The 233,929-nt window shown below is 50.0% G+C and overlaps 10 protein-coding genes and 1 long non-coding RNA gene across 34 annotated transcripts; 6 read left to right on the top strand and 5 right to left on the bottom strand.

Annotated features, from left to right (window-relative positions):
* Nucleotides 1–7,132: 7,132 nt before the first annotated feature.
* RAB7B (RAB7B, member RAS oncogene family) lies at nt 7,133–10,944 on the bottom strand. The gene is made up of 6 exons (XM_027444913.3): nt 10,610–10,944; nt 9,434–9,495; nt 8,909–9,035; nt 8,603–8,818; nt 8,392–8,517; nt 7,133–7,892 (listed from the first exon to the last, which is right to left on the bottom strand). Exons 1-6 carry the CDS (start codon nt 10,619–10,621, stop codon nt 7,812–7,814), a joined length of 624 nt encoding a protein of 207 aa, XP_027300714.2. The 5' UTR covers nt 10,622–10,944; the 3' UTR covers nt 7,133–7,811.
* A 3,061-nt stretch (nt 10,945–14,005) lies between these two features.
* On the bottom strand, nt 14,006–21,147 carry CTSE (cathepsin E). The gene is made up of 9 exons (XM_027444868.3): nt 18,392–21,147; nt 17,840–17,996; nt 16,999–17,116; nt 15,977–16,095; nt 15,685–15,884; nt 15,329–15,451; nt 15,091–15,232; nt 14,625–14,723; nt 14,006–14,513 (listed from the first exon to the last, which is right to left on the bottom strand). The coding sequence occupies exons 1-9, from the start codon at nt 18,448–18,450 to the stop codon at nt 14,349–14,351; spliced, it is 1,182 nt and encodes a 393-aa protein (XP_027300669.3). The 5' UTR covers nt 18,451–21,147; the 3' UTR covers nt 14,006–14,348.
* A 422-nt stretch (nt 21,148–21,569) lies between these two features.
* On the top strand, nt 21,570–26,629 carry RHEX (regulator of hemoglobinization and erythroid cell expansion). Of its 2 annotated transcripts, XM_027444870.3 has the most exons (7): nt 21,589–21,710; nt 22,255–22,431; nt 22,954–23,015; nt 23,632–23,720; nt 24,483–24,590; nt 24,950–25,035; nt 25,332–26,629. In XM_027444870.3, the coding sequence occupies exons 3-7, from the start codon at nt 22,999–23,001 to the stop codon at nt 25,536–25,538; spliced, it is 507 nt and encodes a 168-aa protein (XP_027300671.3). In that variant the 5' UTR covers nt 21,589–21,710; nt 22,255–22,431; nt 22,954–22,998; the 3' UTR covers nt 25,539–26,629. The 2 variants fall into 2 exon arrangements, with proteins under 2 accessions (XP_027300670.3, XP_027300671.3); XM_027444869.3 differs by lacking the exon at nt 22,255–22,431 and having other exon boundaries at nt 21,570–21,710.
* Nucleotides 26,630–27,554: 925 nt separating this feature from the next.
* AVPR1B (arginine vasopressin receptor 1B) lies at nt 27,555–30,191 on the bottom strand. The gene is made up of 3 exons (XM_072028513.1): nt 30,026–30,191; nt 28,677–29,913; nt 27,555–27,890 (listed from the first exon to the last, which is right to left on the bottom strand). Exons 2-3 carry the CDS (start codon nt 29,650–29,652, stop codon nt 27,598–27,600), a joined length of 1,269 nt encoding a protein of 422 aa, XP_071884614.1. The 5' UTR covers nt 29,653–29,913; nt 30,026–30,191; the 3' UTR covers nt 27,555–27,597.
* Nucleotides 30,192–31,740: 1,549 nt separating this feature from the next.
* Nucleotides 31,741–48,922, top strand: LOC106014612 (uncharacterized). The gene is made up of 5 exons (XR_011805102.1): nt 31,741–32,399; nt 35,849–40,687; nt 42,284–42,335; nt 47,702–47,959; nt 48,163–48,922. It is a non-coding gene; the product is annotated as an uncharacterized lncRNA (long non-coding RNA).
* A 1,098-nt stretch (nt 48,923–50,020) lies between these two features.
* On the bottom strand, nt 50,021–55,012 carry FAM72A (family with sequence similarity 72 member A). Its single transcript, XM_038168163.2, has 4 exons — nt 54,669–55,012; nt 53,719–53,796; nt 52,435–52,559; nt 50,021–51,524 (listed from the first exon to the last, which is right to left on the bottom strand). The coding sequence occupies exons 1-4, from the start codon at nt 54,830–54,832 to the stop codon at nt 51,430–51,432; spliced, it is 462 nt and encodes a 153-aa protein (XP_038024091.1). The 5' UTR covers nt 54,833–55,012; the 3' UTR covers nt 50,021–51,429.
* A 157-nt stretch (nt 55,013–55,169) lies between these two features.
* On the top strand, nt 55,170–156,653 carry SRGAP2 (SLIT-ROBO Rho GTPase activating protein 2). Of its 11 annotated transcripts, none has more exons than XR_011805098.1 (23): nt 55,170–55,306; nt 55,955–56,514; nt 88,762–88,954; nt 97,575–97,737; nt 110,540–110,602; nt 113,926–114,141; nt 114,926–115,054; nt 119,735–119,959; nt 121,671–121,772; nt 122,663–122,860; nt 127,278–127,362; nt 130,032–130,059; nt 131,729–131,759; nt 132,768–132,828; nt 134,830–134,907; nt 136,738–136,872; nt 138,254–138,359; nt 139,248–139,472; nt 142,630–142,709; nt 146,902–147,082; nt 147,518–147,664; nt 148,855–150,075; nt 152,458–156,653. XR_011805098.1 is itself a non-coding variant. In XM_038168158.2 (23 exons), the coding sequence occupies exons 2-23, from the start codon at nt 56,448–56,450 to the stop codon at nt 152,839–152,841; spliced, it is 3,222 nt and encodes a 1,073-aa protein (XP_038024086.1). In that variant the 5' UTR covers nt 55,170–55,306; nt 55,955–56,447; the 3' UTR covers nt 152,842–156,653. The 11 variants fall into 11 exon arrangements, 6 of the variants coding, with proteins under 6 accessions (XP_038024086.1, XP_038024085.1, XP_071884608.1 ...); XM_038168158.2 differs by having other exon boundaries at nt 119,738–119,959; nt 149,748–150,075; XM_038168157.2 differs by having other exon boundaries at nt 149,748–150,075.
* A 3,154-nt stretch (nt 156,654–159,807) lies between these two features.
* On the top strand, nt 159,808–172,506 carry IKBKE (inhibitor of nuclear factor kappa B kinase subunit epsilon). 5 transcript variants are annotated; one of them, XM_072028510.1, is made up of 21 exons: nt 159,808–159,965; nt 162,530–162,630; nt 163,364–163,504; nt 163,594–163,723; nt 164,064–164,293; nt 164,560–164,720; nt 165,174–165,284; nt 165,437–165,616; nt 165,795–165,997; nt 166,141–166,205; nt 166,340–166,431; nt 166,952–167,053; nt 167,728–167,803; nt 167,891–168,003; nt 168,154–168,230; nt 168,455–168,494; nt 168,756–168,857; nt 170,112–170,208; nt 170,703–170,815; nt 171,072–171,143; nt 171,872–172,506. In XM_072028510.1, the coding sequence occupies exons 2-21, from the start codon at nt 162,544–162,546 to the stop codon at nt 171,903–171,905; spliced, it is 2,226 nt and encodes a 741-aa protein (XP_071884611.1). In that variant the 5' UTR covers nt 159,808–159,965; nt 162,530–162,543; the 3' UTR covers nt 171,906–172,506. The 5 variants fall into 5 exon arrangements, with proteins under 5 accessions (XP_071884611.1, XP_071884610.1, XP_071884613.1 ...); XM_072028509.1 differs by lacking the exon at nt 159,808–159,965 and adding an exon at nt 160,679–161,030; XM_072028508.1 differs by lacking the exon at nt 159,808–159,965 and adding an exon at nt 161,113–162,354.
* Nucleotides 172,507–175,858: 3,352 nt separating this feature from the next.
* Nucleotides 175,859–204,424, top strand: RASSF5 (Ras association domain family member 5). Of its 5 annotated transcripts, none has more exons than XM_027444911.3 (6): nt 175,859–176,210; nt 184,983–185,095; nt 198,283–198,393; nt 199,786–200,083; nt 200,466–200,581; nt 201,287–204,424. In XM_027444911.3, the coding sequence occupies exons 1-6, from the start codon at nt 175,937–175,939 to the stop codon at nt 201,437–201,439; spliced, it is 1,065 nt and encodes a 354-aa protein (XP_027300712.1). In that variant the 5' UTR covers nt 175,859–175,936; the 3' UTR covers nt 201,440–204,424. The 5 variants fall into 5 exon arrangements, with proteins under 5 accessions (XP_027300712.1, XP_071884571.1, XP_071884570.1 ...); XM_072028469.1 differs by lacking the exon at nt 175,859–176,210 and adding an exon at nt 180,037–180,199; XM_038168402.1 differs by lacking the exon at nt 175,859–176,210 and adding an exon at nt 181,090–181,246.
* Nucleotides 204,425–205,013: 589 nt separating this feature from the next.
* On the bottom strand, nt 205,014–216,673 carry EIF2D (eukaryotic translation initiation factor 2D). 3 transcript variants are annotated; one of them, XM_027444906.3, is made up of 15 exons: nt 216,343–216,673; nt 215,497–215,687; nt 214,911–214,994; nt 212,721–212,811; nt 211,953–212,060; nt 211,026–211,315; nt 210,696–210,813; nt 210,271–210,316; nt 209,478–209,581; nt 207,854–208,012; nt 207,100–207,189; nt 206,901–206,996; nt 205,699–205,819; nt 205,379–205,553; nt 205,014–205,281 (listed from the first exon to the last, which is right to left on the bottom strand). In XM_027444906.3, exons 1-15 carry the CDS (start codon nt 216,396–216,398, stop codon nt 205,211–205,213), a joined length of 1,800 nt encoding a protein of 599 aa, XP_027300707.1. In that variant the 5' UTR covers nt 216,399–216,673; the 3' UTR covers nt 205,014–205,210. The 3 variants fall into 3 exon arrangements, with proteins under 3 accessions (XP_027300707.1, XP_021122621.1, XP_021122620.1); XM_021266946.3 differs by lacking the exon at nt 216,343–216,673 and adding an exon at nt 214,259–214,441 and having other exon boundaries at nt 215,497–215,534; XM_021266945.4 differs by lacking the exons at nt 215,497–215,687; nt 216,343–216,673 and adding exons at nt 214,259–214,441; nt 214,519–214,576 and having other exon boundaries at nt 214,911–214,985.
* Nucleotides 216,674–217,186: 513 nt separating this feature from the next.
* On the top strand, nt 217,187–228,976 carry DYRK3 (dual specificity tyrosine phosphorylation regulated kinase 3). Of its 3 annotated transcripts, none has more exons than XM_027444908.3 (3): nt 217,187–217,487; nt 218,359–218,470; nt 222,434–228,976. In XM_027444908.3, the coding sequence occupies exons 1-3, from the start codon at nt 217,423–217,425 to the stop codon at nt 224,003–224,005; spliced, it is 1,749 nt and encodes a 582-aa protein (XP_027300709.1). In that variant the 5' UTR covers nt 217,187–217,422; the 3' UTR covers nt 224,006–228,976. The 3 variants fall into 3 exon arrangements, with proteins under 3 accessions (XP_027300709.1, XP_027300708.1, XP_038024327.1); XM_027444907.3 differs by having other exon boundaries at nt 217,194–217,487; nt 218,355–218,470; XM_038168399.2 differs by lacking the exon at nt 217,187–217,487 and adding an exon at nt 217,642–217,792 and having other exon boundaries at nt 218,355–218,470.
* The last annotated feature ends 4,953 nt before the right edge of the window (nt 228,977–233,929 follow it).

Here is a 233,929-nt window from a genome sequence, read left to right as displayed (position 1 = left end):
GGCACAGTGCTTTGGGACTGGCGCTGTGAAGCCCCCCCAGCCATGGTTCTTGCTCACCCAGCACTGAGCAGTCCTGGGCGAGGTGAAGAGTTGAGTGAGGCCTTCAGGCTTGCCCTGTCCCCCTCCAAAGCTCCATGCTTGCTGCATGGCAGCGAGCTCGAAGGGAGGGCTGGCGGCTCCCCTTCACCAGAGCCATTCCAAAGTCCCGGTGGGTGTGATCAGGGAGCCGCGAGGCCTTGCACTGCCAGGAGACCAGCCCCGTACAGCCACCGATGGTCCTTTGGCATTTCTGGCAACGGGAGGTGCAGTCCCGGAGTCCTGGGCAAACTCCAGTTTCGTGTAACTATAAATAAATCTCCGATTCGGCCACTCTCCGCTCCAGCCACACTCGCCACGTGCCACCTCGGCTGCTCTGCTGGGATGTGGCTCCCAGCAGCCCGGCCAGGGCCACGAGCGGGGTGCGGGCGAGAATTTGGGATCAGTGGGGTTGCCACAAAGCGGGGAAGCATCGGGGGATGTGAAGGCACCGCGGGGTCTTCCCCGAACCCAGCATGGAGCCCTGGGTGCACAAGCTGCTGAGCTGCTTATCTCGGGGCCTGATAAGAGCATACCAAGCACCAGGATGTGTGGATTTATTTGCAGATGATTAATATTAGCAGATATATTGCATTTAATGAGGGTAATAATTCAGTGATAATTTACTGCTGGGAATGACGGGAAAGCTCCCCTGGAGCCCTGAGTCAGTGGGAGAAAGGCGCCGCGGCCCCGGCGCAGCGGGGGCTCGTTCCTGGGGCTGCTGCTGGCACCCACAGGTGGTGGGACCCACAGGCAGCCCCCCAACCATCCCTCCTTCCCTCCCTCCATCCCACCCCCAGCCCCTCTGACCTGCTCCTGGGGTTTATTTTTGCTTTCAGATGGCTTAGCTAAGGGAACGGGGCTTGTGCAGGGGATGGAGATGCTGCAGGCGGAGCGGGGCAGCCGCTGCGGTCAGTGGGGAGGAGGTGGGGGTTCTCCTGGGCCGGGAGGTACAGAAGGGCTGAAACCTGGCCTCAACGCTGCAATGGGGACACCTGAATCTGGCGGGGCAATCCTCCCCAGCTGTCTGAGCCTTTAGGAGCTTTTGAATTCACTGAGGTACCTCAGCCAGGGAAAAAGAAAAACAAAACAAAACAAACAAAACAAAAAAAACAGAGATCCAGGCTGCCAAATTCCTACAAGGGTCAACAACGAGGTGGCCGAGTAGAAAAGGAAAAGCTGGGCAAGCTGGAGACCCACCACCATGTGTTTTGGTTCCCACTGCTCAGAAATCGATAGGACGGGTATAAAACAGAGATCTCCAGGTGAAAGAGAGGGCTGGGAGAGGGCTGTGGGAATGCCTGCAGAGCTCAGCGAGGAGCGGGCCAGCCCGGCTGGTCCCGGAGCGGGGCGGTGCGTGGGGCCGGCTGGGTGCCGCGGGCACACCGTGTCCTCGGCGGTGTTGGAGCGCCCTGCGGCGCCCTGCGGGGCAGCGTTCCGGGCCGTTAGGAAGACGGATGGCTGTAACTGGGATTTTTCAGGCTTATCTTTTCCATTGCTGTGGTTGTTTGCGTGGCACTTGAGGGCAGAGGCACGGATCCTTGGTTTGCCCCATGGTGCCGGCGGCCCGCAGTGCCGGCGTGGCGAGCAGTGTCACCCATAGGGCTGGGTGTCACCGCAGGGAGCTGGCTGGAGCAGTGGCATCCCAGGGCTGGTTGTCACCGTTCCCTGCAGGGCCAGGAATGCAGCTCCGGGGCCTGGCCACACTCTCTGGTGGAGTTTCCTCGTACACAGACTTGGCTGAGCCACCCGGCGGCAGCCGCTGGCTCCGCGGTGCCAGGGGATGGAGACGTGGGTCTCGCTTGAAAGGCAGCCGCCAGTTTCCAGCCTGTCCCAGGGCTCCCTTTCCCTGCAGGGCCAGTGACTGGCACAGGGGTCAAAGGCTTTATCTGGGGAGGAATGAGGAACACAATGTCCTAGAGGGGGAGAGCGGGATTATTTGCAACATTTACGGCACCAAAATAAAGAAGGGAATGCAGCGTGGTGCTGGGCGGCTCGGCGCTGCCCCCGTGGCTCAGCCCCACGTAGGATGGTTCGTGCAGTTTATTTCGTGGTGTGAACTGTGAGCTGGGGAGAGGCAGAACAGCTTTCTGGTTATCTGGTTATCTGGCGTGTCCCGTGTGCTCGTGGCCTTTACAGCCTGCCTCAACCCTGCAGGAACATCTCCAAAGGCAAGGGAAGGAGTGGCCTCCTGATGAGACCATGTCCCCTCTATCGAATCGAGCCCTATCGCACGAGCCCTATCACACACGGATGGTGCTGACACCTGTCTTCCAGGTTGGCCTTCTCACGGGAAAACCCAAGGCTGGAGCAGCAGGGCGGGCATGGTGCAATCCGCACGAGTACATCTCCAAAGGTTGGCAGCAAAAGACTTGCTGGCTTGAGGAGCAGAGCATGTCCTGCTGGTCAGGGTGAAACCGGTGGGCTCTGCTCTCCTCTGGGAGAAGATCAGAGACCTCCTGAACAGGACTCACCCCATGGAAGGGTCTGGAGATGGCCAGTGGGCAGCACGGCGCTGGAAGCTGTGCTCTCCTGACAGCCCCTGTCCAGCTCTGCCTCAAGTGACCTTGAGCAAGGGCTGTTATCTTATTTTTAAAGTAGGTGCAAGATAGCCACTGCCTCCGAGGGAGCGCAAACGCGCTCAGCAAGGTCTGCGGGGCGCGAACGTGAGCAGCGCTCAGCAGAAGCGCCGGGAGCGGGGAACAGCCCCGACCCACACCTTCCCTCAAAAATGCATTGCATTTCGGCTGCCCCGCAGGCAGCGGGGCTGGGGGGGGCTCAGGTGTGGTGGGGTTGGCCCCTGTGGGTGCTTGTGCCGAGGAATTTGGGCTCGGGGCTGGCTCCAGGCTCTGCCTCCCCCGGCTCCCATCGCTGCGCCCCTCTCCCTGCTTGAGGCTCTTTGAATTAGGAGAGCCATCAGGCTTTTTGCAGAAACGATTGGATTCCAGCGAAGGGAGGCTTTCCAATCTGAAAAAGAGGAATTTTCCCCCCTAAATGCGGAGGGGTGGGGGGGGAGCAGCCCAGCAGCTCGCAGTTTCTCCCTTGGTCCCCGCAGGCGCACCGCGGTGCAAGGCGGTGCAAAGCCTCGGCTGCAGCTGGGAGCAGCCGGGGGGAGCTGGGGGCGTGCGGGCTGCAGCTGGAAAACCAACGTGGCTGCAGCAGGGCAGGAGCCACCACGTTCGTACCGCCTGCTACGTGGCCTTGGGCGACTCATTAAGGCCAAAATGCTCAAATCTAAGCGATGAGAGATAAGCAGCGAAATAAAACCTCTCTTTGTTAAGGGCTCTGAGGTCAGTATCTTCAAAAGTACTGGGGTGTTTGACACGAAGACGGCCGTGGTGGAGGTCCTGTCGCCTCTGGTTGGGCAGACCAGAATCCTTTTGGCCCTCAGATTAAGGAGCTGGCAGCACGCTTTGCCTTTTTCCAAGGCTGCAGACAGGATGTGGCCGTGCCGCAGCCCATGGCCCGGCTCCAGCAGCAGGAGGCCAGGAGCGAGCTGGGGCTGCCGGCCTGCCTCCAGGAGCCAGCAGGCAGCGGGTGCTTAAAGCAGACCAAAACCAAAGCAGTTCAGGCCAGAGGATGCTTTGCCTGCGTGAAATCCGCCCTGACAGCCGAGGCAGAGACTAGAGAGTGGGTGCTCGTGGTCTGGCCTGGTTGCAGCCCTGGGGACGCTGGTGGCCACGTGCTGGCTGCGCTTTGCCACACCTGGCCCGAGGGTGCCCGGCCAGGACGGCGAGAGGAAGCACTTTGTACGTCCCCTGTGGTCAGCGTGGGTGGGTTAAAGCAAAAGGCAGCAGGTCAGCATGGGGCACATCTGCCCGTGCTCTGCGGAGCTGCTCGGTCATGCAGGACAGAGAAGGGTTCATTGCAAGCCAAAAACGAGGGAATTTGGAAGCAGCGAGCACCTCTGGCAGCAGAGACACCTCTCTGTGTGTTTATATGTGTCTGTAATGTATATATACAACATATATAATGCACGTACATGGCTGATGCCTGGAGCTGATGCTGCTCCAGACAACCAAAGCACTGAAACCGCTTACCAAAGACAGAGGCCACCCCGTGCAAAACCCGTGCCCCCCGGGAGCAGAGCAGGGGGCAGAGCAGCCGAGGAGCAGGGAGCACTTGGCTGCCTCGGGAAGGGTGCCCGAGGCTCCGGCTCGCTGCTGACTCAGCTGACTGTGGACCTCACTGCAGGAGTGATCCCATTGTGGGGGTGCCCTGGGACGGGTTTGTAAGGGAAGCATCAAAACGTGCTGTGAGTAGATGGAAGGTGGAGCAGAGGACCAGGGTATGGCACCCAAGTGTGCTTCAAGCAGGAGCTCACCACGCATCCCTGGCCGTGGTGGGGAGGGCAGCACCGTGCAGGGAAACAAACGCCACTGTCCCGGCACCCGGCGTGCTCCAGGGGCTGCTGCCAGCGGCACGAGAGGGCAGAGGCAAGGCTCTGCCTGGTGCCATCGCTTCACTGTTCGTATCTGAAGCTCTTGAAAGGTCGCTCGTAACTTTGAACCATGTTTGCTTTTAAAACCAATTGAAACATCTTCAAGTGGCTGAAACTGCTGCGCTGCTGGGGCCTGCTCTCAACCGAGCTCCGGGCTAACGGGGCTGCTCTTTTGGAACAGGAAATGTTAATTTTTTAATGAACTTTGCAAGGTTTTCAGCTACATTCCTGCACCTTTGTTCTAACTCCTATGTGTTTGGTAGGAGAACTGAGCTCTCCGCAGCGTCTGGTCCAGTGCTGTGGGCACCTCTGCCCGCCCCTGGGTGCCTCGGGGACGTGCTGGGACAGGGACAGGGACAGGGACAGGGACAGGGACAGGGACAGGGACAGGCTCCAGCCAGATCCCTGCACCCAGGACCAGCTGCAGCCCAGCCAGACTGGTAAGCACAAGGTGGCACGGAGCTCTCTGCATGCTCGGAGCACGTCGGTGGGAGAGCTGCTGGGGGCAGGAGAACTCAGCGGTGCTGCAGCAAAAACCGCAGCTGCGAGTCAGGGACTGAGGGTGGGCGTCAGGACACTGCACAGAGCCCAGCGTCAGCGCTGGGAAATCTCAGACGCTGAGTCTACGTGGGGCTGCAATGGATGAAGGGCGAGCCCTCGGGTTGGTTTGGTTTGGTTTCTCCACTGCCTCCACGGGCAAGGTGCTCCGGTGGGGTGAGCTGCTACCACTGACCGCACAGGAACTCACTGACTCACACAAGGCAAATATTTTTCCCTTTGATTTTCACCCTGAGAAAAAAAAATAAAAAAAGAATCTAGAGCTGACCTTGTTAATCCTACACGTTACCAGCCTCCCCCCCTCCTTTATCACCTTTCGGCTAGGGGATAGTGTTACCAGCTTAGCACCTCTGGTGGCTCCTGCCAGCATCCTGCCTGGCACGGTGCCACCCCGTGTAGTCTCCGGGTCTTCCTGGAGGGAGGGAGGGAGGGAGCCTTCCTGGGGTACCCTGACCCTCCTGGGGCACCCTGACCATCCCCGAACACCCCAGCCCACGCAGGGCAGTGCCAGCACAGGATCAGGGTGTCCACAGGCAGCTCCGTTGTGGTGCTGCACATCTGCGATGTGCCTGAGCCGCCCCCGGTGCTGGGAGGCAGCTGCTCGCCCTGACCACCCGGCGGACAGCTTGGGAATGACCCCGCGGCCAGGTCCGGGTGGCTCGGGCTGGCTCGGGGAGGACGGTGATGTGCATCTCGGGGAATTGTTTCCTGCAGTTACGGACCACACACAAGTGCTTGGAGGCTGCTGTTCTCCATCTCCCTCAGTTTCAGCCCGTCATTCCTGAAATGGCCCCGCTCTCCCTGCTTCTCCGCATCCAAAACCACGCTGAATTGTGTCCATCGCAAGCTTCACCTGCAAGGTGCCCATTGCCCACAGCTGGGGCCTGAACAAGGGACCTGGGGCGAGCTGTATGCATGGCAGGAGCTCTGATCCTGCTGCGCGGGGTGCTGGACACACTGCTGGCCATAGGACAGCCCGGCGTGCAGGCTGACCCCGGGCCAAGCCTGGCTCCAACAACGCCCGTGACAGCCTGGGGCATGCAGCAGCAGCCGCTCACCCCTGGGCAAGTGACTGTGTTTGATCTGCTCAGCACCGGGCATCCAGGTCACCACTCACTGGGATAGAAATGATCACTGGGGGGGCTCTGAGCACACTGCAGAGCCCGGCCGAGGGGCAGCAGCTGTGGGACAGTGCCTTTGTCCATCTGCCTTGGTCATAAAGGGGAAAAGGAGTGCAGAGCTCAGGGAGGAAACAGTTAATGCCCCTCTCCTCCCAATATTAAGGGACAAATCCTCTCCCCGGCTTGGTGCCCGAATAAACAGGCTGAGAGCATTGCGTAAAGGGTGGGGGGGATGGGAACACCTCTACGTGCCTTGCTGGAGACCAGCACAGCCTCCATACGAAGCTGGGCCCCCCCGTGCCCCCAGCCGCCCCGCGCCCAGCCCTCACTCAGGTTTCGCCTTGCCCAGCTGCCTCCTGCACGCAGCGGGTGCTGTCACCAGCGGGTGGCACGGCTGGTGCCGGGGGTCCCTGGGTGGGGGACAGCTCCGGGGGGGCTGGTGCAAGGGGAGAGGTGCTGGACACAGCCCTGGGGGAGCTCTGCAGGGCACCAGGGTCAGGTCTGGAGGATGCCCGAGGCCCTGGCACCCTCCCCAGGAGGCACAAAGAAGGGTCCCTGCTGGGGAAGGTGGCACGGGGAAGGTGGCAGGGGGTGGCTGTGGCCACCTGGCCAGCCCCTGCCCCAGCCGTGCCCTGGTGCCGCTGCTGGAAGGTGCTGCACAAAGAGGGTGCTGGGTGCAGCTCCCTGCGGGCTCCCTCTGCTGACAGCCGGGCAGCCCCAGGCACCTTCCCACCTTCTACCCAAAATTTGCACTGGGAAAAAAAATATCCAGCCCCCCAAATTGTCCTTCTCCCAGCTCCTGGTGCAGCGCTTTGCAGCCTCAGAGCTCGCCGGCCCTGCAAGGAGGAGACGACCCCTGGGGCAGCACGGGAGTGGGGCAGAGCACCCAGAGCCCATCCTCGTGCTGCCAGAACACAGGACCAGTTTGCAATGCATGTATAGAAATACAAAAGTATTTATTATTATTTTCTTTTTTATAAATAAGGAAATACAAAAAGCCTTACAAAATGCTTTACAGAAGATCCTCACTGGTGAGGCGGGAGGAGGAAGGTATTTAAGAGGGTATGTGCATGTGAGCCAGGGGAAATGAGGCACTGAAAGGTAACGGCCACACTGGCTGACCCCAGGAGGGGACCCGATGGTCTCAGACCTGTGCCGTGGCCACCGGCCCCACTCCTCACCCCATGCACACCGTGAGCAGGATGCGGGGGGCGCACACGGGGAGAGCTGCGGTGCCCCCATGGCAGAGGTGATGCTCTCAGTAACGTCCCAGGAGCACCCCCCAGCTCCCAGCACCGTCACCGCAAGGGGACCTCCTGCTCGGGTGCCAGGTGGCCGCGGGTGGCAGGGGACGGAGGTCTCCAGGGACCACCTCGACTCAGCAGCCGCAGACCTGGGACAGCAGCTCCGGAGATGTGGCTGGCAGCAGGACCTGGGGCGCACTGGTAGTGTCCCGTGCCCTGTCCTGCAGAGCCCCGCGGATGGCTGGTGTGCTCAGGGGGCACGGACCCCCCCCAGGCAGGCTCCATCCATGGTCACTGCTCCCCACAGCGTGCGGGGGGCTCAGCCACGTGTGCGGGCACAGGAGAGCTCCGAGCACGGCTCCGCTGCAGGGCTCAGCAGCATCTCGCCTTGGGCTTGTCATCAGGAGTGAGTTTGATGGAGTCAGTTAAATAACTCTCAAAAATCCCTTTATACTGGGAAAGAAAAAAAAAAACAAAGAGGAGAGAAGGGATGAGTGGAGCTGGCTCAGGGTCACCCCGAGCACAGGTGGGGTAACGGGACCGAAGGAGCGGGCAGCGCAGGTTCGCTCCGCTTGGTGCTGAAGGCTCAGAGCCAGGGCAGGGCCACCCCAATCAGCCAGCAGCGAGGCCACCCGCCCCGTTTGGCGTGGGGACACGAAGGTCCCCGTGGGACGGCCGCTAGAGGACAGTGCTGGCATGCTGTGCGGCACCGCACGCCCCGCTCTGTCCTGACAACCCGCAACCTTTGCTCCTTTCAGAGTGGCTTTACGTCTATTTTAGAAAATTGCCCCCAATGCATTGTGATCCTGGGGCTATCCTACACCTTACAAATAGATCTCTGCGTTAGAGGACGCGCTGGGAGGGTCGGTTGGAGCTGTTTGGCCGCCTGGGCCCCGCTGCCACCCACATCCCCGCAGGACGCGCACCCCCAGCGGCGTGGGGTGAAGCTCACCGTGGTTAAGGCTTGCTTGGCGAGGGTCTCGAAAGCTTGCGCGACGTTGATGTTGTTCTTGGCGCTGACCTCGAAATAAGGGATGTCTTTTTCCTTGCACCAGGCTGAGGCAAGCTCCTTGGATACCTGGGAAGGATGGAGCCACGTCAGAGCCGTGATGGGGGCACTGCGGTGTCCCCCTCCTCGCGCTGTGCTCTCCTCCCCACCTCACCTGCCGGTCGCAGAGGTCTATTTTATTCCCCAGCACGACCATGGGGAAGTCGTGGTCCCTCGGGATCACCTTCTCCAGGAAGTCAGCTCTCCAGTTGTCCAGGGACTCAAAGGACTCCCTGTCCGTCACGTCGAAGGCCAGGACGCAGCCATCAGAGCCCTTGTAGAAGGTCGACACCATGGACCGGAATCGCTCCTGTCCCCCCGTGTCCCAAATCTGAGGCAGAGAAGGGCATGGGTACACCAGAGGGCATCGGGGGACCCCGGGAGGTACAGGCAGGGCTATCAGGGCAGCAGGGCACCTCACCTGCATTTTCAGGGGGGTGTTGTCCACCGCGATCACCTTGGTCAGGATGCTGGCGCCCAGCGTGGTGCGGTAGTCCTCATAGAAGGTCTTGTGCACGTACTGGTGCAGCAGGGAGGTTTTGCCCACGCTGGGGGGATGGAAGGGACACGGGTGAAGGTTTTGCATGCTGAAGCCAGGCTCGAGGAGTTGGTGGCTACCAGCATGGGGGCTGTGCACCCAGGGGATCCCGGGCTGGGGCATGCAGGGGGCTTCCTCCCAGCACCTGCCACAAAGGGATGGGACCCTGGGCACTGCCAGATGCAGGGTGAGTAGGGGGGTCGACATATGTTGAGCCCCCTCTGCTTCTCTCTGTCCCTTCCTGAGGCTTTCAGCTCCCTGCAGCCCAAGGGCTGAGGGTTAGGGCTAGGATCCTGCAGGTCCCACTGGCCACTGGGCAGTGTGGGGCCGGGCACGTGGAGTTCAGGAGGATTTTACATCATTTAAAAGCACAGAGGGACTCAGCAGCCCCAGGGGCCAGCTCCTTACCCCAGAGCTCCTATGATAATTATCTTCAGATCCACCTTCTTGCTGGCATCCATGGTCGGGCCCTGCGGGACGAGAGGGGTCACCGTGGAGCAGCCCCGAGGGGCTGCGGGGATGGGAGCCTGGTGAGCCCCAGCGAGGTTTGGGAGCAGCCCCTGGTCCCTGCACCCCCCCAGCACCTCCCTGTGCGACCCAAACCACGTCAGGGGGCTGTGCTCATGGCCCCGGCGGTGCTGGGCACAGATCTGCCCCCCGGTGCCAGCCTGGCCCACATCGCCAGCCAGGGACCAGCTCCCCGGGAGCTGCAGCACGCCCGGACACGCTGCGGCACGGCACGAGCTCATTTCCATGGGAAGCTGCCCTGGGAAACTTCCCCGGCTCTGCTGCCTCCCTCTGAAGGGCAGCCCCTCCCCAGAAACCTGACAAACTGGGGGGGAAGCAGTCCTGGGGAGAATTATAAAGGGAAACCGTGGCCATAAATCCTTGGGTGGGTGCCCCAAGCATTTCAGGAGCACCCCAAGAGACCCCCTGCCTGCCCCGGGGGTCCGGCTGCTCAGGAGCCTGGTGGGGGGGGATAAGGGTCCACAGCGAGGGTCCTGGCTAACAAACGCTGCCCAAGGCAAAGCCCATGCCAGGGGTTTGTGCCCTTTGCTGCTCCCTCAGCATCCACAGGAAGGGCCTGAGCCAGGCACTGGGGCTTTGCTTTTGATTTCTGCACGTTTCCACCCGGGCGGGGAGCACGGCTCCACACGCACCAGCTCCTGCGCCCCCCCCAGCCCCCCAGCACCCCCTCCCTGGGGGGGGGCAATGCCCACTGCAGCCCCCCACAGCCCCATCTGCACAGCGGCACCAGGCCCTGCCCTGCCGGGAAGCAGCTGGAGCCGCTCACCCACCAGCAGCCAAATCCCTGCATTTTTCCCCGATGCGCTGTCGGGCTCCGCGCTGCTCCGCACGCATGGGGTGTGGGCGGCACATTGCCCCCCCCGGGGGGGGGAAACATCACCCAGCCGGACCCCCGCTCTCCCACCCACCTTCCAGCACCCCAACCTCGTTCCTCGCTGATCCCCGGCACGCACAACCCTCCCGTTTTTAGCCAGCCTTCCCAAGGGCTGGGCTCTCCCATCCTGGCTCTCAGCCCAACGCATTGCTCCTGGGGGGGCGTCGGGGCCGCGCACCCACCTGCTGGGGCATCTCCCGCTCGGGTGGCCAAGGTGCTGGGCTCTGCTCCCCGCCACTCAGGCTGGGAAGAGGCGAAAGGAGAGGATCCAGGAAGCGGCGGCAGCCCCGCAGCTGGTTCCTCCTGCCTGCTGGAAGGCGGCTACGGGCCCCCGCGCCGTGACATCAGCACCAAGGGGCCGGGAGCCGCCCGGGAGCTGCGGGGCGGGCACGGTGTTGGCTGCTGGAGCCAGCTCTTGGTCCTTCTGCTGGGTGAGCTGCTCCCTGCAGCATCGCCCCCGACACGGGAGCCAGCCTAGACTTTGCTCGGACACCACCGAGAGCAGGAGCTGGGCTGTGCGGAGGGGCTGGGGTGGGTGGGGGGGGGAGAGGGGCAGGGTTTGGAGCAGGAGGGGTCGCAGTCCCGCTCACTGTGCTGCGCCCCTGCAGCCTGCCGGGTGCTTGGGGGCTCTCAGCCAGCACCCATGGGTGCTGCTGCCACCCCATGCACACCCCAAAAAAAGGGGACAGCAGCAGGGACCCAATCTAGTGTCAGCTCTTGGACCAGGGCATGTGTGCAAGTTATGGACAAGATTTTGGGGCTCCTTGCTCAGTCAGAGCTGCCACCGAGGGAGCATCCAAACATCTCTGCGAGCACTGTGACATCTCCCCACGAGCACCATGCTGGTGGCAGTATGGGACGTGTCCTACGGGGACACCACGAGAAACCCCACTGTGCCCTGCTCGGCTGCCGGGAGGGATGCAGGCGTGCAAGGGCAGGTCCCGAGCATTTGCCAAGTGTGCAACAGGATTCAGGGCTCCTCCACCCTGCTGCATGAACCCTCCTGGCTCCCTCACCACGAGCAGCAGCCACCGGCTCCTGCATTTCTGCCGCCTGACCTCATGTTTTGGCTCTGTTTGCTGGCTGTCTCATGTGGTCGGGGCAAATTCGGGAGGTGTCTCCTGGTCGGGGCTCTGCAGTGATTCACGCTCAGCAGGGCAGGAGCTTCCCACGCGCAGCCTCGCAGGGTCTCCGTCAGGGGACAGCCCCTAACCCGCTGTCCCCTCTAGCTGCGGGTGCTGCAGATGGCCCTTGTGGGATCTACGAGAAGATCGCTGTGCTCAGCAGGACAAGTCTTCCTCCTCCTCCCCAGGTGTAATTCTGGGACCTGTCTGGCCAGAAACTCTGCTTTTCCCCCGTGGGGTAGGCACGGAGAGGAGCGAGGAGGAGCTGGAAGAAGCAGCTGAGCCAGCCTGTGGGCACTTCTCACCGCTGGTGGATAAAAGCCCAATGTTCCCCTAGAGCAGCTCTCTCCCACCTCCTAATCCCCGTTTTCAGTCTCATTGTGCTGCTTCACCTTTTCCCTAGCAGCAGGACCTGCAGCAGCCTTACCCCAGATCCCCCCGTGCTCCCCTCGCCACGTGCCCACCAGCCCAGGATGGGGGACGCTCCCCCTTTGGATGATCCGAGCCCCCCGTGCTGCTGGCGATGGGTTTGTGGCCCCAGCCAATGCCCCCTCCACTTCTGCTTTCGGGCAGGAGGGGCAAAACCGATTGGGGGGCCCAGCCCAGACTCAGTGGCTCCATCTTTTGTTTGGTTTCCCATTAAAAAGGGATTTTCCCCAGCTCCTGCTCTCACCACCGCTCCCTGGAGCGCAGCAGGCCCCGGAGCAGAGGCGGTGGCGAACGCCCCAGCAGCTTCCCCGGCTGCTCGGGGGCTCCTGCAGCCCCAGCCGCAGCCCTTTCCTGCTTGCTTCACCCACGGTCAGCAATTCTGAGGGAAAAGCGTGGTTTGTGTGCCCTGTGACGAGGAGGAAGGGCTTGCAGCTAGGAAACGATGAGGCACGGGCCGGGGATTGCTGCGTTCAAAGGGCGCGTGTGGGCAAGGAGAGGACAGGTCATCTGCAGCTGCCAGCAGAGCGTGGAGAGAGTGAGGGAAGGGGAAGAAACAAGAGGCACCCAAGTGACTGAGCTGTTCACTGGGGGCTGTGCAGCCACCCTGCTCTCCAGGGACAGCCCGGGTGCTCCCTACCAGCACGATCAGTCTTTGCTGGGGAACATCCCCCGAGCATCAGCCGTGCGGGGCTGGGGAGGACCCGTGTCCACCTCCCTCGTCTGCCCTCCCCAAAACCCACCGAGAAGACGTTGGGTCCTCTGGGATCCCAAGAGCAAATGGCACCAGGTCCTCCTGACGGAGCCCTGCCTGGGCCAACATCTGGGGACACGGGGCAGTCCCTCGTGGTGCTGGGGGACACAGAGGCTCCCCCGCTGCCCACGGCTGTGCTGACGGGCAGGTGTCCGCTGGTGCTCGGCACAGCTCGGTGTGCCAAGAGTTAAAGCTGTTGGGACCTGCAGGAGGAGAGGAGACCTTTGTCCAGCTGCCCCTGCACCTTATCTGCGCGGCACCTGCTTAAAGCACAGCTAAAGGTGAAGTCAATACAGGAAACGGTTACAGAAACCATGCGCTGGTCAGTGGCACAATCAATGGCTCTGAGCAAGGTATTTCCTTTAACGACAAGCCTCAGCCACAATGTTTACAGCCGGGCCTGAGTTTTGCAGCACTTTCAGAGCCAGCCCCGAGCTCTGCTCTGCTCCGGGAGCGCTGCAGGGGGACCCCGGGCGCCTCGGCCCCTCTCTGAGCTCAGCCTCTGCCTCTGCGAGGAAAACTTAGAGCGAAGGCGTGGATAAAAATAACCCCTCGCCTCGCCTCGCTTCCCTTTCTCGCTGCCTTCCACGCGTGCCTCGGGATGCATCATGCATGAGCCATCATGGCTCACGCATCCACCGCGGCTCTTGCACCATCAGCAAGTCACATGCGCCGCGGTGACTCCCTGGGAGGGAGCAGCCCCTATAGCCCCCAGCAGCCCCCCACAGCCCCCCACAGCCCCCACAGCCCCCCGCAGCCCCCAGCCCATGCTGCCAGCTGCACAGACCCAGCAGTTTTTCTGCCTGCTCTCGCTTCTGTGCTCGCAAACCACGTGCCTTTGCGAGCACCCTGGGGGACCAAAGGAAAATTCAGTGGAAATCACCTGTTGTACAGGGAGTTCTGCGGCACAGAAAGAGCCCCAGGGTCTCTTCAGGCTCATAATTATCTCCTTGTTCATTGGCATGGGCTCAGCCTGCTGAAGCCAGGCATTTTCTCTGTGAACTCTCTGCACCCACCCAGCTGCTCCCCCAGCCCCTGCCCTGCCCACAGCCATGGGCTGTACAGGGCCCCCTCCGGGGGCTTTCTGCTCTGCCTGGGCAAATTTCCCATTTCTGTCCCTGCAGAACTCCCAGCTACAGACCACAAAGGTGGGTCTTTGAGATCAAAGGCTTGTGGAGGGACAGCAGCACCTCCTGCACCACCAAGGAGCCCTCAGCAGCCGGTGCCCCGAGCCTGCAGCTCTCCAGGGAGGAGGGCAGGGGCTGGGGGGGTTCAGCACCCCTGTGCATGGGGCTGGCACCAGCACCGCTGGCTGGGGCCTGCAGGATTGCTGCTGCACGACTTGCACCATGAGAACAACGGGGTTTGTTTCATTCAAGCATTTATTGACCCGTGTTTAAAAAAAGGAGAATCCGCAAGCAGATTTCACAGAGCTGCTCAGGACGTCTTTATACTCGCCATCAAACCGCTCCCTGGCATGGACCGGACCTTTGAGTGCCCTGCAGCCGAGGCCCCGGGGTGTCTCCATGCCCCCAGGGCCCCCGGTGCGTGCTCCTTGCCCGGCCCGAGGCAGTGGCCGTGGCTCCGCTTCGCTCCCACCCCGAGGGATGCACGGCCCTAAGGGGCAGCGGGCGCCAACCCCACCCGGTTATTGCCACGGTCGAAGACAGAGTAAAACTGTCGGATGAAAACATCGCCCAAAATCCAGAGGGGGCCGGCAGGAGGGGCGACGTCCATGCCTTGGAAGCCGCTGGTGCAGAAGGCCATGCCGTCGCTGTACTCCTGTGGGGAGGAGAAGCTGCAGAGCTGAGGCCGGCCCCGAGCCCACCCGATTTGGGGCAGGAACGGGGATTTCTGATCGGGTGGGAGCTGGGGGTGGGCCTGGGGACGTACCATGAGGGTGTAGGCTTGGGAGGTGAGCGTGTAGGGGAGCCCGTTGATGGTGAAGGTCACGTCGGGCATCACGTTCAGGTTGCTGCACTCCACGGCGTACTGCCAAGCGGCGGGGGCGGCTCTGACCCCACGGCAGGGACAGACGCTGCCCCCGAGCCCCGCCACAGCGAGCTGCTGGCGCTGGAAGCCGGCAGCATCACATGTGCCCTCCCCAGCAGCCGGTACCCTGATGTTATCGTGGGGAACGCATTGCTCCTGGCAGCAGCAGCAGCGAGCGCTGGGAGCTCTGCGGGGACCGCTGGCACCTCCTCGGGGCTGCCCCAGCCCCACAGCCCCGCACGAGCAGCGCCACCTCCCAGGGGTCCCTTGAACTATTTCACCCATGGATGCTCCTCAGCGGGGGTCTCTCGCAGAGGGACAGCCAGCCCCTGGGCTTTTCCCCCTGCCCGGCCCCCCTCGCCCTCACCTCTCCATCCACAGGCGTGGCTCCGATGTATTTCTGCAGCTCCTTTATGTCCTTGGTAGGGCCAGTGAGGAGCGACGTCCCGGTGTCCACGATGGCCTGGCAGCTGTCCTTGCAGAACGCCACGGTGCCACCCACCTGCACGCTGCAGCAGGAGGCAGGAGGGGTGAGGAGCTCCGTGCAGGACCCGTGCCCTGCCCCAGCAGCCTGTCCAAGCCCTCCTGGCCCCGGCCCCACTCACTTGTCCAGCTGGATCTGCCAGTAGCCCTGCTGCGTGACCGGCACCCAGTTCAGGGTCCCCGTGAAGCGAGAGGGATCAAAGCCCCCGAAGAGCAGCTCTCCGCCCAGGGAGGAGTCCGGGTTCCTGGGGGCAGGAGGGGACGTGAGGGATTTCTTCCCTTTCACTTCCCACATCGCATTTTATACTGATGGATTTATGCCCGCTTGCTTCCCACAAATGCTCAGGGGCATTGGCTTTGCTCCTGTAAGGTCTGAGCTCTGCAGCATGCTTAAGAAACCCTCCTTGCTAGCTCAGTGTAACGTCCTTATCAGCCCCTCGAGCCACAGCCCTGCCCCGCAGCAGCGCCGTGCCCTTACGAGCTCATGTAGACCGAGAACATGGGCAGCTCCACCAGGTTTTGGGCCATCATGTTGTCGAAGACGGGGGTGACCCCGTCCACGGCCAGGGCCGGGTAGGCCAGCCCCAGGATCCCGTCGAATTCGGCATCCAGGAAGGTTTTGCCCGGCTCGCTGACGCTCTCTGCGAACTGCTGGTTCGTCACGGTCAGGCCCTCCACCTGCGGGAAGGACGAGGCTCGCTGCCGGCTCCCCGGCCCCAGGGGAGTCCCGGGCAAATTACCCGGAGCGGGAGAAACCGAGCGTGACTCACGGTGACTTGGTCAGACCCGATGACCCCCGTCAAGCTGCCGGTCCCGTACTGGATGGAGAAGGGGATGCCCACGGGCTGGTACGTGCTGGAGCGCGACGGCTGGAACCTGGTGTGCTCGGCTGGGGGAGGACGGGGCCGTGAGCAGCAGCGCCGTGCCATGGCCCCCGGGCAAACCCCAAAGCCTGCTCCTTGGGGGCTGCCGCAGGAGAGAGCGGCTCACGAGGAACGTGGACGTGCTGGGGTTGTTTTGGGGAGGGATAAGGGCAAGCTGCCCGAATGGCGGGAGGTTTGCCAAGGATTAACTCGTGCGATGTTGTTGTGAGACCCGATGATCACCACTCCCGTTCTCACCCCGCAGGCAGCAGCGATTCTCCCAGCCCATCACCGCGGGCACTGCTGTTCCTGGCTTTTTTTCCCTGACCCCCGTTGGGCTGTGCTGGGAGCAGGGCACAGAGAAGGGCTGGCTCCAGGACGTGCCCCACGCCGTGCGCCCCAGCTGGGCTCAGCTCCTCGCCGGCAGCCCGAACAAGCGCGGTGCTTGTCACCCGCCCGACCCCCGGGCAGCCAGCCCGGAGCCGTGCCGTGGCCTCTGTGCCCGCCTTGTTCCTGCAGCCAGCTCCTTGCTGACCGTCTGCATTATGCGCTATAATCTCGCCTTGTTTGCTTAAAGGCTCTCCCACAAGAAAGGCCTAAAGAGCACGGCCGATATCTCCCACGGGCTGATGGTACCGGGTCCTGGTGGTGTGATCGCCGCCTGTGCTGGCGAGCAAACAAACCCACGCTGCTCCTGTCCCTGCTGCCTCTCCCCTCTGGCTGCAGCTCCAAACCAAACACAAATGCAGCACCTCTTTTATCCTAGACTGCCCGGGGGGGCTCAGCCCAGCTGGGGGCTTCAGGCTGGGCAGGGAGGTGGCCCCAGTGGTGGTCCCTGTGCCCTTGGTGTTGGCTGGACCCCGTGGCCACCCTGGAGGGGACACCCGGGGTCCCACCACCACTGGCTGTTTTGGGGAGCCCCTACTCACTGCAAGCTTTGCTGGTGCAGTAGATGGACGGCACCCAGAGGTTGGAGGAGCCCGTGTCGAAAACCACTGTGAAGTTCTGGGGAGGGGTCCCGATGGAAATCTGCCCGAAGTACTCCATCTAGCAAAGGCGGAGCAGAGACTAAGGGCGGCTGTCAGTGCTGCAGGAGGTCCTGGCAGAGGGGGGCTGTGCCAGGATGCACAGCACGGATTGGGTTCATGCGTGGGATGGCTGGCACCGGGGCAGCGTTTATCTGCCACAGCTGCATCACGCCAGGTGAAATAAGGGAGGCAAATATTTTAGGAACTACAAGGCAAGCTGAGAACAAAGGCAGGACAGCGGGTGTGGGCGTGAGCCTCTTCCTGCGGGGTCGGGCAGCAGGGCCAGGCCCCGAGGGGACCCTCACCATGGGGATGCAAACAGCAGCCGGGGATCTGGGGGCAGAAACCTCGCTCTGCTGGGGAGTGGGAAGAGTCTGGGGGACCCCCCGTGCCCCTTCCCATGGGCTCCCTGTGGTGAGGCCTTCTCAGATGTGTGCCACGTGTGTTAACCTGGGAGGGAACCTGGTCCCCCCAGCCTTGGACACAGAGCGGGCAGGGAGTGGGTTGGCTGCGATGAACGTGCTCCCTTGCCTGTGCTCAGCATCGCGGCTGCAGGAGCAAAGGCCTGGCCAGGAGCAGGCAGGCACCAGCCCTGGCACACTGGTGCAGTCCCCAGGCTTGCTCTGATAACAGGCGTGGGCTTTACAGGAAGAATTTGGGTGGTCGGGATGCTTCGTGCAGCACAAGGTGCCTTGGGTGTTGGCGGGGCAGCCCTCGGTGCTGCCACCGGCACCGCACTTACGTCCAGGTAGTTGATGAGGGGCTCGTTGGCCGCCGTGAAGGCAGAGCAATCCTCGCTGTACTGGACCATGTCGAGCTTGTGGGCTTTCCAGAACTGGGAGAGCTGCCCGCGGTCCCGCAGTGTCTTCCGCAGCGAGCGGTGCCGCGTCAGGGTCACCCTGGGGGAGCGAGGTCCTTGTCACTGGGGATGTCCCTTTGGGTATGGGGCTGGCTGCAGGCTGCTGATGCCTTGCAGCCCCCAAATCCACCCTGAGCATCCCAGTGCCATCAGGACGCAGGTTCCCAGCCACTTCCCTGCCTCCCCCGTGGCAGAGGGGGAGTGGAGCACGGTTAATTCACGCTGGCGTTTGCTGCTCCGGCTCCTTGGGCTGCCCCCCAACCCTGCCCACCCCCTGCAGCCCTGCTGGGGGTCACCCTGGGGATGGAGGTGCCCCCAAAGAGCCTCTGGTGCCTGCACAAGGTGGGTCAGCCCTACCTGTGAGCCCTTGCCCCACTCATTGATGGTGTTGAAGCCCCTCTGTGAGCACCCCAGCACCCTGGGGTCCCCCCTTACCTCTTCAAGCCACTGCCCAGGGCGAGGCAGAGCGCAGCGAGGAAGAAGAGGCGCTTCATGGCGGCGGCGCTGGCGGCGGCGGGGCTCTGCGGGTGCGGGCTGCGCAGCGGCGTGGCTCTTATACCAACAGGTACACCCTCGCCCCGCGGTATCAGCGATAACACCCCTCTCAATGTCAACACCGGGCTTTTGCTTTAGAAATGAATCACTGGGCACGTTCCGGTCAAGGCAGAGCGAGCGCGCTGGGCACCAGTTTGTTTTGGAGGGCGAGGGGCTGGCGGCGGCCCGCGGGGCTGCGGGACACCCTGGGTGATGGGGTGGCCAAGGGGGGCGGAGGGGACCCCGCTGGGACCCCATGGGGAAAACGAGAGGTTTTTCCCCCCCATCCCAAATCCCCACCTGGGTGAGGATTGGAGCTGCATCGGGACCAGCGGTGGTGCAGGAACCCGGCCCGAGGGCTGCAGGAAAGGGATGTGCTGGTGGCACCCGGCAGCTGCCGAACTAGCCTTAAAAGGCAAAGAGCTAATTAGCCTTGATGAACTGCTCAGGAATCTGCACCTTTGCTGTTCACACAGAGCCGGTGTCACCAAAGCACGGCCCTTGGAAGGAGCTGCTCTGTTAGAGACAGTTACACATTGCCTGACCGCCCCTAATGGGCTCTTCCTCCGTGGCTGCTTTCTGTTTAACACCGCAGAGCCGTCTCATTAAGCCTCTGCGGATGCAAATAAAGAAGGCTAATGAACAAACAGAGCCTTCAGATACCAGGGAGGCGAGCGGGGGAGGCGAGGACTTTCTTGGTGCCGCAATCTCCCCGGCAGGCGGCTGGAGGCTGCTGCTGATGCTTTGTGCTCCTCGGGGTGGTTTGTGGCACGGCAGTAATGATGATGGATGCCGCAAGGAGAGGTGCCTTACTCAGTGAGTAGCGTTCGTGTAATTAACACTGCTCCTGCCCTTAATCAGTTTTCCATTCATCCTGGTTAGTCCACCTTATTTAATTGATGTCCTTGCCCTGGGAAAGTGACTGGCACTGGGGGTCAGTCCGCCTGGTGTGGCCACCTGAAATGCCCAGCACGCTGTCTAATGGGGTGAAAAACCCCGAAAAGAGCTGAATCGCTGTCTCCCCTTCCTGGGGTCTCACCCTGCTCCTGCTGTGGGTGTCCCAGAGCTGCAGTTGGGCTCCTCCACCCCGAGGCCTCGCAGGGAGCTTGGGCTTAAAACATCCCCTTAGAGGCATGCGGAGCAGAGTGATGGGCAATGGGGCTGTTTTCCCTCGCAACAGGCTGAGTTTCCAAGTCACGAGCAAATTTCCCGTGTCCCTACACCCAGACTCGCCGTTGCAGTATTTGTACCAAGCAGCTTCCACACAAAGTTATTTTCCATTTCACACTCGAGATACAGTTTAAAGCACCGGCCTCCCTTCGGCTAATAATATATTCATAAAAGGGGATTAAAAAACCTTCCCAAAAGGAAAACAATTGTACCAAATGCCAGATCAGCTGAAAGCCATCTGCAGCTGAGGCGAGACAGCGGCAATTTGATTGCTACAGACATGGCTTATACAGTGAAAATCCCACAATAAAATCTAGCCCGAAGGGTCATCGGGTTTCCAAGATAAGTGTGGGTAGGAGCTGTAGTACAGACACGCTGAATACTTCAAGTGAAATAGCTTATTTACTGGAAAAGATCCCCAGCTGGATCAAAATAATCTGCAAACTCGGGACAGTAGATTCAGTATTAAAATACGAAAATGAAAGAAATAAAGAGGCCAAACCTTTTGGTTAGAAATGTTTGAAGTTAAACCAAGCTATTTCTACTTTTATTTAGCTCTTTTAAAAGCCACGCTCTTAATGTTAAAAGATCTATTTCAAATTGAAGATAATGTATTATTTTTTTCCGTCTTTTGGAAGTCAGAGCAAGACTTTGCCATATTTGTGGGCAAAAAGGCCTGGCTTCGTACGTGCTTCCAGCGCTTTCTCTGCCCAGCTGTCCCCATGGACTGGGAGCCCATGGGTGCTCCCGTGGGATGAGGGATGAGGCTGGGACCTCTGGATCGTGTTGTCAGAAAAACAAGAGAGCAACAGCTTGTATTTGGTAGAAATGGAACGAAATGTAGCTGCTGGCTATGGGAGCACCCCTGGTCTCATGAGAAATATCTGGCCTTATAGTCCTGCAGTGGCAGAGGCTCTCACAAAAAGCCCTGTAGCCCATCCAGCTTTCTGTGCTCGCCTTCAGAGAGGTCACAAATAATCTGTGCGCCTTAGGTGGAAAACATGATTCCCATCAGCTCAGCGCATGGCATTTTACTCATTTTAAGAAAACTGCTCTTAAGCTAAAAATAGGTTATCTGTGTTCTTTTTTTAAATTTCCTTTAGTTTAGCCGCTTCCACTATTAGCTGCGACTGATTCAAATCTCACCCAAGCATCATTTGCTGAAAAGCCTTTTTTCTCTGATTATCAAATACATCTCCTACCTGTTTATCTGCCTGTGTATCAAAGAGCACTTGAAAGGGTGAAATGCTGTAATAGCAGACTCTCTAAAAAAAATAAACACAAGCAAACTTCAGTTAAGTATTTACCCACGGCAGCAGCATCTGTGGATGGAGCAGCAGCCCCATGGCTGAGGGGGTGAATCCCAATGGTGCCAGGCAGCCCAGGGCACCCAGCGATTCCTGAGAGCCCATCTCATCCTCCACGTCCTTGCTTGTAGAAAGTCACGGGGCTCACAGATATTTCTGGAGCCACCCTCCATCCCCTCCTGCCACCTCCTCACAGACCAACGTTGGCTCCTTGCGTTGGTGCTGCCAGAAATGCATGGCCCTTACCTTCAGTTCCTCTTTTCCTCCAGCAAATCCCTTCCTCCATTCCCCTTTTCACACCCCAGCAGGCACAAAACCATGGCAGGCGTTGGGCCCTGTGTCCCTTCTGATTTAAAATGTTTTGCCCCAGAGAAGGCTGCGAGGTGGGAGCACACGGAGAGCTTTTTGTGCCAGCTGCACGGCTGGGGGCTGAGTCCCTCTGGGGACCAGGGCATCACCAGCTCGGGGGCTGCAGCATCCCCAGTCCGGGGGCAGAGGGGGCTGCCCAACAGCAGAGAAACACCCCAAAATATTTAAATGAGCCTGATCACATGTGGGAAGCGTCATGGAACCCAGTGTGGGCTCCTTTCTGCAATCACCATTAGGGGTAAAGCAAGACCGCATCCGGCGCCTGAGCCAGCGAGAGCTTCTGCACGGCGCTGCCGGAGGCTGGGAGACCCTGGCCAAAAATGCTCCCAAAACGTCCCTGAGGTCTGCTCCGTCCAGGGCTGTGGAGGACGAAGGTGAGGATGGCTTTTCTCGAGGTAAAACACCGACGGGCATTGGGTGCCCTGGGCTCCTGCAGGTGGTGCTGGGGGAAGCGAAGAGCTCGCGGGGCTGGGCTCAGTGTGGTGGTGCCCCAGCACTACCTGCCCAAGCTTCAGCGTTAAACCCAGGCACCAAGGCCCATCTTCAATGGGTTTGAAGTCATCTGAGGCATTCCCACGAGTTCATCTTACCTTTAGGTTGAGCTTAGATGTCTTGAATTCACTACTCAGTCATCAGCCGAGTACGAGCGCTCTAAGAGCTTTGATTGCAATAGGGCATCTTAATTAAGATAGGGTTAAAATCCCGGGGGCTGGCAGGAGGGAGGCTCACAGCCACCTGATACACCAAAAAAGTACATGTGCTGCCAGCGGCTCACTAGCTGTTATCTTCAAACTAGGTATTTCAGTGCACATGTGTGTGTGTAATCTCCTCCATCTCACTGTACCCCATCGCAGCAAAGACGCTGCCTGCGACTGATATTTGGATTTGGGTCCTGTTTTGCAATTTCCTTTTGAACAGCTCGCTTTTCAGATTGTTATCTGCTGCTGCAGCATCTCCTGCACCACAGTAGGAAATGAGCCACTCAAAAATGATAGCTGCTCGAGGAGGATATTTGAGGACAGATCAGTTCAATGAGGGAGGGGGAAAAATCCAGCAAGAAATGGACTTCTAGCTTGGCGGTTGCCAAAGTGGTTGGTAAGTGGAATTTCACAGGGGGCTGGTGAGGCTTTTGGAAAAGTTTCTGATTTGTTACTCTTAGAAATATGTCTTAAGGGAAAGCAGAATCTGGTCCGTAGTGTGGACAGTGCCTCTGCTTGAGCAATCGATCTATCAGTCTGTCAATCCTATCATTAAGGCTAATCTGCTGCAAGAGCCAGCACCAAACTCGCGCCTTCTTTCGATTAATTTTTCCCATTGTGGCACATATTTTTTAATATTTTTTTTACATTATAGTTATCAAATATTTTGGTGGATAAAAAAAATAAAATGAGGAGGAATCACACACACAGTAGCATACTTGTGCAGCGGGAACCTTGGCACATGTATTTTATGTGAGTGCTCTGCGGCGTCAGACCCCTGATTTCAAACAGCAGCTCCAATCTCAGCTGGCGGGGAGCAGCGTGGAGCTCCGTGGGGTGATGTGGATTGCAAGGCCTGGATTTGGTGTCTCAGCACCCGCCCAGACCCACAGCCCACCTGCCCCTCTCTGCCCCACAGGAACCTCGGGCGCTGCACTGACGGCCGGGACGCCTCGCAGCAGGGATGGCCAATTGTGAGTGGTGAGTACTGAGACAAATGCAGCCTTTTTCAGCCCTGCAGCAAGGTAAATACTCTAGAACTGGAGGATAAGTGCTGCTACAGGGCACCTTTCTGCTAAATTCTCAGCCCTAGGCTGGGTCTGGTCTGTGTGCACAGAAGTGGCCGTGCACACAGGGATGCTTCGGCCATGGGGCTGGCGATGCTGTGCCTGGTTCCTGCCTCTGCTGGGGCAGCTCAGTGCTCCCTGCAGGGCCGTGCCGGGCAGAAATGCAGCCCTGAGGCTCAGCGACTGCTTGCGATTTTGGTTGAGCGCGTGGTGGAAGCCATGTTCGCAGCTTTGGGTCTGCGGAAAGCACCGTGAGATGGGTTTTCAAAACCCCTTCTCAAGGTGGTTTTGAACCCAAAAATGAAGTGCAAGGACCACTGGTCATTTCTGAAAATGAAGCCCCAGCTTTTTGGGCACATTCTCCTTAAAGAAAGAAAGAAAAAAAAAAAAAAAAAGCAAACCCAAAAACTGTACCAGCAAACCGTGATCTAAAGCATGCTTTGAAGCCATGTCAGCCAAACTGTTCCTGACAGATTTAAAATAATTCAAATATTCCTTTCATTTAGGCAAAATATTTTTCTCCCATTCAGGTGGGTGCCTGCTGTCACCTCGGCTGTAGCCCTGGTCCTATACGCTCTGCTCTTACTGCTCCTTTACATCATGCTCAGCAGGAAAATAGGTAACGTACTGCCTTGTTGCCTTTACCCCTTGTGTCCCTCTTTCCTCCTTGCAATCCTTCAGCCCAGAGAGTGAAAGTGATTTGCCCAAAGCCTTGACACCCCCTGTTTCTAAACCACGGCCAGGTTGGTGTCCTGGTTCTGGTTCTTGCTCTCACTCCCACCAGACCCCGTGCCCGGCTTTGGCACTGATACGGGGCTGAATCAAGTTAAGGCAGGGCTGAGCAACACGTGCCTGGCTTGTACAGCCCAGAACGCCACGCCAGTCCAAAAACATTTTCTTTTATTGCTCTGGTTAGTTATGTGGTGGGAAAACAGCATCAGAATCAATTTGCAAACTCCTAGTCCAGATGGAGCTATGAGTTCCAGCAGGAAAACCTTTCTCACAGAAATGCTGCCCACATTATGCACAATGTGCGCTCTGCCTGGCCCCGTGGGTCAAACCCATTTTGACCTTGTGTGGGGAGAGTCCTTGATGCAGCGATTTAACTCCAGTCTTCCTTCGCAGGAGAGCAGGGGAAGCACTCCATCAGCGCAGTAATTGAATTGACAGATATTTGCCCACGCCAATACAAAATAATAATTACTGCTGTGCCAGGGCTCGCGGCGCGCTGGCTTTGCTCCAGGGCAGCCCGGGCTTTGGGAGCAGGGGAGGGGACGGGGAGAGAACTGGAGAGAGAAAACACCCAAAAAGGGACCAGGGACAGGGGGGGATGCAGCAGACAGGGGTCTGGAGCATGGAGCTGAGCATTCCCTCACCGCAGACAGCCGCTCCTGCAGCAAGGAGGTGAGCAGCCGTCCTGCAGCACAGCTCCAGCAGCCGTCGACCTCTTCAGCTGGAGGGGAAGGGGCACAACGACCGGCCTACGCAGGTGAGGGGGGCTGCGGGGTGGCAGGGGGGCGCATCGTGTCCATCCTGGGCTGCCCAGCCTGGCACCTCGGGGTGCTGATGTGATGGATGGAGCCAGGAGCATGGGGCAGGCAGAGCAGCTGCTCAGAGTTTGGGATATCTCCTGCTGCCTCTGGGTTTTCCCTGCATCATTCCCCAGGGACCCCTGGTCTCGCTGGTGGCACCGCAGGGCAGAGGTGGGAGCCAGCCGTGGGCTGGGGACTGGGCGAGTGCCCCCGCTGACTGCAGGAAGCCCAGAGGGGCAGGAAGGAAGCTTTCTTCCCTCTCGCCTGCTGTTGTCTAATTGCTTTTTCTCCCCTTGAACCTCCACTAACCGCGGAGGTGGTGACGTGCCCTGTTCGGATGGGAGCAGCGAGACGTCCTCGGAGACCTCGGAGGAGTCGGAGAGCAGCCCCTCCAGCCCGCAGGTACCCAGCCCCCTGCCACCGCCAGGGCATTTTTGCCCAAAACCACCACAACCGCGGCAGGGAGGGTGCCTCACACCATGTCCAGGGGCTCCTGGCCCTGCTCGAGACCCCCTGAGCAGGAAAATGAGGGTGAATGCGTTGAAATAACCGATGGCACCAACGTGGTGGCTGTCACCTGCCTCGTGCAGTGCTCAGAGGGAAATGTCCCCATGGGCAGGGGGTGTTGGGGCACAGACAGGGCTAAGGCACCTCGGGGGGGTCGGTGCCTGACCCAGGGCTTGTGGCTGCTTCCTCAGGGCCCTCGGTCACCAGAAAACCTCAATTACACATCCCTGCTCTTCCCGGGGAAGGGCCACGGGCCGGGCTCCACCAGGGACTACGAGAACATGAAGCCGGGCGCAGACTACGTCAACGTGGACCCAAAGAAGAAGAAAGTGGATTTCTGGGCCTGCTCCAGCCCTGTTGCCTCCAAATCCATCGAGTACACGGAGGTGAAGCTGTGACTCCCGGGACACCCCTGGGGGCTGTGGAGGTGCCATCGGGGTCCCGCTGCCGCTGCCCCTGGGTGCCTGCAGCCCCCGGCAGCTGAGCAGCCAGGGATTTCCCTTCCCACCGCCCTGATCAGAGCTGGCATGGGCTGAAGCCTACTGGTTTTTATCCCCTGAGATGCTGCAGCCCACCAAGAGATTTGCGTGGTGCTGTACTGTCGGCACCACCGCCCCCCGGGGCTGCGGATGTGGGGCGGTGCGGGGCTGCCCCACACCCTGCTGCAGGGAAATGTTCCCTCCCCAGACCGAGACGTGCTCTGCACTTGTACTTGAAGGCCGGATTTCTCGTCTCCTGAAAGCAAATGAATTCCCGCTCCCCCATGGGATGTTGTTCAGGCAGGAAGACGCCGTCATTTCCAAAACATCCACCTGAACTGACTAGCATCTCCTTTGAATCATGCTTCCTTTGCTGATTGCTGTCATAAAATCCTCTAAATACACTTCCTCCACCGGCTTCACCCTTCCTGCCCAAGCACCGATCCCTCCTCCTCCGCTGCACCCCATTTTCCTTCCACGCTGAAAACCTCTCGGAGCCCCCATCCCCTGGAGCTGGCTCTGGGGAGGTTCAGCTGTCGCCTCTCCCAGCTGAAAGCCGTGAGCATCAGCAGAGCTGGCTGGGCTGGGGGCTCCTGGGGGATTTAAATCCCCTCTGCTAGGGCAGGGGCTGGCTGCTGCTCCCTTGGGGCTGTGAGAGCTGTGGGACTGGGCCATGGCCGTCTGTAGGAGCACAGGCAAGTCAAAGCCCCCTGTCCTACAGGAACTGTGAGCTGACTGTTTGGTGCTGCTGGTGGTGGGCTCTGGGGTCAGGCCCTCTGTCTGTATGGCCTTGCTGTGCAGAACCAGCCCAGCTCAGAGGTTTTGTGGAGAAAGAGGTTCAAATCCCACCCAGTTCCTGGGAAGTGCTGCTGAAGCCCGGCAGAAATGGGTTTGTGGAGTTAGGGGTGAGGCCAAAGCCAGCTGGGGGAGCTGCTGGAAAAAATGATTCATATGCTTTATGATTTTGAAATCTGAAAGCTTTTGCACTACAGCTTACTTCTAATGCCTTATTTTTGTGGATTCAGCCTGTGGTGGTGGAGGGAGTGATGCATCTTTCTCGCAGGGAATTTGGTACCCTGCCCTTGGGGCACCTGTACATCCCCCAGCAGTGCTGCTGAGCCCCAGAGCGTGGGGATGCTCTGTGCAGCCTCACTGAGGTTTTGCTTTTAAACAATTTTTTTCCAGGGGGACCCACAGCAAGCAGGGAGAGGGGCTGGGGCCGTAAGGCTGTGGCTGTTCCCAGCTGCCCCTCTGTGCTCCCAGCACTGTTGGGGTGCTCTGAGGCTGTCCCCGAGCCCTGGGTGGTTTTGGCACTCTGATCCTGGCTGCACAAGACAAAAAAAGCAGCAACAGCGATTTGAGAGCAGCTCTTTAATGAGATGCAGCAGCTTTGTAACAGCACAGAGCAGCCCCGCACAGTGGCTGGTGATACAGGAAGGGTGAACCTGGTGGGAGGGAGGCAGGATCTGCCTGGGCGAGCTGGAAAAGGGCCAGGGCTCCTCTGAGCAGCTCCTCAGCAGTGTCTGTGCCGCATTTGGGGTGCTTGCACCTGGGTGCAATGCTGCAGGGGTCAGTGCAATGCAGCAGCTGTGTGTGCTGCAGCCCTGGGGACGCATGCAGGGCATGGGGAAGCTGTGTCAGCTGCTCCCCCAGCAAAGCCCTGAGGATGGGAGATGGGCAGGGAGCTCCCAGGCAGCTGCACTGCCTCCTGCTGTGCTCAGGCTGCTTTTCTGGCATCTGCCAAGCCCCTCGAGCTCAAGTCTGTCCTAAAAGCCACGCTGATTCAGCATCCCCAGGATGCCTGGGCTGGGCAGCAGGAGGCTTTATGGCACACAAGGGAGGTGAAGGCTGCTCTGGGGCTGTTGGGGCTCTGTCCATCCCCCGAGGCATGCAGCACATGCAGCAGCGAGCCCACAAAGACAAGACACCCAGTGATACTTTCCAGGTTAAGCACCCAGCTTCCAGCAAAAACAACAGCCTAGAGCGTGCCCGACTCGGTCACCGCCTCCTCCTCGGGCAGGTCGAGGTCCCTGGAGCTGCCCCCACGCAGGGGGAGGCTGCCGTGCTGGCTGGGGCTCAGGACGGTGGTTTTCCTGCTGCAGAGGCTCCCGTTGGAGACCTGCCTGCGTGGCTGGGGGCTGCACCAGCAGGAGAGGCAGCGCCCCACGTCCCGCAGCAGGTGCCCGCTGAAGAACATGTAAATCCAGGGGTTGCAGCAGCTGCTGAGGCTGGCCAGCAGCATGGTGATGGTGAAGGGCACGTTGGTGGACTCTAGGAAGACAAGGCAGAAAGTTCAAATATACCCCAGAGGGGACGTGGTGTGGGCAGGGGGCTTGGTGGGCCATGCACAGGACTTTAGGGTCTCTTCCTGGCTTGGATATGTGTCCCTTGTCCCATCCCCAGCCCGCCCGCTGGCATCTCTTTGCTGCAGAGCAGGATCAGGACGTGCCAGAGCACATCCTGGGGGCGGGTGCTGGGAATGGCACCCGGCAGCTCCTGGACCTGCTGCTTTCCCTCAGCCCCAGTTGGCCAAAGCATCTCCCAGGGGCCATTCAATCTGGGATAATGCCCCCAGAAAATAATAATAAAATAAGGTCAACTTATGAAATCAAAATCCACTTTTCAACCCTCACACCCCACACCTCCCCCCCCGCATCTGGCTCAGCAAAAGCCTTATGGGTGCTGGATGCTACAGGCAGGGAGCAGCTCCAGCAGCACAGCTGCTCCCGAAGGCTGGGAGCAGCAGGCTCAATTAAATCCTCTCTGCCATCACATGCTGAACAGCACAGCAGCTCCTGGAGCAGATTCCCCCAGGAGGGCAGAGACGCACATGGTTAAGATGTTTGCAGAACTCCTCCACGTCTCCCATGGGCTGCTGGTCAGAAGCCATTGCTTTCCAGCAGAATTTCTGGTGAAAAGCAGCGTTCTGGCTCTGCAAGCTGTTTGCTACAAATGCTATCATGGAGCAAACCAGTAGCTTTCCCCCTAATTTTTATTACAAGAAAATAAGCCGGATCCTGCTTGCTGCAGCCCAGCACCCCCACCCTGGCTACTCACCATCATCGGGAGCATCCTCGTCCCACACCGACCACATCTGCATGCTGAAGAAGGGCGCCCAGCAGGCGACGTAGGCCACCACGATGACAAAAGTCATCTTCACCGTGCGGATCTTGGCCCGTGAGATGGTGCGCACGCTGCTGACGCGCGAGGGCTGCCCACCAGGGCACTGCCCGCCCTTCTCGGAGGAGCAGGGAGCTGGGGGGGCTGCTGTGGGTCCCCCCATGCTGGGGACACAGCTCTGGGTCTTGCCCTTGAGGTTCTTGCAGATCTCGTAGCAGATGAGGCTGTAGCAGACGGTGAGGATGCCGACGGGCAGGATGAAGATGCACAGCGTGGTCCAGGTGATGTAGGCTCGGGCGCCCCATGGGTACCTGAAGTCCGCCCAGCAGTCCAGCACCCCCGAGCCCTGCCGGACCTCGCGCAGGGAGAAGATGAAGACCTGGGGCAGGCTGAGCAGGGAGCTGAGCAGCCACGTGGCCCCGATCATGGCATAAGCCCGGCGGCTGGGCTGCTGCAGGGTGCGCAGCGGGTGGCACACGGCCACGTAGCGGTCCAGGGTCATGGCGAGGAGCATGTAGGTGGAGGCGAACATGCTCAGCACCTGCAGGTACTTGACGGCCCTGCAGAGAGGGTCTGGCCCCAGGAAGCGGTACGTCACCTCCCAGATCATCTGTGGCAGCACCTGGAAGAGCGCGACGCCCAGGTCGCTCAGCCCCAGGTGCAGGACGAAGAGGTGCATGCGGCTCATCTTCCTCCTCAGGCGGTACAGGGCCAGCAGCACCCCCGTGTTGCCCATGGTTGCCACCACCAGGATGGTGGCCAGCACCCCGACCTCTGCCTTGGCCAGCTCCTCGTCCCGGCTGTGCAGCAGGGTCACGTTGGTGTCCCCCACCAGGGTCTGGGGGCTCTGCACCCCCTTGCTGTGCCCAGCCTGGCCACGATGGGAGCTGTTCCAGCCCCAGCCCAGCTCCATCCCCGCAGGAGGAGCTGTGACTGTGATGGGTGAACGCTCAGACGCTCGGCTCTGGCAGCCCTTTAACCCCTCCCTGCATCCCTGGGGGCTGTGCTCCCCCCCGAGCCCTGCTGCACCAGCTCCTGTGGCCGCAGGGGCTGGATGTGGCTTCTGCAGCAGTCCCCCACCACGGGCACAGGTTGTCACCTCTTGCGCTGGTTGTCACCCTGTGCTGCGTGGTTGCAGGTCCCCTCTTTGCTGGTCTGCTCCGTGCAGGTTTTCCTGTTAAACAAAGGGATGCAGAAGCCCTAGCTCAGCCTCTGATCCCTCTCTCTGCTGTGCTACACGTTCCCAAATCCCTGTTTCTCCCTGGGTTGCTCATCTCTCCGTTCACCTCTTTCCCTTGTGCTGGTAACAAAGAGGAATCCTCTTTGTTGCTTCTTTTTAGTGCAGTAAAAGTACTGGAAAATGCACCCCTTTGGCCTTTTCATTCCAGGCGTGGTGAGGGAGGCAGGTGAGCAGTGTCCAAGCGTCCCCAGGGAGCGCAGCAGCCGTGTGCCAGCAGCTGCCGCTGAGCGCTGCCCGTGCTGGGTTTTATAGCCGGGAGCTCCCCGCCCTGGCTGAGAGCTGCAGCCCCAGGCTCTGCTGGGGACCTGCTCCTGCTCTCCTCCTTCCCTGCATCAGCACAGTCCATGGAGACGCTGGAACCACATCCCGAGGCTGCCTCCTCCTGCCCCTTTCTTTGGGCTGTGTAGGCAGGGGGTGCAGAATGTCCCTGGGGCAGGACAAAAGCTCAAGTCTGCCTGCCTAGTCCTCAGCTAAATGCTGTTGTTTTACTCTGTCTGACAGAAACCCACCCCAAACGTGGGGAGCCTGATCCCACTTGACTGCAGAGCGCTCTCTGCTTTGTTCTGTGAACATTTATCCCATCTGTCATATGCACAGAGCATGGAAAAAAATCAAAAAGGAAAAGCTGCAGGGGAGAGGTGAGATACAAAGCGCAGGGCAGTTGCAGGCTTCGTGAGAAGTGTTGGGTGTAGTTTGAAGCAGTGGCAACAAAGGCTGAGAAACACAGCAGCCTCGTTCAAAAGACAAATGCACTATAAATTGACAATACAGATAGGGCAATAGCTGAAATGCACACGGGTCTTGTCTGCACGGGCCCAGCCAGGGCCAAGCAGAGCACAGGAGAGCTGCCCTCCTGCCTCTTCTCATCTCCCCTTCCCACTTCAAGCCTTCGGTGTGCCTTCCCACACAGTCTGATTGCAAAATATTTCATTGCACACACATAAATATACCTGTGTACATGCACAGTTTCACTTTTCTTTTGCAACATTAGGGCTTTCGTTTTCCCCTACTGGCTATTAATTTGTGCTAATAAGAAGTAAAGGCACGCATCTGTTTCCAGTGTTTTTGCCTTTCTACACTGGGGGAAGAAAGCAGCAAACAAAGGAACAGCACTGGGCCAGGTTTCTTCCTAGCAGCTATCTGCTTGACACCAACTTGCTGCTCGCAGAGCCTGCTCTGGCTCACTGGGTGTGATATTACAATTAAGTTGCCTGTGAGAGGCTATTATTTGCTGAATAAAGATTTGCAGATCACCTCTAATAACCACAAATGAGCACAGTTTGTGCCTAATTAAAAGACATTCATCCTTATAAGACACCCCGTGGATATAAACTACCCACCGCAGGAAAGGGCCTCTCCGAGGTGCTGCGGTGATGGGGGGGGCAGTTCAGGAATAATGCAATTTTCTATAGTTGCGATCAGACAGCTGATTTTCTGGAAGATTAATAGAGGACAGTGAAAAAGAAACAAACCCACAAAGCAATAACAGTGAAGATGAAGGCAGAGATGGAAGGGCAGGCTCTGCAGGGAGAATGGAGCATTTCAAGTATTTTAGGACAGCCTCGGCCCTCCCTGCCACCAGTTTAATCCAGGAGCAATTCCCTCCCAGTTAGATCTTCTGCTCCAGATTTCCCTAAGTTTAGCACAGAGAATAATTCTGCAGAGATGCTTGCAGAAAAGGGAAGCTAATTCACGGAAGAGAAAATCTTTCATCCTCGGAAGATAGAAATCCCTTTTCTTCAGAGAGAGATTATCCCAGCAAGGCTCTGTCTCAAGCAGATGGATTAAAAAATAAACCCATTTGCTTTCACGGGTTTCCTGCACATTTCTCAACACGCTGCTAGTATTTCCAGGCTGTTGCAGCCAAACCAGAGCTGTTTCTCCGTCGAGGGGTAGCAGTGATGTGATGCAACCCGCTTCCTTTTACACCAGGGCCGTGAGCCCAGCGCTGCCCCGTGCCTCCAGGGCCCCAGGACCTGGCCATGCTCCTGCTGCCTCTGGCTCTTCAGCCGCTGCATGCAGCTGTCGTAGTGAGCTCGGAGTAGCCCCAAGCCACCTGTAAGAGCTGAGCAGCCCGGGAATCACCCACCCAGCACGTTGCTGTCCTGCTCCTGCTGTGGTCCCAGCTGTGCCCCAGTGGGACCAGCCCCAGCTGCAGCTTGTTTGGGTCACTCCCAAAGCTGCTGGGAGCAGCAATTGGAGGTGTTGTGGTGTTGCTGCTGCTGTGGGCTGGTGATGGCTCTTTTGGAGTGATAAGGGTTTGTGTCCCTGTGAAGGGAGGGAGCCTGTGTGGCGTTGGGGTGACCCCGCTGCTCGGTGCACTGCCGCAGGGTGCCTGGAGCCAGGAGGGCCGAGAGCTGCAGCCACAGCGTCTGCGTTTCCTCCTTCCTCCTGGGTGTGACGCCGAGATATGGGACTGTGTAAGTCAATTCCTAAGCTTTTAGCATTTGGTTTGTCAAGGTAACACCGTATTACATGGCTCATTTTTGGCAGCTGGTCGCATCAATGCTCCATGAAGCACAGCACGTAGCGTGCTGCTTTTCTTTCCAGCCTGCGGCCACTTCTGCAGGGCCCAGGGATGGAGGTTTTACAGTGGCTGAGTTGTTTGGCTGGTTACTTTATCCGTGGGTAGCTAATTAATAGGGGAAATTAAAAAATAAATAAATAAAATGTGTTGGCTTGGGTTTAAGTACTGATCTGGCTCACTCTTCTAAACAAATCTTTTATTTGTGGTACATGATGGTGTTAAACTCATACTGCTGACAGCACAAAGCATACTCGGTCTGTCTTCCATCTTTAGCATTTAATCACCTAAATGCCTTCTATCGTTCAGGTCAGGAAAAACAAGACTGGGTCATTTCACGCTGGTCTAACTGCTATAAAATTCATGGTGTTGTAACTGTGCGCAGCAGTTTGGGATCATCTTGGAAAGGCTGTCTGGGGCCAGGAAGGAGAGCCAGGGGCTCCTGGTGTCTGATGCTGCTTCTAATGCCAGCTATCTGTCAAAATTAAGCCTCAAATGATTTCCCTCCACCTCCTGAAAATATAAACTGCTGAGGGTTTCCTGTTCCTAAAGACTTGAGGACTTTGTAAAACCCTAACTCCTTATAGGACCGTCCCTTGTTTTTCTTGGGCTTGGGAGGCTGGAAACTGCAAACACGATATAATTTAATTTTTGTTGCCTGTGGTGTTTGTGAGCAGCTCTCAGAGAAGTGACCATGTGGTGCTTTTCTTATCAAACAAGTGCCCGGGCAGCAGGTGTGACTGCACTGTTATCGAGTTTTGAATTGGGCACAGCCCAGCCCATGCTGGTGCAATGGGAGATGCCCCAAACCCTTAATTGGCCCTAAATGGGCACTCAGAGCTTACACTGCCACTACCATCACCCTCCAGAGAGAAAAATCTCTTCTGTATAATTGGGCGACATTATCTGTCACACAGCTCCAGGATCTGCAGGCAGGAGCTTCTGTAATTTTAAGGTAATTATAAGCCAGATGTGTCAGTCAGTCTCCTCTTTTCCTCCCCCCCTTCACCTCATCCAGATTTTTTTTTTCCTTTTAATTAAAACCTGTGATCCTGCTTAATATTAGAGAGCGTGACTGGGTGCATAAATAAATATGCTAAATGCATGGCAAATACCCCAAAGAGAAGCCTCGCAGGGTAACTTCTAGGCAGAATGAGCAGTTTGGATTATAATGGAATATCCATGTGATTTTTTAAATATTTAATATATTTTAAAATATTTAATATATTTTAATATTTCTTCTAATTTTTAACTAAAAAAAAAAAAAAGAATATGGCATTAAGGAACAAAACTTTAAATTACCAGTGCTTAAAAACATTGCCTTGAGTATAAACTTGGGGGGTTGACCTACTGCCCCTGGAGGATACATTGCCAAGCTGTGACCTGGATTCGGTGCCTCCTGGGACAGTGAACGGCTGCGTCCAGCACCTGATGGAGAAGCTGGAGTCAGGCTTAGCCCCATTTTTGGGGTGGGAGGAAAGCTTTGAGCTTGCAGGACAGGTGGTGATGCTGGTGGTAAGAGGGAAGGATGGGAGCTCTGGAAGGGCAAAACCGCGCCGCTTTCAGCTGAAATTGATTTCTTACCTTTCGTTGGTGCCAGAGCAAGGGCTGAGGGGTGATCCTGAAATGCCTCACGGGCTTGTGAATAGCACCAGGGGATTTCTGCTGGATAAAATAAAACCAGCCCTGGGGGGGTTATAGCAGCTGATAGCTCTATTACAGTTTACTTTTTTCCTGGTTGTTTTGCCGTGTCTTTTAATTTGACCCATATGTGTGGAAACAGGCTGCTTAAGTAGAGGCAACTGCCAGAGGAAAAATTGAAGCTACGGGCATCTTCAAGATAGCAAATTACTTGTTTATCATCTTTGCATTCTCCCTGTTGGTTCCCTTGTAGAGCCAGGGATGTTAAAAGGCTTTGGTAGCTGTGAAATGCTTCAGTTTCCTTCCCTGCTCCCTCATCTCCTTTTGCTGTTATCATCATTAGCATTTAAAAAACAGACACAGCCAGCGCGTTTACAACCTTAAAATCAATAATAGGAAAACAAAATAAAATAAAATTACATTTCAAGGCTGGAAACAAATGGCTTGTTCTTGTCCTCCTGAGGCTGCTGGAGGGAAAATCCGTGCCTGGCCAGCTCTGGAGGGATGCAGGGGGCAGCACCAGGACAGTCAGCGGGTTGGAAGTCCCCCTTTGGCTGGGGACAGGGACTTTCTTCAGGTCCTGAATTTTGCCTTATCAGTGGAGGTCTGATCTGTGCATGTGATTTTCAGACCCTACAGCCCGTAAAGATGATATATGTTATTTTAAATAGAAACCTTGCTAGGATATTTGCACCAGTGGCACGGGTAACACCAGGCTCCGGTCCTGATCTGGCTGCATGGGGACGAGTCCATGTGGGTCCTGCAGGCAGCTCATGCCAGGGCTGAAATCAGTGGTGCAGGAGGGTGCAGGAGCCAGCCTGTGCCCTGTCATGGGAGGGGAACTGTTCCTCTCGTCCTCCTCTCTCAGACAAAGAAGAGCAGAGGCTTTAAGATGTGCTCAATTCCGTGAAAGGAGAAGTGACCAAGGACCTTTCCATGACCTCCCATCTGCTTTGTCTACTTGTTCCCCTTCTTGCCTGATGAAAGCACTGCAGCTATTCCGAACCCATTGCATTCCAGGTAAGAGAGGCATCAATCAGGATGATGAAAGGAGAGGAGCAGCTGTTTCTGTTTCAGGACAATATATTAGAAGATGATGAATAATAGGAAGGATGTCTGCAGTGATCTGCACTCCCCCTGCCAAAGCAAAGTTCAAGGCTCCGTGATTAAAGGTTGTTCTTGCCTATTTGATAGTCAGGCCCAGGTTATGCCAACACGTTGGGGAAATCTGTTTGGGATTATGCAGCTACCCCTGTGAGACCACTTCTTGTTAAAGTGACCCGAGGTCCTGATGTTAGCCCATTTCGTTCAGTTAAAATGGGCAATACTGGGTGTACTTACCTACAATCGCTTCACATAATTACCCAAATGCTCTTGGATTGCCCAGGTATGGGACTTTAGGGTGCTGAGAGAGAAGCTCACGGTGAGGATTTGGCCACTAGAACTGCCGCTGGGCACACTGCATCTCTTCAGCTGTTTGAGCAGTGTGCTCTCCTTTCCTTGCTGTCTTTTTGTGTGTGTGACACGGAGAACAGGACAAAATAAGCCCAATTAAAGTGCTCTGCTGTAGTTGCACTAGTAGTTCTGCTCAGCATGCTTAAAAGATCAGAAGTGCCCGTGGAATTTCTACTTTCAACCTGCATTAAATGTCTTTTTTTTTTTCTTTTTTTTTTTTTTTTTTTCCCTCTCTCTCTCCCATCTTAGTGTGTGAAAATCTCCTAGGAAACATAGCCCTAATGGTCTGCCTCCTCCCTGCACTACGGTTCCTGCAAATGAAGCAGAAAGCTGTGCTCTAAATATACTGTCTGGTTCTCCTAATTAAACGGCTGTGGGCAGAGGATGCTCGTGGTGTTGATGGAGGTACAGCATGGGAGCAATGGCTTTGTTTGGCAGCTTCTTGCTGCAGGTCTGGGTTCTCCGGCATCTGCGTTTTGTCACCGTGCTTTGGGTGTCCCTGCTGTCCCAGGACCTGCTGGGCTGGAGACCCAGGCATGAAGGCAAAACAAAAAAGCAAAGTGGACCTTGAGATCTCGGGGGCCCAGGGGAGCAGCCTTTCCTGGCACAAACAGGGGGATTCAGCTTTGGCCTGACATCTGCAGTGGGTTTGGGAGCCGTGACTCCCCTTTGGGGGGTCCTTCCCCCAGCTGGACCCATCTACCCGAGGCTGGGGGCTGCTGGCACCACTGCCACATCTCGTTTAGAAGAGGGCAGCAGCCAACGAGGGCTCACACAAAACTGGGGAGTCCTTCCCTTGGCTAGCACGCAGCCAGCACCTCCTTGTCCTTTGGCCAGCACAAGAGCAGCTAATCCTGGACCGCTCTCGGTCCCTGGCAGGCAGAGCAGCAGGACAGGAGCCTCGGGCAGGCAGTTAATGCTGCTTAATCCTCTCCCAGCGTGGGGTGTGTGAGGAGAAGGTGACAAAGTACAGTGGCTGCACAGAACGTACCGCCTGCCTGCGGGGCGGCCGGGGTCACGGTGGGCAGCAAAGGGCTGATACCAGCAGCAGCCTCGGGACCTGGCAGGCAAGGCAGCCGTGTCCCCCTGTGTCCTGCGTTCAGGGCCATGTCCTGCAGCAATCACAGCTCCACCAAGGTGCTCACGGAGCTGCCCAGTGGACCACGGCTCAGTGCTGGCGTGTGCTGCGGGATGTATTCTGCACGGAGCAGCAGCTGCAGCACGGGGTGCCGAGCCCTGGGGTCCTGCTGCCCTAGCCAGAGTGGATCTGAAGAGCCCATGGACACCGTCCCCAACCTGGTGTCCTGAAGTGCCTGATAGTGGCACGCTAAGGCAAAAGCTGTGTCAGCAGCATAACTCGTATTTTTCATGCAGATCCTAGATCCAAGGGAATATTTCAGCTGAAGGTTGGATTAGTCTGCGGCAGTCTGGTCTGCGTGTCTCTGAAGAACACCATTTAGCATTACCAGGCAATCTCTTTGTCGCTGACTCTTCCCTGCATGTACGGTGCTAATTGCCAAGGCATCTCCTAAAAGCTATTTTCATATGCATTTGCACAACAGATTTGAAAGGCCATGAGGATGTACTTAGCGCTGCTGTAAATGGGAAATGTTGCCCCATGTTTCACAATAATGACATTCTGGAACCTGCCAAATGCATAGTTTTATCACTTATAATTCAGATGATCTGCGGACCAGTATTCTTGGCTGTAATGGATTATCACTTCATCATGCAAGCACATCACAGCCTGTAGTGAGAGCCTGCTGGTGGGGAAACCACAGACTGAAATCGATGGATTTCTTCACTGGCCTCTACGTTATCTCCCTGTCTCACTGAGCTGCTGTCGTCTAGAAAAGGCACCAAATTAACATGCAGGTCAAGCATCGAGGGGCAATTTTTCTTTACGGCTTCTGTATGGGCACGGGAATATGGATGTGGCTGTAGCAGCAACCAAAGCTGTGTCTGGGCTGTGCCCTCTTCAGGGGAGCTCACACACCGGAGCTTTCCCCATCACCTGCAGACGCGTGTGAATGTGGGGAATCAAAGGACGGGATGAATGTGGCAAGGACAGGTGTTTCATTTTTCAGGCTTTGGTTGCCTGAGGTTTTACAGGGTTTTGTTTGATGAAACAAAACGGAGAGGCAGCATGCTCTGATCACGGTCCTGGTGCTTCCAAATTAGATGGGGGTTCATGTGCATGGTTCTGCCCATTCTCAAAGCCCTGCATTTGCTTACATTTTGCAGATAGTTTTAACCTGGCTATGTCTAAGGACCTTTTGCCCTGCTGTCAAGCACCAAAGAGAGCTCTCTGCAGAGTGTGGCAGGAGTTTGGGGCTGTCACAGTCTAGGTCCATAACCCAGAGAACCGCTGGCTTTCCTTGCACGTCATTCATCTCAGTTCATCAGGTTCCACCCGAGGCTTAGCAAAGCATCTCGCCTGTCACACAGAGGTGAGAGCAAGCCCAGCCTCAGGGAGGGGGTGGATTTACAGCTACCTGTTGGGTTCAGGTGAAATGTGACAATTGCTGCTAAGCCCCTTGTGTAGAGCCAAACAAGGCACGGGGGCTTGGACCTGCCCCCATGCTTTGTGGGTCCAGGGTCCCCCGAACTGGTAGATTTAATGGTGAGACTTGAAAATAATTAGATGAGTTTTTAAGTCCTAAAGGTAATTGGGAAAGCTTTATTCTAGAAATAAACAGAGAGACGGGGGAAAGGTACTGCTCCCTGATGTGACCTGTGCCCACTGCCTGCGCAGGGGATCAGACAGGATTTTTTTTTTCTCTCTTGGGTGATTTGCAGGTAACAAAATGCCCGGCTCCTCACTGCAGCCAGCCTGGGGTCTCTGCCTCACCGAACCCCACGCTTGGCCAACAGCCTCGTGGGGAACCTGGCCTCAGGCATCCCGCTGGGTGCCTCGGCTGCCCCGCACAGAGAGCGGTGCCGCAGTCTGGGAGGGGATTTATAACGCTGGGTGACTTCTGTGGCAGTAACCAGTAACTGGCCTACATCTTGGTCTTGCAAGTGCGTATTTCTGTAAGTGTGGGAGCAAGCATTCTGCCTCTTGCTCAGCTGAGGGATAATTCTCCTGCTGCTGAACAATGCGCTGCAGGGAGCCGCTGCTCTTCTCATCCACCCCACTTGAAAGGCCTCGCTCAGGAGCGAGGTATTGCTTGGGAAGTTACAAAGGTCCCCAGAGCCCTGGGCAACCCCATTCAGCTAATATCTCAACTTCTGACAACCAATACCCACTGTCCTGCCCCAAAACTAATTAATTTTATACATGAGTGAATTTAACACCATCATTTAGCTCTGTCTGCTAGAGGAGACTTTGAAGTACAAACTGATTATGCAGGGAACAAGCGGGGAGCTGGTTAATAAGTTCCAACAAAGTGTATGCTTCTGGGAGGCCGTGTTAGATTAAACGTGGGATTTTATTGTTGTTTTGTCTTGGACTTCAGCTTAAAAACAAGGCGGTGGCAGCGTTTATCACCGCAGAGAGAAACCCAGTGACAGCACTGGGAAATGTGTAAAAGCTACAAAAGTGTTAATGATCAGAACCCAACTCTGCCTCCTCTGAAAATCTCATTCCTCACCTCATTTGTTTAGCTGTTTCACTTCAGGCAGACTGGTTGTTAACGGGGGAAAATAAAGTGAATGAGCTCCACAATCCTGCTTGTTGTGAATGCCGTTTGTTGGATGTTCTTAAATCCCAACACCCATCTCTACTGCTGCTAAAGGCCTTCCCTCTGGGTGACACCTCAGTAGCTGTTTTCTCTTTTTTTTCCCTGGCAGTCTCGAGTGGGTGAGGAGGTATTTAATTGGATTTAAATGGCACTCCATTACCCACTGGTCACTTGATAACACTTCTGAGGGAAAACAGAGCAGGAAATATGCACTGAACTTCAGCACAGGTTCCCGGAGAAAGGGGTTGCCAAAGGGCAGCCAAGTCGCAGTGATCATTTTCTCCTGGGATGACCTTGGTTTGGCCAGTGGTAATGGCAGTTACGGGATCCGAAGCTGGTTGTGGCTGTGGAAAATCTGCCCCTCACCAAAAGGCAAAACACAGCTGCAAAAAGGTTTGTAAAGTCAAATTAAAACTAACCAGAGGAAAATGTCAGCAAAGGCATCAAATGAACCATTTCTGAAACTTGACTGACTTTATTCTTCCCCTCATTTCTTACTTTGCTAATGGAGAAAGACATCAGAAGAAGAAAGGGAAAGATGCAGATTGTGAATTAGACTGCCTGCCTAAAGCAGACTGCTGGTTTTCTCGAAAGCTCTGCTCTCCCCTCCATCCTTCCTGGCATGGTCAGATACTGGATCTGTGTTTTGTGCAGAAATGCCATTGAAGTATGCCTGCCTGATCAGTCCATATCTCTGCCTCATCTCATAGTAAAAACAGTGGCTAATGGCAGAAAAACACCCACTTGAAAGCAGTCGGTACAGCAACCTTCTATCCAGGGCTTGGCTGCCTTCGTGGGGCCAGAATGAAAGCAAAGTGAATGGAAACCAATCTAGTGCCATTCAGCCACCAGTGGGATGAGCAGAGATTTCAAGCCAAGATCTCTTCCCCAGCATAATGCAGTGTAGAAGGTGGCAGAGGAAGACAAATCCAACAGACGAGGAGCATAAAGCAGATCAGAAAGCCTCTCCTGCGCGGCTGTGGGGTGTCGTTGTGCAGGGGCAGCGCACGAGGCTGTGCAGCAGCTGGACGGGACGTCCTGTCCTTCCCTTCGGTCTGCCCCTGGCTGCAGGTTTACTGCCTGTCCTCTGCTCTACTGCGAGCCAGCGTTATCAGATGTGACTCAGAGAGGCTGCTTTGGGAAGCGGGCAGTGCTGGCGGCGTGTCGCAAGGGCCACAGCCTGTGCTTTCCAGTGTGGCACTGTCCTCTAGTGGAAAAGGGGGCTGCCTGGCTCTGTGCTGTGCTGTCCATGCAGCTGCAGCTCCGGGGCACTTTTTGGGGGCCGGTCATGGGAATCAGGCACGGTGAGGCTTCGGGAGGCCACCGAGGCAGGCACAGTGTGGCTCCAAGGGTTTTGTGCTGCAGCGCCGTGGCAGCTACTTGGGCTGCTGCGGCCCCCAGAAAGGTGAGAGATGGATTTTTTTATTATTATTATTTTTATTTTTCCTGTTGTCTCCATTAGGAGAAAAGAGATGCTGAGCACTCCCCCTTCCTTCTGTACCCCACTGCCAATTACTGGACTTTGAAAAATGTGGAGGTTTTTTCCCCACGCGCGGCTGCGCTCCGGCAGAGGGCGCCAGGCACCGTGCCCGGGGCCAGGGGGTGCTGGGGGAGCCCTGGGGTGCCTGGGGGGGGGGTCGGGGGGTGCCCCAGGAGGGCCCGGGGGTGCCCCGGGGTGCTGGGGGCCGGGGGTTCAGGAGCTGCCGTGCTGCTGGTGGGTGCCTCTGTGACGGAGCCTGGTGTGCCAGAAGCGTGCCCAAAGTGTGCCAGAAGCGTGCCAGAAGCAGGAGGGACGTGGAATTGGGCTGAAGCCGGCTGATCGCGCTGCTGCCAGGCAGGGAAAAGCCTTTCCAGCTCCGGTGCTGCCCTGGAGGCACCTCTGGTTTCTGTTACAAGCTCTGTGGGAATTACCCCGTGGCCTGCTGCTCCCCGTGCAGACGTGGCCGCGTTGGGTGCTGGATTTGGGGAATTGCTTTTGCAGCCCCTGGAAGTGCCGGGGTCAGGGCACATGTAATGTTCTCCCTTATTAGCACCACGCCTTGCACGGACAAGGTCAGAGCCTGGTGGTGCTGCAGTTCAAGTAGCCGTGCTGTTCCTTCTCATCTTTTTTTTTTTTTGTCTGAGCACTGTGGTTGTGCTCGGGTACGCTCCGAAACAAGGGGCTGCGACCGCCAGGGGAGCGGGTACCACGTCTGCACCGTGGAGGAGGTCAGGGAGCTGCCAGCCTGTGGCCAGACCAGGTGTAAGCTGCTTTTTTCAGAAGCCCTACGTTGCTCAAGTCACTTCACAACCCTTAAGGGGAGGGGTGGCCACTTCTTCCTCTTCTGTGGCCACAGGTGAAGCTGTGCACGGAGCAGATGCTGGCGTTGTGTTCATCCCGATGCCCTGACGCTTGCCAGAGACATTTGCTCCCAGGCTGTGGGTCAGTTATCAGATCGTGTGCCCGCCAAAGTATGTCTGATGCCCCTGGAGGTCAGGCTTTCGGGATGAGTAAGACTTGCCAAGCAGAGCTGCTGCCGTTTCTTTTGCACTTGTCAATCCCAGGCCAAATCCCTTGCAAATGAGACGGAGGCCTGTGCCCCAGGAATGCCTGCCATGACATTCTTTTGGTTACACATAAGCAGCGAGGCATTTTGGAACTGGTCGGGAAATTTTCACCATTTTTCACAGAGAGATTTGGTTGAGATTGTTTTGTTTTTGCACATATGAAATGTCTGGATTTTTTTGCTTGTGTCTGGCAGCAGAGAATATTCATACTGTTATCTTGCTGATTTTTCTCAAGCTGTTTTTATTCCTATCATTTTCTATCTCTATACTGGTGCTTTTTTTTTTTTTTTTTTTTCCCCTCCTTTTTGGAATAAGACATGAATAATCTCTTGCATGCTTCGAACTGTGAAAAGAGTGGATTGGGTTGTTTCTGTGTTTCTCATTGTCCTGCCTGTGTGTTAGCCATGCCTACATAATGTCAGCCTGATTTTTGTCTTTTTACCTTTCTTTGAAGCTTCTGATGCAGCTTGTGGCTCCAGGAGGTCTCAGCAATAAGGAACAGTAATGTAAGCAACATTTCTTTTGAGCTTAACAGCAGCATTTCTTACCCCTGCCGCATGCCTCAAGAGTGACTCCAGGCTTGGCCGCGCATCTTGCAAAACTGATTTGGCATTCTTAGGAGAGCTGATGTTTTTGGCTAGTTGGAGCTTCTGATAAATGTTGTTGGCACATCTGATTTATTGTCTGACTCTGTTCCCAAGGAGACCACATATGTAGCAGTCTGAGATAAGCAGCTTATAACCTAAAGGTGGATGCCTTAAAATATCAGTGTCCCTTTCTCTGTTTCCATTGATAGTGAGCTCCTGCGTTTTCTCTGCTATCTCTATTTCACTCTATTAGCAGAGAATTAAATACTCAGTGCTTTGCTGAGGAACCTCTCGGCCTTAAGATTTGGATGAAGTTATAAATTCAGTTGGATTTTCCGTTATCACTCTGAATGCAAATTTGTCGAGCATAATGCCAGCGTCTCTTATTCCGTGGGTGATGACAGTTATTGTGCTGAGACCCGGAGCTGGAAGACCCCCGGCTCGCCACGGAACGTGCACGTGCATGCATTTGCAGCACTAACACCCCCCACGCCCCCACCCCTGCTTACTTGTGTGCTCCAGCCTCGTGCTGGAGGGACCACGTTGGTTAGATGGACGAGCAGCTGTCCTGCTCTGGCTGTAGGATTTTATCAGCTGGAGAAGACCTTTGATGTGCAGGGCATAATTTGTGCTTGTGGTGATCTTAGCAGGATGCTTTTCCAGTAGTAACTTCAGCAGATTATCAAGTGATGTGGCCTCAGCAATAGGAGACTGTCACCTTGGGTGTGCATCAACACCAGGGATCACGGCACCGTTGGGTGTCTGCAGGGGCTGACAAAGGGGTATTTTGGGGCAAGAGATCAGCAGCAATTTACACCAGCAAAACTGTAATGGCAGGGAAAAAATAAAAACAGTTTGGCAGACATAAAACACACGCTGTTTAATGTGAAAAAATAATGCTTTATTTTTAAAAATGGGAAGAGGAAGGAATCAGATTATCTGCTTTACAAAGGAATTTGGAAGATACTGGGGGAGGCGGAGGTGCTCCTGTCTGGCTCACAAAAATATCCCCAGACTGTTCCTAGTGCTTTGGAAGCAAAGGGTTGCTGTCGGTGAGGTACTGGGATATTCCCAGACTGCAGGAACAAACGCAGCTGCCTCCTGATGAGCTGGCCAAGAGGGCCCTATCTGAGCTGGAGGGACCTGCGGGCTGCTCCGGCACAGCAACAGACCCACCTTCGGGGTGGCCCAGATGTGCTCCCTTGCTGCCAGCCTCCCCTCCTTGTCAGCTCTGTGGATACACCTCTTTCCCCTGAGCGCGTTCCAGCTGGTTCAGCACCTGGGGTCAGTTTGTGGAGGTGTGCGCAGGCCTTGCAGGCTTCTGATAGAAAGATGCACCAGGCTGAGCCTGTACTTTACACTTTCCCTCCCACCGCCTTTGTTACACCCCTTTGGAAGCCGCATCTTGCAAACAGCAGCCTCCCTTCTGGGAGCAGAAGAGATGAGTGTGTACTCGGTGTCAGCCTGGGCCAGCAAAATGAAGATAAGTTTCCTCATTTTTATTTATTTATTTTTTCCTCCAAGCACATCAGCAGTGTGTATGAGGGTAGCAACCAAATAAAACAGTCATTTTTGCCTAAATACCTCCCTTTCTACCATCCCCTTTGCAGTGACCGCTGACCTGACAGCTCAGCAAACAGGGAAAGTGAAGCTTAAGAAACAAGTCCCTGGCTCCGTGCTGTGGCACCAGAGCCTGTGCTAGTGCTGAGTGTCTGCTCTTCAAAGTGCACATCTTCCAGCCAAGAAATACTTGGTTCGTGTCTCTTGTCCCTAGGCCATTTGCAATCCAAAGCTGGTTTCAGGGAGTAAATCAGGCCAGCGTGAAATTCTGTGGGGGAGAGGTGAGGGAAACGACCAAGAGGGAAGGAGTTCTTTTTCTAGCAGAGAGATTTCCAGGCCATAATTAACGTGTCTTCTCCATGCGTGTATGTGCTTGCACACCCAAACATAGCTGACTTTGATCTCTGCAGGGAGGCTCAGGAGAGCGCAGAGACTGTAAGATCAAACTTATTAGGGACAGAGCAGGGGGATAACTGCCCTGCTTTCCCTTGGGCTTTGGAAAATGTCAGGCGTGGATTCACCTGGTAGCTCCTGCTAGCCCTTACGGCGCAGGAGGAGACGTGACAGATCTAAATAAGTAGCAAGGCACCAAGAGGGGAAAGTGATGCTGCCTCTCCTGTCAGGTCTGGCAGCGTACACTACAATTAGTGCCAAAATCATCTGTGCCTACGTTTTGAACCCCCCTGGCAGGAGCTGGAAGAGGCTTGAGTGATCCAGGCTGAGTGGCAGGTTGTTATCAAAGTGCCTGTCACTGTCCAAAAGCTGCTTGGTGTTAAGTCTTGTGATTTTTGTGGCTGGATTACAGCAAGAGCCCTCAGCTCGCTGGGGATCTTCCATCGGAGTGGCCCAGAGGTAAGGAGCAATTCAGAGGCGTGTGTTGTCACTGGCACGTCTGTACCAAATCAGTGGGCACCTAGCTATCACGATGAAAGGTTTCTCAACAGTGGCCAGGACCAGTTTTATAAAGCAGTGCTTGAATTGTGATTCCACATAATGACTGGAGCTTAGAAAACGGGCACATTCTGCTGAATTTGTACCTCCTGACACTTGTGAATGCTGCCTCCTAGTAGCAGGTGAGGGGAAAAAAAATATATCTATCTGAATTTTCGCTTCTAAGCTACACAATTATTTGGATTTGGGGTAAACTTCATTTCCAACCTGTGTTCCAATAAAGAGCAGAGCAACATTGTGGAAAGTCTTGTGATGGACCCTTGCACAAGAGCAAATTGCTTCATTTTTTCCAAACATTTTCGGCATTAATATCTGAGTCTGAGTGAATGCTGGGGTGAATCTGTAGTAGCTTTCACAATCATCCCTCAAATGTGACCCTGTATTATTCCATCTGTCTCTTTAACCAAATAATTCTCTGCTGGTGTGGGCTTCATTGGCCACTTTGTGAGGAAACAATTTGGTATTTTGGTGGCCTAAACTATCTACTTCTTTCTCTATTTCCACTTATGCAGTGATGAAGCAAGAGAATAAGTGAATCAGGCAAAGGAAGTGGCTTCGAAGTCATTTAAAAAATGTGTAAGGACCTAGATTTTGTATCTGGCAGCATGACACACAGTTTTGCTTACATAGTCTTCGAAGGTGCACTCTTAGTCCCATTTTGGGCGCAGATCGTATTGATGCTGGTCTTCAAATGCTTGGGGATTTCTAGCTTCACACGTTATGGTTTGATTCAGGCCTAAGTCCTCTTGTCATGTTCACGCTGAAGATTGGCACTCCTCACGCTCGATGCAGCTTGGTGCTGGAGCACTGACTGCACGCCACCTCGTGCCTCCTCTGTTGCCGGTGTCTGTTGAAAAAGCTGTCCTCTGGGAGCTTCACGTGGCCAGCAGGCCAGGCTCCTTCTTCCTGAAGCTCTGTCAGTCTCAGAGCTAAATGGATATTTGTATTTTTTTTAAACTAAGACAAATAATTTTTTGATAAAGGAGCAGCTGCTGGGAAAAGCTCCAAAAGGTGCAGACAAATTGTGTGTGAGCTTCGTATTCCCGTTTTTTTGATGTCCTTTGGTCCCCAAACCCCTCTGCTTATCTGGGCAGTCTGTTGCTGGAGTGTAACATCGACTCTGGGAGGCAGGTAGATAAGAAGAGGCAAAATCATACGACTTTATTAATTTATTCTAGATGCTCTTTAGCTTGCCTTGTATATAGAACTGTCAGATGTGCCCAGTAGACACAAGACCTGTTTCCCTTTTGGTTTTATGTTCCTAAATTACTTAGGAAGGCAGTCCCCAAACACCTGTATTTCTGGCATCATCTCCTCTGTTAGTGGAAATTTCCTATCCCAAAACAGGCCATATGCTGGAGTGGGATGAACTAATAAGCTTCTGCTGTAGCACAGCAGGGAAGAATCCTAGTGTGGCTGCAGTTAGGTTGGGGCGATGCTGGGTTATTTTTAATTAGCACTTTTCTCCAGGAAATAAGCGTAGTCAGAGAAATGCAAAAGATCAAGCCTTTTTTATCAATCTTGCTTTCTAACGGCTTGCACAAATTTCTACATACGTTGACATGCAGATGGCAGTGCATAAGAGTGCTATGGTGCTAATTTCCCTCGTGTGGCATTACCCAGAGACATCAAGCTGTCAGCATTCAGATGACATAAGAAGTGAAGCACCAGAGATTTTGTTTGGCTTATATTTGACCGGCTTTGTTCCCTGTTATTTTTTCCCCTCACTGGTGTCCAAAATGTGAGGCATGCTTTCTAATGAGAAATCAATAGAGTGCAGGCTCACTTTGTTAAGCTTGTGTCACGCATGCAAGATGACAAGACACACTGCAGACAGCAAAGCAGCTAAAATGTTCCCCTGGCTAATAGCTGCTCGGAAAATGCTGATGCTTTTTCAAAGCATAGCATGGTTAATATTTCCTGATGAGAGGGAATTTTGGGTGGTGCATCAGCAACTTGGAATTAATTTCACAGGAGCCGTTTGAGGCAGGCATCCTGCTTTTTCTCTCCTGCATACTGCATAATTGGAGGGCACATCTCTTAGTCCTGTGAATCCTGAATCTATACAGGTTTGGAATAACCCGTTTTCCATGTATGCTTTTGATGGGTATTTGGCTATAGGGTATATCCTTGTATGATAGAGCAAGAGAGAAATCTAATAATGCAGCAGAACTCCAGAAATGCTGGCACAGAGACAGCTTCTTGCATGAGGTATGAGATGATTGAGTAGGTGCTGGAAGAGCTGAATATATTCATAAACCTGCAAATGCACGTTGGAAGAACTGGTCCATAGCTGCAGGAACAGGCTCAGGTCTCTGCAGTCTCAGAACAAAGGAGGCTCCTCGTCAGATCTGCACAGTTCAGGCTTTACCTCTGATCCCCTGATAGAGCCAGCCGTGCCGTTCCCTTACCATCCCGTGGCTGTTCTGTTTACAGCGTACGTTCTGGGAGACTACAAGTCACCGTGCTTGTACAGGTTCTTGCACAACAGGCACCCACAGCTGTTACACTGTGCTAGCCTGTAGACACTCCCTTAATCCAAATAATAGTACACAAAGGTTGTTTACTTGGGATACGCACTGTTCCTTGGGGTATGCTTTCAGAAACCACACAGGCTGCAAACGTAATAAACTATGTAACAATGACCTCTCACGACAAAGTAATTAGGTGATTTATAACAATTGACCATTTTAACTGACTTAAAAGAGAGTGCCAGCTTTTGTACGCCAGAGAAAAGAGCTGAGATGGCTCGGTTGTTTCTGTCTCTTCCCCAGATTCAAACCTTGAGCTTCTTGGGCCCAGTCCTAGGAGAGGTGACCCATCTGTCATCGGGTTTGAAGTGGATGAACTGCATTCCAGGCTAAGAAGAGAGTGCCTTTCAAGTTGAGCCTCCCTCAATAATCAACGTATCGGTTTGTACTGATAGAGATCACATACTGAATTTCATTACAGGGTGATGCTTACCGTGGTCCTTGCAGCATGCTGTCTACTTGGCAGCTGCTTTGCATCCTGGAGTTGGCTGCAGTTCAGTGGTAAAGGAATTCTTAACTGTTTGTCATTGTAAAGCACTTTGGGATGAATGGTGTTACATAAATGTAAGATTATGATTAGGCATTAATCTGCACCGAAATAATGAAGAATATTTAAATGTGCTTTTTCTTCCAGTAAGTCTTATTTAATATGAAGGGGAATCAATTTATCACTGTCTTGCTATGACTTTCTCCTACCCCTCCAGCTAGAATTGCAAATTGTGAATTGCAGAGAAGAAAATGGGTGGCTGTCAATGGCAGCATAATTGCAAATGGCCCCGTGATCCAAACTGGAGCTATTTATCCTCAGCGACTTTTGGAGTTCTACTTTCAAATGTTTTCATCCAAACAAGCCAGTGACCCTGAACCTACACGGCAGTATTACACAACATCTCATAGCTGCAGAGCTGCTGTGCACGGCCTGGTACATGGTGTGACAGATGAGAGCCCAGTGGCAGAGGTAATGCTATGGGCATTAAGGCTGACTGCATTGATTTTAACTGAGCTGTGAGTGCCAGGAGACTCTGAAGGTCTTGCGGTAGCTCTGACTTTGAGTTTAAAATTTAAGAGATGTTGCCTGCATTTACACTTCTGAATAAATCCAGATCTGATTAGAGACGCTAAAGTTCTTACAATTACTTGCTGTGCGTACCTTAATGAGCAGAAGAGAAAAGCCTTAGGACTGGGTTCTTGTTTTTCAGCTTTGTGCTCCACTTTTGACTCCATTGGCAGTGCAGCAGAGCTCACGTAAACTTTTATTGTAAAACCCTTAGCAAGGACAACAGCTACCCAGCTCTGTGTGACTGACCAGGGATCCAGCAAGAAGCTGAGCCCTGCTGATCCATTCATTCCGGAAGCTGCCTTAATGTTCAGCACAATTATACCACGTGCCTCACACCCGTATCCTTCCAAGTGATTCATGAGATTCCAGGGCTTTGCTGTAACATACATCTCTCGTATGTCAATGAGTACAGAGAAAGCAAAAGACCGGCAAAGTAGAGATCTGAGCTTTTTTATTTCAAAAAAATCTTTGGCTAGATTGAAGTATTTGGGAAGGTTTCTAGAAGCATCGATCCAGTTTTGTGTCAGCTTTTTTGTACTAGAGGTATCTATCTATCTATCAACCTGGAAAGTATTCTCCTCTACAGGGTAAGCCTTGAAACCTTCACCCAACATATTAGGGCCCTGTGAATGTGGAGTAGTGGCTACACCACAAACTGCTTAGTCAGTTCTTTTTTAGATTTCACATAGAAAGCAGCCCTAGATATGAGTGGTTGGTTTGGCAACATTCATAACAGGTAGAGCAATGGATGATGTTTGTTTACTTTGCATATAACACACACAACTTCTTTATCCTCAAAAAAAGGCTGGAACAAACTGCAGAGTTGGCTCATTTTTTATTTCAAGCTGCTGTCTAGTTGTGAAGAACCAGCTCAAACAGGCCTGTGTAATTAAAGTAGTTCACAGTAGAACTTCCAGTTCTATGTGCAAGAACAGATAGAGAGCAAATTGAGAATTAATGACTTGTTGTGAAGAAATTTCAGTCCTCTACTACTCTATGGGTAAAGAGAACAGCTCACTAGTCAACCCTGCCATTGACAGAATCCACTCATTGACAAAAGGTGAGGTTTTGGAAGGTTAAAAGTGGTGAGCTTACAACAAAGCAGAATTCTATTATGGATTTTTTTTTTTGAATTATTATGTTCCTTATACAAAAAGAAACAGCATCAGATGTATTTTTAGGTCATGAATTCAGTTAGAAAAATCTTTGTGTTTAGTGTCATCTTGCCAGCTTACTATATAGCATAAAAAAAATTCATGCAGCATAGAAAACCGTCAAGAAGGGGGATGTTTGGTTATTACAGAAGTTAACTAACTAAACACCCTTAAGACTGAGAAGCTGACAGTTCTCAACCAAGAGAAAGGGATTTTTTTGGTCTCTGAAACAAAGTCACAGTAGGAAGAACCTAATAATTCAACCTAATTCTGATACAAGATACTGCTCCATTGTTTTCATTATCTAACTGATATCATTATATATCCATATTACAGCCCATAGAGAAGTACATAGTCCAAACCTTTTATTTAGTGAGCAAACATAATACAGGAAATCCAAACAAGACATATCTATACATTGGCACGCACACACATATATACACACAAATATACATTTAAACAACACAGAAGAGGTAGCACCGTGAAGAAATATAAAAATGCAGTACAGTAAAAATACTAGGAAAAGTCAGATCTGTCTTCAAAGCATCTCTCCTGATACTCTTCAAAGTAGCAGGAGAGGCTATAGAATGATTAATTCAGTATCAATCCAACTTTGGAAGTGTTGCCAGTTCTCTTATATGACCGTAACATGAATTTTCCAAATATGATCCTTCAGTTGACTAGCTGAAGGGGACAGTATTTAGTTCATAAATTAATTACTATGACTTAACAACTCCGGTAATGAACTTTACATCCATTACTGCTTAGAGGAATGAGATTGTCTCTATGCTTCAGGATGTAAGGCTAGGCACAAACACTGAATATTTAATTTGATTTTTTTTCTCATTCTAGAAAGAGACACAATTGGATGATTAAGTTCTGTTTTAGAAAAATGCCTATCCTATCAGGTGGAAAAATAACACACAAACCTGGATGGGTTTTATTGCTGGTCTTAACTACTCTAGTAGGTAGTTGTCCCAAAGTCACATTAGACATTAACAAACTTCAGTATTTAGATTTTACTGGGGGGAAGGTGGAAAAAAAAAAAAAAAACGGAACTTGATCTTTGCAGAAACATGATCCTAGAAGTACGGAAAGATGAAGACCGGAAGACTCAGAAAGACAGCTCCCCACTCCACATTCAGGAGCATCCTAACGTGTTTCAGATGCCTAGAGAACGAGCTGCTAGAAGTAAGAGACCAAGACAATAAAGCCAAAGCTATGACACTTCAAGACACTTGTTCAGCGACTCTGTACACTCAGAATGAAAGCTCTGGGCAGCGAATGGTCTGTGTGACTACTTAAGCAATGGTGCTTCAGAGCATCATCCATCAACAAAACTGACTATTTTTCAAGATTTTTAAGCTGTACTTACAGGATGTAAAAGACTTTACTAAAACAGTATTCATGGAGCAAAGAAGAAAAATACAGTTAAGCAGGCATGTCAACTGTTGAAACTTAAGTGTAAGAACAAACCAGACCTAGACCTCAGTAAGTGCACCTGCCATCTGCATCTCTAATATCTGACATTCAGATCTGTTCAGAGCATGTCTCCAGTCAGAATGATACACACAAGGCAGATGCAAGAGTTTAAGGCACGCTGCAGCGACAGAAGATGACATCTTACAGGATTCTTTTCCAGATTTCATGGTTCCCTCCATTGTTTAAGCTGTGATGGGCCAGCAGGAAGACAAGTCCAAAACAAACAGCAATGGAACGTATCTAGGGAAGATACTGTAGTATATTGTAGATAAATGCTATCTGATATACTCCTCCTCAGAGATGCATGACGTATCTTCATCTGTGTTTTCCTCCAAATCTGGCAAGTTGCCCCAGAGCAATACATTCACACCTGGTGGGAAGGAGGTAAGACAGAAGAAGAAGAAAAATATATTTCTGGATGGTGTCCTTATTTTTAAGTTGCTCAAGTGTCTATTTTCAGTAAAAGTAAGTACTCTTATAGCAAAAACTGGTAAGTCACAATCTTCATATATTTAACGTGAATATTTCCTGTTTTTCTTCCAAAGTGATCTTGTAGGTGTTGCTGTTTACAGCATAGCTCAAAGAGTAAGTCCCTGCCTACTGATGTAATCATATCGCTAATTCACATAGCTATCGATAATCCCCTCATGGCCAATTTATTTTTAAATGCATTGATCTGAAACACAGGTGACACTGAAAGGTTTAGACAACAAGTTATTCTCGTGTGCAAGGAGGTGAAGTGATTTGTCAGAATGCTATGCACTCCTGAGGACTCGAGGCAAATTATGCTAGACACTTGGCATCCAGAGAAGATCTAGCTGAATAAAGGAGCTAGCAGGAGCTGTAATTTCAGCTTGAGCTAATGGGGACTCAGTTATATAGGGTCAAAGTGACAACATGACTCACCCAAAAAGAGTGCCCGTGGGACAGCTGCCTGATAGCACTGTAAAGCTATACGTACCGCTATAAATAGCAGCTGGTGGCTCTGTTGTTTATAGCAGTTATAATATTGCTCCAGAAAATCCTGACTTTCACCCACAGGAACAGTAGGTTAAGTGTTCTGATGAAAATTAATTTCTACTAGAAATTATAACTTAGGAAGTAGCTACAACTACCTCCCCCAAAGTAGTTTGCTAGATTAGCAACACAGCAACACTTGCCGTATGCCTCCATATGTTACACGCTCTCCATATGCTTTAACTATATTGAGACGCCTCATTAGAAAGAGGATTTGGAATTCAGGATTTCAGGGAAGAGAAGGAAACATATGTGTTCCTTACCAGAAGAGTCTAGTCTGTTGATGCCAAAGACTGCTTGGCTATGAAACATCCAGAAGTGGCCATTATTACAGGACAACAGGCAAGGTTTGCAGGGAGAGATCACATGGTAACCAACAACATTACCGCTAGAAAGACAAGCGAAATAGTGAGCAACACAAAAGCCTGATGGAAAGATTAATGGTGCTTTTTCTAGCTGAAATTAACATCAAATAGCAAGGGTACAAGACCATTATGTGATGCTCCTATTTTGATAAAGTTAAGGGAACGTAATTAAACAAGCATCTTAAGTGCTTAGAAAACATCTGTCAGGAGTTGCAGAATATCTAAGCTTTAGATCTTTGGCACAGAGAACTATTTAGTAACCTGACTTGTGCAATCCGGATTAGTTTACATAACAATGGCATTATATCAGCAATGGCGGTGTTTCTTTAGTTTGAAGGCCAGTGATTCCATTGGAATCAAATCCATCATGAACGTACAGCTCATCTGTAAAGCAGCACTGTGCATGAGTGTCAGGAATAGGGAGAGGCTAAGAATAATATCTTTGAGAGAGAGACTAAAACTAATATCCTTAAGACTAAGACTATGAAAGCTTTATCTGCTCTCCTAGGTCAAAACCTAGGATGACATTTTTCTCCTTTCTCAGTCATGCGCTCCAGTGAGATATTTCACTTTCTCTACTTTTGTCGTAAAATTTAAAATGCTGTGTTCCTATCATAACCTGCTCTCTCCCCTTTAAATCCAAGCAAGGTAAGTCTCCGTTAAGAAGCTGAAAGGATACTCTCAAATAACGCTACATGAAATGCGTTACCGGAGTTGTTTTTAGTCTTAAATATCATACATTAGTAAAGAGGATAAAAGAACTCCAAGAACTTTAGTGACAGCATCTTCCATCTGCTAGCGACAGCCAGATCTGCCAAGAGGATGTTCTATTAATTAGAATATGAGTAAGTACTTCTTACTGTGGCCTTATTCACACAATTATCTCAGTGTTGAAGCAGACATTTAATCAGGCAGGTGGCACGCAAGCTTTCCCATATACTCAGACTGACAAGGTTGTCACATTTCCACTTGGGACTTGCACAGAAATAGACTGGCAGCCAGGCCCAGAAGTAGTGGGCTGAGTTTCTATCAGGCAGCATTAAATCTGAAATAAAGTACGCAATCTGTTCATTCATCCCTTAATTTTCTCACTGCAGTAGGCTACAGCGAGAAGGCTGAGCAGCACCGCAGCAGTGCATGCATGCTTGTGAAGGTGCTGGTGTCATCGGGTGACATCCTTACCACTTCAAACACGCGATGTTCTTCAGCTTGCATTTGCAGATTTCAGTAAAATAGCAGCTGCCGATGAAGTCAACAGTACTAGGTGGGAAGAGAGTAAAAATATTAAAGTTTAGACATAGCTCTGGTTACAACTGCAAGGTTTTGACAGCACAGGCGTGAAGTCACAGCAAAGGGATGTTTGTGTTGTGCTTTCTCAAGAGCACGCAGTGCCTTTTACCTGTCAGTTAGCAGCCGTGCTCATGTGGGAACAAGAAAACGCCCCGAGATGTTACATTAAGGCGTCACGAGTCACCCCAACGTAAACCAGAAAGCACCAGTTCTCCTGATGCTTCCTGACACCGACACAGCGGGGCCCTGCCGCTCTCACCGTGACTCCACCAGCCCGAGATCTGACTGCAGATGTCGCCCCGGCTCCTGGCGGGCCTCGCCTGAGCCTCCCGCCCGGTACCTCAAAGGCCGGGACATTTAAAAGCGAGCCTCTGATTCCTTATCTCCTCTTTAACCCCGCTCCCTCATCAGCACCATCAGCACGCTGCTTTGCAACCTCATTTCCTTGGCATTCAAATGCCGCGGTGGGAACGCAGCTCGGGGCTGGGGCAGTGCCAGGGCTGGGCAGGCTCCGTGGGGACCAGGAGGGTCCTGATCCTCCTGCTGCTCCTCCTCATCTTCCTCCTCCTTCCCCCAGCTTCCTCCTCTTCTTCCTCAGCCCTTTCCTCTTCTCCTTCCTCCTCTTTCACCTCCTGCATCCCCCTCCTCTTCTTCCTCCTCTCCGCTTCCTCCATCCCCCTCTTTTCCTTTTCCTTTCCTTCTTCCTTTCCTTCTTCCTCCTCTCCCTCCTCCTCTCCCTCCATCCTCCTCCTCCTCCTCCCCCCCCCCCTCTTCTTTCTGCTCTTCCTCCCCCCCCATCTCCCCCTCAGCGCTGCCGGTGCCTCCCCTGCCCCGGGACTCACGCGGTGGGGGGGATGTCCGTGGAGTACAGGTCGGGGGCGGTGCCGGTGGCGGCGAGCAGCGCGGCCCGCATGCCGCGGGAGCTGAGGACGTGGCGGCAGAAGCGGCAGCAGAGCACGGCCACGGAGCGCTCCGCGAAGGCGCCGCCGGGCCCCGACAGGGACATGGCGGCGGGGGGGGGGGGGGGTTGGGGGGACGCCGGGCCCGGCCCGGTAACGGCCGCGCTCGTGCCGCCCGTTTGAATCCCCAGCCGCGGGCGGCCGTTGGGCGCCGCACGCCCCGCCCCCTGCTCTGATTGGCGGAGCCGCGCGCCTCGCCCCGCCCCTCCGCAGTCCTCGGGGCGGAGGCCTCCGCGCTCCTCCACGCCCCGCCCACCCCCCCGCCAGGGGGCGGAGCCTCCGCTACCCACTGAGGGGCGGGGCGGGCGGGGCGGCGCCTCCTCCCCATTGGCCGTCAATCCCGTCGCTCGAAGCCATCCCCGCGCGGCGATTGGGCGCGGGGACGGAGGGGGCGGGGCGGCGGGGTGGCGACAACGGCGGCGGTGGCGGGGAGGGGGGGGGGCGAAGAGGCGGGGGGGGGGAACCGGGCGGCAGCGGCCGGAGGACGCCGGGCGGGCGGGAGGCGGCTCCGCAGCGCCCAGGTAACCGGCCCCGGGAGAGCCCCCCCCAGCCCCACAGCCCCCTCCCGGCCCCCGGTGGTCCTCGCTGGAGCCCCCCCGGCCCCCTCCGGTGCCCCCCCGGCCGCAGCGTCCCCGCCGTGTGCCCCCCAGGCGGGGCTGGTGCTGTGGCGGCGGAGCCCCGGGCTCCGTTCGGCTTCGTCCCGGAGCCCCCGGGGCTTCCTTCCCCCCCCCCCGGCCGCATTGTTCGTGCCGGGCGGGCCCCCGGGGCCGGGGGGGGGGGGGGGGCTCGGAGCTTCCCTTCCCGTCCTCCGCAGCCCCCCCGGGCTTAACGGGGAAATGGGAAAAAAAAGGGGGAAAATGGGGGAAAAAGGGGGGAAAAAGGGAAAAAGTTGAGCCTTGCGTGGAGGATGGAGGATGGGGAGGACGGGATTTGGGGGGTGGGGGGGCGGGGATGGAGGATATGGGGTCGGGGATGGGGGGGGACAGGGATGGGGACACGGGGTGGGGGGGGCTGAGGGACATGGGCACGGCCCCGGCTGCCCCCACCGCCCCTGCTGCCTTGTGGGGGGGCTCCAGGTTTGGGTTGTTTTTTTTTTGGGGGGGGGGGCTCCGGGCCCCTTTTGGGGCGGCCGCGGGTCCCTAACGCCGCCGTTTGTCCCCCCCCTGCAGGCGGGCAGACCCCAGGACGACGGCCGCTGCCTTCTGCCCCTGCGCCCGGCCGGGCTTTGGCTCTCAGCATCCACGCGGCGAGAAAAAGCAGAAAAAGGAGAAACCCCCCCCAAAAAAAGAAAAAAAATAAAAAATTAACCCCCCAGCCCGGCTCGCTGCGGCCCCGCCATGCCAGCCTCCAGCCCTGCTCCGCCGCCACCGCGCTGCTAACGCCGGGGGAGCCCCCGGGGGCTGCGGGAGCGCGGATGCTGCTGCGGGGGGCTGCGGAGCGGGGACACGGAGCCACCGCCCCCGGGGCCCGCTGCTGCCTGCCTCTGCCCCCCCCCGCCGCCCCACGCCCCATGGACTGAGCTTTGGGGTTTTTTTTTTTTTCCCCTTTTTTTTTTTTTTTTTTTTTTGGGGTGGGGGGCGAGGAGAGAAGCGGGGCGCTGTGCGGCTCGCCTGCTGCTGGATCCTCCGCTCCTAGGGCGAGCCTTTCTGGGGGGGAGAAAACATGACGTCGCCGGCCAAATTCAAAAAGGATAAGGAGATCATAGCCGAGTACGACACCCAAGTCAAAGGTAAGGCGGCGCTTTCTTCCCCTCCGCTGCCTTGCTGCAGCCCTGGCTGCGGGGTTTGGGTGGGGAAGGGGGGAAACGGGCTGCAGATCGCCTGGAATCCGCAGGGCTTTTCCTAACGCAGCGCCCTGCAGGGTTTGCAGGGCTTTTTCACGGCCCCCACAGGGTAGGTGCCACCCGTGGCGGTGTGTTTTAAGGTATTTTGGCGTTTTTACCCGGTGCAGCGGATCTCTGAGTGCCGAGAGATCCATGTTTGTCTGCCTGGGGTTCGAAAATCGGGATTTGCGTTGGGAATATGACAGCCGGTTAATTGCTTTTTAATCCTCCGATCGTAGGAACGTTTTTAAAATCCATGCGGTGTCAGAAGAGCATATTGCAGCCGGCAGTAACTGGGACCTCGCTTAGGGTCCCTGTAAAGCTATTTGTGCTAGAAAGTTCCATTATTCGGGATTTTGCTCGTGGTGAGCCCCTCGTTGCTGCCTGCTTTTTCATCCTGTGCTCTTGAGTAGAACTCCTCAAGGTTGCAGGGTGGGTATGCACACGTACATCTGCATACACAGAACTGGAGGAAGCGAAGGCGTCAGTGTTATTCCAGTATCGTCACAGGGAAGGGAAGAAAATGTCAGGAGCATGTTTGCAGTGATCATGCAAGTCTTCTGCAGGATTCAGCTGGCTGGGCTTCAGGCCATCATGTGCTCTGGGTTTGAAAAAAAAAATAAATGGTGAAATGTCTACTTAGCTTCTTATTTTTTGCAAAGTTTTCAATGTAACACTTATTAAAAATAATTATTGCTCACGTACGGCTTGATGTATCGCTGCTAGGAAGTTATGAGATTTAATGATTTATCTAATTGGTGAAAACTTGCTTGGTATGCTTGTAGCATGCAAGAAAGATGGCCTTCAGGCAGGGCTGATTGAGTTAAATCGATGTGATTTAAAAAAAGGTGATTTAAATCTGAGTAGGAAACGTAGATTAAAACTGACAATTAAAATATTATTTTGCCGTTATGTGCTTGGCTATTTTTCATGCTGAGGGGTGATCACTGGATGCGAATCATTAAAACATCTTGTTCTACAAGATGCATGTCCTATGCTGACCTTAGTGCTGTGTATCGAGAAGAAGTTTTGATGTTTTTGTTTAAAAAAAAAAGGCAGGTATATCTGAGCAAACATAAAGCTGGATAGGGGTTCACTTTGATTTTTTTTTCAATTCTTGGATTCTTGAAGTCAGAAATGGAGAAGAATGGGTTTCTTTTTTACTAGTTTAGTTTCTGTTCCTGTTTTCTTGCCATTGTTGATGGAAATGGGAATTGAAGGCAGTGTAAAATTAGAGGCTTATATGTTCTTTCATTGTTTACCCCATCAAAATATGCGTGATAGTCTGTAGCCACAATATTTGGACTTCAACCAAAGACACGCTGACTATAACTGGTGGAATGGACACAGTAACGCCAAAGGAGGCTTGAGAATTAGCAGGGCTTATCTTATCTCTTGCTTTTTCATGTGTTAGAAAAGAAAAAACATCTTCCCTCTTCCAAAAAGAGACCAGCGGGGTGTGTGCAATGGAGTCGGGCCTTCCCCGCGAGCAGAGACCGCCGCTGCAGGCCTGTCAGCTCGGTCTGTAGATGTGGTCCCAAAACTGAGGCGTTTGACTTTTTGCCTTACCAAACCTTCTTAACTGAGATGAGGTGAGGAAGAGCAGGGCCGCGCTGGTTGGCGCCGTGCTCCTTGCGCTCCCTCGATGCCCACCAGCGGTGAGGGGCTGCCTGATGGCGAGCCCGGGGGTGCTGTGGGGCCATGGACAAGGCCAGCAGCGGCCAGCAGGAGGTGTTGGGCCCTCTCCTGCCCTTCCTATAAGAGAGAGGTGTGGAATGCTGACCAGCTCGAATCCACGCCCGAAGGTAGGGCTGCAAGCTTGGCGCATCACCTCAGCAGTGGGAGCTCCGCTGGGCAGTGGGCATCTTCAGCACTTGTCCTCTGGGAGTGGGGCTGGGGGAGACTTTACGATTACAAGCTCTTTCTTAGGCTTCGTGAGGCTTGCAGTATGTCTCAAGGTGCTTCAGTTCCAAGCCCATTTGAGCCTCTCGAGCATGTAATTCAAGAGGCGTGATGGTCTCTCCACTGCAGTGGGCGCGTGGTTGTTCAAAACACAAGTGTGGTGCTGCCTAATCACTAAACGTACCTTGGTCCTTAAGGAAAATCTTTGGTGTCCCAATCCCATTCTTAACCTACATGCAGGAGCAGCCTAGAAGCGGCACTAACTCTGATTATGGGTTATTTGGTGCCTTCTCTCTCGTGTTGCAAAGTGACGCCGTGAAGCGGTCACCGTGGGAGTGATGAATCAGGTGCTGGCATGCTCCATGCCCTGTAAGATGTCATCTGTTTCTTTCAGATGAGAAAATTCTCTTGATATTTTTTACTGGCATTTAGAAACTTGCCGAGTTCTTTGCTACGTGCTGTTCCGGGCTGGGCGTTGGAAGCTGTGCTTACAGGCATCGTTTAAAACCATTAATCCCCTAGCATACTCGAGCACTTCGAGTTATTACTAATAGAACGAGTGAGCTTTGTTTAAAAATTTAATAGCCTTAAGTTAATCAAGACCACTTAAAGAATAGTATTACTGCTTGGTTAATGGATCATTTCCACAAAACTTTGTTTTTCTGCTGCTGAATTAACTTGCATCTTTTCTTCTAAAAGGTGCATGGGGGGCACAGGGTGTTGGTGACTGAGACCTTCTGCTCTCCCTTGGCCTTGACCCATGGGTATTTGTTGTCTTCTTCCAGCAGCCAATTCCCTGGATTTAGGGATGAAGCTGGCTCTTCGTGGTTTGTGTATGCAGATAATGAGGGCAGGGAGATCAACGCTAGGTTGAGATGAATTTCTGAAGATGGAGGATTGCTTCTTACGCATAAATCTTCTTGCCCAGGGGCTAGGGGACAGGAGTGGAGTGATGCTTCCTATTTCTGGTGTGGTGTGGCTCAGAACATGTTTTGCAGCCCGTGGGTGTCCATCCTATGGGTTGGTGGCCCTGTTGGGTCCAGCCTGGAGTTGTTCTGGCCGAATGGCTGCACCTCAGCTCCCTTCCTGCCCGACGACCCCTGGTCTCCTGCATCTGGAGGTTCGATTACAAACTTCTGTCTTGTACAGAAGTGAATTAACCCGTGGAGGTGTCCAGGCAGGGTGGCTGTCCTATACAGCTGCTCTGCCTTACCTCTCTGCCTCCGAGCCTCCTGCATGTAATGGTTGCAGCAAAGCCTGGCTGCAGGGCTGCGCCGCTCGCCGTTTCGCGCCGGTGGTGAAGGGAGGAGAGGCTGCAGGCATGGGCGCGCTCTTCTTGAAAGACTCGCCGCAAACGCTGCTCTTTGAGGGGAAAAAACCTCTGAAATGGCTGTGTCATGCGGTAGGAATTCTCTTGACAAGATGACATGGGGTCAGCAGGGGAGGGAAGTGCTGCTTTGATACGTTTCTGTCCCATGTGCTCGCAAAGATTACGAGTTCTGTGAAGCTGGAAAGTGAGATTCTGTGGTCTCCATATGGAGCCTTTGATAGCTCAAGCTCATCCCCTTGTCTGGATTGTCTCTCCCAATTCCTTTGTGCAAGTTGCGGTAAGGCAGAGATAATGAATTTATGCTGTGCAGTGTGCTCCATGTGCGATTTGGACGCTGCCTATCTGTGCCCGACCGAGGGCTGTCAGGCTGTTTTTCGGGTGAACGTATTAAATTGGAGTGTACATTTGCTGGGGAAAGAAGAGCCAGTGATTTATCTCTTAATTCTTCTTTTCTTTCTCCTCGTGTCCCACGAGAGCATTATATTTAATTAGTTTGTATAAAGCTCCAGTAAATAGCTTCATGGTTTGGGCTCCAGAAATTTAATACTGACATTTTTTACGCAGCGAGGGTTCGCGAGCCGCTTCTGTCCTTGAGCAGGCTCTACCAAAGGTTAAAAGATTTGCATCTGCTGCAAATCTTGCAGCGCAGTTCAAGAATTGCTGGGGCTATGAAAAATGGATGAGTTCCTCGTAGCAGGAGTGAGCCCGGCACAGAGGTGGCTGCGTGCTCATCCAGCTGAGGGGAGAAACCCGGTAAGGGGAACTTCAGGCAAGCCTCCTCCCAGGTGCTACCAAATCCAGGCTACTGTAATGTCTAAAACTTTCTTGTTAATCTCCCCAGAAGTGCTGGTACGTTTCAGCTAAGTCCCTTTTTCCCCTTTGGATCAAATGGCTGCTGGGGTACTGGTTCTGACTGATCTCTTCCCGAGTGCTGCCCGCAGTTGCAGGTGTCTCGTTCGTCTGCTCCATCTCCTGGCCGCCCTGTGTGATGTTCGGCAGCCTGAGCTCTGAGTGGTGCTGAGCTTCGTTAGCAATGATTACAAAAGGAGCTGTGGGTGGGCCAAGCAGCTGTAATTTGGGGGGTAGGAAGTATGCTGCTTTTGGTGGTGGTCTGAAACAAAATTGGGATTTCTCTCAACTGTTGAAAGCTTTCTTTTGTTATTGTTTTGGAAAAATCAATTCAAATAACCAGTTTCTTCTGTTATGACCTAGGAATTTCTGGTATTGTTGACGTTGCATAGGTAAGGTGACTTCTGTTGTGCAGGTCTTCAGCTGAGGTCGCAGGGTTGGTTCCTGCCCACCACGATTCTGTTTGCAGATCTTAGCCCTGCGTTCGTGTGCTGCGGGTGAGCTCCTGGCCATGCTTTGGCAACGCCTGTTTAATACCGAGTGTAAATAGGCTCTTCAGCCACACACCCTGGTGTGGTTTGGCGGAGTATTTCTAAATTTTGAGATTGAGAGCTTGTATATATTGCACTACCATTGACGTTTAAAATGCAAAACTACCTTTTAAGGTTTCTTTTTTTTTTTTTTTTACAGTTAATCGTTACTCCGCGTGTGTAAGTGATTCCATTTGTTTGCAACAATGACTTGCTCCAAACTCTGGCTGTGGAAATGCTTCAGAATCATCTGTTTCTCTGCAGTTCTTGATAGTGCAAATCCCTCGAGTTTTGGAGCTGCTCGGATTGGGCCAACTCGGCTGCCTGCTGCCAGGAAGGGGGAAGGGGCTGTTGGGAGATCGGTTTGATGTTACAGCACTAGTTTGTGTTTCTTTGTCTCGTGTATGGCTCCTACTAATGGATTATTAGCGAGGATTATTAACGAGGCAGCAGAGAGGTGCAAGAATTCAGTTTCTTCCTCCTTTCCTCTCCTAAATTCCCCTTGGGTCTCTTGCAGATTCACCAAGTGTTGCAAGGCGAGAGACCAGAGCTGACCATGAGACCTCCGTGCACTCAAGTTTCTTCCAAAAGCAGAAGAAATTGTCAGAGTAACTCCAGGAGGGCTTTCTATAAAAAGTTCACTAGTAGTAGCCAGAGTTTTCCCAAATTTCTAACTAAAAGAGCCCCACTACGTTTTTCCTTAGCTCTAACTGGTTTCCTTTTGTGGTAAGGGTACACATGAGCCTCTTTTCCTTTTTCTTTCGGTTACCTCCTGACTTCTCTCTTCTTCTTTTTTTTTTTTTTTTTTTTAATGCATACTATTTTTTGCCCTTTTTTGGAATTTACTTGGAAGAACCTATTTTACTGATCAACTTTCAGTTGTCTTTATGAAGAGTGAGACGTCTAAAACTTTGAGATGAAAAGTAGGTCTCAACACGCTCTTTTGAATAGTTTTTGTTACGCCACGCGCAGTTAAGATTCATTACCTACTACTTTATGCAGTTCATTTTTGTATGACTTTTGCCGATTTCATGTTTTTTTGAGATTCTGTGCAGCTGCAGCATCACGGGAGTCCTGCTCTCTGGAGGTTGTCAACAATTTGTAGGTGATGGAGGCAAGTGGAGTTATGATTTGACTTGCCAACAGACAGAAACAATGAAGAAAATGAGAGGAAAGGGTCTTGATTTCACAGTAATTCCATAATTAGCGTCCATTGTTCATTTCCACGTTGTATTTCTCTTTTTCTTCCAAAATGGCAATGTTACAAAAGACAAAGCAGAGCTTTCTTGTGTGAAATCTCTAGGTAGTGGGCAGTAAAACTCTTGAATTGAGTGTTTGAAGTCAGTAAACGCGTGTGCATGCAGAATGACTGCATCGGGGAAGCTCAGCCTGTATTTTTTTCCATCTAGATGCTGCAAGTGGATTTGAGCCATTTAAAATGTTATTTCTTGCCATCAGAATAACCATTCACTACTGTTAAACTGTAAAGCTTCTGACCCAGTCATTTTGCTTTGAACGGGTGCTGTGAATGTGGATCGGTGCTTGACAAAAAAAAAAATAATAATGTGAGGGGCTTGGGAATTTGAAAATAAGTAAATAAATAGATTGTTTCCTCTGTGATGCTGGATGTAAACCTGCCAGGTATTCTGTGCCTCTCCTGTGCCATGGCTTGGTGTGGTGTGCACGCCTTTTGTGTGCTGCAGCATGTTCCAAAGGATACTGCAGGAAATCCTTGGCGTAAAACACAAGCCGCAAATTCACAAAACGCTCACCGGGTTCTCCCCTGGCCTTCAATGAGTGTTTTCTCAAATGTTTTCTCTCAAGGTGTTGTTCAGTGTGGTGCAAAAGTTCTAAGCGCCTTCGACAAGCCACAAAACGAGTTTTGCACAAATTTATTTCTGTGAGACCAGCTGAATGAGGCCGGCAGCTGATTTATCTGGTGGCACATAAGCAGCTCCCGGCTTTTTGGCTCTTGAGAAGGAGCCAAATAAACAGATTAGCTCTAAACCAAGCACAGATTTTTTTTTCTTCAGTAGTGAAGAGCTGCAGCAGGGTAATTTGGTCAGCCCTACTAATTCTGAAGCTTTTTTATTGTCGAACTTTCCAGGAAGAGCTTTTTGGCCTCCATTCTTTTAAATAGGGAAGGTTTTTTTGGTTTGTTTCTGTACCACTGTCGTTGGACAAAGGTTTTCATGCAGATGTAAGCCATGGAGCAATGCAGTTCATAGATGGTGACTGCTCACAAATTGAATCTACGTAAAGTAATGGCAGTAGTTGCCCTGGAATTAGTTCCTGACTTTCTGTGGGCAGCTCTCTGGTCCCACTCGAATGAGGGGCTCTCGTTTTTCTTGGAGGAAGGCAGGTTTTGTTTGACGGACCTGTAGCTGACAGAATTGCTGAACTGTCCTCTCTGAACAAGTGGATCAATTGTTTTCTGAGCAAAGATCCTCAGCCTCAGTCAATCAAAACATTTCCGTGTCACCGTCGTGTTTTTGTAAGGCGAACCGTGCGGAGGAATTGAATCCGGCTTTCTTGCTGCGGCCCTTAATACATCGCTAGCTGAGGAGGGGGAGGACGATAAGCAGCCCCCAAATTAGCATTTATTCTACAAGCTGATTGTTTAGAAAGGTGTTTTTCTATTTTCTTTGGTTTTAGCCCCTGTGCTGAAGCAGTCGCACAGGACTGAGAAGGGCTCTGGTGTTTTGGGGCTGCTGCACCGTGCTGTGGGTTCGATCTGTCCGCGCCGGCTCATCCATTGCAGGAGCAGAGCAGCACGTGGCTGTAAGCTTTTGTTGTAAGACAGGAAGGTTTTTTTCCCCTGCATTTGCAGTTTGAGACTTGATAATGATTGATGGGGCTCCTTTCTGTTGGCCATTTCTCACCCTCCGCGTTTCCCCTCCGTGCTGTTGCTCCAGGTCCAGAAGCCGTCGCGGTGGCACTGCAGATAACGCGGGGAATGGTGATCTTTTAATCACCAGCCTGTTCAATTTTGTTCAGAGGGTGTCTGGATATTGCAATAATAAAATATGATGCTGTCTGCTGCGGATGGCGGCTTAGCAGTGGGAAATCTAGAGGGGAAGAGCAGCTCGTGCTAGCCAGCCCTTCGCAGGCATCGCCCTTCCTTGGCTTAGTGAGCTGGCTGAAAGGGTGTAGGGGCTGTCGTGTAGGCATTAATTGATCCCCTGGTTTCCCTTCTCAAGAAGGAGCGAGTGATCCATGCAGAGCAGGAGGAAACTGAACTGAAGGACAATTTCAAGGAACTTTCAGGGCTGTGGTGTGTTAGGTGTGATTATGCCTTTATTTGGGGACTATTTAAGGTGCCTACTGGGTGGGGTTTAAATGCAGTGGCATAAATTAATGCTGTGCCTTTGAGAATGCTCCTATGTGTTAGCATTGAATTTGCAAAGTTAGATGGTATGGGAAATTCCACAAAATGCTTGTTTCATTAGCACTGATTATTCTCGAAATATGAAGTTTTACACAAGGACAGGGTTATGGGTCGATGAAGCTCGTGCCTTATGCTGTTCCTGGTGCAGTGCCCTTCTCCTTGCCCCATCCCAATCCACCTGGGGGTTTCTTGGTGGAAATCACAACTGCGATGACTGAACTCCTGAAGCTGTTGATGGCATTACGAATAACCTTCTGGGAAACTACGATTAATGAACCGAAATGAAGCTTTCTAGAAATAGGATGCTCCTCCACCTTCTTGGAAAGCCGCGGTGATACCATGTGCCTATAAAGCTGGATTTGGATGTGCAGCACAAAGGAAGGGCGGAGTGAAGTTTAATAAAATGCTTGTGTGCCTTCCTTCTTCAAGGGTTTCTCTCCTAATGGCAGCATTTGACACATCCAGCGACAGGGCTCATTTCATTTATTTTGTCTTCAGTACATGGAAATTCCGGTCTGCGGGCCATAAAACAAAAATATCACTCCTGCATTTTTAAAATGGGAATAGCAACGCTTCCCAGCACCAGCTCTGTTACAGGGCTGCTCTGGGAGTCCTGTCTGAGGGACGTGAAGTGCTTTGAAAGCTCAGGATAGGAAATGTGTCCATAAGCAGCAATTATTACTGTGAAAAAAAATGCTCTCCCTTTTTATTAATATGTGCATTGGATATGTTAAGGAACAACAATGACAAACCATAGCATGCTAAATATTTTATGAAGTGTACCAATACAGAGCTCTGAGGGGAGACGTGGAGGCTTTTCCCCGCATTCGATAACCAGTTGTTCAGAAACTTAATAAATGAACGTCCCTGTGAAGTGGTTTTGGAAAGGAGCCTGGTATTGCTTTGGTCTCCTTATTGAAAATAACTCTTCCTAGCTTTGTGTTCTTTCCATCTGTTGAAAAAAAGAGGCTTGCTTCATCCCATTTACCCCTTAAAATCGGTAAACCACCGATATTTCTGCCTTGCAGTGGGCTCGTTGCACCCTTCCCTGCGTACCAGCTCACCAGGACCGAGTCCCCAGCGCTGCGGAAGGATGCTGAGCCACGAACAAAAGGCTGCCAGTAAACGACTTAAAAGTCTGCAGCTGGAAAAGGGAGGGGGAACGAGTTTCTGCTCTCTACAGAGGGAGGAACAAATGCAACATTACAAAGGTCACAGGATATAGTAATGATGTTTGGATGGAAACTTAACTTGCTATGAATGAAAATGTGCTCTTGTGTTTTCCCCCTGGAGCTGAATGTCTGAAAGCTCTGGATACTTGTTGTTCTGTTTCGTTTCTATTTTTTTTTTTACTCTTTTTTTGGCTCTCGTGAGCTTCCATGAGTTGTGCTATAGAAATGAGAAAGATGGAGGGCAGGCAGCGCGCAGCTGCTGGCAGAGGCTCCAGTGCCACATCTCTGTTGCTTTAACCAAAGCTGTGGCGTTGTTGGTTCCTGGCTAATCCAGTGCAACTGCTGAAAGGCAGAGATTGCTCGGTGCTGAAAATATCCGTGGGGTTGCTTCGCAGTGAGCTTGCTGCGCTGCCGTGGGCACGGTCGCTGGTGCCAGGGGAGCTCTGAGCATGGGCTGAGCACCGCTCTTTAAGGCAAGCGCGTGTTGTGTTGTCTAAACGTCAGTGGAAAAGGTTTTGACCCCTAAATTGCAATACTTTATTTTCCACAAGAAGCGTGCCGTTTAATTTCCATGGAGGGTTCTTGGGGTTTGGTTTTCCTCTGCGAACGAGGAAGGTGCTGAGCATGGAGCTGTGCCGAGGGGGTCCTGCAGCCCCAGAACTGGCGTGGGTTGTGGCTCCTGAGCTGCGTGAGGCTCTGTGCTGAGCTCCTTTCACCTTTCCTCCCTCTGTGTGCTCCAATCCTGCCCAGACTGTCTGAGTTTGGTGAGGTTTGGTCCCTTATCAATACACACGTTGTTGTTACCTTCCATTATGTGATTAACTTCTGCCCGTCATGATGGATAGCTTAACTCAGAAGTGTAAAATCCTCTTGTAGCCTGGTTATCTAATGAAAATGTGTTTGCATGCATCGTTCTCATACTTCATAAGGAATTCATCTTTACTTAGGCTTTAAATCAAATTATCTCTTCCCCCCTTTATCCATCAGAGTGAACTTAATAGCCGTAAAGAGCTTGTTGCATCCATCTTTTGATGAAACGCCTTTCATCTCCTTCTCCCCAGAAATCTTGAGTAAAAATGCCCCCTGGGCAGAGGTAGCGGGGTTACTTTCAGGCTTGAAACAAGGGAATAAATCCCGGAACCGGGCTCTGTGAAAAATACCTGTAGGCAGATTCCTCTTCTGCGCCCTGAGAGCAGTGACAGCTGCTGCTGCCAAGGGAGAAGGTTTTGGGGTTGGTTTCGGGGGGTTGATTTCCTTTTTCCTTCTGAAACATTAGAATTAACACTTGGAGTTATTTTCCAGTTAACATATCCGAACAGCTGCTCCTTCGTGCTGTGATTCCGCGCTATTAAACTTATCAATTTGCTTCGCTGCTACTGATGAGCTCCTGGCTCCATTGGAGGAGCACCCATGGTGAGACCATTCCAGTGCTACAGCTGGTGAGGAGAGAAGGCTCTGTCGGCGTTTTGGGAAGGAGCTTGTGACCTGCAGACCCAACGCAGGGAGCGGACGGGGACGTTGTGGTGTCCTGTGCTGCAGGTGGCTCCGGCAAGCAGCGCCTGTGGCCGGTGCAGCTCCGTACCAAGCGCTTGCTGCAGGCTGGCAGAGCAGCTCGGCTTTTCTCCGTACTCTGTTGCCTTTCCCAGCTCACTAGCATTGTTTCAGTGGTTTTACGATGAGGCTTGGTGCAGGTAGTTCCATTCATGGCACACCCTCCGCCAAACCCCGAGCAGAAGGACCGGCTGCCGTGGTTGTGATGACAGCGCTGCTCCTTCCCTGTACCGTGAGCTTCAGGGCTCTGCATCCTGTGAAGGGTTTGGGGCTGTGCTTGTGAAGAAGCTGTGTGTGTTGACTCTCCAAACGCACTTATCAGCTCTGAAGGAACGATGCCTCTCCTTTCAAGGAGATTACTTTGAGATCTTGCGTGGAAAAGTGCAAGCAGAGGATGAAAGCTGCGTGCATCTGTCGGATGTAAGCTGATTTGATTTCTTTGAGCGTGATCAGTATTCAGCCAGCCCTACCTGGCTTGGCTGTGGTGAAGAGGCTACCGTGTGCCTCCAGAGCTGCTTTGAGCCTTTGACATCCAGCACTGTGCCGGGCTCTCTGATGTACAAGGCGAGCAGGTTCCTTTTCCCTGCCTGCCTCCTTTTTTTGGCTTCTTACGTGCCTCAAAGCTTATTTTGTTAACAAACCCACCCCCTCCCTAAAGCCCCTCTACACACACTTCTACCTTGATGGCAATAATACTAAAATCTGTAGACCATTACCTTTTTAGGGGACTTGTGTGGCTTTTATCAGATATGTCAAAAGCTTTTATTTTACAACTTCCAATGTACGGAACATTTATTTATCTGAGGGAGGTGAGCGTTCATCGGTTACCCAAACAAAATCCTGTTTTTCAGTACTCTAAATTCAGCTCTGTTGTAAATCTGTTAGAGCTCACGTTTTATTTCACCATGGCTTTCCAACCTCCTGCCTCACCCAACATCTCAACTCTACTTAGGTTTCAATCTTTGCGATGTCCCCTTGTCTATCAATGAAAATGAGGACACTCACATGTAATATTTCTTACTGAGAAGTGAGAATTCTTGGATATTAAAAAAAGCCCAAAAGGCAGGGGTTTTTATTTCCTTCTGAGGACTGCTCTTGCAGAATTCTGAAACTTCCCGTAGTATATTTTAAGCATTATAGATGTTATTCCTTGGTTACTTTGAAGCTAAATAAAGTAAACAATTTGTGGGTATAGCTGGCTGTGTATTTATGAAATGTATATAATAATATACTTTCTTTCCTCTTTTAAATGCCATCCATCTTCCTGCTACATGGATTTATATGTTGATGGTGACTGGAAGAACATCCAGTCTAAATTAGCCTTTTTGCTGATCTTGGAGCTTCCTGGGTGTTGTTTTCCCCTTGGTCCTCCTCCACAGTTTGCTGCTGTTAGTCCAGATTCCTTCTGTAGAGCTTCGTTCTCCTGGCTGCTGAGTTCCGTCTCAGCAGCCCCTGCGCAGGGCATTGTGTTCGGAGTAGGCCGAAAGTGGGTAAAAAGATTAAAGGGTAGTGAATTACTTGAAATGACCTTAAAATGAGGTCTCCAGTGAGATTTATGGGATTCAGTTACACATCTTGAAACGTGTTGAGAGAATGTCAAACCTTTTTTTTTTCTTTTTTTTTCTTTCTCCTCTTTTCTTTTGGTCTGGCAGTGCAGCCTGTGTGGTTGGAAGGACGTGCCTCCTCTTTTCAAGAAAAGCCACTCGGGCTAAGGCTGCTATTGCACAGTTGTCTATTTTTGTCCTCTTCTATATCTTGTTCTTTGTCTTCTCAGAGGTGGCGGTGACAAACCCAGCACTGTGTAAGTGAGGAGGGTTAGGTGGAAGGAGAGTGGGGGATGCAGTTCACCACCCAACTGAAACCCAGTGGAGTGAACTACGAAGAGCAGTCAAAGCAATTCCAAGAAATTCCAGGACTGAGGCAGTTTGTGCCATCCTGAACTGCATTGTCGTGGAGCTGCATTGTGTCTGGATGTCCCCTCTTCTGGCTCTTTATTTTTTTTTTCCCCCTGTCTCTGTCTTCTCTCTTTGGGAAATGAACTGGGCAATAAATAGGAAGTAAACACTCTACTGAAGTTTCCTAATGCAAACAAACAGGTCTGCTATTTTTAAATGCCTTTTTTTTAATGATTCTTCTAATGTTCTTCTTGCTCCAGTGGGAATGAGTTTGAATGCTTTCTTTGAGCTTTATTTTTAGGAGTTAAAGGCTTATGTGAAAGTGCAGGCGGAGGTCTTAGATTGACAGTCCGAGATACCAAATTTGTTTTAACTGCTCCAAAGATGGACGAGTTGAGAATATAGGGAGATGCTTGTTCCCCTGCCTCTTGTACTGGGACTGCTCTTGGGGACGCAGGGAGGTGTCAGCAGCGCTCAGTGCCCCAGGAAACCCCACAAACCCTCCTGGCTCCCGTGCCGCGGGTGGGTGCTTGTGCTCCCTGTCCGGGTGCTCAGGCAGAGCACAGGGACGCAGGGAGAAGCCTCAGAGCTCGCTCTGCGTTCCTGTTGTCTTGTGTGAGGTATGGTGAAGGCGTTTCCCAGCTTCTGGTCTTCAGTTGCAGGTAATTGAAAATAATAGTAATAAAAAAAACCCTTGCTGTTTATTTTCCTGTTGATTTTTAGCTATTGTGGAGTTCAATTGTTTGACTTCTGGCTTGGTTTGGTGTCCGTGGTGTGACTGAGCGTTCGCCAAGGTCTGCGTTAGCTTGGGCTTTCTGTGATTTAATAGCTAACTTAATAGTGAATGTAAGGAATTTCATGTGTATACTACTGAGGTGGACAAAGGGAAACGGAAACACGATTTACTGCTGGTGGCAAGCCCTGGGATTCACATCAAAGGCCTGCGATCTGATCCGTGTGCCAGAATTTGCAGGGACAGCTGCGAGGAGTCCGTCTGCTGGTGGAGCCCCGACCCCCAGCTCTGGGGGGCCGAGGGGCGAAGCCGACCCAGAGCAAGGCCAGCCGGGGCTGGGAGCCTGGCGAGGCTGCCACGGGGCTGCTCGCCCCCAGAGCTGTGTTTTCAGGAAGCTTTCTCGATGCTCCCAAACGCTGTTAATCCACCCGAACGTGTTAATGCTTTCTTTTTTTCCTGTCAGTTGGGACTAGAACAGACAAAGCTACAAAGCAGTCGCGCCTGTTGAAGGAAGGGGAAAAGTGTAGCGAGCTCAGAAAAATCCGCTTTGCCTTGTAGGTAATTAGGAGGGACTTTAGTAAGGGCCTGGCTCCTTGCTGATTTCATTTTCGACGTGCCTTAGCTTGGTTTGAGGTTAGACCGTTCACGCTGACAGGTTTCTCAAAATGGATGTTCTCTGCATCGCGGTGACCCCGGGTATGTCTATTATTACCGATGGCAAATTGGTTAATGGCGTGGTTATGCTAAGTAAACTAACAGTGCAGACACTGCTGCTTTTGTTACCCACGTTAATATTTTTATATGACTACTGTTAACTTTCTGATGTGGGCTTTTCAGGTTTAATATTAGCTCTTTAGCTCAGCTGGATGCCCAGCTTACAGGCACTGCTGCAGGCAGGTGGCTCGAGCTCATCACCGAGCCCAGCAACTTGCTGATAGCTCAGTTGGTGTCATTTTGGCTTGAGCAGAGCTTGGTTTCAGTTCTGGGTTGCTCTAGGTGAGGGGAGAAGTCCAGCGAGCACAAGCTGCTCTCGGCTCCAGCTGCAGGAGGAATTCCGCCGTGGATTTTTGCAGATGTCTGACCAGCACCGAGGGCCTGGCTGGGCTCCTGGGGCTTAAGAAAGTAACTGTGTTTTTTTGTTTTGTTTTGTTTTTGTCTGCTATCAGTGTCAATTTTGCATCAAAAAATTGAATGTTTGTAGAAGTAATGTGAGCACATCGCTTTATATTGTGACTGCAGCGTCACTTCATAAATAATTACGAAGTCATGCTGGGACGCGTGCGGTGTCCCTAGGACATGGCTTTCGTTCCTGGTGTGAGCCTACTGGTTTTGATAGATTTTGATATATTTTGAGTTCCTTACAAACGACAGGGTGAGGAGTTTGCGATGTCTGCTTCTTGGAAAGCACTGGCTGACAATCACACGTGCGGTGGTGGTTTGGACTGGTTCATGTCGTGACTGTCCTTTTTTCAGTATAATAACAATGCTGAATTGGGGAGTGGAGTGGGTGTTTGGTACTTTTACAACTATTTGTGTAAAATTTTAATAGAAAGTTACAGACTTGCTGGCTTCTTGCAGGTGCAGCAGCCAGCAGTGGTTAGAATTGTGACATGTTTACCCCCACGGAAGCGATTTGCAGGCTCCCCGTGACAGCTTTCCGTGCCTCCACGCACTGCAGGTGCTCCAAAGGATCTCCTCTGCTCAAGGCCGACCCCGTTGGGTGCGGGTGGGCTGGTGGCACCGCGGCCATTTGTGGCCGTTCCAGGGCTGCCTCAGCTCCGACTTCCCATGTCGGGCTGCCGTTCAAAGAGAAACTTGCTTGTTTTACACTTTAAATAGCTCTCAGATGGTAACGTGGATAGCGAGCGCGCACAATACGGTGGCGGCTGCTCCATTATGTGGGCTCTGCAGTGCTATTATTAGCTGACAATAGCCGGAATGAAAAGCCATAGACACTGCATCGCCTGCGAGCCATTGTGTGCGCGATGTTTTTAATGATGTTTTTAATTCGCAGAGCCAGAGGTCTTCCAGGATCTCCTTCTCCTGAGCTCCTTGTTGGAGACCTTGTGCTCTTCTTCTTCGGAGACAGCGGAGGTTAGGAAGCAAAATGGCTCTTAAAGCAGACTTGCAAATCGTGCTTGCTTAGGATAATGCTCGTGACTATAATAGGCTGTATATGTTTTCCCCATCAAGCGCTGGGAAGGTGACGGTCTTTGCAAAGATGAGTCAACTGTGTGTTCAAAACACATCTGTCTCGATTCTTTTTTGTTAAAGTTTCTGTTTTCGAAAGGAGGCTCAAGCATGCAAATAGAAGGTTTTGATCCCCTGTGTGTGACTGCCAGGGCTCTGGGGGAAGCTGGTGTGGCTGAGTGAAGTTTGTCCCGACCTTGACTGATGGCAGAAATGAATAGGGGTTCTTGGTGCTTCGCTGACTCAGCCCATCACTCCTTGGCGGTAACAAAGCCAGAATTTTTAAGGAACAGGTTTTTTGACCAAACAGGTGTAACTTCTTTGCAAGAAAGCAGGTTGCTCATCTCAAATCTCTTTGTCACAGGTTACTCGGGTTATACACCTTCAGTAACTGTGTGTCTTACATAAGAGAGCATTGGTTTCAGGGGCATGCACTGCACTATACGAATCAGGGAGAGCACTTTAATATTTATACAGCAACGTAAAATCTTGTTTGAAGCCATAGACAACTGCCTTTTTCCCATTCCCTTCCCAAGCTTCAGCACAAAGCCCAGCAGTGATACAAACTGAGCAGAACTCTTGCTGGCATTAGCTAGTCCTGAAAGGCAAACTGTCCACTTTCGGGTCAATAAAGTCAGTTTTCATGTATGATGATGCTATAGGGTTGAACATTTTCTACTGCAGGCCTTTTGGATGTTTTGGGTCTGCAGAAAGGACACATCTGGCACCTAGTGAGCAATCCAGACTGTCCCACAGCACTGAATGCAATTTTGGTGTTTGAATACATTTTTAATAGCCCTTTACCTGACATGTCGAGAGTAAAATCGTGGTCTGTTTTTCCACCGTTGTCGTATCCTGTTTTCTTTGTTTTGGTGTGCATTTCTTTGTGGTTAATGAAGATTGATCATTGACTTTCAAAAGTATTAAATTGAAACCCAAAGAATAATTAGGTGGCCACTGCTTGCTGCTGGAGATCTGACCATGTGCGACGAGGAATGGTTTTGTCGTGAACAGTTGACGCAGTTTTCGGAAAGAGGGAACCGAAACCTCTTGAGGAAAGAATTTTCTGTTCGTTCTATTTTAACTGCATTGTGAAATCAAGGAAAGTACAACCTAATGATAAACTTGAGCTTGTGTATGCTGCAGCAAGAACTGAAGAAGGGTGAAATGTGTGGTGAGCGGGAGAAGGTGTCTGTCAGGGACTCTGATGCTAATTCCCCTTTACCCATGGAGAGTTCCCGTTGCGGATCTGCCTTGCGAGGGGGCCTCGAACAGAAGTACCGTGGTTCGTGGCATGCTGTAGGGATGTTGGTTTGCTTTGAAAGCCTCTTCTGGGGGGCTGGCTGCCCAGACCCCTTCCCAGGCATGGGGCAGAAGCAGTTCCTCCTGCCCTTCATAAGCACAGGGCTGGCGGTGACGAAGCTGCCGCCACCGTCAGCCTCGGCCCCAGCGGAAGCAGCCGCTGTCCCCAGACAAGTTGGCTTCTTCCTCGTCAGGCTCCTCGGTTTGGGGAAGGTGATTTGCATTGCTGAGTGCTGCCGATACAAGCTGCGAGCGTGGAGCTGTCTGCTTCGGCTCAGTCCTGTGCGTTGTCTGTGGGATGCACGGAAGCGTTGCAGTGTCACAGTGACTAAAAATGAGGCTTTCCAGGTTGGGGTGAGGTGGGTTTATCAGGCTGGCTGCTTTCCCCTGTGCTCAAACCCCTTTCCCTGAAAGCAGCTTATGAAGCAAGCACTGGAATTTGTCAAACAAGCCCAGGGTTCATAAAGTAATGAAACACTTCTTATGAGAACAAGAGCAAGACAGAATATTTATTTCGCTTTTCACAACCTTTATTCTTCTGGAATTGCAGTAGTGCGTGCAATTGAAGCGTTTAAAGTTTGCTAACCTACCACTTGCTCGCTTACTGTGTACCCGTTTTCTTCAGGCAAATAAGCTGACTGTGCATCCATTTATTTTTAAACTTAATCTTATTCCTTTTTTTAATTACAGCATCCTCTGCAGATGTTGGAGTGTCATAAAAATGAAACGTAGAAACAAATGCAAAGCTGTCATGGCTTGTTCCAAATTTGAGGCAGTAATTAAGGAGATGTAGGGGAGCAGTGGAAAGTTCAGCTGACTTTATCTGTGCATCCTTTGGCAAATGATGTGTGGACTTGCTAATGGGAAGGGCAAATGCGAAATGGACTGGGAAACAGCTCTAAATATGCAGGAGTTTATCTGTATCAGTGCATCTGCTTTGGCCTTATATGCAGTGACAAAGTCAGACTGGTGTTTTATGGAAATCTAAGTAATTTACTTGGATGTGAAGGATAAAAAATGTTGAAATGTAAAAAAGAAGGGTCCTCAGTTGATGCCAAAGGGATACAAGTTTCCTATCATCTGTCTGCTTTGAAAGAGTTTCTGGCCATCTCTAACACATTTGACACATTATTTTGTGTAATTTTTGTCTGGCAGTTTGTTTCAAGATGTTAGGTTTCTTTAAAGCTCGTCTGAATGTTTTGTCCAGATGGTCTCGGTGTGAGTCACACGGTAAGGTACAGTGTCTTTCTTTGATAAGGTTACTCATTCTGTTCAGATAGCTGATGACTTTACAACAGCAAAAGAACAGATCTTTCATGTTAATGGAAATTACCATTCAGCCTCCTGAAAATCAAAGCAGAGCGTCTGAAGCTTTCACTGCTCATTTCCCACTTTAAGTTATTCTGATGTTCCTGTGAAAGTGTTGGATTTTAAATGGTGATAACAGATCCATCTGTCCTGACTCTTCACAGTAGTATCTCTTGATAATAATGGTTCACCACTATGATAGTCTACTTTTGTGAAGCTTCATTTTTATAAGGCTTTTCTGTTTTTTTGGTTTTTTTTTTGTTTTTCCTTCTCTTAAACATTTAATCGTATGCAGGAAAAGGGAAATGCTGGGCTGCATATAAACGCTCTGTGCCCACTGAAATTCCTTTAGGATTGCATAGTGGGCACGTGGTGCTAGGAGCAGCCTCAATAAGTACGGAACTTAAAATTGTGGAACACCATAAAGAATATGGATGTTATCTCCTTCCAAAATGCAATGTGTGAAATCCAGTTTACATATAAATATTTTGTTCTATTGATTTTTTTCAGAAAGAGAATAAATACCATCTTCCCTTTTCTGTGTTGTCTTTCTGTGCGTGTCAATCATAGCGCTGTGCCATTAATGATTTAAATGTGTAATGAGCAATCAAGTAAAATGTCTTGCATTGAAAATTCATAATTCAAGAATGTCAATTACTGGATTTTATAAGTTACCTGAGGTGTTGTCAACATGTAAATCAAATTTGATCAAGTCTTATTGAAAGTTACATGCGGCTTTATCAACAGAAATTTTGTTGCAGTGTCTATTTTTTTGCTCCATATTGTCAAGACAGTAAAGGGCTATTATTCAGAGCCCTTCCTGGCATAGCTTCTTTTTAAGTATGCATGTTTAAAAAAAAAAAAAAAAACAACACTAAAATCAGAGCACCATCTCTGGCATTTTAATTGGATTGAAACAAGGGTATCCCTGGATAACATGAGAGCCGCTGGAGCACTTTATAGAGCGACGTTTCCTTTCTCTAATGCAAAAGTGTTATTTTTCAAAGGGAAGACAGAGAGATGTCTTGAAGTAACCGGAACCTGAATTCACACTGAAATGGAGAATGACAGGCACATAAAATAGTTGGCACTTAAAGACCTTCTAGCTATTTCTAGTATTTCAGTGCTGGGCTGTTTGTTTGGTTGGTTTATTTGGGCGTGTTTTTTTAAGTCCCCGGTAAATGAACCAACATAAACATTCCTTTTAACGAGGCCTGGCAGAAGAGCTGAAGCCGAAGGCTTAGCTCCTGCCTTCCGTGTTGACTTTGGCTTATGCTGTATGGGGCTTTTTCAGCCGTTCATTTTGGCAGATTGCTGGAGCTTCAAATAGCAAGAGTAAATAAGTCACACCCAGGATCTGAACTGTAACAGTGAATGGGTTACGTGTGCTTTGGTTTCCTCCTGTCCAAATGGTTTTAATAAATCTTAATTTTTTCTGGTGCGTTTTCTAGGGACTGAATTGTTTCTGTGGAGTCGCGTTAAGCAAACGCAAAATGGAGCGTGTGGCCAACCAGGCCTCCAGCACAGCGTGTGCTGGGGGGGGCACCCAGCGTGGCACTGCCCTGGGTTGCTCTGCACAAATGAGAAATATGCCCACATGCAGCAAGGTGTTCTGGGGCTCCGATCCAAAAAAACAAGGGAGGGGTTGGTTTGCTGAGCAGATTTTGGGGGATTTTGGGCAGCTGAAGGCAGCGCAGTGCAGTGTGAAGGAGTGGAGGCTGAACTGCAGGGCCTGGCACAGCAGCTGTTTGTGCACAGCACAGTAAACAGGAGCGGTGTCTGTGCTTGAGAGTATGTGGAGAAGCAAAGGAGTGAAGCAAGAGTCAGAAATGCTTGGCCGAGTGGGTCTTTCCTCTCTTCCAGTGAAACCCCGGGAGGAGATGGTGTTGGTGACAGCCCCGCTGAGCTGCCCCCAGCCTTGCAGGGAGGCCGACCACGTTTCACCAGGCGCCGAAGGCCTTTCGTCCGCTTGGGTATCTGTGGCAGGTGCTAAAACCCCCCTGACACAGTTCAAAGAGTTAAAACCTCAGGTGTGGGGTCGCAGGCAGGCTGGGGAAGCTGCAGCAGTGCCCACACCGCTCCAGGCAGGCAAGGAGAGGTGTCTATTTCTGCACCCCTGGGCTTCATGCCCCCCTTTGGGACACGGTTGTGGTCAGCTTGGGGCTGGCTGCTGCATAAAAATGCTGGTGGGCCCTATAGGGCTTCAGGTCCTCGTGTGTTTCTTCTCATAGTGAGATTAATTGTCAAAATTTTTTGGATAGTCTGGGGCTGAATTTTTCTGGGGACATCAAATCCTGCAGAGCTTTAACTCGTGTGCAGCCTTATTCAGATGTTTCAAACAAACGCGTTTTCTCTGCAGTCTGCTGTCCTGTCTTTCAAACGCAGTATAAGAGCAAGATTATTTCCTTCCCTTTGCCCCCCCTTCCGTCTGTTTGATGAAAAGGATCCTTTTGACTTCTCAGGAGTGGCAGGAAGTGACACTGGACAATATTCCACTTCAGTGAGCACGTACTTGGTGCCTGCTGCATGGGATGCTTGCTTGCATGAAATAGGCTGATTCTGTAATCCAGTCAGTGCTAGGAATCAGACCTTACTTCACATCTTATACTCTGGCTATAATTTACTTCAAAGATGTACAAAAAAAGTGTGTTTTTCCTCTTTTGTGTGGTTGTTTTTTTTTTCTTTCCACTCCTGCATTTCTGTGATCATTTTAATGAATAGCTGCAATTTGTCTGCTGGGTTGCATTTGTGTATCTTTGGAAGTGCTTTTTCTGGGAAACAAGTGCCTTTTGCCAAGGGGAGCAGGAGGCAGCTGAGAAGAAACAACTTTTCAGATGAAGGTTTTAATTTTATTGCACAAATTTGCAAGTGTACAAATAACATAGATAGAACCTTATTAATGTTCCACAAAGTAGATGTGACACGGTTTGCTTTTATTGAACTCTGAATAATTTATTAACAAAAAGAGTTTTGATGCCAGTTTTCTGACAAAGGCAAACAAAAAATGAGCACATCCTTGTTCCTGCCCTGTTCTAAGCTGCACTGATGAATGGGTGTTGCTACAGCTGCCGAAGAACTGATAGAAAAACAAGGATTTACCTAATTTGTGCTTTGAGGGCTCTGTCAGATATTCATTTCCCATCTTTGCAAGAGGTGCTATGGAGTAAAATGTAAGTTCATTTAAAGATGGCAGGCCTTCATGTACACTGCTGAATATTTATAACGCTAATGGAATTATGTCCATCTTTCCTGTGGTGGGTGACATTGAAAAAGCCTGCTTGTGCTGCCATTGCTTTCATTGAGCATTCCTGGCATAAACTTCTTATGACTATGAGCAAGGAACGAGCAAGAAATCAAGAGGCTGGAGCAAAATTTTTATGTAAACTTTTTTTTCTGTGGTTTTAAATAAGGCTTATCTTCTATTATTTTAGCTGTGCTACAGATGAATTAAAAACAATGCTCCAATTTGATTTCTTATGTAACCGGTTAAGATTGATTTATCATAAACATTGGTGCCAGTTTAAAGATGCATTACTTTGATTTTATGTAATGGGTTTGGTGTAATGGCAGGTGGTAGTTACTGCACCCAGGAAAACAAGAGGCGACTGGAATGGAAACGCACTGTCATTAGTGTCCACTGCTGCCTCGGGCAGATGACTTGGGCCTTTTTCATCCTGTTGAAGTCATCTGTGAGCCATCTGCAAGGATGCTCATTATTCACCTCTCCCGGAATGCTTAGGGCTAATTAATAGATCTCAAAAGCAAGGCGCGCGCGACAGCGTCTGCGCCGGGACCGACAGGGGAGGTGGCAAGGGCCAGCCCGGGCCTCTGGCAGGGATTTGGCTGGTGGCACTGGCTTCTCCGGCCGGCCACCGGCCTCCCTGCCACACCGAGGCCTCCCGAGGCCGTCCTGGATGGTTCGTCGGCGTGGGTTCCCGGGCTGCTGGCCCGCGGCTGGCTCCGTCACCGCGCCGCTCGGCCACGGGCGCTCAGGTGGGTCTGGAGCCTCTTCTGTTCTGGGTGAAACGGTGATGGGTCCTCAAAACGTCAACTTAAATGCTACGGAAGGATGAAAAATGCTGATGCGGTTACGGAACAGAGCCCTGCCTTCTCTTGCCCCTCGCTGCCGGAGATGACCGTGGATGTTGGCAGTCTTCTGGAAGGGATTTGGAAATGGAGCTTACTGTGCCGTGCTTGAGGAGTGTTTACACGTCCCTTTCTGTTCCTCTTCATTTATTTCTTGATCATTTATGCATGTTAATGTGTTAGTTACCAAAGAGGAGAGGGAGGAGAAGAAATCCTGAGGTGAAATTAAATTAGACAGCAGCATTAATCATTCTGTTTGTATGTCTAAATATATGACACAATTCACTGAAGGATTTTCCTTTCATCGAAGAGATTAAAACGTGTAACTCATTAATTGCCGCTTTTGTTCTTAGCAATTTTATTGATATGAAAAATGCACTTTACTTTGCATGAAATATCTGTGTGTAAAAATGTAAATACCTGGTCTTACAAATTGGGAAGAAGTAATAATTTTTCACGTTTGGTTTCTTGCCTCTGAGTTTAGCACTTCAAAATGTTACCTAACCTTTGGAGTACTCTTGAAAGGCAGAGAAGTGGAAGATCAGCATGTAAAATGATCAAAGTGTTTTGCACAAGGACCAAAGATAAAGGTGGGGATTGGGTCTGGGAAATTTGGTCTGTTCCAAAGAAATGCTTAGTGCTGCAGAGGATTTCATGAGGCTGTGTGTGTCTGTATGGCCCTTTCTCATCTGTACGTGTTCATGTCTGTGCATGTGAGCACAGTAGTCTAAAGCTGTATAGAGAAATAGTGAGTTTAATTTGGGATTCCTGAAGTGAACTGAGGCGGTAAGAATATATGGCAAATGCCAGAAATAATGATCACATTACACATTTCTGATGAATAATTCAATTCAGTTTAGTACTGTTCCACCATTAAAATAAAAGCCTTGCAATGTTTGGCATAATGTAGCTGAAACACTTTTAAAAAAAAAAAAAAAGAAAAAACACTTCTGGAAAGCAAAATGAGCAGTTGTTTCACTTGTTGTAATCACCACTGGTAGATGAAATCTTAATGGTTGGTTTGAATGAAGACCTATGAAGGTCTTGTGCTGGAGCACTTCAGTGACACCCAAATATTTTTGGACTCAGTAGCTTTATAAACGGACAAAATGAGGTGGAAGCTTAGTTATTTGTTAGAGCAGGAGTGTTTGGCATGGAAATTAGTTGTCCTGCTTTGACAATAAGAAGAGGCAGTGGCACCATACATGAAGGATGGAATCCTATAGGAATTCTAAATCTCCTGCTTTATGGAGAGATTTTAAGATAGAGTTGGGCAGTTTCAGCTGGTGTTTTTTCCCCCAGTTTCTTCAAGAAGGCACAGGTTTCCAACAGCAGGCTGCAAATGCAGGACAGGACCGAGAGAAGAACCAGACCCGAGTCCCGCAGCCCTTGCACCCATCCGGGCAGCAGCTCAGCCGCGGCCTCTGCGGGACCTGTTCTGCTGATCGCCGGCTGGATTTCCATTCTAGCATAAATAAACCTTTCTGTGTAAAGCGAGTGCCAGCCTCTCCCTTTACGCAGGAATGTAACTTCCTTTGTGCCGCCTGCAACACTGCAGCACAACATTCTTCATTCAAATGGGCTCTCTGTTTTGAAACAAGAGCCGAGTACCTGGCTCCTCTCCCTCCCTCCCCACGCCCAGCCGGCTCAGCGCTCACACATGAATTAATGGAGTTTCTGAAGTGGATTCCTGTGAATTTCCCACACTTTCTGGTCGGCCTGATGAGTTCTCGCACTCTGATGCTTCCATGGGGAAGCCCAGGGTGGTTGTAGATCCTGAGCCTTCCCCAGACTCGCAGCTTTCTTGAAAATACGCTGTGTGTATATATATAGTGTGTCTGGTTTTGTTTCCCCCCTGCAGTGATTATGTCAGTAGGCACTGAAACGAAGTTTCTGGGAACTGATAAGACCTAGGCCATGCACCATGATGTGTGCACAGAAAGCACGCCTGGTTTAAATGGCTACAAGGTGCAGAATACGGCTTGCTGAAGTAAACCTGTCAAAGCGTGAAATCTGCTTTCGATGCCGGACTCAGCACTTGCCAATGCTGTCAAACATGGGATTGTAGACAAAGTTCCCCCCCTCCCATGCCATGGGAAGATGCACAGCTTTTAGGCATTATTCTTATTGGGAACAGGGCAGGAGTGGGAGAACTTGTCTCTTGGCACTGATGTTAGCGGTGTAGGTGTTAGAAGATTCTCAGATCACCCCGGGGGTGGCGAAGTGGCATCCTATTGCATTTTGTACAACCTGGGTTGATGCAGAATGCTCCCGTGACGGCTTCTGGACTGTGAGATTTTCAAATAAGTCAGGCTGTCTTTGGGCTTTGAGACCATCAGCCAACTTTAATTATTTCCAGTGTTGCTCTACCCTGCCCGTGCTTATTGGAAACGCATCTTGAAGGAGTGGGGTGCTTTACTGAGCAGATGAAAGGAAGGCAGCTGCCACGTGCAGCCCCGTGCTCCAGCAGGGAGGCCGTGCCCCTGGGAGCCCTCTGCCCCTAAGCCACCTTGGTGAAGACCCGAAGTCTCTGATGCAATTACTCTGGTTCCTGCCGACAACTGAGCAAAGCAGAATTGAATTGTGGCTCTGATAGATCTGGGCGAGCTGTTGATAAAAACCTCTGTCACTTTAAAAAACATTTGCTCGAGCCCCAGCTCCCTCCAGCATCAGACAGTGGGATGATTTATGGCCCGGCCGCGATCGAGGGCGATTCCTGCAGTGGTTCAGGCCGGTGGCAGGGAGGGCTGAAGGCGGGGACAGGGTTTCGGGAGCCGGGAGCAGCTCAGCATCGCTTCCTCTGCGTCAGCGCCTCGTGCAACGCCCTGTGGAAATCCCCACCACTGCCCTCTCCCCGGGCAGAACGGGTCCAGGCGCTGGCTTTCAGCAGTGGCCAGCCTTGGTTTTGTGAGACATGGGGAGTATCTTGGGTTGGAAATGTTTTTCGGCATGCACTTTGTTTTATTCCTCGCTGCCTTTGTTCCCTTGTGCTGACTTGCTGTTTTGGGGAGCACACACCCAGGCTCCTTGCACTGTTAGCTGCCTCTTTGTGTAGTTCACACACCAGCCTTTCAGGAAAGAATCTCTTCTTTCTATGATAAATAAATTCTGGGAGAAAGGTTTGAGCGGGCAGTAGGAGAATCAGATGAAAACTATCTGAGAGCACCGTGGTTCAGCGAGACTGGTGTGCTTGGGCCAGAAAAGGAGGGAGTATTTCATATAAGGGGTTTTTGTGTGTGCTTTAAAAACGTTCACCAAATCTTTGGCCGTCTATGCAGTGTTGGATTCAGCACCGAGCAGGGGAGGAAGCTGTTCAAATAACTATTAAAAAGTTGTTTGAAGAACATGTTATTTCAAGCTGCTTCATGGGCCCAAAGCAATTTCTGTTCCTGGAGCACGAGGGCTCGGGCTGCTCGGTGCTGGAGGCTACGAGGAGTTGGTCAGCAGGAATTATTTTCTCAGTACCAAGGACGTGAACTGGTGTGCGTGCGAGTGGTGCTTTGCTTCTGCTTATGGTCTACGTGTCAAAATCACCCTTATTTTTTTAATTTTATAAATCCCAGCTGAAAGTTAGCAATAAAGAGTAGTTTTACCACTCATTTCTAATATTTTATCCAGCATTCAGAAAGTATAAGCAGAGGTTTGTCCGAAGCTTCTTTTGGCTTGATGTCATCAGGGGGAGACCTTTAACTGAGTGCAGAGGATCCTAAAATAGCTGGGAAACTTCCTGCAGACACAAGTTGTGGAAATGCTCCTGCTCCTTGCAGTCCGCGCTTTTGTTTTGTACTCATTTGAAAAATATTAATTGTTATCTGTTTGGAATAAATGGTTGTGGGACCTAAAAATGTTACAGACCTGATGTACTCGGCCACGTTACGCTCACCAGGGTTTTTGTGCACAGCAGGGGTTAGGCACAGGAAGGACTTTGGTCGTGCTTGCCCGCGGGAGGAGATATCCACGCTCTGCAGTTGAAATCAGGGCAGCAAATCCCTGCCCTGGGTAATTTAATCTGGATCCTGTTTTTAAACATCCTCCCTGGAAAGTCAACAGCGTGCACTGTGTTTTGATAACAGCAAGAGAGGGTTTCGTGATCGTTCTGGTAGACAAAAAACCTAAATATTTAATTTGAATTCTTCGTGGATTAAATGTCTTGGTAACTTGGTCAACATGTTCAATTGCTTAATTTTGGGGAATTGGATTTAAAGCTTCGTCGATCTGAAGCCTCGCGTCAGCTTGCAGCCTGTGCATTGCAGCTGAGTGGTTCTTTTGTACAGGTGTGGAAAACAGATCCATGGCTTTGCTGCGTTCAGTGGGCTTCTGGTTGACGGGTGTTCAAAACTCCGAAATTCCCCGGCCACCCTTGTGGTTGAGGTGTTTCACAACCAGACTGAGCGCCGCAAGCCCCAGCTGCCTCCCTCCCTCCCTCCCTTCAGTGACTCTTTTGTCGTGCCTGGAAAATCGAGCAGACCCAAGCAATTAGCGATGCAAATGGTAGGATGTCGGTATGCAGAGAACAGATGAGTGTCCTCGGTAGTTCACTGGGGCTAGAAACCAGCCTTACTTCTTGCTTTTTGGCATGCCTTGTACCCTCTTCTTTTCCTTCACACACGCGAAGCTTCAAGCGCTCATCTTACCCCTCAGAGCGATTTTACCACAAGCTATATTAGAGAGAATTTCAATGACTAATGCCTGTAATTATGTTTATATCTATTTGACAAGATTCCCTCTACAGTTATAACGTGAATTACCCAATGTTAATATTTCTCCAATGGGTAGCGAGTATCACATTTTTAAAGGAAAATTTACCTTGTTCCAGCACATGCAGTTTTTGACAGGATTATGAACCTGAGCCCAAATCTCCCTCCCGGCTCTGGTCTTAAACAAAAGGCTGTATTTCCTCCTCTTATCATTTTCACTTCAAAGCTGAGTTCTTAGATTACCGGGGAGACTTTTAAGTCTGTGATGATCAACAGCTTTCTGCTAGCAAAGCAGTTCTTCCCGTGACATTCTCCCTGTTCCAGTATAAAGGCTTTTCTAAATCTCCGAGCCTCCCAGCCATAGCCAGCATAGCTCAGGCCGTCGTTTGTCACAGCACTACGTATAATCAAATTAAAAAAAGTAATTGAGACCATTTTCATAAAGCTGTGAAGTTGTTCAGTTTTGGACTGGGACTTTTCTTGTGTATGGTGTTGGGGAGATGTGAAGAACCCTTAGCAATGAGGAGTGTTCTGGGAATATTTCAAAATATGTACTCTAAAGCATTTTCTGAACCTTATTTGTATATTTAGATGGTTATAACTTGTATTCAAAGGCGTAGAGTTGGTTGGTTTTTAATTTTTGAAAGTGGAGGTCTGATTTCAAACTGAGCTGTGCTCTTAGCCTAAGCCTCTGATTTCAGGAGACAGGGCTTTCAGCAGACGAGGCAGCAGGGCTAAAATCACTGCTCATCTTCTCTACGAAGTGGAGGCTTTGTTCATTCTGGACTGCTTTGTCTTTCACATGCTGCTGAATAGCCCGAGATCAGATCCAAGTTGGGGGTTTGATGCTCGGTGACTTTCAGTTCTGTGTAAGTGCTGCTTCTGTGCGGAGCCACGGTCTGCAGCCTTCCACCGTCCTGTTCGTGGCCTGGTTCTGTGCCGTGATGTTGATCTGCCTCCTGCCTGGCCTCGGTTTGCACGAAGCCAGGAGGAGGACGGGTCCTCCAGGGCCGTCCCAGGGCACCACCACGCCGAGGCTGGGAGCTGTGTGGGCGAGAGCATCGCTTTGAAGCTGGGCGGGAGCTGGGGGTGGCTTGGTCTGCTTCGCTCTCATCCCACTCCTTTCCCAAGGCCGTCACCTTCCTAAACTGGGGTGTTTGGGAGCGGGGTGGGGACGTCCTGAGAAAGCTGCCGCGGGGATGTGCGGGGATGTGAGGAGCTCAGGCTCCTCGTGCCATCTCCTGGTACCCAGCATGGTGGGGGCTCCGATTCACCATTGAGACCTTGGTCTTGGTTCCCCTGTTCTCCCTCGACATCCGTAACATGCTTATAAGAGGGAAAGAAGTAATTTTACCTTCTGCAGACTCTGCAGCTGTTTTCATCATTCTTAAGGAGCAAAGGAGCTGCTGGAAGCTAATGTTTCCCCGTGTATACGGCACAACAGCAGTGAAGTCTGCACTTTATTTGGTATCAAGTTCAGTTTTTTAGCTCTATTGTTGGCTGTAGTCTTAGCATTGTAAAAGTCCCAAGGAGGTGTAGTGTCTGTGATGGAAACTAGAGGTGATGACCTTCGCATGTAGGTATTAGAGGAACCATTTAAGAAATAGTTCTTCTAATTTAATTCGGGGACAATTACCTTAATGATAATGCAGTATCACTTGTGCCTATCAATACTTCCTAGGCTGTGGTGGTTAAAATGAGGAAAAATAAAAGTGAAATAGATTATAAATATTGAGAATGGCAAACGTTTCTAAAATACAGAAGGTAGGAGATATTTCCTACCAAAAAATTCGTTACTAACTGGCCATGCCTGCTGAATGCTACGGGGAATGCTGGAAAGCTAATTGCAGAAAGGATTACAAAAATAAAATACGCAATTGTCTCGGATTATACAATGCGCTGTCCTTCCGTGACCCAGGTGACTTTATGACCTGATGCTGGAAGTGAATAAATGCGTTTGTTTTAAGTGGATGGAAAACTTTGCTGCTGCTGCTAGGGACGTCTTAATTATGTGCTTGTCAGGCACGTGGGCTTGAAATGGGATAGCAGGGACTCTGCGATACAGGGCAAGGCTTACTGCGAGCATAATACCTGATGTTTAACCCCAGTTCTTCTGCAGGCTTCTTGGCCTTGAATTGAACGTGCTTGTTCACCCCCTGTCCCACAGAGCTGGCAGCAGCCGCGCAGCCTCAGCTCGAATGGTGGCTGCGGGTGGGATCGAGCTTTCCCAAGGCCTTCGAGCTTCAGCGAAGGTGGAAGGCTTTTCGGTGGTTTCAAGCGGCTGTTAACCTCATAGCCCAGGTAAATTAAAAGATGGAGGAGCAGTGAATTCAAAATTGGAGTGGTTTTTGTGACTGCAGACATGCAGTGCAAGGGGCGACGCGTGGCTTGCAGCGCCCGGCCCCGCTCTGCGCCTCGCTGCGTTCCCGGAGCGGGTCTGAAAAAAACATCTTCTGCTTGTGTAAGCAGCGGGAAAACAAGCAGGCACTGTGTGCTCCCGAAAGCCCAGTAAGCCTCAGGAAATTCCTGCATTCTTGATTTTATTTTGCGGCGAGGTCCTGCGTGGTGTGTGTGTGTGAAAGATGAGCAAGGTTGCCCTTCCCCGCGCGGCACCAGGGGCTGCGATGCGCCGGAGCTGAATCGCGCATTGTTCCCCGGGGAGCCCAATCAGCTGCTGCTGCTTCCCTCAAAAAAAAACACCCAACAGTGAGTTTATTTATGATGAGAAAGTGCTGATATCACACTTTTTCCTAAAGGAAAAGGTTACTAGTTCTTTAGCAGCAGAGCTGTGCGTGAAATATTGCGCCCTGAGAGCCAAGGACTTGGTTTTAATACTGCAGTGTGTGTGCTCTGCTGACCTGTCGGGCTGTGAGAGCTACTGGTGTCTGGGAAGCTGTGCTTTTTCTGCTGGTAGCTGGCTGCTGGGAGGGGGCAGAAGGGGCTGAAGAGGGTTGGTCGTTCTGTTTGAGCTGGGGATGGATCTCCCTGGTGGTCGGGCTTTGGTCCCCTGGGGGTGGCTGGGGGCCAGCAGCAGCCAGAAGGGTGGCACGGCTGTGGTCGTGTGTCTGTATGTACACAGCGTTATGTTCAGCACCAAGCAGCAAGCTTTTTAAGTAAGTGCTAGCAAATCTAATGCACATAAGCCTTTGTTCTGTGCCCCTCCCAGCCCCTGTTAGTCCCGAATTACTTCTGCTAGCCAGAACTGGGTGACAAACCTGCTGGGAGCCAGGTGCTGCAGCCTGTGCCCCCCACGCTCCCAAGCAGGTTCATCACCCACCACCAGGATCAAGCCCCGTGGGGCCGAGGATCCCCCCTGGCTCCAGGAGCAAGCCCCTGTCCCCAGGTTGCAGCCGTCTGCGCAGGAGGGGGAAGTGGCACTGACGCTTCCCTTCCCCGGGAGAAATGAATGTGCCGAAGTGGTTTTCATTAAAGAAGTATGCAGCAGCTCGGGCTTGTGTGTTCACCCGTAGTTGTGTTTCCTGGTGAAGGGACAGAAGTTTCCTGTTCTCTAAAATTCTCTCCCAAGAAAGGAATTGAGGTTGGCGAGCTCTGCCCACCCGTGGCGGTTTCGACTGCTCGGATTTGTTGTCAAGGCTTTGCCACCTCTGTTTGCTCCGTGCAGGTAGGGCGCGGAAGCAGAAGTGGTCTGCACAGGTTGGAGTGCTCATGGAGGTCATCTTCAGGCTTGAGAAACCCACGTCTGTAGGTTGTTTTTGCTGGGCAGCTGGTAGGAGCCATCATTGTATACACGTGGTTGGGGTTTTTGAGTCCCTAAAATAAGATGCACGCTGCCTTCGTTAGAGATCCTCGACCCCCTGAAGCTGTTTGGTCCCGCAGATGTGAGCACGAACCAAGGCAAAGGGAGAAGTGCTCAGAGGTCACTGTGGTTTTGTTGGGCACAGGGACAGGCGTGCCGAGGACGCCAGGCTGCCTCTGTCATTACGTGTTTCGGGGATTAGCAACGGAGTCGCTGATTAAAAAGTTGCGTTTGGGAAATGATACTTCCCCATCTGCAGTTGTGGTGGTGGTCAAAGCCGGGCGTGCAGTTGGGATGCGCGGCCATGGACAGAGCCGTGCACCCGAGTGCCACGAGCTCCGGTTTCTTCCCTGCTGACCGAACTCTGCTTGGAGCAGCACAGCTGGGAGACGCCCTGGGCAGCGCAGCAGTGGCTCTCTAGCAATAGTGGGCGTCTCTAGCAGCTCAAAGATCTTCAGATGAAAGTGCACACCTTATTATTTTCCTGTTGAGCTTATTGCCTATTAAATAACCTCTCCTAGCTGCAACACTGAACATTTCCATGTTTTCAGAGTAAGGGACTGATGCATTTCGGCTGTTTTGTTGGCCTGTTTGACCGTGAGGAAATCATTTCACTGCTGTCCCTCAGTCCCAAACCAGTGAGATAAGGGAACTAACAGCCTGTCCTAAACGGCCAACGTGAGAAACCTCCGTGGTTGCAAAATGTTTTCAAAACAGTTGATAAAATCCTGTGCAAATACAAAAGCAGTCTGCAGTAACAATGATGCATAATGGTATTAACACTTGGATCTGTTCCTGCCGTGTGTGTCCTTTAGCCATAAACGTGTTACTCGGAGATCTTTTAACAGCAAGCCAGCCTTCCCGGCGGTAATTCCCCAGTGGGACGTGCTGTCACGTTGGCTCTCCAAAGGGGTGTCTGTCTGTTTCCATGGCCTGGCTTATGATGAGAGCTGCGCAGCTGGAGACTCGGTAACTAACTGAATAATCCCAAAGTGGTGCCTTCGGGGAGTGCCCCAGTACGCACAGCATCTTGTTTCTGCATCAAGAGGAGTCTGCAAAGGAATTTGATCGAAATTCCCTGAAGTGCTTTTCTGGGCTGACGTGGGGGATTGCAGCATTCGGTCCTTTTTCCAGACTGAGATTCAGTACATTTTTAGGCAGTGACCGCTTCTTCTTAACGCCAAAAATGCACTTGACACTTGTAACCGATGCACTCCCCTGCAGGAAAGCTCTGCTCGAGGACGGGCGCACCGCAGTGCAGGTTGCTGGATGGCTTTCCTGTGACCGGTGCATCCAAGCTGCAATTGCAATCATTTTCTGTCTGTGGATGTAGTTAATCGTAACAGAGCTTTGCCGATGTATTACTAAAGAGGGAGCATATTTTTAACCGTATTTTACTGGAGTTTGTATGGTGTTTTCTCTAATGGGATTTTGTTTAATCTGTAGTGCTTTTGTTTGTTACAGAGATCCGTGCCCAATTGGTAGAGCAGCTGAAATGCCTTGACCAACAGTGTGAGCTCCGGGTCCAGTTACTGCAGGACTTGCAGGATTTCTTCCGCAAGAAGGCAGAGATTGAGATGGATTACTCGAGGAATTTGGAGAAGTTGGCTGAGAGATTCCTGGCTAAAACTAGGAGCACCAAAGACCAGCAATTCAAGTAGAGTATTTGCCTTCTGTTTTTGTCCTTTTTTTTTTCTTTTTTCTTGCATATGTGGTTGCTGATGGAGAAATGCAAAAAGAGAACTGATACAGCAAAAGTGTTTCCCAAGTTCATTATAAACACACAACCCATTTCACATACGGTAATTCCTAGTAGGTCATTTGTTGTCCATGGGGAACAGAATGGTAGAAATTGGTACAATCTAAAAGGAGTAATTTTCTTGGGAAGGTGGGCAAAGTTGTACACCAGATTTGATGGACAAAACCAGGATTTCCTTCAGAGTCAGCGTCTTTATTCTCATTTTCAATTGTTTCTGATCTGTTATGTGTTGCGATTTGCCATAGCATCACTCTGTTTTTAATATCCTGCACATACTTAGTGTAGGATTTAAAAGAATGTCACTTTAAATTAGTAGCAAATTAAAGACAATAATGCTTTTAAATAAAGCTGTGCCATTTGGGGAGGTGGGAGGAGGATGCCTGGATGGGACTCGATCACAATCTGAAGGCACCTTTCTTGGCAGTCAGTTGTCTCACCTGCTGGAAACATTACGTACAGGTAGGTCTGGCAGTATTGCTTCGGTCGTTCCCCACGCAGCTATTTGGGCTGGGGTGAGTAACGCCCATCGGATGTGGTTCCATGGAATCAGCTCTCCTCTTCTAGTACAGACTCGTGCCTGTCCTGCTGAATGGGGTTTAGGGCTGTGGGGTGCCACCAGCTTTGGGGCTCGCTGGGCTCCCTCGTTGGGTAGCAGCTGGGGAATGGCGCGAGCAGCCCCGTGGTGTGAATCAGCTCGGCTCCAGGAGGATGGGTCTGTCCTCTGCCAGGATCCATCTCATCGGCCTCCGGAGCACAGTGTCCCGGTGGGGACGTGCCTTTGATGTTCAGCTTTTTCAGCCCTTTTAGCTAAACCCCTTTTTGAGAAAACCATCAAGAAGGCACCATTTTAGTTTCCTTGCTGTACAGCCTGGATGCCGTTTACTTCAGTTCTCATTTCAAATGCACATTGTGCTAAGTTGCCTGGAAAGCATGACTCCGAAGTGGAGCTGTCTGAGAAGCAGAGCAGAGTTATTCTGCGTACCCACAGAGTGATCGTCTGAGGTATTTGCCTCTTCTGTTACAGCAAAACTTGTCTTGTAACTATAATCTGGGCGTGCTCTGCACAAACTTTTAGGATGGCACTAAATAAACAATGTCTTGAACTGTGATTTTCCACCACGTTATCCTTTTCAGTTTATTTTGCTGTGGTGATTTCATTTCTATTACACGATACGAAACATCCAGCAGAAACGCGTTTGTGTTCAGTTTTTAGTGTTGGGAAAGGCGTATGAAGTTCGCTTCCTATTTCGAGATTGAGACTGAATTTTTAATGTGGAAGCTGTTACCATAGTGGCGCAGAATGCTGCATGGTGTCATGCTTCATGGTAATGAAATACGCTGGCAGTGGTAGCGCAGATTTAAAAGACAATTTTTTTTTTTTCTAATGCAGTTTCCTCGCTGAACCCTGGCCCTGTTTTTTGATCCGTTTGTCCTCATCTATTCTAGCTATTGGGTGCAGCCTGAATTGGACAGGTGATTTCATTATCGTCACGTAAAGCTTTCACCTGTTTTTCTGAATCAGATGTCCCTGCTGTCCTGGTCAAGTTCTGGAACCTGTTCCTGAGCATCGTTCCGCTTTGCTTCGCATGGGACTGGCAGGGCTCGCTCTTCTGATTTTGCTTGCGTTAGCAGCAGATGGCTCCTAGCAGGAAAGCGGCTTGCTTGGGGAATACGTTACCCTGCAAGGTTCGAGTCCCAGTTCTCCAATATGTTCATTTGGTTAAGAGCTGGAAGGAGGGGAAGAAAACCCAGCTTTGTACGGCCGACAGGTCTGCGGGCAGAGTTTGTCGCAGCAGTGGAGCAGTTGTAAAGGTGCCCGGGGCAGCTCCATCTACTGCTCGCTTGGTCGCTTCCTTCAGAGAGCTTCAACGTTCAGAAATATGTCAAAATACATCAGTAAGGAAGCAGTGCCAGTGATAAGGACCCATCCCAAGCACTGCCCTGTCTGAACAGTGAGGAGTAACTTGCCCGATATCTGTTCTGTAGATGCCAAAGCTGTAATCTAATCTGGAACCCCCTAAAAGACAATGTGATCAAAGCCAGCCATCAGATCTCTCCACCTAAGGATCTGGTATTATATGACTGAGATGTGCACAGGCTGGTGGCTACTCTGTAATTGCATGGCTGCGACCCTATAAATACCCGGTAATAGCATGTTCCTTGGGTAACGTGATAATTATGTCGGAAAGTACCGTATCATTCAGGGCCTGCTTACCATGTCACTTGCAGTTTTTAGATCTCATAACACACTGTCAAGGAGGAAACTTGTCAGGCAGTAACCCTGTAATTTGCCTGTGCTTTCATACTCGACAGCTATTATGTAATTGCCGAGCTGCTCCGAGCGCGCTCGTTTAAGGGAGCGCTGTCAGGGGCGAGAGGCTTCAGCCCGACCCTGCGCATGGGATCGTGTGGCTTCCTGCAGCACGCATGGGAAAAAGCACACGTGTAAAGGAAGGAGCAGTGCGAGGTGTAACGAATTAATGACACGGGTTTTACTTTTCTTACATGTGGCCACATCACAGGGCAAGCTGCTCAGGTGGCTGTTTTCCACGCCAGCGTAGAAATCTGGGTGGTTGGGTCTCAAAATCAAGCTGCGTGCAGCCAGCGGTGGGCTTACAGGGTGCTTGCACGTTGCACAGTTTGAAGGTAGCCTCACTGAAGCATCTTAACGTGATTTACAGAGGTAGGTGTATGTTTTTCTCATTTTATATCCTCAAAGAGGGGGAACAGATTGGTTTAGCCAAGGTGACACAGGAGCTGATGACAGTTGGATATATCCCAGGTTTGACTTGCTTTTAACTGCTCTACCATGGTTGTTAGACCTCCCTTTGCCTATTCCTTCTTAAAAATGGTATTTCAATTAGAACAAACTTAAAGAGAATAAAACATTTATTTGGTAAGGCTTCTTCAGTACCTCTCGGAAAATATCCTCACGCAAGATGCAAAAGGAGAAAAATGCATATCACAGCCCGATTCTTATAATTCCTATTGTTACAGGAGCTTGTCAATCAAGAGTTTGGCATAGTCATCACCCCTTAGCTATCTGATGAACTGAAGGCCTCTTCCAGAGCAGTTAAATGAGAGCATCCGTGTCGGCAGAGAGCATCTCCCTGCTGGACCTGGGGGTCCCTGCCAGCAGCGAGCCCCTGCCACCTGCCCCTCCAGGCTCTTAGTTCGGGTCATTTTGTTCTAAAGGCACTTCTCTGAAGTGTCAGTTAGTATAACAACCCCAGCAAATCCTCGGTGAGCCCTTCCGAGGGTGAAATGTAAAGAGGGTGGGGGAAGAAGATGCTATTTTAAGGCCATGTTTTAAATCAGAGTAGCAATTGTCAGCTGGAGAGCAGAGTGTCCAGGATATCCCAGCGTGAAACTCAGATGGCTTCTGGCAGCCTTTGCCTTGAAGTAAAAGATGCAGAATAGGTCTGGCAACCTTCAGGCTGAGCCCTTGTAAACAACAGATGTTCATATCTGGAATCTTTGGGAAGAGAAGGGCAGGGAGCAGCGTGTATGGCCATGCTTCAGATTCCCCAAATGTACGGTTAACACTGAGCAGTGTCAGGACAGCTTTAAGGGGAAATCAAACATCGGTTCACATCAGCACTTTGCAGAGAAGTTCAACGTTAGTTCTCCAAAAGCGAAATGGTTTCTTTAAAGGAGAGATGATGCAGGCTGTGAGGGAGCTCTCAGCAAAAGCACTTGGATCAGGCGGACTTCATTTGCAGTATGATTAGGGTTGTAATAGAGAAATGCCCTCATAGGCTATTTTGGCCTGTGATTCCTCTTGATGGAATGAGGTCTGGAACATTTACTCTGTGTCTTTCGAATAACATCATTTGGAAGATTTTTCTGAGCGTGAAGAATTATTCATTCAGTGACCTTGCTGAACGGGCTGCATCGCCAGCACAAACTGCAGCGAGCCCTGGGCAGGACCGTGGTGCTGTTTGGCACAGCAAGGAGCGGAGCAGGGGCTGTGAAGCCCGGCAGCTTTCTGAGGAGGTGACATCTCCGTCTTTCTCTCCATGGCAGTGTTTAAAGTTTCACTCTGGAGCAGAGGTTGTTGGTGGCCCTGGGTTACGAGCAGCTTTTTTGGAGTCGTGCTGCTGCTGAGAGGCACTTGTCAGTTGTGCTGCGATGGAAATGTCAGGAGAAGGACAGCGTACCGATGTCTTACACCCTGCTTGAGGACTTCTGGTGCCTCATCTGGCTGTAAAACCCTGCAGGCTGCTGTTTGTTCACTGCTGGAGCATGCTAACACCCAGCGACCCCATGAAACTTGCTGAAAAAGCCTCGGCTGGAAGGAAGAACAGCTGGAGAAGTTTCCTTTTCACGCAGATGATGTGCCGGGGCCATGTGAATTTCTGCATTTCTCTCTATTTGTAATTTCTTCAGTTGCCTGTGACTCATCCCTGCACTCCTCGTGGAAACGCAGCATTCCCAGTCCCGGTCTGTGGGCGTGGGTTTTTTCTTCTCTATCTCGTATGGGAAGAGGAGGAGGCTGCTTCTTAAGACAGATTTTGTGCTCTAGCCCTGAATGGGGTTTACCTTGCAGTACACAATTACACGTCCCTGGCTTTTGTCACTCTGTCCTGCCGGCCTTAGAGCAGATAAATCTCTGCTCGTCTCCGAGTTCCTTGTCTGAATGAGTAATTTAATTAAGAAGTTTCAGATACTTGGACTCAATCTTCCCTTCTGATCTTTGGAGATCAACTGAAACCTTTGAAGTGGAAGCTGCACAGGACTCGATCAAGATAACACTCGAGAAACCACAGCGCTTCATACTTTGTGGTTCCTTAAAAATCTGCGCACAACTTCCTCTTCCTGTTCCCAAACACCCCCAATTGCTGTGATCTGGTGTAATTTAGGCTAACCTAAATAAACTCTCGAGATTCGCTATCATTGCACGATCTTTAAGCTAGTATAAATAGTGCTTGAAATAAACCTGGAGCTTGGCATCTTCCTTCTCCTCCTCTTGGAGGGGAGCTTGGAGTCGAACAGTTGCTCTGCATGTGAAATCCGCAGCGTTTGGGGAAAGTTCAGAGCCAGCCCCTGAAGTCTCGGGGTATCTCCCTGAATTCACTACGTCAGCGAGAATACTGACTGCAGGCTTTCTGCAGAATCTGTGGAAATGGAGCTTGCTCTCAGTTACACCCAGCCCTCACTGCCGCATTTTTTTCTCCCCTTTTTCATTCCTTCTCTGTGGCGATGTGAAACTGGAACAGGATATATTTGCCAGCTCCTCCGAGAATTGAAATGGTTAATGAAAATCACAATTTGCTTCTCTGCCATCTGCTTGTGGTTATGGTAGAAAATGGTCTGTTGTAAACAGTTGTATAACTTCTGCTCTGTGTTGTGAAAACTGTTGCCATGTTCCACCCCAGAAAATGCTGCGTTTCGGAGGTGGTTTAACAGTTAATGTATGTGCAGTCTTAAAGGCTATTTGGAAGCTCGGAAGCAAGTAACTGCCTCTTTCCTTTTCTGTTTTGTCTCTGTGCAGCTCGTCTTAAGGCCTTCCTTTGTCTGTTTTTCACCAGGGCTCAGAAAATTGTCGCTGGCCATTAAAGGAGGGGAGTTTGTTCTCGCTTTCCGTAAAAACCGAGCAGTAACAATAGAAAACCCGTACAAAAAAGCGAGGCAGACTGTTCTAACAAAGTGCTGAAGGGGTTAGCGAAACCGAGAGACACCAAGAAATTAAAGGAATTTAAAAGAAAAAAAACTTAAGAGAGCCCAGAGCTGTGGTTGCATGAGGTTGAGATTAGGGTGCGGCACTGACTGCGCAGACCTTAAGGTGACAATCCCAGTCGCAAATTAGAATCATGTGGGCTTTGGGATCGGTCTTTCCTGCAAGATGGCCTTTCATGTCTAACCACATGGAGTGTGTCAACAACCTATCTGGCGCCATTAGACACCAGCAATTTTACTCACCATACTTTTTCATGGGCTCTTGGTATTCGTGCTATGCGCTGCCCTAGAATAGCTTCGGGTGTTGTGGTGCGGCAGCTTGGACAGCTGGGGATTGTCCGGTTAACTATTGCATCTCTTCTCTTTCCTATTTTTGCCTTGCTTTTCTCTGAAAAGCAGGGCACTCTCACCAGGCTGCTCACTCGCAAGCCTTCTTGCCTGCCCTTACTGCACTTAGAGCCCTTGCTCCGTGTGCTCAGGGCTCCAAACTGCTCAAGGCCAGGCTCTGTGAGTGGAGGCATCGGGGGTTGTTCAGGAGCTTTTGGTGGTACAGGCAGAGAAAATGCATAATGAGACAGAAAACATCACAGGGGATATTTGGGAACAAAGCAGCCGAGTGCTTCTGGGCTGGCACTGCGCAAGGAGGGGTGCAAAGAGGAGAGCTGGGGGTGCGCTGCTCTTAGGAAGTGGTGGGGCAGCAGCAGGCTGCTCGGGGAACCCAGACACAGTTTCCAACAGCTACAGCAAGACCGGCTAGCCAGGAGCCGTAGCTTGGCTTGCCAAAGGTCTGTTCCCAACCTTTCTTACAGTAGGTGCATCACTGGCGTTGGTTGTGGCCCTTCCAGCTTTGAGGGTAAAAAGTCAGTGTGCAAGGTCCTTGTAGAGCATTGGTGCAAAGGAGCAAACCACCCAGCTGTCAGCATCTCTTCGTACTGCCCTTTACACACTTCTCTTCACGTGCAATCTTAGCTCGCTTCCCATCTCCTGCTGGTGGAGGTGGTGGCTCTGTGGTGGCACACGCAGCACTGCTCCTCAGAGGAGCTCCTCCTTCAGCCTCCTTTTTGTTGGAAGGAGGTCAAATGTTGCTTCTGGTCTTGCCTAAATTGAAAAAAATAAATTATAATAAGAAACCAGCACAACGTAGGTGCATGTTACCGTCTGTTGTGGCAGCTTTTGCCCTGGGTGCCAGCAGGAGTCGGGCCCTCCCGCTCCATGCGTGCGCCCTTTGGGGTCTGGCCGCAGCCTGGTGGGTGCTGGAAGATTCACAGCTCTCTCAGCCTGGTCTTCAATTACTAATTAGCTCTCTGGCATATTAACAAAACAAACAGTATGCTGCAAACACTGATTGCAGGAGATCGGGGGGCAAGTGCTTGATTTATATAGCTCAACATCTGGCAGTTTCAGCCTTGTGCAGTTCTGCATTTTGATCGTTCCATCTGGTTTTGCCTGTGTCAGCAGTCTCCACAGTACGGGACATCGGAGCACAAAGGCAAATATTGTCTAAATCAAATCTATGCCTTCTCACATCTTATTTTCTATGTTTTTATTCAAAACACCAGAACCAAATGCCCAGTATCCTTCCTGTGCCCTCTCCCACTACCTATATATACACACGCACATACACGTGCTCACTCCAAACCTTGAAGATGTCCAGATGACAAGCTGCAGTTGTTTCCTGAGCTTTTCATTGATTTATTAATTTATTTTCAAGGAAAAGAAATAAAGCATCAGGATCAGCTGTTTTGAAACCGTACTTCTTTCTCTAAAATTATTCATATTGCACTACAGCTCCAAGCACTGATGTCACGAGAAAAGCTGTGGCAAATGGCCATTGCCAGATTTTTCATGTTTTTGCCATGTCAGACATTTCTTACAGCAGAGGTTGCTGTCCTTTCAAGTGCAGGATATGCCATTTTTTGAATGGAAATTGAACCTCCTTTCTTTTAAGGGGAAGGAAATCTGGTAGAATGTCATACAGTAAGCAAGATGAGCCTTGGCTTCCCACCAGAGATTTGACTTACTCCGTTAGAAATCAGCATCGCTGTACTGTAACCTAATGATAAGCAGATCTGGAGAGAATTGCAGCTTGCAGTCAGCGCTCCCAGATCTGCCAGCCCCAAGCTGCTGCAGGAGCACCGCTCACTGCCAGCGTCCCTGCTTTCATCTAGTATGAAATGGTGGCTGAAGAAATGCCTCACTCCTCCCAGGAGATAAAATGATTTCCCGTGTTGGTTTGGCTGCTCCAAATAAGCTGAGGTTCCTCCTGTCTCCCCTTTTGCCCTTTGTGGTGCCTGTCTGCAGGGTGCAGCAGGGAATCAGCCAGAAAAAGGTTGGGGAAGTTTGAAGGTGAGAGCATAAAGCTTGGTGTACCAGTAGTGCTTTCTCTTTGCTCAGGACAGGTACAGCTGCTTGCACATCAATGGTTTTCTACAAGACATAACATTTTGTTTCCTATGCAGATGCTATTTCTCTAACTGGATGCTTGAAATCTTTTTTGCTTGTGGTTAAAGCACAAATGCTTGAGACAGTGGATCTCGGATTCAAAAGAAAAAAATCAGAGTCTACATTTGGCATCCTTGTAGCTTGCACTTGCCTGATGTGTCTGATCTGTTTGTTGGGGGATAAAAGCTTGTGGCCGTGTGTAATTGAGGGCATATTTTGGGTACGTGCAATACCATTTTAGAGCCTTTCTCTGCTCCCATCTCCCTCACCTGATCCACGTGCACTGCAGCTCTGTTCCTGGTGTGCGTGTAGGTGCAGAACATCACTGACAGATTCATTTTGCCCACCTGAGGTGAATTGCCATCCAATTCGTGTTTCTATTTTACGTCCTCTGTAGGAAGGACCAGAACGTGCTATCGCCAGTGAACTGCTGGAACCTCCTGTTAAACCAAGTGAAGCGGGAGAGCCGGGACCACACGACCCTGAGCGATATCTATCTCAACAACATCATCCCACGCTTCGTCCAGGTCAGCGAGGATTCTGGGCGCCTCTTCAAGAAGGTAACCGATGGATTTTTTGCTTGGCCCTTCTAAAATGCAAAGTTTTAGATATTACTTCTGGCAGATGGCTTTATCGTTGTCTGTACCTAACGTGTTTTTTCCTCTTTGTGCACAACTGTGCTTGACGTATCTTTGATTAATTGTTTTCTGGTCCTCGTATTTTAGGTTTTTCCTGAAGGTGATCAATTGAGATTAGTCTAAATTCAGGCAATGTTTTTCCTCTTAGCCTGCTCACGGTTTTGTGTGCACTTTGAGACTTTCTTTAAACAGAAATCTTCTAGGCTTTCAGCTCTATGATCCATAACAACCTTCCAAGGACAAATTTATAAATTTATATCCGAAGTGGAGGAGAAACTACTGTTAAAAGAAAAATTAGGGAGAATTTCTACTATGCCAGACAATAAAATGATGTATTGTCCTTCTCTGGAAGAAGACAAAAATGCAACTGAGGTGTCTTTTGTTAGCATTTTCCCTTTTCTCTCCCCTTGATTTCCACCTGGAAAAAAAAAAAAAAAAAGACAGAAAGGTGGGACAGTGTGGGCGGGTGTTTTTCTATTAGGAGTCTGTTCTTCCAGTTGAGGAAACCTGATCTGGAAGCTTTGAAACTCCTATTAAACAGTAATGCCTGGTCTCTGTAGAGATTTGTCAATGGCTGTAACATCTGCTGGTTGACATGTTAAAGACATTGCGATTCAAACTTGGAAAGCCATCTCTCTTCCCCCACTGCCCACCCCCTTGCAATGTGTCATGATCTCAGAGAGTTATTTCTGCAGCCGTGCTGCTTGAGGAAAGGGCTTACAAAATGACTCCGGCTTCCTAAGGAGCTGGTGTGGGACTCAGCCTAAATCACACGGCCTCTGAGAGCCGTGGGTGAGGAACGCTCCTGATTAAAATTTCCTGGGCTGCTTTCATGTGTGTCTGTGTGCCTTTGGTGGTTGGGCTCTGCTGCTGTTGCATTGAGAACTGGTCACACGAGTAGCGTGTGGGACTGCAAAACTCAGATGCTTTTAGGTGCAGCCTTGACAGTAATTGGAGGCCTCGTTGGCTTTTTTTTCTCTGGGCTTTGACAGTCTTTTGAAATGTGTTGAGGAAAAAGCGTTCAGATATTTTTAACGTCTCTGGGTTGCTTTGACTGATAAAGAGGTTCTGCGTATTGCAGTCAGGTCAGACTGCTGGAGAAGGACCAATGCTGGGGCCTGCACATGGCATTTCGTGTCAGGATGCACTTGAGGGAGCAGCGTTGCATTGTGTGGTACCCGGAGGACAGCGTGTGTTTGCTCTTTCACAGCAGGTGTTTGTGTGTGTCAGCAAATGATTTATATGGGAGAATGGAAATAAGTGCAGCGTTGCGTTCCTTGTCATTGCTGTGCCTGCTTCTTCAGTTTTTAATGGATAGCAACAGAGTTTGAAGAGTGCACTGAAATGTTGCCTTCTTTTTTTTTTTTTTTCTCCATTGCCCAAGTGGAGGAGGAACCTTCTCTTTTCCAAGTAACATCATACCAAGGCCTTTTCGACCTTTTAAAACTTTCTGGTAATTACATTACGGTTGATTAGATACTTACATGGGATTATTGAATGGCAGCTACTCTTCAATTCCACTAATCCTTCCAAAGGAGAAGTAATCTCTCCTCTGAATTTCAACAAGGGCTGTGTTTGAGCAAGGTGGCTCAGAAAAGGATGCAAATGGAAATGGAAATGGATACTGTTCCTGTTGGGCTGGAAACTCACATCTTAATTTTCAGCCCATTGTATAAGCACAGTCTTACCTCGGTTTGTTTTCTTTTGTGTTGGGCACTGGGACTCTTAACAGGAAGGGAAGAAAAAAAAGGAAAACCAAGAATAACCAGCTACTACCACCAACCCCTTGGTTTCTTCCTTGGAGACCAAATGGGAGCTCCGTATGAATCTGTGCAAGCGGGAGGCAGGAGGCACTGGTTACTAAATCCCAGCTGCTTGTCTGACACTGTGCCAGGCACACCAGACTGGCTGAAGGCCAGGCCAGGCGCTAGGTTACTCTTCCACTTGTGCTGGGTGGTTAAAAACCAAAACTGCATCCTGCCTTATCTAGAGTCGTGTAGCTGAATGAGACAGCAGCTGAGAAATAGAGAACGTTGGCACGTTTTGGACCTTGAACCGTAGGCTAGAAACCAAGCTAGCCTGGATGAAAGGTATAATCCTATCGATGAGAAACTCTGGAAGAAGGTTTCCTTCCTGCTCCCCTTAGCATCTCCCATCCTGTCTTAAGCGAGCGAGCTCTGCATAGCGGGGCTGAATCAGAGCGATGCTGCGTGTCAGCAAATTGAGGCAGCTTCAACAGACCTAGCGAGCCCGGCTGCACCAGTGAAATAAGTAGCTGGCTCTGTTACTTCAAGGCCTGCGTCTCCTGCCCCTGATGTGCCGTGCTGTCGTTTCAGCATTTCTCTGCGCTGCCTCCTGTCTGGTCCAACACACTCGGTAGGTACGGGCAGCCTGCCGGAGCAGGAGCCGTACGTGCGGTGCTTTTAGGGCATCCAGGGCTGGCTCAACCCAAGAGCTGTGTTTTTGCTGTTTCCTGATGGAAATTGCAGCTGGTGGGACAGCGCTGCCAGCCTTGGTGCCTAGCTGGGAGCTCTCTGTGCTTGGCTCAGGTACCAGAATCTGTGCTAAAAACAAGGGCAGTTTATCGTTAAAGGGTAATAGGAAATTTTGGCACCACTTCTTTTCTAAATGCCGTGTGCTCCTGTAAGAGTAATTAGAGCCCTCCTTATTTTCATTAAAGGACTCATTTCTGCACCATTCTCATGTCGAGAAAGACTTTCAGAGCTAGGAGCAGGTTACAACTGCCCGTGCTTGGAGCCAGCTCTGTGTCCTGAACCCTCTCCAGCTGGACCAAAGGGTTTTCCTGCTGGCAAAGCTGGTTGTGAAGTACAGCCCGATTTCCTACTATTGCTGGTGAAAGATCTTTGTTATTAATTCTGCTGCATATGCCATGCTGATAGTAAACCTGCAAATTTTATTTTATGTAAGAAACGTAATGCAAACCTTATTTTTATAACCTTGCGTGAAAAATTGCCCAGCTAGGTCTGGAAATGCTCTGATTTAATGCCTGTCATTTTAAAGTCTGGGGAAGATTATTTTTTACGTTTGTTTGGAAAATACTTTTTTAAAGTTATTCAGGTATCAGACTGCCTTCAGGTGGGTACAGTAACTTATACTGAGGAACTACGCACCGGCTGGGTTGTAAATAATCCTGTGAAATACAGAAAATACGGTGATACAGAGATCCTCCTTTGCTGAGGGTGCTGGAAATAAAGTCCTGAAGCATGAGATCTTTTTCTTGAGCGGTTTGTGATTTAAGGCTTTCCAGAATCAGTGCTTTGTATCCTGCTGGGATTAAACAGGTGAGTGACAAGGGACAGGCAGGGTAAATGGACGTGCTCGAGATCCCTCCAGTTGCCAGACTCGAGCTGCTGTGTTGTGCACTGTTGGAAGTGGTGAGCTTTTTCAAGAGGGAGATCTAAGTATAGCACGCAGCCCTAATCCAGCCTCGAAGGCTACGGAGGGCCTGGATGGGCGTGATAAGGACCACACCGGAGGGAAAAGCATCCTCGTGGGGGATGCAGGGTGGGAGCTGCCCGTGTCACCGCTGGAGCAGCGCCGAGCCCCTGGTGGGAAATCTGGGGCTGCCTTTGGGAGCTGTGTATGACAGAGCATCCGCAGTGTTAGAGCTGTGGGATTTCATCCCTTCCAGCAGCTGTGGTGGAAGCTCTGATCGTCAGGCTGGGACAGATTCCCACGTGCTTTGCTGCTGGACGCCTCTGAGAAGTGGAGGTGCTGCACGAGGACACAGCCATGCCAGGATAGCTTCTGGGAATGGGCAACCTGCTGCAGCCCCGGGGCTGTGCCTGCATCACCGTCAGGTTTTCAGGCTGCTCCTGTCTGCCGGGCTTGGGCTCGCCGTGCCATAGGAGAGCCTCGTGGTCCGGCACTGTCAGTTTTTCTGTCCGTGCCTTGTGATGAGGAGATCCTCTGCAGGGCTGCGTCACGACGTGAAGGGGCTTATTTGTTTTGAGTGTTGGCTGGAGGCTTGCCAGCCACTTCAAAGCTATCTCTGCTGATAAGAGAAGCTGTGCGTGCTGCCAAAGGCAGCTCTGAAGTGGTGGTGGATGTACCGTGCATGGCGGTCACCATTCCTCCAACCTGCTGCTGAAGTCGTAGGTCTCCTTCCAACGCTGTTCTCCTTCCACGAACTTCGTGCTTATTTTTTTTTTATTGAGGAAACACTTTTGTGTTGCACTGCAAGACGTTGTTGCTGCAGGGCTTGCTGGCTGTAGCACCGTGCAGATGAGTCCCATTGGCACCAGCAGGAACCTGACGCTTGGCTTGGGCGGCGCTGCTGGCAGAGCGGCGAGGTCGGAGCAGCCTGCACTGGGACAAAGGAAAAGGAAGAGAAATGGAGAAACAAACAACCAGGCTCTTGTGCAAACACAACCAGGGGGAACTGGTGCAAATGCCTCAGCAACAAACTGTTAGGCTTTGGGAAGGGGACGAGGATCTTTTCTTTGTCCAGCATTAAGGATTTGGGGTTCACACAAGGCTGGAGTTAAGGCACTGGGGGCACAGCCCAGCTCCGCAGTCCCGCTCACCTCTCCTCCTGGCAGCCTGCAGCGCTCTGATGTCAGCTCGCTGCGCACGCTGCTTTTGATTCCTCGATCTGCTTTTGTAGGGAGCGCTCCTTTGATTTCTTTCTGCTTGCCCGTCTTAAGCACGGCCCTTTTATTTATATATTTATATAAATCTGTTCAACATTTTCTTCCGTTTGAGCTGATTCCCCTTTTGATTTCTCCCTTTTCACTCCACGCTTCCTGTCACCCCGTTTTTTTTGTTGAACGTGACCCTTGACTTCTCTGCGTGGGGCAGCCTTTCTCCAACCTCCTCAGCGTCCGTGTTCCTGGCTGTGCCACGAACCTTCCACGCGGTGTTGGTGCTCCTGCACTGAAAGCATTTCTCTCCTGCTCTATTTTTAACTTCGGGCTGCCTCCAGCAGCGCTCACTGGGAGGCTCGCTGGGGATGCTCGCAGCAGTGACACCATCAGATGCATCCTTCATGTACCTTGGTGCAGCAAGAAGGGCTGCGTGCCCTGCAGACAGGTCGTGCTTTGGCAGCAGAGCGTTGGTGTACACTGGTTCGAGATCCTGAATTGTATTTGTGGGGAGAAAGCCCTGTAAGAAGGAACGAAGGAAGCAAAATGGCTATTTTAAATTTGCTCCCTCATTAATACCTTCCATTGTGGAAAAAATCAGTTTATCTGTAGTGCACTGCGCAGTGTTTGATGTGAAATGAGAAATCTGCAATGAGTTCGTTAAAAGCCTGGCAGTAATCAAGGAAAAAGAATTAGTAATTCTCTTAAGGGGTCCTCGCTTAAGATGACCTACTTTACAGCTGCAGTATGTCTCGTTTGCCACATTCGTACCAGAATATGAAAAATTTCAAAATATACCACACATGGAAAAGCTAAGCTTAAAGCAATGCACTGGTCATAATGCTGGGCGTCTGTGAACATATTTTTCTAGGCCAGTGTAAACAGGTAAATACACAAATGCCATAAATAAAACGTCACTGAGGAGTACAATTATTATTTGCTCTGAGGGGAAGCAAGTGCAATTTCATGCATCTATCAGTAGCAAGGATAATCTAGTTTTGTGCCTCCCCAAAAAAATGAGGGCAGTGTTATCGTGCGAATCCTCACCGGGATCAGGTATAGCGGTGAATGTTTTCTGATAAGGAAATAGAAACGTTGAGTTCTTACCTTTTTTTCCGAAAGCCAAAGGACACAAAAGCCTGTTGTGAGATGATGCTCTCCGATTTCTCGTCGGTGAAATTAAATCTCCGCTTCCCTACCTGCGTATTTTTAGAGCAAATGGCACGGGGATAAGAGCTGGAGCAAGACCGGGTGGTGCTGGTGCCCGAGCAGCCTGCGCTGTGCCGGGGCGATGCAAGGTGGCATCAGAGCCTCTTGCCCAGCACAACGGGCAGGATACGGGAGGTGCAGCTGGAGTAATTTCCTTACCTGAGTTGCAGGCTGAAAATATCACTTCTGCATGTAGGCTGGGTAAGGAATATGCTGCGTTCGGCGCTCTGTAATAGTGTGAAAGCTGTGTGCTGGTACTGCGCTTTGTTGCCAATGTACTCTACACCTGTGCTGTGTCCTGGTACAACAGCACGCCCGTCCCTGTGTTGCCCCGGTCTGAATTCAGGTCAGCCAGGAGCAAGGGACCAGCTCCTGTTAAACTCTGGGCCACCCCCCCAGTGATCCCTCCGGTCAATCTGTCCTAGAGATGCTCACGGCGCTTTGCGAGAGGGTGCAGAGAGCTGCTGGGGGAGCGATAACGCCCTGAGCAGCCCTGCAGGACATTGCACCTGGTGTCTGACAGGGCTTCCTCGCTCGCCGCTAGGTCTGGCCACCTTGGAAGCCCATTTCATGTATGGCCCATTCAATGAGTGAGAATACAGCTGGCTTCGCAGCCAAAATGAATGCTCCCAGCCATAAAATTGCATGGTTTGGAGCTGAGAGCCTGAAGCCCAAAATTGAATAACATCAGCTTAGAATACCGAAAAAAAGGGAGAAAAAAGGGCTGGGGGCTGGTTGGAAGCAAGTGTTTAGGCCCAAAGTACGGGAGGCAGCAGGGCGACAGGGGTTGCTGTAGGAAGGGCTTTTTCGCAGTACAATATTGTGCTGTGTGCAGAAAATTCCTTATTACTGACATAGTGGTGAAACAAATCACTAGCGAAATGGTGGAGAAAACTAGATAATGCAACTGTAATTTAAATGAGACTGACCAGTGCATAATGGATCATTAAGCTAGAAGCTGATGATCTGCTGCCCAAAATATGTGTGTGTACTGAATCACATAGATCTCATTTCCCAAGCTTTTCTTTAAATTCCGGAGTGTTTGCCGCTTTAGGAGAAGTCTTTGCACAACTCCTGTTCGGTAGGGCCGTGTGAGTCATGGCTGAGCACTTTCTCCCTAAAAGCTGAGGGAGAAACTTGGATAAAACTCGCGGTGGCTTTGCGCGGGTTACGAGCTTCACCGAGGGGATGCCCTTGTGAAAGACGTGTGGCGTCCGTAACAAATGGACCGGGCCCGTGGTGATGGAGTGCTTCTGTACAGGGCAACTGCTCGATCGTTCAGATGAGCACACGAAGGTGATAAATCATATTTGTTACTGCATGTGAATGAATTCAAGGCAGGCCTATGTAAAAAGAAAAAAAAAAAAAGTACATTTTTGAGATTGTACCTGTAAAGAATTGTTAGCTTTTATTAGCAAATTTTAGTTAAGTGCTACATGCATGATCTTGGAAAATTGTACCTGGCAAGCCTTCTCTTTCACAAACTTTGTAAGGAGATGTTAACTAATGTGTAATAAATGTGCTGTGCTGTAATGGCAATCTAGACAGGAACAAAAAGGATCCCATGTTTCTGCAAATTCCATCGCTGGTCTCAGCAAGAACTCAATCCGCTTGCCTCCCTGCTCCCACTGTTAATTTAAAAAACATTAGAGCATTTAATGCTAGTTTTCTACCAATGTAAATTTAATTAATCCTTTTTAAGAGATGTGGAGAAATGGCCTTGTTAGAGAACGGCTGTGAGACTCGCCAGGCTTGGGTTAGCTTCAGCCCTGTCAGACTGACGTAATTTCGGGCAGTTTTAGATAAAATCTCACCGCCGTGTTTTGTGTGTTCACCCCCACCAGCTGTGGAGCCCTTCCTTGCTGCTCTTGGGTCTCCAAGGAAAGCTCCTTGGGATCTTTGGGGTTTGTTTCGAGGCCGTCCCATCCTTCTGTCCGACTTGGAGCTCAGTTGGCAAGGCCTGAGGCCCAGGGCATTAAATACTGACAGCATTCCTGTGCTCCCTTATTTATTATCCCCCCCGAATATTTTGAAGCTGAAGTCGCTAATGTTGGGTGGAATGCGGAACAGCCAGGCGAGTGCTGCCGTAGATCCCAAAAACATCTTGATTAAATTAGAGGGGAGGTGGAGGGGAGGAGGGATGGACAAAGAGGCCGTTGAGAGGCTGGCACGGCGCTGGGAGCTGCGTTGGGCTCGGGGTGGCAGCAGCCCACGGCTCGGCACTCGGGGCACACGCAGCCCTGACAAAAGAGCGTGTGTGCACGCGTGCGGGCACGTTTAGGGCAAATTCTGCTTTTTGGGGAGCTGAGCAAAAGGCTTGAGAACAGGCAGCTTGCAAGAAAAATCCCGGTTTGGGAGGTAGCGCTGCCGGGCAGCGGTTGCTGCTGGCACCTCGCTGAAATAACTCTGGTTCTCTTGGGTGCTGCTGGTGATTTCCCTGATTTGGGCACAAAAGGAGGCCTGTGTGTTGCCTTCCTCATCGCCTGCCCCTGCAGTTTTGTGGGGACGCCCCCTCCCCACACGTTTATTATTGGAGCCGACCAGATGAGCCTTGGGTTGCTCAAGCCCTTCCGCAGGGCTTTTAAGGGGGGTACAGATACATTGCAGGGACAGCCAGGCATAGATAATAACAGAATTCAAGATAATAACAGAATTCATCAGATTTTCTTTTGCTCTCGTTTATTGCTTTTTCCTAGAAGACTGGTTACAAAATTAATCATTCTAATCTCTCTGCCTTTGAGAAACGTGCTATAGGAATTGATGCACAGAGGAAGATGTTTGCAACTGCACAGGCTATAAACATCTTCCTTTTTTTTTTTTTTTTTTTTTTTTCCCTGATGTCTAAGGCATTTCTTTTGGCTTTCCCAATCTAACAGCACTGCATCCTCCAGTAGGTTCATATTTACCAGCCTCTGCCAGCTCGACTTTCCTTCTAAACCTTTTTTGGTGAAATCTGTACTGGGGAGCAACATGAAATTAACAGTGTTGATTTCTTAGCTCTTGTTTTCGTGACACCTGTGATTTGTCTTAGGTTCATCCTAATCCTAAATTTTTTCCAGTCCTGGAATCTGGCAGTTTCCTTCTCGAGAGCTGATTCAGAAACACAAAGAATTTCATGTTCTGACACTTTGGCACTTCACATCTTCCTTTCCTCCTCAACCTGGATATGCATTAAAATATTCATTTTAATCTATCTCGCATAATTGGTGCTTCAGCAGTTTGTACGATGAATGAGCAATTTTATGGAAGAAATAAGCAAAACGGGCTGAAAAGAGCTGGGTGAAAGGAAGATGATTGGTCCGGTCCAGGCAGCTCGAGCAGTGCCGTGAAGCGGATTGCTGAGAAGCTCCTTCTGTGTGCACAGCTCAGCGCTCGGGGCACTTCAAACAGACCTCGCCAGTCACTTCCATTCATCATCCAGTGCTGAGAAAAAGGCAGTCACAAAATCTTTGCGACCCAGATCGCTGTAATGATGAGCAGCAACTTGAGCAGTTTTCTGCTCTCGGTGGTGGAAGCAGCGTAGGAGTGGTTACTGCGGTGTCTGCTGGGATTGGGAAGACTGGGAGTGATCCACTTGCCTTTTTTCTTTTTTTTTTTTTTTTTTCTCTTTTGTAAATTAGAGACTCAGAAGGAGGGTGCTCCCCTTTGCCAGAGCTTGTATCAGACTCCTGTTTTTCCAGTAGGCCATCTGGCCGCCTGGGGAGCAGGTTTAATGTGTGAGGCTGGAGCACAGGAAGATGCAAAGCACGCGAGCTCCTGGCCGGGATGCTCCTGCTTCTGCATCTCGGCCGCGCTGCAGGAGCCCCATGGGGACTGGAGCAAAGTGCCTGCAATCTCAGAAACCTCCCTGCAGTGCTGAGCTGGGAGGCATTCAGACAAGGATCGTTTAATTTTTTAATTATATAATCTTTCTCCTTTTGCTTTTTAATTTATCATTGAGACATGTGGAAAAAAAATAATGGTATCTCGACATCTTAGCCAGAAATACTGGTTAAGTGTGGGTTTGCCTGTTTGCGTTGCCTTTTTTATCTTTTTCTTTTCCTGTGTTTGTAGGCATAAATAATCTGGAACCTATCAAATTTGCTTAACTCAGTAGCTATTATGTACGCCGAACCTGCAGAGCGTGAGGGCTCAATCAGGCAGCGATAACGGGGGGAAGTTACTCTTGCTGCACGTAGCAGGAGATGCACTTGGGCTTTTCTAATCAGTGGGAAAACAGGGGTAAAATATTAGAGCCAGTGTTTGAGCCTACCTGTTGGCTTGTTTCTTTGTGAATAGCAGCATTGGGATAAAGACAGCCATCTGTCCTCCTCCCTGCTTTCTCCAGTTACTGATCTGGGTGTCTTCCGTAATAAACCCTCGGAACGGGGAATTCAGTGTGCTTTATCTCCTTCCTGCACCTCGGAATCATTAGAAATATTAAATTACAGACAGGGGGTTGAAAATGTTAAAGGTTGCACTGCTCAGACTGTGTTTCTGAGGTGTCTGTCATGAAACGCGAGCACCTGCTGCGGATTTTGCTGGTAAAACGTTTTGTAGGAGCAAAGCCGTCGAAGCGGGCAGGCTCCTGCAGCCCACGCAGGGCCATGGTACGTGGATGTCACTTGCAGGTGGGCCTGTCCTTGTCCTTCCCCTCCTTTCCCTCAGGGTACTGTGTGCCATTGGATTTCTGTTTGGTTTTGACAAGGTGACGTGTACAGCTGTGTCGGGGTGCTCTGAATTTTCCTTGTGGACGTTACAAAGCCTCATGGACAGACTGCAGCCCAGAAGCTCTTCCCCAGCAGTACCTGGAGCCGTTCAGGTTCTCGTTCCCCTCTGCCAAACCGAAGCGTTTTGTCTGACAGCTGGCAAGGAACTGAAGGAGTTATACCCCCATAGAGTCCTTAAAGGCTTTTTTGAGGGGGCTTCATATTGCATTTACATTTGTCGCCCAATGCTTTACAAGCAGCGGCTATGAGCTGTTGATGGTTGGTCTCTCTCTTCCCCCCTCTTCCTTCTTTCACCTTAGAGGATGCATTGTGCCCCCCTGAATCCCAGAGCCCTGGTGTTTTACACGACGTGGCCACGTTGGCTGCTCGCTACAAGGCGGTGGTTGTTGCCCAGCTCGGTGTCAGCGTGGCTTTGGGTTTGCCTGGAATTTCAAAGTGATTGTCAAACCCAGCATGTGCACTGTGGAACAGGGTTAAAGCAGTAAGTTAAAATTGTTTCAGCAGCGTGTTAGAATAAACAGGATAATGGTTGGGCCGTCTCTTCTTGGACTCCTCAACAGCAGGGAAAGGAAACATCTGTCTGGGTCTAACCGTAGCTTCATTGGCTTTAATCTCTTTCTGTAACTGGAGGCTAAGAGGTGTAAATCGTATTAGTAATACAGAGATTTTTCTTGATCATTGATGCTCCTGCTGCAGAAGAGGATTTGGAGAGGTCTGTGGGGGAGCAGCGTGTGCAGGGCAGTGCTGCATAGCAGGGCTGGAGCGCGGCGCTCGCCTCTCGGTGCCCTGCAAGGTGTGGCATTGCTCAGTGTGCCTTTTGATCTGCCTCCATTTCTCAGATTTTCTCATGGAAGCTCTTTAGAATGCGAATAGAAACAGTTTTAGCGTGAATCCTGTCTGTGATGAAGAGATGAATAGTGCCACTGAACTCACAAGGAAGCTGCTTCGCCCTTCTTTGCATGCAGCCTCTTCAAAGAGGGCTTTGCATACGGAGGTGCCATCCTCCAGTAATTAGGGATGTGACTCTTCGGGCATTTCAGTCGTTTATTAGAAAACCAGAAGCTTATCTGTTCCTTGTTTGTGGGTTTAGCTGAAGCCAACGTTTGCCAGCGCCAGCTCTCCATCCACTTGTGTCCAACTGCGATGCGGAGATGTTGACTGCTCACTACCTAGCTGGGAGTTTAAATAAATATATTTTTAAAATCTGACACTTGGTTGCAAGCTAGTTCAAGCGTCAGCCAGCTTTGACAGCCAGTTATGTCCCTCTGCATTTTTTTGTTTTAATTCTAACGTCTTAGTGAAGGAAACAAGTTTGAATCATACAGCCTGAGGTTTAACTGCACATCTCACTAACGCGAGTGTCCCCTGGGATGGAGTCATTTATATTGATAGGGTTAAATTGTTTTGTATTGCAGTCCTTGTCATTTAAAACAACTAAATACGTGTTAACACTGCGCTCAGATACAGGCTAGGGGCTGGGAGCTGGAGGACACTGCAACAAGGTCTCCCTCCTGGATGCATCCCTGAATATTTTGATGCTTGCCAGCCCCTGCCTGAGAAGCCCCATTTTGTTCTGTGCTGGGTTGGCACTGCCAGCTCGTGCTGGACGCGTGGTTGAGGGACAAGGGGTAAGGAGCGGAGGGGCAGCAGGGCCATGAGCCAGATGCAAGGTCAAAGGAAAGCAGCAGTGCTGCAGATGTGGCTGGCTGGCTTGTCCTTGCAGCCCGCAGAGCCTGGCTTTGTCAAGGAATCTCCTTACGCCAGCAAAATTGCAGTATTGCCTCTTTTGTGATGGTAAGTGAAGGGTGTTCGTTCCTGATGGCTTTCTTATTCTGCATTTCTTCACCTTTCATATTCTAGCGCATACCAAGCTGTCCTACATTCAGTATTACTCAATCCTGCTAAGATCAGAAAATCTAGGTGTTTCTAGTCCTGGTGACAAAAATCTCACGTTCTTTGGAAATTTCTTCGCCTCCACACTGGAAGGCTTTCCTGGCTGCACACATGCAACATTTCAATTTATTAATATTCTTCGTGCAATTTGGCCGTAAGTGGCTCTGGGCAGAGCAGTTAGTGGATTTGCTAGCATAAATAGTGGTGTTTAATTGAGCCTAGATTATTTGTGGATGCAGAGCATGTTCACTTCCTCCGCCTTTTTGCCATCTTCCCCAATTAACTTTCATTTCTCTGTTTTTGTTGCAGAGTAAGGAAGTGGGATTGCAGCTCCAGGAAGACTTGATGAAGGTCCTGAATGAACTCTACACGGTAAATCAAACTGACTTCTTGGCATCGTTTCAGACAGAAGGAAGAAGTGTTTGACTTCTCCCAGCCTGCTGTTACAGCACAGACTAAGCGTCAAGACTGATAAATGCCTGCAGCCTTTGCGATTTGAGGCAGCCTGTGTACACCAGTCTGTGTAGCACCATAAATCTCACTTTTTCACTCTGCCTTTATATTGTTTCAGCTCTATAGGTGTTGGCTGCGCTTCCCAAAGATCTCACCTTAACACACACCTGCTGCTAGCTGCAGTGTTGGTTTTATAAAGAGTAAGAGATGCTTAGAATTATCTCCTGATGCACTACAAATCTTTGGTCGGGTTGCCCCATGCCTGAATTGGATAAGCGTAGTGGTTTCGTGTGGTCCATTTCTGGAAATGAGCATGCAAAAGACAGCAAACAACTTCAGCAGCAGGGAGCCCACTGTGTTTATTTGTTCCTCAACTCTTTGAGCAAAACAGCTCCCTTTGGAGCAATAGCCTTCCATCTGTGCTTTTTGCTTCTCAGTCTATCCAATGGAGACCTCAAGCAAGAGGCATTGTCTTGGGACGGAGAGGAATGTGTTCATAAAAGTTCATTTGCTGCTTGGGGATTTTTCTTACCGCGTAGATGAATGGAAGAGCCTGTTGTTTGGTTCAGTTTTTCCTTTCAGCAGCTGTTACTGAGCTGGCTAGTTGTGTTTTAGAAGCAGAACCTGCTCACGGTTTTGTTGCTCAGATTGCTTTGTCTTTTACCTGCCCTTAATGGCACGCTGAGTCGTTACAGTGGGGTGCGTGGTCTTTCCTTTGCTCCTTCAAAAGGTAATCCAGGGATGTTTCTCAAGTCACTTTGGGCAGTCAAAGTGAGGTTGTGAATCCAGTTCAGTCTTGCTGACCCTCCTCTGGGGGCAAAGAGGGTGTGTGTTGCTCGGCAGGGAAGCCAAGGAGGACTGGGGAGCAGCAGCGTGGTGGAAGCTGGAGGCACTTTAAAGCTGAGCTGTGGTTCCATGTGCTGTCACTGCAGTTGTTTTACAACAGTGTGGGCACAGTGCATTGTGCTCAGGTTCCTGAAAGGCAGACGATTTACTCGGGGTATGAAGGTGGCTTTGTAAATGTATCGGTACCTGCCATCAGCTCTGCCTACTCTAGAAATTATTCTGTATTGGAGGGCTCGATCTGATTCAACGCCTGAGTCATGTGTTTGGATGGGATCCTAAGGGAGAATGCAGAGCTGTCTCTACAGACAGACTTTCAGGAACTGAGATTTATTGGTAGGCCAGGTTCACGTGGCACTGCAGTTGCTGAGGTGACTGGGTAGAGGACAAGTATAATCATTTCTGTATGCCCAGTGCTGAGAGAGCATCGAGCCAAGTACTGAGTCACGATAATTTCTCTATCCTTGGAAAATATTCCAGGATTCAGCCTTTGATAAATGAAAGGACATGGGATATGACTTTTCTCTTGTGTCAGAGCTAGGAACTTGAACTTTACTCATTCCTTCTGCTGTAAAATTTTAAATTGTCCCTTCACCAAAAATTTCATTTTCATTTGTAAAAGCCTCTTCTGTCGATCATATTAAAAGGAATTCCTGCTGGAATCTATCACTGGGGGCTTGTGGAACAGCTTTTATCCGCAAACCAGTCTTGTTCTGTTGGCATCGTCTCTCTTTTCAGGCTGTCCATGAAATCAGGGAGCCTTTGCCTGGGCTCTTGACCCCAACAGGGACCCCACTGCCAGGCGTGGGGCAGGCGCTGGTTGTGGCTGCCCATGCGGCGCTGTTTGCAGGATGAAATCAGTAACATTGGGATTTCTCTTCCTGCTTCTCTTGCTTTCTGCCAGTTCTACTTACAGTGACAGAGGAAAAGAAAGTACTTTGCATCTATTATTATAAATGCCTGCTTTATAGTCTAAGCATATGCAGTAGCTGCAAGTGTGTGTGTAAATTATTCAGGAAGTCTCTTTAATACTGGCTGCATTCACATTCCCTTTCATGTTTAAATACAACGTCTCTTTGTATCTGAGAAGCTCTCCTGATCGCTGCATGGAGAGAGAGCATGCGTCCTACTTACGTAAAATTATGGCATGGTTCAAGCTAAAGTGGAAGAGGTATAAATGGGATTTCATCTAAAATACATTATTTGCAAGTGGGATCTTTAGTGAAGCTGAAACTTTGGGGTGTCTTTATGTAACTGTGCAGCTCTTGGCACCCTTTCAAAATGACATCAGAAATGCTTCCTTTGGTGTCCATATGTGAATTGCTTTGCGATTGTGGATAAAAATGTCACTTTATGTGTTATGCCCTATTTTTTTTTTTCTGCTTTCTTAACACAAAACTAGACACGAATATCCTCTCAAACAAATGCATTTTGTTTTTTTCTTAGGGAGTATTTATCTAGCCCTACTTACTTACTAAATAAGAGCTATAATAAAAGTTGTCCATGAAGTACAAGATCTGGGTCTCCTTGAGCAGAAGGAGACACACAAAAAAATTATCTAACAAAAACAGATAAAACGAGAAGTGCTTTTTCATATCAAATTTGATTTAACCAAATTGAACTGGAGTTGCTTTGGCAGCAATTATGTTCAGACTTGATTTGCATACAGTTCCTTGAGTCTTGTGATGTTTAAATGACTGATTCATCTGGAGGAAAGACTGATAGCATCCCTTCTGAAACTGTACCTGGTGATGAAAAGCTATCATTTTCGAGCCTTGGCATGTAATTCTCTTTGAATAGTAAGGAGGCTGAATTTAGTCTCTCTTTTCGGGTTTTATGACTCCTTTATTGGACTGTACAAGAAGGCGCATGCCAAAACTAAACAAAGAAGCAGCTGCGAAATAATCCACTTTGATTTCAGATTTGTGTTGAGAGACTTTCGTGTCTTTTGTCGTGCTTTTTTTGACATGTGAAATTTCCCTGAGTATTTTGCCAGTTTGGATGCTTCTAACTCCCAACCAGCGACCAGATCTGACTTGCAAAGACCCTTGGACAGTGACCAGCTAGTTAGTATGATACCTTGCATTTAATACAAACGTGATGGATAGCCATTATGAAATAGTTAAACAAACTTAATTTGGGGGAGTTTATTGGCCAAATTCAAAAAATATTCTTTTCTTGTAGCACGTGACTTATTTCTTAGGATTTTTTCTTCCTTCCCAGCTTGTGAGCTTTCCAGATACAGCTGTAACAGTTCTGCCCTGAGACTTGGCAATGCAGCTAACATGGGAAGGAAAAAATTCTGTGTGCCTGATTAGTTCTACAGGTTAGGTAAGCTCATTTCTCCCTCAGCAAATCAAATGGGATGCTCTACAACTCGTGTGTATCATCTTTTGCAGGTTATGAAAACCTACCATATGTACAACGCTGACAGCATCAGTGCCCAGAGCAAGCTGAAAGAGGCAGAGAAGCAGGAAGAAAAGCAGATTGGGAAGTCGGTGAAACAAGAGGACAAGCAGACGCCACGCTCCCCTGACTCAACTTCCAACGTCAAGTTTGAAGAAAAACACGTTCGACGAAGTTCTGTCAAGAAAATAGAGAAAATGAAGGAGAAGGTACTGCCATAGCCCTGCTGCTGCTTGTGTAGAGTGCTTGAGGAGGAGCCCTTTGTAGTAGCTCAGCACAGGAACTAACAAATTCCATCCTTTGTGACATTCAAACACAAGTCTCATTTTTTGTGCAAGTTTTAAATATTCAGGTTTAGGAAAGGCAAAAGCTAGCAGCAGGTTTGTATAAGGATAATTGAATATCCATTTATATTGTCCTAGGTTTTGCAGTCATGTCACAACAACTAAAACAAGGGTGGAGTATGAAAGTAAGATCTGCTTTCTTGGAAGTCACGGTTAACATGGTGTTTTTTTCTTGTACAGAGTACAAGATTTTGGGCCAGGTCTTTTGTTTAATGTTTCATTCCAGCTTAATGCCTGACCTCCCTGTGGTACAGGGAGGCATGCAGTCCCAGACTGGCTTCATAGGCAGAACTGGTTGCCTTGCAATTGGTCAGTCAGGTAGGTAGCTCAGTGCTAAGGCACCTAAGGTTTGTAAGGCACCTTACCTGATAAACCCACCTTGTTCCTTCCTTCTTCCCCAACCCCAGAGTCTGTTTTCAGATAAGACTTTAAATGCAAAGCTGTCTTGTACAGCAATGTTTAATTACTTCAAAATAATTGATCTAAATTCTAAGTGTTTGAGTCCTGGTGAAGCTGCAGTCCAAGTGAACTAGAACTGTGTGAGCAGGGTGAGGTTCGTTCAGTGCACTCTGTTTGCTGTTTCTAAAAATGCTGTTCTTGCTGCTGCACCTCTTTTTAAAACATATTCTGGTTTTGGTTTCTCTTTTAGCGCCAAGCGAAATACACAGAAAATAGACTGAAGGCTATTAAGGCAAGAAATGAGTATCTGCTTGCTCTGGAAGCCACCAATGCGTCTGTATTCAAGTATTACATTCACGACCTGTCTGATCTCATTGATGTAAGTGCTGCTGCTCGGGTGCTCGCAATGAATATCATTGCCATTAACCCTCACACCTGCCTTTCCTTCTCCAGCATCTTATATACCTGCACAACTGGCAACAGCTCTACAGCTGTGGAGTGATGGCAGCCTAGAGAGTAACAACAGCATGATGATCTGTCATTAATCTGCTAAGTGAGCTTTTCTTAGATGTCACGCTCCGTCTGTTACACGGATAGAAGCTCGCCCAATAAACCTGGCATTGAAACATGTAGAAAGAAGAGTTGCTTAGTTAAAATGAAACGGTTTCAATATCACGCCGTTGCTTGACATTTTCTATTTACTATTTTAAGCAAACCCTCAACTCAAAGGCACATTTTAAAAAAGGAGAATGTTAACTGTAATATCAGTATACCAGTTGGTAAAAGAAGTCAAGGACAGAAGTGTTTTCTGAAGCTGATTTTAACTGGTTTTCAGAAAAAAATCCTTGCATTTCAAGGTTAATGTTTCTGGTAGCATAGTTTACAAGAGGATGGATCTCCCTGCTTTTCAGACCTTCCGTTCTCTGATACCCCTGCCCACCAGCTCTACAGTAGCATGATGCGTTTTTCTGTCATTGGGACTGCAGAGCACTGTGTCAGACCAGTTCTGAAAGGTGTCAGAAGAGTGTCAAAAATGATGGAAGTTCTGCTGCTAGCCCCTCTGCAGTTTGCCTGTCCCTCTCTGCAGAGGAACAAAGAAATAAACTGTCTATAGAAATGAGCCCCCTTTCCTTAGAATGCTCCATGCAGAAGCAGGGTGACAGAGCAGAAGGCAGAGGGAGCTTGTTCCCCAGCTGCCTACAAACTCTGTTTTGTAGCTGAATGAAAGACCCCAGTATTCCAGGGACCTCAATTCTACTCTTGGTGAAATGCAAAGGAAAAAAAAAAAAAGAAAAAAAAAGAATCTCCCCTCTTTGAAAACTCTTGAAAGCCTGCTAGGAATCCCAGCATTCCTCACAAATACATCACTATTTCACTTCAGTGTGCAGAGCTGGAGTACCAAATGCAGTGAACATGTTGTGTCTGGGTCACTGGCTGCTGCTTGATCTCATTCTGTTTGCCAAGGAAAGCCCACTGCAGTCACTGCTAAAAACACTCAGTTGTAAAGCCTGAAGGGAACTTTCTTTGTAGGTGGGCAAGTAGCTACCAGAAGTGTGTCTAGTCACAGGCAATAAGGATCACTTGGATCACTGTTATTCAGTCAGCCGTTACGTTACCTAACATTATATATAACACATTTATTCAGCTGATCATAAAATCACACGAAGTACACCGAGGTGCCTATTAGGCATTTAGATATTTGTTTAAAACCTGTCCTTTGGAGGTCAGGGATTGCCTGTGTTTAAAAAAAATGCTGTTATTTCAAAATGTCATGTTTGGTGGTACCAAAGAGATCTGTTTCCTTTATATCCGTTCCCTGTTCAGAAGAACTTTCTTGGTTAACATTGGATCAACTTGAATTTTGTCATCTTGTTTTGTTTTTTTGTGGTGGATTTTTTTCTGCTTTTGTTCTTTTTTTACCAGTGATAACTTTATATTCTTCATACTAACTCATACAAGGTGGGGATTCATCTCCCTGACATCAGTGGAATTTGTCTTAATGTTTTTCTTGAAAATCCTATGCATAGTTCCTCCCCCAAATATTGCAAATGTGCTTGTTTCAATTGTCTGCTAACAGACCATTCTTAGTGCAGTTTTGTGACTCATAGAGCAAAAAATCCATTTAGATTTCATAAACCCCAAACAATTTTAATACAGGCCTGAGATCTTTCAAGTAGTTCATTGACAAATAGAGGTTATCCAGCTTTGAAGGAAGTGTGAAGTGCTCTTCACTAAATGCTGTCGGCTGCCTGGGGCGGTGATGTAGGCGGGGTGCAGGACCAGAAGCCGAGCCTCTGCAGTACCTTGATTTCTTGTTGCTCCTCCACAGTGGCCGTCATGACACCGAGTCTGTGTCCGCTGACCCCCTTTGCATTCCGTGAAGCATTCAGTTTATCAGAATGTTGCAAATTCTCAAAATCTTAAAAAGAGAAGTGTTATCTGCTCTGTTTACAGAAGTCATGGAAAGATACAGAACTTACCTGGGAGCACAGGAGATGTAATTCGGTTATATCCTCGTTAAGACACAGTGAATATAGATTTACTAATGCCTTTGATCTGAAGGATTGAAAATTAACAATGATAACCATTGATGGTTATCTGAACCATCTGACTTAAATAAAAATGCAATTTTTAAGTCAGATCTTAATTCTTTTCCTTGATCTAATCTTCTGATATTGCAGCTGGAAATATAATATAAAAGCAATCTTCAGAGTTATTTATAAATCCTGTTAGGCCAAATGCCTTTAAACTGGTCAGATTTGTTCAGCACGTTGTGTTCCAGTGTCTGTGGAAGGATAAGAGTGAGTTAAATCTTCATTGTGTGTTAAGAGCAATAAGCTGACATAGCCCAGTAGTTTTGAATTCCCTGACTTTGGGGACAGAGGCAGTTCTTTGATGCTAATGCAATATTACAGTAATGGGGAAGCTTGTGTAAACGAGTATCTCAGAGTTATGGAAGGGTCACTAGGACAGATCTTTTTTTTAAAAATGCATGGGTAAGTATGAGTCCTGGAGCTCACTTTGCTCTTCTAGGAATGAGCGTTTTATTGCTGTTTTCTCCAGGACCTCATCCTTCCCTTTCCAAATGTAAATCTGGTGCCTGTTTGAAAACCTCTAACTGGCAAAGGGTTAATCAGCTGTCATGTTGGGAAGTGAATTTGAATGAGTTATCATTAAATTCTTATAAAAAATTGATTTCCTTGGAGAGCAATTCCATCAAACATTTATATAACCCAGAAAAGGGATGGCAAGACTGATAGGTTTATAAATGGGTATGCTGGACTTTTAAAAATGTTAAAGCGGGGGAGTGGGCTGAAAAATGTTTTCTGTCACTAGCTTCGATAAAATAAAGCTAAAATACTTTGGCATCTTACCATAGCCCTGCTGCTCGGTGAGGTGGGCTATGAAATATTGAGTCTCATTGGACTTCCCAGTCCCACCAGTGCAGCAGAGCCGCTCTCCTTCCCGAGGCGAGCGAGAGCAGGGAGGAGAGCTGGCCTCTCCGTGTGGGCATACAACAGCTTGGCTCACAGGGAGAAACAGGAGGCTGCTCCTCTTCAATCTGAGCTGATTCCAATCGTGGCTGGCCTGTTGGCCCGACTCGGACTGGCTTCCTTTGGATCATTGCGGAGGGTGGCGTTATCCTGCGCGTGCCAAAACCAGTGCCCTGGAAGGGCTGTTTATCCAAGACTGCCTCCACACGTGCAAATTCTCAATCAACTCGCTTTTGTGTTTTTGGCTGCTGTTGGTTCTTTCTGATTGAATGCAGTGTCCTTTAATTCTCTGCCTCCAGTCTAACCAGCAAGCGCTGCTCTTTTTACAAGGCTCCACACCTGCCACAGCGCGTTGGCACAGGAGCCAGGCATCTAGCAGTGCTTGGAGACAAATTCGGGGAGAGCTGGGGATGGTCTGCTAGTCAGGCACTCTCTTCTCTCTCCCTCCACCCCTCCTTTTTCTCCTTTTTCTCTTCTTTTTTATTTTTTTCCCCGCGTTTACACACAATGACAGTGATGAGACCCAAATGATGGGTGAGGAGGAGATTTCATGTGAATTTTGCTTACAGAGCAGCATAGCAATCAAGCAGATGGTCTCTTTCTTTCTTTTTGGATATTCTCCTAGCATATGTAATCTTGTTTGTAATTCCAAGAAGGTGGGCTCCTTTCTCGCTCACTTTATTAGATGCCTGAAAAATTCAGGCTGTTTCTGATCAGCTAATGAAAAGCGCCTTTCTCCCCTATGGTACATTAATACTTGGCTGTGCAGCCGCGGTGGAGATGAAGCTGCCTGATTGTCTTGCAGTGACATCATCCTCATGTCAGTAGTAGCCAGGAAATTCTTGACTGTGACCACTTTCTGCTTGAAAAGTTTTTGCTCTTCTGTTTCACCCCAGCAATGAAGTCACCCCAGCCGATCGCTGCTCGCTTTTTGGCTGGCTCTGTTCTTTATGTCTGGGACTCTACAGGTCGTGTTCTTGCTTCCTGAAGTACACTGAATTAAGCAGTTTTCTCTATCCTTACAGAAAACTGAGTGGAATCATTCAGATGCATATTAATCTTTGCAGATGATCCAAATCCTGTGGCTTGTTTCTTCCTGTAATACATATTGCATTGTTTTACTTAGAATAATTTTACTGAAGGATTTTGGACTGCTTTCAATGAGAATCAATGCCCCTGAAAAAATTATTTGAATTTAAAGAAATACACTGTCATACCATCAAACATGCCCACTTTTAAGGTGCTTTTTCTTTTTCCAAACAGAACTCCATGAGAACTCCCCAAACTGTTATAGTACTTTTAAGTTGTGCTCTTCTTGGAGGCAAATTGTAACATGATGTAGAAATTTGTATGGGATTATAGGCTCAGTTCTGCTTAGGGATGACTTCAGGGATCCCTTATCAAGATGCCTCTGCAATCAATGAGATGGGAGACTGCTGTGGTAGCTAGGAGAGAAAACAACCATGACTTATCCACTTATATAACTTCTAGCCTTCTGGAAACATTTTATCTTTCATTTCAGAATGCCTTCGCTTATTCATATGGAATTGTGTGTGTTTTTCCAGCAGTGTTGTGACCTGGGGTACCACGCTAGCCTCAACAGAGCTCTCAGGACATTCTTGTCTGCTGAGCTAAACCTGGAGCAGTCGAAGCACGAGGGGCTGGATGCCATCGAAAATGCTGTTGAGAACCTGGATGCCAACAGTGATAAGCAGCGCCTGATGGAGATGTACAACAATGTCTTCTGTCCGCCCATGAAGTTCGAGTTTCAGCCGCACATGGGTGATATGGTCAGTTTATGGTCATCTGGCTCTAGCTCTGTAAACACTTGCAGCTTCCCCTCTGCACTTCCTTCGTCTTTGAAAGATGGACCTGCTAAAAGGCCACCTGTTGGGCTCTATTTCTGGGAGCTGGAAGGGATTCTTAGAAAAGAGAGCTGATAGGAAGAGTAAGCAGTGGCTTATTGTATGAATGTCTGAATGCAAGTGACCCTCGCTTCTTGATTAGCAAAGCTACTGAAGACAGAAATGCTTAATTTGGCATAATACTAAATTTAGGTAGGGAACAATGTTTTAGCCTCTTGTTGAAGCCACCATTAACTCCTGCAGTCTGAGACAGGCTCTGAAGTTAGAGATGTGAAGTGTGATCTGAAAGATTCCACACTTCAGAAAGTAGCTTTTGATGGTCTCATCTGTGTCAATGCATTGAGCTGTTTTAGTTTTCCTAATACTGTTGTCACAAAGATGAAGGAAGACAGCTAGTTTGGGTTAAAACATTAAAGTAGTGTAGGTAAAGCTGGGCAAGGCAGACAGAGGATTTTCATTTTTCACATAGAAAATCTCTCTCGTGGTAGGTTTACCAAGATAGCAGTTAGATGGATGGGAACCATTTAAATCACAGAAGTTGAAACCAGTTCACAAATCTGAATAGGGATGCACGTACAGTGTATTAATTTGGCTCAATTGGTTAGTTTTCTAGATTATTCTCGCAAAGATTCAAGAAAAACTGCAAGGATTGTCTCTTGCAGCTACCCATTCTTTTGTTCTAAGCAATACAGTCACTGCTTAAGGTTCCTCTTTGTCCTGGCCTTCGTAAGTGAATCCCTCAGACAGCAAATGACATTTCTTGTTTTTTTCTGCACAGCGGTAGTATCCTGTAAGATACTAGGGAGAAAAAACTACCTGCAGATTGTCACTCAGTTAACTGCTCACGTTCGCTGAGTCATTTATCTTATTTCACTTGTTTCTTCTCAAGGCCGAATTAATGTTTATAAATGCAGACTTGTTGAAATGGTTCTGCTTATACCAGATTGAATATGTGATTGTGGATGTGCGTGATAAAACTCTGGCAACGTCTGTCTTTAAAAGTAGCCTTATACAATGAAATCAATGTTTTCCTTTAAAAAATTCTGGAAGGAAAGCTACCTCGTGCTGTGTAGGACAGCGAATTATTAACAGCACAGGGCAACCCACTGTTCTGGCATTTTCGACAAGTACCTAACCCATTCTTTTCTATTTAAATTCCTCTGAATTCATTAAATAGTGAGTTCTACCTGTTCCTGTAGGTACAGGTAGTTCAGCTAAACATGCTGAGCTTGCTGTGCCCCAGGATGCTTGGCTAATAGCAGCAAGTTCTTCTTGATGTGATACAAGCACACTCGCTTCTCCTTGGGGTTTTAGAGTGTGATTTAGCCTAGTCGCTGTGATAAAGCACCCTCAGACTTCCAGAAGATATGACTACCTCGCCTCAGTGAAAGAAGCTAATTTTTTCTAGATCTTTTGAGATGTACACATTCTCTCTCTTTCATTCACTTTTAAGGACAGTCAAGAAGTGGACTGGAATTTGGTCAAATACATTCCTTTTCACTTATGGAAATCCAGAGTTAGTAAAGATTTAAAATGAGGCATTTTAGATGATGTTTGTTTATGATAATAATGAAGTGATTAAACTGTTCTTGTTTACATTTTTTTTTCCTAACAATGGTGCTTTTTTCTTTTCCAGGAGTCCCAGCTGTGTGCCCAACAGCCAGTGCAGAGCGAGTTAGTGCAGAGGTGCCAGCAGCTGCAGTCCAGGTTATCTACACTAAAGATTGAAAATGAAGAGGTGAGCTAATCAACCCAAAGCAACAAGCCTTTTACTGCTTCCACAGGGCAGTGAGGACTAATTAAGAAAGAATGTAGTTGCTGTGGTCCTCTTTTAGGAAGGCTTGTGGTAAAATTCAAGAATAAGGCAGCTGAGGCCAACAGTATATTAGGTTGTGATTTTGGATGAAAGCTGAGTGCACACAGAGGAGCCCCTAAAATACGTGCACATTTCTCTTTTCCCCATCCTTAAATTGCTAGGACTGGCTTTGTTGCAAAAGTTGTATTTGGATAGTTACGAGAAAGAGGTGAATGTAATGTTTTGAAGTGAAGTTGGTGAATTTGCATAACCAAAGGTAAGATGTTTTTTGTTTAATTGGTCATCTAGGGTGAGAAGAGCAGATCACTGGCGTTTGTTTATGAATATGTCAAAATGCCTCATCTGCACTTCTGTTCAAGATTTTTTAATCCTTGGGCAAAATTTGTAAACTCTTAACGTCTGGTAAATTGATCCTGGCCTTCAGAAAACAATTGCAGTGTGACAAAGCCTTTTTGTAATCTAACATTTCTCTTATACCCAGTAGATGTAATTAGAGAAGTAAGATGTTTACATCTTTCCTCCAGCGCTCTTTGCTTTGAGGTTAAATTTCCCTACTTCTTTCTCACCCCAGCCTGTGGGATTCCAGCTCTTTTCACACTGCTGGCACATCCAGTGTGCTGCCAAGCCTTTGTTCATACAAACGGAGCTCTGTTAGTGAGCAGAACTAGTACTTCTTTTATGGCCCACAGGACATGAAACAAGTAATATTTGTTTATTAGTAAAACACTCTGGGGTACCATTAACTATTTTTTTGTCTTCCATTAGCAACATATCTTCTTTTTTTTTCATACGCTCTTACTCTTGCTGGACAGGTTAAGAAGACCATGGAAGCTACACTCCAGACAATCCAGGATATAGTCACAATAGAGGACTTTGATGTCTCAGACTGCTTTCAGTACAGCAACTCTATGGAATCTGTTAAATCCACAGTCTCAGAAACGTTCATGAGCAAACCAAGCATTGCCAAGAGACGGGCCAACCAGCAAGAGACAGAGCAGTTCTATTTTACAGTAAGGAGTTAATTCGTGGTGTGAGCACGTGTAATGTTTTTAAAATTATACTCACAGGAGAGAGCAAAATAATGCTATCACCTTACAAAAATGCTTCTGTAATTGATTTTGGCCAAGCAGAGTTAGCATATCAGGTTTTCAAAACAGGTGCTTTGAATTCTTTACAAATATATCGGGATACATTTGTCTGTTGCTGCAAACTTAGAGAGGATAAATGGTGTAAAATTTGATTTCTCCTCCATCTAAAAAAGAATTATCTGAGAGAAAACTTAATAGCTTGTAAATATCAATTTCAAACATAACATGAACGAAAAGAATGTTTAGCTCTTTCTTTATTACCCTCTTACAATTTCTGTAGTTCAAATAAGCTTTTAATTGAGCCAATGCATTTGTGCAAAACACTAAGAGCTTTTTATATTGAATTTCATACCAGACTGTATGTTTGTTTTTCATGACTTAGATTTATGTTAAACTGTTGAATTCTCTTCCATTTCAAAAATATTTCCAAAAGAAGATGAAAATCATACGTCTTACCTTGGTTTGGGCATCTTTCGCTATAGTTATTGCCCTCTACATTTCCGTTTCTAAATTGGTGTTGCTTACTACCAATTCTGAAGTTTCTGTGCAAATTAAACCTGTCAGCTCGTGTATGTCAGGCCTTGATTAAAAAAAAATAAATCAAAAAGCCTCCCTAGAAGGTGAACCTGGTAATTGAGAATAGTAGGTGGAGAAACCAATTCAATTAAGAAGGGATTGACCAGCCTGCCCATGGTTATGAAACTAGAAAAATGATTTTTTAATTGAACTCTAAGTGATCCCTCCCTAGAGAGAGGGGCTATTATGTGTTCAGGCAGGAGACAAGCCCAGGGCTGTATCTGGCCGTGGCTTTGGCATCTCCTCGTGTTAGCGCCCTGCTCCCCGAGGGCTGGGCGCTGGAGCCGCTGCGGGGCTGCAGGGTGCAGGAAAAGAGCCATCAGCAGGGCAAAGCTGTTCCCTGACTCCTCTGCTGTTGGGCAGACTTGCAAATACCCCTTTTATGGGTTTCAGGCCGTGGATCTGCAGGGAGCAGTTACTGCAGCATGCGAGAAGATGCTCAGAGGAGGAGTATAAATGAGAGCAGCAGAGCTGAGCAGCGACAGGGGCGAGGCTTTCTTTGTGCAGAGAGAAAAAAGCACAGTGCACGAGCTGTGCGACCTGCTGGGGAATGTGGAGTGAAAGGAAAATCCTGGTTTGAAAGAAGGCTCCATGCTGTGATGTAGCCCCAGCTGGAAGTGCCCCGTGCTGTACTGCTGGTGGGGCAGGGCTCCGAGGTGAATGCAGTGGGCACCGAATTGAAGCACAGACTGCAGCAGCGGCGTGCTGGAGGCTCATCAGTGCGCACTTGTGCTGAGACAGCTCCTGTTGTCAGAGCTCTGGAGGAAGATTTGTATGCAGAATAGACGCCTGAACCTCCCTGTGCTGGTGGAAAGCAGGAGGGGTGCCTGACTGCGTGCTGAGCTATCGCAGGTAGCCACAGCGGGGACGCAGCAGGGAGCTGGAAGCCAGGGGCACGTCCTCAGTGCCTGGCTGCAGCCCTGCTGCCTCCCACGGCTGTGCCACGAGGCTCTGCGGGGCCGCTGCCCTTGTCACTGGCTCCCCACCCTACCCAGGAGGCAAACAGGAGAATGAAAGATTTGATTCTCCTTACCTCCAAGGCCAGGGATGGTTTTAGTTCTCAGCTGAAATGTTGTCTTTTTTTTTCCTCTAGAAAGATTAGAACCCGGTACAATGCTCATTCTGTGAAGCGCCTTAAAAATGAATGTAAATTTATCATTACCAACCCCTTAAGACGTGAGGAATTACTCCACAAAATGCCCCTGCTCGTCAGTCTGGCAGAAATGTCACCCTGCTTCTGTCCCCGTGCCACTGCTCCCACATTCAGCCGCCGGCTCCGATTCCCCCGCGCCCTGAGCCGAGTGCCTGGGCTGGGCTGAGGGAGCTGCACAGCTTTTGGGGCTGGAGGCAGGCAGGGACATGGGACAGCAACAGAAACTGGTTTTCTGTATAGCCCCCAAAGCCTGACATCTCGATTCCTGCAAGGAAGATGAGGCCCAGTTTGTGTGTGGCTTCGTTGTGCCTTTTACCTGCCCGCTGGGTCGTGCTGGAGAAATTCTGAAAGCAGTTTGGGCTTGGAAGGGGCGGCAGTTGTAGGCTTCTGAGGAGGTGGCGAGCACAAAGTGCTCACCATCTCCAGCTAGCAGCACATCTTCACCTCTTTCTTCTTTACGATGTGGAAATAATGTGACTTGAGGGTGCTTCTCCTGCCTTATCTGATCGTACTTCGTGGACTCCAGCAGTACAGTCAGAAATGAAATCCTGAGGAGTTCTTCAGTGCTTTGATTTTTTTTTTTTTTTTATTAAGCCATGAACTGAATGCTAGTGGATCTCCGTAATTCATTTGACAAAAAGCCTGCAGCCTTATTTTGAAATTACTTATTTTTTTCATCAGTGTACTGCTAGCTGGCAGGGTACAGAATGTTAGGCATGAGGAAGTATAAAGAACAGAGGAAATATGTGTTCCTAATTGAAAGGAACCCTCCCTTTTTCCCTTGAAAACCAATCCCTGCTGCTCCTCCGCAGGCAGGCGATGTTCTCAATGCGACCGCCGCAAATGCGTCAGAGCCCCAGCGGTCGGAGGAGCGCCCGCACGTGCCAGAGGTCACCGAGCCAGGGCAGGGAATCCAAACCTGCCCTCTCCACCCCAAACCGTGGCCCCCAGGCAGCAGCAGGCAGTCTCAGGTTTTATATCTGCTTCAAAAGGAAGCTCAGCTCTTCCCCAAATCAGGTTGCTTTGCAGATCTTTAAGCATCTGCTGGAGCTATTTTGAGAAGAGCCTCCCAGTGCTTCCATCTCTTTGCCGGAGCTTGGCTTTGAGACAGGGCGCTCGGCACCTTCCACAGTCAGATTTATCCTCAAATCCCCGCTTCAGATTCTCAGGTTCTTTTTGCAGCTTACTCTCGTCACGTTTTCTTAAGTCAAAATTGACATAAAAATTTAACCGGTTAAGGAAAAACACAGAGGGCTTGGCAAACAGGTTCTACAGAGAAATTCTAAAGAGTGATAGTTTTTTTCCATAGTGATCACGCTTCCTGTGTTCTTCTAGAACAACAAAAAAAAAGTTGAAGTTTTAGAGTAGGAAGCAGGAAGTGCTGAGACTCCCCAAAGGGACTTAATTCTTGTGAAATTTGTGTTCCAATTTTATCAACCAAAGGGACATAAACCACAGACTTCAGCGGTTAATTAAAGCTCCAGCTCAGTCATTTTCGACTTTCTTGTCAGTACGCATGACCGCCGGGGAGCGCACGATGGAAACTAGACCAGCCCCTGGAAGCTTCCCCCCACCAATATTTCTCAGTATCTGTCACATTGCTCCTCGATTCTTCCTATCCTACACGTAGGCTGCCATTCTTACAGCCTGCATAGGACAAGCATGGTCCAGGGCACTCTCACAGCTAAAATGCCATTTTTTACCTTAAAGATTTGCAGTCCAGTTCGGCAATACCAGGCCAGAACTGGGAGGAAGTGAATGGAATTGGGAAAGCGAAAGGCAGGACCAGAATCCTGCGTTATTAAATGAAAATCCTTTCTCTGTGTTTGTTTTCCTAGCTCAATTTTTAAAAATATCTCATGTTTCTAAAGAATGGTCTGTGGTATTTGCAGAATTCTGTGCTATTCATGTATTTTTGAGTGTAAACACATCCTAATTATACTGTGGCCAGCTACTGTGCAACAGAGTATTTCATGTGCTGCAGCACAGTGAAGATAAATAACGCTGTTCTGAGCTGCAAAAGAGATGAAAGAGCTGTAAAAATAGCATTTGCAGAGCTGTGAAGAATCAGAAACAAGTGGGAAAAATGACTGTATGATTGTATAATATTTCACCGAGAGAACAAATCTGAACGTAAATAATATCTTTATTTGTTGTGTCCCATTTCCCCCACCCAGCCCTGGGTATCATCCAGAGTGGAGGCAGACGCAGTATTTGACAAGTAAAGTGGGGTGAGAGAGGTTAAGTGAGAGAATAAGCACAGTAGCAGCCTTTTAGTTTGTTAAAACAGATTGCTCATTCAGCTGGCTGTGACGCGGGAGGGAAGTGCATTTCCACTGCGCCCTGTCTGCAGAGGAGCTGCTTGACAGCTTCTCAGATGCCTGAGAGATGCCAAACCTGCAGCTGATTGCACAGTGCAACAACAGGGAGTGCGCTGCGGATCTGCATGGACCGAGCTCCACATGTGCAGGGGGGTTAGTGCCTCCTTTGTGCTGGATACATTCTGATGCAATTCGGTATTTGCAGTTCTGTTCAGCATCCAGTAACCTAAAGATGCTATCAAAGAAATCCACTGTCTTCTCCTGATCTTGTTTTTTTCCACTTTCACAGAAAATGAAAGAGTATCTGGAGGGCAGGAACCTGATAACGAAGCTCCAGGCCAAGCACGACCTTCTTCAGAAGACCCTGGGAGAAAGTGAGTGTGGGAGCTGCTTGCCCCTGCTCGCCAGGCTGGTGTGCTGGCTGCGTTAGTCAGCTGAGCACAACTGCCTTGGATTACTGGTGCAAAGTGGGCACGTTCACGTTTTATGAATTTATTTTTTTCCAATCTGCATGATGGAGAAGCCAAATCACCTACACGGCCGCTTGATGAATGGCAAACGGAAAATGCTTAATGAGTCAGTAATGCACATCGCTGGTTTGTTAACATGAAGTGGATGCCCCCTCGTTCATCCTGCCCCCTCCCCTTCACCTGATAGTCTGTATTGGGGTAAACCTTGTGATTTACGGGTTGCTGAGCAGTTTAGAAGCATTGCCTCATTAGGCTGGTCAGAAGTTCAATTTGCATGGCAGATGAGCTGCTTCTCACCTCCGTGGTTCAGTCCAGACCAAGGTAACGTGTGTGAGCGTGGGCTTTTGTAGGGAGCATAACAAACACATCTTACATGCTCTGAAATTTGTTGCCTATCTGCAGGGCAGGAGGCAAGGGGCAGCAGCCAGACCTGAATATGCATTTGCTATTAGTGTCAGAACAAAGGAAGATTTCTTTCCCTTCATGGTATGGGCAAATCCTGTTGGCCAAACACGCTTAAACTATGCATCCAAGTTTCCATAGAAACCTGTCTGCCTCGTGTTTGCAGAGGAGGTTTAACAGCCTAAATGTCAGGTCAAAAAACGGCTCAACTCATTCCTGGGTTTATAGGCCAGAGCAAGGGCTTGTGTTTTGTTGTGTAACTTAACTGGACTCCCCACAGTTTATGGTGTGTAAATCTTCTGAATGAAAACTTAAACAGCGTGTGGTCTTTTAAGCGCTTTCCTTTCAGTTAAAAAATGTACTATAAAAATAAAATAGTTATTGCTGCAGTAATTAAGAGCTTCAGGTTTATCAGAGCAGAACCACTACAAGGTAAGGGAGAACGTTGTCACCGCGCCCTGCGTTGGTTCAGGTTCCTCGTCTCCATCTGCCCTGTAAAGAGGGTGGATGAAGCCAGAGATCTGTGTCCTTAGGGTATTTTTCTACTGCCTCTGAATATCTCCCAGTGACACCCGTGCTGCCCCTGTGACTAATCACATTCCTGGATCATAGCTGACCTCTGCATACCGAGGCCTATTTCCTCGTAACCTGCCTGCCCCTTGAACTGAGCTCAAGCTGTGGCGGGGGGGAAAGAGGAGGAAATTAAAAGCGATTCCTCTATTGCTCTGTAGGTTTAAAGGCTGCTTCTGTTTTTGTGGGGTTGCTTTGCAGTACCAGGGCTTTCTTAGCCACCCTGTGAAGGGACCCAGTGTATGTCAGGCTGAGCTCCAGCAGCTTCTGAAAAATTCACTCCTGTCATCTGGGAGATCAAAAGGAGCTGAGCGAGCGAGGTACATTTCGTCTCCAAAGTCATGCGAGCAGGTTAATGGTATGAACTGGGACCATGCCTAGGCTTATTCATAAAATGTCACTTAAATGGGAAATGGGCAAATAAAATTCCTTTCACAAGTCCCAGGAGCATGTTTAGAAGTTTGGTTCAAAATGTTCATACAGCTGCGTGTCTTCAGTCCCTGGAAGGTTTGCGGGTTTGTTAAGATTTTTATTCTTCTTTGCCCCATTCTCAGGTGACATTTATTAGTCCTCTTGCAAATTACCTTAATCTAAAGATGACAAGTTCCAGTAATAAAAATAGCAGCAAGTCTCCCATCTACAAGTAATTACGTCCCTGCCTACTGTACACATTTGTCACTGTAATGTAGGAGCCCCTTGATGTTGCCTCAGCCATGTAATTTATATATATGAATATTCTATGATGGAAATGGGACAGATGGCTGGAAATTCTGCTTCAGAATAACATTTTCATGTAAATTATGCACTGTTTTGGCTTTACGTGCGGAGAGGAAAGTAGCTTTCAAGATGCGTTCAACTAATTGTCAGCCGTCAGCAATTAGACGTTTCCCTCCTTCATTCTTCCGTCTCCCCAGGAGCAGGAGGACGTTGTAGGGAAGGTGGATTTTCAGCTATTGTAAATCAGTGTGGTTTCACTGACGATGATCTGGCCGGTACAATTCCCAAAAGCACATGCTAGTTTTCTGTCTCTTACTCCTTGCTGGGCTATTTTAAAACGCTGCCTGCGTTAGCAGTAGTTGTTAGCTTGGCTGCTTCCTCACAAACCCAATGCAAGTTAATGGAACGTTTTTATAAATATGTTTGTGGAAAATATCATTAAACGTCTGCCTCCCAAAATAGCCGAATGCTAGCACGTTCGTCTGTGGGCTAACAAATCTGTGAATGTTTCCAATCTTGCTGAGTGGCTTTATAAAGTATAATCTCTCTCCCTACCGATTCCCCCGGGAAGGGGGGAGGCAGGGAGAGGTTGACAAGCCCAGTTTTTTGGCAGGAGAAGTCAACAATTAGAGTGTGCAGAGAACCAATTTTCAAAAACAATACTTTCCAAAGAGTCCTTGGGCAGCCCAAGCTGCTTTCTGCGTTTCCTGGGCAGCTGCAGGGAGGACAGGCTCCAGTGGTCCCCTGGGCAGGGGACAGCCACGTCCAGCCCCCCGCCTCTGGCTCTTCTCCTTCCCCTCCTTCCCAAAGTGGCTTTGCAAAGCAGCCAAAGGTATTTTCCTGTTCCTCTCTCTAATACTATATTTTTTTCTTCTTCCGCACAGGTCAAAGGACTGACTGCTCCCTTGCCAGGTAGGTGTGGCTCAAGGAATCACTTTTTAAGGAAAATCTGCTGCAAATTCATTGCTGCTGTAGATCGGTGGCCAGCCCAGGACATGCATGTGTTCAAAAAAGATACTCATATAGCTAACATATAACCAAATTCCTGCTAGTTCATGATACATTTTCTCACCCTGGTGCATCCAATCCAGATGAGGGAGGAGGTGGGCAGGAGTGAGAAACTGTTAAATTTGGCACCGTCATCCAGAGTATTCTTTGAACTAAGATTTGAACAGACACATTGCCATTCCTGTAAGAGCAGAGGGCCCAGGGACTGCAGGGTGTGCAGGGCTGAGCCCTGTTGTGAGTCAGGGAGGAGAAGGAGATGGCCCAGGGCCTTTTTGCGCTGTCCTGGTGATGTTCTCTGCCCTGCCCTGGCACTGGATTGCAGCAGTGCAGAGGCCCTGGAGAATTAACTTCTCCTTTATAATTAGGACCAATCGCAGAGCAATAACTAACCTTCTCTTGATGGGGTTTTTATAAAACATAACAAATCTCCATCTCCAAATTGATGGATTCAAGCAGCTCCGCTGGGCACGAGGAGCTGGAGCAGGGGCTGTGCATCATCCTGCCGGTTTAACAAAAGGAAGGTGATTACTGCTGATCCAGAGTCATTACTACTTTTCAAATTCCTTACAGCAAAGCAAAGCTGACAGGTCCTAATTAGAGCCTGACATCTGTAATAATAAAATATTATTCATCATGAAACAATTTTAAATATCAAAGAATCATTACTGCTAATAGTTTAAAATAGACCATATTGTCTGTGACAGCCCATGGAATCTGATTTTTTTTTTCATTCAGTGTTTTTGATTTTTTTTATAAAAGGAATTTCCCCTGAATTAACACATTGCACAGTCTTTTTAAAAATCACAGTTCTAATCACCTTATTTATAATTCAGCAGCCATCTGCCCTTGCAGGGAATTGGCTTGAATGAGAGACATTAGGGCCTTCCTACCATTATCTCTTATGCTTCATTTTTACCAGAAACTATAGGAATTTTAAACCTCATTAATAAATATTGAGGGGGAAATCCTGGCAAAGGAAGGCTTTTTCCTTTTTTTTTTTCTCCAGTTCCTGTCTATCAACATAGCTGAATGAGACCATGGTGGTTTAAACTGGAATGGCTTAGCCCGGCTGGTGCGTGCTGGAGTTTGAGGGGTTTTATTTATTTATTTGAAGTCTCTCACAAGTTGTAACAAGGGATCCGCAGTGACAGTTGTTGGCAGCACAGCAGGAGGACAGCCTGCTCCCACCTGCTTCCCCCCCTCCGCAGCGAGGCTCTTCTCGAGAAGTGCTCTGAGCAATTTATAACAAACTTCATCGCGAGCGAGGAGCCGCATAGAGCAGCTTTCCATATGGTTGGAATTAAAATGTCAAGGGTAATCTTTTGTCAAAGCAGTGGACTCCCTCGTGTCTGTTTCAGGTTTTTAGTGATTTAAAGTCGCTTAAAATCTTCTGAAGTTCCAGAAATTGAATGAGACTAAGTCATTATGATTGACTTGTGTATCTGACTCCTTCCCTCCTCCAAAATCAGCATGGTTTGGAATATCAAACGAGCAAGAACCGCAATATCAGAGGATTGTCTTGACTTTTTCTCTTCTCTTTTTCCCCCTGCACTGACTGTTCTGATCTCATCAGCGGCAGACGCAGCTCCACGATAAGGAAGCAGGTAATAAACGTTTGCCTAGGTAATGAGCCAGGGGTGCGTGTGTGTGTGCGTGCAGGTGGAGACAGCTGGAAAACAGGAGTATTTTTATCCTTTCCTCCTTTCCTTACGTCAGCCATTTCGTTTCTGTTTAACTGGAACTAGCGTCTGCTAATTCAGTAACTGAAATCAATAAAGATGGATCCGCAGCCTTGATTCGTTGTCTTTGACAGAATTTTATGATGATTTTATTCTGTCAGTGGTTTGGAGAGATCTGGAACCAAAAAAGCCAAACAGCCTTGAGCTGTCTGGGCAGTCATGGTTTATGGGCTTCATGCTGTCATATTTCTTTGTCTCCTTTCCCTTGATTTTCTCTCTGGAATGCTGTTAAAGCAGCACCTGCTTGCTTAGGCCTTCTTAGAACAAAGATTTAAAACAGCAGCGCCTTGGGTTCCTGGCTCTGCTGGATAATCTATTACTTTTAAGTAATGTGTTTCTTTGAAATATGGGAAAAAATCTAACATAGTAGTTTGGGAATTCCAGTCTTCCTGTTGCCTTTCGGCTGTTTTTCTTTTTTCTCTTCTTGTTTGTTTGTTTTGTTTTGTTTTTTTTTGTTTTGTTTTTTTTTGTAAAAAAAAAGATTTTGGTAAGCTGGCCAAGCTTGCATTCTTGGAACACGTTATGCTCTGGGTTTTTGGAGGCTTTGAAGAGGTTCGCATTCATCACCAATCATTGCAATGAGTCCAGATGAGAATTCCTAGTCCTGTTTCTCTAAGACAGTCTTTTACTGTGTGTAATTCTGTCTATTTCTACATGGTTTGGGATGGGTAAGATAGGTAAGGGTGCTTCCCTCCTCACTGTAGAGGCAGGTGCGGCAGTGCACATCAAGCAAACCCCACCACCCCATCCCACCTTCTAGTTGAAAGTATTGCTCCTCTGTAAAGTTTGAATTAGTATTTCACGATGGTATGTTTTGATCTTTCTTGCCATCACTTTGCATTCTGACTGCTCTCTTTCTTTGTCTGTGTGCAGGATTCCTCACAAGCCATTCCCCTGGTTGTGGAGAGCTGCATACGATTCATTAGTAGACACGGTGAGTTTATGGACAAGAAGTGTCCTGTTTTATATCACCATTCATTTAATAGAAATAGAAGCCTTCTGAAATGCTCCAAGCAGCTTGGCACACGATACTTACACAGAATAATACTAAAGACTGCAAGATAAAAATCTTGCACTGACTTTTTGGCTGTGTTCTTGGTATTGTGTGTGATTTTTGTAAATGGATACTGCAAATAACCGACACTGTCAGGATGGAGCTGCAAAGTGTCCTTCCAGCAATATCACTTCTGTTTCCTCTGAAATAAGGTTCCCATCCTGAAGTACCGCTCATGCCTCATCTCCCATCACCTGCTTTGAGGCCTGAAATGTGGCCTCTACCGATAATAATTATGCTTTTCCTAGAGGAGGAGGAGTGCTCCAAGTGTTAGAACGTAGGAGGTCAAGTAGTCAATTTATTGCTTGCTTATTGCCACAATGAGATGATTTATCCCTGTTTGAGTTTGACTTCATAGCCTTGAAAGCTGTGAAAGATTCTATAGGTTTGTTTTAATTTGTTTTCGTTTTTAATCAATATCATCTGTTAGTAGCATGTGAAACAGCTGTTAATTAACATATGTAGAAAGAGGTTGAATTTATCTTCATTAACCAAGACACAGAGCCAGATAGCAGGTCCTGTTTCATTTTCCTTGCCTAATTACCATTTCACTTTAGAAACTATAATCTGGAGTCTCATTCTCATCATCACCTGGAAGAACCAATTGTTGTAAGCCTTTACTAAGTTGGTAATTGGACATTTGCTGGAGAAATCATTGAAACCGCGTTGAAATGTAAACCAAAGCATGATAGAGCAGTGCCATCGGGAGATTTTATTTTTAGAAGCTTATTGCTGGTCAGCTGGACTGGCTTAGATCATCGACAGAAAGATTTTCCAACAAGCTCAGCTGATGTCTGCACCGAATGTCATACCATGGCCTAAAAGTGTAGTTTGGAATTTGAAGGAAAGTGCTTTTACATGACAAATACACCTAGACAGAAGAAATCATAAAACTGCTCGCCTGACACAATTATATTGTAGGAGTTAATTTTGTTGGAGGCAGCCTGAGTGACGTTTGGCCATGTTTCACCGTGTGGCTGTGGGATGCGTGTCGTTCTCCTCCTTGCTTCTCTGTGCTTGGGATTTGCTTTTCCCTGTTGTGTAGCTGCATGTCACAGCTGCTAGATGCAGCCGGGTACTACAGAGGTTTCGTGGCATTGTGATTAAAACAGTAGCAGAAATTGAGAGGAATAGCAGGGCACAGATGCATTCGAGAGAGCTTATTGGTTTATAGCCATCGTTATAAATAAAGCAGAGACATTGCACCATCCCCTGTTTCAGAAAGCACACAATTAAAAGGCCTGAATGAATACAAGTTGATTTTCCAGCTGTGAAGACTACTTTGCTGATTATTTGAGCTGTGGCAGTTGTTGCTCATCCTACACATAGCAACAGAATCATTGCGATGGCAGCATGCTGGAACGGCTCGCCTACTTGATAATTGGTTTTCATGACTTTGCTAATACCAGCATTTTAGCAGGAGCATCTCAAAGACTGTCCTGGAGCCCTAAATACCAGGTCATGCTGGAGGAATTAAATGTTTCCGTTTCAATTGGCTGATTTGCCCTGGGCCTTTGTGGCATCGCTCTTGAAAAGTAAACTGCTTCATTGTGCAGTTGGCCATATTTTACTTCTGGCTGATGTATTGTTAGCTTATGGCTTCCTCTGGCTTGTAAAATCCTTTGGGATCCTTCAGGGTAAAAGATGACAGGCACGGCTGCTACATCTAAGTTATTCTGTCAATCCACTAGGAAGGGCTAATATGTTTTCTCGTTGGTGCCAAGCTCTGTTTTTACATACTATGTACGTGCGTGGACCCGAAAGAGAAGATGGTTTTTCAAAGACATGCTTTTGTCTGGGTTTGTTTCCTTTATCAGCTATGACGAGGGTGCCAGCTGATTTTATGCCTCTTACCAACATCTCTTTCTTACTGTCTCCCAGGTTTGCAGCATGAAGGAATATTCAGAGTGTCTGGGTCACAAGTCGAAGTGAACGACATTAAAAATGCATTTGAGAGAGGTAAGGAGGATCTGTTCCAGTATCTCAGAAATTATTGCCAAATGTATTAATTCATGTAAGTGTTCCGAAATGGTGTGTTTTGAATGCAACTTGCATTTTGTCCCTTCATTTTTTGTTTCCTAAGTGGCTGTAGCCCAAACACTTCTCTAGTGCTCATTAACCTTGAACGCTCGGTGTTGTTTGGCATTAGGCTTTATATCCTGTAGGCTGTCTGTATAATAAATATTCTGAGCTCGGTCCTCTCTCCTGTCCGATAACTTATTGATTATATGCAACACTAAAGAATATAGGGAAATTCATTATTGGATGTAACTGTATTTTTCTACGTGTTTCCCTGTACCCTCTGCAAGCTCTTTGTGAACAGACCAGCTGCTGGAGAAGGAAATTTTGTGTATTCCATCTTCGGGTGGCTTGGCCACATTTACTTTAAATATCAGCAAGGGATAGAATGAATTTCAAAACGCTGTAAACTTGATGTAGCTTTTAATAGATTTGATTTTCTATGTAAAGAACCATTCCATACAAAGGCAAAGAATGGCTGGGAGCCTCCTGACTCATCAGCTTCTAGCTGGGCTGCTCGCCTAGCAGAGCAGGTTCAGAAGAGTTTGCTTTTTAGGTAATCCTGCAGCCCCTCTCCCCACTAGTACTTGGGTCACTGCAGACAACAGGGCTCATGTTAATTCTCTGAACACATCACTCTAAAAAAATACGGTTGGTATGTTTCTGTGCTTGCTGTCAGGAGAGACAAGCAGTAATTAATTAAGTATAGCAAGTTTATTTTGCTTTTGGGAAGAGAGGAGTTTAATGGATAACATGGCATCTAATTTCATCTGCCTTTGTCTGCATCTATTTGAGAATTAAAATCTTCAAGAACAGAGCAGGCAGAAATGTGTATCGTAGTCTGTGAGTAGAGACTTGATAAGAGACTGAAAGACCCCTTTTTAAATGAAGGAAATGCTCGTTGTGGGAAAATAGCCACTTGTTCCAGCAGTAACATGCAGAAATAGAGGTGATTTTTTTTTTCCTTCATCTCACTTGTCTTTGGAAAGCATATGATATACAGAACTGACAAAGTTAACAATAATGTCTCTGCAGTTTATTACCTCGCCCAGAACCCTTGGTGGCAGTTAATACCAAGGATAATGCTCCAGTTTATAGTGGCCCATTTATTATCCAGCGTGTTATTAAGATAATAGGCAAGCTTTGGTAATTCCAGTCACATAATGGATATATATAGCTTCAATCTGAGGTTTGCCCCATCATTAAATCTAATTATATCTGATAGGGACTTTTCCATAGGGAACAACTCCTTAAGTGGGCACCTTCTTTTGGTGATACAGGCAAACAGTGGCATACCTACAGTGACAAATTCTTTGTCCCAGAAATACCCCCTGCAATTCAGCGTCCTGCTGAGCTCATAGAAGATGCTCGTTGGCCTCTTGCACGTGCACTAAATCAGTTGAGCTCCAGTTGTGAGTGTGCACGAAGACATACAGGCTCCCGGACCTACGCTGCGTTCCCCTCGGTGGTGGCTCTGTGCAGCTCACACCCTACCAAAATACCTGAAGCACCTGTGCGGGGCTGTGAGCCAGTGTCAGACCGAGCTGGCTGGTAGAAAGCTGCCCCAGGTCTCCAGGGATGCTGTCAGATGCTTCCCTTCCTGCTGCTGTCTGCAGGGGAGCTCTCCCTCTGCTGATTCTAGTTGGAGTAGGTGGGATCGGCGTCGTGCTGCATAAATGTTTTTCTCCAGCTGAGTTGCATCCTTCCCGTCTGATTCCTTTCTCCAGTATTCTGATTTTTCTTGCCTGTTTCTTTTTGCTTGGCACCAAGGTGAAGATCCGTTGGCTGGGGACCAGAACGACCATGACATGGATTCGATAGCAGGAGTTCTGAAGCTCTATTTCCGAGGCTTGGAGCACCCTCTCTTCCCCAAGGATATCTTCCATGATCTGATTGCCTGTGTCAGTAAGTATATGAAGATCTGAAAAGAAATCAGATGACTTTTTTCAATCTCATCTTCCATTTTTTTCTTCTCTCCCCCAACTCTTTTTCCTGACTCCAGAGTAAGTTTTTATGGCTTCTGAGGTGGGCTTTGTGTTGCACGGGTATTGTAGTCACTGTTAGCCAGAGGCTGGGCAGTTATCTGCTTACAGCCATCCTTATTCTGATAGGATTTTTTTATAGAAATGAACAAGGAGATAGAACTGAACAGATTTTAAGGGCTGTCTTGTGGATTTTTCGCAGACGGTGCTTTGTGACAGGGTAATTTTTAAAAAAAGAATAGAAACCTCCACTTCTGGAAAAATAATCTTTTAAGACCTTTCATCAGAGGTGTCAGAAACGCATTCTTGGAAATGGGAAGCATCTCCAGGAGGGTTTCTGCCCTGTCTTTTCCCTAGTGTTAATGGATGCCCTGGCTTTATGTCTACTGCCATGCTCCTGCATGCTCTGTTTAGCTAGCAAGGCAGTAGTCATACACCTTTTAGCTTCGTGACCATGAGGATCCATCTATTGACTCTTGTTAAAGAATTTCAATCATGAGGGCGGTCACAGTCCAGTTGTTAACATTTTTATTGTTTTTTAAAGTGGTTTTGGTGGGCAGGGGGCTGTTTGTGTTTTTGTACTTGAGCAACCTCATTTTAAATGGCCTGACTATTGCCATGCTGCTCAGAAGGAATGAATGATTCCATTGTCCCCGTCATGAAATAGCCTTTGCGGTAGCAGCCTTTGAAGCAAAGCAGAAGATAACTGCTTCTAAAATGACTCGTGGTTTTCTTCTCCTGATAAATGCATTTACAGAGTTGAATTCACATTATATAAAAAGAAAAATCTGCTTCCAAATAAGTTCTCCTTTCTGAGATGATTTATGCTGCCCACTTATTTCTCAGTAGGCTGCTGCACACAGAGCTTTTTGCCTCACCCCTTAACTATGTTAATTTTCCATTGAGTGTTGTACAATTTCTTTTTTAAACACCCACCTTTCTAAGCTAACTTGAATGAGCTATTGTGTCAGAGCTATTGAAAGAGATGACATCCAGTGCTCCCACGCTAGGAAGGAGCTTGCAGCGAGGCTTCACGTGTTCAGGGACCTTCGCTGTCAAAGGCATCATGAGCAGGTTCTGCAGCCTTTGTGTTCCCATGCCAGGCAGCTGCTGAATCCAGGAAATAGGCAGACCCTTCCTTGCTGTGCTGCTGCGTTGGCTTCCCCTTTTACATATATATATATTTATAAAGAAATACACGTTTTGCCCAGGACCTATCATATTTTACTGGCTGTACTCAGAGTCGGTGGAAAGTTGTGGCTGTGGTGAGGTTGTAACTCTGTGGTGCTCCTTTTTCTTTTCAGCAATGGATAATTTACAAGAGAGAGCGCTCCACATCCGGAAGGTGCTTCTGAACCTGCCTAAGACCACTCTGATCGTAATGAGATACCTCTTTGCATTCCTCAATCAGTGAGTATCCTTCAGAGCGCCATGGCCCTGCTGTGTGTAGCGCTGGGTGTAAAGGGGTAGGTGGCAGAACCAGCCCTGGTGTTGCTGTGTGCAGTCTGAGTGACAGTTCGAGGTGCAGATGTCTTGAGCTTCCTATTGCATCTGTCTTCCTGGGCTTTTGAGCCTTGCTGAAATTTATCCTGATATTAATGCAATCTCAAAGGAGCTCCAGAAATGAAAGTGAATAATGTGCTGGTAAACTAACCAAAAAGTGATACAAAAGAAGCAGAAATTGGGCCCCGCACCAGCGAGGAACGGTGTGTGCTAAGTGTTGTGAGTGATGGAGAGTGAGTTTATTTTTTTACTGTCCATCACATCTGGCTGGTTCACTGGACAGCTTGACAGCAAGAAAGCAGTAGCTTCCTCCAGTACCATGGTCTCAATGCCTGAGGTAGCATAAAAGGAAAAATGTCCTAACTAGAAGTTAGCAGATTTAAATGTTCTCTCATTCCTGGTGAGATTGGTAGTGTTCAGTCTAAATGCGATGCTGCTGTTCTTCATCATGCTCATCTTAAGAGCAAGAACACAAAAAAAGAGATTGCATTAGGAAATATTCTAAATCTATATAAGGAGGTTAAACTATAAATGGGGATTTGAGCAGTGCTGGGATCAAATCAATAAGGCTTTTAAAATCCTTTTGGGGTTTCTCTTTCATTTCTTTGTAAATGCCATCAGTCTGTCATTTTTTCATATGAATCCAGAACATTCACATCCCAGCAAATCAGCTTTAACAGCAGAAGGCCCGAAACAAACCTTCCCCCCTCGTCTGTGTTCTCCAGCAGACGATGGCAATGACTGATAATGTTGTTTTGTGTTGTTAACCGTCCTCCCCACTTCTGTCTTCTGCAGTTTATCTCAGTTCAGTGAAGAGAATATGATGGATCCCTACAATTTAGCCATCTGCTTTGGGCCAACACTGATGTCGGTGCCTGAAGGTCACGATCAAGTCTCTTGCCAAGCTCATGTCAATGAACTAATCAAAACCATCATCATCCAACATGAGAACATCTTCCCAGGACCAAGGGAGCTGGAGGGTCCAGTCTATAGCAGAAGTGGAAACACTGAGGATTATTGGTACGATAGATATCACTGAGGAGAAAATGAATGGGTGCATATTTTCTTACTGGTTAGCGTGCTCCTGTCATGCGTTCTGCATTATCTTAATTCAGTATTCAAGCGTCTAGCCTCTCAAATCTGTATCATGCAAGAGAAGATGGCTCTGGTATCCCTGGAGAGTCATCAACTTGAAAAGAAATAAGCTGTTAGTAAGTAGCTATTGACTTCTCCAACCTGTGCCCACTTATCTTGAAGGATAAGGTTGTGCAAGGATTTTCTTGGATATTCTGGTTCTTCTTTTTTTTTTTTTTTATTTTTTATTTCCCTCCTGCTTTTGCATTTGCTGTGTGTCTCAAGTGGCTTTTCTTCAGAGGTAAGGTCACTTGCAGCTGAACCTAGAGAACCGTGGCACGGTTTAATTTTCAGGACAGCGCTGGTGGAGGGGGGAGGGAGGAGGGAGGAATGCGAAATCACCATTTCCATCCAGCTTAAAGCTCTGGAGGCCTGGCCGCGTGCTCAGTCTGAGAGCAACATCTGGAAACAATTCAGCCAGCGCGGCTCCTGTCATCTGGGGTGGAAGGTGGGGGAAGGAAAGGAGGTGTTTTCTTTCCTACTGGCCAGGCTGATCTCTCCCACTGAAAACGAGGAATGTTAAATTGTGTCCTGCTTCACCCCCCCCCAAGATCCCTCCTCCACTGTCCCAGGAATGCAAATGATTATTTTCATACACTAAAACAAATATGTTTTAAAATGAAGTCACTCTGGTGACAGAGCTAGCCTTGTTCCCCAGCTTGTTTCAGAGGAGCTCTGACTATCAGCTCACTCTGTGTATGTGCAGCAAGGAGCAGCTACTTTCTGCTCACTGCGGCATGAAGAAAACTTGCCAGTGCCTCTTTTGGAAAACTTATTGAATTTTACCCTTCGTTCTGATAGTTTTCATTGATCTTATATATAAGTGAGTTGTATAGGAAAAAAATAAGAATTTTAAAACCATCAAGAAACACATCGACAAGAGTGTTCGTCACGTAAGGTGGAGAGAACAAAACCGTGGAATGTGCAGCACAACCTCTAGCACGTGTAACACTTGGGTGTAAACAACCTCTGGTGTGTGTAGCATCAGTACATAGGATGCAAAATGTCGTGGAAGGTAATACCACTTTTCTGAGGGCACTCTTTTTTTTTTTCATTGCCCTTCCTAACCGCTCTGACCTGAGACCCATTAAGCAGAGAAGGGCAGAAGCGAGCAGGGGAGGCTGCTTAATAAAGCCAGGAAGAAGCATCTGGTTCCCATTCGAGCCTTCTCACAGCCCTGGTATTTAGATAGCTGCTAGCGATTGCCCACAGGGCTCCTTGCTGCAGAGCGTGCGAGAAGCAGAGTGAATCTGTTTAGTTTAGCTGATTCATCAGGGAATGAAGTCTGCCGCGTTTGTAATTGCATCGTGCCACTTCGCTGCCCCGAGCCGTCTCTTTGCTTAGGAGCTTGCAGGCGATGCTTTGGTGCTCGGGCTGCCGGGGCTCGGAGCCATGGCTCGAGTGCCTGGGCTCTTGCAGCTTGGGTCAGCAGCTGCCCAGGAGGCTTGGAGCAGCTTGCCTCGGGCAGAGGAGAACAGGGCAAGGTTCAGACTGAAATTCAGGGCTGTGATGCAGGCATCTTTGAAACACCGCCTGTGATTCAAGCCTGGCACTGGGCTGCCTCTGCCTGTCCATCTGACGGTGCAGAACGGCTTGGTGCAAGCAGCGTACTCAGTGCAGGAGCCCGCATCCTGGCAAGCAAGACCATGGGCGTGCAGGGGAGATGGTGGCGTGGAGATGCTCAGCTGGCATTGCCTTCCTCTGGCAGCCACACTGCTTTCACACCGACCCCTTGGAGTGAAGGCCAGCAGCCTGCTGCTTCTCCTTGGGGCGCCCTGGGGCTCGCACGATGCAGGGTTGTTGGTGGGAAGCTCCGTGGGAGACATGGGTAGCAGGAGGCACGAGTAGGAAGAGGCATGGACAGAAGGAGGCATGGACAGAAGGAGGCACTCGATCCTCCTCTCTGCATTTGGGTCTCCGGCGTTGGCTGTGCGCGACATTACTTCACAGTCTGCGTGAAACTTTAGCCCTCGGTGCTGTATTCCTCTTGGGAGTCCCTTTTGGCTTCGAGTTCTTCTGTAAACTTTATTAAGTAGCACGAAGGCTTTGCGAAGGATGAGAGGCTGATTCCTAAGGCACTGACTCAGAAGATGGTGGCGAAGCTACGTGTCGTGGATTGAGCATAAAGAGACGCTAGAATTATTCAAACATTTTACCCCTTCTTTTTTGTCTTTTTTTCTCCCCCCTTTAAAAGAGCAGATTACCACAATGAGGTTTTTAAAAGGAAAGCACTGTGATCGCTTTTACCATTGTAAGGCCAAACAGACAGGTTAAGCTATCACTTTGTGAAGAGAAGTCAACATGGCCTTGAGGAAGAGTGAGGGCTGGCTCGGGCTGGCACACAGGGGCTTTAGCCTCGTCTCCAGGGACCAGTCTTTGCTTTACTTTTTTTTATTTATGTATTCCAAGAACATGACCTCCCTGTGCCACTTGCTGCCTGTTGAGAGCTTTTCTTCATGCAAAACGTAAACGAGGACTCTTGGTGTTCCAGGTGCTCTGTAAATAAAGGCTCTGGGCTGAGGGAGCCGTTCAGTGGAATGGGTTGGACAATTTGGTTGTGATAAAAGGGGAAGAGGGAGATGACAAACTCAAACCTGGAAATATCGCTCTGAATTTAGAAACAATTTCCCCCATGAAGTGGCAGCTATCTCATCAGTCATGTAATGAGCTAATTAGAGCAATGGAGAATACAGCTGGGGGAATAATTCTGGCATGGCAGAGAGGAGCTAGACCCAACATGCCATTGCTGTCTGACTTCTAAACATCTCCAGAGGGCTGGGTTGTAAGATCTGAAGTTAGGCTCCTGATAGCACACAGAAGGTTGACAAAGACATTCAGTTTGTTTAAGCAAGGAAGGGCTTAGCTTGATTGATTTTTACACGCTGACTTGAGTACGTGCAAATGCATCCATGGAGTTTCTGTCACAGTGGAACCTGGATATTGACCTCCTAAATGGGTGTTCCTGATTGCCTTTGATTTCTGTAAATGAGGGAACTCGCTTTCCACCAGTGTAAAGCACTGTCTGTTTTTCCTTCTGCTGTAGTGAAAGTCCTCACGGAGAGAGAGCCTCGACGGAAGACTCGGTGCAGGACGTCACGGCTGAGCACCACACCAGTGATGATGGTAGGCAGTGCTCAGTAACTCTCTGGTTAGCTGGTGTGACCTGCTCTGGGGGAGGCAGGGAAGGGGGTACCTTGCAGTTAAATCCGAAGTGGAGTTTAAATCCTAACCATCATTTGAAACATCACATGCAGCATTTCATGCCAAATAGTAAAAATAGTCAGGTAAATTCTAAAAATTCCCATCGATCCCACACCCTTTTAAAGTATCCCTTATTCCAAGGGTATGTCACTGTAGCAGCAGGCCTGGGCACACTCGGTGCTGTTTGAGCTCATCTATACCTTAGAAAGGTTTTGGAGTTGGAAGACACAAGGCAAGCACAGAGCCAAAGGCTGGATGTGCTTCAGCGTGCTCTCCCAGTCCCCATGGCGTGTGCCAGGCAATTCCCCGTTCAGTAGCTTTGGCAGGGGAGCTGTGAGTGCCCTAAGCTGCAGCGGTTCTGCTTCAAGGAAGCAAACAAAATAAAATCAGAACCTGCTTGGCTTGCCTTCCCCTGGGAGGCAGGCTTTAGGGTAGAGAGTTCTGGGGTGTCTCTGCTTGATAATTTGTTGGTCTTCCTGAGGAAACTCCCTTCCCCTTCTCGTGGTCTTTTTAGTAAAAAGGGGTGCCAACCCTGAGAATTCCCTGGTATTTTCTAAGGAGAGGATGACACTGCACTAGTCTTGGGGTGTCAGTACTTCCAAAGCTGCTTTCTGCAATGGGGACAGCTGCACGTGAGCCCCATGCAGGGCAGAGGAAAAGATTACGGTACTGATGTGAAACAGCAGAGTGCTGACCAACGTGGAAGGACAACTGACCAAAACAGGACAAAATAGATTTTTCTTCTTGCTTTTTGACCATTTGCAGTTGTCTTAAAGTTCTGTGTTGGTTCTACTTGTGGTGGTTTCAGCTGTAAAGGTGGGAGGAAGGTGGCGTTCCCTTCAAACGAGGTAGTGTCATTTCTGAGCTGGTCTTTGGTAATTTACTCATAGCCATCATCCTCCTGTGCTGCTTTTTGCTCTCTCTGCTCCAGCAGTCACCTAACAAACCTTTCCCATGGCATTGCTGTGCTCCTGCTGGCTTAATGGTGTTCACACACCAGTAACAAAGTAAACACCGTTTGAGCACTGCTAGAAATGCTGGAAAATGAGTTCTCCCGCAGCAAGGTCAATCACTGTCGCAGCGACTCCTCACCAAGGTTGTTGGGAAGAAACACAAAGACTACAGGAATGAAGCATGAGTTTGCTATCTGTGTCGAACAGGGTGTTCTTTCTGAAAAGCTTTAGTTTCTAAAAAATGCACTAAAACGTGTCCTTTTCAAGTTTGTACCTAAAGGAGGGGTAATTTCATGGCTGTAATCAAGGGAACCAGGGCTGCAACAGCCGGGGCTAAAATCTGCAGGCTGAAACAGCACTGGGTGTGCTCTCGTTATTTCGGGGGGGAGGGGGGCTAGGTCACGTAGGTAGTCAGGAGGACACAGTGATGGGAAAATGAGCAGCCAGAGATGAGAGAGGGACACTGTTTTACAGCCTCTGGAACCGGATCGCGTGGGGCCCCTGTGCAAGGTAAAACCGGGAGGCGTTTTGGATGGAGTTCTGCAACCTCCACGGAATATTCCATAGGAAGCAGTTGGGAGGGAGAGCTTGGCACCGAAGCAGAGGAGAGCGCGGGGCCTCCGTCCCTGCTGCGGGAACAGCGAGGCCTCGTGCCGTGAGGGCCTTCCCGTCCTCCTGGGGTTCCGCCATGTTGCACCTCAGGCTGCGTGTCAGCGGTGCTGGCAGTGCCTCGGCCACTCTCGGGGTTGAGATTTTTCTCTCTTGTTTAGCTTTTGGATGAGACCTTTTGTGAGGCTGGACCCTGTCCTCCCAAAGTACGGCCTCACCCCAGCCACCTCTGCTGGCATGGCGGGGCTGGCAGGCCGCAGAAGGGGGATGAGCCCCTTCACCATCTGCAGGTGGTTTTGAACACAAAGAGAGCACACAAGACTGCTAAATGGAAGGAAATTAACCCAACTTCAGAAGAATTGTTTTATGAAGGCTTTCTTAGCTGCCTTGCTGATTCTGAGTGGATCTGTGGCTGCCAAGTGAAATAAATGTGTCTTGGTAATTCCTTGGTGGGGTCTGAGGGCTCAAAGCCCCTCGAGGCTTCAGTGCTTGGGACGTGGTGGCCGAGGGGCTCTGGGGAGCTGCTGTGCTGGGCACGGCGTCTGGAAATGGGCACGAGAGGTCAGAAATGCTGAAAGACGAGCATGTCGCGTGCTCGTTTCACTGGGGGCATGAGTGGAAAGATTTTAAACTGCTGCTTTTGTGCACAGGTTCTCAGACTGGCAGGGTTAATTGTTGGGCTTAGCCTTCCTGGGCTTTATTCTCACAGCTTTGTGCTCTGGGCATGAGCGTAGTAGGAAAAAGCTACTGGAAATTAGAGTCTAAAATCACTTCTCTGGATGAAAGCCAGAGTCCTAAAAGGCAAATTGGAAACATAAGAAACCTGAGTGCCGCGCTCATCTGGAACAATAAACACTTCTTAATGAAACAGACGGAATTTACAAAACCGCAGCCCCATCGCCTTCGTAAACAGAGGGGGACACCAAAAACCAGCATTATCAGGTTTTTTTGAATGTTGTGAAGAAGCTGGCTCCAGAGGCAAAGCAAACAAGAGGGAAGCGGAGCCAAAACCAGATAACCGCGTGCTTTGGGGAGTCTGGAGCAGGGCGGCTATCGCAAGCCGAAAACATGGCCAGGCTTTTTTCCCCGTCGCTGGTGGCTGAGAGCTGATAATGGGATTTGTGTGAGGCTCACCACAGACTTACCTGAAACGTGTGATTTGAGAGAATTCAGCAGGCCTGGTTTAGTGATGGAGTTCATTACTGGGGGCCAGCCTGGTAGACCCTGTAGCCAACTGCTCTCATCTTGCTTTGTAACTTGAGTTGTTGATCGGGGCTCCTCAGGCAGAGCTCAGATGGATTTACACTATTTATTTTATTTTTCTCTAGCCCGGCTGCTACCTGGGTCAACATTGGAAGGCCTAATTCTTGAGCGTATGCCCTCCCAAGGAATGATTGTAAAAGCTGTGGCTCATGTTTGGTTTTCCAGTCCTTTTTGGCTGGTTGTTGCACTGTACAAGCTTCCCATAATGCTGGTCGAGATCTCAGGATGAAATGGCTTATCTTCTCTTCCCCAGGAAGAGGAACCACGAGTCTGTTCCCCTGAGAAGGAGCTCTGTTTCCATGGCTGTGGTGGAAAGCTCCTTTAAAGTAATTAGCAGCTGAAGTCCACTGGGGCCATGTGGTTGAGCTCATCTCCATTCCCCTGATTCCAGAATAGAATTGGGAGCTGGCACGATCTATATTTGGACTCAGCCAATAGCAGATATTTTTTTAAAGTCTTAAAAATAATCCACATGAATTTCATATTGATTTTCCCGAGCATATAAACGCCTATATTCTCCCCCTGCACAACATCAGAGTCCTACAGGGACCCAGATCAGTGCCTGGCTGCAAACACGGCGTGGCTGTAATTCTTCCATGAGCTTTATCAAGGAGGAGCTGTCAGATTTGGGGCACGTGGTGCGGCTCCGAGTGCAGCCCAGCTGCACAGAGTGGCAGTGCTGGCTGCCAGGTGCCTTTGGTAGCTTCCCCAACAGCTCGATAGATAGGGCAGGGGTCCTCTCTCCTGGGTCAGGCAAAGCTCACAGGCAGCAGAAACTTCCTTCTGAACAGACGCTTAATTTCTGAAGCAGCTTGGAACCAGAGGAGGTTTCTCTTCTTAAACGCTGATAACAGATCCTGCTTGCCAGCCCAGGGAGTTTTGTTTAGCTGCCTTTCAAAAAGCAGATTTTTGCCAGAGACGCATTACTGCTACCCAGTTTTGATTTGTTTTTTAATAAGGTGCTAATTTTGTCATCGTCATTTCCATCTTCGTACACCTGAATAGCTGTCAGTGGGTTTGTGACTTAAAAAATGTGAATGTGTCTATCACGCAGAGATCAGGTAAATGCTGAAATTGCAACATCCTTACCTATAAATATAAGGATCCCTTAATATAGGGATTTCCCTCTGAATCTTACTGCTCCCACCCTCTGCTACCTAAAGAAGCAACACTTTATCCTACATCCCATGCTCTCTTCATAAACTGTTTTGTGGTGGGTGTGAACTGTTGACTACTTATCTGAGCCCAGGTGTTTAGTGAATTGTTGTTTATTCCCTTCTATCTCCTAGAGTGTGAGCCCATAGAAGCAATAGCGAAGTTCGACTACATTGGCAGGACTGCACGAGAGCTGTCCTTTAAAAAAGGAGCTTCTCTCTTACTCTATCAGCGGGCCTCAGATGACTGGTGGGAGGGACGCCACAATGGAATTGACGGCCTTATTCCTCATCAGTATATCGTCGTTCAAGACACGTATGTTACACTTTAAGTCCATCTGCAAGATGGGCTTGCCTAAAATCAGGTGTGGAATGGAGTATTTGTGTCAAGGTGCTGACACCACAGGGGGAGAGTTCGTCCTTCAGCCTTCCCTGCAAGGAGGGGATGCTACTGAAACAAGCAGAGCCCCGCACAGGCGTAGGTGTCCACTTACGTTGGGAGGTCTTCAGCTTCAGCGTGACATAAAAACTGCTCTGGGGCTGCCAGCCTGCTAAAGCTGCAGGGCTGAGATCTCCTAATTGCTTAAAGACATCAGGCTCTCTCCTTTGAAAGATGTGTAATGATTCTTAAGAGAAAGACGTTAGCACAGTGCTGTAGTCTTTTATGTATGTTACACACACAGTGCTGTATTTGAAGTTCGGTGCTGTTGGTCCTGTTTTGGTTGTGATTTCCTTCCCTCCTCCTTCCTAGTGAGGATGGTATCTCGGAAAGATCCAGTCCGAAGTCTGAAATAGAAATAAATTCTGAGCCACCGGAAGAAAAAGTGACTGCTAGAGCTGGTGCCAGTTGCCCAAGTGGGGGTCACGTCGCAGATATTTACCTTGCAAACATCAACAAGTAAGAACAGCCTTGCGTTATTTTACTTAATTGTAAAGATCTTGGTGATGAGTCCAGTAAAACATTTCCTTCCCCGAAAGATGTTAATGAGCGCTTCCACCATTTTTCTCTGCTTTTGCCTCCTCTAACTCACTCGTGTTTTGCTGTCCTGTTCTCTGTGTCACCGATGTGGCCAGTGCTTATTTAGAATCCCATTGGCTTCTCTTCCCTGTCCCCAAGTGCCATCTGTTCCTGTTTTCCCAAATGTGTTCTGTTTTATAAGCTAAAGATACCGAGAAACGGAGAGCAATAGTGGAATAAGTCCTTGTAATCGTGTGTTGCCATTCCTCGTTGTGTTCCTGTGGTTTGTTATGTCTCGTTTACTCTTAACACGCTTTTTTTGTGGGGTGGGGGGACAGCCTTTCAGAAAGTAGCACCACATTTTGTGCTAAATGACATACCTCAAGTCCCACCATCTGGCATTGCCTGTGACATTCTGTTTCTCCAGCACTTCTCACCTTGGGTTACTAACCATATGCTTGCAGTGAAACAGCACGTCTCCCTGTTGCTCCAACTTACCTGCTCAATGACAAATTGTTTCCTTAGCCAACAGCCCACCTACCAGCTTAATTTCCCAGATTTTTATTAAGAGACTACATTTCTTGATCTTTAATTATTTTGCATTAGGTTATTCCCCCAATCTTTGATTATTTAATTTCTATTAAAAAAGCCTCACCTCTGTATGTTGTGCAGTGAAGGTATTAATGTGATAGTTACAGTTCTATGGGAGTGGATATTTTTAACCTTCAGTTAGTTTAACAGACTGTAGCAGGTCCAAACCTTTAAAGAGGATGTATTTCTGTTAATGATTTTATGAGCTGATGTCCTACACAGAGCCTGGCCCTTAGTTTATGGGAGTCAGCAGAGCTCTGTTGTTATCACTAAAGCTATACTGGCCTGCCTCAGCTTGGGATCTGTGCTTTCTTTGCTATTTACTGTATGAGCCATGAAGTATGCCATGCTGTCAGTTATGGAAAGATTTATATAATGAGCAGACCTTTGCAGCTTCACCATCTGCTGATTTTTGGTAGCATTAAATGTAGTGTTTGTAAGAAGCCTGGGTAATGTCCACTCCAGTATTTTTCCCTTTACTAGGGAAATTGATATTTAGCAATAGTAGCATAAGACTCATTTTGTTGTTTTTTCTTTAGGAATGAATCTTCTGACCTATGTGTGAACAGACTTGGGCAAAATTAAATCAGATGGTTTCGCAATGACAGTTGTGCCACCCACTGAATTATTATTTGGATGCCAAAATCCTACTGGAGTTAACACTTTCTTGCAGTTATTCATGGGGCTGGTGCTATATATAAATGGATCCTTCCCTGTATAATGGATGCCAAGCTTCAGACCTATGGCATAAAGTATTCTGCTGCGATGGCCTTTGTATAATTTGAATGGAATCATGCTGTCAGACCTCATGGTGCTGGGGTAGAAACTAAATTGTTTGGACCAGCTTTATCCATTTGACATCTTTTGGTTTGTCTCTAGCCCTGTATCGATAATACCTCATGGTCCTGCTAAAGCAATGCAAAAGAAATCTCTGTTACCACCAGCAAATACTGGAAACGATCGTTAACCCCAAACTATGGGGTTTTTTGCTTGCCAATCTCTGAAAATAATAACTTGATGCCTTGGGCCAGGAGCTTAGTAGACTTATACTGTGTCCTCCAGTCAAAAATTGTAGCTCTGCTCTTCAAATGTAATAAAAACACATCATCAAAACCTGTTGATGGCACAGAGGGTTTTTTTTGTTCAAATATAAAAGATTTACTTCATGACCAAGTTAATTACATTCCATCCAAGCTTTCTGTTTTTGGTATGAATGTGCACAGCTGCCAGACTCGTGTTATTAGACGTGTTAAATGGAATGGTTTATAACTACTGTTTCACAGTGACTCCTAAAAACCTGGGTGTATTTGTAATCTGGGCACCTTTATGTCTCTTCCCATTGTCCTCTGTGTTGTTTTGGGGGGATATCTTCAAATTGCAGCCCGTTACGTGTTTCTGCTTGTATTGACTTGTTTTGCTTTTGTGACTGAAGGCAAAGAAAGAAACCAGAGTCAGGCAGCATCAGAAGAGCCTTCCGTCAAAGTGACAGCCATGGACTAGGTAGCTCACTGGCAGAACCAGCCTCCCCAGGAGCCATAGCCGGTTCCAGACCCTCATCTCAGCCCATAATGAGCCAAAGTCTTCCCAAGGAGGTTCCAGACAAATGCTCCATCAGTGGCCACGGCAGCCTCAATTCTATCAGCCGACACTCATCTCTGAAGAACAGGATAGACAGCCCGCAGATCCGGAAAACTGTGACAGCAGGGAGGTCAAAGAGCTTCAACAACCACCGGCCCATGGACCCTGAAGTGATTGCACAGGTAAATAGGAGAGCTTTGCCTTCAACACTTTTCTTTTTTACATTTAAAGGATGGTGGTGGATGCAACTAAATGTTACAGTGCAAAGTCCAAACTGATTTCCTATCCCTTCCCTTCCAGCAACGCAATATTAACTTACTACACTTGAGTTTAATCTTTCAGCCTCACTTTGTGTTAGCTGCTGAGACGGCATTCATGAGTGAAGATAAACAGGCAGGTCCTTGCTCCAGAAAAACTTGGCCCTGTTCATTACCCAGAATTTAGTTTTAACAATAAAAATGTCCACTTCAGAAAGTTACGCAGATTCCAAAGCTGTCAGCAAAAAAATTAAACAATCATAACTTCAAGACATGAGAAAAGTAAAGTATTTAGTGTCAGTTCTAAATTCTCCTGTCAGTTGTGCAAACTTGCCTGTGGTTAGACATTCAAAGCATATGCAGTAGCACAGTCAAAATAACAGCAGGCTGCTGAGTTGCACGGAGCTCACAGTGCCATCTTTATATGCTTACAGGGTCCAGCGTGATTAGAAACCAACTCTGAATGTAATACTCCCTAGATTTCATTAGTTGTTTATTTTGACAAGTGCCTTGAAATGAGGGCAGGCTACCAAGGCTTATACAGCTGCGCTTCAACATCATGACGCAACAGAAACACAAGTGGAGTCTTTGCATCTGCACCTCTGTGACTTCACTAGCAGAGCAGAAGACAATTGATAGTCAGACGTATTTGAAGAAATGACAGCCTCTAAAGGGGGAATGATGTAAATGTTGCAGATTGCCGTCTTCTCTGAAGGATCTTCCCTTTCTCCTGTTCCCAAGAGCGAGATGTGCCTGCACATGTATGCTTGCTATACCAACTGTTTGCAGTATGTGATGGATCTATCTAAAGCCAAGGAATTCCTGGGTCTCAGATTACAAAGTCAGCTCGGGGGGACCTGACTTCTTTGCATCTTTTCATTCAGCAGTCTGTAGATTTCTAAAGATGTGGAGAAGAGATGTGGAGAAATTAGACTACATTTTTATTCACAAGGCAGCAACATCAAGTAATAAATAAGGTCCAAATAAAAATCTGCTGCATTCTGATAAAAAGATGTATTTTGGCCTCCTCCGTACTCCATATGTTCCAGTGGAATCAGAATATACAGTTCTTGTTGTCTTCATATTTCATTGTCCTTCCAAGGCTTCGGTTGACATAAATCAGTTTTTGTTTTTTCAATCAAGCTCTAACTGAAGTTGTTCTGTCTCTTCTTCCTGCCAGAATGTTAAGTCCATTGTTTTCACTGGAGAAGTCTGGGGAGGAAAAAAGAAGAAGGGGGAAGGGGGCTGGGGAGACCTGTGTTAAATTAGTTTTTCTTAGCCCTGCAGTATCTGTTCTAACACCATCTAACAATGATCATGCATTTTACATATTTTTCCCTAACTTCATAAGTAAAATCTGCCTGGCCTCAAGATAGACTTGGAGGTGTCGGATTTCTGTCTCTGGTTTCTTCCACCATTCCTTGACTGATTTACCTTCCCCACCCCCTGAAAAACCTCTAAGGAAGCTAAAAAGCTGCAGCCAAACTGTGAGTCACAGAAAGGCTAAGCTCCTCTGCTCTCCAGTGAGTTCTGTGCACCAGTGGGCTCTGCAGGCAGGCTCCAGCAGACATGTAGGTCCTCATGGAGCCGAGAACAAAAAAGCCTGTTTTTTAAAATAGCAAAGTGCTTTTTGTTCATTTGTTAATAAATGTAATATAAGAGGACATAGAAATGTCAACTTGGACATCTGTGTGTGTTTCTGATGTTTCTGTGTTTTTTAAAACATTAAAGTTTTGCATCCTGTGTAATACCACTCTGGGAAGGTGAGGCTGCTTGGGCGGCAGGGAGACAATGGGGCAACATCACACAAGGATTTTGGCACTCAGTGTGGCCCATCAGCAGTGTCAAAATCTTCAGGTTTTCCATTTTTTAAGAGTTTGCTCTCCTGAATCTCACCTGCCCATTAAAATACAGGAGTGGATCCCAGCATTTTGAACCACCCGCTTTTGTGCTTGCTGCTGCACTTTGGGCGTGGAGTCAGCTTTGAATTCCAAGCAGCATCTGGATACCCTGGGATCAGTAAGGGACTAGATTAGCATCAAAAAAGTGTTAGTAATTTTTTCTATTCACCGAAGATAAGAAAAAGAACCTATTACTGCTTTTTGGCTTCAGTATATAAGGGTACGTAGCAAGTATAGTTTATCATGAGTTTCACTTTGTCACCTGAAGGCCATCAACCTGCTAATTGATTTGAGCATTGGTGTTTACAGACTGAAAACAAATGCGCAGTTCTCCAAGACTGACTTTATCTCCCTATTTATGTGTCTGGGTTCTGTGACTGACTCGGTTTCTCTTTTGTGTTTGCAGGACATTGAAGCTACTATGAACTCTGCTCTGAACGAGCTGCGGGAGCTGGAGAGGCAAAGCAGCGTCAAGCACGCGCCAGATGTCGTCCTCGACACCCTGGAGCCTTTGAAAACCTCTCCAGTGGTGGCCCCCACCTCCGAACCCTCCAGCCCTCTGCACACTCAGATCCTCAAGGACACTGAACCAGCTTTCCAGCGCAGCGCCAGCACCGCCGGCGACATCCCCTGCACCTTCAGGCCAGTGAAGTCGGTCAAAATGGCCACCCAGGTGAAACCTCCAGCGACCCGGCCCAAGCCTACAGTTTTCCCCAAATCAAACGCCACGAGCCCTGGCGTTGCCTCCTCTGCATCTCAGCAGCCTACTGACAAGTCCTGTACTGTCTGACAAACTTGATGCTGCACTGTGGATATCGCTGTGTTGTTTCGGATGAAGAGACTGTGCTAAAAGACATCACGATTCCTATTTAACTAATTTTTGAACTTCTGCTGAAGGTTAGTTGTGGACTGCTACTTACTGCTGGGAGCTCTTCCTGGGAGTGAATTAAGTGGTAACAACCTCGTCCCATGTACCCGCATCAGTGATGTTCGTAAGGCAAAACGCTTCGTGCCACGCTTCGGAAATCCACTATCGGGTCACTGTGAAGCTGAGGAGGAAAACACAAAATAGTGATGAGTTGGATCTTGGTTTCTTGTTGATGCCTTGTTCAAAGTGTTTGGCCACCGAAAGAAATATTTGGTGGCATCCTGTTCTGAATACTGGTGTAGTGACTTATATATTCTGTGTTTCATTTATCACAGGGAAACAATAGGATAGATTTTAGTCTATTGCATGTTTTGGTGCCACTAGTTACGTGGAGCTTGGACATGCCTGTTTCTTGTGCATTATTATTATGTCACCCGCTGGTGCCACTGTGGTTAAGGGTCTGTCTCAACTTCCATTACATCCTCGGGTTTTGTTTGTTTGCTGCCCCGTTCCTCCCCGCAGGGCCAAGGCTCTTGGCCGTCCGGCCTCATCCTTTAGACGACACTTGTCATGAAAAATAGTTTACTCTGGAACGCTCTTAGATTTTGTGGAGTTATATGTAATATGTGTCTGTGCAAATATAAACAAATATGTTCCTGAGGTTTAGGAGCATAAGAGAGAGCCCAGTGGTTGCTTATGGACAATCTAGCTGTTTTCCCCCTTTTTGCTCTCCCATATTTAAAAACAGCTTTATTGTTTTCCAGTGTAATTTTCGGCCTGTAGGCTATGATGTGGTGTGTGGTCTCAGGAGACTGAATGTAAAAACAACTTAACTTCTGAAATCTTGCATACTCTCACGGGAGTTCATTTACTAACGCACACGTTCTTGCTTTGGTCATATATCAAGATGGATCCTTACCAAAATCCCAATTACAAGCACTGTAAAACTTCAAGCAGAAGTTCTCAAGCTTTGTATCTTCTCCCTGTTTCTGGCTGTAAATGCTCGGGTCAGTGGCCGTGACCGCTGTGAACTGCTTTAGGGGTCTCTGCTCTTATAGAGTGGTGTAAGAAACGCTGCTTGGGACGGTGACGTGACAGCATGCAGCTTCTGGAGTGGCTTCCCGCGTGTTCTTTGGTAGATGGCATGCCTTCGTAGGACTCTGCAGACGTGAATGATTCTTGGTGTATGTATTTATATGGTAGACAGCAAATGCTTCAGCCGCCAGCAGGCTGCATGAACTCTTTTTGTACTCTACTGAGAATTTTCCACAATGCAAACATTTATTTAATTTTTTTAAAAAAAGAAGGCGTGTGCCACTTACAACGGTGAAGAAGATCTCACGGTCCCAGGAGTGAGGAGACTCTGGCCCTTAGTTCACCTTGTTGCCAAGGTTTTTTGGGATTTAAAAAGTAGCTGCACATCTTATGTTTTCATCAAATGAATTCAGGCAAGGACAAGATAAGAGAAGTTATTTTCCTCTTCCATTTATCTTTTTCTTTTAAATTTATGGGTTTCTCACACTTTAGCTTCCTTGTGACTGCAAGGTCGTTATAATTGGCACTTAGTAATTTAAAAACAAGCAAAACTTACCTGAGAACAATTTCTTCAATGTACTTTTCTGATCGATTGAAGGATGTTGCTTGGAGAAATGAGCAGGGTTTTTACTGTGTCCCCATCCCTCCCCTACACACATACCCATCTCCACAGCAGTAATACACCCATATTAGCGGCGTTTATTTAAAAGACCAACTTTCTTTGTGCTCTTAACTAAGAACCTATGCCAACTGGGGGACACCAGAGAGGTTTCAGTGAGAACACTTCTGCGATTCCTTTTTCCTTAGCTGATCTGTAGCGGCGGTTCTCCTGGAAGCACTGCGGTACGCGCGCGCCTGTCACTGGACCGTGCCCTGATCACCTCGCAGGGAAGGATCCCCAACAGCGACCAGCGAACTTTGCTCTCAGGTTCTGATGGACTTCTACCACCAAGGAATCACTTGGTCTTTTGGGGAAAAAGAACTAAACTTGCAATTTTTCGCTCAGGCAGAACTTTCTGGCATTTACTTTACGTAGGGAATTTTTGCTTTTGTTTTGTTTGGTCGTGAATGACCAAAGTTAATCTGTGTCAAGAGCAGGATCTCTGTGAAATTTACTTTGACTCATTTGTAATGCCTTATTTTCTTTATATTTTTATGCCTAGCATTCACGTTTCTAAGAATAAGTGTCCAGCCACACACAGCACATTTGGAGGAGATGCTCTTTTCTGTCTTCGAGGTCTGAAGTATGAATGGAAATTGAGAGATAAAGACTTCAGGTTACTGTAACAGCAACTGTCTGTATGTGAATTACTATGCTTATCTCTAGCATCCACAGCTCTGGGACAATCCTACTGTCAAGGGGAATATGCTTAGCAGCATAAACTGTATATTGAGCAACTCAACTGGAATTTTGGTGTGCACTGTGATTGACACTTAAAACTTACAGCAAGCAATATGGCAGCGTGAAGAACTTTTCCTCTTCCACCTGACCTGGGCCTGTCAGCCAGCAGGACATGCACACACATGCGCACACATAGGAGAGAGAACACAAAAAGGAAACTTTTAGCTCGTCTGCTTCACTCTGTGAACGTACAGGCTGAGAGGACATTGCCGTGAGTGTTTTGCTACCGTTCGTTGCAGGAGAGGTGGGAGAGAAAAACTGGAAATAGCAACACCACCCTGCAAAACCAGTGGGCATCTTGTAGAAGAGACCAACGTAGTGTGGACAAATAAGATACAGTGGTTTGCTTGGGGAGGTATCACTGTTGATTCATATCTTCATATTCAGAAGAAATATTAGCTCTTCCATGGAAATTCTTTCATGACTTTTATGTAATGTATGTGTCAAATATAAAGACAAGAAGTGTTTGATAACTGGAATAACGTATGTCTGTTTGATAGTGCTTTGTATGAACAAAGAGTTCTTGTTCATCAAATGTTGGATTGAAATAATCCAAAGCAAAACTTTTAAAATAAAATACAATTTTAGGTGATCAATATTAATAGTTTCTGAAGCTCTAACCTTTTATGTTTTATTTCCCTTGTTGGGAATTGAGCAGTGTGCTTTAATGATTGCTAAATTTCTGCCTCTCTAGGGTAATCCAAAGGCTCACAGTTGATAAATTGTAAATTCGTTCTTCATGTCAAAGCAATGGGACATGAGCGAGCTTTTCTCATTTTATCTGTACTGGATATTTTGTTGCAATGAAAATGATTAAATAATTAGAGTGCACTGTGACAGCAGGAAGAAACACGTTGTGTATGTATGTATTTTGATACCTGTTTAAAAGGAGTCTTTGGGTTTCCTGTGATGAATACCTCATATGTTTGATTTTTGGGGGTTTTGTTGGATTTTTTTTTTTTAAGGCAAGATTGTTCTTGCACAAAAGTAGGTTAAGATAACCAAGTTCTCATAAATTTCTTTACAGAATCAAAACACTTCAGTTTGGCAAGAAATTCCATCTGTTACAATTCTCAACCTTGCACTGGGTGCAGGGTGAGAAGGCTGTTGGCACGTTTGGGATCCCTCCGGCGATGTTCAGACAGAAGAGGTCACTGCAGATGGAGTTTGCTGCCTCGTTTCTTTTCCTTTGTGTGTCAGAACCTCAAATCCAGTGAACGTTGTATAGGTTTTGGGTTTCGTTAAGCGTTTGAGAGAGTTTCTTCAAGAGAAATAAATGTCTCTAGTTAGCACTTCAGATCCTTTGCATGCATTTCCCTGGTGGACTGGAATGCTCCGTCGCTTCATGAGGTGCGTGCGGAGGGGCAATACCCAAAGTCGATGATGTTCTCAGCTGGGCCCAGCTTGCTCATAATGATGGGGAAATGCCCATTGAGGCGATGTGTCTGGTGGGCTTGGTGAGACCTCCCTGGCCCCTGCGTAGCACAGCAGCAGGCCCGTGCCTTGCGGGAGGCAGCGCTGAGGCTTGTGTTAGTTCAGTGGGCCAGGTACGGGGCACCCACGCTTGGCAGGATCAAGCCCACATGTACAGGAATGTGCTGCGAAAGTGTAAATGCATTTACTCGCTCACAAGCTAGGAAAACCGAGTAAAAAAAATAAATAAAAAAAGGAAGCATTTGGGCACTCCTATTGCTAGTGAGGCTGTACAGAACAGGCAAAATGAGTGTAACGAGCTGGGGAATTATTTATTTTGAAATGTTTAGTTTTCACAAAAATATTAAGCCTTTTTGTGGGCTTCTCTCTGGCATTGGTGAACATCCCACAACCGCCGTTACCGACGTGAAGCTGTTCTGTAGCGGACTGGCAGCACCAGAGGCCTTGGCAGAAGGGAGTGATGCTCCCTCGTGCCGAAACGTTCCCTGCAGAACGCCCCCGACCTGCAGGCCTGAGGAACTGCCGAGCACTTACTGGCGGGCTGGACTGAACTTTGGGTTTGAGTTTACACGTCACTTTCTAAGAATCCTCTCTCCGGATCAGCTTTTCTGCTCGTCTCTTATGTGTGCAACAACCTGGTACTTGAAACAAATACTTGACCCGCTGCCCTGCGCCCGCACAAGGCCCGAGGCGAGGCGCCGGGAGGCAGAGCGAGCGCTTTCCAGGCTTGGCTCTCCGAGTCTATTTTGGTGGACAAAGAGATGCCAAAGCAGCAGTTTGAGGCCTGGAAAATGTAAGATTTTTTTTTTTTTTCTGTTCTATTTTGTGCTTCCTATAATGTAGTTAGAGACGAGAGTGTCATTTTTCGAATATGGGCCAAAAAGAGGCGAAGGCGGAGAGGGAGGGCAGCTCCCGACTGCGCTAATACTTGATATACCACACTTCGTACAGGGTAAATACTGAGCAGTTTGCAATGGGAGTAATAGACGGACCCTTCATTTTAAAGGCACTGTTGTAACTTTACTTTTGAAGTGGACTTCACCAGCCTTTCTCTCCAGGCAGAGCCCTGTAATTCGAATAATTGAAGTCCGATGGAATTGGACTTGTGAGTGTGCCAAACTGCTGGAGCAATACTTGTAAGCGGCAGGTTCTCTACAAGACCAGCTCTATGTAGCCAAAATAGGGCAATCGTTGAAACCACCTCTGATGCATTTTCAAGAATAGCAGCGATGTCATGGTTCTACTGTAATGTAAGAAAGTTCGGTTGCAAAGTCTGGAAACCTTGTTCTCTGTTGGTCTGAAACCTCAGTCCTGCAATAGTGGGCTCAGGCTCGTGTGGTGCGTTGGCTTTTTGGTTTTTATTAACAGCAGTTGTTTGGTGGGATGGAATGTTCTTGCTAAAACAGTTTCCATTGTTTCATGTCTTCTACACCAATATATATATGGTGTATATATTAAACTGTGTAAAATTGTACTTTGTATATATAACTGTACAATATGGAGGTACATCCTTTTTTTTTTTTTTTTTTTTTCCTTTTGGTACAGTATTGTACAGTATTAGGAGTATATGTGTTGGAAATGTTAAATCCATACTGGGGCTACAAAATGTATCCATTGTCATTAGCAATAGTTTTGGAGAAATAAATGTTTTGGGTATGGTGGAAATACTGACCTATGGGCGCCAGTAAATGATGTACGGCGTGCGTGCGAGTGGGAGCGGGGCTGAGCATCGCCTGCGTGCGCCTTCCCTGCAGCCCCCCCAGCCCGGGGCTTTGCATGGTCTGCAACGTGGCTCTGGTAAGTGAGGAAGAATCTGCAGGATCCAGCAGTCCACGTCACCATTCATAGCCCTGAATCAAGTGGGCGAGGAGCCTTGCCGTTACCGGAGCCCAAAGCGCACCCCAGTAACACCAGTGGCAGGGATGCTGGGTGCAGTTTTGCAGCCGAGGGGGGCTCCCTTCTGCCACGAGGGATGGGTGTGGGTGGTGTCTGCAGCCCCTGGCTCCCAAGGCTCCTTCCTTCCCCAGCGGTGGGCACCTCTGCTTGCCGGGGGGCAGCTGGGGAATGTTTGTGTGCTTCCAGCCCTGCTCCTCTTTGGCCCCCACACACCTCGTAACAGGATTCGGCAGAGCATGAACTTGCCTTGCAATGACCTGATTGCAAAACGCTTAATCTTCCTCATTTTCCTGGAGAGGACAGGCCTCAAACCCTCTCTGGGAAAGAGGATTTAAAATCGAGATTAGGGATTGGGTCACCGACATTATTACCGTTTTTTCCCCCCATCTCCACTTTTCAGTGTGCCTTTTTCAGAACACGGCCCGGAAACTGTGTCAGGGGCTTGTAATTTTGGATTCCCTTTGTTTAGGTTTGAGGGGATTAATTAATTACAGCCCTGCTGATGCTGAATCCAGATGTGTTGTGCTGGAGGTGGGCTGGGGCCACCAAGCCCCCCACTCCCGGGGTGCAGCAGCAGGGCCGGGGGCAGCCGCTCGCCCCGTGCCCCCCACCCGGGCACCTCCAGCCACAAGCCCCCCACATTTTGGGGCTGTTCAGGGCCACCCATGAGGCTCCGGGATCAGTCCCTGGTTGATAACGGATCGGGAGGGAGGAGCCCCCTCCCTGAGCCCCCTTTGATTTTTGATTCCCAGGGGATGCAAGGGGCAGGCTGGGGGCGGGGGGTGGGGGGGCTTTTTTTGGCCTTTTTTTTTTAATAACCACGAGCCGGGAAGCGGAGCTGCCATAGGAGCGAATGACTGTGGTTCTCCAGCAGCGCAGAGGAGGATGCTGTAACCCCTTGCCCCCTTGCTATCGTCTCCTTTCCCCCCACCTTTAGCCCAAGAAGGGGGAGCGGGGTCGGGGCTGCAGCTGCGGGGAGGGCGCGGCTCTCCCCGGCCCCCCCCGGCCGCGGGGCCGGAGCCGTGCGGGGGCTGCAGCATCGGTGGGGCTCTGCTGCCCCCGCCTGGAGCAGGCGCTGGTGGCTCAAACCCTTCCTCCCGAGCTCCCTTCCTGCTCAAACCCTTCCTTCCCAACTCCCTTCCTGCGAGCAGCCTTGCTGCACAACCGCCAATAATCCTTTTGGGGCGTTATAAAGCATTTTGGTTATTTCCTGCCTGCCTTTACCCACCGCCAGCCCAGCTCTGCTCACTGTCAGTGAAAGCTGAACCCACACGTACGGGTCAGAAACATGAGAGAACACCTTGGGGGGCGGGGGGGTTATGGCCTTAACGCCTCCCTTTCGGTTTCTTTTTGCAGCGAGGAGCTGAGTCCCGCGAGGGGTGGGAGCAGGCGAGGGGCGCGGGGTGCCCGTGGGCAGCTCAGGGAGAAATTTCGGCATTTCCCTCGGCGGGTTTCACTTCGCCTCTCCCTGGCCTTAACGGCTCCCATCCACGCGGTTTGGGTGCAGGCCCGAGATGCGAAATGAGTTGTGGTTTTTATCTGTGAGGGGAAAGGTCTCTGAAATGTCCCCAGCCCATCGCAAACAAGGCTGGAAACGACTTTGAGAAGTCATCCGTCCCTTTCTCTTCCCGTTAGCGGAGCGGCAGCGAGGTGGCTTTGCTCTCGGCGCCTCGCTTCTGCGGCTGCCATGGCCGCCGCCGGGCCCCGCTGGCTCAGCACCACGCCGAGGAGCTCTGTCGGGCAGCCCCTCACGTGGCCGGGAAACGAAGCTCGGCCGTAATTAGCGAGTGAGTTGGGCACGGAGTTTGTGTGCAGGGCAGTGAAGCGTCGCATCCTCTCCTTGCGTGCATCTCGTGCTCGCAGACTCAAACACAGATGCAGGCTCCGTTCTGCCAGGAGAGCTCCCAGACACGGCCCTGTGAGCCCACAGAAATTCCTGACGGAGGGACCCGGGCTGCTGGCGCTGAGGCTGGGCAGGGCGAGGTGGGGGCACTGCGAGGTGGGGGCACTGCAAGGCACAAAGTGAGCAGGGAAAGCGAGCCGGGTGTGCAGGCAGCTGGAGGGTGCCCTGAGCACCCCACATCCCGCACCCTGCACCCCTCAGCCAGCAGCTCCAGGCCTGGGCTGTGCCCCCTGTGCCCTCCCTGCCGCCTTTTTCCCCATCAGGGCCAGGATCTGAGCATCTGGGGCCGGTTCTGGCCCCTCTCTGGGGACGCCGGGTGCTGCTGCTGCGTGGCCGAGCCCCCGTGCATGTGGGGACGGTGACGCTGAGCCCCGCCACGGCCTCCCTTGGTTTTCCCTGCTGAGATGAGAAGTCCTCGATGTCCTTGATCGCTGAAATACGGTGAGAGCAATGCCGAAGGTGCAGCTCGGGAGCAGACGGGGCTGGGGAATGCCCCAAAATCTCCCCTCTGCCCTTTGCTTGCTGCCGACAGCCGCTGGCAGTGTTTGCGGGCGCTGGGGCCGGGCCGGATCTGGTGCTTCACACACATGGGGGAAGGGTTTGCGGCTGGGGAGGGCGGCAGCCTTGTTTGCTCTGTCTGCACCTGCTTCCTCTCGCCTTCTCTGTGCTTCTTTGGGGCTGCTTCACCTGGGGCAGGCTCAAAGGCCGGGGACGGGGAGCTGCTGAGCGCCGCGGTGCTGGCACTGCCGGGAGCCAGCTGGGCCTGGGGTCTGCAGGAACACCCCCAGGGAACAGGAGGGTCTGGGCTGAATGAACGTGGTTGCAGGGATAATTCTGTGCTCCCCGGGTATGTGGGCACCGCTGGAGCCGTGCAGCAGCCCCCTGGTGTGGCTCGGCTGCCGGGAGCACGCTGGGCTTGCACAAGCAGAGAGGTTTTGGGGCACGGCCGGAGGAGCTGAGCCGTCCCTGCAGCTGGCTGTGAGAAGCCTCTGGGACCTGCAACTTCTGTAAAGCAGCTCCTGGAGATGGACAGGTCACGATAAATCCATCTCCTCCTGGAGCTATGGAGAAGACTTGGTAAAAGCCCGACTGCTGCAGGCTTCTCTGCTCTGGAGAAGCCCCTGGTGGGGCTCTGAGCACCCGGTGGCTCCGTAAGCAGAGCAGTGCCAGCAGCCCCCCCTGAGCACACCCCCATGCGCAATGCTGCAGCCTGCCCCGGGGCAGCCAGGGCCAGCAGTGAGCCCACAGCACCAAACGGGCACGGCAGGACCATGCCTGGGAGCCTGGCACTGCTGATGGAGGCCAAACACAGCCCCCGGGCACTCATCCTGCCCTGCCTCTGCCTCCCATCTGCCCACCCCGGGCAGGGCTGGGTGCTGGCCGGTGCCCAGCGCTGTTTGCCTTCAGCAGAGGCTGTCCCAGCCCGGGCCTGGGGACGGCTGCAACTCCGGGAATTTTTTTCTCGAGCAGGAAGCTGAAGCATTTCCTCCTCCAGCCGCAGCTGATTCTCGCAGAGCGAGTTTTGCAATCCCATAGGTTTCTGTTCTCGCAGCGGGGAGGTGCCTCCCTCCACCTTGCAGCTCTGTTTGCTTGTGTGTTGTGTGTGCTTTTTGTTTTTTTTTTTTTTTTTTTTTTTCTTTTTGCATCTGTCAGTGTTTTGCCGCTGGCCCCGACAGGTCCCAGCGGCCGGGTGGTTTTGGGCAGAGCCAACGGCGTCCTCCCTGCCTCTCATGCGCAGCCCTTGGCGCAGAGCGGCGCCGGCGAGGTAGGAGGCTGGGAGCTGCGTGCCGGGGCCATGCTGTGCGGTTGGCGTCCATGGGCACTGCCAGGAGTGGAGGGACGGACAGATGGCCGGGTGCACAAACGGCCGGGCGCGTGGTGGTGGGGCCGGGCAGGGGGATGCGAGCAGCCGCCGGGGTGACCTCTGTGCTTCCCCACAGCGGCGGTGCAGGCGATGCAGAGCACCCCCAACTACCTCTGGAGCACGGACGATCTTCTGGGCCAGGGCGCCACGGCCTCCGTCTACAAAGCTCGCAACAAGGTGAGGAGGTGCCAGGGAGGGTTATAAGGGGGGTGGTGGATGCCCCAAAACCACAGTGCCCCCGCGCCCCAGCCCTCCTGCCCTGCAGTGCGGGGATGCTCCGCTCGCCCTCGCCCTGCCATGAGCCGCAGCTGCCGGCAGTGCTGGGGCTGTTTGGGTTTATTTTCATTTTTTTTCCCTTGGTTGCTTCCCCCAGCAGAGTTCTGTGGGGTGAGGGCTGCTTTTAGGGCTTGCTGGGGCTCACAGTGCGGATGCTCCCTGCATCGGGGTGGGAGCTGCTCTGGGGAATGCCCAGAGGTTTTGAAAACCCCATCCGTGGCGATTTGCATACATCATGCAAACACTTGCCAGGGCTGGAACAGAGACTTTCAGCCCCACTGGCCTTTGAAGTTTATTAAGCAAGCTGTCTCTGCGGGGCTCAGGGCTGGGAGGATGCTTTGAAAACAGCCCTGTCCTGCAGGGAGCAGGCGGGGGCCTGTGACAGCAGCATAAACACGCTCCCACCGAGCACATGGGCTTCAGAGGCAGGAAGCAAACAGAGCCGAGCAATATCTCTGGCTTTTGCAATGCAGACAGCAAAGGCTGAGGAAGCCTGTTCAGAAAGCAAGCCCTGTTGTGAGCACAGTTTGCATCCAGAGCGGGCTGAGAGAGCAGTGCTGGAGCTAACGTTGCTGTTCGGGGCACAGGCAGGGTGACGCTCCATTTCCTTTTTCTCCTTTTCCTCCTTTCCCAGAAATCAGGGGAGCTGGTCGCTGTGAAGGTCTTCAACAATGCCAGCTACCTCCGCCCGCAGGAGGTGCAGATGAGGGAGTTCGAGATGCTGAGGAAGCTGAACCATAAAAACATCGTCAGGTTATTTGCCGTGGAGGAGACGGTAAGCGGGGCCGCGGCTCGGAAACCACGGTGCCGGCAGTGCCGGGATAGGGCAGCCACCCGCGGCCTCACCGCCGCTCCCCGCTGCAGGGCAGCAGCAAGCAGAAGGTGCTGGTGATGGAGTACTGCTCGAGTGGCAGCTTGCTCAACGTCCTCGAGGACCCAGCGAATGCCTTCGGCTTGGCCGAGCCCGAGTTCCTCGTTGTGCTGCAGTGCGTGGGTGAGTGGGGGCTGCGCGCGTCCCCGTCCCCATCCCCGTCCCCGTCCCCATTTCTGGGGCTCTGGGACAGGCTGGGACCACCCGGTGCTGGGGTTGTGGGCGTTTAGGGCAGCCTGCATGCTCAGAGATAGCACCTGGGGCAGGTTGGGTCGGTGAGCGCTGCTCTGGGGGAATCCCAAGGATCTCCCTGCCCAGCAGCAATGGGACTGGGCTGTGCTTCCCCACGTGCTCGCTCCTCAGCTCCATTTCCCCAAAGTCACGCTGGTTCCCATGAACGCACAGCCAGCCCTGGGGCCTGTCCCCGTTCTGGTCCTTCTTTTACCCCTGCATTCACCCAAAGCCCGCTTGAGCAGAGAGCTCCAGGCCCACGCTTCCCTCCTGCTCCCAGTGGCGGGGATGAACCACCTGCGCGAGAACGGCGTGGTGCACAGGGACATCAAACCCGGCAACATCATGCGGCTGGTGGGCGAGGACGGGCAGAGCATCTACAAACTGACGGATTTTGGGGCTGCCCGAGAGCTGGAAGACGACGAAAAGTTTGTGTCTGTCTACGGGACAGAGGAGTATCTCGTGAGTAGGGCACGGGGATGGTCTGGTGGCCACGGGGTGTCCTGTGGGGTCCCAGTCCCCATCCCTCCAACAGCGGGGCGACACGGGGAGAAGTGGTGACCTGCAGAGCCTCACGTCAAAGGGGCCACGCGTTTTGAAGAGAGGGGCTCAGCATTTTGCTTGCAGCACCCCGGGCCACGTTTTCCTTTGGGGTCACAGCAGAAGAGCCCCAAAGGAGCAGTTTTAAATGCCCCAGGGCAGCGCCGCTCTCTGCTTTGCCCCTCCAGCACCCGGACATGTACGAGCGAGCTGTCCTGCGCAAGCCACAGCAGAAGGCCTATGGCGTCACCGTCGACCTGTGGAGCATCGGCGTCACCTTCTACCACGCTGCCACCGGCAGCCTGCCCTTCATCCCCTTCGGGGGACCCCGCAGGAACAAGGAGACCATGTGGGTACCGGGGGCTCGGCGGCTGGGGGCTGCAGGACGAGCTGGTGGCGGCTCGGTGCCTGCCTGCAGCACCCTCTGACTGCAGGTGGCTCGCCCCATAAAACCCAGAGAGCCTGGAAACGTAGCTCGTGGCTGGCCGCGTGCTCTCTGCGGTGTGGGGAGCACACACAGCATGGTGGGGGGCCGTGTCCATTTGTCCTGCTTACCCTCCAAATGTTTATTCAGGGGCTAAACAGGTGAAGAAGTTAGGGGTAATGTTCGTGTGAAACTTTTTGACTGTTTCTTGAGCTATTCTCTATCTCTGTGTTGTGTTTTCTTTTTGTAAATTGTGCCCTCCCAGCCTGCTCACACGCTCTCCTTTCCCTCTTTGCTGCACCCAGGGGCCGTGGTGCCCAGATGGGCGTCTCCCGGCTCCTTTCACCGAGGACAAACCGAGCCGTTTCCTCCCCACAGGTACAAAATCACCACCGAGAAGCCCCCCGGGGCCATCGCGGGCGTGCAGAGGCAGGAGAACGGGAGCATCGAGTGGAGCTACGAGCTGCCTGTCACCTGCCAGCTCTCGGCGTGAGTGTCCCCAGTGGCACTGTGGGTCCCGCGTCCCGGCCCCGCTCCCCGTGGGGCTGCAGCTGCACCCTGCCCCTGCCGAGCCCCCCCCATGGCCTGTGGTTACAGCAATATGCACAAAACCTCTCCTCCTTCTCCTCTTGCTGCCGCAGGGGGCTGAAGGACCAGCTCATACCCATCCTGGCCAATATCCTGGAGGCGGATCAGGAGAAGTGCTGGGGGTTCGATCAGTTTTTTGCAGAAACCAACGACATTCTGCACAGGATCGTGGTCGACGTCTTCTCCCTGCAGCAGGCTTCCTCGCATCGCATCTACATCCACCCCTACAACACGTAAGGAGCCCCCGGGAGAGGCCGGCTGAATTTGGGAATTGAGCTCCGGTGGGGCCCCATTGGCCTCTGCGCAGTTTTGCCACGAGGAGATGCCGGCAGCCTGCTAAAGTGATGGAAACCTGAACACAAACCTCACGGCTCGTTCCCCATCCTTTCATATATTTTTTTTAATTTTCAGTACCAGCAAGTTTTTAGACGCTGTCTTCAAACAAACGAGCATAGCTCCCCACCATCAAGAATATTTTTATGAAGGTCACCCGTACGAGCTGGATCCCAACCTGCAGGCCCACAGCTTCTGCAGAACCGCGCGGCACAGCCCGCTGACCCTGCTGAGCTCCGCCGAGCAGCCAGAAGAGGTGGTGGGAGTGAGATACAGAGACCGTGAGTACCCCCGGCAGCCTTGAGCATCGCAGCTGCTCCCGTTCCTGACACCCTGAGCAGCTCGGGGGCTTGTAGGGCTGGCAGGAGCCGTCCCTGCCGGTCTCCCCTGAAGCCCCCTGGCTGACTGCTCTCCATCTCTCCAGCGGCGCTCGACTTCCCAAAGTTTGTCCCCAAGGTGGACGTCGTGGCTGACTGCAGCACCGCCAAGGTAGGTGGGGATGGCCACGGGGAGCCTGGCAGCGGGGACACAGCCACCAGCACCGTCCCTTTCACAGAATCACAGAATTGTAGGGGTGGAAGGGACCCCGAGAGATCATCGGGTCCAATCCCTTTGCCTTGCAGAGCGCGGTGGGCGCCGTGCACCAGACGCTGCGGATCGCCCAGGCACTGCGGCGCTGCCAGGAGCTGGTGGCCAGGGGCCTGCACTGGGTGATGTGAGTGCCGGGGCCGCCCGTCCCTCCCCGTTTCACTGGGAGATTTGTGTTAAGGGTTGAAACGCTCGGGGTTTTCCAGCCTCTGGCAGGCAGTGGGGGCACTGGGAGGGAGCACAGCGTCCCCATGCAAAGGACGCAGGTGCCAGGTTGTGAGGGGGCTACACCTGGATGCGGGCTCAGTGTCTGAGGATGTTCCTGCCCCCGTTTGCTACTTTTGGGTCACCTTTTTCAGGCTGAGGAAAACATCATCATCATCATCATCATTATTAAAACCTTCATGGTGCATTTTCACCATCTTATGCATTCCCCTGGGGCAGGAGCTCCTTGTGCCGTACTTGTGCAGTGCCCACCGACCCGCACCCTCCCAGCACCCTCCCAGCACCCTCCCACCCATCCCAGCCCCTCCCAGTGCCCCCAGCCCCTCATTCTCCTACAAGCAGCCCAAGGGGGAGCCACGAGCTGAGCCCTGGCACTGCCGGGGCAGGCAGAAAACAGGACGTGTTGTTTTCTCTTGTGGCAGTGGGAACCTGAAATCGGAGTGCTCAAGGGTTTTGGAGCAGAGGAGAGGGGTGAACACGGTGCTCACCAGCCTGCAGCTGCTGGAGGTGAAGACCCGCGGGCTGTAAGTGCAGGGGTGGCTCTGCCGGCTGGGTGCTGGGTGCTGGGTGCTGGGAGCAGGGGCAGGCAGGACCCACAAAGGTGCCAGGGCAGCAGGCTGGGGAGGCTCCGATGCTGCTGCCATCATCCCAATATCGCAGCTCAGCTACGGGGTCTCCAAGGTGCCTGAATAATCAGGAATAAATTCCAGGAGTGAGCTGGCAGCTGGAGCACAAGAGGCTTTTTTTGCTCCTTGTGCAGACTGCGTGGGAAGTGAGCCGCCGTGGCTGCTTCTCCCTCTTTGCTTCAGCTTTTAATTATCAGGCTCTGGTTTTGTGTGAGCCCAGGAGGAGTCCTTGGGCTCTGGCTCCTGCTCGGGGTTTTTGGGCTGTTGCAGCCCGCGACCACAGAGTAAGCACGAGGAGGAGGCAGACAGGGGGGGAGCTGTGCCCGGGTGCTGTGCTCCCCATCAGCCAGCGTGAGGCCAGCTCACATAAAATCAGACATTTTGGAACAAATGGGACACCACAGGGTGAGTTTTTACCGATCAGAGCTTTGCATCTCGTGGTTGGGTGCCTGAGCTGGGATTTATTGCCTGAGCCGACCACTGCCCCGCTCCCCCAGGGAGGTGTTTCTGTGCCCAGGTGATGGTTTATCCATTTCCACCCCTGAATACTGAGGAATGTTCCTTGTCCTCAGGTACGAGGCTCTTCCCGGAGGCAGCGGGCTGCCGGCTCTGAAGGACTTGGCGGTGGTGAAGAGCCGGCTGCAGAGGGTGAGCAGCGAGGCAGGGGCTGGGAGCACCCATGGGTGCGGGCGGTGCTGGCAGGAGCCGGCCCCCACCTCCCTTCCCCACCTGCAGGTCGTGGAGGAGCTTTCCCAGTGCTCCCACAGCATCTACGACTTCCAGGGGGCACTGGATGGCATTTTGTCCGAGCTGGTGCAGCACGGGCAACAAGCGCACGAAGACAAAAGGTTTGCAGAGTGGCTCTACCAAAACCCCTGGGAAGGTTTTGCTGGTTTGGGTTTGATTTTGGGGCTGAGCTGGGTAACTGGGGGCGGGTACCCCATCTCCTAGCCTTCCTCCTGTGGCCTCACGCCTCCTTCCCTGTCCTTGTTTCACAGCATCCAGCAGCTCGAGTGCTGCCTGGAGAAGATGCAGCTCATACACAAGCAGTTCAGGAAGGCCAGGAATTGTCCGCGTGAGTCCTGGGGTGCACCTGGGGGGCATTCCTGCACTGACCTGGGGGGGGAAACAAATTATTTCCCTGCTGGTTTCTGTCCCGTGACGGTAATCCCGGGGAATGAAGCCCTGAAAAGCCCCCCCAGTGATCTGGGCATGGTGAAATTGCCCGTTTATTGGGTTAGGAGCACAAAAACGCATGGAGCTGGCTCTGGCAGGTGACCTGTGTCTTTCCTCCCCCAGGGCTGGGCTACAACGAGGAGCAGATTCACAAGCTGGACAAGTAAGCAGCACCCCCTCCCCTTCTGGCCCCAAAGCGTTGCCAAGCAGACATTTGGCATTTCTGAGAGCATCTCACGGGAATTGAAATCTCTTCTTTGTCCTGCTTCGGTTTCATTTTCTTGGCACCACCGCTTGTCCAGTCCCTCTCCCCCCGTTCGGGAGCCAGCTTCAGTCCTGCTGCTGTGTAACCTGGGCTTTTCATTTTCGTGCCTTTCAGGAAATAACATCTGCTCCCTTCCCCCCTTGCCTCTCCTGCTTTCAGGGTGAATTTGGGTCATTTGGCCAGGAAGGTTCTGCTGATTTTCCAGGACGAGTGCGTGCGGCAGTACCAGGACGTCCTGGCCCTGCACGGCAGCAGGATGAGGTACCAGCATGTGGGGCCTGGGGCTTGTAGAGCGGATCGTCCGTTCCCATGGGCCGTACGTGTGGGTGGGAGGAGGATTTTCTACAGTGCCTTAGGATCGAGCTCTGCCTCTGACCTGGTCCCGATTTCTGGCATGAGCATTGCACTGGATTTAGTGCTGGGGGGAATTTTTAGGCCAGGGATTTGTCCGAGATGCCCAAAGGTCCCCAGGGGCAGCAGGCGGTTCCCCTGCGCCCTCCCCTCTGCCTCAGCAGGCAAAGCTGGGGGTGTCTCTCTGCAAACCCTCACCACGGTGAGGTTTTGTTTTGGGGGCAGAAATTATAACCCACAGTGGGGGCTCACCTCCTGCCACATCCGCTCACGCTGCTCTTAAATCTCCCCTCGGCTTCAGGGGCAGCTTTGTCCCAGGATGAAATCCGTCCCCAAAGCACGAGCCCCGTCCGTGCCCAAGCAGAGCTTCTGCTTTTACTCAGAGGAGGGAGAGAAGCTGCTGCTTGTTTTTCTGCAGTATTTTTGCATCTGTTTTTTCTGTCCTTAGGCAGGACGCATCGTGAGTCACAACTGGATATTTAAAAATTGTTTTTACTTGAGTTGTAATTGCCTTATTTTGGGTTTCTTCCTGCTGGCAGCGAGGGTTTGTGGTGCGGTGGCTGTTTTCTAGGGACCAGAGGTGGACCATTCACCTTAAATATTCTTCCTTTTTTAAGGCCAAAACGAACTTTTTTTTTATACTAAGCTGTGTTACTCCTGAGGCACCTGCTGGCTGCGTGGCCCCATTGCCCCAGAGCTGGCAGGATCAGGGGATCAGCCCCAAAACCTAAAGGGGTTCCCATGGGCTGGAGCCTGGGCAGGGTGGGCTGAGGGGGGAATTTTCTGACCTTTATGGGCTTCAGGTGTGAGAGGAGAGCCCACGGGTGGGGTACAAAACCTGGCACCCACCTTGCCTAGGAGCTCAGTCCTCTGCGGGGGACAGAGGAGGCAGAAGCGGTGCTCTGGAGCTGGCCCCGTGTAAGCCACGCTTCCCCTAATTAGTTTGCTGTCAGTGCTGTTTGGATGGCCTTGCCTGTGGCGGCTGCAGTCACCACACCGTGGTGAATGTTTCCTTTGGGATTTTAACGCTGAGCCAGCTTGGTTTGCAGAAAGCGATGCAAAATTAAAAGAAAAAAAAAAACAACACACACACAAAAAACCACTGATAATCTCAATTGCTGACAAACACTGACTGGGGTTTTTACCGTCATTTTTCCTTTCTAGGAAGGTGTGTGAGACAAAAAAGCATCTGAAGAGGCTCAGCAACCGCATCGGCACCTGCGGCGTGGAGGCGATGGAGTGCCAGGAGTGCCTGCAGCACGTAGGTCCCCGCGCTGCCGCCCTGCTCGGGAGGGAAGCACCGGGCACCTTTCAACAACTTGCTGCGGATTTGTGGGGTTATGCTTGGAGTTTTGGGAGTTTGCTTTGCTCCGCTGAGCAGAACAGGGGTTGGGTGAACCTTTGGCTGTGGCACTGAGTCCAAAACTGACGGCGTGGCGCTGGGGAGTTCGTGCTCAGCAGGCAGGAAATGGCAGCGGTAGAAGAGGCGATGTCACCTCCAGCTGTCACGGTGGATTATCTGACACCCTGGGGCACAGCCACCGGCCGATGCCCTTTGGTTAGGTCATTCTGCTTCTCCTGACGAGGTGGTGTGCAGGGTGTGACCATACACACGTCATTTCCCCAAGCGTTTGGTCACCCTCTGGTCCCTCAGCTAAGCAGGGTGCCCACGGAGAGGCTGCACGCACACAGCACCCGCGGGTGAGGCCACAGCTCTCTGGGTGCCGGAGCTGCCAAATGTCTCCATCTCTGCAGGCGTTGGACACCTTTCCCCAGATGGCCTTGACGGAGAAACGGAGCCCGGCCCTGGTCCCCCCGGTGCCTTCCCCCGTCCCCCTGAGCCAGGCCCGCCGGGAGATGGCTTTCCAGTGAGTGTTTGGAAGGGGGCTCATGGACAGCCTGGTGCCGTGGGGACAGGGCCACCGCCTGCTGCTCGTCCTCCGTGGGACAGCACCAGGGCTCTGGCTCTGCAGGGCTGGTGTGGGGCTGGGGCTGCGCGGTGTCATCCCGGCTCAGTGCCCGTGGTTTGGGGCATCCCTGCTGCTCAGCCACCGCTTCTGCTTCTCCGGCGGGCAGGGGTCTCCGGGCAGCCCCCGTGTAAGTCCCTCACTGTGTGTCCGGCAGGATGCAGGAGCTGCTGGAGCAGATGAAGTCAGTGACGTGCAACCTCCAGTTCAACAACAGCATCATCGAGCGGTGAGTGGGGTGCATCCTGCCCTGGGGGTGAGGACGGGTGGCAATGGGTGCTGGGGGTGCTGCCTGCGGGCTGGGGGACGAGCACCCTGGTGCTGTGATGGGGACAGCTGAGCCCGGCACCAAGCACGACCACAGCCCCTGGCACGGCTCCTCCAGCAGCACCACGTCTGCATCATCATCTGGCAGCAGGAGAGAGTTTATCTTTCTTGGAAATTGAAGCATGAGCTACTGCACAAGCTATGCAATGCCTGCTGCCCTCCTTCCAGCCCTTCCCTGCGCTGCTCAGTGCTGGCAGCTGCTGGCTGCCGTGCAGAAGCTGATGCTTTCTGCTCCTGGACAGAACTCCCTGCAAAATCCCCCTGCTGGCAGCCCCCCCTTGGGTTTCTTCCTCTTTAAACTTTTTTTTTGAGGGTCTCAATGCAAACCAGCATGGATATCCATACCAAAACCTCAAAGAGCTTCAGATCGGATTTTGAAAGAAAAAAGGAAATGAGGGTTTCACCCCAGCTTGGCTTCTATAGGACCAAGCGTGCTGTTGCAGCAAATCCACCATGAATAAAAGAGGGGACAAGGGGAGGTCTGGCCTGCTTACGGCACGAAGAGCTCACAGCAGCAGACGCAGGAACGAGCCCAGCCACCGGTGCCCAGCCCGTGCCATGGTTTGGGACTGCACCAGCCCAGCCCAGCCCAGCCCTCCCCAGCCAAATCCTCTGGTTTTGTTCCCGCAGGCTGAGCGGGGCTGCCCCCACTCCTGGCCTCTGAGGACGCGGCGGATTTGTAGGTGCTGACGCAAAGCGCTGCTGGCAGCGGGGAGCACACACACACCGCGGGTCCAGCACTGTGCTCGAGTCGGGTGCCCGTGTCTGAGGAGCTGCCCCCGGTCCTACCTCTCCGCTCCGGCACTTTGCACGGTTCTCCAGTGAAAACTTGATGGGAAGTTGGCGCAGAGCGAGGGTTTTTCCTTTTGACAAGTGCTTGAAGGACTGCCACGGTTCTCTAGCTTCTCTGAACCACGATGTCGGGTGATAAAGAGGCTAGAAATGATCTCCTGCCCGTTTAGGGATTACCACCCCTGTGAACATTCCTGTGCTCACTGGTGCCCCGCGGGCTGGGGCAGAGCCCAGGGCAGGGGGATGCTGCACCCCATGGAGGAGAGGCCGGGTCCGGCCCAGGACGGCTCCAGCGCTGCCCGTGGGGGGCTCGGGGTGCAGCTGCCGTCCCTGCCCCCCCTCCTCCTGCCTCCCCTCCCGGCCTTGTCCCCAGCTCGGCCCCGTCCCAGGCTGCGGATGGCAGCAGGCGCAGGAAGCCGGGGGAGGTTTCTCTGTTTTGGTGCCTTTCTATAAATGTCACTGAGCTCAGTGTTTATGGACGTGTCTGTGTGTGTCTGTGTGTGTGTGTGTGCCGCATCCAAACAGCCCTCACTGGAACGTCTCCAACCTCACCTGGGGGGTTGGTGAATGCCGAGGCAAAATCTCAGGCAAGGCGAGTCCCCTGAGAGAAAGCAGGCACGTTTCTTTGGGGTGAAAGACAACAAGAAATCCTAAACACCCACCTCATTAATAAATACGGGGTGAAAATGTGCGTTCATCTGAGGAGGTGACGACAGCCTGGGTGGCAGGGCTGCAGCAGGGATGGGGACGGAGTGGAGATGGGGACCAGGGGACCAAGGCAGGCAGCCTCGGGGCTTGCTGGGGATGTCTGAAGCTGCTCTGGGAAGGATGCAAGCAGGAAGCTCTCCTTTTATGCCCCAGGGGAGTGGCAGGGATGGGGAGCTCGTTATTCCCTCCTCATTGACAGCCAGGAAGAGCCCGAAACGGTGAGGACAGGCCCTGCTGCTCTGCATCAGGGCTGCACCCAGTCCTTTGTTGGGGAATGCATTATGCTCCAAATTTCCTCCTGTTTTCTGACCTTGGGTGTTACGAGAAGCCGTAATCCTCTGGTTATCAGCTGAGTCAGCTGCTCGCCTGCAGCTCAGTGATAGGGGAAGCCCGGGTTTTCGGACTGCGAGCGTGCGATGGTATCAAGGCGCTCTTTGTGGGAAGCATCGGGTGTGCCACCCCCTTTGTCCACCTCTTCCTGCCCATCCCTGGGGTGATTTATGGCTTGTGACACATCCCACAGCCGTGGTGCTGCAGGGAGCCCGGGCTGGGTGACAGGAAAGTGCCTGGGCTGCAGGGAGGCCAGGCAGGGTGGCAGCCGTGTCCCAGCACAGGGGATGGGGTCCGTGAGGCTCCGAGGCAGCTTTTACACCCAGGGGGCTCCTGGCAGAGAGCAGGCAGAGTTCCCCACCCCTTGCAGACACACCGAGGGCACGCACACACACACACATCAGTGCCCATGGCCGTGTGTTTGCCTGGTCACCACTGCTGGCTGCTGGTGCTCGGGGAGGTCAGAGCCGGGCTTTGGGCAGCGCCAGCAGCAGCAGAGCCCGGGGCGGCTCCGCGCAGCTCCCGGTGGTGCCGCTGGAAGCAGAGGCTGAGCCTTTGCCTGGGCAAGCAAACGCGTCTGACTCAGCCACGGCGGGGATGCTCAGCGTGCCTGCCCAAACCTGTCCCTCAGCAGGGAACGCAACACCCAGATCTTCCCTTCACCCTTCCTCCAGTTCCCTTCCCAGCACGTTTTCTGGAGGTGACACGCGTTGGCTCAGCCAAAAGCCTTCAGCCAAGTCCGGGCCTGCCGGGCTGCTCCCTGGGCTCCTGCGAGTCCCTGAGCTCGTCCCCAGCCCCGGGACCTCAGATCTCAGCCAGCAGCTGGGGGGCAGAGCGGCCCCACGGAGAGGCAGGGGGCTGCCCGGTGTGGGTCAGTCCTTGGACTGACCATGGCAAAAATTTCCAGCCCCTACTGGGACACGTGTGGTGGTGGCACAAGGAAAAACCAGCGTGGCCCTGGAGCTGAGCGTCCTGCTGCAGCTCTGCCCGGGGCTCGGATGGGAATTTTGCAGGGGGACAGCAGGCTTCAAGGTGCACGGCATGGCTTGAAGGAGCAGCAGCTCCGGGACTGTGCCTGGCTCTGCTTTCTGGTAAGAACAGGCTGAGAGTGCCAGGAGCTGCCCCTGCTCAGGAAACTGCTTCCGAGTGGCGTTTGGCACCGGGTCTGAACGTTCCCATTCATGTGAGTGGTAAAAACCAACATCCCGACTGTCAAACCCAACGGCCTGCTGTACAAGTGGTGGAACTAAGCCATCACTTTAAAACTTTTCTCCTGCAGATTATTTTCTAGGATTCTCCTGGTTTTATAACTAACGTTATCTTTAATCCACCCCAAATTCACTGACATCCCCCACAGGAGCAGGGCAGGGAGCCCGGGCACTTGCTCAGGGTCAGTGGAGCTGGGCTGATTTGGACCAGCTGAGCATCTGACCTGGAACACGTTTGGCTCTAGCAAGAAGGGATTTCTGTCTTGGCACAGAAAATAAATAAAATAAAATAAAATAAAATAAAATAAAATAAAATAAAATAAAATAAAACAAAACAAAACAAAATAAAATAAAATAAAATAAAATAAAAATATATTACTAAGCCCTTGTCATTCTTAAACTGCCCTAACACGGCAGCTGTAAAGGGGACCCCCAGAATCAAGGCTGACTCCTTCAGTTTTCAGCTCTTGTTAGTGCCTGCTTACAGCACTAGCCTTTTGTAACTCAGAGCCAGTGTTTTAATCCATCCTTCAAATTGAAATCTTTCAAAAGGACTTCAGTATCTTTGGCCCATCTTGGCCTCAGGAGTTGATGAGGATGTCAGATTGAGCTTCCCAAGCGCAGCCCAGCACCGTGACCGCAGCCGTCCCTTCACCTGGCCGCTCTCGCACAGCCCCGAGGGGCACAGCCCTGGTTCTGCCCCAGCTTCGTGTTTCAAACCAAGGCGACTGAGCCCCGCAGAGAAGGGATGTGCTGGTGGTTTGACAGCTAACCCAAAGCCTGGGCGATGCGTGTCCTGCGTGGCCCAGGGTACCCGGAGGGCTTGGCAAACCAGACACGGCTCTCCTTGGCACCGCAGGGCTGGAGCCTGCTCAGATCCACTCCAGAAATTGGCCATAATATTTTCCTTTTCACTTCTCCCACAACCACAAAAGCCTCAGCTGGGAGGGATAATTGCTTCGGCTCGCAGCCCTCAGCGGCGCTCCAGAGCCCGGCTGGCGTTACGGTGGGGAAGGGGAATTGGCTCCAGCTGCCCTTACAGGGGCCGTGCAGTCACTGAGCGAGGAGAGGGCTGTGTGCTGTGCTGTGTGCCTGCACCCAGGGTTTGGTGACCGTACATAAAGCAGCACCTTAGGGGTGCTCCTCCTGCTGCTGGGGGGGGCAAACCTGGGGCTGGGGATGCTGCCGGGGGTGGGGGTACTGCTGCTGCCCCCCAGCTCTGTGCTGGGGGCTGCCCGCCCCGGCTGCAGCACCGGGGGGGGGGGTGCTGTGCGCTGCCCCCAGCCAGCATCGGGCCCACGGGGAGCCGCGTCCCGTGGGGAGGGGTCTCGGGAGAGCGTGGGGGGGGTCCCACGGGGAAGGTTCCCGCTGGGAGAACCCCCCCGGGGGTGGGGAAAGCCCTTTCCGTGGGGGGCGCAAGGGCTTAGGGAGGGGTCCGGAGGGTGGCTATGGGGGCAGCCGTCCCGGGGGGGGTTCCCCGTGGGAATCCCACAGTGGCCGCTCCCACGCCGCCCCCCCCGGCTCTGTCTCCTCCCCGGGGCCGGGCCAAGGCGCCTGCGCTGCCCCGTGCCGGGAGCCCGTGGCGTGGCCGTGGGGTTGCGAGCTTTTGGGGCCGGGGGGGGGTGGGTGTTTGGAGCCGTGCCCCCCTCCCGGCACCATGCGGCGGCCGTCGGGCCCCGCTCCCAGCGCCCCGGAGCCGGGGGGCGGCCGGGGGCCGGGGAGCCCCGGCGGGGCGAGGGGGGCGCGGCGGTTGCGGCGGCGCGGGGGGGTCCCGCGGCTGCTGCCCGATGTGCGCAGCATCTTCCCGGCCCCCGGGGAGCCCCCGGACAGCGGCCACGGTCACGGCCACCGCTTCGTGCCCCGCGCCCTGCGCCGCGGCTGGTGCGACCTGTGCGGAGCCGCCGTGCGGGAGCGCGCCCTGCGCTGTGACTGTGAGTGCTGAACCCCCCCCGCTGCCCCCTCAACCCTGCTGAACCCCCCCCTGCTGCCCAATGCACCCCGCTGCCCACCCCTGCTGTCTCCTGCACCCTGCTGTCCCCCCGCTCCCCTTGTCCCCTGCACCCTGCTGCCCCCCGCACGCCTGCCCAGGGGCTCCATCTGTCCTTCTCCTTCTCTCTTCGTGCCCAAATTCACCGCCCCACTCCCCTGCCTGCTCCCACCCGCGCCCCCCTGCGAGACCCACCCGGGACCCCTGTCAGAGGTGATGGGCTGCGGGAAGCAGAGTTTTTTGGGGAAAACTGGGGTTAGCTGCTCCTTGCCAGGGCTGTGAAGGGCTTGGTGTTCTTCCTGGGCAGCAGATCTCCTCCTCGGTTAGTGGAAAGGGTTTTGTGTCCGTAATGCTGTACGGTGGGGTGTAAATCCCTCCAGGAATAGAAGGCTTCTCAGGCACCTTGCTTTGCCCTGACTCCTGGATGAGACCATCACAGGCTCGCTGAGATGTTTGCTGTGCCCATCCGGCACGTGTCACCTTTGTGCCGTGTCCTGTGGGGAGGTCACCGCTTCTGCTGGGTGGGATGGGGGCTCCCAGACACCAAACAGGGTGGCCCGGCTGGGTCTGGGGCTGCTCTCAGGCCACGGGGCACACGCACACCCTGAATGTCCTTGCTGCAGCCCTGCAGTGTCCCAGGGAGAGGGAATGAGGGGGCTGGGGCAGAGGAGGTTTGGGCAACTCCACTCACTGATAACTTGGGGGCAGCAGATTGCTCCAGACATGAGGGACACAGGTGCCATAAATTAACTCTAAGTACCAAAAATGTTGCATCTGGTGCCAAGTTTTTCCAGGGAAAGTGCCCTGACCCCAAAACTACCAGTGTATGTCAGTGGGGGGCTTCTCCTGCCTGAGCTGTGTGCTCAGCCTGAAGGGATGGGTTTGGTGCAGCAAAGAGCCCTTCAGAGCCGGTTTATCTCAGCAAAAGCTGAGCACCAGCAGTGCAGGGAGCCAAACGGGCAGGCTTAGTCACACTTGCATCAGCAGGGACATGAGCAAGGAAAAGTCATGGTGGCAAAAGTTCTCTGGGTAGAGCAGCAGCTGGGGTTAGGTGCTGTGTGTCTTCAGGTAACCGAGGAAAAATCAGTTTTTGTGGTGCTTGGGTCAAGCTTTCCCTTCTCCATCGTGCAAATGTCACTGATCGCTGCTGTATGACAAGTACCGCTACTGGAACATGAGGAATGCCGATGTATTTCTGGTGCAATTAATCTTGGTAATGAATCCATTTGTCCTTTCTCTGTTGCTGGCTGGCAGTAGAAATTAATAAGGAAATTTGCTCCGGCACTGTGGGTGTGGGAACGGCTGGGGCCGGAGCTGGTGAAGCAGCCCGAGGTGGAACCGCTCGCTGGCTGGAGGCTTCTTTTGGGGCTGGTGCAGTGACCGTGACATGCTGGTTGGGGTCAGCTGCACCCTGTGATTTTGGCAGGAGTTGGTGATGCCAATGCCATTCACCCCATGTCTGTGCACGTAGCATCACCTGTACTCAGGGGTGTGTGGGGCCAGGGTGCCCTTGGTGTCGGCATGGGTGGCAGGTTGCTGGTTGTTTTTTGGGGCAAAGCAATGAGCTGGGTCCCCTGTGCAGCTCTGGAGGAGGCTTCATTGCTTATTTTCTTGCTCATTTGGTGGACTGTGCCAGGCTCGTGCTGTAACACCAGCCTCACTGGGGCAGTTAGTGCCACGCTCTGCCCCTTCTGGTCCTTACACTTGGCTCTCCTGGAGTTAGGAACTGATGAAATGTTTCTAGCAGGGATATGCGTGGTGTGGGGTGAGCAGGGCTCGTACGCACGCCTCCTGGTGCCATTTGGAAATGAAGGGCAGTTGGGAGGTGGCTGCACCATATGGCCGTGCTGCATCGCGTTAAGGTCTTAGCACTGCTGCTGGTAATTACACGGAACCCAGACAGCTCAGTGACAGGGGTGTGCTGGGGCTGGTGGGCTTGTTCAGTGCAGTGTTAGTTGAATTATTTTTAAGGGGTGATGTAGATGCGTTTTGCCAGTGGTACCTTTGCTTTCTGCCTGCCCTTCCTGACTGACTCCCTGGAAGAGCTGTAAGGGACAGTGCATTGCCTGGGGCTGGGAGCTTGCCCGCTGCACCCCAGCGAATGTGCGATGAACGTGCTGGAAGGACGAGCCTGGCTTTATTTGACGTAAAACAAATGTTGTTGGGCTCCTGTCCTTCACCAGGCATCCTGCACAAGCTGTTGTGGGGCTCGCACATGTGGTGAGGCTCAGGGGGCTTGGTGGTTGTTCTGAAAATCCCAATCTGAAATATTAATCCCCAGCTCTTTGTGGTGCTGTGAGCACTATAAATAGATGTTTTGAGCGACTTCTCTCACAGGACTTTTTTTCCTAGTTATATTGAAACTAATCTTAAATAACTATTTCCCTTTTCAGTTCCGTGGATAATTATCCAGGCTGTGGGAGTAGTTCTGCCTCTGAAATTCCCCCAACAGCCAAGCAGCGTTGCTGGGAAGGAGGGAAACTTCAGTGGAAATGCTCGGAACATCTTCTGTGCTGGCTGTGCTCCCAGCAGTGGCTTCTTTTACAAATGCCTGAGAGCTGCAGAAGGGGAGTGCTTGCTTCCGTGGTGAATCTTCTGGTGCAGGGCTGCTGCTTGTTTGCTTTCGGCTTGTAGCCTGAGGATGCACGGGGTTGTGTTTGTGCAGTTCTGACCTATTTGTATCTACATCAGATCTGGTGGTTTTGAGTGAAAGGTTGGGGCTGCATCTCCTCCTCACTCCCACCTGCTCCATGTCCCCTCCAGCCATTTCCCTGGCTCTGCTCTTAGCAGCTCTCGGTGCAGCCTCAGAATTGCCTTTTCCTGAGAGCATTTCACTGCATTTCCATGCCAGCTCACCCCGAGGCGGCCCGGTTCTTCCTGCAGGATGCTCCCGTCCTTGCTGTACGGGTGTTGCAGGTGCTGACTGTGAAATTCCTGCTCCTGGAACTGCAGCTGCTAGCAAAACCCGAGGACAGACCCATCCCAGCGCTCGTCCCTTCGCCTTTTTCCACCATCTGCTCTGCTCTGGGCTCTCGCCCCCGGCGTTCACCAGCCTCATGTCCATGCTGGCAGGGCTGTGCTGCGGCCTCTGCTGCGGGCAGCTCGGGGTGTGAGTTACCGCTCACACATTTCCTGGGCTGTGTTTATCAAGTCCCGTGGAATTGTTTTCTTGGCCCGGGTGGGTTAAGCTGGGTGTGTCGCTCACATTTGGAGTGGCCGCAGCCACCTCTGGGTGTTTGCTCTCGTGGTTTGTGGGGAGCTGGGGGGGCCCAGCAGGGCCTGGCTGGAGCTTGATGCACTCCTGGCCCGATGGGATGGAGCTCGTACCTCTCTGTCCGGGATGTTACCCACATAGGAGGCTGCCCCGAGGAGGGGTCGGGGCTCCCCAGCTCCTGGTGGCCCCGGAGGCAGGCATGGCTCAGTCCCAGGACAGGGTTTGGTCCATCTTGCAGGTGGGGACGCTCTCAAGGAGCACAGCTTTGCTGCCACGGGGTTCTGCACCTGTAGCTCTCCAGGACCCGAGGGTTTTCCACGTCCTCCCACGCCCTGTCACATCTCTGCTCTCACCGCTGTAAATAATGATCGCAAACAGCTCGCAGAACCACGGCACGTTGTGTTTCTCTGCATTTAGCTGGCCCGGACAGATTCCTGAGGCTGCTCGCCCTCGCAGGTGTTGGGGTGGGTGCTGTGGGAGCGGGGGCGGGCACGGGGCGCATCCTGCCCGCAGCTCCCGGAGCAGGGCAGTCACTTATCAGGGTTAGAGGTGTGGGCAGGGGCTGGGACCTGCCCCGGGCCTTGCACCTTCTGTCCTGGCTCCTGGGGCAGCTCAGGTCTTTGGGGTCATCCTCCTGGCTGCTTTCGGTCCAGCCCCGATGCCTTAGGAAGTATTTATGGAGAGAAATGCCAGGAAAAGCTCTGGCTTTTGCTGTACAGGTTGGTCCTGGGGCTTCTCTTCCCCCCGTTTGTTTCCTGGTCTGGTGGGGTTAGCTGAGCTGGGTGCTCTGGATGTGGGAAGAAGGGATGTGTGTAGCCGTGGGGAGGTTCTCAAGGGGTCGGGACAGTGAGCTGTGAACAAGAAATTCCCCTGTGTTACCTCCTTGCCTGCTTGGTGTGATGTTTAGGGAAATTTGGGAACTTTCATCTGTGTTACTCCAGGGGTAAGACGAGAAGAATGTGAGGCACGAGGTGCTGGGAAACTGCCCTGATTGTGAGAAGATGCCTGAGCAGAGATGAGACGGATGGAAATGAGAGGCTGTGAGTGACGGGCTGAAGGCGTGCGGTTAGGGGGTGCCTGTCCCACCCCGTCACAGCACCCAGCGCAGCTGGAACCGGTGGGCGCTGTGAAAGAATGATCTAAAACCTGGCTACCCCTCTGCAGAGTTAAAGTCAAAATTATAAGTACAGTTACCCTCGGTGTATTCCTTTAACACCTGATTAAACATCGGAGGCTTCACAGGACCGCAGGGGAAAGGCAGCGAAGGGAAGGGAGGAGATGGGAGCGAGACCTCCCGCGTGCGGCTGGGTCCTGCGCTGCCTCTCGGCTCTAATCTCCTCCCTGGGGTTGTTTTATCTTATCAAGCAAAAAGCCCCAGAAATAGAAAGTTTTCCATGGCTAGCCGGACAGGCCCTGAGATGCACCAGCCCTAAGCTGAGTGCGTTGCCTCTTTGTTTAAAATATATAAATATATATCCGTCAGACAGCGGCGGGCTGTACATGGGCGCTGTGGATGCGTTATCTCCACGGGAGGAAGGCCTCTCGTGGAAGCAGGCGCAGCTCCTGCAGCGCCCGGAGCCTCTCCCGTGCTGGCCCAGGGAGCTCTCGGTCTCCTCTTGCCGGGATGTCGGGAGGGAAGGCGGAGGCAGCCGCTTGCTTCGGGCTTGTAACGAAGCGAATCCGCAAAATTTTCGGGCGTTTTCCCAAGTCGAAGTCGTGGTCGGAGGGGCTGCAGCGGCCGAGGAGGGAGGTCTTGCTGATGACAGGTAGGGGCCGGTGGGGCTGCGTGTGTTTGGCTGCTGCGTGATGGCTTGCTGCTGCTAATTAGGTGTGATGAGGTTCCTGCAGGGCTGCCCTGCTCCTGCCATGAAGGAGCGTGGTGGGGGGGTGCTGGCCCTGCTCCTGGTGCCCCCAGAGAGGTTTCTGCTCAGGTGTGCAATCTGGTCCATGAGCATCGTCTGGCAGCTGGTGTTGTGCTCCAGGCCTTGCAGTGGTGCAGGAGACCCCCGGGCAAGTTACTGGTATCAGGAGGGTCAGGTCTGGACAGGCAGAACCCTTCCCTCAGTTTCCCCCTGCTTTGAAAAATCAAAAACCTGGATTAGACCCAAACCTGCCCAGCCCCCGATTGCTGGGTGCAGGCATGGGGCAGGGGCAGGGCTGGGCGGCTGCTGCGGGGGGTGTCGGGAGGTGTTTGGGGGTCTCCCAGCAGCTCAGGGCCTCTCCTGTGTGTGCTGGGTGGAGGCTGTGGGGGTGCCCTGGTCCCATCCTGCCCCCCAGGAGGGGACACGCGGCTCTCATCAGGTCACGGGGCCACATCCTGCAGCCGCGGCTGAGGTTACCCCGAGTGACGTGGGGTGGCTCTGGGTGAGCACAAAGGAAAACCTCACGCATGGTGAGCTCCAGGCGTGTGTGTGTGAGAGCTGTCCGAGGGATTTGGGGGCTGGAGGATGAATGGAAGAAATCTTCTGAGCGCGGGGAGGCTCCAGGTGTGCTGGGGATGGCATTCATCTGTCGTGCTGGGCAAGGTCTCCCTGGCCACGTTTCGGTGGGTTTGCTGATGCTGGGAGGATTTCTGCTATTTTATCTCCATGAGTGGAGGATCCTTTATAAACCAGGAACTGGAGCTTTGAGATAATTCTTGCAATTCCAAGAATGATCCAAACATCACGCGGGTTGTTTTGTGGTGTCCTCTCTGACAGTGCTGCTTTGCCACCCAGTGCGTGCCGTGGCACCACTGCTGGAACTGCAGATTTCAGCCAAAAACCAGCTTGGAAGCATTAGGCTGAAGGATGCCCTGCAGCATCTGGGGCGTTCGAGGGGCAGGGTGCTGCAGAGCTATATTTAGGACTAAATGAATGGGGCTGTTCTGCACCAGCCAGCTTTATCTCCCCTAAAAACCTTATCTGTGGATAAAGGGAAATTCTTTTCAGCCACTAGCTTGTTTTGTGTTTCTTTTTTTTTTTCTATATTGGGATCAGAGTTTTGGGCTTTTGTTTGTTTTTCCCTTTAAAAAGAAACCGCCTTTCCAAGTGTTGCTTTGTTCGACTGGAATAGAAATTATCTCAAAGCCTAAGTGGAGACATCCTGCCTTGGTGGCTCCTGGCAAGCCCGTCACGTGGCGGCTTCCTAAAGCTGTGTGGGCTTTCTAAAATTAGTGCTCCCTGCCAGATACCGGGTGATTAGGCCTGCTAATAGGTGCTGGTGACTAAGGAGGTGTCGTGCTGTAATCCTGTACAGAAATGCCTGCCCGCAGTGTGCTCGGGAGCTGTGATTTCTGTGGCCAATGTTACGCATTTTGGACCTCACCGCGTGCAGGTGCTGCAGCCTTCCTGCCCCACGGGCTGTGGTTGGGGCAAGCTGTCTAAATCTGAAAATCCTGGATGAAATAGGCAGCAGGGAGTGATGACTCTTTTTATTTATTTGCACCTGGAGCCCCCTCGGGTTGGGACCTCCAGCAGAGACTTGGTGAGTGTCCCCTGGTAAGCGGCTGCTCAGAAGGTCATGCATTAAATTACCATGTAACTGCTCAGCTTATCTCAAATTAAAGAAAAAAAAAGGCAAGACTCCCTGCCTTCCCCCAGGCTTACTTGAGACAACTGACTTGGAAGAGGAGCATGACAGACAGCTGGTGCCAGATGAATGCTAAATGGGAAATGAATCCCCTGCCTCCCCTGCAGGCGATGCTCAGCCCCCAGGCACCAGCTCTGTTCTTGGGCACTCCTGTGTGGGGTTGCGCAGGAATCCCCACTGCTGGAGCAGAGGTGGGACATTGCTTTGCTTTCCTGCAAACCAGAGACGTTCAAAAGCAATTACTTGAAAGCCAAAGGGAGGGAAAAATAAGTAGAAAACAGGAAAATGCGGGTTTTCCTGCAGAGGGGACTCCTGTTCTGGTGTTACTGGTTTTTGGAGGGGCTGAGATGTGCATGTGCGGGTCCTTTGCAGGGAGGTTCGAGGCGTATCCCTGCTCCAGGTCTGCTCTGGAAGGTGATAATGTGAAATTCACAGCAGTAAATGAATCTCCTGCTTCAAGCTGTGCTGGCTCTTCTGGGAGAGCGCTGGGGGACGTCTCCAGTCCCCCTGCTCCCCGCGGGGCACGGCTCCTGTCCCCGTGCTGCAGGAGCCTCAGCCTTCCTCCACCCCAGGGCCATGAGTTGCCCTGAGCCCGTCTTGCTCGAGCGCCAGCCTATTTCCATGGAGATACCAAACGACGCCACTGGCGTTAGCGAAATATCTATAGATTTCCAACCGACTCGGAGCAGCGTGAAAATAAATAAATAGCAAAAAAACGGCACCGAGCCACCACGCGGTGCTGCAGAGGCAGCAGGAGGGATGGGGGGAGCCAGGGCTGCTTTTCAATGAGCTGCTGGCTGCTGTGGGGGCTCTGAGGTCCCTGGGGATGCCGTGCTGCTGGGCTTGTGCCAGGCACGTGCTGGGGGCAGCAGGGGCAGGAAGGATTTTGCTCGGCCACGGCGGTGTCACTGCTTGAGGTTGCTGCACTGCAGCAGCGAGTGCAAGGCGTGCTTTTGGTGCACCCAGGAGCATCCAAAGTCCCTTCTCCTTCTGCTGTGTCAACTCTTTTGCCTTGTTTTGGGGGGATTTTTTTATTTTATTTTTCAGGTCAGTGACCGCGCTGGAATTTTGGATGGTGTAAGAAGTTGCTGTAATGGCATTTGTAGGGCAGTTAAACATTAAACGGGTTGGGAGGGCTGTTAAAGCAGAAGGAGGCTGGTGGCTGCTCCCAGGGGAGAACGGAGGAGTCTGGATTTTGGGGGGAAAACCCTGGGGGGAGCTGACTGCTGCCGGGTCAGACAGGAGGTGCTGGCTGTGCCCAAGGCAGAGCAAGGTGCATGGCCCAGGAGGGGATCCCAGGGCTCTCCGTGGAACCCCTGCCTGGAACTAGTTAATGTGCCGCAGCAGGACAGGGCAGCAGCCAAAGCAAATGTGTTGTACCAACACCTGGCTGCTCCAGGGCAGCCTGCCGGGGGCTTGTAGGTCACGGCCACCACCTGCGTCCTGGTTTTGGGGCACTCTGATGGTAAATCCATGCCTCGGTCACTGCAACCCCCCCCCGAAGTGTTCACAGCAGGTGACCTGACGTAGTCTGGCTTCTGTCTGATACCGGGGTGGTTTGCCCCTTGATGCTGGGGAACTGAGCATCCTTTTCCTCGTGGCCAAGCTTTGCTGCTGGTGCTGTGATGTTCCCCAGGAGCTCAGCAGGGAAGGGGCGTGAGGCCGTCTGGGTCTGGTGGGGCTTGGGCACATCCTGCGTCTGTGTTGGTGCCCCAGCAGGTGGGGGAAAGGCAGCAGGACACGAGGTGGGAGCTTTGTCCATGCCAGAGCATCACAACATGAGGTTCCCTGGGGAAGGAGCACGGGAGCAGGCTTTGCAGACAGGCTTTGCTGCTGCTTGCCCACGTCTACAGCTTGGAGACCCTGCCCTGGGGGTCCCTGGCTCCCCCCCATCACGGTGTGGGTGCTCACTGTGCTCTCCTCTCTCTGCAGACTGCAGGTACACATGCCACCCGCAGTGCCACAGCCTCATCCAGCTGGACTGCCGCCGGCCCGGCCCCGGGCAGCTCTCACCCGAGAGCACCCTCGCGCCTCCCTGCAGCCAGGTACGCCGGGGTCCCCGTGGTGGTGGTCGCCTTGTGGTGCTCAACCCCATCTCTCTGAGACCTGTTTCTTGCTCCCGAAGGGTTTGACGGGGGAGGTTTTGTCACAGGCAGAAAAACTGCCCGAATTGGGTCTGATGTGCATGGCGAGGGACAGGGTCGGACACGGGCAGCTCTCCTTGCTTTCGCTCACATAATCCACTGCTGCTAAACCAGACAGCACTGCAGCACGCGGCTGCTTCAACAGCTGGCTTCATCTGCTGTCAAAAAAATCTGGAGGAAACCCCATTAACAAGGTGGTTTGGGTATTTTTTGGCACGGGCTGCATGTAAATGCTGCGCTGCGCCTGTGCGTGGTGCTGCTGGGAGCTGCCGGGGCTGGAGGGGCTCTCCCGGAGTTATTTGAAGAAGGGCGTGGAGCTGTAGCTGTTTGCTTACATCTCCCTCAAATGTCAGTGGGTTTCCCCCAGCAACATTTTTTTTAAAAAAAAAAGGCTTCATTTTTAGAAAAACTAGGAAGAGGTGTTTCTTCTTCAGGGAGATGAGGGCAGCCGGGGTTACTGATGGCTCTGATAATGAACGTGGGACCTGTGCCTCACAGCGGTTTGTCACTGACGTGACCCTGGTGTCATCCCCCCACGCGTCTGGGGAGCAAAAGTCCCTCTGATTCCAGCTGCAGGCTGTACGTATGCCTGCCCCGGGAAAGGCTGTGCTGCACGGGGACTGTCTGGGGCCAGACAGGAGTAAATCACAGCAGTAAATCTGTTCTTGTTTACGGTTTTAAGAAGTGTACCAGGGACCAGCAGTGCCTGTGTCCCTTATGCCTTTTAGGCTTGGACACCTTAACGGGGTGGGATTTGGGAAGAAAGGTGGATATTCAGATTTTCATGACCTGGGCCCATGAGGGGGAGCACCCAGCCCCGCTCCTCTTGTGCTGCTGTTGGCCGGGTTGTTCTTGCTGCTTGAAAATGGAAAGGTGAAGGGGAAATGGTGTCGGTATTTCAGAAAGAGACTAAGAGGGTGCTGTAATACGCCAAGGGAAGAAAAGGGGATTGGCCTCTGGAAACACAGGAAACTTCAATTAAGAGGTGGCATAGTTGGGAGTCAATAAATAGCATTACAAGTGTAAGCAAACCAGAAGCGTCGGGCAGCTAGCTGCTTTAATCGCACGCAGTTAAGTCCTGCTGCCGTGTAATACCAGGCATTAAGAATTTGGGCTTTGATCCAGCAAAGTACTTAAGAGAGCGTTACGTTCGGGTCCCCGATCAGTCTCCCTGGGTGCAATCCAGACTCCTGGAGCTGGCAAAGCCCCGCTGGGCTCAGCACCAGGACTGTGGCCCTCGGTCTGCGCAGAGTTCTGCACCCAGGCGCTGGTTTGTTCTGCAGGTGGGCTCGAGTGCAGACTGGTGCTGGACAGAAGGGTCAAAATCAGATTTTATTTTACTTTTTTAATGGTGGCGACCTCCCAGGCAGTGGGCTGTGGTGGCAAAACCGAGGCTGCTCAGGGGACCTTTGCATGGGGCAGCAGTGCCAGCTGTGACTGCTCCACCTGCACAGCTGCTGCTGCAGCTCGTTCTTCTGTTTTCACCCCAAAACACCCAGGGCTGAGGCTTCAGTGGGGACCCGATCCCTACACCCCGTATGGGCCCAGTGCTCACTTTCTGCTCGTGCCGTGCACGCTCAATGTAAGCCTCTTGCTCTGCTAAATATAGCCTGGTGGAGCTGGGTGCCACTGCAGAAGGATGCACGTTGCTAAGAGGACAGCTGATTATTTTTTTTGCAGTGTTACAAGTTGCCTTGTAAATACGCTGTTTGGATTCGTGCCTTCTGCTTTGAGATGCAGATGTTGCGTCCTGCCGCACCGCTCGTGCTGACAGCCCGTTTTGTATTCATGTTGCTGGCTTGGGGGTGCGGAGCTCTCAAAGCCTCGTAGCAATTCAAGTCCTTCAGCTGACGGATACGGATGGAAGGGTGAGAAATGCCGTCTGCAGCCTCTCAGGAGGGGAAGAGGCTTCATGAGTGGATGGATGGGGTTTGTGCAAGGATCTGGGAGCCCTTGCAGAGCAGCTGAAGGGTCCCCGTGAGCTGATGCGGTGAGTGGTGGCCCCGCTGTACAGGGGTGGTTTGCTGATGGTCCTACTGCAGCTACTAGAGCCGGGGACTAGACCCAGGGCTCCTGCCTGCCAGCTCCCTGGGCTCGCCGGCATGGTGTAAAAATAGCCGCTGGTGATGGGAATTGTGCCTTGAAAGGGATGGGAGGGACTCAGCAGGAGAGCAGCCACCTGGGCACAGCAGGGCCTTGTCTGGTGGGCAGCTCCAGGACCTTCTGTGGGCATGTGCTGGGGTCTCCTGGGGGCTGCATCCCAATCTCCAGGAGCTTTTTCTGCTGAACCTTTGTTTTTTTAACTACATCCACCTGGCAGAACACCTGGCTATGAGTTCAGGGAAGGCATGGGAGAGTGCTCTTTTTTTGGGTTTGGAACTTCTGTTATTAATGTAAACATCTCCCATGATTTTACAGCTCTCCGTCATGTCTGTGCTCTCTCTGGTTCCTTCTTTCCTGACCTAGGCTGGCTCCAGGAATGGAAACCTCGTTGTTCCTCTGGTCTGTGCTGCCCTTCCCTGCACCTCCTGTCATTTTTAATTCATCCTTGGGTGGGTTGGCCAGGTCTTGCATGAAGTATTAAAGTGTGTGCCTGGGATGGCTTTATTCAGTGGCACGGTACCTTCAGGCCTTGTTCCCTTTTCCTTTCTGAAATAATTATGATGCTGCTTTGGCTGCTGCCAAGCACTGTTCAAAGGGTTTCACCTGGGATTAACCTGACAGTGAGGTCTGCAGAGGGAACTGAATGGGGTGTGTGCTGCCGGGGTGGGTGCGGGGCTGTGCGCTGGGGTCGGCTGCAGCTTCCTTTGCTCCCATGCTGGAAAGGACTCTCACAAACCTCAGGAACGGGGTTGTGGAGGAGAAGGAAAATGTATTCCCTGCCTGTGAAGTTCTTAAATATTTATAGCTCGAAGAGCCAGAAAGCAGGCAGGAATCCCCTTGCTCCAGCCCAGGGGAGCAGAGGATGGAGGAGGCAGCGCCGAGCAGGGGCCAGGCTGAGTTTCTGATGGGGAGCAGGGATGCTGCTGGTGATCGGGGGGCTCTTCCTGAGCCCCCCACTGTTTTCATCCCTCTGCAGTGAGGACTTGTGTGAATGGGGTTGAAGGTGGCGTTTTCCTGGCTTGCAACTGATCCTACCCCAGCTGGGGGAAGCTCTGCTGCAATCGCTGCTCCCCAGACCTAGCAGGGGGGCACCCGCTGCCTCCTGCACTGCCCGGGGCTCCCGGCACCCCTGGGGAGGGTTTGGGGCCACGTCCTCACCAAACCCCATTTCCCCACCACCTTTTGGGGCTGCACAGCTCCTCGAGATCCTTCAGGCTTGGTCCAGGCTGGGCTTGGTTCCCAGCAGATGCAGCTCCCGGGGATGCGCTAACAGCAGGAGCAAGAAGCCAGCCCGCGGTGGTGTTGGGAATTTGGGCAGCAGCCGCGCGGGGGGCTTTGGGGGGGACCCGGGGCTGAGCCCAGCACCTTGTCCCTGCGTGCAGGGTGAGAAATCTTGCAAGAGGAAGCGGCAGGGCCGCGCAGCAGGAAGGGGGAGGTGATGCTGCACGGGTGCCCCAGAGGCCGGCCCGCGGGCGCTGAGCGAGCTCGGGGGCGAAGAGCGGGAGCGAGCCGGCAGCGCTGCCCTCCATGCTGCGCGGGGAGGCGGGTGGAGGAGGAGGAGGAGGAGAGGGAAGGGTTACCCGGCGCGGCTGCCTGGTAGCGAAATAGCTGCGGCGGCTCCGGAGGATGAGCAGAAGGAGCCGTTGCAGCTGAGCGCCGGCGAGCCCAGGATGTGAGCGCGGCTCGCTGCGGGGCCGCCGGTGGTCGCTTGGCCTCTTGCCTCTGCTCGCCTTCGATGACCATCGGTGGCAGCATGAGCAGCGGGTACTGCAGCTTGGATGAAGACCTCGAGGATTGCTTTTTCACAGCGAAAACCTCTTTCTTCCGGAGCACGCCGAGCAAGGTCCCTGCCAAGGTAACAGCTCGAAAGCCGCTGTGCGGGGCGGGAGGTGGCTGTCGGTGGCCATGCGCGGCGGTCTGCAGGTGCTGCCAGGACTCCCTTGCTGTGGGGTCAGGAGCAGCGTGGTCTGGGGGGGCTCTACCTGCCTCCTGCAGGCTCGCTGCCTCGCTGGGGAAGCAGAGCTCTGCTGCAGGATTTCGCAGCCATCTCTTGCATACCAGCTGCCCCCCTTCCCAGAGGGTCCACGGAGGTGGAGCTGACTCCAAATGGGATTTTCAGCTTTAGGGGGGGGCAGGCAGCAGCCCTGCGAGCTGGCAGCTGCTGTCCAGGGGTCAGTGTCCTCGACAGAAAGCCACAATCTGGCCCCACAAAATACCCGCTGTCTGCGTGTATTGTACCTGTCGGGTGGGCAGTGAGATGGGGAAGTTTCAGGACCAAATCTGTCCGCAAACTTGTTAACAGGGGGGTGAATCTGGTCCGTCCCTGGGTGTGTGTGTGCCTGCCTTGGAGATGGAGAGGGCGCTTGGCTGGGCAGCGTGTGGCCCCAGGACAAGATTTTTGTAATAACAGTAACACAGAATATGCACGAAGCTGCTTCGTGTTTCAGTGTTTGTTTAAAAAGAAACATCCCTGGCGTAAACTTTGCCCTGACCAGAACTGAGCATAAAAGGAGAAGGAGAGAGAAGCCGCTGCGGAAGTGGGGGTTTTGCTCAGGAAAAGCACCCTGAAGGGCTGCGAGATGAGATCTGAGAGGAGCAGCACCGGGGGGTGTCGAGAGGGCTCGGGGAGAGCTCAGGGACACGCAGACCCCCCTAAATCATCAGTGCTGAAATGCCCCTGTCCGGGCTCTGCTATATTTGCCCGGCTGAGGCTGCAAAGTTCCAGCCCTCAGCAGGTGCTGTGGGTTTCGCCTTTCTGTGGGGCCGGGGCTGTGACCTGGGCCCTTATCCCTGCAGGGCTCTCGGCCTGGGGCTGGGTTTCAACCAACTGGGAATTTTATTTTTCACTTTGAAGAAATTTTCCCTCGGGTTTAACGTGGGATATTCCGTCTCAGCCACCAGCTCCCTCTCGCTATGATTAACCGACACGTACTGCTGGGTTTTAAATGTCATTTGATGATTCATTTGTGGAGGAGATGTAAAAGATTGTGATGTTGGTAGGAGATGAGCTGCACCCAGCACTGGGTAACGCTGCTCTTAGCGCGCCCGGGCACTGCAGCTCCTGAGCACCACCCTGCCTTGGGCTCGGGACATCTCCCTCGGAGGGGTGCTGGGGATCTGCGGTGCCTTCTTGCTGAGCTCCTCGGCTGGATGTGGTCGGCGTGGGCTGCTGGGGAAGATGGAGCCTGCTGGGGCTTCGGTGTTACGGGGAGGAAATGGTTCCTGTGCGTGAAAAGCACTCACAGCTTGCTGCTCAAGCAGATGTTGCGCAATGGGGCTGGGTGAGGAGGGTCCCGAGCATTTCTCCAGCCAGGGGTGGAAATTGTCCTCAGGTCTCGGTAGAGGAAGGTTTGGGGCTTTGTGGCTTGCTAGGGGTGGGAGGCACAGGAGCTGGCTCTGAGAGGTTGTGCTGGATGCAGGCCCAAGCACAGGTGGACATCTCCCAGGGGCCTTGCATCACTCTGTCCCCTCATTCTTAATCCTTATCTTGCCTTTCTTGAGCAATTTCACTGAATGTGGACTGTTTCCATGGCCGCAGCCAGTGCAGGAACAGCAGCATCGTGTTTCAGCCACCAGTACAGAACCTGCTTGTGGCCACCTGCAGCGGATGCCCTCTGGACCCAGACTTGATGGCCAGGCTGGGTGCTTTTGGGAATGGCAACGTCTGTCCTTAGATGCCTGGGAATCATTCCCAAGCCCAGGATGTGCAGTGTGCCCACAGAGCCCTGAACTGGGCAGGAATTAGCTGCACACGGGTAACTTAGGGGTGCGGGATGGGAAAGGCTCAGAGGACTCTGGAGAGGAAATGTTTTATGTGAGGCAGGAGGGGGCAGACTGGCCTCCTGCCATTAAACAGGGGGAAAAAGTAGAGTTTGATCACTATGATTAGAGAAATGATTTTCTTGGTTCAAATAACCGGATTAGTCTGCAAAGCCTCTTTCTAGGAATTTTGTAATTCCTTTTAATTTTCAGAACCACCAGTGCAATCACTCTCCCCTAGCAAACAACCATTTTGGATCTCCAAGTGTGACTTCATCCCTGGAGATCTATTGCTTGGCATTTTCTTGCCTCCTCAGCTGAGTGGTTTCGGTGGCTGCTGTCTGAAGCACGATTGCTCAGCGCTCTGCAAAAGCCCTGCTCGGGCCCTGCATCAACAGCTTACAGAGGGAAAGGGGCAGGTTTGGCCAAGGTGAGAAAACACAAGCTGGCAAGGATGCCAAATCACTGCTGCTCTAGGACTACTCAAATTTTGGAGGAAAAAATGATAACCTCCAGTAAAGCCTTCTGAAAAGAGACCAATGGGGGGAGGAGAAGTGAAGCTCATCCACATAATGGAAGCAGCAGCTCGGGTTGCCCGTGCTCTGCTGCCAGCAGCCCTTGTGCTGGTGGAGGAGCGGGGCCATGGGATGAGCTGTGCTGCTTCCCATCCGTGGTGGCTCCGGGCAGCCCGCCCCTCTTGTCCCTCCTGTGTGGATTGATTGCACCAGGTGGATGTTAGCTGATGGTGCTGGGAGCATCCTGTTTAACTGGAAGTTAAAGGGAAGGGCTGGGCTGGCCCCTGAGTGGCTGTGGTCGGTTCCCAGAGGTCTGCTGAGACCTGGCAGGTGCCTTGGATCTGCCCTGGTGTGGGCTGGGGTCTCCTCGGGCTGCTCTCTGGGGATGCCGGGGGTGCCCTGACCCTGCTGAGCTGGGCTCCCCATTGGGTGCTCGCTGGCGAGCAGAGAGGTGGCAGAACAGCAGTTTCTTAGCAAAATCTCCATGGCAATCAACACACCGAGCCCGTCGCTCGCTTCTAACCTCCAAAACACAGCAGCGAGCCTTTTCCTCTTCTCTAGAGGTGCTCCTGCATCTTCTGCCTCTTGCTTTGAGCCCCACAGGAAACAGCAGCATTGTTTGAACTTGGCACAGGCAGTGAAACCTGCGGTCTGTGTCTGGTGCAGGGGGAGGCACTGGGGACTGCAGGGATATCACAGCTCCCCGCTGAGAGCTCAGGCTGCGTTTTGGGGAGCACAAATTGTTTCAGCACTGATTTAAATGGGGATGGAGCCGTGCCCGAGCACACAGAGGGAAGACTTGGCCTCTCCTGCCTTCGGTTAGGATGGATGTTGCCAAGAACACGGGCCAAATCCATCTCCACACTTCTGCTCTTCAATTCATTAACTGATTAGCTGGTGAGGAGAAATTAATGGGGAGCGAGCGGGCAAGGACAGTGCCCACAAGGCTGCTTGGTGGCAGCGAGGGGTAGCGGCAGGAGTGATGCTCTTTATCTGGAAGTGGAGCATCTCTCTCCTGGCGTCCTCGTGAACCAATAACTCAAGGTCACCAAGGCTTCGTAGTTGCCTTTCTTGGCTTAGAATCCCTCTTCTGAGAGCACGTCACCACACTCACAATGGCCCGTGGGGTTTTACCTCCCGGCAGCAGTCTGTCACGAGCTCACGGCTCATTAGACAAGTGCAGGATTGCGGAGGGGAACCTGGCGTGGCCAACTCGCCCTTCCCAGGGCGCCTGGCCTGGGCAACCCATCTGCTGAGCATCAGCTCCAGTCCTGTCTTGTAATCGCTGTTATTTCTTACAGTTGAGGAATAATGCTGGTTATAGAGGGGGGAGCGTGTTTGCAGCAGGCTGTGATGGCAGGAGGAGGACGTGGGCTCATCTCTGCACTTCTGCAGGTGCCCTGGGCTCAGTCCTGTGCCTGCGTCTTGGTGCACCACGGCTAGGTGCAGGCATTTTGTGCCACTCCATGCCCAGGTGGCCAGCGAGGCTCTGTCCTGGACCCCACGGGCTTAGCAGCACCCACTGGGGTTGTTATGGGGAGGTTGTTTTGTTCTCAGCTTGTTTCATCCTGTCCCGGTACAACAGGAAATGTGGCAACGGTTGATGGTTACTAGCTTCTGTTTTTCTCCCTTCAGCCAGAATTGCAGATTCTGCACCAGAAACTCTGCAAAACCAGAGGTCTGGGTAGGTTTGTGAACTAGCAGATCTCAGCGCTCGGTGGAAGGAGCAGCACTCCTTCCAGGCCGTGTCTGTCCCACCGCATGGTCACCGCGTCCCCAAGGGGCCCAGAGCAAAGCCTCGCTCCCACCTCGCTGGGCTGCAGCTCGTGGCTTTGACCGCCCTCCCCGGGGACTGCTGCAGCCTCAGCCTGGGTGTGCAGGAGCAGGGCGAGCTGGCAGGGCTGCTGTAGGATCTCTCCTGTGCTGTCAGTGGGGTGAAGCACCAAGATTTCTTTTCTGTGTGAAGATTTCTTTTTCACTGTGCTGCCTTGTTGCAGTGTTCCTCCAGCTGACTTTCATAACGCGCTGCAGTCTTCCTTCTACAATCACAGCAGTTGCAAAAGAATCAGCCCAGCTGCTTTTCTAGCCCTCTTAAATGTGAATAGAGTGGAAGTGGTAGCTTCTGGGTTGGTTTTTACATCTGATATGGAAGGGGACGAGGGACTCGGGAGCCCCGTGCGGTTCCTGAGGGACATCTCCGAGCTGTGTCCCAGCAGGGCAGCGCTGCACGGGGCCGGTGGCTCTGCACAACTGGAGCTGTGCTGGGGTGGGCATGGTTAAACCCCCTTTGCTTAACAAGAGCAAATTAATTCTGTACCAGCTGTGTGGTGACTTAGAACATGAGTGACCCTAAGAGAACGCAACGTGGCCATTTGAACCTTTTTCTTTTTTCAATTACAATTGTGCGTGGAAGGAGAAGGCCCACCCTGTGGCGCACTGATCTTGTAAATCCTTGGCTCTGAGACATCCAAGGACTGGAGCCCGTTTTCCTGGGGGCGATCCTCCCTTTGGGGCCAGCCTGCCCAGGGTAGGTTGGGCTGTCGGGAGGCAGCTGGGTGCTGGAGGCTGCGCTCTGAGCTTGGCTGCAGCCCCTGGAGCACAGGGTGCTGCTCTGGGAGCTCTCGTGTGCGGCTGGCCCCGAGGCCTGGGGACACTGACGTACGCCTGCATTGGTCAAAACCTGTAGATGAGGCGTGTGGCTTACGGGCAGTGTTACTGTCTGGGTGTGCTTTCCTGGGCTCTGGTTTTGCAGGGGAGGGAAGCTGGAGGATGTGCTGTGGGTCTGGCTTTGGGGTTGTCGGTGAGACCTGCAGGGTGGATGTGATGTGGTGCTCGAACGGAGCCATCGTCACCGTGGTCTCGAGCCAGGCTTCCTGCTCCCTCTTCTGCGAGTGACGTGGGTTCACCTCAAACACAAGCACATAGAAGAGAAATTAACTGGGGCTTGGGTGTTCTCATGCCTGTCTCTGAAGTGCTGCAGGAGGCTGGCTCCTCGTTGGCTTCTCAGTGGGTGCAGGGCATGAGGGTGCCTTTCCCTGGGGCACAGAGCAGCCCAGCTTGTGCCTGCTGTGAGCCCTGGGGAGCAGCCGTGGTCCTGGCTGTGCCCTGCATGGAACCACTGGCATCCACGTGCGCCTTGCTCGAGGGCTCGTAATTGCTGGCACGTCTTCATTTCCTCCACTGGAAACATCACGGGGAGGGACTGGCCCTGCAGGAGAGGAGCGGATTGCAGTGACAGAGGCAGACTCAGCAGATCTGTTTGCTTTTGCCGTGCATGTCTGGAGGGATGCTGGTCTGCGCCGGGTTGTGTTTGTGCCACGGGTGAAGTGCAGCACGCACGTGCTCCTTATGCAGCGTGGCCAGAGCAGCTACGAGGCTGTTTGCAGGCAGAAGGATCCTGTCCTGGGCTCTGCTGGCACGGGACTGGCCTGCTGCATGCTCAGGGCTTCCGAGTGCACATCTGTTAACTGGAAAGGAAGCTTCTTGATTGTATTTTTTTCCCTAATGCCACTTGAGATAGTCTCTACCCTTTACTCTTTCCTAACAGACTCCCACATCATCAAAACACCTGTGTGCAACTATTTATTTACAGTCAATAGATTGCAGTGAAGCCTGAGTCTTTTGATAAATTGGGGAGTTGAAATTGCCTTTATGATGAACGGGTATTGATGTGGGATTCTTAACTGCTGCAGCAAAGCCCTGCTTTTGTCTCTGCTGGGCAGTGAACAAGAAGGGGAGCGTACAAGAACGTGAGTGTTCCTGCACTGGGTCACTGCCACCCATCTGTGAGATCTGTGTTTGGAGGTTTCTTGTTTGCCAGCCTCAAGCAGAAATTGTGAAACCTGCCTTGGAGAATTGCTTGAATGACTTTAGGGCTCTCCAAGTCCCGAGGCTGGAGCCATCTTGCCAGATTGTGATCAAGAAATTTCATTTGTCCTGGGCTCGATTCTCCTCCTGAAAGAAATACCAGGGCTAGCCCGGGGCGATGCTGGCTTCTGTGCAGTGTGCTTGTGTGGCAGGCTGCAGCCCCGCGGTCGGTGCCTCCCTCCATGTCCACGTCTGGGGGGAAAAGCCCCAAATCCTGGGGAGTGGGGCTGCCAGGGAGGAGCAGGGCTCTGCTCCCAAATTGCTTTTTTTTCTCCCTCTTTTTTCTCCCGTTGGAGGTTAAAGTCTTCGTTTTGAGCCTTTCCAGCCTCGCTAGCACGTCCCTTCACGCTTTCTGCTCTCCGTTAACGTGAACTTCTGAGGAAGCCCACACAAAATATGGGATTGCTGCTCGCGGTTGCAGGCTGCATGGGCTGAGATGTATTCATAGCCTGTCTCTGGGGAAGGCGGTGTTTTATGGAGAGGCAGCAGAGCTTTGCAGTGTGAAATACGGCCCCTGAGCATCTTCCAGGACACACGCAGGCTTGTTCACAGCCACTGCAGACCTGGGATGTGCTTGCAGGGGCCTCGAGCAGTGGGGACACCCAAACTGGTGCAGACCCCGAGGCAGGAGCTCTGTGACAGCTCTGCGGTGGGCTCAGCCCTGCCCTTGCAGCAGGTTTTTCCCCTAGGGAGACCCATGGGCACCTCTGGGCTTTCCTGTGTGGCTGGGGAACTCCTGGCCTTGTTTAGCTCCATGAGTTTCATTTTGTCTAGTAGATTTTTCTTAGCCCCCTTGTGGATTTGAATTCACTCCAGGGTCCCACGAGTCCTGGCTTCCATCTTTGTGTAAGAGCCACGAGCTCTGCAGCAGGCTGCTCTGGGTTTATTTTGAAGGTGAACTTTTATCCAAAGGGCCTGCTTTGGGCTTGTAATCGCAGTACCTGGGGGTGGGATGCAGGGAGGTGACCCCAGAATCCCCATGAGCCGGGGATGTTACAGCAGCCGTCACTTCATCCTCATGCCCTGGGTTTCTATCCCCTCCTTGCCCCTTGCTGGTGGTGCAGGCACAGCTCCAGCACCTGGGGACAGCCCCGAGCCTCAGAAGACCCCGCAGCTTGGGGTGGGAGCAGGCAAAGGCCCTGCCTGGATGTGCAACCACCTCCTTGCTAGCCTCCCGGTGGGATTTGGGGACAGTCATCGGCTCTTGTGCTCCCTCAGCAGAGCCAGGCACGCATGGGCACTGTCTCACCCAGCTCCACGTGTGGGATTTTGTCCTGACATTTCATTTTCAGGGGGCTCGTGGGCCTTTACAGCTGGTGCTGTGGTGCTTTGGCATATGGAAGGTGGGAGCAGTGCCCGGGCTCTTGCTGCAGACCGCTACAAACGCTATCACTGCAGGAAGCCGCCCGCAGCTCCCAGCACCTCGAGAGCCCCCCAGCTCTGCAGCAGAGCCTGGGGGGGCCTTGGGCACCCACGGGGCTGGCAGCAGCAGGCTCTTTGCTGGCAGCATCCCCGAACCCATCCACTGCCCTCCTGCTTAAACGCTCCAAACGCTGGGCTGCATCTGGGGGGGCTGAGAGCCACCTCTCTGTGGCAGGGCTGTGTGCTCCTGTTACTCTTGGTGGCATTTCCATGCACAGCCTACAGGCTAACCCCACCAACGCGCCAAATCTGTCGCTTTGCTTCCCAAAGGAAGCTTCCCAAACCCTTGGTGAGCAGCAGCCGTCATCCTACAGGCGAGCCCACATGCGGGCAGATGCTGAACGGCTTCTGACACGGGCTGGGCTGTGGTGGTTGGGTTTGGGGTGGGCAATTTATTAGTCATGCTGCTGGCTTGGCCTGCTGCTGATGTGACTTTTATTTATTTATTTTTTTTATTGCTTTGAGCTGTAATTTCCAGAGCTTTGGACAATAGCAGCACATCGCTTGGAGGAGTAATCCAGCAGAGGTTTAACTTCAGGTTCTGCCTGGGTGAGCCCGCTGAAAGCTTGTTCCTGGAACACTGCGGGCTGCTGCGGGGCTGCCCGGCTCGGGTCGGCAGCGCGGGGGAATGCTATAAATAGGATGTGATTTTTCAGCTGCATCTCAAGAAGCAAAGAAATGCTCGGCAGGTGCGGGTGGCTTTTTTTGAAAGCAGCTTTTAGAGGCTGAATTCTTCGCCCTGCTGCGCCCTGCTTTGTACTGGGATGTTGTTACTGCCCCGTGCCTCCATTTCCCCCTCTGTACAGCAGCAGTAAGGCTTCCCCCCAGGAGATGGGGAACTGTGGTTATTGCTTCCAAAACATTTATATTCATCTTTCTGCAGCTCAGTGTGGGGGAGCACAAAGCTGCCTGGGTCTATCGGTCAGACCCTGCTTTTACCAGGCTGTAACTCCTGGTCAGGGCTGGGCTCTGCAGGGAGCAGGGATGTGGCATTTTGTGCTGCTGCAGCTCTGCAGGAGCTGTGTGCAGGGTCCAGGCTCACCAGGGGCTTCTGCTACAATCGCTGCCTGACCCTGTTTCTAATCCCTTACAAGACCTGGCTTTCACACTTTGGCACTGTAAGAGGAATTAGTAGCAAGGCTCTCCACCAGCAAAGCCTCTGCAGCTCTACAGAAATGGCTGTTAGATAGACAGACAATTGATGGGTGCTCCTCTAGAGGAGTGATTTGGGGCAAGGATGTTTCTGTCCCTGCATATCAACCCTCTTGGCCATAGGAACCATCTCCACCTGTGCCATCGCTGCTCACACAAGCTCAGGAGCTGTGCAGCATCTTTGTGCATTTCCCAAGCAAGAGAGGAGCTGAACAGATGCGGGGTTATTCCATATATCAGCCAGCTAAAGCCCGTCTCCTCTCCTTTCAGAATGTAACGAAAACAGTAGAAGAAAAACCTGAGCCTCCAACCGTCGAGGAGATCAAGAAGAAAATTGAAAAATACAATGCAAAAGTTACAAACTGCTTGTTGATGAAGCTGGTACGTATTGCTGTGTTTGGGCTGCATGCAGAAAGACCGGTGCTGATTTCTCAGGGCTCTGGACTGAGCCTGAGGCAGCCTCCAAGGCCAGAGGGCTCGTGGCTGTAGAGTTGTTCATGTCTTCCTCACTTGACCTGTGTGTTTTTCTGCTCTGTGCTGCGGGTTGCCTTTTTTTTTTTTTTTTTGACTGTCCTGTCCTATCTCGGCTGGGGAAATTCACCCAGTAATCTCTGGCCAACACGTGCTGCCATTGACTTGCAGAGGAGGGCGGGGATGAGTCATGGCAGAACTCCGGCTGCAGTTCAGCAGCTGTCGTGAAGTGAGTTTAGCAGCACGCAGCCTTTCTAGAAACAGATTCTTTTCTAATCTGCCACCGCCATGCTTCTTTAAGCAGAGATCTAAGAACCACAGTAGTTGCGTTGCATTTTGAAGCTTTGATGGTGAGCTTGTTTATCAGTACCTGTAGGCAAAGCCTGGGAGAGGGAGCGAGGAGGACAGGAGGCAGTCTGGTTTACAGAGCGGAGTACCACCAGGCTTCAGATGATCTTACAGAGTGTGTGTGGGGGGAAAGCTTCATAAAGCACAAAATAAATTCTAGAACTTCTAACAACGGCAGCTACATAACTTCCTGGTGCTTGCTAATGTCTGAAAATAAACCTAAAGTTTATTTAAAATAGTCAATCTTAGAACAGTTTTCTTTGTGAAAGCTGCACAGTGAGCTCTGCTGGAATGTCTCACCTGGTGATTTTGTAGCCCTCATAATTTACAGGAGTAATTTGGGACCCAAATGCTTACTCTTGAGGTACTTTTCTTGAAGCTTGGTACAAGCACAGTTCTGGGACTCGATGCATGCCGGCAGCCCCTTTGGTGGGAGCACAGGCTCCCGGCTCCTGGCATGGATCACTTGGTTTCGTACTGCCCAGCACCACAAGGTGATGGCACGTAGACAGGTGGGAAGGGAACTTGTGAGGTCCCATTGAACGTGAGGGGGTAGAGCCCTTCCCAGAGGTTTCAAATCCTCCTTGAAGTGTAACTGCAAGTGACATACAATGGTTTCCATTACTAACTTGTAGCAGCGTTGATTTTAAATACGAGACGATAGCTCAAACATGGGAGGAGATGAGTCACCGCGGAGTGGAAGGAACAGGAGGAAGTCGGTGGTGACTAACCCTAAATTACTAGTTACTTTTTACACGATTGCTAAAAAACCCTCAAACCCATCGCAGTGCTGAGCAGCAGAAAGCACCTCAGGGGCGGTGGGGAAGGAGGAGGTGAGCTCGGCCTGGCCTGCAAGGCCCTGTGGTACCTCATGGCCGTCGGTCAGTCAGGTACCTCACGTCAGTCTGTCCCATACCTCACGTTGGTCAGTCACGGCCATGTCCTTTGCTTCAGAACGATGACGGGACGTACACCGGCTTCATCAAAGTGCACTTGAAGCTGCGCCGCCCCGTGACGGTGCCGGCAGGGATCCGGCCGCAGTCCATTTACGATGCCCTCAAGGAGGTGAACCTGGCAGACATGACGGACAAGAGGACGTCCTTCTACCTGCCGCTGGATGCCATCAAGCAGCTGCACATCAGCAGCACCACCACGGTGAGCGAGGTGATCCAGGGGCTCCTGAAGAAATTCATGGTGGTGGATAATCCCCAGAAGTTTGCACTTTTCAAGGAGATGCGGAAGGACGGGCAAGGTGAGTTCACACCCTCGGAGCCACCAGCTTTCCGAGGGCTGATGGGTTTTGCTTGCTATGTTGTGATTCAGAAACATGGTGAAAGCATCCCTCCAGGGCTCAGTGGTGTGGCGGGCAGGCTGTGGCTGCGTTTCAGATGGATAAACGGCCTGACTTCCTCGAGAGGTGATGATGCTAAAGTTAACAGGGAATTACTAATTATCAGAAATGGGCTGAAGTCATGTAAGACCGAACAGATTGTCATAGATCTCTGTTGGATGCTCAGCTGCTTCTGCTATGTTCCTGAGCAGTATGAACCACTTCTCTAATCCAAATTAACCTGCTGAACTCTCTCCTGCCCTGGCATCTGAAGGCTGATGGTGGATGTCTGTTCCCATTGCAGTTCTCTTCCAGAAGCTCCCTCTCACTGAGTACCCCTTGTACCTCCGGCTGCTGGCTGGCCCTGACACAGATGTGCTCAGCTTTGTGCTGAAGGAAAATGAAACAGGGGAAGTTGAGGTACGTCTGTGACTTTTTGCCTTGGTTTTTATGTGAGCGTTTAACAGTGGGCAATGGGACAGACCCCAGACGTTTACAGCAGTCAGTGCAGGCTGAAGTGCTGGTGCATGGTTGCTTCCCTCCCTCTAACGCTGTTGGTTTTACCACCTAAAATGCTGAGTTTGATACCAGCTGCTCTCCAGAGTTATCGGCTGAATGGACTTGCTTTAAAAAAAAAATATATATATATATATATTTGGGTCATTTATTGCTCCTAAATTTTGATCTTAAAAAACAACCTAGAGCTGCGAAAATCCTGAGACCACTTCTGATGGCCAAACCATGCTCTATTTACAGAACCACGCAGTGCTGTCCCAGATTTAACCCTCAATAATTAGATTAGCTAAACACTGTGATTAGTAATCCACTAATTTAAATAGAAGCCCAGGACACTTGGGTAATACATTTGGCTTTAGGCTGCAGTAAAGCTCCTTGCCAGGATGAGCACAGACATTGGTGGCCGCAGCATCCTGCAGGACCCCCCTGCCCACGGGGCTGGGCTGCAGCTGGTGAAGGTGCAGCAATGCTGGCTGCTGAGGAGCCACAAAGCAGTGTTTATTAAGGGATCTCAGCTCTCAGCTGAGAGCTTTGTTGCAGGAAAAGCTACAAAAGTAATAAGGTAAATCACGTGTGCTCACTTTCTCTCTGGTTTTGTTGATTCTGCAGTGGGACGCGTTCTCTATCCCAGAGCTACAAAACTTCTTAATGATACTGGACAAAGAAGAGAAGGACAAAATCCAGCAAGTGCAAAGGAAGTATGAGAAGTTTAAACAAAGACTGCAACAGACCTTGAAAGAAGCTGGAGGCAAGCCTGGCTAACTTCTCAGGAGGCAATGGGAATCAGACTAAGCTAGATGTTATTTTTAAAATTAAAAGACACTTCTCAGGACACCTTCTAGTGATCACTTTCCCCATTCATCCTTCCATTAAGGACTGGCACACAGCACTCATAAAATGAACATACTGTATTTTCTTCTTCTGAAACCTCTTATCACAGGACCAGAGCCAGTCAGAGAACGGGAAGCCTGTTTCAGAGCTGTGGCCGTCAACAAACCAAGCCCAGCTGCTGGTTCGCTTTTCAGTTGTACCATCAGATGAAGAAGCTTCGTGGAAAATGCTGAATGTTAAACCCAACAGGAACATCTACTGGCTAATTGTTCTAAGCGGGGTAAAACTTGCTGTTCATGCTCCTCCCAGCAACTTGCTTGTTCTTGTTCTGAGGTGCTGCAGCTGCGTTGTGTGTGCCCGTGTGGCTGAGTTCTCATTTCTTAAGTAGAGCGCAGGAAGCAGCAGATAAAGTGGAGGGGGTTGTTGCACCAAATCACGTGGGTGTTGCAGCTCTAACCCCTGCCAGACAGACTCGCTCAGGGCTCAGCCGGCCAGTGAAATGTAGAGTCGTGACACCATGGCAGCTGCAACACCCCAGCAGTCTCTTAGTAAGTATTACTGAAACTTAGTGATATTAATTCCAGGAAAAGTCATCCATTTCGATTCTAATTAATTTCATTTTGCAAACAGACTTGAATTAAAGCAAATATCCCTGATGCTTAGTTAAGTTAGCCTGTATTTTACTGGTTTTCTACGCTGTAGGAACTGGGACCTATGTTTTAAAAAAGTGTTTGAAAAGTGTGAAAATGTGGGCATGGGATGACAGTTCTGTATAGAACACTTAGCAATACATATCCAACAGACTAGTCCAGGGAAGCTCAGGAACTTTCACAAATCAAACCCCTTCTGAGCTATGAACAGGTCTGACACCAAGGGAGAGGAGCTCCGACTGAGGCCAGTGAGTGGAGGTGGTACCACGAGCACAGGCTGCCTGTGCGAGAAATCCTTAGCACCAGGAAGAATAAGGGAACTACTAACTTCAGCTGCTTTCCTCCCACCACCCTCTTGTACCATGCTTCCTCTTGCTAAACCCTCTGTGTGCTGCTCCCACCTCTCCAGTCTGTACCACGCCGTGCTCTCCCTCCTTGGGCCACTGTGTGCTCATCTTCCCTCCCTCCCCGCTCACAATCGGTGCTCTTTCTGCATGCACAGGAAGGTTACCAGGTTTTGCTCTGTACTTGGAGCTAGGAGGAAGTCTTTCCCCCTCGTTCAGTGCTCCCAGTGTCTCCAGTGCTTGTGCACTTCCCGTCCTTCATAAAATCCTGTAGCTGGAGTGTCAGCTACTGCTGCAACTCAAACCAGAGATCCTGATCACTGAAGTACAAGGAATGCTACAGGGATGCCAATCCGATAAATGATTTTCCCCATGTTTACTTTCAGTGCTTTGCACTGAGCACATTGCACACAGCCAGGTTCAGTCTTCCCTCTGTTTACACAGGACACAGCAACGAAGTGTAAAAAGAGAAGAGACCATTAAAAGGAGCTGGAGCATGTGAAATGTTTCATACTGACTTGATGAACCAAGTGTCCCTGTGAGCTCCCTTTCACAATCCCACCTACATGAAGTGGGAAGGGAGGGAACGGGTTATTAGGTAACAGTTGTGATGGAGACAACTTGAAAGAGTCTAAAATTTACCTCAGTGCCTTTTTTTTTTTTTCCTTAAGTGTGAAAACTTTACATTTGGGCTAAGGAAGATTTGGAAGGGGCTTTTGTCAAGACACCTTGTCAGTGCTCCCCCCAGTTACCTGAAGTACTGTTGTGATGAGGCTGCTTTTGTCCATAGGGAGAAGAGGAACGGTTGTATTTCTTTCTGCAAGGTGACTGTTTGGCTTTTTTTTCCAGGTTTATACTTGAGTATGTTTGTTTATAAATGGTAAGAGAGCATAACTGCATCACGTAAAGCCTCTCGGTTTGTATAAAGGCCACTTTGTGCAAGCTTAGTTCCAGCTTTTATCTTAGTCAGTAGTGTAAAAGGGTTTGCAAACAGGGCTCCAGCCTCTGGCATGCAGTGCAGGAAGGGCCTCCCAGCTGTACTGTAATCTTTACCCAGATGACCTTTAACAATATGGCAGCAGCCCAAATAGAGCAGCACTTTTCCAGCTCTAGGGCTGTCTGCCCGTTTATAAGACTTACTACTTTGCTATGTACTCGTGAAGTATTCAAATAACATTTATCTAGTGCTTTGAGTCTTAAAAGCACTGTATAAATACTTCTGTTCAGTCAAGAGCAAGAAAACTGCAGAAACTGCCATTGGTTCTGAGAAGCAAGATCCAGATGTTTGTTTTTAAATCCCTTATCTTTCTGGCTAAAAGTTGCAAAGATCTTTTTTCTTTTTTTTTCTTTCTTGTTGCTGTTGTTTTCTATTAGAGTTCTGGTGACTATCTCCCTTTCCATTCCTGGAACCCAGCATGTCTTTGAAATTTTGTAGAAGGCATGGCTTCTTATGCAATTACCGTGAATGCTGCTGAAAACCTCCTGCAAAAAGGAGGGCTGTTTCCTTTCTTTTTTAAAGATATGGGGCATTTGAAATGGTAGGTACTGAAACTCAAAGTCTCAACAGTCAGTTGAGCTGTGTCTAGGACAGGCATATCGGGCCCCTTCCTTAAAGCGCAAAATACTGTTGGCAGTGCCTTTGGTTAGTATATTGTGTTGCCTAGTTCATGTGAATTTATTTTCCATGTCTATTGTAAAACATGTAAAATAATGTGTATAGAATGGAATAGTAAAGCTTCTATGGCAAAGTGAAATGCATTTTTTGCAATGCTGTAATTTATTTTTATTACTCCCTGGTAATTCTATGGCATTTTTAAAAAATGTCCCACTTTCAGCTTTTTTGAAGGTTCTGAAAATCCTTATTCATATGCAGATGGTGTAAGAGACAATGACAATAAAACTGTCAATAATTAAAAAAATAAGTAATCTCTAACTTATTTTTCTGGCGTCTTCCTATGGTACTTCCTTACTGAATCTAAAGGGAAAATATAGGACTCCTTCCTAGAAGTGAATTTAAATATCTTAATCCTACTGTAAAGTGTTTAAAGTCTAAGCTTCAGCTAAAGCAGTATGGAACATCTATTCCTGTGAAAACAAAGCGTCCTATCAATTGCCTTAGTACTTTAGATGGCTTTGAGAGAACTATTACCTGTGATAAACTACTGTTAATGTCATACATAAAAATGTATTTACATGTGAAAATAATATAAACCATAAAAATCCAGCAAATAAGAGTTCATTCTCCCTGCAGAAATGCCTGGTGTTAATATCTGGAAGTGTTTTAAAGGATAAAATTGAAAAGCAAATAGCTTTTATATTTAATATAGACAGCCTGTGGCACACTGTCTTTGAACGTTCCAAGGTGCTGTGTTGGAACATAACTTCGCTAATATTTTGGCTGAGGTTCTATTACTGTGCTTTTTGTTAAAAGATGCAAAGCAAGAATGTTGGACTAACCAAAAAAATGGTGCACCCCTACAGGCTTCTAGAAAATACATGGGAAAGGATAACTCTTGTGTTTTTTTATTTTTTATTATTTTTATGAAAAATGAACAGATACAATGAATATTATTATTTGGGAGAGTCCTAGACCTTGTAAAAATCCAGGACTCTTCTTTAAATGAATAGGGCCTGTACATACCCTTGATCTGTTGGCAGAACACTTATAAATAATGACAGCTGAATAATTCTTACAGTAGATTTTTCTCCTACTTCTTCCGGCCAAGCTTTGGAGCCTTCTCAAGGCCTTGGATATATTTCCGAGGTAGCTGGTATTCTTCTGCAACATAATGAAGAGTTCACTTTAGGTAAATACTCAGAGCTCACGAGTTAAAATCTGTATTGCTATAACCAGTCCAGGTCCAGGACAGACTTACCTAGCAGCATCTTGGCCAGATGATGGATTTGGTTGCCTTGGATCTGGACCTGAACTCTGTCTTTTGTTCCAGGCACAGGGGCGATGGTGGCACTGGCCTGTACTTTTTGTTGTAGAATGTTGGCTACCGACTGTGGGTCCAGACCATACAGCTCAAGGTTCTTGATAATTGTCACCTGCAGATTTGAGTTAATTATTGCAAAGATCAGTGCTGTGGGGTTTAGCAAATCACATCCCACTCATCCCAGAAAAATGAGCTGCCAAAATTGCTCTCAGAATTCAGGCTTCTTCTCAAAACCCATCTCCTTATTTTCTTTTTACCTTCTTGTTTGATGATCTCTGCGCTATGGTTATGTCAATGGGCTCAATCTTTCCTTTCCTCACAATAGGTTCTTGTCCAAAAAACGTCACCTGGTGTAAGGGCTGCAGGCGTTCAAGGCACCTGAACAAAGTTTAAACATCCAATTAGTCTATACAGTACACCAAGAATAACTGTTTTTTCCACTGCAGCCTCTCACAGGACTACATGAAAGCCAAAATTCTGTGTGAGAAGAATTTGTATCTTAAAGAAGATACTGCATGATGATCTCATGCAAGACTTGCATCCTAGACATTATATAAAGAAAGGGACTAATTAAAAAGAAAGCTAGACTACTGATTCACAAAGATTCTAGCTTAGCTCACTATTGATAACATGTCGTGAATTGTTGCAGAGTAAAACCTTTAATTTTTATCTTTAAACTAGTGTTCAGCTGTATTGCTCAAAGATTGGTGAAGCACCTTAAAATGAAGTTAAAATTCACCATAAGCTCTGCTAGTGTTCCACCAGCAAACATGGCTTCAGAAATAAAGGAAGCTTCTGCAGATGCTCAGAAGCATTGCATGATAGCAATAAAGATCGAGGCAAGTAAGACATCGGGGACATTCAGGCAAAATTTTTTGGTGCATGGAAACAACAGTCTTCTGTCAGCTAGCTGAGCCTCCTGGATCTAAACAGTGAGTTTACATTATAGATGCAAAAGTTGTGCTTCCAGTCAGTTTATGCTGAAAAGAGAAAACCATGGTCCTTGATGACTTTCTGTGAATCTCAATTACCTTGCCTAGTACTGTGAGGAAGAGCTGATGTATGTCAAGTCTAGAACTGCACAGCCAAGAAAGGCCTTGAACGTAAAAGAGCAAGATGACTGCCGTTGCCTAAAAAGGGTATGTTCAGTTATCTGATGCAAGCAATGGCTTCCTAGATATGTACATACGGATTATATGCAGAACCAGGCACTGTTTATTTAGAAGGCTTTCCCTGATAAATGGTTAGTGTGTAAGCAAAAACAAAAAGCCAACATTACTATATGCCAGGTGGTTGTTAAATGTGGAGAATGAGACACTCTTCAAGTGAAAGTCTCTGGATGTTTTTCTGTATTACCAGGAGGCAGTTACAGCTTTACATAGCTCCAATAATGTCTGGCTTTCAGTTGCACGCAATAAATCTGTACAATACTGAAATGGTGCATGGGGAAATCAGTCACCTGCTCAGGAGGTCATCCCATTTAAGGTTTGAGATTTCATCTTGTTCTGATTTATCTAACAGGCAGTCACACAGGATGGCATTCACCTTTACAAAGCTGCAAAAGAAAAACAGGCATTAGGTGCAAACAAGCTCTCTTTCTGCTCTACCTTCAGTATCTCCTGTGGAAGCATGGTAGGACAGCTTTCATGTATGCTTACTTTTTGTTTGCTTCATCAACCAACTCGTTAGTCTTCACATAGTTAACGATGATGTTTCTCACCTCGCTGCTTGAGAGGATGCTGCCTTTTCTAAACAGAAAGAAAATGATTACTTCAAGTAGTTTGGTGTTGAGCAGAACCACTGAGCTGACAGAAAACAGCAATTACCCTGGCTACATTTGGTAGCAAAAGCTCAATACTGAGCTATGTTTTCTGCTAGGCAGCGATTTTCTTGTTACACCTCAGCTCCTGTATGCCAGATAAAAGGCTCACAGCAGTAATTAGGGAGACTCTAAAACCCTTGGTGGGAGACTCGTTTGGGAAGATGACCCTAGTGGTGCCACTAAAAATATCTAAACTGCATCAAAGCAGGCAAGATTAGGGTACAAGGAGGCAAATAATTTCTTTATATCATCTGGGTGTCCTCTTTCCAGTAAACTACACTGTGGGTGGACAGAACACGCCTTATCCAATGGCAATTTAGGACAATCCAAGTAAGTAAAATGTAGCAATTTCAACACTTAAATTATCACCTCCTTAGCTGTAAGAAAAGTGCTTTATTTGCTGAACGCACTTGTCACAGTCTCTTTTCATTGCTTCACAAAAGGAAGAAAGATTATATTTTGATTCCCATCACCTTCCCTGACAGCATCACAGCCCACTCCCCATGAAAGCTAACAAAATGGTAGCAGCACAGGTTTTTAGCCTCTCTCTTCACCTAACAAAAATTCTGTTGTACTTTTTGAGTGCTTACTTGTGTCCAGATTCCTGAAAGAGTGGGACCATTTTTGTTGAGACCCCATAAAGTGGTATGATTTCGGGAGCATGGTACGCTTGTTCTTTGTCTTCGTTCTTGCAGTCTTGGGCAGCAGAGGCTGAAGAAAATCCTTCAGGTACTGTAAATGCTTTAATGCTGGAAAATTAAATATAAATAAATAAATATATATATATATGGTGGGAGTGAAAGGGACCTAAATTTTTAGCTTCTGTTTCCCCAAGAAATTAATATCTAGCACATGATTCTTTAGTGGTTATTGATAAAGAGTCTGGAAGAGAGGAGTAAGAACCATGTAGGTTCAGGAGCTGGAGTCTAAGTTCATTGTATAGAACTTCAGATTTCATGCTTGCAGGTAAGAGAACTTGATGAACTGAGTTTGACTGTGCCTGTCTCCCAGTGATAAGGCCAAGTATGAGAGAAAACTTAATGCAAGAAGTCATAGTAATTCTGCCTCCTTCCAAATGCGGAAGAGAATATATGCTTGTATCTACCAAAATATTCTCCATCCCATTAGTTGCCAAGGAGATGTTATATAACAGAAGACCCATGGCCCACTGGGAAATTCTGAGAGCATGCTAATGCACTGATACGCAAAAGGAATGAGTAGGATGCTCTTGATATGAGGTAACTATTAAGCCTTAGATAATGGGAACATTGCTAGAGGAGCTGGGTAATAAGCAACCAAAAGGATAAGAGCATTTGTGTAAATCAATGTGTAATGGAAAACAAAGCTTTTTTTTTTTTCCTTTTAAGATTATAACTTTGCCTGCCAATTTTGCAAAGTGGTTGATTTAATCCTGTATGACACTTTAAGGCTGTAATTTCATGGCCATTTATTCAACAGTGGTTTAATCTTTTCATTGGAGTTATTTTTTAGATAGGTAAGTTCACTTGGAAGCTGAACAAAAAGTCCCAGCACGCTGATGGGGTAGAGGGGAGATGTGCTTAATTGGGAAAGGTATAAAACAATTATACCATTATAGTTAATGCTAAACAATCAGGAAACTGCCTCATGGATATAAAACCTTGTTCCCTTCCCACAACAACGAAACCCTCACAAACTATCAAGACTCACTGTCAAATTAATGTGCTGTTTAGTGACTGCTAAGAGGCTTGGCACGATAACACCTTTAAGAGTACCCAGACTAGAAGCCAGAAATTTGTCATTTTAATGGTGCAACAAATTGCAATGAATTGAATCCTCCTTAACATTTTCAAACATGTTTCTCTGGAGTATTTATGTACCTAGTACAAGGGTGAAGAGCAATATACATCTCTCAGGTTATCTAGTAGCCCCTTAAAGGTCTCTGGCTGAATGAACAAGTAAGAAAGGGAAGGCTGAAGTCACAATACTGTCATTAGACTCAAAGCCACCGAGTAAAAAGGGAAGAATGTAACTTTGCAGAACTTTACAAGCATAGAAAATGTAAGGACTGGTGTGTGGAAGCAGGATATAAAACCCCTCCACAGCGTACTAAGATTAGGAAACAAAGGCTGTCACAGGACTGCAAGCAGGGAACAGATAACAGCTGGCAAGGGCTGAGTCCACTCCCTCCTTTCAAAGCCTACCGCCTCTTAAAGGCTACAATGTTCTACATACTCTGGATGCTTCCAGTCCACCTCCACGATGCTTTCCACACCTTTGCTCAGCTCCTTCACTTGTAAGATCTTCTGGTGCTGCATACATTGTAGGAATTTAGAAAACTGAAGGAAGAAACGATCAGAAATGTGGAGTTAAACATTTTAAATTTGTTTTTGAGTGTCCACAGCTTACTTACTAAATGAGAAAATCTTCTTGGAAGGTTAAAAACAAACAAAAAAAACACTGCATCCCTTTGCTTCTATAAACACAGCAATTGCTAAGGAGCAGTGAGTGCCCCTATCATATTCTAAAAAAGAGTAAGCAACTGTTCCTTTTGTAGGTCTGCCACCTGTTTGCACTGTGACCTTCTTAGCCAAATAACAGCACATATCACAGGGATTGCTGTGACATCTTTGGCAATACATTCTGTCTTTGTCATCTAAACAAGAGGCATAGTATCATCTCCATTCTCTTCTCTGGCTCTTTCTCTTTTCCAGCTTTAGAAAAGGAACAATCTCTTCTTGCAAACAGTGCACTGTGAAACGAAGAGTAGAACCCTTTAATAGCTATCATAGCATATCAGAGAGCATTAGATACATTTAAAACAGATCAATGCTCATGTTTTCTGGGCAATGACATTCCTCACTTGATCCTGCAGGAGCAGAGATGTGAGGAAAAAGAACTTGGATTGAAGAACAGATACTAGGCTTCTTGTCTGTTTTATTAACGCTTCAACAATTTAAAACTCAACATTTTTCTCTCCTTCCACTTCTTATTTCAATTAACAAGAAAAAATACAGAAAAATCTCACCTTCTTATAGCTTGATTTCTTTATATCCAGTTGTTGTCCAGCGGGGCTATAAATTGATATTTTTTAAAGGTCTTTTAGATATGTCATGATTTCTTCATCAATCTTGCTATTTATGCTAAAAGTCTCTTAACAGCAAAAATATTAATCACACAAAGAATTACTTCAAACAAGCTAACAGACAGAACACGATGAGTTGATCTAGTACTGATGTCCCTGTGGGGAAGCAAACAGCCATTTAAGTGACTAAGAAATCTTGGAACAATTGCCAGTCTGGACAATCATTACATCAAAGTGTTTGATGTAAGAAGCAAGCGTAACCTTGGATAACCTTAGGTAAGGACTGAATTTTACTTTTGAGTCAAAAATTTCATCCTAAATAACCCACACCTTCTTGCAAATCCAAAGACACTCTTCTTACCACGTACCAGCATGGGAACATATGGCTGCGTAGAAACGTGCTGGTGAGCAGAGGGAGATCTGACTTCTTTACTTTGCATTTTAAAGCATGAAAAAAGCACTGGCTAAGCAATGCATCCATTTGCTCTGCAAGGAAGAAAAGAACAAGTATGCCGTGAGCAGCCTTTCTTTCTGAATGTAATATTCAGTTCTTTCAGACCCTTTTTCAGGCCACACAGAACCGTCTCTACCCCTGTTCTCACAGAGAGCTCTCTGGAATGCACAGTAGCCTAGATCATGTGTACCAGCTTCAGCAAACAAAAGGTGCATAGTTTGGTTCCATTTGTACACAGAAGTACCTTGGGGTGTCCTGCTGTCCTCTGCTTCCTGCTGAACCTCTGTATTGTCATCTTCAGCTGTTTCTGCAGCTTTATTCTCATTGTGTTCCTCCTTTCCCATCAGTATGGCACAACTGTCTTGCTCCTTCAGGCTCAAATCACCGATGTCCACATGCTGTAGTGGGTCAGTGGAGAAGCTGCTGACAGGCTCTTTCTCCTCCATCTCTTCCTCATCATCAGCACTCTCTTTTTCAGCAGGTTCTGTTACCGAGGGAGCTAAGGTAGGAGGATAAGATTTGTCACCATATTCCCTATAAAAGGAAGAAAAAGCATAACATGGCTTTCTGTTTAATGCTTTGAAACCCATATGGCAAAAATAATATTTTAAAAAGTTCCCCTGATTAAAAAGCATGGTGAGTTGCATGGATCTCAAATTATAAGATTTATTTTTAATTCACCTTCCTCCAAAAGCTCTGTGTTCCCCCCTGAATCTTTATTTAAAAGTGAGCAATTAGTTGAATCCAAATGCAGAGCAACTCATTTATTCAGCTGAGATTGGCATAGTTGACCTTTTTAATGCAAAAATGATTCAAAGTTTTATAGAACAGGAAGACATTCTAAAATTAGAGTAACGGGGATGTTCTAATTTCATTTCTAATAATAACTGCATTTGAAGTAACAGAATCAAATGAATAACTTTCAATATACACATTTCCAATCTGCACGTATCGGATAGACCTCATGACAGACACCTGCCTCTGTCAGAAAAGTGTGGTCGTCCAAAACATGTAGCACAGCTAAAGCCTTAATGGGGTCTTACCGAAACTGTACCCAAATAACTCAGTACGTTGAACTGACACATTAAGAGTACTGGGACACAGATTTTGATTTTCAGTAAGCACTTGAGAATTGTTAAACATTTTACCAAGTGCCTGGCCATATGCTCACCAGAGATGATCCATGTAAGTATGCAGCACAGCGAAGCCTTTCCCTTTCATTCCAGCAGCCAGCATCTCCGCAGTGGACATAGTGGCAACTGAGACAGCTACTGGAGCTCTGGGAAAAGACAGGAACATTACAGCAGGGCAGCACAAATACACTGTGCTACCTGAACAACAAAGAACTGTGCCATTGTGATAGACCAGGTTTCTTTTACAATGTCCTTGAACTTTACAGCCTGTTTTTTTCAAGCATCTAGGCATTTTTGGGTTTTGTCCCATCTTTCTGGTATTTAAGGTCTTCCAAAGAATCCCAGGGATACGTGCAGTTGTGATACCGAAGTGAAAGCTGGGCAGTGAGACATCCTTCCCTTTAGGAAGTTCAAGAAGCCCAAGTACTACTAACAGAGGCTAACGGGGAAAAAAGAAATGGCGGCATTAGCACTGTTCCCTTTCTCTGAGTTTCCAGACAAAAAGACAACTGTGTGGAATACAGTATTTTGTTAAAAATTACTGTTTCAAAACAAATCCACCAATTAGGCCCCAAGAGATCCAAAAGAACCAATTTACACGGCTTTACACCCAAGCTCAAACATATCCCAACCCAGAAATTTAACTGGATGTTTTCTTCTGCCCAATTTCACCCACATGTGCATCAAATGCATGAGAATAACTTTGCTTTTATTTCCCCAAAAGCCCCAGAGTCTCCACATAAAAAAGCCGTTTTCCTTTCAGGGTTAGTTTCTAAGACAAGGTATGAGCAAGGAGTCCTCTGTACCTGTTTCCCGAGAGGGTGACAGCACAGAGCATGCCCCGCTCTACTTGCGGAAAGCCAGAAGGTGGCACTATTACTCCTGGCAGCATCAGATCTGAAAAAAAAGCATCATTTCTCAATGAAAGATTCAGCCACGACCTCCTCCACTCCCCCTCTCCCCGCCCACCCCCTCCCCATTACTCAGCAGAAACACAAGCCTGTTAACAGCTGGGCACATGCCAGATAAAACATGATTCTCTGTTTTTTCCTAGTAAGGCAGCGTTTCCTGCTACCACCCTGTGGATTAAAGGATCCTATTTATGATGGTGTGCACAGCGAAGAGCTAAAAATGCTCAGTCCCTTGCCGGTCAGGCCCCAAAAGGGCACTGCTTTTAACAGAAAGGTATGAGCTTCCCAGGTCAGACAGCATTGCTCTTTATTACTGATATGGAAAGAGACAGTAATAAAGATGTGTGTGGAACCACCTCTTTATTCTTCCCTGTCCCAAGGGCAGGGTATCCCACCAACTCTCTCCTAGCATAGAGAACTGCCTAAAATTTCCCAATTTACATGACCCTCCTGATCTGATACTAGCTTAGCACTCAGCTGTGAACTCTCCTCAGCATGAGGAAGCAGCCTGAACCATCTCCTTGCTGATCTGGACAGAAATGAGTGGGCTTTGTTGTGTGCTTCTTTCCACTTTCCATGCCAGGGATGAACAGGCTGGCACGAATTCAAGTTTTCCATGCACCATGTTATCGCCGAATTACATTAAGATCATCTGCTCTCCTTCCCTGTAGCTAGAATAATCTAGACCTTGCAGTCTCATGGACTGACCTGTGTTCCATGGTTTGGTTTGAAGCCATCTCACTTTTTTCTCAACATCCTAGTTTTAATACACAAGCTGAAGAGGCCTCCAATATTTTTCCTCCCATTCACTGTCACAACTACCTCCAGCAAATCTAGAATGAACTCTGCAATTGCAACCAAGGCTCCACGTCTCTGAGGACAGAAATCATGTAAGAACCTAACGTGATGAGATAGGTAGCGTGTATGTATCATGTAAATAACCAGGACAGGCAGTGAGACCTTTGAATTCAGAGAACAGGCATCATGAATAGCACTGCCTTGCTTCTTGACTGCTCCCTAAAGTCTGCTCCCTCCCTCTCTCCACATCTGCAGTGCTGGATAGTCTCATGCCTCTCCTCCTATTGATGCAGCGTGGCTCTGCCTCTGTTCTCTGCCTTCACTGGCCGTTGTCTCAGTGGCCAGTTTCTTATCTTTGGATTGTACCCAGAGGTAGCCTGGTTGCCACGGGAGATTAGTGATCTGCATCCCTCTTTCCTCAATGTTCTTTGCCCATTAACAAGACTTTTTTTTTCCCCCCTGAAACTAGGTCACTACAAGTCAGCAACAAGGCTTGCTTAGATGTCCATCACAGCTACACATTCATGCACTTTATTTCCCCAGGAGCAAACTGAACAGAGAGATTTGAGTACTTCTACTCCAGATACTGCATAATGGAAAAGACATCTCTTTCTACATTGTACACTTCCACTTACAGATTAAAGCTGCAATGGCTGGAATTCAATCCTTTCCTGATTGAGCAGTTCTGCCCTTTCATGTTCTAAAGGCCTGACTCTCATGATTCTGTACTGCATCCAAAGCAGGTTCCAGAAAATACGAGTCCTTTCTCTTCAGTCTTGATCCGTAAGTAGCTGATAGAGCCAGGAATCCAACCTCACCTGCACAATCCACAATTTACTTGACAGTGATTAGGACTGTAGGTTCCAAGATAACTAACTTATCCACATGAGCTCACCTCTGAATTGACAGGAAGCAGGGCGGCAGCAGATGAAGTCGGCTGCCCAAGGAGTGTTCTAAAAACCAGACCAGTTACACAGGCAGTTCAGTGTCCCAGTTCAAAGTCACTGATCAACTTTACACCCTGAGAAGGAATTTCCAAACCCAAGACTCTCAAATGGAACAGATTACAGCATTTAAACAGCTTAACCTACTTTCTCATTCAGAAACTTGTCTACTGCTAATTTATTTTCCTTTTTGGGAGACAAACATGAATTACTTTCTGAATAAGTATTTTTTATACTTTTTCTTAGTTCCAGGTACGTTTTTGTCACTGGGAAAGATAACACTAAAAAGCCTAAAGGGAATTCCTTTTTGCAACACGATGTGACAAAGTTCTAGTCCTCTTACCTGCTCCTCCTGCTAGCTTCTGTAGCACAGGAGGCCATGTCGAAAAAGCAGGGAGAAGATCTGGGTAGGCCCACAAAGCATACACTGTCCCAAAACAGAATTTAAAGATGCATCATTAAAAAACTTTCTCTGGCTGTTGCTTCTTGCCATCTTTAAGATTAAGCAGGACCGCGCTAACCACAATTAACCACTCTCCTGTTATTCGGATAATCAAGACATCTAAAGTCAGAATGTTCCTAACATGATTAATAGATGGCTGCCTGAAACTTGACATCTTGCATGTTGGAACTGCCCCTTGCAGTGGACAAAAGAGGAAATAGTGCTATGATGCTATCCTATAACTTAAAACATTTGTTTTCTGGTTTCTAGCTTCTCAGCACCTTAATTTTCCTTTTGCAGAAAGAATCCAGAACTGGTGCTGGATTTCACACAGAATGTGGTAGAATAAGCACATTAAAGATTACAAAGTGTGCAGATACTACAGTGATGGGAGACAGGTAAGTACTTAGACACAAGCAAAGCTTTTTGGGAAAAGTTGCTGTCCAGTAAGTAAAGAGGGAGGATTATTCCAGTCCACTATGCATACCTGTTGGATACAGAGCTTTCTCAGCTTCAAACAGTATTGGGTTCCTGCTATTCATATAAACCGTGACAGCCTCCCCTTTGTGAGTGTATATTTTGATGACATTAAGCTCCTCCTTGTTTGGAATGAACTCAGTTAATTGTTCAGCACTTAGATTTGGAAAAGCTGCTGCGACATCGGTTCGTAGCTTTCTCCTGTAACGATAAAATCACAAACGTGTTACAAACCTGTCTAGACCGTCTCTTAAAATAACTCCAACATAAACAGTTGGAGGCTACTCTGGGGGCTACTCACAGGTTTCCCAGGTTTTTACTGAAGACAACCTGGGGCATTTGTGTCTGGGTTTACACGTGAAATACCTGTGTGCTGGGAGAACGCAGGGCGAAAGCCCAAATATGTTTCCCTGTTCCTGCTCTTCCTTGACATCTGCTCACAGTCTGTGATTTTGGGATGGCTCCGAAGGCCCGAGCTCCCCTCTGCGCTGTGGGGCCTGCCACCAGCACCTTACAGTGCAGTCCCTCTCCCCACACACTGTTTGGGCAGTCCCAGGAGATGTTTAGGAGGCACCAAGCGGGGTTTGTGAGGTGCTTCACAGAAGCGTGGGGTGAATCCCAGCTACCACCAAGTCACCCCAGCATCACGACACAACTCAGAACAAACACAGCGCAGCTGGGCGAGCCCGGCCACGGCCGTGCCTTCCCGCAGCGAGCTCTGAGGGGACCTCGCGGCGCCCACGGCCCCTCAGGCCCCGGCTCCTTCCCCGCTGCGCCCGGGGCCGCCCCGCTCGCTCCCCCCGGGGCCGAGCCCGGTTCCGCCGAGGCGGGCGGAGCCGCTGCCCCCGGCACTCACCGGTCGGAGCCCTTGATGGCGGTGTTGGAGCGCACCCGGAACGCCCGGCAGAACATGGCGGGCGCCCCGCTCCCCCTCAGGCCGCGGCAGCCGCCATGGCGCCGTCCCGCGGCACAAAGGCGTCCGGCTGGAAACCGCCTCCCGGCGCGGCCCGGCCCGGCTCCGGGGGGGGTTTAGGGGAAAAACGCAGCCCCCAAAACGTCCCCAGCGCCGGCAGCGGGCTGCAGAGCTCCGGGCTGCTCTGCTGTAATCCCTGCGCACCGCGCGGGAGGCGCTGAGGGCTCCGCCGGGCTGCGGGGAGCGGGGCAGGTTAAAGGCTCGGGGGTGTTGAGCGAGGTTTTGCATTAATAATAAGTTCATTTTTTTCGTTCCAAACGCTTTGTTTCGTGGAGGACGCGCCCTGGAGCTGAGGGGAAGCGCTGCCTAGGTCCCCGCGGGCAGGGACCAGCCACCAGCATGCTGAGGGAGGATGTAGTAAAACCCAACGGCTGGACAGATATAAGGAGTTTTGGGTGCAAGCCGAAAATACAGAAAACGCCTTTGTGAGGGGCACTTTTTGGTGTCTGTTGCGGTGCAGGGGCTCGGGGCAGTGACCGACACCTCCCCGGTGTCAGGGTGCCTTTATCGCCGTGTCACAGCCAGGAATCCAGCCCGCTTGCGCCGCCGGTTATCTCAGGCGTCGCCTGATTACCGCAACCCCTGAGCCCACAGACAAAAAAAATAAAAAATAAATAAAACGAGGCCGGGGCGGCTGCGGGGCGTCATTTCTGCAGCCGGCGCTGCGCCGAGCCCCTGGGGGGCGGCAGAACGGGGGCTCCCCGGTCCGAGGGCAGCTCCACGACCCCCTCAGGAGCCGGTGCGGCGGGGCCGGGCCGTGCCCGTGAGGGAAATGCCGGGTAACGGCGGGGAGCGCTCCTCAGCCCCGTCCCCACCGTGAGGGGGCAGCGCCGGGCCCCGCCCGCCCCGGCCCCAGTGCGCAGGCGCGGCCGGGGGCTCGGTTCCCCTGGCAACGGGCGGCCCCGCCGCGGCCCGCCCGCCCCGGCAGCGCTGGGCCTGACGGCGGCGGCGGCGGGCCGAGGGATGGGGGCCGCCCCCCGCCGCCACCATGCTGCTGGGCAGGAAGCCGGAGGCGCCCCTCGGGGCAGGTGAGGCGGCGGCGGGGACCCCCCCGGGGTGTTTGGGGGGTTGCGAGGGGGGTGGCGGCGGAACAATGCGGCCTCCGGGCTCCCCTTCTGCCCAGCCCCGGGGCGCGGCGGGGCCGGGGGTGGGAGCGGGCCCCGCTCGGGGGGCTGCTGGGGGGGTGGTGGGGGCTGGAGGAGGCGGGCGGCCCCCCCCGGGGCTGCTTCAGCCCCCTCGGGGCCGTGACCGGGAGCCCGGGCCGGTCGGCTGTATCGCGACAGGGGCGCTGACGGGATGCGGTATCGCGATAGCAGCGTGGGTTTGATGTCGGGTGCGCTGAGCGGATCTGTTTTAGGGTCTTGAGCGGGGTTTGTCAGATGCTGGGCGAACCGACGCGACCCTCTTATTTATTTATTTATTTATTTATTTATTTATGTATGTATGTATTGCTTTCTGCAGCAAATCTGCTAATTCCCTCGTCTCATTTTTAAGGGATAACCTACTTCAAAGCTGCTCCGATCAAGTGCCTACCCGTGCGCTCATTTTCTATTGTCGCCCTCAATGAGGCTACTTTGGGATTATCCTGCTTAAGGAAAAAAAAAAGGGGGGGGGGAGTGCATTGGCTAAGGTTTCTTAAGGATGTGTTTGCAGTGCAAAAAGATGATGAAAAAAGAGAACCTCTAAGTTAAAAGCATCATAAATCCGGGTTTCCAAAGAGCTGTGTACTCTGAGGTATTAAAATACAGCCCAAACATCAGAGTTAAATTCTGAAGATTATTTAACAGCTGACAGAGAACTGAAGGTCTTACTCAAACATGAGGTGTGCTTTTATCATGTGTCTCTATCCGTGCGAATCGTTGTGACTAACTGGTTTGTGTATGGAACATTTCCAGCCAGGTTTGGAGACGGATTGTATGATTCCTATATGAGGATAGATCAGATCAGGTACCAAGAGTCTACAAATGAAGAACAAAGCCCCTCAGGACTTCCTTCCCTTGGAAGATCAAATGTGAGTATTTTAAAGTCTCCTGCGTGGGGGCTTGGTGTGGCATTGTATCTGACTATAGAGAGTAAATGAGACAAGAGGGATGTGGCAGCCTTTCAGTAGCTTATTTAGTATGGCTTTTACTAAATATAAAAACAGTACAGTATTTTGATGAACGTAAAACTTGCTAGGCAGCATCAGTAATCCAGTATTATTATCCTCAGCTCTTATTTTAATTAAGAAATTTATTTTACAAAGGGTTGAAGTGTTCTGCTCTGCCACCTGGTATGCTGATAAGTATGTAAACCTACACCTTTTGCTTCAACTCTTGCACATTTCCATTTCAGTTTCACTTATGAAAATTTCAGGACTTCAGTGGGGGGTTGTGTGTCTTCCAAACGCCTGACAGAAGTATCTTTCTTCTCTGAAAGCTTTGGCATTATCTTCCACTTCATTTGCTAGCAAAATAGGTCTTTATGGACTGAAGGTGTAAACGTGTTTCTCTACAGGAGCTGTGTTTCCTAAACAGGTGTGGAGTTACGGGATCTTTTCTTAAACTGTTCCAACTGAGCAGTAGTAGTGGTGTTCAGCTGTGCAGAGATCTGACCTTTATACGTGTCATAACCGTGTTTTGGCTGTTGTTGAGTTCTGGCAGAAGTGAAGGAGCTTGTGCTTAGGAGAAAAAAAAAAACAACACAACCCTCTAGAAAGTGAAAACAGACATTTCACCAAATAAGCTGCATTTGAAAATCATCACTTTGTGTAAACTTGTTGTAACAGACATTGGTAATGAATTTGGTCTGTGCCATTCACTGAGCAAATTCAGTAGTGCCGGTCTGTGTTTCCTCTTTTAGCAATACTGAGGGAGAGCAGCAGAAATGTACAGGTTTCAGGAGTAGTGGATTGTTTTGTGGGGGGCATGTGGGAAATCCTAAACTGCAGGGCTTAAGTCATAATTTAACTAGAATTGTTCATAACTGAACAGAAGCCAGTGCACTGGAACTGTCAGGTTAAATGCAAATATAATTGCATGACTGTTTTTTTTCCATGGTGTATCTTATCCTTCATCTATATTTTGTCCATCAAGCCTGTTAACTTTTTAAGACAAGACTAAGGATTGTAAAATGCCTAGTTTTGCCATGATAGCACATCAAAAAAATACAACCTTAGTGGCGGCTTGCAAGCAGGAACTGAGATGAAGTGTGCAGGGATTGTGATGCTCAGTTTTGATGGAAAAGTGTATGGATTTAAGTGATACTCAGTTTCTTTCTTTGCAAGATTTCTGTACTACGATTTAATGTAACGTGAGAGTTGCAAACTTCTGAGATATGCAGCTGTCCATTCCTTTCGTCTTAGTGATATAAGAGAGCATAAATATTTCTGCTTTGAGAATAGATGGGTTCAATTCAGTTTGTGAAAATAACTGATGAGCTTTTGACAACCCCACTGTGTAGGAACTGGGTTAACCGTTTTCGTATAAAACTTCATTTTAAGTGAGAAGGATGTGAAAATCTTTAATGTGGTGCCAGTTGTGCTGTCAGTCCAATTTCTGGGCTTCTAATAGCATATTTTATCAACAACAAAAACTGGGCGGCCTGTGATTACTAGAAGAAAGCTGCTGAAAGAAAGCTGATGTTAGCCAGAAGTCATCTGACTTGGTGTAGCTCTCCTGAGCTGGAAATTGCTCTCTATTTGTGGCTCACCGTCACGTGGCAAACGATTTTGGTCGCCTCCTGAGAATGAACTTTCAGTCCTTGCTGCTTATGGGTGTTAAGTCAGGTTTGAGATCCAAAGCCCCCTTCTCTAAGAAACAGTCTCAGGAGAAATGTAACTGTGAATTCCTTGTTTGCCTAGGAACTTAAAATACAAAATGTTTGCCCCAAACAACAGCACTATGGGAGTTGCTGTTGCTGCTGGATAGGAAGTATTTGAGTATTTGGATGCAACACTGTTTGCTAGGCCTTGTCATGGTGCTAAAATTGATGACATTCAGACGGTTAGCACCATTTTTTCACAACCAGATAGTGAAAGGAATTGATGTGATAGCTTCCATCTGTGCAGTACAGTAATGCCTTTTGAAGTCCTGGTGCTTAATTCATCCAGGTGACTGCAGGAAGCTGCTCCGCAGGGGCCTTGCTGATCTGAGCTGCCACGGGACGGCTCTGCACCAGGATGGCTCTCTGCAGAGCTGTTCTGCCACCTCTTCTGAAGCCAGGCTGGGCAACAGCTGCTTCTGTTGTGCACACAACTGAAACCCAAGTAGTAAGAACATGAAGTTTTGATTTCAGAGGTGAAAGTAAGACTCCTACTGATGAAGGGCAGGCTTTCTTCCCCCCTGGGTCCCCAGAAACTTCAGGAACCAAACAAGCATGAACCTCGTTCCACCCTTGTGTTCGCTGTTTGTTTGTAAACTTACTGTTTGTGTGTGCTCCGTTGAATAGCTGGCTCCGAAAATACGCCGCTCTTATCTCAGAGGTTCAGCCAGACTCCGAGAAAAAGGCGTTTATCCGAAGTTACCAGGGTTGGGCTTTGTTTTTCCACTTCAGGGTTTCTGGAAAGGCGTGTCTCTTACCGTACGCTGTGGTTTGGGGTTGATAGGACTCCGAGTAGTGGAACTTAGTAGGATAGATCTGATGGCATAGCCACCCCTGAGCTACAACTGAATTCTGCAGAAAATGCCCATTTTTTAGGCTCATGAGCAAAACTAGCCCTTCAAAGCAGTGCTGACTCCTAAGAGACATGTAGCTGGCTTTGGCAGGAGCATTCACTTCCCTTATTTACAGACTGTGCTAAGATGTTAGATTTTATGTAACTAAAAAGGAATTTGGTTTTATGGCTGTGGATCTGCAGGTTTATTTATATTTTTGTTTGATTCCTGTGTAGCTATTTTGGTTTTCAGGGATTCGGTTTGGCATGTGTCTCAAACCTTTATTTTTAGATTAAAGGACAGAATGGAAAACAGATGTTGCTACACTAGTCACAGCTTCTTCCTTGTTGCATGGGATGAAACAACACCTCCTTGCTGCCTGTCAGCAAGGAGCATCAGCGGGTAGAAAAGGGGAATAACTGCTGTGCAAATAAGGGACTGAACTCCAGGGAGTTCGACACTTACTAGCTTGTAAAAATGACAAGCTTGAAACATTTCACAATGCTTTTCTCACATTTATGTGCTGTTTCCAATGCATTCATTTCAGATGTAAATATTTTAACGTGACAGTGTGTGGCAGTGGTTACACGCTACTGACAAAGATGTTGGAGTAAAAGATATTCTTGATTATTGAGGGCTGCCAAGTCTCTTTTGTAGTAATTATTCAGCTATCATGATTCCAAAGGAAGTATGGATATGATGTGTTTTTCCTCGTTAAAAAAGAAAGAAGGAAAAAAAGCCACCAACAAATGTTTATGTATAGATAGAAATGAAATTTATATCATCATGTGTTTGATCTCATCCTGCTGTCATCCTTTTTCTCCATGTTCAGCTTGGTTACACCAGCCTTATGTCACTTGCTGTCATGTCTTTGTCTTCCACCGGCGTGCTTGTCTTTGCAATATTCCTGACACTTCTCTGCACGTTCTTGTCATGTTGCGTGTCTCAGACAGGTGCAAATTGCATCTGTTGTCGGTTGTGTTTGCTGCACCCACGTTTAAAGCTAAACATAGCCGTTCCCCCAGCTGTTTGCTGACCACGTGCATACTAGCAGGGATAGGTACTGCGTCCTTGTTGGAGTGTTTGATGCTCTGGGGTTCGCCCTGTAGGGACTTAAAAATATACCATGTTTGTGCACGTGCCTGTTCCAGTAAGTTGCTTTTTCTGCTCCCTTCTGTAATTACTCCTGTTGCTTGAGTTAGCTTAGGTAATACACTGAGCTCTTTATATCTAAAGGAGATGCAAAACATGCTGGTGTTTCTATTTGTGATGTTGCTTTCTTTCTTAGTCCATGCTTTAAAACATAAAGTAAAGGTGATTTTTTGTTTCTCCCTCTGTAGGTTTGTAGCAACAAACTTGCCATGAAGGATCACCCTCTGACTGGAAGTCAGGTCAAAGTGGAGCAATTATTTGAGGACTCTGGTAACAGAAGGAGTAGTACTCTTCAGTCCACAGGAATTACTGGTTCAGAAAGATCTCTTCCTTCCCTGGCAAAAGATAAGAGTATAGAGAGCTTAAGCACTTCTAAAGGTGGTGTTAGTTCCTCAAAAGCACACAAAGCCATTTCCCAAGCTCCAGAGCAAGCTGTCAAACAGTACAAACACCAATTATCTGCTTATGAGCAGCAAGAGATATTCAATTTCTCTGAAATTTACTTTGTGGGTCCAGCTGCGAAAAAGAGGCAAGGAGTAATTGGTGGTCCCAACAACGGAGGCTACGATGATGACCAAGGCAGCTACATTCACGTGCCCCACGACCACCTTGCTTACAGGTATGAAGTGCTCAAAATCATTGGCAAGGGCAGTTTTGGACAAGTTGCTAAAGTCTACGATCACAAACTCCACCAACACTTAGCCTTAAAGATGGTTCGCAATGAGAAGAGATTCCATCGGCAAGCAGCAGAAGAAATTCGGATTCTGGAGCACCTGAAGAAGCAGGATAAAACTGGCAGCATGAATGTTATTCACATGCTGGAGAGCTTCACCTTTCGGAACCACATCTGTATGACTTTTGAACTCTTGAGTATGAACCTGTATGAGCTGATTAAAAGAAATAAGTTTCAGGGCTTCAGCATCCAGCTGGTACGCAAGTTTGCTCACTCGATACTGCAGTGCTTGGATGCTCTCTATAGGAACAAAATCATACACTGTGACTTGAAGCCAGAAAATATCCTCCTGAAACAGCAAGGGAGGAGCGGAATCAAGGTCATAGATTTTGGGTCCAGCTGTTTTGAGCACCAAAGAGTCTACACATACATTCAGTCTCGATTTTATCGAGCACCAGAGGTAATCCTAGGAAGCCGCTATGGGATGCCCATAGATATGTGGAGTTTTGGCTGTATTCTGGTGGAACTATTGACTGGATACCCTCTTTTTCCTGGAGAGGATGAGGGAGACCAGCTGGCTTGTATGATGGAACTTCTGGGAATGCCCCCTCAGAAGCTTTTGGATCAATCCAAGCGAGCCAAGAACTTCATCAACTCCAAAGGTCACCCGCGCTACTGCACTGTAACTACACATGCGGACGGGAGAGTGACCCTTAACGGGAGTCGCTCGCGGAGGGGGAAAATACGAGGTGCTCCAGGGAACAAGGACTGGGTGACAGCACTGAAGGGCTGCGACGATCCCTTGTTCATCGAGTTCTTAAAAGAATGCCTCAGCTGGGATCCTTCGGTGCGCATGACTCCAAGTCAGGCTCTAAGGCACCCGTGGATTTGTAAACGAACACCCAAACCGCCCAGCACTGACAAAACCTCCAGTAAACGGATATCGAGCTACACAAGTTCCTTCACGGGAATTGGTTCTAAGTTGCCTCCTGTAGTTGGGGTAGCAAACAAGCTGAGAGCGAATTTAACCTCCGACTCCAGCGGCAGTATACCTCTATGTACTGTGCTGCCAAAGCTGGTCAGCTAATAGCGGGCTCTGTGGCTCCAGAACACACACCTTGTATTTTAATCGTTTGTTAATAACGTGTAAGGAAGTTAAATGCAGAGGTTTTTAATGGATTTTACTTTTTATTAGAGGATGAATCTTGAATATAAAAAGTTTAGTCAAAATGTAAACTTTTAAAGGGCTAACTTTTATCAAATTGTTTCTCTCACAACATGGTGCATATACCGCTCTGGATAGGTCAGCTCCTCTGCTGAGTAAAATGAGTTTGACAGATGTGCTATTTAATAATGCTGTTTTAGACATCAAACTTTCTTATCAAGACGGTTTAGAAGATTATGTTGCTTAAGACAGCAAGGGAAAATAATTTAAAATGCATATTTTCAGTTAATCCCCAAATTAATTAATTTTATTTGGGGGAATGTTTTTACATCTGTAGTCAAAAGCACAAGTGCATTAACGTAATGCATTAAGAACTTGCTTGCAAATGGCTAACTTACGTTTGAAGAATTTGATTTCTCTGTGCTGCTTTTCCCTTACCTATTCTGACTGAGATTTTTAAAAATACCATGGGATATAAACACCAAGAGAGTTTGGTGTTGAAATTTTGTAGTCTGATTTTAATTTTTTTATTTTTTTTTTTTCAGAAGAGCTTGGAAATGGCACAGAGCACAGGATATGTCTAAATCAAAACAATTTCTGTGCACTTGCTATCTCCCTTAAAAACCTATGGAAAACTGACAAGGAAATTCAGATTCAGCACTGGTCCATCACAAGTGTGGACCAGTGTGTTCAGGCTTAATGAATCGATTATATGTTTTTTGGAGCTCAGATTTAAAAAAAATCAGTTCTGCCAGGTGTGTGTGTGTGTGGATTTTGTGTGTGTGTGTGGTTTTTTTTTCTGTGTTGTTTCCAAAACAAAAATGTTGAATTTAAGGAACCATCGAATCTGGGGTCTGTTCTACACGTTTGAGATTCTGATCATTTTAAAAATGTCTTTGTTGTGTAGAGTGAATTCCATTGCATTAGGTGGAGCTCTTTTAATAAAAAAGCAAAGATGCCGCCCTGGTCAGATAAGGAAAAGATTTGAAGGCCCAGAACTATAACTAGAAAACATGTGGGACAAGCCTAAGTGGAAGAGTGCTCTGAGATCTCACCGTAACCTATAAAATATCAGGAAAAACCAATAAGTTGCAAAAATTGGTGGATCCAAATCAAAGTACATCATGGGATGAATCGTTTTATTTCTAATCATATTCCTTCAGGTCTTTGAGAGATGTTTCTGCATGCTCGAGATGTATGAGCTTATATTTCCTTTATCTTCCAAGAACATGAAATGGTGGTGTGACCTGTAATGACAACAGCACAACTTGTTCTGGTTGTTAGTACTTGGAGCCATATGGCCCGAGTCCATTTACAAAAGCATCTGATCTCTTGCCAGGTGCCTGAACACAATTTTAAATACAATTTAGAGCTTTTATGAAGAGAGGGTTTTAAATTTAATGAGTTTCTCCGTAGCAGGTTTCTGATGTTAAAACAAGGAGACTCTCATTATACAAACAAAGGAATTATCAGGGTGATTTTTAAGATAAGGTGACCACGTGTTCAATACGAGACCCTTCTTCTGAGAAGATGGGGCTGCATTTTCTGCTCTGTTTTAATTACAGCACTTGGGAAATGCTGGATGGAGGCTTTTGTGAAAAAGCCAAAAGACAGACCCAGAGCTCCAAACTTTCCCGGGCTGCTGCTCAAACTGAGTTTCTCACGCATTAGGTTTTCCCAAGTTCTTTTGTTTTATGAGTATGAATGCAATAGGCTTAGTAATAATATGAAAATAATGTAGTCTAGCCTTTATCTGTGCAGCTACAAGTAATACCAGTGTGTGTGCAGTGCTCATGGCTCACTTCATAATAATGCAGGACTGGTATTTTTTATTTGGCTCAGCCTAGTGAAGTTTTATTTGAATGGAGAATCAGGAAAACAGGGAGGGAAGTGGTAGAATAGACCACCAATTTTAGCAGAATCTCTAGAAATGGGGCATGTTTTGTCAAAGCCAGAAATATTATTCTTCCTTCTCTGCCCTTCCCCATATGCGTTTTCAACATATTTTTTTTTTTAAATGTACGTGGGGAGTGAGGAGCAGTAACTTGGTAAGAAAGAAGCGTAGACAAAGAGCATTTTATGTAGAAAAACTATAAAGTGATGGTGGTGTTTGGAACCTGCAGGAAGGCAGGAGAGTGTCCGTGTGCTAGGAGCTGTGCAAAGAGAAGGTGAAATAGCCCTTCTGCAGAAGTAGCAAGTAGTGTCTTGGTTCTAGGGCATTTTTATCTCTAAAATGCCAGATGCAGAATGATTAGATCTGGTTACTAGCAGGTAACTTCCAATGTCACAGCCCCTAGCATACGTACAGTGCTCTCACTTAAAGCTTGTGCTGTGAAACTACAAATACAATCATTATTTGGCAAGAATATGGCTTTTTTACCTAGAAAATGTGTTCATCTTGACCTGATGAAACAAGGTGCTCCTTGAGTTGTGTATGGCTAAGAATCAATCTCACTTACCTGGGACTGTTCCTATAGTTCAAAGCCAAGTGCTGAGCTGTCTTGCTGATCTGGGGCTCTTGCCTACACAGCCATAGCAGATGAGAAGCAACAAGAAGCAGCTTCAGAAGATTTTTGCTGTGTTGAAGGGTTTCTTCATCACCCAGGGAATACAGCTAACAATATTTTGAGCTTGTTTCCATTTACTAAGCCCCCATTTTCTTTATAAAATACTTGATTCAAGGAAGTGTGACACACTATTCCCAAAGCAGGAGAGCCCGTCAAGTTAGCTGAATGATTTTGTGTCTGGGACATTTCACCTGGTGAGTTAGCACAGGAGGTGCACGCAGCCACGGGGCCGGAGCAGAGGCTGTGCTGCTGAACAGCATCAGCTGGAAACCGCGCGTGCACTCACAGTGGCTGTCGTCACCGAGATACAGTCGAGTCTCAATTTCACACTGATTTCACAAATTCTCACGAATTTTTGGAAAGCTGAACACTAAGGAGGTCTGAAATCAGTAGAAGTTCATCATTTTAATCATTTGTGATAGTGGTTAGGATGTTGAATGAATGTGATACAAAACTTGTCTAAATAGAATAACGGAGCGGCGCTGATTTCTGAGGCACCTCTTCGTTTTGCAGGGCTGTTAATCTGCCAGCACTAGTGAGGTTCCACTGGAACCTGAATCATGCTCTTCTAGGAAGTTAGCACAAGACAAATGCGATTTACTTGAGTTTGTAACAGACATCACATTTCTAAGAATCTTAATGAAGTCACCCAAACTTGTTTTAAACTGTTCTTTCCAATGTTTCCTGTCTGACTGCACACGTTGTTAGTCTCTGTATGGTGAATAACATGCTCTGTTTATTGTTTGCATCTTAGCTGTTTGTTTTAGCAATATTTTATAGAAACAAGTGGCAAGGCATGGGCGTCACATCCGACAGATACACGTTGCTTTTACACTGGGGTCCAAATATCTTACGGCTGTCCTAGTTGCAAGGAGAAACTTTGTTTTGGTGTGAACTCAGCGGGACAGTAACGTATCACTGTGGAACATGGTACTACACACACCAACCCGGGCTGCGTTCAGGTCTGCACAGCTCTGATCGTCCTGGTGGGAGCTTGTTTCACACCAGGGATCTGAGCACGGAGGTTGTCTGCGTACACCAGGTACTCCGTGCCAGAGGTTTTTATCCATCCATTTTGGGTAGGAGCTCTAGGAGTTCAGAACAAACTAATCTGAACGTTTCAAGGCACGTTTTGTGGGCGTGTGATGCAGTCTGAGCTTGTTTACAGTAATTGTGACCTGTGAGGACTTCCATGCAGTTAGAAGCTGTTAAAGGTAGGAAATTATGAATAGAGGTTCTTTGCAATGGTCATCCTCTTCGAAACTACCTCTGAAATAAACCTAGGGTCCTTTTTAAGGGGGTATGCACTGCAGACTGCAGCTCTCTCTCTTTTTTTAATACTGATAGCTGCTTTGGCTGCCGAACATATACATGATGATCTCAGCAATGTCTTACTAATCCTCGCCACACAAGCAAAAGGCTGATTCTGCACCCAGAGATCTGTGCTGAAATGATTGATACAAATCCCCTGCCTGCCAAAGTTTAATACTGTTGTGGAAGGGAAGAGCCAAAATAACACGGGAAGGTCTGCAGTACTTCTGTGCGGTACTCAGCTGAGATTCAAAGCAAACCACACTGAAAACCCTTTTCCTTAATAGAAAAACTTGCAACTTTTTCATGCCTTGAGCACTCGGAGTTGTGGGTACCCAGCAGTTTTGAAAACTGGACATCATGGTTTTATGTTGAGAGTATAACAAAGATACCACTTCACTCTTTTTTTTTTTTTTCTTAATTTGATACGGGTTTGGGGAAATGTATACACTTCATCCTTCACATAAAGGAGCCCTTGAGTGTTGTAAAACTCCACTAAAATCTTAGCTTTTTACTCCCACTGTCACGTGTAAAACCCTTGGGGTGTCAGAGCAGTCTTGCATAGGTGAACATGGTCGCTGCCCTCAGAGGGTGCAGTGACTTAACCCAAACGCAGTTCTTGCAGGCTGGCTAAGGAGGTCAGTAAGCTGAAAGAACAACCCGTGTTCCCTATACATAGTACTGTGCCTTATCATTTTACCAGCCTACATCTGTCTTGGTGCAATCAAATGACTATTCAGGGGTTCTTAAACATCGCAGATGTTCACACTCAATGTCAATACGTCTAAAGAACTTGCAGGTTAGCCTTTTTATTATAAATATTGTGAAGAGATGTAATAAGGTGGAAATGTAGAAAACACTTAAGGTGCATGTGAATATAACTCTCTGTGAAGGAACACTTTCGAAATAAGTCAGTCTCAAACTATGTATCTAAATGTAATGGGCAGATATTTCCTAAAGTTGTACTTTGGTTCATTTTTAAAAGAAAATAAATGCATAATTTTCTTTAGCAACAGACTGTGCAAATTCCTGAAAGACATACTTGGATTAATATATACGGAATACACGTAGATATTTGATTATTTCCAGGTGGTGTGGCTTACTTTGTATTGCCAGATCCTAACTTCTGTGGCATCTAGAGATCAGCAGAGAATTTTCAGGCCGCGCGAGCAGATGATTTCAGCGTGCCAGTGCTAAATGTGATGAGCGCTCTGATCTGACGGACGTTCTTCCCATTAACAGGGCCATAATTAGAACTTACCAAAGTTTTGCCATAGCATTGTCTGCTTGTCACTTTCTTATTTAGTCCACTGCAGAGCTTTTTAAAGCTCAGAATCCTGCTTATCCCTAGGCTGCAAGGAGAAATCCAGTAATAGCCACTTAAGGAAGATTTGCTTTTATTAGAAACCTATAAATGGGTAACTTACAGTACACAAGTGGATATTGGAATAGTTTGGAGATGAAATCATCCCGCAATAAAAAGGTCTCTAGCTACGACCTATCCGAATAAATGATGTAAGTTACGTGCAGAAAGTTTGCAGGCAACAGAGTGAATTTTTTCCTTACTCGTTTTAATGTGGGTGAACGTCAGATGTTTGATTAAAAAATAAATAAAAATCACAGCCTGGAAACAGTAACAGAATATGTTCATACAGGCAGTTCAGTGATCTTTGATTTTATTTATGTTTGCAGTGTGGATTTCCATGCGTGTAGCCTGTAGGCACAGTTGTTTCTCAGCCTGCTGCGATTGCTGGTTTTCAGGGCTCAGCCTCTGTTAGGATTTTGTGGCATTTTCCCAGGCACAGCACCCCGTGAAAAAGAGCAGCCTTATCTCGCCACGCCATGGGGAAGGACGAGGTGCTGTGCTTCACGGCTTCTGCTCTTCGGGGTTACACGGCCTGCTGTGCGCTACCCGAGGACAGGGAACCGAGCACCGGGCTGCGCTCAGGTAACTCATCCTGCCTGTCTGCCTTGTGCTGAGGAACACCGGTGTAAAATCTGCACCTTTGCACAATTCAATCATTAATTAATGGGTTTCTTAAAGGAAAAATTAACCAGGAGATTCTCGAATCATTTTGACAAGCAGAAGAGGAGGAGATTTACTAGATTTACTCGCATTTTGCCCTACTCCCTTTGGTTCATTGGCCCTAACTCCCCCTTACAAAGCGAGGGGGCAACGTCCTGCACGGCCGAGGTGTTCAGCACAACTTGCTTTAGAAGCAGCTGCAGCAGTCTAGCAAGGGAGTTGTTTATTTTTAAAAGTCATGTTTTAAAAATACAGGCTGAGGGGTTTTGTTTGTTTTCTTAAGCCACCCAATAATTTATGCTCATAAACCAGAACTGTTCCCTGGTGAGCGGCTACCCCAGAGCTGCAGATTTGGGAGCTCTGCTCGGCACCTTTCAAAGGGACCTGCTGCTTCTGCGAAGTGCCAAGAAGTTCCTAGGGGAAAAAAAAGCCATTCTGCATGGCCTCAAAATTGCAAAGATTCTGGATGCTTTCTGGTGACAGGAATAGCATGAATTGCTGATGGTACCTGGACTCATGGCAGGGCAGCATCCCGTCCACCTCCTTCCAGAGGAGCACCCTGCTCGTACCATGGCTGCAGGGGGGCATGAGGTATCGGGGCTGTCACACCGCATCTGCCAACCCTCAGCAACAACCCGCACCATCCACACTCCTCGGGCTGTCCCGGGCTGCATCTCCTGCTGTGCTGGTGAGGACGAGCTGCCTGGCAGCCCCGCACCGAGCTCTGTGGTGCAGGTGGCAGCAATGACAGCAGCAGCAGCTGGAGCCTGCCAGAGCTCTGGGGTGGCTCCCGACTCTCTCATACAGACATGCAGGAGGGGTTCGCCTGTGACTCAGGGTGGTGTGGACTGCAGAGGGGAATCTTGCCCATAATTAGGTTTTCTTTAAGCATCAGCTAATAAGCTAGTGCTAGTCTCCGTGTGATTCATCTAATCCTTTTTAGAAACGAAGCCCTTTGCAGCACAGGAGGTGAATGAATGGGAGGCAGCGCCGGGTTTGTTTCCCTTCCCCTTGTCAGATCAGCCTGAAGCGCTTTACAAACACTTCGGGACAGCCACATGCGCAGATGCCCAGAGCTCCCTTTTCCTCTGAAGACTTTTCTTGTCCTCACACGCGTGTGCCTTCTTGAACACAGCGTGCCCGACATACCCAGGCTGTTTCCCTGCCGTGCCACCCCTGTCCCCCCGGTGTTTGTGCAGACCCCATGGACGAGCAGGGCTGGACTCGGCACCGGGCACCCACGGAGGTTGAACTTATAAGGAGCTGAAGGAGGGCTTGGAGTGGGATTGCAGGGAGATGGGCTCATCGGCACGAGCCCACGGCCGAATTTCCTCTGGCAACGCGGGTTTAAAGGAGCTGCCCCTTACGTGAGCTCCAGTTTGTTTGCTTTGTCTGGAGGGCTGAGATGCCTGCCTGAAGTAAGCCCGGCCATTCTTAGCGGCTGAGAGCAGCTTTCTAAAGATGACCAAGGGCCAGCCCCGGCCTCCTGCCGAAGTGTGGAGCCTTGTAAGGGTTTGTGCTGCCTGGAAACTGGCATCGGGCTCTGCAGGTGGAGGAGGGAGCATTGGGGAGAGTTGGTTTTCTGGGCTAGGGGGTGATAGGTTAGAAGACAGAGAGCACAGTTAGGGTTAAGTGTCATTAAGCAGAGAAGGGGATGAAAGAAAGGAGAAATAAAGCTCTGAGGTGATGCAGAGCAGCGTGCCCCCTGGCTGGCAGCCCTCGAGGAGGGGGAAGCAGCTCTGGCAGGGCAGGACTCAGAAAAAAAAAAACAGGATTTCTGCCCTGCCTGCTCAGCTGGAGCTTCTGCAGCTCCCGCTGGCCATCCTGCCACAGGTGAAGGATGAGAAAGGAATAAAGACCTCACTCGGTGCTTCTGTGGCTCCGACAGGTGATGCTGGAGGTCACCCACGTCCAACACGGCCCCGGTGACAATTTCTGCTGTTCGGCCACGACACGGGGTGAGAGCAGCGCCGAGCTCGGGAGCGACAGGAGCTGCAAGGCGTTGGTGATGGATGGCAGAAACGAGGTGATACTGGAGGTCTGGGCAGCCAGCTGTAAAGTCATCACCTAGGAAAGGTCACGCGAGTGATTCCCACCAGACGTTCCTGCTCTCAGATCTAAGCACTAAATAAATGCACCAGCAAGCAGGGGTGGATTAAAAAAAAAAAAAAAAAAAGTGGTTTTTTTTTTTTGGTATGAACATGGAGAGGCGGTGATTTTGGGCCCCATCTGATGCTCACCCCCCTCTGATCTTCAGCAGTGCCCCCTAATTCATCCCCACGAGGCACTGGGGGGTCTGGGCTGGGCGTACTGGGCTGTGCTGGCTGCTCCCTGCCCCCCTGGGACAGGCTGCCGAGGGCGGGCGGGTGTTTGGGGTGAGCGGGGGGAAGCCCCCGGTTATTTTGGGAGATGGAGCAGGGAGGCAAAGGGCCCGGCTTTCATTTTCCAGCCAGCTGGTGCTGATTCAGGCTGGATTTGCAGCGACAATTGGTGGGGCTGAGCCCCCGAGGGCCTGGTGAGGGGTCCTTGCTGCCGCGCTGGGTGCAGTTCTGCCTCCCCCATCTGATTTCTCACTGTGTGAGACCCCGGCAGGGCTTTGGGGAGAAGCACCAAGCTGGCTAGTGGGTAAAAAAGAGGCAAGACCTCCCCGTCAGCTCTTCTCCTTTTCTTTCCCAGGCTGGCGGGATCACATGCCTTGCCATAATTATTTCCAGCCCTCCCTTTAGCACTTGCAGGACGAAGCGTGACCCTTCGACACATCCCCATGTGATGGGAAACGCACCAGAACGACACAAAGCTTTATAAATACTCTTGGATGATTCATTTATTTATTTATTTTTTCCTATTAGACAACAGCCCGAGCACCGTGCGTCCTTCCCGCAGTCTGTCAGCCCTCGCTGCCGCTACCTGAAGCTGTCCCAGGCCCTGGTCTCGCTCTGGGGTCCGGCAGCGCTGCAGGGAGCTGGCCCGGCCCCCCCCAAGGAGCCATGGGGGAGCTCTGGGTGGGCCCAGCTGCAGGTGGGCTCCCCCTTAACGCCCCCGTGTCCTGGATCTCGCTAGCAGAGATCTTCCCCCATGGCAATGCTGCGGGATCGAGCGCAGGGCAAGTGCTAGGAAATATTGGTGGCATCTGAACCGCAGGACACAGCTTTGAGCCTGCACCCGCCTCCTGCCAGCTCCGTGCTGGATCCAGCACCCCCCGGCATACACCAGCATCCCAAACCTTGGTGTGCAGGTGCTGCTCGTGTTCCTGCCCCGATCCCAAAAGCTGCTGGGGCCGAGCAGTCCCAGGCCCTTGTGAGAGCATCCCCGCTGCCACCAGCGGCCCGGCGGGACCGAGCAAAACCTCAACAGCGCAAACAAATCTAACCCACCCAAACAAACAAACACTCCTGGCCCCCAGAATGAAATAAATCAAGATCGATAGGCCTCACCTAGCTGCTGTTGCTATTTTTTTTCAGTTGCTACATAAACAGTTTTATTTCTGGCTCGCGCCGCGTGCCAGGTCACAGCCCGCTGCAATGCAATCGCTGTTGTTGCTTTCAGCACGGATACGGCGGTTTGGGAGCAAAGGCCTTCCAGCATGGCCCCGCAGCAGCTGCTCGGCCTGACCCCGGCTCTTTTCGCCCGTTGCTCGGTGCCCCGAGTGTTTTTCCACCGAGCACAGCAACACCGATAAAGCCCCGTCAGCACCCTGCAGCCGCGGCCGAGCCCATGGGTGCTGCCCCTCAGCCTAACGAGCTCCCCGGCTGATTGCACCTTGTGCTTCGGCATCGGTCCTGGCCTCTCACAGCCTCCTCTTTTTGGGTTTAGATTACGATTTTTTTGTCATTTCAGTGCTGTGCTTCCCTTTCCCTGCTCCCCTTTTCCCTGCAGGCAACGCTCGTTGTTTGCACCTGGGTGCATGGGGTTCGGTGAGGCCTCGCTGCTGATTGCTGAGTT

Source organism: Anas platyrhynchos, chromosome 27 (assembly GCF_047663525.1).
Source record: "Anas platyrhynchos isolate ZD024472 breed Pekin duck chromosome 27, IASCAAS_PekinDuck_T2T, whole genome shotgun sequence".
Classification (NCBI taxonomy): domain Eukaryota; kingdom Metazoa; phylum Chordata; class Aves; order Anseriformes; family Anatidae; genus Anas; species Anas platyrhynchos.
The sequence above is the reverse complement of the archived record's forward strand: the minus strand, read 5'-3'. Positions and strand labels throughout refer to the sequence as shown.

Bases quoted from the DNA above. Each gene is read 5' to 3' on its own strand.
- RAB7B (XM_027444913.3), bottom strand. The intron at 9,036-9,433 runs GTAAGGAGCTGG...CCATCCCCCCAG, and splicing joins ATTATCATAGGAGCTCTGGG to CGTGGGCAAAACCTCCCTGC. The intron at 7,893-8,391 runs GTGAGCTTCACC...TTTCTTTCCCAG, and splicing joins CCAAGCAAGCCTTAACCACG to TATAAAGGGATTTTTGAGAG.
- CTSE (XM_027444868.3), bottom strand. From the start codon at position 18,450: ATGAAGCGCCTCTTCTTCCTCGCTGCGCTCTGCCTCGCCCTGGGCAGT. The intron at 17,997-18,391 runs GTAAGGGGGGAC...TCGCTCCCCCAG, and splicing joins CTGGGCAGTGGCTTGAAGAG to GGTGACCCTGACGCGGCACC. The intron at 15,233-15,328 runs GTGAGTGGGGCC...CTCCTGCTGCAG, and splicing joins TGGCAGATCCAGCTGGACAA to CGTGCAGGTGGGTGGCACCG.
- RHEX (XM_027444869.3), top strand. The intron at 24,591-24,949 runs GTGAGGGGGGCT...CTAACCGCGGAG, and splicing joins ACAACGACCGGCCTACGCAG to GTGGTGACGTGCCCTGTTCG. The intron at 25,036-25,331 runs GTACCCAGCCCC...CTGCTTCCTCAG, and splicing joins GCAGCCCCTCCAGCCCGCAG to GGCCCTCGGTCACCAGAAAA.
- AVPR1B (XM_072028513.1), bottom strand. From the start codon at position 29,652: ATGGAGCTGGGCTGGGGCTGGAACAGCTCCCATCGTGGCCAGGCTGGG. The intron at 27,891-28,676 runs GTGAGTAGCCAG...TTGTCTTCCTAG, and splicing joins CGAGGATGCTCCCGATGATG to AGTCCACCAACGTGCCCTTC.
- FAM72A (XM_038168163.2), bottom strand. From the start codon at position 54,832: ATGTCCCTGTCGGGGCCCGGCGGCGCCTTCGCGGAGCGCTCCGTGGCC. The intron at 53,797-54,668 runs GTGAGTCCCGGG...CTTCCCACCTAG, and splicing joins ACGGACATCCCCCCCACCGC to TACTGTTGACTTCATCGGCA. The intron at 52,560-53,718 runs GTAAGGATGTCA...TTGTCTTTCTAG, and splicing joins AACATCGCGTGTTTGAAGTG to CGGTAATGTTGTTGGTTACC.
- SRGAP2 (XM_072028504.1), top strand. From the start codon at position 78,672: ATGGTTCGTCGGCGTGGGTTCCCGGGCTGCTGGCCCGCGGCTGGCTCC. The intron at 78,751-88,761 runs GTGGGTCTGGAG...TGTTTGTTACAG, and splicing joins GCTCGGCCACGGGCGCTCAG to AGATCCGTGCCCAATTGGTA. The intron at 122,861-127,277 runs GTAAGGAGTTAA...CCACTTTCACAG, and splicing joins CAGAGCAGTTCTATTTTACA to AAAATGAAAGAGTATCTGGA.
- IKBKE (XM_072028510.1), top strand. From the start codon at position 162,544: ATGCAGAGCACCCCCAACTACCTCTGGAGCACGGACGATCTTCTGGGC. The intron at 168,004-168,153 runs GTTTGCAGAGTG...CTTGTTTCACAG, and splicing joins CAAGCGCACGAAGACAAAAG to CATCCAGCAGCTCGAGTGCT. The intron at 170,816-171,071 runs GTGAGTGTTTGG...TGTGTCCGGCAG, and splicing joins CGCCGGGAGATGGCTTTCCA to GATGCAGGAGCTGCTGGAGC.
- RASSF5 (XM_027444911.3), top strand. From the start codon at position 175,937: ATGCGGCGGCCGTCGGGCCCCGCTCCCAGCGCCCCGGAGCCGGGGGGC. The intron at 176,211-184,982 runs GTGAGTGCTGAA...CTCTCTCTGCAG, and splicing joins GCGCGCCCTGCGCTGTGACT to ACTGCAGGTACACATGCCAC. The intron at 185,096-198,282 runs GTACGCCGGGGT...CTCTCCTTTCAG, and splicing joins TCGCGCCTCCCTGCAGCCAG to AATGTAACGAAAACAGTAGA.
- EIF2D (XM_027444906.3), bottom strand. From the start codon at position 216,398: ATGTTCTGCCGGGCGTTCCGGGTGCGCTCCAACACCGCCATCAAGGGC. The intron at 215,688-216,342 runs GTGAGTGCCGGG...TTATCGTTACAG, and splicing joins GCCATCAAGGGCTCCGACCG to GAGAAAGCTACGAACCGATG. The intron at 209,582-210,270 runs GTGAGATTTTTC...TTCTTCCTTCAG, and splicing joins AGAAATCAAGCTATAAGAAG to TTTTCTAAATTCCTACAATG.
- DYRK3 (XM_027444908.3), top strand. From the start codon at position 217,423: ATGGGGGCCGCCCCCCGCCGCCACCATGCTGCTGGGCAGGAAGCCGGA. The intron at 217,488-218,358 runs GTGAGGCGGCGG...ATTTCCAGCCAG, and splicing joins GGAGGCGCCCCTCGGGGCAG to GTTTGGAGACGGATTGTATG. The intron at 218,471-222,433 runs GTGAGTATTTTA...CTCCCTCTGTAG, and splicing joins CTTCCCTTGGAAGATCAAAT to GTTTGTAGCAACAAACTTGC.